The sequence below is a fragment of the Dipodomys merriami genome, unplaced genomic scaffold (genome assembly GCF_024711535.1).
Source record: "Dipodomys merriami isolate MVZ:Mamm:240054 unplaced genomic scaffold, mDipMer1.0.p SCAF_16, whole genome shotgun sequence".
NCBI classification, from domain to species: Eukaryota; Metazoa; Chordata; class Mammalia; order Rodentia; family Heteromyidae; genus Dipodomys; species Dipodomys merriami.
Genome location: NW_027202937.1, coordinates 28,749,929 through 29,038,286, shown reverse-complemented (window position 1 = coordinate 29,038,286; position 288,358 = coordinate 28,749,929). Strand labels below are relative to the sequence as shown.

At 43.0% G+C, this 288,358-nt stretch overlaps 2 protein-coding genes and 1 non-coding gene across 3 annotated transcripts; 1 reads left to right on the top strand and 2 right to left on the bottom strand.

Annotated features, from left to right (window-relative positions):
* Positions 1–67,702: 67,702 nt before the first annotated feature.
* On the top strand, positions 67,703–244,310 carry Bmp6 (bone morphogenetic protein 6). Its single transcript, XM_070024606.1, has 7 exons — positions 67,703–68,982; positions 208,093–208,285; positions 224,682–224,830; positions 225,558–225,755; positions 241,412–241,488; positions 242,739–242,849; positions 242,940–244,310. Exons 1-7 carry the CDS (start codon positions 68,340–68,342, stop codon positions 243,087–243,089), a joined length of 1,521 nt encoding a protein of 506 aa, XP_069880707.1. The 5' UTR covers positions 67,703–68,339; the 3' UTR covers positions 243,090–244,310.
* Positions 158,855–158,956, bottom strand: LOC138828527 (U6 spliceosomal RNA). The gene has a single exon (XR_011372278.1). It is a non-coding gene; the product is annotated as a U6 spliceosomal RNA (small nuclear RNA).
* Positions 244,114–273,215, bottom strand: Txndc5 (thioredoxin domain containing 5). The gene is made up of 10 exons (XM_070024607.1): positions 272,939–273,215; positions 267,289–267,438; positions 259,729–259,834; positions 254,366–254,462; positions 251,577–251,692; positions 249,289–249,375; positions 248,875–249,018; positions 246,781–246,863; positions 246,572–246,701; positions 244,114–245,458 (listed from the first exon to the last, which is right to left on the bottom strand). The coding sequence occupies exons 1-10, from the start codon at positions 273,190–273,192 to the stop codon at positions 245,336–245,338; spliced, it is 1,290 nt and encodes a 429-aa protein (XP_069880708.1). The 5' UTR covers positions 273,193–273,215; the 3' UTR covers positions 244,114–245,335.
* Positions 273,216–288,358: the final 15,143 nt, after the last annotated feature.

The following is a 288,358-nucleotide window of genomic DNA, read 5'->3' as shown; positions in this document are numbered from 1 at the left end:
CCTCCTGGGTGTATCCAGCATGTCTGAATCATTTCATTGATCTCTTGACCTTCAAAAGGTCAAGCAAAGGGAGAGTTCAAAACCACCATGCATAGCATAATATTTGGGGTCTAAGACATAGACAAGGAACTTCCTGGTCCTATAGGTGACCTCAGGAAGTCCCCCTGGGAGAAGGCTCCTAGAGAGACATCCTGTTTACCGTGAGTCACTTCTGCAAGAGTGTGTCAGCTCATGTCTTTTGGTAACTTGCTAATGAAATGGTCTCTATTAAGTATGTATATAGAAAGGTAAAAATAGGCGTGAGCGATTTCTAAATAACTCTGGCTCAAGGTAAAGTGGTGAGGGAGTTGTGAGTTCTTTTTATGGTAAAATAAAACTATTCTTCATCGTCCCCAATCACCCTTAAACTTCATCCCAGGACAAACAAGACATCTCCCACCTACAGAAAATGAAAACGCTGTTCTTGACAGGACTGCTTCAGAAATATGCTTGGCCTCCTGAGTTCTAACCTTTCTGGGACTCATTCTGACAGAGTCTAACCCTTGTGGTTTTATGGTAGGAGGTAATTTCTGGGCTGGTTATGATTTGAAGGAGCTGGCCCACAGCTCAGCCTTGCTTAAATTGGAACAAGATGTCACCCGTGGTCTTGCTCCCATGGTAGGTACTTGAAAATAGCTTCTTGTCAGATGGATGGGTTTTTTGGCCATTCCAAGGGATTCTTGTTAAGTTTCCATGTCTGGAAATGACACCACCATTCTGTCACTACACTTCAAGTCTCTTGTACCATATAGGGAGTGTGAGTTGTTATGGGTGTTTTTTTTTAAAGTGATGAAGGCAATGGCAAAGAATATTCATAAAAATAAGTGACAAATTTCACTCAAGTTACTGACACATAAAAGGAAAAAATTAGTTTTTGCTTTGAAGCTAACCAGAAACAAATGGGACTGTTTCTCCAAAGGAAAAGTTGGAGTTTAGCTCTGATCCATCTCCTCCCAGAAATCTAGGAAATTATACATACCGTACCCTCTGTTTATAAGAATCTGAATAACATGATTGTGTGCACAGGGTCAATTGCAGGTCAGAGGAGAATTTACTGCCTGGAGCAGCCACTGCTGCTGTTAACCCCTTATTGACACCATCCAAATGCCTTTCTTTTAAGAAAAACTTACCAATGAGAGCTCAGTGAGTTAGCTACTCTTTCTTCAATATCTCATCATCGCAGGGGGCTATATGCTTGGCAAATGATTCAGGATCCAGTGAATGAATGAATTTGTTGAAGCAGAGAAAAAGGTTCCGTGGTTGGTGTGTGTGTGTGTGTGTGTGTGTGTGTGTGTGTGTGTGTGTGTGTGTGTGTGTGTGTGTGTGTGTGTGTGTGTGTGTGTGTGTGCACGCACGCGCGCACATGTGCTTATACTGGGCTTGAACTCATGGCCTGGGTGCTGTCACTTGGCTTTTTCATTCAAGATTAGAACTCTACTACTTGAGCTACTGTCCTACTTTTGGCTTTTAGCTGGTTAACTGAAGGTCAGAGTCCCATGGATTTTCCCCTGGCTCTGAACTGTGATCCTCAGATCTTAGCCTCCAGAACTCAGCCTCAACTGTGATTCTCAGATCTTAGCTGGGATTTCAGGCGTGAGCTGTGGTCAGGTTTGTTTATTAATTGGGAAAAGGAAGTACTTCAGATTGGTTCTAGGGCCTGTTCCATGGAGCACCAGGGGGCCTATCAGCTTGCTCCGATCTGGCCACAGCTCCCATGCTGATAGCCTGGAAATTTTCCATATTTCCATTTCACTTACCCAACCAAGAGGTTGGTGTTTTCTTGCTTTGAGGGATAAAGGAAATGTTACCCAGAGCATTTAGACAGCTTACCCAAGATTACATGAGGATTTACTCAGCCTGAGTCCCAAGACCACCTCACCAAGACACCCTGCTGGTCTCCCCATTCGTGGAGCCAAGCAGTCCCAGGTACTACATCACAATACAAGAGTTGATGAAGGTATCCAGGCCAGGTTGCAGGGCGCCAGGGGGCACCCTGTAAATGGATTCAGTGATCCCTCATTGACTTCTTGGGGCGGGGGGGGGGGGGTGTCTTGTGAAGTGTGATCATCCAGGCAGCCGTAGGTCTGCCCTCATATCAGCATCCACATTAGGAGAGGGGTGAGGAGCTGGGATGGCCAGCCCCAGCCCTGTCCCCAGACAGCACTGCGGGAGGAGGGTGGGGCCCCTGGGGCAGGATTGTGTATAAGCACATCTGGTTTTTAAAAGGGACCATTGGATGGCACCACTTCCTTTGCTTCTAGTAAAAGTCCCCTCTGAGTCACAGGTTCATTGCAGACAGTTGAAGCATGACAGAATAAGTCTAGGGTCTGGAGTCGGGCACCTTGCTTTTGAGCTCTGTGTCTCCTTGGAGGTAACAATGCCCACCTCCCATAATTTTTGTGAGTGTCAGTGTGAGTTCAGGCACATGCAGATTTAGATTTAATACCCTTAAGCTAAAAAAAGTGCTCAACAGTTAATTCTTGTGTACCTGAATTCAGAGAGGACAGTAGGAACTTTCCCTCCATATTTTTACATATATGCCTAAATATGGTAATGGTAAATCTTTTTTTGTTCTCCTTTTCTCCCAGTATGGGATATCAAACCCAGGGCCTTGTGTACACTAGTGAATCACTGAACTATTTGAGCCAGACCACCAGTCCTTTTGGCTTTGTTTTCTGAGATAGTCTTGCCAGCTTTGCCCTGGCTGCCATCAAACTCATGATCCTTCTGCCTCCAATTTCCCAAGTAGCCAAGATTATAGGTTGTAGTAGTCCAGTTTTGAAGGCCTCAATAACCACAGCTCTGCTCCATATTTATTGAAGACTTTTTATGTACCAAACACTATGCTTAGCATTTTTTAATGCAAAAACACAAGCACTGCCCCGAAGGGTCTTACATTCCAGTTGAAGAGACAGACACATAATTAAACAATTTAAAGGTTAAATTTAAATTGGACTTGTTGGCTTAGGAAAGCTTGAACTACATTTCCCAGAATTCTCTCTGCTGTGTGCTTCTAGGTTCAAGTGAACCCTAGAGTATGAGGTATGGAAGGTGGACATTGACAACCATCTAGGAGAACAAATTTATTTTCTCATTAAAGAATTAAAAGATCCAGGTGCCAGTGACTCACACCTGTAATCCTAGCTACCCAGGAGGCTGAGATCTGAGGATTGCAGTTCAAATGCAGCATGGGCAGGAAAGTCCATGAGACTCTTATCTCCAATTAACAATAAAAAGCCAGAAGTGGAGCTGTAATTCAAGTGGTAGAGTGCTGGCCTTGAGCACAAAAACTCAGGGACAGTGGCCAAGCTCAGAGTTCAAGCCCCATGACCAGCACACTAAAAAGGAAGAAAGGAAGAAAGGAAGAAAGAAAGAAAGAAAGAAAGAAAGAAAGAAAGAAAGAAAGAAAGAAAGAAAGAAAGAAAGAAAGAAAGAAAGAAAGAAAGAAGAAAGAAAGAAAGAAGGCAAGAAAGAAAGAAAGAAAGAAAGAAGGCAAGAAAGAAAGAAAGAAGGGAGGAAGGCAAGAAAGAAAGAAAGAAGGGAGGAAGGAAAAAGAAAAGGCAGGAAAGTGATTAAGATAAAGAGTTTGCTTATTTGAAAATGAAAGGAAAGCTGGGAAAGAAAATAGCAGAGCCTTCCATCCAGAGAGGGGCCCCAAAGAAGGGTCCTGTCAGAGGGAGGTTTTCATAGTACAGGTTACATTCATAACTCTTCCCATGAGCTTTGCATTGATTGCTGTGCATGGGTCAACCCAGCCCTTTTTGTTGGTTGAGCAGATACCCAGAGCATTATGAGAAGAAATGTTTGAACAGAAAGAATTATTTGAGAAGATCTCAAGAAGCCATGATGGGATGCATGTCATCAGCCACCTGTTAGATCCTCTACTTTTCATCACTATCTATCTACCTAGAAGTTCCCCTGTCTCTCTTTCAAAGTGAAGCAGGGTTGATGCTCATTGTTGCAATGTAGGGACAGGCATGGTGGTAGATGTTGTAGAGCTGCTACTTCCCTTGCTAGTGTGAGGCAGCAACTCAGCCTGCAGTAGAGTGAGCTCCTTCGGCAGCTGACTGTAGGCCAGGTGGGTGTTTAGCTCAGTGATGGAAGCTATTGGGTTCTCCTGCAGCATTGCTGACCTTACAGACACAAGTGGCCAGCCAGCTTCACATATTCCTTTGGGTCCCAGAGAATCCAGTGAGTTCACCCCAGCTTCATGTCCATCCTTCCCTCCCAGCAGCCCAGCCTGCTGACCAAAGGCTTGTCACAGGGTTCACACCTAAACTGTTTAAACAGTTCTATAAGGGATGAAATCCTGGACTTATTTGATATTGTTCATGTTGAATGGTGCTACTTCTCTGGTTGATTGATAGATGGGTCAGTAAAGATGGCTGGCACAAAAATGGTCCAGTCAGGTAAATAAAGAATGAGCAGGAGTCCAGAGGAGGATGGCAGAAGAGAAACTGGGGCTAAACAAACTCTCACATAGAAACCAGTTTTAGTGTTCAGTGAAAAGTCCAAGGCTAGAGAGTCACACCAAGTGTGCCATCATAGTACAGAGAGTTTGGCATAGTACAGAGGAAAAATTCAGGCAGCTTGGTTAAGAAGACAGATTACAGCACTCACCGGTGTCTACAGCAGCAACTGTGGCAGTGGCAGCAGCTACTACTGCTGCCACCATATCAACAGAGAGAGCCCAGGACAAAGGTGCCAGAGGCTGTGTGTAAGTGGATTCTACTCACCACTAGCAAGACTAACAAGGAGCTGCTGCCTGTAGCCAGTCGCAGACAGTGGATGGTCCAGAAACCCAGGGAAAGGTGTGAGTACCCCACAAGATATCCTCAATCCTTCTTACAGAGCAGTGGTGGGAAGGTAGCCCGTCCCCTACCACCGGAGAACTCCATCTTTGATACTGACAAAGACTGAGCCAGATCACCTAGCACTTAACTCAGGCCTTGGAAGAAGACAATAGGAGCCATTCAACAGGTCAAAGGAACCTGACCTGTGGGGCTCAGCTCCACCCCCGAGGAAAGTTGCCCTTCCCAGGCAGAGAAAGCTCTGCCTATGGAGGAGTGACTTTCTTCACTGGGTAAACTGAGCCAGAGGCTGCCCCACTCCACTGCAGCACAGGCAGCAGACCCAGCTGCAGGAGGGGTAAAAGAAAAACAATTGGAAACTCAGTAAACATAAAACTTAGAATGGCTTCAGGCTAGGCTGTGTGAGTGTCTCAGAAGCTATCAGGGGAAAGCTACTGATTGCTGACAGGACTCAACCCTACCCATGACATAGACCCATCACAGGAACTCCAAGCTAAAAGAAACAGCCATCTCCCTCTTTTGTGATACTCAAAGCAGATCACCCTCCCACTGAACCAGCTTTGGAGGAGGGTCATAAAGTCCCTGGTAAGGCAGAGCTTCATTCTCCTTGCTCAAACTGATTTAAGAAACTAGTCAAGCCACAGGAAAACCAAACACCACAAGCAAACCAGAGACTCCACGAAGAGACTGGTTACAGACACGGGGGAGACACAAGATTCTCCCTCTCTAAAAAAAAAGTGAAGAATTATTTCTAGCCAATTAAAAAAATTTTTTTAATTGTTTTCTTTTTTCATCATTTTTATTTTAGGGTTAAAAAATTCTCTTTTTACTCTTTTATCTTTTGGTCCTTTTTAGTTTTTTTTGCTTTACTTAATTGCTGTTCTGTTCATCCCCAGATACATACCCATCTTTGATTATTAGACCTTATCCTTCATTGTGTGCATACTTTATTCAGATAATGATTACTCAATTCACAAACTCTCTGCCTTAACTCCTTTAATTGTAGTATTATTTCTTTATACTTACATAAATTTTTAAGTGTTTCATTTGTAAATTTTTCCTTTTTCTTTATCTCTCTTCTCCTTTCCTTCTATCCTTTTCCTCTCTCTGCATTTAGGTCTTGGTTATATTCCCTTACTCCCTTTCCCTCCCCACATTCCTCTAATCTTATTTTCTCCTCACAGTTTTCCCCAAACCTATTAATTTCTGGTCTGCAGACTCCTTCTTTTATTTTCTTTTTTTGGGGGATCCGGTCGTGGGGCCTGAACTCTGGGCCTGGGCACTGTCCCTCAGCTCTTCAGCTCAAGGCTAGTGCTCTACCACTTGAGCCACAGCACACTTTCGGCTTTTTTCTTTTTGCTTATGTGGTGCTGAGGAATCGAACCCAGGGCCTCAGGAATGCAAGGCAAGCGTTCTACCACTGAGCCACCTTCCCAGCCCATCCTTCTTTGATTTTCTTAGGCCATTGATCCCTAGTTGTTTATTGAACTAGATTGTATATGTTGAACTAGATTGTATCTGTACTCATTTTGAATGCATCAATCTGTGCAACTACAGGGTTCTGGTTGATGCTTGCCTTAAAATAGTGTTCTAGGGTGGAAGTGGTTTTGCTTTCATACAGAAAAAAATGGAGAAACACAAGAAAAAAGGCAAATCCAGGTATCTCAACTCCCACTTATGATAATCAGGCAACAGAGCAGTTAATGAATAATCCAGTGCTCTACAAACTCTATTGGTAAACATGCTGAATGAAAAGATTGAAAGCCTGCAAAGGACTCTGTGTGAGTGTGATAGGGAAATGCATGAGCATGATGAGGCTAACCAAAGATTAATACAGGAATTTCATGAGCGTGAGGAGTCTAATCAAAGATTAATAGAGGCATTCATGGAATCCACAAACAGAAAGCTAGAGGAACCCATGAAGGCCACAAAGGGAATGCTGAATGAAGCCCAACAGAAGGAAAGGGAGTCCAATGAAACTATAACCAATCAACTAAGGGATTTGAGAATGAACACTAAAAAACAAATTAAGAAGGTAAAGAGGTCCATACAAGATCTTAAAAAAAGCTCCAATAAAGAGTTTGAAGCCATCAAATCTGACCAATAATAAATAAATAAAAAACAAAATAGAAAGTCTTGACAGTAGGTTAGACCACGTGGAAGATCGAATCTCTGGGACTGAAGACAGCTTAGACATTATAGAGAAAGAACAGACAACTATTCAAGACAAATTCAAGAAATATGATAGATCTATTTAACATTTAGAAGACACCATTAGAAGGCCTAATTTAAGGCTAATGGGTGTAGATGAGGGCCTAGAGACAGAAGTTAAATGTCTAGGAAATTTATTTAACAGGATCCTAGCAGAGAACTTCCCAAACATTAAGTGAAGTAAGCCAGGCCCAAAGAAACATAGGTCCCATGGTTTCCCTTATTTGCAATATCTAGTATAGGTATGAGTCAAGCGGAAAAGGTCAGATAATGTGATGTTAGGAAAATGAACCCTTAAATATGTATTTTAATGTTTTCGTTTCTTTCATGCATGTGTTTCTAACGCATTTATAAGATTATTTCTTTGTTGCTTTGTATGTCCCTCCCCCACAGTGTAACCCCTGCTTTCACTATATTTGATGTCAGTATAACATGTGGAGGAGATGGGGACAAACAAGTCGTTTAAGGATTCAGGTGGACCTGTTGCAACAATGAGAACTACAAAATGTCATGTCAAAACCAGCTTTACAATGTCGGTGTGGGGGGGGGGAGGGGGATATGATTGGGTGGGGGGTAGGAGGGAAGCTGGGAAGGGAGGTGAAGGGTAAACAAAGGAGGAGGCTGCAATGCTTGGTAAGAAATGTATGCATTATCCTGCCCATGTAATTGTAACCCCTCTGTACAGTATGTTCTCAAATAAAATAAAATATAAAAGAAAAAAAGAAAAAAAAGATAGGCTCATTCGGATAAAAGAAGCCATTAAAAACCCAAATAGACCAGACCACCGTCACATTGTAATCTGCACAGGATTAGTTAAGACCAAGGAAAGGATCCTTAAAGCTGTCTTAGAGAAAAGATCAATCACCTATAAAGGGAAAACAATCAGAATAACTTCAGATTTCTCATCAGAGATAATAAAAGCAAGAATTGCCTGGAAGGAAGTGGTGCTGTGGCTCAAGTGATAGAGTACTTGCCTTGAGCTGAAGAGCTGATGGACCATGCCTAGGCCCAGAGTTCAAGCCCCAGGACAGACAAAAAAGAAAAGAAAAAGAGAGGAAAAAAAAAAGAAAAAGAAAAACAAAGAAGAGCCTGGAAGGATAAATGCCACTCCCTAAAGACAAACAACTATCAACCAAGAATATATACCCAGCTAAACTCTCCTTCATAACAGAAGGACAAATAAAAAACTTCCACAGCAAAGAAAAATTGAAACAGGAAGTGGTGTTGTGGCTCAAGTGGTAGAGCACAAGCCTTGAGCTGAAGAGCTGAGGGACAGTGCCCAAGCCCAGAGTTCAAACCCCACAACTTACAAATAAGAAAGAAAGAAAAAAATAAAAAGAAACAATATATCTCCACCAAACCAGCCCTACAAAAGATACTTAAAGAAGTCCTACACATAGAAAAGCAACAAGAGCACAATAAAGACCAAGAAACAGCCCCTAAACAGAGAATCAGTGAATCATAGGAAGAACCCAGTTAGCACAGCCCCCAAGAAGGTAGATAACATGGCAGGAATTACCAAATACCTCTCAGTCCTAACTCAATATTAATGGACTTAACTCTCCAGTTAAGTGACATAGACTGTCTAGTTGGATCAAAAGGCAAGATCCTTCTATATGCTGCCTTAAAGAGACATACACCCAATGAAAGTGAAAGGCTGGAAGAAAACCTACCAAGCAAATGGCCCCCATAAACAGGAGTTGCAGTCCTAATATCGGTTAAAATAGACTCAAATTAAAATTAGCAAGAAGAAATAAAGTTTATTACATATTAATTAAAAGATCTCTCCTTCAGGAAGATACTGCAAATCTAAATATCTATTATCCAAGAAACACTACTTTCCCTCAAATCTCACATAGATCCGAAGACATTAATTGTTGGGGACATTAACACCACTATCCCTGCTGGATAGATCAACCTGGCAAAAACTCAACAGAGAAACCTCAGTTCTAAACAACTGCATAGATCAATGAGACTTAACAGACAGCTACCAAATATTTCACCCAGCAGCATCAGAATACACATTCTTCTCATCAGCACATGGAACATTCTCCAAAATACACCACATTTTAGGTCACAAAGCAAATTTTTCCAAATTCAGAAACATTGAAGTTATGCCCTGCATTCTCTCAGACTATAAGGCAATAAAATTAGATTTCAACACCAAAAGCCACCAAAGAAAATCCTGTAACACATGGAGGCTGAACAACACACTGTTGAACCACCAGTGGGTCACGGAAAAGATTAGAAAGGAAATTCAAGTGTTCATGATATATACAAAAATGAACAAACAAATTACGAGCTCTTCTGGGACATAGCAAAGGCAGTACTCAGAGGCAAGTTTATAGCTGAGTTCCTACATCAACAAATTGCAGAAATCTGAAACCAACAATTTAACGAGGTACCTGAAGCTCCTTGAAAAGGAGCAACAAGCAAAAATCCAATCCAGTAGATGGAAACAAATAATTAAAATGAAATCAGAATTAAATGAATTAGAGTCCAAAAAAAAATAAATAGAATCAACAAAACAAAGAGAACACACCCAAATAAACAAACTCAAAGATGAGAATGGAAACATCACCACGGGGGGTGGGGGTGAGGAACAAGATTCAGAACATAATAAGGGAATACTTCTCAAACCTTTATGCTAATAAGTTTGAGAATCTGGAAGAAATGGATGAATTTTAGCAAATATTGACATGCCCAAATTAAACCAAAATGATTTAAACCAACTTAACAGATCCATAGCAAGCATTGAAATAGAAACAGCAATAAGAGCCCTCCCACCCAAGAAAAGCCCAGGACTGGATTTACAGCTGAATTCTACAAGGCCTTCAAAGCAGAATTCACACCAATACTCCTCCAACTCTTCAATGAAATTGAAAGTGCAAGTTCACTACCAAACTCCTTCTATGAAGCCATCATAACCCTCATCCCAAAACCAGGCAGGGATTCATCAAAGAAAGAGAACTATAGACCTGCTTCTTTGATGAACATTGATGCAAAACTTCTCAACAAAATTTTGGCCAATCGACTTCAACAATTCATCCAAAAAAATCATACACTACGATCAAACAGGATTCATTTCAGGGATGCAAAGCTGGTTCAATACACACAAATCAATTAACGTAATTCACCACATCCACAAGAGCAAGGATATGAGCCACATGATTATCTCAGTAGATGCAGAAAAATCATTTGACAAGATCCAACACCCCTTTATGATGAAGGCTCTGGAAAAACTGGGAATCCATGGAACATTCCTCAATATAATAAAGGCTGTGTATAACAAACCTACAGCCAGCATTATACTTAATGGCAAAAAGCTAAAGCCATTTCCTCTAAACTTAGGAATGAGACAAGGATGTCCACTCTCTCCACTTCTCTTCAATTTAATATTAGAATGCCTAGCTACAGCGATAAAACAAGATGCAAACATAAAGGGGATCCAAATAGGGAAAGATGAAGTAAAACTCTCCTTCTTTGCAGATGACATGATCCTGTATTTAAAGAACTCCATGGACTCCACTCCCAAGTTACTCAAGCTGATCTGAAATTTTGGCAAAGTAGCAGGGTATAAAATTAAACCTCAAAAATCAATGGCTTTTCTGTATGCCAATAACGAGAAGAATGTGGCTGAAATCAGGAGAGCAACTCCTTCTGTAATAGCCCCACAAAACATTAAATACCTACGAGTTAACTACAGAAGTGGAGGACCTTTATGAGGAAAACATTAAAAACCTGAAAAAGGAAATTAAAGCAGAACTTAGGAAGTGGAAAAACCTCCCATGCTCCTGGTTTGGGAGGATCAACATCATGAAAATGGCAAAACTGCCAAAGGCTATCTACAAGTTCAATGTGATACCTACCAATATCCCAGCCTCATTCTTCAATGAAACAATATTCTTCATATGGAACAATAAAAGACCCCGAATAGCAAAAATAATCCTTAGCAGAAAGAACAATGCTGGGGGAATATCAATACCAAATTTCAAACTCTACTACAAAGCCACAATAATCAAAACAGCTTGGCACTGACACAAGAACAGACCTGAGGATCAATGGAATAGAACTGAAGACCCAGAAATTAACACACAGATCTATAGCCATTTAATCTTTGATAAGGGAGCTAAAAAAATAGAATGGAAGAAAGAGAGCCTTTTCAGTAAATGGTGCTGGCAAAATTGGTTAATCACCTGTAGAAAACTAAAGCTAGATCCTTATATATTACCCTGCAGCAGAATCAACTCCAAATGGATCAAAGACCTTGAAGTCACAGCAGACACCCTGAAAACATTACAGGAAAGAATAGGAGAAACTCTAGGGCTCCTTTGCACAGGCCGAAATTTTCTTAATAGAGACCCAGAAACACAACAAATCAAAGAAAGTTTGGACAAATGGGATTGCATGAAAGGGCAGAGCTTCTGCATGGCAAAGGACATAGCTAGCAAGATCAATAGAAAGCACACGGATTGGGAGAAGATCTTCACTAGCCATACAACAGGTAAGGGTTTCATATCTAAAATATATTTAGAACTCAAAAACTTAAATTCCCCAACAACAAATCCACAAAGAAACAACCACCCAATTAATAAGGGGGCTACAGACTTAAAGGGAGACTTCTCTGAAGAGGAAATAAGAATGACCAAATAGACACATGAAGAAATGCTCGGGCTGGGAAGGTGGCTCAGTGGTAGAGCGCTTGCCTTGCATGCCTGAGGCCCTGGGTTCGATTCCTCAGCACCACATAAGCAAAAAGAAAAAAGCCAGAAGTGGCCCTGTGGCTCAAGTGGTAGAGCGCTAGCCTTGAGCTGAAGAGCTGAGGGACAGCACCCAGGCCCAGAGTTCAGGCCCCATGACTGGACCAAAAAAAAAAAAAAAAGAAATGCTCAACCTCTCTAGCCATAAAAGAAATGCAAATCAAAACAGCATTGAGATTCCTTCCACCTCACCCCAGTTAGAATGGCTATAATCAAGAAATGTATTGCCATTTTCACGATGTTGATCTTTCCAATCTAGGAGCACGGGAGTTTTTGTTTTTTTTGGGTGGGGGGGTCTGGTCGTGGGACCTGAACTCTGGGCCTGGGCACTGTCCCTCAGCTCTTCAGCTCAAGGCTAGCGCTCTACCTCTTGAGCCACAGCACCACTTCTGGCTTTTTTTTCTTTTTGCTTATGTGGTGCTGAGGAATCAAACCCAGGGCCTCAGGCATGCAAGGCAAGCGCTCTACCACTGAGCCACCTTTCCAGCCCCAGCACGGGAGTTTTTGCCACTTTCTAAATTCTGTTTTGATTTCCTTTTTCAGGTTTTTAAAGTTTTCATCATGGAGGTCCTTCACTTCTTTGGTTAAGTTAATTCCAGGTATTTTATTTTTTGTGGGGCTATTAGGAATGGAGTTGCTTTCCTAATCTCAGCCACACTTTTCTCATTGTTGGCATAAAGAGAAAAGCCCATTGATTTTTGAGGGTTAATTTTGTACCCTGCTACTTTGCCAAAGTTTTGAATCAGCTTAAGTAATTTGGGAGTGGAGTCTATGGGATTCTTTAAATACAGGTGGACCCATTGCAACAATGAGATGTACAAGTCGTTATGTCGAAAAACAAACTTTACAACTCTGGGGTGGGGGAGGATCAGGTTGGGGTGGTAATGGGAAGAGATGGGAAGGGGAAACAAAGGAGGAGGCAACAATGCTTGATAAGAAATGTACTCATTATCTTGCCCATATAATTGTAACCCCTCTATACGGCATTTTCACAATAAAAAAAAAAGAAAGAAAGAAATGTACTCATTACCTTGCTCATGTAACTGTAACCCCTCTGTACAGTATTTTTACAATAAAAAATGTACAAAAAAAGAAATGTAATAACAACAGATTCTGGAGGGGATGTGACCAAAAGGGAACCCTACTGCATTGTGGTGGGAGTGTATACTAGTTCAACCACTTTGGAAAGCAGTATGGAGGTTCCTCAAAAGACTCCACATAGAGCTCCCCTATGACCCAGCAATCCCACTTTTGGGCATTTACCCAAATGATCACAAACAAGGTCATACTAAAGCTACCAGCACAACTGTTTATTGCTGAATTATTCACCATAGCTAAGAAGCTAAGATATGGAACCAACCCAGATGCCCCTCAGTAGATGAATGGCTCAAGAAAATATGGTATAGATAGATAGATAGATAGATAGATAGATAGATAGATAGATAGATAGATAGATAGATAGATAGATAGGAATCCTATACCTCCATCAGAAAGAATGACACCATCCCATTTGTTAGGAAATGGAAAGACTTGGAAAAATTATATTAAGTAAGCCAGGCCCAAAGAAACAAAGGTCTCATGGTTTCCTTTATCTGCAATAACTAGTGTATGTCTAGGACAAGCAGAAAAGATCAAAAGCTATGTACATATGACCATATAAGATGATGCTAAGCGAAATGAACCCCAAGATAGGGACACAAGAGGTTTTATCTTTCTTGCTGTTCTTTTTAGTGTATTTATAATGTACAATGTGATTTTTTTTGTTTCTTTTGTATGTTCTTCCCTCACCGTATATCCCGTTTTCACTGTATTTGATGTCGGTGCCCCGCATCTTATATATACATCTTTCTAATTTGGGGATTGGAAGGGAAATCACAAAATGCTGAAATAAGGATACAGGTTGACCCATTGTAACAATGAGATGTACCAGACACTATGTTGAAATGAACTTTACAACTTGCGGGGGTGGGGAGGAGATAGGGAGGTGAGGCGGGAAGGGATGGTAGGGGAAAAACAAAGGAGGTAACAATGCTCCATAGGAAATGTACTCATTACCTTACTCAGGTAACTGTAAAGCCTCTGTACAGTATCTTTACAATAAAATATATATATTTATTTTAAAAAAAAGAATGAGTAAATCATGAAATGGTGGGAACACACAGGGAGCCAGTAACAGCCTGGTATTCCTAGAAATAAAGTGAAAATCAGGGAGAAGATGAGGAGAGAGAAGTAGGAAATGGTCAGGCCATCAACGGGAATTGAAGGAAAGTGTAAATAGAAGAAACAGCTGAATAAAGGAAGAAAGCTCTTCCAGGTGTGCAAGCTGCAGAGAACAGTATATAGACTCCATTGTGCTTTGCCGGACACACTAACTGTACAAGTGAGGGTTTTTATCATGACATTTCCATATTTATATGAATGTACTTTGCAATATTCACTCACCATTACCCTTTCTTATCTTCTTTCTCTAATCCCTCCCTTTTAAACTTAAAAATTGTTTATATGGGCTTCACTTCATGTGTGCATACAATGCTTGTCTGTCATATTTTTGCTCTTATTTCTCTCGGCCTCCCCCAACCCCTGCTGTCACTGGTCCTGGGGCCTAAATTCTGTCCCTGAGCTTCTTTTCTCTCAAGGCTAGCATTCTACCACTTGAGCCACAGCTCCACTTCCAGCTTTTTCTGAGTAGTTTATTGGCAATAAGTGTGTCATGGGCAGGAGAGTCTGTAAGACTCTTATCTCCAATAAACCACCAGAAAACTGCAAGTGTCACTGTGATTCAAGTGATAGAGCACTAGCCTTGAGATGAAGAGCTGAGGGACAGCGCCCAGGCCCAGAATTCAAGCCCTATGACCACCACCACCAACAACAAAAAAAGAATACATTCTAACATAATGATAAAAGTGGCACAGTCATCATTATTCTATACTGTACATCACTGTTCATGCTGTTCTTTTATATACCTGGTAACAGCAGATGTAGTCACACCAGCAGCACCACGGACGCATCATGAGTGTGTTGTATATATGACAACAACTATGGTAACAGTTTCGTTGTAATCATGTAGGACTACCACCTAACACATAGCTCATTGTTGACCAAAATGTTATTATGGGCACGGAGCTATTCAGTTAGGACAGGATAAATACGTTGTGTAATAAAGAAACCACAGATTTCTGTGGCTCATGCCACAGAAATTTTTCTTGTTCTTATCATCTAGATCAGATGATTATCTTTGGAGACTCTTCATTCTCCATTGTCTATCTAATGACATGAGGCTTTCCATGTGTGGTCTAAAAGATTGCCAAGAAAAAGAGATAATACTGTGGATGATCATGCTAGTCAGAGTTGAGTGGTTGTTGGTCAAGCCTGCAAGTGACTAGCCTCCCATAACTCCCCATGCTTATAATCCTAGGTACTCAGGTGTGAAGATCTAGAGGATCATGTTTAGAGATCAGCTCAGGCAGGAAAGTTCTCTAGACTCCATCTCCCAGATAACCTGCAAAATCCAGGCTAGAGGGGCTGGGAAGGTAGCTCAGTGGTAGAGTGCTTGCTTTGCATGCATGAGGCCATGGGTTCAATTCCTCAGCACCACATAAGCAGAAAAAGCCGGAAGTGGCGCTGTCGCTCAGAGTGTAGAATGCTAGCCTTGAGCTGAATAGCTGAGGGACAGTGCTCACGCATAGAGTTCAGGTCCCACAACCGATTAAAAAAAACCAGGCTGGAGTCATGGCTCAAATATTAGAGCACCAGCTGAGCACGTGTGAGGCCCTGAGGTTCAAATCCCAATACTGCCAAAAAAAAAAAAAAGTGAGAATTCAGCCAAGTGCTGGTGGCTTACACCTATAATCCTAGTTACTCAGAAGGCTGAGAGCTGAGGTTGGCAGTTCAAAGCCAGCCTGAGCAAGAAGTCCATGACTCTTATCTCCAATTAAATACCAAAAAAGCCAGAAGTGGAGCAGTGGCTCAGATGGTAGATTGGCAGCCTTGAGCACAAAAGCTCAAGAACTATAAGCTAAAGCAACAGGACTAGCACTGAAAGAAAAAAAAAAAGTAAGAATTCTAGCAACCTCAATGTGTTTTTTTTGTTTTGGTTTTTTGGGTTTTTTTTGGGGGGGGGGTCATGGGGCCTGAACTCTGGGCCTGGGCACTGTCCCTCAGCTCTTCAGCCCAAGGCTCGGGCTCTACCACTTGAGCCACAGCGCCACTTCCGGCTTTTTTTCTTTTTGCTTATGGGGTGCGGAGGAATCGAACCCAGAGCCTCATACATGCAAGGCAAGCACTCTACCACTGAGCCACCGTCCTAGCCCCTTCAATGTGTTAAACATGCATTTCCCAATCATTTATCATTTCTGCACGGTAAAAACATTTAATATCCTTTCTTCTAGCTTTTTAAAGTTATCATACATTCACCATGCACCAGTGGCTCATGCCTGTAATCCTCAGAAGGCTGAGATCTAAGGATCTCAGGATCCTCAGGATCCTGCCAGCCCAGGCAGGAAAGTCTGTGGGACTCATTTCCAATTAAGCACTGAAAAAAGCTATAAGTGGAGCTGTGACTCAAGTGGTAGAGCAGTAGCCTTGAGCAAGAAAGCCTGGGGACAGCACCCAGACCCTGAGTTCAAGCCCCAGGACTGGCGCGCACATGCACACACACATATACATTAATTATACAAGGGAGTGTTGTTATTACCATTGATTAACTTTTCTAAACCTACTGCCCATCCCACACCAGCTATTTCTACTTATGGCTTAGAATGTATATGTTCATAAATATGGTGTTACAAACAATGATGAGGTGGACCCCGGTGTTAACATTTACTGGCATATGATGGATTAAGTGGGTGAAATTATCCATTTATTACATCAGCTGTTGTAACTGTATTACAAAATCATGACCAAGGACTTAAAACTTTGAAAAGGGGCCCCTTTTATTCAATGTCAAAGAGGTTGCAATCATAACTTTTCACATTGTAATGTCTTAAGGGTCAAAACAATGCTTTACAACTATAATGTATCACACAGAAGAGAATAATATTTTCATTATCTTAGTAGAGAACCTCATCTTGAGCATTTGTCATGGTGGCTAGGCCATGATGCCCAGAGTTTTGATCAAATACCAGTTTAGATGTTGCTGTGATGGTACTTTCATAATAAGAATTTAAATCAGTAGACTTTGAAGCCAGGCACTGTGGCTCATGCCTGTAATCCTAGCTACTCAGAAGGCTGAGATCTGAGGATCATGGTTTGTAGTTAGTCTAGGCAGGAAAGTCCTTGAGACTCTTATCTCCCATAAACAACTCAGAAAAGCTGAAAGTAGAGATGTGGCTCAAGTGGTAGAGTGATAGCTTTGAGCAGAAGAAGCTCAAGGACGGCACCCAGGCCCTGAGTTCAAGCCCTAGCCTAAGACTGTCCCCTCAAACTCCCCCCCAAAAACTCAGTAGATAAATAAAGTAGATATCCTGCCATAATGTAGTTAAACCTCAAAAATGAGTTGAAGCTTTAAGAATAAAGACAGCCTTATGCTGGTGGCTCCTGCTTGTAACTGCAGTACTCAGGAGGCTGATGACTGAGGGTGTAGGTCAAAGCCAGATGGAACATAAAAGTTCATGAGACTCTTATCTTCAATTAACCACCAAGAAGCCAGAAGTGGAGCTATGGCTCAGTTAATAGAACACCAACTTCAAGTGAAAAAGCTAAGGGACAATGCCCATACTCTGACTTCAAGCCCAAATACTGGCACAAAAAGAAAGCAAAAAGAATTAAATTCATATTAGGTACACGGTAGACACATTCTCAGAAACAAAGACAAAGTTGGCACTATCCAGTACTATAGAGCATTCAGAGACAAGCCAAGGGACGATATGAAAATATGAAATATGATTGGGACTTTGTCTACACTACCTCTCTCCACCCGGGCTTGGCTGGAGTTCAAAGCTCCATGTAATCTTCCATGCTTTGTAGTCTTGTGGTTATCTGGAAAAGCTGGGTTGAGCAAAGAATAAAATGTTGGCTTTATGGAAGTGATTTGTATAGTGTGAGAACGGCCTCCTCTATAATGCACACAAATAAATGATGTCCTGTGAAGGGCTAACACTCTGTGTGTAGCAGAACTTGTGGCAATCAGAAGGCTCTCATGGCTGTTGAAGAAGCTAAAATGAAAGAAAAGCAAGAAATAGTGAAAATTTATATATAGTAGACATTGGCTAATAATGATGAACTCAGAGTACATTTTAGAGGCATCTTGTTCTTTTCCTTATTATGTTAGAAGACAGGTGGAAAAGATTAAAAAGGAAGGTTGGGTTGGGGGAGAAAAGACCAGATTAGGAGTTAAAATCATTCTTGTTCATTCCTTTTTTCTCTCCCTTTGGAACCTGGGATGCTAGTGTTATCTTCTAGATTTAAGTGCACCGTTATAAACCTCGTAAAGCCATCAGATCGAGTCCTATTTATCATCCACATTAAAGGCAAACACTGAACTGCATGCAGCTACCACTGGAGCCAGTGTTGGAAAAGTCACAAGTAAACAGCACAAGATAGATGTTGATTTAAAGTTAAGACTTCTCTTTCAGAAGATACAGAAAAGAATAACTGGGAGAATAGAAAAGAAATTTGCATGTACAAGAGGGGGAAAAAGGTAAGTTAAAAACATACGTGGCTGAGGGTGTGGATCAAGTGGTAAAGCACCTGCCTATCAACTGTGAGGCAATGAATGCAAATGTTAGTACTGCCACAAACAAAAACAAACTATGTCACTTAGAGGAAAATGGATGGAATTAGGGAATACGATTTTGGGTAAGATAAGCCAAGTTCAAAAGTCCAAATATCATATATTTTATTCATATATGGAAGCTAGACCTGAAAGATATTCAGAGACATATACATACATATATCTGACTATATACACAAATATATTTGAGTACATATATCATGCATACATACCATGTACACGTACAGGCACTCAGAGCATGTTGTTGACTAAGAGATTCATTGGGAGGATGAGGGGAGGGGAAAAGGAAAAAAGAAAGATGGAGGGTGAATAATTTTGTAACACACAAAGGAAGCATAAAGAATCCCAGTGACAGCTGTTGATCAATAAGGGGTTGAAAGTACAAGGAGAGAGAAACAGGCTCTATTAGGTGGTAGGTTCCAGCAGGAGGGGTAGGGCGAAGAATGAGAGTAAATATGGTTGAAGTTTGTTTGTGTGCATGTGTATGTGTGTGTGTGTGTGTGTGTGTGTGTGTGTGTGTGTGTATGTACGCACACACACATATACTTTTTTTGTTGGCTATGAGGCTTGAACTCAGGGCCTGGGGTGCTGTCCCTGAGCAATTTTGTTCAAGGTTAGTAGTGCTCTACCACTTGAGCCACGGCATCACTTATGGGGGTTAATTGGACATAAGAGTATAGTGGACTTTTCTGCCCTGACTGGCTTTGAACCACGATCCTTAGATCTCAACCTCCTGGGTCTCTAGTCATGAGCCACTGGTGCCTGGCTGCTGACTAAGTTTTTGGTTGGTTGTGGATGCCAGTCCTGGGGCTTGAACTTAAGAGTCTGGGCACTGTCCTTGAGCTTTTGTGCTCAAACCTAGTGCTCTACCACTTTGAGCCACTTTGAGATAAAAGTCTCATAGACTTTCCTGCCTAGGCTGGCTTTGAACCATGATCTAAGAAAAATCCATGATCCTTAGAGCTCAGCCTCCTGAGTAGCTAGGATTACGGACATGAGCCACTGGGGCCAGGCTATACATATACATATACACATATTCACACATACATATATGTATACACACACACACACACATATAAGTTATTGCACTAGGCAATAACTTACTTACTCTCTTCTTAAAGAAGTGGCCGGGCACCAGTGGTTTACACACACTAAGGTTCTTTTTGCTTTCTTTGTGGATTGCAAAATTATTCACCCTCCCTCTTTCTTTTTTTCCTTTTCCCCTCCCCTCATCCTCCCAATCAATCTCTTAGTCAACAACATGATCTGTGGGCCTATAAGTGTACATGGTATGTATGCATGATATATGTACTCAAATATATTTGTGAATTATAGTCAAATATATGTATATATATATATGTCTCTGAATATGTATGGCTTTCAGGTATAGCTTTCACATATAAGCGAAAATATATGATATTTGAACTTGGCTTATCTTACCCAAAATTGTATTCCCTAATTCCATCCATTTTCCTCTAAGTGACATGGTTTGTTTTTGTTTGTGGCAGTACTAACATTTGCTTCATTGCCTCATAGTTGATAGGCAGATGCTTTACCACTTGAGCCACACCCCCAGCCACATATGTTTTTAACTTACCTTTTTTCCTCTTGTACATGCAAAGTTCTTTTCTTTTTCTTTTTTTTTTTTGGTCCGGTTGTGGGGCTTGAACTCTGGGCCTGGGCACTGTCCCTCAGCTCTTCACCTTAAGGCTAGCGCTCTACCACTTGAGCCACAGCACCACTTCTGGCTTTTTTTTTCTGCTTATGTGGTGCTGAGGAATCAAGCCCAGGGCCTCATGCATGCAAGGCAAGCACTCTACCATGAGCCACCTTATTAGGCCGCAAATTTCTTTTCTGTTCTCCCAGTTATTCTTCTCTGTAACTTCTGGAAGAGAAGTCTCAGCTTTAAATCAGTACCTATCTTGGAAAGTTAGGCAGAAAAGTTTGTGAGACTCTTAGCTCCAAATAACTACCAAAATATCAAAAGTAGCACTATGGTTCAAAGTGGCAGAGCATTAGACTTGAGCAAAAAAGCTCGAGGCAGTGCCCAGGCTCTGAGTTCAAGTCCCATGATTGACAAAAAAGAAAAAAAAATGAAGCAAAGTCATTGAGCAACAGCAAATTAGGGAATGAAGGCCTCTCTGGTTCCTGGAAGCCTTGCTGTGTGAGATCTCTGTGGAATATGTTCTGCTTCTCTAAAGACAATGATAACTTCTAATTTACATATTGTAAGGCAGGGGACATAGAGGGGCTTCTTGGGGCCTGGTAGACTCTCTGCATATTGCTGAGAAATCTGACAATTTCTCTGTAGATAGTCTAATCATCATATCAATATTATGTCTTAATACACAATAAGATCATCAGAAGCAAGTCCTACGGAACTTGTTCTCAGTCTTTGATGTTCATTTCTGATTGTGCATCCTTGAGCAAGTGAATCAGCTGCTCAGACTCAGTTTCCTCATCTGCGTAATGAGGAGTCAAAGAGCTGGATTTTATACTGTCTGGCATTAGCAATGATTATTATCTAGCATTATTCAATGGTTCTGGTCAATTAGCTTCAGAGGACCCAGAGCTGGAAGCATAGAAATTGTACTATTCTATTCAATCCAGCTCAACCATAAATGCTCAGACAAGTATTTATTAAGTACTGAGGATCCGTAAGACCTCACTTAGCTGCCTGAGGTATGTAGGTATGAAAGTTGGTACCTGATCTTCAAGGAGTTCACCCTCTGGAAGAATGAAAATAGGAAATAAAGTAAGTATGCAAGGTGTCTGAACTCCTCCAGGAAATGCTGTGCTCTTCCATTGAGATGATTGCATTCTTAAGCCTGAAGTAGGGGCTTGCATATAGGCTGAAGATGGAAAGTAAAATCGGTCCAGGTAACATCAGAGCTGGGAGATGGAAATTCAGAGTGTTTTGGGGACTGTAGTATTCTTTTGAGAGAAGTGTTCCTGTTTTGATTCAGATAGAGATGGTAAACATACTTTGCTGCCCAAAGGTTCAAGTGCTGGGAGAAGATGCAACCCCTAAGAAGCAGAGCCTAGTGAGGGGGAAGTAGAATGGACTAAGGCCCATCCCTTGGGGATAGATTAGGTTGTGAGGGACTGAATTGATCTCTGTAAAAGCAGATTGTAATCATGCATGCCTGGTACCTCTCCTCAGTCTTGGAATGCCATCATCATGTAATAACACAAGACCCTCACTTTGTAGTCACCTGATTTTAGCTCAATAACCATGAGCCACTTTTCTGCATAAATTATCCAACCTTAAGTATTTCATCATAGCAATGCAGAATGGACTAAGACAACTAGAGCTGCAGGGTATGCACGGCACAAGAGGGAAGGTAAGAAGATCTGGTAAGCACAGGCAGTTTGCAGAGGGTCTTGGATGCTGAACCCAGGGACTATAAAACATTTCTGTGGAAGGGACTAAGAGATTATCACATAATAGATTGGTTGGAAAACAGACACACAGAGAGGTTAAGGGACACGCCAACTGAGAAAGAAGACCTTGGGGCCAGCTGGGGATATGGGACAGCTTCCTACCTAGTGACAGTTCAGCCACAGAATCGTGCTGTAAAAATGGCATGTGGTAAGTGAATATGATGGAGGTAAACCATCAATGCGGAGACTACGTGCCTCAGAAGGTGTGACTGCTTGTTTTGCTGTGTCCTGTCCTGGAAATAGTCCTGTTTTCCAAGCCTGTCATGATGCAGCCCCTGTGGGAAATTTAGCTTCCTCCTGGCCCATCTCCCATTGCTGTCTAGTAGCAGTGTGAGCATGTCTGGGTACAATGGCTCTGAAAGGAGTGGCTGCTGAGGATCCCTTCTATTTCCTTTTCATCAGGATATACTACATCATAAGGCAGGGCTGGAAACGAGAAAGCCAGATCCCTTCTGGCTTTAATTGTTGATTTAATTGCTTCTGAACAATGTTTTGGCTAGCCTTGGGGGGTGAGGCAAATGCGATTGCAATATCCATTCTTGCAATTGATCTAAATGATCCTTGCTGTTCGACCAGGAAGATGAGCAGCAGAGATTTCTAACTCTTGTTTTCTTGAATTCTTTTTAATAGACGTATTTGTGTGTGTGTATGTGTGTGTGAGTGTGAGTGTGAGTGTGTGTGTGATGCATGCATGTGCGTACTGGTAACTGGAGCTTAAACTCAGGGCTTTGCACTCTTGCTTACCTTTTTTCACTCAAGCTGGCACCCTATCATTTGAGCTGCAACTTCACTTTTAACTTCTTTGCTGGTTATTTAGAGATAAACATCTCAGGAATTTGTTTGCTTGTGGTGACTAGGATTCTGAGCTCAGCTTCTGGAGTAGTTTACAAGCATGAGCCTGTACACTATGTTCTATGCTTGCTTTTTAAGCCACCCTTCCGGCATTTTGTACACCTTTTTGACATGGCAATCCCAGAAAGTTTGTCCAGCAAGGACCTAAAACAACAATCCCATATAGAGGGGCTTGGGCCTTGCAGAACATCACATTAGGTATGTCAGGGAGGGCTTCTGGTAGGGAGATTGTTCTAGAAGGTTAAAATCTTGTTTACTCTTAAGTGCTGGGCATTGTGCCAGCTACATCTGCTTCATGGATCCCTCTTCCTTTCTATTATTGTTTTAAGGCAACTCAACCACAAAATGTCTTTTTTTTTTTTCCATTTGCTGCATACAAACTTGAGTTTTTATCAGAACCTTTCTTTTGCCTTTTTCCCCATACAGTATTTTCATTTGTGTGGGTGTGCCCTTTTGTAGATTAAACAATAGCTCTTTCATATGTCAGTTTTAAGATGTTTGGCTATCTCGACACACATGTAAGAACAGATGTTTTCATGCAAGTATGACTGTCAAAGCTAATCCGGCTTCATTGGCAACTGCTATTTTAATGACATTCCACTTTTGTTTTGCGTCTTTGAATTTCTGACTTGGGGCATTTCCCTTCTTTGGAAAGACAATATTGACCACGCAGCGAGCGCTATGCTTTCTCCCTTGTGGCTGCTCTGCCTCTGAAGCCCACTTTCTGTTCTGGATGCTTCCGCAGTGGGTATCCAGCTTAGTTTATGATGTTAATGTTCTTCTAAACAGTTCAAGAGATGGCAGGAAGGCCTTACTTGCATGGGAAACACACACACACACACACACACACACACACACACACACACACACACACACACAAATTTGAACATAAAGCTCCTCAAAGTAGGGTATTTTTTCAAAAGTGCCAAACTACACATTTGTGTGTCCACACGTACTGGTACTAGGGGTTGAACTCAGGGCCTGGGTGCTGTCTCTGAGTGGTAGAGCTAGTGCTCTACCACTTGAACCACAGTTCTACTTCTGGAATTTTGGTGGTTAATAAGAGTAAGAATCTCAGGAGCCTCCTGGTTTATAACTATGTATTTAAAGATTCTTACATATCTTATGCATTTGTCTCTCTCTAAATATATATATTTATATATATATTATATATATATATACTAAAATATAAAATGGAAGGTAATTTCTTTCCATTTTAGAGCATGATGTGATGAAACTAAATGTGTTTCCTTCACAGACTGATTAAGGAAAGATCATGAGACTGTAGAATAAACCTAAGAAAAATAAGAGCTTATTATATTTAAAAGGTGGCATTTCAAGTTCAGTGTGAGTAGGGAAATGAGTCACCTAATGACTGGTGTAGAAATACACTTTTCTATTTAGGACAAGATCAAGCATTTGAATTTATATTTACTGATCAAACTATTACCATTTAAATTTATGTTTTCCTCGGTGGAGTTTTTAAATAAAATAATTTAGTGTTGGGATACACTTTAGCAATTTAAATTCCAACTACAACATTGAAATTTATATTTATAGCCTAAATATAGAAATTGAGAAAAAGTACTGATGTTAGATTTTATTCTTACGTCTCAGTTTTAAATAAAGCTGAAAAAAGTTGAAAGTCTAAAAAGATAGGCAGGCATTGGTGGTTCACATCTATAATCTGTCTATTCAGGAGGCTGAGATCTGAATATTGAAGTTCAAAGGCAGCCCTGATAGAAAAGTCCATCAGACTCTTATACCCAGTACTAGGACATGTGTGCGTACACACACACACACACACACACACACACACACACACACACACACACACACACACACACACCTCAAAAGGTTATTGACATCAAATAAAAATGCTTTAACTGGGCTGGGAAGGTGGCTCAGTGGTAGAGCGCTTGCCTTGCATGCCGGAGACCCTGGGTTTGATTCCTCAGCACCACATAAGCAAAAAGAAAAAAGCCAGAAGTGGTGCTGTGGCTCAAGTGGTAGAGCGCTAGCCTTGAGCTGAAGAGCTGAGGGACAGCACCCAGGCCCAGAGTTCAGGCCCCATGACCCGACCCAAAAAAACAAAAAAAAATGCTTTAACTGAAAAAACCCTAAATTTAAAATATCACTTTTAGAAAAATAATGTAAACATTAAGGACTTTTTCAGCTTTGATCTGCAAAATTTGTTTTCCTACTTTTAACTTGTTAGTTGAGTTGAGATCCTTATTTTAATTAGTCCCCACATTAATTCTACATAAAACAGTGTTTACAAAGGAAGAAAATAATAATAGGACATATTGGTGCCAACTTTTTAAAATCTTTTCATTGTGAAAGATTTCCCGATCGTAACACTAAACTCAAGACCCAAAAAGAAAAATAATTATGCAGTTTACTATAAACTTAAGAAAATGTGTTTAACAATGAGATGTACAAGACACTATGTTGAAAAACAAACTTTACAATTTAGGCAGGGGGTGGTGGGAGTGTAGTTGTGGAGGTGGGAGGGAAGGGATGGTAGGAAAAAACAAAGGAGGAGGCAACAGTGCTTGATAAGAAATGTACTCATTACCTTGCTCATGTAACTGTAACCCCTTTGTACAGTATTTTCACAAAAAAAAACTTATAAAAAAAGAAAACGTTTTTATAGAAGAAGACGTCATAAAATAAAAATATATAGCAAGTTTACTTAGAACATAGTGACAAGCCAGGCAAGGTGATACACAACTACATAATTCCAGCACTGGGAAGGATTGGAGGCCAACCTGAACTACATAGCAATCCTCCATCTCAAAACAAACAAACGCCACAAAACCACCACCATCAATACCATAAAAACCTAGGAACAAAAAACAAAAACAACAAAAAAACAAACCCCCAAACAAAAATACCCAAAACTCCCAATCCAGGTAAGGTGATTTATGACTATAATCCTAATTATTTGGAAGGCTGTGACAGAAAAGTATTGTTGTTGGTTTCAGGCCTGCTCAGGCAAAAAGTCTATGAGACCCCCCTCATTGCAAACAATAAAAAGCTGGGCATTGTAGTATATACTTGTTATTCCAGCTATATAGGAAGCATGAATAGGAGGATCGAGGTTCAGACTGGTCTGGGTGCAAAGGGAGACCCTATTTGAAAAATAATGAAAGCCAAAAGGATTGAAAGTGTGGTACAAGTGGTAGAGAGTCTGCCTTGCAAGCTCAAGACTGTGAGTTGAAACCCAAATACTACAGATATGTATGTGTGTGTGTGTGTGTGTGTGTATATATATATATATATATATACACACATATGTATGTATGTATACAGATTGTATACAGATATATATGTATGTATATATGTTTATATATACATACATATATGGACAAACAAATATAAACCCTCAAACACAAAAACAATGAACAGTCAGATTTCTACAGTGTATGCAAAGAACTCTGTAAAAAAAAAAATTTGTGCCCGTGTGTGGACTCAAACTCAGGGCCTAGGTGCCGTCCCTGAGCCTTTGTGCTCAAGGCTAGAGCGCTATGACTTGAACCATAGCTCCATATCTGGTTTTATGCTGGTTAACTGGAGATTAGAGTCTTTCCTGCCTAGGCTGGCTTCAAACAACAATTCTCAGATCTCAACCTCCGGATTATAGGCATGAGCCACTGGTTCCTGGCTGTAAATTAGTTTTAAAAATTCTAACAGAAGCAAGGTGTTGGTGGCTCATGCCTGTAATCCTAGCTATTCAGGAAGCTGAGATCTGAGGACCATGGCTTGAAACCTGCCCAGGAAGAAAAGCCCCTGTAAAACTCTTGCATCCAATTAACCATTCAAAAATTGGAAGTGGCACTGTGGCTCAAGTGATAGAGTGCTAGCCTTGAGCACATAGAGGCTTAGGAACAGTGCCCAGGCCCTGAGTTCAAGCCCACACTAATAACAACAACAACAAAATCCAACAGATATTGAGCAAAGATATTGAGCAAAGTATTTTAAATAGGTAATTTCCATTAAGAGAAATATCAGTGCACAATGAATGTAAGATACAAAACATTGATTACTAAAGAATTCAAATTAGGTCTGGGAGGGTGGCTCAGTGGTAGAGTGCTTGCCTTGCACGCATGAGGCCGTGGGGTCGATTCCTCAGCACCACATAAGCAGAAAAAAAAAAAAAAAAAAGCTGGAAGTGGCTCTGTGGCTGAAGTGGTAGAGCGCTAGCCTTGAGCTGAAGAGCTGAGGGACAGCGCCCAGGCCCAGAGTTCAGGCCCCACAACCTAGCAAGAAAAAAAATAAAGAATTCAAATTAAATCTTCACTTTTGAGAAGAGAGCTCATTATTTTTAAGGGAGTTTAATACCTTCAATTGTCTTCCAGAGCTATTGTAGGACATATCATCTCTGCCTCTATTTTATTTTCATTTTTGTGACTGTACCAGAACTTAAACTCAGGGTCTCACACTTATGCTCAACTTTTTGCTCACAACTAATACTCTACTACTAGAGCCACACTTCTAGCCTAATGTTCTGCTGATTAATCAGAGACAGTCTTGCAGACATTTCTGCAATGTCGGTCTCTTGAGTAGCTAGATCTATAGGCATGAATAACGATCACCTGACCTCTTCCTTAATTTGAAACTTACCACATGCAGTAATGTCTTTACCAAATAGCTGAAGAGAGCTAGTGTATTAGGACACAGCCCAGTTGAATTCTCATTTGTGCTGCTAGGAAGTCAAATGCTATATCCATTTTAGAAAGCACTTTGATAGTTAAAGTTAAATATTTATTTACCATTAAGTCCAGCAATGCCATTCTTAGATTTCCCCCTTAAACACCAGGAAAGTTACAGTCACCTAAAAATCCTGCAGGAAAGTTTTCTAGAACATTTATTCACAACTACTCCAAATTGGAAACAACTTAAATGTCCTTTCACTGATGAATGCATAAACCGACTATGGCACATCCACATAACAATGGAATCCATTTGGGAATAAAAGGGAACACATGGCTGATTCATGTAAGAACATGGATGAATTTCAAATGTATCATGCTAAATGAAAGAGGCCAAACTCCAAAGACCAAGGTCATACAGTGCCATTTACATGACGTTCGAGGAGGCACAAAATTATCGAAACAAATTATTGATTTCCTAGGGTGGATTGTGGGAAAACTTTACTGCAATGAAAGTCCTGAGGAAAACTTTGGGTTAATCTTTAAAAACTGTTTTTACTTTTCATTTTTCTTTTAGTGTTTGGAGATAAGGTCTTACTAGGCAGCCCAGGCTGCCCTTGAACTTTTGATTTTCCTGCTTTTACCACCTGAATGCTGGGGTTACAGATGTATATCACCACACCCAACAGGTGGTCTGAATCACAGAAGGCTTACACCAAAAACATCAGTTTTACTGTGCATAAGTTTAAAAAGATGAATAAAAAGCTAATCTCTTTGCCAACTAAATATTGGAATAAAAACCACAAGACATCTTATTTTCCTCATTTTTTAAACTTAGAATGGTCTGTGCTCTAATTTCTTCATATAAATCCCTTACACATTAATGGATAACTTACATTCAAAAGTACAGAGACCATAAATGTAGAGCTGGAGGAAGTGTCATAACCTTTGTGCTGAACTGTCCCCATGGCAGATTGGGAGACTGCACATTGCCAGAAATCCTTCTCCAACCGCTTTTTCTTTCAGATCCAAGATTGTCCTTCTGTCTATTCTTGAGCTTTATATAAATAAAAGCACTCAGTATTGAATAGTACTATACTCTTAGTTTTCCACATACAACTGAGAATTAGATATATAAACTAACAGTGAGGATCCTAGATTGGAGAATCACTGATTTCCTTCCCCTTTCCTCCCTTTCCTTTCCCTTCTCTGTGCCAGTACTGGGGCCTGATCTCAGAGCCTTGTGCTCTTGCTTGCTTTGTCACTCAAGGTGGTTGTTCCATTACTCGAGCTATACCTCCTCTTCTTGCTTTTTGCTGGTAAATTGGAGATAAGAGTCTCCAACTGTCTGCTCAGGCTGGCTTTGAGCCACAAATCCTCTTGAATAGTTATGATGACAGACATAAGCCACAGGTGCCTGGCTGCTAACTAGGTTTTCAATTGGAATGTGAAAGTTGAAAGAATTAAGGCATAGTTTTTACTCAATGTATTTTTTGGCTTACCAAATTACCAATCTTTTTTTTTTAAGCCAATCTAGAAGTATTTGGGAAATGCACACCATACGGTTTCTTTACGACCAATATTTTTCCCCAACATTATTTTCTCTGACATGGGCAGACAGCATCTTTCTACTTGGCCTGAGCTACTGATCCGGACACATGATACTGGTACTCCACCAAATGATGATCTATGAACTTTACCTGCTTTGTTCTTTTGAGATCATACTTGACTTCAGTGATGTTTAAAGCATCAGAAGAGACTGCTTCAAAAGTATGGTCCTGAAGCTCGAAGTGAATATTTAGAAATCTTGAATATTTGGAAATCTTCAGTAAAAGTAAATCCATATGGCAGGTCTGGTCCCTGCTTGATTCCTGTGTGATTGGGGCCAAGATCCCTTGTGAATTACTGTGAGCACGTGTGCACACACAGTTGTGTATGTGCTCTTTGTGGCGGAAGCCAACTATGCCGGTTTTGGTTTTTGTTATTCTTTCCATCCAGAGAACCTGCAGTGTCAGTTTTGAGTTTCAGGGCTGGGACAGGTTTTATTTTCTTAGCAGTAACCTGGCCACAAAGGTGAAAAAACAAAACAATTCCTGACAATTAAAAATTGCCTTGAAAAGTAATATCAATAGCAAATAAGTACTTTGAAGAGATTATTGTTTTCAAGTTTAGAGCCCAAAAATGCTATACCCTTAGATATCTTCACGTAATCTGAGAGTCTAGTTGTGTATTCCACAAACACATCTCCAGTGAAGAATGTCCCCCAGATAGATGTGGTTTGAAGGGTGTGGCCCTAGGACCACCAAAGAACCAACCCTGGCGTAAAACCTCTGTTCTTTTAGCCAGAAGATCCCTCCAGAATATTCTCTCACTTCCTCTCTCTACCTCTCATTGTTAGAATTTCAACTGTTTCTTGCCACCTGGTAAGAATTCTAAGTGTTTCCCCCCCCCCCCCCTACTCTAGATATCATTGGTTTCTAAATTGAAAACATAGTATACTTCAGATATATAATATAAACTACTCTCATGGGACTTGAGGAAAGTTGGCACTCAGGGTCTACCAATAAAATCATAGAATGTTAGTGTTGGAAGTCAAAACTTTTCATTCTTCCAATGAATAAATGAGCTTGATGAAGGCATGTGATTTGCCCAAGGTTCTGAAATGAGTGACAGAAAAATAACATCTTGGAAGTCTCCACTTTTCCAACCAATCACTCAACCTTAGTATGTACTTTTCGTCATCACGATATATACCAGGGTCGGGTAGGTTTTGTTGCTATTGGAAGCAGGGACCTTGGAGTAAAGTCCTAGATATTTTAGTTAAGGTCTTTGGCTAGAGGTATTTATAGGACAGTCTGAGGGAGGGTAAACTTTAGGAATGGTTTGACTTAGCAATTCAATGGTATCATCCAAGACCAGGCTTCTTTACCAGATTTCCATTGATTGATTGATTGATTGATTGTCTGGTACTGGGGCTTAAACTCAGGGCCTGGGTTCTGTCCCTTAAGTTTTTTGCTCAAGGATGGTGCTCTCCTACTTATTCCATTTATGTCTTATTTTTGGTGGCTCAGTTGGAGAGAGTTCCATGGACTCTCCTGTTCTGGCTAGCTTAGAACCTCAATCCTCAGAGCTCAGCCTCATCAGTAGCTAGGATTATTGTGTGAGCTGGCAGTGCCAGCTCCAGATTTCCATTTAGTTTGGCATGGTGTCACCTCTTTGTGATTATAGCACAGCATACTTTTTCACTAGGAAGTCAGAAGTGAGTAAAGGGTCATTCTGGAAGCTTTCTGGAGATTTCTTCAAACCTCTCCACACATCTCATTAGCTGATGTGTCTATCTTGAAACTTCAGCTGTGGTCCAGGGATTAGTTATACTGATTAACTTTAGTCTGAGTCACTCTATTCAGAAGTCCCATTTCCCAAAGAGGAAGTGTGGTTAGCAGAATGAAAATCCAGGTAATTGCCAAGAAAGGGGAAGTACATATAAGGGAGTGACTCAATGTCTGCTGTAGTTGAGATATCAGAAATCAACCAGAACTAGCTTAAACAAAGGATGAGAATTCAGTCACAGATACTGGTTGGTCTCACTAGGACATGGAGCTGCAGAACATAGGAAAAGACAAGAATTAGAGTCATCAAGAGCAAACATCTTTAGCTCTCTCTCCTGAACTTTTCTCTCTCTCCCCTTCCATCCCCCCTCCTTCTCTATCCTCTCCACCTTCTTTTCCCTCTGCTCTCTCTGTGTTCATCTCCCCTCACCTCTTCCTCCAGCTCTTTTCATTCCCCTCTTCCCTTCTCATCTTCCTTCTCTTTTCTCCACTGAGGAGTCTCTGATTTTGAATTTCTCTTTCTCAGTGGAATCAGGTCATCTTGGGCCTGGTGTCTACTCTGAGATGAATCCTAATAGAGATAAAGCTGTTAGAGCATGTATGTGCCAGACATGGGGTAAGGTGGTAACCTCACAGCTTACAGTTCTTACAGAAATGAGACTAGGAAGTGCCCCCCCCCAAAAAAAATAGGAGGAAAGATCTTGAGCCTCCTCCACTGAGATGTTATCTGGAACTGGGGTGCACAGATGACCTTGGAGGGAGCTATCTTGTATCCATTTATCTACTGTACCCCTGCCTATTTAGCAGGTCTGCCACATGGAGAAGATGTTTGGAAGGGAGAAAGTAGATGTCATGGGTTAGAAGTCTTGCTTCCAAATGTTTGCTCCAGTGGAAATTTGAGGAAATCCGCAGCCATAAAACCAAAAAGAGATTATTTGCTGAACCACAGGGCGGCTATTTGCATAGTGTCTGCCAGTAAAACTTAACTAGAGGTGCTTTCAATGATCTCTTTCAAGCCCAAATCTCCCTACTGATAACCTTAGTGAGAGCCAGAACCCTCCTCCCCAAGACAGCACTTTCTCAAGGTTGTCCTACTCAGGTGCCCACTGTCTGTTTACTTTCCCCAGCTCCACCCTTCCTCTGGGAGGGTGAGTCACTGCTTTGGGGTGGCAGTGTCTGAAGTCTGAGAGCAAAGTCAGAGATGACTCTTGGGGGCTGAAACTGTCTACTGCAGCAAGGGGAAGGTGGTGTCAGCCGGACCTTTGAGGATGAATCTATCAGAGCCTTGCTCCACGTTTGCACAGTAAACCCTGGAAGAGTGACTTTATACAGAGGGAAGACCTCTCTGAGCCTGTTCTGCAGAAAATGGGAGGAAACAGAGTGATGGTGCCTTTTAGATAATATAATGCAGATAGTGCTGGTGAATTTCAGAGATGGTGGTTTCAAGCTCCACATTTCAAACTTCCCACAGAAGCAAGCTCATTTTGAGACACCTCAAGCTAAGGAAAGTTATATAGGCTTAAAGCTAGCAAGAGGGAAAAGGATTCAAGTCAGCCAAAGTTGAAGGAATGAAGAACATGAATAAACTCCATAGTAGATCTCACTAAAGAGATCTCATTAAAGAGGTGAAGAGCCGGATGCCAGTGGTTTGTACCTATAATCCTAGTGACACAGGAGGCTGAGACTTGAGGATTGTGGTTCAAAGCCAGCCAGAGCTGGAAAGTCCATGGGACTCTTATCTCCAGTTAATCACAAGAACCAAGAAGTGAAGCTGTGGCTCAAGTGGTAGAGTGCTGTCTTTGAACAAAAGATGCTCAGGGACAGTACCTAGGCTCTGAGTTCAAGCCCCAGGATCAGCACAAAAAACGATTACCAACAAAAGCAGGAGGTGAAAGAAGATGAATAAACCCATAGTAGATCTCATTAAAGCAACTTTGCTAAAACCAAAGTATCTTTAGGGGAACAGAGGGAAAAGTGGAAGACTTAAAGAATTCAGAGGAAAGAAGATGGGACCAAAGGTTGACATCATTAAGCCTAACTTATTCAACAATATTGGTTTTGGTGCTTGGTAATAGTAGTAGCATCAGTGTAGTCACATTTTCTTACAGTACTTTGAGCTCTACAAAGCTCTGTGCTCACATTCATTATGTCGCTTCATCCCAATGCCACAATCTGAGGTAGCCATCATCTGCATTTTATGGATAAAACAAGGATCAGTAAGGTAACTAGTTCATTTCAAGCCTCCTGCTGTGTTAGTCAGCTTTCCATTACTATGACAAAATACTTGAAACATGCAACTTTAAGGAGAAAGGTCTCATTTTGGCTCCTAGTTTAGAGGCTTCAGTCAATTGTTGCTTGGCCCTGTTGCTTTGGGCCTGCGGTGAGGCAGAACACCATGGTGAGAATGCATGAAAAAGGAGGCCTGTTCACCTTATGGTAGCCACAAAACAAACAGAGAAAGGGTAGGAGGAATACCAAGGAGGAGGTAACAATGCTCAACAAGAAATGTACTCATTACCTTACTCATGGACCTGTAACCCCTCTGTACAGCATCTTTACAATAAAATAAATTTTTTTCTTAAAAAAATTGTCACAAAGAGGGGGTAACAATGTTCAAGAGGAAGTGTACTCATTACCCCACTCATGTAACTGTAACCCTCTGTATAGAATCTTTACAATAAAAAAATTAAAAAAAAAAGAAAAAAAGAAAAAAAAATTGTCACAAAGAAAAAAAGAGAAAAAGGGAGGCCCTGGGCTGGGATCCTTCAGGCTTCTATAAGAACACCCCCAATGGGCCGGGCGCTGGTGGCTCACGCCTGTAATCCTAGCTACTCAGGAGGCTGAGATCTGAGAATCGCGGTTCAAAGCCAGCCCGGGCAGGAGAGACTGTGAGACTCCTATCTCCAATAAACCACCAGAAAACCAGAAGTGGCACTGTAGCTCAAGTGGTAGAGCGCTCGCCTTGAGCTGAAGAGCTGAGGGACAGCGCCCAGTCCCAGAGTTCAAGCCCCACGACCGACAAAAAAAAAAAAAAAAAACACCCCCAATGACCTAACTTTCTCCCACTAGGCTCCACCTCTTAAAGGTCACTACCATCTCCCTATTGTGCTATCATAGGAATCAAGCCTGTAACAAAAGGGTCATTTGGGGACACTTAACCAAACCATAGTACTTTAGGGAGTTTTGGGGCTAGGGGATGCAGTATTATACTACCTCAACATTCTCACTGCATCATAAGAAATCATGTCAGCCTTTATCAGCTCACTCTGTTTTCATAATGACAGGATAACAAAGATCCATTTCTGTTTATGCAAATGAAGAGAATCAAGCTAACTGAAAATAATTCTTAACATGTACTGATTCCACATGTGTGTCATTATGTGTATTATCTTCTTTCGTTTTTACCATAGTCCACAATGACACATTTTATAAGTTGGGAAATTGAGGCTTGGAGTGGGCAGGAAAGTTTTGTAAAGCTGTACAACTAGGAAGTGTCACAGCCTGAGTTCTCACACAGCCAGTCTAACTCCACCCTGCTCTTCATCTGTCTTTCCAGTTCCATCCATGTAGGATGATTCCAAGCTTCAACTCCAGCCAGGGGTTCATCGGTAAGTGTACCTGCATCTTAGCAAAGCCCCGTGTACAGCCCATTCAGTATTGTCATTTACCAGCTTTTATTGAGTTCTTATAAAGGGCAGGAACTTTGCTAAAGGATGTCTCAATGAAGACGTGTGCTTGTTATTCACATCAAGTGCCATGGCAAAGGTTTGTGCGGAGGCCTGAGTACAAGCAGCATCATCAGGTGCTTGTTTCTGGAGACAAAGACATTGCAGCCACAGGGCAGCATGAATGGGAGCAGCACACAGAGCCTTCACCCTTATAGGGGTCCTTGGAGATGTTTTTATCTCTTAAAATCTGAAGAAAAATATAAACTTTTAGGTTAAATAATTTATCTTAGTGTATAACATTACCATTTTGTCTTTGCACCTATGTAACTATAGAATATAATTTACATATATGTTATATGGACATATATATACATACATATCTATACATATAGATATATACACACACATATATACATATACATATACGTAGATATACACACACACATATACAAAGTAAGCCCCTTACTTCAGCAGGTTCTTCATAATAAATTTATTCACCAACAGATTGAGGCTAGGTGACTCATGCCTGTAATCCTAGATACTCATGAGACTGAGACCTGAGGATTACAGTTGGAAGCCTGCCCCCAGACAAATTAGTTTTGTGAGACTTTCATCTCAAACAACAAAATGCAAGAAGTGGAGTTGTGGTTCAAGTGTTAGAGGGCCAGCCTTGAAGAAAAAGGTGAAGTGAGTGGGCTAGGCCCTCATACACACAATAAAAACGCACATGGGAAAGTGTTTGAACTATCTTGACCATATATAGGCTATTTTTTTCTTGTTACTCCCTTGAAAATACAGAATACTAGCTACTTATATGCATTTACACTGTAGTAGGTATTATAAGCAATCTAGGAATTAAAAGCACATGGGAGGGTGTGTGTAGGTAGAATACAATACAAATAATTCACAACATTCTATTAGGGATTTTAGCATCCACTGTGGATAGCTAGGGCGTACTCTGTGTGTATGTGTGTGTGTGTGTGTGCGCGCACACGTGTCAGGAAAGGAACAATGCCTAGATCCCATGAGAGTCCTAATGTTTAGCAGATTGTGGTGATCAATTGAAAGGCAAAATGTGGGACAGGATTCCCTTGTGGGCCACGTGACATGACACAGACAGTCGGAGCTTTACCTGTAGGCAGCTGAAAGGCAGCACATAAAAAGTTATTTTCAAGCCAGGCGCCGTGGCTCATGCCTGTAATCCTAGAGACTCAGGAGGCTGAGATCTGAGGATCTCGATTCAAAGCCAGCCTGGGTTGGAAAGGCCGCAAGACTCTTATTTCCAATTAACCACCAGAAAGCCAGAAGTGGCGCTGTAGATCAAGTGGTAAAGCACTAGCCTTGGGTTGAAGAGCTGAGGGACAGTCCCCAGGCCCAGAGTTCAAGCCCCACGACCGACAAAAATAAAGTTTGTAATCTTAGCTACTCAGGAGACTGAGATCTGAGGATCAAAACTCCAAGGCAGTCTGAATAGGTAAATCCAATTAACCACCAAAAAGCCAGAAGTAGAGGTGTGGCTCATGTGGTAGAGAAATAGCCAAGGGACAGAGCCCTGGCATTAAGACCAAACCCCAGTATTCACTCAAAAAAAAAAAAAAGTTATTTTCAGTAGCAACAGTTTTTTTTGTTGTTGTTGGTTTTTTGTCAGTCATGGGGCCTGAACTCTGAGCCTGTGCACTGTCCCTCAGCTCTTCAGCTCAAGGCTAGCACTCTACCACTTGAGCCTCAGCCCCACTTCCAGCTTTTTCTGCTTATGTAGTGCTGAGGAATCAGCAGGCTTCATGCATGCAAGGCAAGCACTCTACCACTGAGCCACCTTCCCAGCCCCAGTAGCAACAGTTATAACAATGACCACGGCAAGCACTAGACACACTGCTAAGATGTCCTGTTTGTGATCTGGGTTTTCTTATGCCTGGGGGTTCTTCTACAGGGACCTTAGTGCGAAGAGCTTGGAAAGGAGGGCATTGTCTACAGGTTTTCCTTTTCATTCTGGAAACTGTTTTAAAATATTTTAAAAACTTTTTTTTAAAGTTTTCCTTTCTGGTAAGAACTTTAGGTGCAATTCTTTTTCTCTCTTGACGGCAGGATGTCCTTCTGGGAAGGACAGAACCCCAAGGCCTGCCATAGCTCAGCTGCCCTCTAAGTTTGAAGGGTTTCTTACATCCTGGATAAAACCAAATACAGACATGTGGGGTCAAAGGGTTGTTCCAGCTTGTGCCCCTGCATTGTGCACACTTGGGACTGTCTTCTGACCTTTGCATTTTCCTATAGAGGTTCCATACAAAAGATATTTGGGAGGCCAATGCGACTAGGGCTGATTATTTTTTGGAGCTGGGGATCGAACCCGGGTCATTGCATTGCGAGGCAAGCACTTTGCCACTGAGCTGAACTTTACAACTTTGGCGGGGGGATGGGAAGGCATGGTAAGGGGAAACAAAGGAGGAGGCAACAATGCTTGATAAGAAATGTACTCATTTCCTTGCTCATGTAATTGTAACCCCTCTGTACAGTATTTTTACAATTAAAATAAAGCTATTTGGGTTCCTTGGCTCACTGAGGGCTTTGGACTAGCTGTCAGGGTGACTTCCCAGTACTTTAAAAACAGGTGAGTTGGCGTGGACACCGACATGACCCATGGCAAAGGTCACAGGACTTTGGAGCAATGTTCTATGACATGAAAGAAAGATTCAGTGTCTATCCTTACTAGGAAACTGGAGTAGGTCCAGTGTATTCTTAATATGTTATTAGATATACTCATGCCATAACTGATGACTTAGGCAAGAATTCATTTTGGAGTACCCTGGGATATATAGATATTGATTTATTTTATGTATTTAGAACAACCATTAGTTTTCTTTCTTGATACTGGAGTTGTACTTGCTAGGCAAGCATTTTTCCAAGGAGCTACATCCCTGCCCTGGTTTTTCTTTCTTTTTGTTTTTTGATCTTAGACTGGGACTCAAACTTGTCAACTGTCCCTTTCATTCCTTGGCTAGCACTCTACTAACTGAGCCACACTGCCAACTCCTCAACCTTTACTTTTTATGACAAATATAAAACTGAAGCCCTATCGCTACCCACTATTGCGAACAGGTTCCATGGCTCCTGGATGTCCTTAGTGAAAGTCCATGCTGGTCAGGGACTGCTGTGAATGCTTTGGTGGTGGTCCCTGTCCTTTCTACTTCTCCAGCCCCATCCCCAGCAGCCTCAGCCCCACCTTGTTCTCTAGCGTCTGGTCTTCTAATGCACTGGGTCTTGGCCTCAGATCGACAGTTCCTCCTTTCTCCCAGCTCACACTGCCTTTCCCTTAGATCTCAGTGCAGATGCTGCTTACTTAGAGATAGATGTCTTTGTTAACTCAGGTCCACCCCTCTAGATATTATACTGTAGAAAGCATGACACTTCCCTTTGCTACCCTTATCACTGTTACACTATCAAAAAATCCTAAAAAATATATAATTTTATGAGGTACTATATAATAGTTTGATATGTTTATATAATGTATAATGATCAAATCACCACCTTAGAGTTTTTGTTTTAATTTTTTGTTGTTATTATAAAGGTGATATAAAGAGAGGTTACAGATACTTAAGTCAGGTAATGTGTACATTTCATTTTTTGGACAATGTCACTTCTTCCCTCGCTTTTTCCCAGTTGTCCCCCTCTCTCACCCCCCACACACACAACTTGTAGCTCATTTTCAACATAGTGTCTAGCGAGTCCCACTGTAGAGTTTCTTTATAATAATCAAGATATTGGATTAGTCCAGTTTCCATCCACAGATGGAGGCTAAAAACAAGTGTGCATAACAGGTAGGCACCAGTGGCTCACAGCTGTAATCCTAGCTACTGGGGAGGTTGAGATTTGGAAGATCGAGATTCAAACGTCTGTGATAGTCTATCTCCAACTAACTAGCAAAATGCCAGTCTAGAGGCATGACTCAAATGGTAGAGCACTAGCCATGAGGAAAAGCCACGATTTCAAGCCCTTGTAATGGGACCAAAAATAAAATGTGCAAACATGCATAGTAGACTATTATTTATCTATTAGTAGAGTGAAATCCTGTCCTTTGTGGCAATGTGCGTGAAAAGGGAGGACACTGAGTTAAGTGGAATAAGGCACAGGAAGACAGATGAACTCACTGAATTTTCTGCCCTGAGGGCAGGGCAGGGACAATGTTGGATGTCACTCACTGAAGTCTCTCAAGTGCCTGTAGGGTGGTGGGAAGTTCATCAATATTTATGGAATAAATGCAAAAAGAAGAATGAATGGGGGGAAGATCAAAGTGAAACGAACCCCTGGGAGTGAGTACAAAGTCGAATGTTATTTGGAAGTCAAGTTATTTCTTTAGAGTAACATAGACATCACTGTGATATCTAAATGACTCAAATAGCACACAGGAGTTTTTGTTCTCTGGGCTGGATGGGGGGCGGGGAGGGGGGCATGGAATCTCATCACTAAAGGAGCCTCACATTCAAAATGATAGATGTCTATTATGTACTTTTTCCTTCTCTGTATTTTTCTTAATGGAAGCAAATGGAACTTTCCAAATATTGCTGTATGATTGGAAAAAGTGAAGCACTCTGTAGCTCCGTGTGGGGGAGGGAGGAGAAGGAGAAGGGGGAAACGTTCTGTAAAGAGTTTGTTTTCTAATGGGAGTCAGATGTGATATTCGTGTTATATTACTGTAAAATCATACTTCATGTCTATTACTGCCCCCAACCCCTTAGGATGCTCAGAAATCCCCGGGAGATAAGCAGTGTTCTTTGCTTTTGGTGTCTCTTCTCCCTTAGCATCTACCCCTCCAGCTTTGAGCAGAGCCCTAATGACAAGCCTAAGACAACTTTGAATAAGAACCTGCTTGAGAAAATTTCCCTTGCAAGCCAAATGTTACATTTCCACTCTACAGAAAGGTGCTGCTGTGTGGCTGCAAAAGCCAGCCCCAACCCTGTAACCTTTTGCAGTTGAGTTGTGTTATTTTTGGTTCAAGTCAGCAAGGATCACTGCTGTGACTCAACAGAGCCACTGAAGCAAGAATTCAGAGTTGAAAGAACGGCAAAGTCAGAAAGGCCCCTTTCCCTTGTGGGCCATTACACAATGCGCCTTGTCCCTTACCTTTCAGACCCAGCCCTGCGCACGAGAGTGGTTGTTGTTTGGCACACAGAGCCTGTGATTTCGTCAGCATCCTTCCTAAATCCCACTGCAGGTCCAGGGCAAGGGGGGAGCTTTCCTTTGGGGGAGTTTGTTTTACGTAAGTAGTGACTTACTTTTCAGAGGTTAAAAAAAAAACACACTAAGATTCTGTGTTGCTCTATTTCTCCCTCAAATAAACCCAAAATAGAATGAAGAGTTGATTTAATCGCTCACAGTTCCCCCTGTGATGCTCACAGTGAGCTGGCGTTACTCGATTGTGGCTCTGTTTTTGCCTTTCTGCCTCTGTTTGTTTTTGTATTTCTGCCTCTGTTAATAAAACAAAGGCGTTAGACCTGATCAAATGGAAATCAAGCGTGGATGTCAGTAATTTGTTAGCATGTTTATCAACATCCTTTAGACTTGTGCCTACCCATTATTTTACATACTTGCTATTGAAGGGCTAAGAATAGAGCCCAGGACCTGGCACCTGCTAGATAAGCATTCTACCAAAAACCCACACCCCACTTGAAGTGTTCTTCACCTGCTACTTGCTAAGTAGGATCTCTACCACATGAACCATGTCCCTAGTCTGTTTTGCTTTACTTATATTACCGACATGGTTTCAGACCAGTTTGAACTGTAATCCTCTACCCTCATCTATGTATGTAGAACCAAAGGTTTGTTTGGCTTATTGAGTTAGGTGGGTCCTAAATAACATTTTGCCCAGGCTAACCTCAAACCATGATCATCCTGATACCCAACTGGGAAGTAGCTTGGATTATAGGCATGAGTCGTTGCACCCACAGTCATAATAATGACAGTGGGCTGGTATTATTCTTGATTGTGACTCTGTTTTTGCCTTTCTGTCTCTGTTAATAAAGCAAAGGTGTGTGTTTAGACTTGACCAAATGGAAATCAAGCATGGATGTCAGTGATTTGTTAAGTACTACTTGAGAAGATTCTTGGTAAACTCAAGAATTCTAAAGCTTGGCACCAACAGTTCATATCTGTCATCCTAGCTGCATGAGAGGCTCAGATTGGAAGGATAACAGTTCTTGGCCACCTCAGGCAGAAAAGTCACTAGATTCCCATCTTTTGGTACAAGTTGAATGAGGTGGTATATCACCTTTCATTCCATCTACAGGAAGCCTAAAAAAGGTGGATTGTGATCCAGGTGCAGGCCCAGGCAGGAAATGAGACCCTATGTCAAAAATAATCAGCACAAAAGAGGGTTGTAGTTGTAGAATGCTTGTATAGCAGGCATCACACCTTAAATTCAGTCTCAGTAGCTTCCACACACAACATGTGCATGCACGCGTGCATGCTTGCGTGCGCACGCGCGCGCGCGCACACACACACACACACACACAAAGACTTAAAGTTAATTTTTGTTCTTTGCTCCACTTTATGCCTTAGAATTTGGCAATTCATTCCATCAGTGCAATTCATCCCATTAGTTTCTCCCTGGGAAAATAGAAACAGGTTCTATGTCTGATCATTAGATTCCTTGCTCAGGCTTTTTCCTTGGAAGGTGATATCTGTAGAAGACACCAGACTCAACTCTGAGGACTTATGGATAGGTTCAGATGTAGAAATACTGTTTTGGAGATTTCCTTGCACTCTAGTTTAGGTCTGGAATGTTCTCCCAGGACCTGTGTATGAAAAGCTTGGTTCTAGGATGGTATTATTGGAAGAGGGTAGAACCTTTAAGAAGTGGAGCTTAATGAGAGAAAGTCAGGTCATTCCTGGTTAAGACCTTAAAGGAGACATTGGGACTCCAGTCTCTTCCTCTTCTTCTCTTTTTTGCTTGTTGGCATCTATGAGTGAGTAGTATCCTCTACCATGTACTCCTATGGTGTACTGGAAGGCTACCACAGGACCAAGCAACAAGTGACGGTGAACTAAACCCATGAAATTATGAACTTTTCCTCATTGTAAATTTGTTACCATAGGTATTTTTCACAGTGATAGAAAGCTGACTAGCACCAAGTACAAAGGTATTGGCCTTAGAGAAACTGTTTCTATGCTACCCTTTGGATGGATATAGGCATATAAAACCTTCAAGGGCTGGTTTCCTCCCTTCCTTCCTTCCTTCATTCCCTCCCTTCCTCCCTCCCTCCCTCCCTCCCTTCACTCACTCCTTTGTTTGCTTATTTCCTTCCTTCCTTCCTTCCTTCCTTCCTTCTTCTTTCTTTCTTTCTTTCTTTCTTCCTTTCTCTCTCTCTCCCTCCCTCCCTTCCTTCCTTCCTTTCTTCCTTCCTTCCTTCCTTTCTTCCTTCCTTCCTTCCTTCCTTTCTTCCTTCCTTTCTTTCTTTCTTCCTTTCTTTCTTTCTTTCTTTCTTTCTTTCTTTCTTTCTTTCTTTCTTTCTTTCTTTCTTTCTTTCTTTCTTTCTTTCTTTCTCTCTTTCTCTCTCCCTTCCTTCCTCCCTTCCTTCCTCCCTCCCTTCCTTCCTCCCTCCCTTCCTTCCTCCCTTCCTTCCTCCCTCCCTTCCTCCCTCCCTTCCTTCCTCCCTCCCCCTCCCTCCCCCTCCCTCCCCCTCCCTCCCCCTCCCTCCCCCTCCCTCCCCCTCCCTCCCCCTCTCTCTCTTTCTTTCTTTCTTTCTTTCTTTCTTTCTTTCTTTCTTTCTTTCTTTCTTTCTTTCTTTCTTTCTTTCTTTCTTTCTTTCTTTCTTTCTTTCTTTCTTTCTTTCTTTCTTTCTTCTTCTTTCTTTCCCAGGGCTTAAAATCAAGGCTTGGTTACTACTTCTGAACTTTTTTGCTCAAGTCTGGCACTCAACCACTTGAACCAAACTCCTCTTCCAGCTTTTTAGTCATTACTTAGAAATAGGAGTCTCATAGATTTTCCTGCCTGGGCTGGCTTCAAACCACAATACTAAGATCTCAGCCTCCAGAGTAGCTAGGTTACAGGTATGAGCCACTGGCACCCAGCTGGCTCTCTCCTTCTTACCAAGTTTTTACTTGAAAAAAAAAATGTTTAACTAGAATTATTGAGAGACTGCACAAACCATGTGAGGTTTTTTGTTTGTTTTTGTTTTAGTGTTGGTACTGGGCTTTAACTCAGGTCATTGCTTGGCTTTTTTGGTTAAGGCTGGTGTTATACCACTTGAGCCACGCCTCACTTCCTGCTTTTTGCCGTTTAGTTGGCAATAGGTGTCTCATGGGACTCTTCTGCTCAGGTCAGCTTTGAGCTGTAATCCTCAGATCTTAGTCCCTCTGAGGAGCTACGTGAGCCACCAGCATCCTGCCAAAAACCATGTTGGTTTATCATCTTATTCATAGATGCAGAAGTAAAAGAGAAAGGTTAAAGAACTTGCCTATAGATATGCAGCTAATTTTGCAGAAAAACTGGGATTCATATCTGGGTTTAGCATGTCCTTTGAAACAAAGAACTGACTGCTCCAAAGAATTCCAGTTCACAAATCCTAAAACAAATTATTTAGATCAGAAAGTGACTTAAGGGAAATCAATGAGCAAACACTGAGAATATTAATGTAAAATGAATTTTGCCCTTTTAAAGATATATGAAATGTTGCTTTTATCCTTATTCATGAAAAATTTTTAGAGGTTTTTACATTGCTGAAGTTCGATTTTTGCAAAGCAATTAACTTGGAAAGACATATTAGTAAACTAAAGTTTCACTTGTTTTCTATAAACAAATGGTCACTGAATTGTGACCTATAAAAATAATTGATTTGTTCCTGGCACACATTGGAAGCTTAATAATAATTTTTTGTTGGATGATTAAATAAAAATTACAAGCTGAGCACCAGTGGTTTGTGCCTGTAATCCTAGCTACTCAGGAGGCTCAGATCCAGAAGATCTTGGTTCAAGGCTAGCCTGGCAGAAATTTCCTTGAGACTCTCTCTAAAAGTAAGACTGGAGGCATGGCTCAAGCAGTACCAGCCAACTGAGCATGAGGCTCTGAGGTCAAACCCTAATACTGCCAAAAAGAAAAATTTACAGTCCCACAGGAGTTAGCATTTAACCTTAGACATTTAATAACTATATAAAACATTTTTGTTGGGAAAAATAGCCAGGTACACATCAGCATAATGATAATTCTGTTATACAAATCGAGAAAAGAACAAAATTAACACAGTAAACAAGAGAATGGTCATTGATAGGATAGGTGGCTGGAAATTGCTGGAAGTTACTGGAACTAGATCTGAGGGATATGTTTTTCATGATTGGAGTGCTGGTTATTTATGAATGTTCAGTTTATGAAAATTCATTGAATTGCAAATGTATATTATGCTTCAATAAAAAGTTAACCATATATACCATTTCATCATAGGCACAGAACAAACTAATAAGAATGTAGCTTTTAGAAGAAATTTCTACAGTGTAAATTAAAAGGAGGACTTGAGGTGGAGCTTTTCCTGTCCGTATTGCTGTAAGTTTGCAACCTTCGCACTGTCACGGAATAAATAGAACTCTTCTATTTCACAGTTTTACAGCTGCCTGCATAGACTTTTGACAGTTTTATCACACTTTTGACAGTGGCAGAGCGTGTGTTGATGAGCGTGTGTGGGGATAAGACGTGGAGAGGTTGGAGGGCTTCAGCACACATGTTCTTCCAAGTTGAACATTTTTCAGCAAAAACAAAAAATAAACGATGATGCTGGTCAACTGAATTACATCACTGTTTTAGGAGAGCACTTTTAGTATGATTCCCTAAATATACAGTGTTGAAGCACTGCCTCTCTAAATTAGCAAGTTAGTTTTGGAAAATCCTATCTAAATAAGGACACTTTTAGAAGGAGTATGTTAGGTATGTTGACATTTCGAAGATCGTTTCTGAATAGCTGATACCTTTTAAAGTTTACGTAAGGTTAAAAATCAAGGTCTGATTGTCAAGCGCCCTCTTGTTGGGTTGAAGGATGGCAAAGAGGCCTTTGGGGGAAGGGGATGGGGGTGGAAGGTATGCTTGCTTTCCTCAAGTGAAACTTGCTTGGATTCTCAAGAGGCTTAGCTAAAAAGTTCACTTGTGGAAAGTTTTATCAGTTTCCTACCAGTATTTATGCAGCTATCTCTGGAGACTTCAGAAGCATACAATTTCAAAAGACTCCCGCAAGGAAACAGGCCCTATCTCTTTTCTCAAGTAGCTGCCCTTTGAGTTAGATTAGCTTTGGAGTAGTCCCATCACAAAGGAATCCTTTTGTTCAAGAGCTTTGTTTATTTAACCTTTGATGGGTGAATTTCTTGCCTTTATTAACTCAAGTTAAAGTGTGGGTTGAATTTACCTGATGGTGTCAAGAAATGAGTGCAAGTTTTGCATCAAAAGTGCTTCTGAAAATAGACTTCCAGAACAACTTATCCTCACTGGGAATATTCAGTGTGTATTGCCAAGCGGGTTGAAAAAAAAAATAGGTGTAACTTGGACCCAGGCAGCCACCATAGATTTTTTTTGTCCTGCTTAATCAACTGATCAATTGTCTCATTTTTTTTCTTTTTTCTTTCTTTCTTTTTTTTCTACCAGTACTGTGACTTAAACTCAAAGCCTGGACTGTCCCTTTGTATTTTTGATCTAGGTTACCACTCTTACTACTTGAGCCACAGCTCAGCTTGCAGCCTTTTGCTTATTTGTTGGAGATAAGAGTCTCAAGAACTTTTCTGCCTAGACTGGCTTTGAATTGTGATCCTTAGATCTCAGCCTTCTGAGGAGCGAGGATTACAGGGGTGAGTCATCAGGTCCCAGTTTAAATTATCTTTAAGTCGTTGTACAAAGCAGTTTCACATCAACAATGCATCAATGTAGTGTCACCCCTTTCATGTTATACTGTATTGTGTAGGGAGTAGTAGCAGGAAAAAGATCTCGATAGTGGAACACACACAGACAAGAGGGCATAAGGATAAGTCATCTGTCATTGAGGGAGAGATGGAAGGTGATAGTGGTGATATATTCCAAAGGGGTTTTTCAGTGATGGCCAACTGAGGGTGAACCACAAAGCCACCTGCACTATATACGTAGAAGCCACCATGCCATGGAGAGTACCAGCACCCAATCAGACCAGAATGGAGCAAAGGGGGTCAGCATCACCACCACCAAGACATCAGTGCTCACCATGACCTCAGCTTTCCTTGCTTTTCCACCATTGCTTGTTCCTAAGAAAGGTAGATCCAAGGAGAGAGGGGGGAGGAGGGGCTCTGGAGAAGATCACACTCTTGTGTCCAACTCCAGGTGCCGGTGATCAAGGCTGGTAGGCAGAAGAGTTTTAAGTTCATACACACACCCAGGCAAAGCCCAACTCACAGTTATGTGCACAAACACATGCATATGAAGACATGCTTGCAGCTAGGTGCCAGTGGCTCACACATGTAATTATAGCTATGCAGGAGGTTGAAATCTGAGGATCCCATTTCAAAGCCAACCCAGGCAGGAAAGTCCATGAGATTATTCTTATCTCCAGTTTACTACCAAAAAAAAGAAGAAGAAAAGCCAGAAATGGTGCTGTGGCTCAAGTAGAGCACAAGCCTTGAATAAAACAAGCTCAGGGACAGCACCCAGCACTGGCACACACACACACACACACACACACACACACACACACACAAAATCCCCTTATAATTATTCACCTGCTCACACACAACACAAACATACCCAAACATATGCACCTATATATACATATGAACACATACTTATAAAATACACACATAGTTACATGCATATATTCATACCCAACAAAACTACATATACAAATGCATGTAAACACATGCATGCACCAGACACTCAGGCACAAGCAAAACATATGAACATATCCAATACACACGGAGTTTTAGTAGTCAAGACAATATATTTAGGGAAAAAAATTCCAGTGCAGGAGAGTTACAATAGGTGAGCCTATCTTGGGCTTTTCTTTTTCTTTCATTTGAGACTGGGACAAGCCTCAAGCTCATGATGCTTTTTCCTCACACTCCCAAGTGCTGGGATTATAGGCATGTACTTCCCATACCTGGCCCCAGTCTTTCTTTCTTTCTTTCTTTCTTTTTTTTTGGTCGGTCATAGGGCTTGAACTCTGGGCTTGGGCGCTATCTCTGCGCTCTTCAACTCAAGGCAAGTGCTCTACCGCTTGAGCTACTGCACCACTTCTGGTTTCTGGTGGTTAATTGGAGATAAGAGTCTCACAGACTTTTCTTCCTGGGCTGGCTTTGAACCGTGATCCTCAGATCTCAGCCTCCTCAGTAGCTACGATTACAGGCGTGAGCCACCGGCACCCAGGTCCCAGTCTTTCTTGAATGTTGAATTCACTTAAATTACACATTAGACACAAAACTTGGGGGGGATACAAAATCTTTTCTGAACTTGGACTGAGGTAGTGAAATATTGTTTCAGTGATGAATTAACTCTTTGAGGAAATAATTCCAAATGTACTCATAGTAAACATTAGGAATATATAGAGAAAAAAATCAAAGTATCCAAAAGTGAGCTTCAAAGAAAGATACAAAACACAAATCAGTGATCATCAAGCCAAGACATACTCCAAGGCAACAATGAATTTTGCACGTTTGTATATACTAGCAAACAGATTGAATACCATGAATTCATGCAGGAGGCTGCAATAGTCACAAATCCCAGCATCTTTGTCTGTATTGGGGTTTGGACTCAAGGCCTTGGGTTTGCTCAGTTAGCTCTTGCTTGCTCAGGGCTGGTGCTCATCTATTTGAGCCATACCTCCAGTCTGGCATATTTCTGGTTCATTGGGAATGAAGTCTTGCTTTGAAACACAATCCTGCAGGTCTCAACCTCTTGGGTAACTAGGATTTCAGGTGTGAACCACCTGTCATCTGTGGGTAAGAAGCACCCAGCTCCAGCATTTTGTTTGGAGGGCAGCAGCTTACCATTCCATTTTAAAGGCCAATTACTTAAGAAGACACACACAACTTTATCATGGCAGTGAATGTTTCTCTTGTAGTTATACTTTATATTTGTCTAATCAAAATGAAAAGAGCATCTACTTTTTGTTTAGCTTTGGCAGAATTTAGAAGAACTCAGTAAGAAACATTAATATTCTATGGGAAACCCTTTGTGAAACATTCTTATAAGATTTAAACCACTTTTCATTCAAGCTATGGACCAAACGTTAGGTCTGGGGTGTCCTTCACAATATGTCAGGCATTTAATGAATTCATTGGAGTGTTGAAGTATATAGGCTCTTAAACTGCAGGTGAGAGGCAAATTAATGTTCAACTATCTCCATCTGTTTGGGGGTGAGAAATAGAGGTGCTCAAGAACACACCACTGAATGCAAAGATTGGTAGGGGGGCAGTACAATGTTTTACATTGTACATTGACCTCACTGACTTGTGATATCTTAATAACCAGAGTTTTTTTTTTTTTACTTCTATTTATCAATCCTAACCATTGTTGGTGTAATTAACTTAATTTGTTGGTTTCAAGATATCTGTTCCTTACTTCCTCTTCTGTGTTAATTTTCTATTATCCCTGAAATTGAGCAGCTTAAGACAATACACAGCCAGGCAGGAAAAAGTCTGTGGGACTCTTATGTCCAATTAGTCACCAGAAAACTGGAAGTGGCACTGTGGCTCAAAGTAGTTGAGTATACACCTTGAGCTGAAGAACTCAGGGTCAGTGCACAGCAGCACCCAGGCTCAGGGTTCAAGTCCTACAACCAACACATTGTTTTGGTTAGGAACTGGGAGTCGCTTAGGTGGGAGTCACAGTCTCTAGGTCGCTCATCAGTTTGCAGTCAACTGCAGCCTCATTTGATGATGCAGATGAAGCAGGATCTCTCCCAAGATCACATATGGTGCTTGGCAGGTCCCCGTTCCTCATGGGCTGTGGAGCTGAGGCCTCCCTCTATTCTTTGGCAGTGGACTTCTCCACCTGGACTCCTATTCCTTATGAAAGCAATGTTTTCTTTTTGTCTTCTGGCAGCTGAATCCCACACCTCTCTGCCGCCATTTACCCTTCTTTCTTTCCTCTTCTCACTGACAAGTTGCTCTTCATCCTGCCCAACCCTGTCACACATAAAAATGTTCCTAGTCCTTGTCCTCTTCAGGCCACAATCTCATTACTCTGCTCCCCTTTACAGAAAATGTTAGCCTTTAGCATCCTTTCCTTTCCCAAGTCCTTCATCATGCTATGCCCTCTTTACTGCATGACAATGGTTCTTGTCAAGGTCATCATTCGTTTCCCTGTTGCTACATCCAAAGACCATTTCTCTGTCCTTGTCTAGATTGGATAGGGTTGGCCATTCTCGTCTTTTCTCTTGGTTTCCATTACACTATGCTTTCAGGTTTGATTTGTAATTATTCTGGTCATGGTCATTCCCTTCTAGTCTCTTTTGTTGACTTCTTTTCTTCTCCAGGCCCTAAGTGTTGGTGTTTCCCAGGCCTGGGGTGGTATCTTCCTTTCCTCTCTCTTTCCATAATTGACTTTATCCATTCTTAGGGTTATAAAGTCAGTTGTCCCCTATCACCAACAGGATTACATTTCAAGACTCTTAGTAGATGACAGACTCTAGATATACTGTTTTCCTTATAGACACACACAGAGACATATTTCAGGCTTGTATTTTTGTTTTGTTTTGTTGTGATAAAACTCTTTCTAGGGGGCTGGGAAGGTGGCTCAGTGGTAGAGCGCTTGCGTTGCATGCATGAGGCCCTGGGTTCGAGTTCTCAGCATCACATAAGCAGAAAAAGCTGGAAGTGATGCTGTGGCTCAAGTGGTAGAGCAATATCTTTGAGCTGAAGAGCTGAGGGACAGTGCCCAGAGTTCAGGCCCCACAACCGGACCCTCCCCCCCAAAAAACAAACCTCTCTCTAGGTAACCCACACTTCCAGTCTTCCTGCCTCAGTTTCCTAAATGCCTGTATCACAGATGTGTATCACCATTCCCAGCAAACTTTTTCATACCGTTTGTTGAGATACAACAGTACCACTAGCATGACTTTTATTTTTCCTTCAAAAATATGAGAGTCATTCTTGTCTGGGCAGTGGTGACTCATGTCTATAATCATAGCTACTCAATAGGCTGGGATCTGAGGATTGCAACTCATAGCCAGCTCTAGCAGCAAAATCCCCCAGACTCTTATCACCAGTTAACTAAGAAAAAGCTAGAAGTGGAGGTATTGGTCTATTGTAGAGTGCCAGTTTTGAGCAAAAAAGCTAAGCAAGAATGGAAAGCCAGGCTGGACCTGCAATCCTAGCTACTCAGGAAGCCAAGATCTGAGGATTGTGGTTCAAAGCCAGACCAAGCAGGAAAGTCTATAAGACTCTATCCCCAATTAACTACTGGTAGAGTTGTTGTTCAAGTAGCAGTATTCCAGCCTTTAGCAAGAAAAGGACTGCTCTTAGGCCCTGAGTTCAAGCTCCAGCACCAACACACACATAAACACATATACACATATACATGCACCCACACATACACAGTCACTCATAACATGTTGTAGCAACCATAGCATATGATTTTTTTCTTTCCTTACTGAGTCAATCACTCTCACCTCTTCATTTAAAGGAAATACTTTGTGATTTTTCTTTCGCATATTCAAATTCCCAACATCACTACTCTGCATTTGAGAGCTATTAGTAAGTAAAGTAAAGGCTGCTTGTACACAATCACTGTATGTAATAGTGACTAATGGGTGGGTAGCCTATACAGCATGGATACACTGGAGAAAGCAATGGTCCTTGTCTTAGGCATGATGAAACAAGATGGCACAAGAATTCATCACTACTGAGAAGGGTGCACGGTTTAAAATTAAGAATGATTTATTTCTGGAATGTTCAATGTAATATTTTTACACTGTGGTTGACCACAGGTAACTGAAATGGAAAACTGCAAATAAAAGGGGACTACTGTACCACTTATATATAGATGAACCTGAGACTAGCTTCTTCTTTTTTTTTTTTTTGAGACAATCTCACTAAGTAACCCAGGTTGACCTTGACCTTGATCTTTTTCCTTCAGCCTCCCAACGGCTGGATTTTGGCCTGCATGACCATGAAACTATAGCCTGATTCCATTACTTGTTGATTCTGCTTGGATACCTCAGAGGAAACTCAGACTAAATGCCCGTAGTAGAACTTGTGTTTACCAGCCTCCTTCTATAACCCTAGAATTCCCCACTTTAGTAAGTGAACCCAATTGTAAGTCCTATGTCTTCTACGCCTTCAGTCCCCTATTCCAATCTATCATCAAGTACTCTCTATAGTACTTAATATATGTCAGCCATAATAGTTTTCAGCATTTGCCAGGTGCCGAAGGCAAGTCTCCCTGGGCCTTTGCAGATGCTGTTCCTTCAGCTTGAAATTCCTGTGTCCTCCCCACCATGGCTAGTTCATAGTACGATTCAGTAACTATAGGTTTAGTCACGTAGCTACCTGCCTCATTAGACTATCAACTCCATGAGGACAGAGGCTTCCGGTCCTGTTCTCAGCACCAAGCACTAAGCAAGGACTCAGGTTTGAGTAAGCAGTCTCACAGTCATGCTCCAAATCTCAATGCAGGTCTCTTCCCTAATCCTCCCTACCCATGGAACCTTCCCAGAATCCTTCAGGCCCACCTAAAGATTCCTTCTCCTCTTGACGACCGGTAGATGGCACACACCACTGTCGCAGACGCCATTATGTGCCACAGTGGCCCACATACCCATGGAGGCCAAGGGCTTTGTCTATTTTTATTTTGTTCCTTTCTCTCCTTTTTCTTTCCCTCCTTCCTTTTTATTTCCTTTCCTTCCTCTTCCTCCTTATTACCCCCCCACACACACACACCACCACTCTTTCCTTTGACAGTCTCACTGGTCTTGAACTCAAGATCCTCCTGTCTTTAGCTCCTAAGAGCTGGGCAGTCAGCCAGTGCTGCCATGCCTGTCTTGCAGCATTGTCTTTTCAAACTAAAGTCACAAGCCTGCTGTGTGACACCAGTCTGGTGTCTGCAGGAACTGCTTGGCACGTATTTGTCTAATGATATGCTGAGGGTGCTGGTCACAGTCCTCCCCTGGCCCTGGGGTGGGAAGAAGGAAATTCTTTTCCTGGCTCAGGCACAAAACCCAGTCCCCTCATTGCTCTGCAGCTGTCTCCCTGCTGGAACCTGCGGCAACTTGAAGCCAAGTGGGAGCCTCTGTGGAAAAGGCCCCTTTGAGGCCCTGGCATTTTGCCGAGGGAAATATACTTCTGGGTGGAAAGAACACAGTAATCTTGTAAAGAATGTAGCTTGAGTTCCTCTGCTAGAAGATAAGAGAAAAATGACACAGGGCCAAGGTGAAATGTGGTGAAATGCCTCGCGGAGAGCGAGCACTACCCAAACATAAATGATGCCATCATTTTGTTCATTGAACATAAGCGGCTTCTTCTCCCCCTCCACTTCCCATCTCATGACATGGACAGGTTGCATTCTTTCCTTGGCAAAGTGGGCCTGGTGACAGCAGCTCCGCCCTGCTTGGAAAACCTTCTTTTGGCTGATGGTGGGGAGGTTGGATGGCAGACAGGTGTAGATGCACATGGAAGGGATTCCAGAAGATTCAGTTTGGCTGAGGGGCATGAAGGGAAGTTACAAGAACAAGTATCCTATTCAGGTTCTAGGAAAATAAATGTTTTACCAATCCTTAAATAACATTTTACTCTGAGGTGTATTGGCAAATTTTAGTTTTATTTCTGTATGAAAGTCTCATTTTTAGAAGTGTGATTTACACACATTTAGCTAGTGGAAGTCAGTCTTTTAAAAAAAAATGGTTTCTGTCCTCTCCTGCTAATATCTCCATAGGAAGAGAATAAGAAGTCCTTGCATTTTTGGTCAGCATATTGGATAAGTTATTATCATTGGAGAGGGTTTTTCTTTAACTCTTAGAAGTGCATACGTGTTTCTATGTTTTAGTGTTGTCTTCTCAGAGTAGAGAAAGTATATGATTAAGAAGGCATTCTATATATTCCCTCCCCCACCTAACGCCTCACCCAAGAGATTCCATCATTAAACAAATATTTGTCTAGCACCTTACTGCCAGGCACTGTGCTAAGTGCTGGGGTACAACAGAGCCTACAGTCTGGATTTTGGTGAGATGGAAGTGTGGGGTGTGGTGATTCTCACCTGTACAAGTCCAACTGGCTATCTGGGAATAACTTAAATGTTGATTGCTCATTACATATTCTGCCCACTGTTTCGGATCACTTGTTGATGGAGTAAATTTTACTAGCTTGCATTAAAAAAAAAATTGGGGAAAATAATGCCACATAAAAGTCCAGCAGTGGTTTCTGTTCTGGCCTAGTTAATATATTTATTCAGGTAAAGGGAAAATTTGCATTACTCATCAGTGGGCCACATTCACTATGTGGTCATCAGAAAAAATGGTCTGGGGCAAAAGTTTTCTGTAGACAGCCAGCAATCTGCCTGTGTGGATGCGGACTGCAAAGAAGCCTCTGGATCCCCAAGACCTGACTCCACTCCAGCTCATTTCTGTTTTAGTTCCCTTTACTCTCCCACTTCTTTTTCTTTTTTTTCTTTTCTTTTCTTTTCTTTTCTTGTCTCTTCTTTTCGTCAGTGATATGGCTTGAACTCTGGTCTTGGGTGCTGTCCCTGAGCTCTTCAGCTCAAGGCTAGCGCTCTACTGCTTGAACCACAGCAGCACTTCCAGTTTTCTATTGGTTTATTGCAGATGAATCTCACAGACTTTCCTGCCTTGGCTGGCTTTGAACCATGATCCTCAGATCTCAGCCTCCTGAGTAGCTATGATTAGAGGCGTGAGCCACAGGTGCCCAGACTCTTTTTACTTTTTTTTTTTTTTTTTTTTTTGCTAGTCCTAGGGCTTGACCTCTGGCACTGGGTACTGTCCCTAAGCTTCTTTTACTCTAGGTGAGCATTCTACCACTTGAACCACAGCATCACTTCCAGGTTTTTTTGAGTAGTTTATTGGAGATAAGCGTGTCACAGAATTTTCTGCTTAGGCTGGCTTCGAACCACAATCTCAGATCTCAGCCTCCTGAGTAGCTAGGACTACATGCATAAGCCACCAGCACCTGACCTCTCCCACTTCTTTTAAGTTTCATTACCAATAGTCTTCTAGAAGTGATGTTATAATTTTTGTTGCCACCATCAAATAAGATTTTTGAACCATATGAGGCAAAGGATTATCTCTGGTATGAGCCAGAGATTTGCTTCTTTTTTCTCTTCTTCCAGAACTCTTTTTTTAAATTTCATTTTCTTTTTGAAAAACTTCTTTCAGCCAGTTATTAAAGATAAGTCTACTAACAACCAATTTTTTTAAATTTCTTTTATCTGAAAATGACATATTCAAAGGAGTTGAAAACTTTCATTCTCATAAAAGAAATCTGTATCCAGATGTTTGTAGCAGGTCTGTTCATAATTGCCAAAAACTTAAACAATCAAGATGTTCTTTAGGAAGGGAATGGATAAACAATGTGGTATATCCAAATAATGAAATATTTTTCAGTGCTAAAAAGAACTGAGCTATCAAGCCATGAAAAGACATGGAACCCTCTTACTGCATGTTACTAAATAAAAGAAGCCAGTTTGAAAAATCTATATAGCTTATTAATCTATTTTCCATTCTGGAAAAGATAAAACTATGGAGACAGTAAAAAAGATAAGAAGTTCCTAGAGGGGGCGAGATATATGCTAACACATCTTAATTAAAAGCAAAATGTTTTCAGTGATTGAAAAAGATGAGTAAAGAGAGCACAGGTGATTTTCAGGGCAGTGAGATCACTCTGTGTGAGACAGTAATGATGAATATGTTTCAATATGTGTCTTTCTAAACTCTTAGAATGTCCAACACCAAGAATAAACTCAAATGTAAACCATGAACCATGTGCTGATGTAGATTTCTCAACTGTAACAAATAGCTATTGTTGTGAGGGGGATGGTGATGATAGAGACATTTATTTGGGAAGTTGTAGTGAAAGACATAAGGGAAATTTCTGTATCATATTTTTAAATTTTGCGGCAAATTTACAATTGCTCTATGTAAGATCCGCTGCTTCTGGATGGCTAGCAGACTCCACCCTCCTCGCAGCAAAGTCTCCACCCAGTACCTGCGTTACCTAGGCAACTGGGACACCTGGAAGAGGTCACATATGCATCCGCTGAGGTCACATCTGAATTTGATGTGGCCACACCTTTCTCCGTCCATACCCTAGATAAGGCCTAGCCCAGGCCCAGACGCCCTCTCTCTGCTCTTTTCTAACTCTTTTTCCGCTCTTTCCTTCTCTTCTCTTTCCCAGCTCCCTTCTCTTTTCTAGCTCTCTCTTTCCCAGATGCTCTCTTTTCTAGCTCTTTTCTCTCTCTTTCCCAGCTCTCCCAGCTCTCTTTCCCAGGCCTTTCCCCACCACGTGGAGGACCAAGATGGCCTGTTGCCAGCCTGAATGATGAATAAACCTACCCCTTACCTGAATACCACATGCGTGATGCTGTTCTTACACTCTAAAATAAAGAGTATTTTTTAAAGACAATGATTTGACAGCAGCACAGAAATCAAGCAGATGTCCAGATTATCTAAGCATCAAGGGCTTTAGAGAAAGTATCACAAAAACACACCTATTGTCAATTACAAATTACCCTAACTCTGTGGCTGGGCACCTGTGGCTCACCCCTGTAATCCTAGCTGCTCAGGAGGCTGGGATCTGAAATCACAGTTCACTGTCCCAGCCCTGGCAGGAAAGTCCGTGAGACACTTCTCTCCAGTAAGCCACTAGAAAACTGGAAGTGGTGCTGTAGCTCAAGTGGTAGAGTGCTAGCCCTGAGCTGAAGAGCTGAGGGACAGTGCCCAGGTCTAGAGTTCAAGCCCCATGATTGACAAAAACAAATTTTTACTCTAACTCAGATGAAAATGAAGAAAGTCTTGACAAACAGAAGTTATAAAAAACTAAATTCCAAAAATAGGAGAGTCATGCTTGGCTGGGTTCTGGTGGCTCACACCTATAATCCTAGCTACTCAGTAGGCTGAGATCTGAGGGTCACCATTCCCAGCCAGCCCAGGCAGGAAAGCCCCCAAGACGTTCATCTCCAATTAACCCAGAAGACTAGAAGTAGAGCTGCAGTTCAAAGTGGTAGAGCACTAGCCTTGAGCAAGAGCTCAGAGAGAATGCGCAAGCCCTAAGTTCAAGTCCCATGATTGACAATAAGTAAATAAATAAATATTAATTAAATAATCAAAATAAAAAAGAACCAAACAGAAATTAGAAATTACAGGACTGAAAAAAATACTATTATAGAAATAAAAAATCACTATCTAGGTTCAGTAGTAGAGTTGACCGAGGAAAGAACCATTTGAGTTGAGGACATAGCAATTGAATTCATCAACCCTGAAAAGCAAAGAGGAAATCAACGAGGGGATAGAAATTAACAAACTCTCAGTGACCTGTGGAACATTAAGAAAGTGTACATTGTTTTATTATATCCCAGAAAGAGAGGAGCAAGAGAGTCAGACTAAAAGATTTGCATAAATTATGGTGGACAATTCTCCACATGCTTTAAATAACCAGGTTTTCATTTTAGGAATCTGAGCAAATCCCCAGCAACATAAGCCCAAAGAAACCCACTTAATGACTCATCACAATTAAACTTCTGAGAACTGAAGAAAGGAAACATCTTCGTGGCAGGCAGGGAGACATAACACATCACCCACAGAGGGAAAACAGTTTGAATGACAACAGATTCCTGCCAGAACCATGGTGTTCAGTAGAAAGGTGACACATTATACTTCAAGTGCTGAAAGAAAAGAACCGCCTAAGGCAAATTCTACACCTAATGGAACAATCCTATGGGTGTAGAAAAAAACCAGAAAGAGTCAAATCAAAATTGGAAATCACAGAATTGAAAAAAATATTATTATAGCCAGGTAACCAGTGGTTCAAGCCTGTAATCCTGGCTCCTCAGGAGGCTGAGATCTGAGGATCATGGTTCAAAGACAGCCTTGGCAGGAAAGTCTCTGAGACTCTTATCTCCAATAAACTATAAAAAAAAAAAAGCCTGAAGTAGAGCTGTGGTTCAAGTGGTAGAACTTCTTGCCTTGAGCAAAAGAAGCTCAAGGATAGTACCCTGAGTTCAAGCCTCAGGACCAGCACACACACATACACACACACACACACACACACACACACACACACACACACACACACACACACACACACACTCACACACACACTATTATGGAAATTTAAAAAACTAGAAAGGTTTAATAGTAGAGATGACAGAGGAAATAACTATTGAACTTGAGGACATATCAATAGAATTCATCCACCCATCAGTATCCATGGGGGATTATTTGTAGGACCTCCTTAGCTAGCCAAATTCTCAGATGCTCCAGTCTCTTATGTAAAATGGTATAGTATTTTCATAGAACTTGGACATACGCTTTTATATACCTTAAATTATTTCTAGGTGACTTCAGATATCAATTCAAGGTACTACCAGATCATATGTTGATGTAATAATGGCAAGGTAAAGATCTGCATATATTCAGTATGCATGTAAAAATATTTTCAGTTCTCTGTTGAATCTGAGGACATAGAACCTGTATATACAGAAGGCTGATCATAATCCTCTGACAAAGAGAAACTAAGAATTTGTTGCTAGAGACCTTAAAGAATGTTTAAAGAGAAGTTCTTCAAAGAGAAAGGAAATGATAAGAATGAACCCTGGAAGAAAGAAAGGAAAGAAAAGGAAAAGAAATACTAGCATACACCAAAAACCAATCTTTTTCTCATGAGTGTTGGAAACCATACTTGACTATGAACAAAAATTATAACACCATTTATATGCAAGATAACAAAGTAATGGAACTTAAAAGTGGAGTAGAAATGGGGACAAAAGGGAAGCATGATTTTCCTGCTTTACTTGGAGGTAAAAAATATTGATCCTAATAAGTCCTGTATATATATGAAATAAGAGCAGCCACTATGAAAACTTAACAATAAGATACCTCAAAATGTTATTAAGTGATCAAGATAGAAATCATTTTTCTAAAACCTCAGGAGGCTGAGATCTGAGGATATGGTTCAAAGCCAGCTCAAGCAGGAAAAGTCCACGAGACTCTTATCTTTAATTAGCCACCAAAAAGCCACAAGTGGAGCTATGGCTCAAGTAGTGGAGTGCAAAAAACTATCAGGGAGTGTCTAGGCCCCGATTTCATGCCCCAAACAAAAAACAAAAAACCTCTTAGGTGTCCCATAGGAAAGTTGAATGTAAAGTTCATGTATATCTAGCTAAACCAATAATATAAAGTTAAAACTTAGCAGGTGCTGGTGTCTCATGCTTGTAATCCTAGTTATTTAGAAGGCTGAGATCTGAGGATCTAGGTTCAAAGCCAGCCCAGGCAGGAAAGTCCATGAGACTCTTATCTCCAATTAATCACCAGAAAACTGGAAATGGAGCTGTGGTCCAAAGTGGTAGAACACTAGCTTTGGGTGAAAGAGCTCAAGGACAGCATCCAGGCCTGAGTTCAAGCCCCATGACTGAGAAAATAAATAAATAAAATAAAGTTAAAACTTAATCATGTAATAACTGAACAGTGATAGGCTTAAAACAATGTAGAAAGAGAGTAGACTGGGGATCTAAAAGCCTAGCTTTGTTTTAATAAGAAGTAGTATAGCTTAATAAGTGAACTACTCAGTAAAACATAGTGATACAATCTATTCATTATCAATCTAATTGAAATAAAGCAACATTACTTTCTACAACCAAGGATATAGTTGAATTTTGTATAACCTAAGATTAAAGTCAGACTTATTTTATGAAGTTTTAATTTTGACATAATTTTAAGCTTGCAGAGAAAATATAAATATACTACAGGGAATTGCTGTGCATCTCCTGCCTGGTGTTTCCTATCCTTACAATGTATATTCATACATTATTATGGTATATTTCTCATAATCAATGAATCAATAGTAATGCATTGTTATTAACTAAACTTCATACTTTAATTCCATCAGCTTTTCTTTACTATCACTTTTTTTTGTTGCAATGTCTCACCCAATATACCACATCTATTGAAATATTTTTTGTTTTCTCATGTAAACACAGTCTTACTCAATATTCCAACCTCATTCTTCAAGGAAATAGAAGATGCAATCCAAAAATTCATACGGAACAATAAAAGGCCCCAAATAGTAAAAACTATCCTCAACAGAGAGAACAGTGCTGGAGGAATATCAATACCAAATTTCAAACTCTACTACAAAGCCATAGTAATCAAAACAGCTTGGTACTGGCACAAGAACAGACCTCAGGACCAACGGAATAGAATTGAAAACCCAGAAATGAACCTACAGACCTATAGCCATCTAATCTTTGATAAGGGAGCTAAAAAAAATAGAATGGAAGAAAGACAGCTTCTTCAGTAAATGGTGCTGGCAAAATTGGTTAACTACTTGTAGAAAACTAAAGCTAGATCCTTATATATCACCCGGCACCAGAATCAACTCCAAATGGATCAAAGACCTTGGAGTCAAAGCAGGCACTCTGAAAACATCCCAGGATGGAATAGGAGAAACCCTAGGTCTCCTTGGGACAGGCCGAAATTTTCTTAATAGAGACCCAGAAACACAACAAATCAAAGAAAGATTGGACAAATGGGACTGCATGAAATTGCAGAGCTTCTTCATGGCCAAGGATCAATAGAAAGCCCACAGATTGGGAGAAGATCTTCACTAGCCATTCAACAGACAAGGGTCTCATATCTAAAATATACCTGAAACTCAAAAAATTAAATCCCCCAACAACAAATCTTCAAAGAAACAACTGCCCAATAAACAAGTGGGCTAAAGACTTAAAGAGAAACTTCTCTGAAGAGGAAAGAAGGATGGCCAATAGACACATAAAGACATGCTCAACCTCTCTAGCCATAAAAGAAATGCAAATCAAAACAACATTGAGATACCACCTCACCCCCGTTAGAATGACTATAATCAAGAGCTCTAATAACAACAGATGCTGGAGGGGATGTGGCCAGAAGGGAACCTTACTACATTGTTGGTGAGAATGTAAACTTGTTCAATCACTTTGGAAAGTAGTATGGAGGTTCCTCAAAAGACTCCACATAGAGCTCCCCTATGACCCAGCGATCGCACTTTTGGGCATTTACCCAAATGTTCACAAACAAGATCACACTAAAGCTACCAGCACGATTATGTTTATTGCAGCCTTACTTACTATAGCTCAGATATGGAACCAACCCAGATGCCCCTCAGTAGATGAATGGATCAAGAAAATGTGGTATATATACACAATGGAATTCTATGCCTCCATCAGAAAGAATGACATTGCCCCATTTGTTAGGAAATGGAAAGACTTGGAAAAAATTATATTAAGTGAAGTAAGCTAGGCCCAAAGAAACATAGGTCCCATGGTTTCCCTTATTTGCAATAACTCGTATATGTCTGAGTCAAGCAGAAAAGGTCAGATAAGGTGATGTTAGGGAAATGAACCCTAAGATATGCATTAAAATGTTTTTTTCTTTCATGTGATTGTTTCTAACACATTTATAAGATTATTTCTTTGTTGCTTTATATGTCCCTCCCCCACGGTATAACCCCTGCTTTCACTGTATTTGATGTTGTTATAATTTGTGGAGGGGAATGGAAAAAACAAATCGTTTACATAGGGATACAGGTGGACCCATTGCAACAATGAGACGTACAAGTCATGTTGAAAATGAACTTTACAACTTTGGTGTGTGTGGGGGAAGGATTCGTTGGGGCGGGGGGAGTATGGGAAGAGATGGGAAGGGGAAACAAAGGAGGAGGCTACAATGCTTGATAAGAAATGTACTCATTATCTTGCCCATGTAATTGTAACTCCTCTGTACAGTATTTTCACAACAATAAAAAAAAAAGTTTAAAAAAACCCACAGTCTTACTATATTGCTCAGAACTCAAGTAATCTTGCTTCAGCTTCTCCCATAGCTGAGACTACAGGCATACAACACTATGAGTTCTTAAGATAATAAGTAAACAAGTAAGTAAAGTTAATATTAAATGGTCAAACTTCATATCTTAGAGTTTAAAAAATTATTATTATTATAAAGGTGATGAACAGAGGGGTTACAGTTACATAAAGGAGCTTTTGTTTTTGTTTCCCCTGGTACTAGTGATTGCCCTGTGCTTGGTAGGCAGGAAGTCCACTACTTGGGGCAAACCTCCAGCCAACATTTTCTATTCTGAGATGGAGCTGTGATCTTATATAGCGAGCCTGTGAATGTTCTTTGGAGCAATTTTTATGGAATGGGCTCTGTCTTTGGAACGTATCTAGAATCCGACCACTTTTCATTCCATCTTCTGCTTCCCTTGAAAGGTCCCTATAAGCCATTATCGTCTCCCTCCTGACCGCAAGCTAGATTTTCTAGCTGGTTTTCTTGAGTCCAGCTATATACTGTATATACATGTGCTCTACCACATGAGCCAACCCTGCCCTCAGTCTTCTCTCCAAATAGATCCACTCATCTGATTTCTAGATCTACTTAGTCTGCTTTTGAGTTTTACATACATGAAAATACAGGATAGAGTTTTCATTGTTTATTTTTTTCTTCAATGCTATGTTTGGGAGAGTTCCCCCCCCCCCCATATTGTACCATCTCTTCTATATGTGTGTATATATATATATACACACACACACATACATACACATACACACACATGCACATACACACACATATACACACACACATATGCCAAAGTCTTCACCAGGATGTCTAGGGCCTCTACCACCTTGGCCCTAATTCCCATTCTTTTGGAGGGAATTCCCTGCATTTACTCTTCCTCTTCCGGTCCTGTGTGGTAGCCTCTATAGACGTCCTTGCTCTTTCTTTCTTAACTTTACTAGACATGTCCCCAGCTGTGGGACTCTGTCCTGACCATTTTTTTGGGGGGGGGGTCCGGTCGTGGGTCCTGAATTCTGGGCCTGGGCGCTGTCCCTCAGCTCTTCAGCTCAAGGCTAGTGCTCTACCACTTGAGCCACAGCGCCACTTCCGGCTTTTTTCTTTTTGCTTATGTGGTGCTGAGGAATTGAACCCAGGGCCTCATGCATGCAAGGCAAGCACTCTACCACTGAGCCACCTTCCCAGACCCATGTCCTGACCATTTTTAATACCTAAAAGATCTCTCCCAAGATGCTCTCAGGGCTGGTTCTAATCTTACTCAAATGCTGCTTTTTCTTGAAGCCTTTACTGACAATCTACAAACTTCCTAACCCCTTTCCAAGTTTAAATTTTCTCTATAGCACTTATCATACTAAATATCTATTAGTTTCCTTTCGCTGCTGAAACAAAATACAACATGTTTGTGTCTGATAGGCTTGTTGCCTTTATCTGAAGGTCAAGGAGCTATATGGGTCCCCACAGGCTGGTGAAGGGATCTGTTGCTCTGTGTGAGAATCTGTTTCTGGGCTTATTCAGGTTGATGACAGAATTTGGAGTGAAGACCAGGAGTTCTATTTCCTTGATGCCTGTCAGTTGAGGTTTGTTCTTAGCTAGCAGAGGCCACCTATATTCTTTGGCCAGTGGTCTCCTCATCTTCAAAGCTGGCAAGATAAATGAAGCCAATCTTGGGATGCACATCCCTTCTGCCTTCCTCTTTAAAAAACAAAAAAACAAAAAAACAAAAAAAAATTGTTGGAATTATATGGGCACTCTTGGATGATCCAAGACAACTTTCTTATTTTAAGGTTACCTGCTTAACCAATTTAATTCAATCTTAAAGGCCCCCTTTGCAAGCTGAGGTCACGTTTATGCAGGTGTAACATCTAGAGCACTAACTATGGGTGCTGGCCTCCTGCATAGATAACCACAATGTTTCTCCTTGCCTTACTTACTGTCCTTCTCCCTATCTATAATCCAGGAGGGAATGGGTCTCTTACTGTTTGGTGTCCCAAAACCTAGAGTACTGCCTGCCACATAGCAAGCATTCATATTTTTTTTATCAAATGTGATAAATGCACAAATGAATGCAGGTATGAATGAATGAAGAAAGCTCATGACTTTCCTTCTAACCTGATTTTACTAAATGTGATTTGTACTAGCCAGTCATGCCATGACTATGCCTCTACTACATAGGAAATTGGTTGATAGGACATGCTTTGGTGTAATTTGTCGTGGACACTGAGATTACCTGGGAAATAAGATACAGAGTGGGACATAAAATGGAGTGACACCCAGAGGCCAATACAGACTAGGAAACTTCATGTTATACCCAGCCCAGATGAGAGTCCAGCGCTTTCTTAGAAGAAAACTCCTTACAGATAGTACAACCAGCCCTGGAAATGTGATAAGTAATATCTTGCTTATTAAAGAAAAAAAAGACAACAGTCTGTGAATATTAATGATCAATTGAAAAATTAAAAACCAATCAAATCAAAAGACACTTCCAAATACTTCATTGCTTAATATTATATAGACAGCCTAAATCCTAGGGCCATGAGCCCCACGTTTATATGCAACGTTTGAAATAGACAAGTAACAGATTTTCTCTTGGGTACCAGTGTGGGGAGAAAAAAAAAATCTCTGGAAATAGATTTATGTATTAGTTTTTCATTCTGCCACCAGATGTCCTTCATGAGTAGGAAAATATGATGGCTTAAACGATATTTTGAAGTGAGTGTGTGATATATCTGAAAACATAGCGAAGGGAGGAAGAATGAGTGTTTGGGGACCACACACTGGTGGATGCAGCGTGTATTTTGGAGCTGAGCACCGGTGGCTTATGCCTGTTATCCTAGCTACTCAGGAGACTTGAGATTTGAGGATCACAGTTCAAAGCTTGAGCAGGAAAGTCCATGAGACAATTATTTCCAGCTAACCATCAAAAAGCTAGAAGTGAAACTGTGGCTTAAATGGTACAGAGTTAGCCATTGGCAAAAAAACGAAACAAAACTCAGGTCAAGTCCCAAGACTGACAAAAACAAAAACAAAAAAACATGTATTAGGAGGCTGCTGTCTAGGTCTCTCTTTCAGAAGTCATATTTAACTCTCAAATTTTCTTTTTTTTCACATCCAGCAAACATTAACCTAACATAGTTTCTTTTTTTGCATAACTCCAAATTTATATTTTTAAACTGTGAGCAAATTATTATGTATTAGAAAGTAGTATTGAAAAGGCTCCAGCTTCTGCTACTTGTAATGATGAAAATTTAGAATTTCCCAAGGATTCTAGAAGGAAAGAACTCAGACTTTTAAACATTGCAGCCACATAGTTTTGGATACTTGGATGATAAATTAATTCTAAAAGCTGTGATATAGAGATTTAAAAAGGCAGCTAAATGGGACTAACATATGATTTCATGTAAAATCAAAGACTATTTGTAGTTTATGACTAATAAGATAATTCACAGCAAAGTTGGGGTGTTGAATATATAACACAGCAAATGAATAAGCAGCATTTTTTGAAATAAAAATTTGTTGGCCAAGTATGTAATAAGTGTATAACCCAAACCTTCATAACATATAAGGAATACAGACAATGACATTATTTTTTGTGCTGGTCCTGGGACTTGAACTCAAGGCCTGGGTGCTGTTCCTTAGCTTTTTAACTCAAGGCTGGCACTCTACCACTTGAGCCATAGCTCTATTCCTGGCTTTTTGGTGGTTAATTGCTTTGGACCATGATCCTCAGGTCTCAACCTCCTGAATAGCTACGATGACTGGCATGAGCTATTGGTATCCTGCAGACAACTACGTTTGAAGGAATTCCCTGTGTGTGTCACACTGTGGCAGTGTTGCAAACATGTGAGTACAGGCTTCCCACCCTGTCCTCAGTGTCAGTAGACCAGGGCCTCATGGTGAGGGTGCCTCATTTCTTCATGAAGTGGGGCAGGGGTGGGACAGGCAACCTAATTCCAGAAACTGAGGCCATCTGCAGGAAACGTCAGCCAAGCAACCAGATGTTTGCTATGGGTTGGCTCCCACATCTGGCTTCTTGAGCAAATTCCTCCCCTGTTCCCCCACCTCCAGATGTTTTAGAGACTCCTACAGAGAATTTAATGAAGCTTCTCCTGGGCTTACAGAGGAAGGGGTGGGAATATCTTGGTGTCCTGCAGGGGGCGAAATTACCTCTGATTTTTCTCAAGGCATTCATACACATTGCAGAGGGATTGCAAAGCCAGCTCTGCTCCTCTCCCTTCAAATCACCTCTACTCCCTTGAATCACATGTGGACTTTATTAGCCCCCTGTTCTGAAATGCTGGGGAAGCAACTGAGGTCAGAGAAATGGGGAGCAGGTGAAGTATTGGTTAAGGGTTCTTTATTCTCTTAGAATTCCAGCTGATGCTGAGAAGCAAGCAGTGAGCCTGATTTTGAGGTTAGTGAAAAGTTAGAACAAGAATTTCTCCAGGCAGGCAAAACAGTCACAAGGGAAGAAGAGTAGACAGTAGATACAGAACAGATCCGCTGGGGGGCTTTGAATGGGAAGGCACTGTCCTTATAATCACTGCCATCCACTTCACATCTTTATTTTCAGGTGTCCACTGGCCCTTGAGGAAAGTCTGTGCTCTGGTGCTCATCATCTGGAGGTACCCTCAGCACCCCTTATTCTCAAACTATTCAACAGTTGCAGAGTCCCCCTTGGTGGGGGTAGATATGTGAGGAGCCGATGACAGACCTGGATCAGGGTTGCTGCTTAAATGTTTCATTGATAATGCTTCACCAAGTGTTATTTTTAGCTCTTGTCACACAGGTCCATGTCTCTCTGAGTATCTAAGTAAAGGGGAGATGAGCCTGTGGCCAGTGGCTCACACCTGTAGTCCTAGCTCCTTTGGAGACTAAAGTTTGAGGATTGTAGTTCAAAGTCAGCCTGGGCAGGAAAGCCTATGAGACTCTAGTCTCCAATTAATCATCCCAAAGAGCCGGAAGTGGAGCTTTAACTCCAAGTGGTAGAATACTACTCTCTACCAGTAGCCTCTAGCTTAAAGACAGAACCAATCCTGAGTTCAAGCCCCAAGACTAGTATAAAATATTTTTAAAAAAGAAAGAGAAAAGAGGAGATAAGCTAGGAGTTGGTGGCTCATATGTATAATCCTAGCTACCCAGGAGACTGAGAACTGAAGATCACAGTTTAAAGTCAGCCCAGATACACATGTTCACACACACACACACACACACACACACACACACACACACACAAACACACACACATTCAGAGAAAAGATAAGCTGACACTAGTGTGTATCTGTACAGGGTTCCCATGACATTTATCCCTATAGAGGTATATACAACACACAAGTCACAACCTGCTTTTGTGTCTTAAATCACATGGTTTTACTAAGTATCCTCACAGTTGTTTAATGGTTTTCCAGTGTTCCCATGGCTTGGAGCTGCTTTTATTCTACAGGCCACTGGAAGTCTCATGAAGAGTGTGAAAAAGAGGCCCTTAGTGGGAAACCTCTATGTATTTGCTTAGACTTAAGATCCCTGAGTGGAATTCATGGCTGCTGTGGACACTGTGGTAATGATTTTATGCTTGTATCATGTCCTAGATTGAAGAAAGAAATGAAGCCACTTCTTGAATTGTAGGAATCTTGGCATCCTAGTACCACCTAGACTAGCCATGTATTCTCCTCTCAGCTGAACTAAACCCCAAAGATGGTTTAAGATTGGCCTTCAGTTTTGCTGAAGTGGTATGGCATGAAATCAGCTACTTTGGGACATTTGTAGAATTAGAGACTCCTAAATGACCACTATGCCTGAGCCATGATAGATCTAGAAAAGGATCCAATAGATGGCTGAAGATAATGGCCTTTACTTACTCAAAACAGGTTCTTTATAATAAGGAAAGAAGGCATAGAAATCCCATGATCTCCTACCTTGGCAAATCTTACAGTTTTTATCTATTTATGTTATTCTCAAATGCCTTAGACCATGTGAACTATGGCTACCGAGTCAGCAAAATGTAGTTTTTATTTTCTAACCCATACCACCTTTCACCAGGTAAAAGAATCCAATGTTTCAAGGTGATATTGCTCCTACGGGCCATTGGTGACAGGGTAGTGTACTGGCAAATGAATTCCTCTATATACTGTCAGATGCTGGTGGTGATTATATTGTCTATGGCTTACAATAGTCTGTGTTTGGGGGTCCTGCCTGTTACCCTCCCACCTCCACCCCATTTAAGATATACATCAAGCTCTCACCCGTAGTATGATTGTCTTTATTTTGCACTATGTAAATTGGACTGTATGTCAGTATGTAAAGTACAATGGTAACTGAGACTATGGAGAACCATTGAAGCAGTAATAACAAGGTAAGGATGGCTTTTCTATCATATTAGCAGATTGTACCCTCCTCCTTTTGGCTGCTAGCTTAAGAAGCCAAATGAAAGCCCCAAAGCAGAGACAAGTCAAAATATTCCACCCGAAATCCTCAGGACTCTGTCTGTCTCTGGCAAGTTTGCTAGGCAGTTTCCTCGGAGGGTGTGTCTCAACTTCTAGCAGCTGTCTTTGAAAGCCACGTGTCCGCAAACGCCTACATTACATCAATAAGAGACGCTAAGGAGGGAAGAAGAAAACTGTCCTTCCCAGCCCCACCCCCTCAATCCATGCGGTATTAACTAAATACGCTTACTTTTATTAACTCAACTTCGGCCTCCGATAATGATAGGACCAGAGAAAGGTTCGGACGGGGGAGATGATCTGAACACTTTTAACTAGCAATGACCTCTCTGCCTTTGCCACCCGCAGCTCCTCCCGCGCCTGCAAAGAATTCCCGGCACTTGAAACCTATGCGCAGCAAGGCTAAGCCTCTCTGGAGGGGAGGGTGGAAGAAGGGGGCGTGTCTATTTAAATAGCCTTCGATACTCGTCTTCCTATTGGCTGTCAGCCTGTCGGTTACCCAGAAGGGCGGGGAGTCCGGAGGCTGGAGTGCTGTACCTGAGCTAGGCGCACGGCAGAAAGCCCACGTTGGCTTGCCTGCTGCCGGGAGCACCGCGCCGGCCGAGCAGCGGGAGACTGTGAAAACCAGGGCGGACGCCGAATCCCGTGATCTGTTCGCTCACAGGTTCCTTTCCTTCTCTCCAGTCTGCCAGCGGGGTTTGCTGGGCAGCCGAGAGATCGCCGAACGGAAAGCGAGCTCTGGGCCGCCTCCGCTTGGGGAGGCGCGCGGGGCGCAGAGACTAGGGGAGGGTGGCGGGGGGGGGGGGGCGACCGTGCCCGGGGGCGGAGGGGAGCGGAGTTTGCGGGCGAGAAGGAAGTTCAGCTCCGTGGAGAAGACTGGCATTTCAGGACGCCCTGAAGCCACCGGCTGGGCCCTCGGGGCGCAGTGAACTTCACCGTAGCCTCGCAAGCCGGGAGGAGGCGTGCGCGTGGACGATGCCGGGCATCGCTCCTGGTTCCTGAAAGTCAGCCCCGCTCCCCGACGCCCCGCTCCTCGGCCAGCTGCTCGGGAGAGCTCGGGGGCAGCGCACGTGTGCGGACGGGGAGTGACCGCGCCGTGACCCGCCCAGGGGCCAGGGCGTCGGCCGCCGCGCGGTCCTGAATCGGACGCACCTGGCTGGGACCGTGCGCTTGTTTCAGAGACTTGCCCGGGAGCGCGGGGCTCTCCCCCCCCCTCCCCCAGCGATCGTCTCTTCGCCTCCCCTCCAGCCTGGGCTACTTTGGGGGCGCCCCCGGACGACCATGAGAGATAAGGACTGAGGGCCAGGAAGGGGAAGAGAGCCCGCTGAGAGGTGGCGGGGGCGGATCACACCCAGGGCCACCGCGGCCTCGCTCCGCAGCGCGACGCCCCGCGGTCCCCGCGGGGGTAGCCCGGCCGGGCTGGGATGCCGGGGCTGGGGCGGAGGGCGCAGTGGCTGTGCTGGTGGTGGGGGCTGCTGTGCAGCTGCTGCGGGCCCCCGCCACTTTGGCCGTCCGTGCCCGCGGCGGCCGCCGCCACCGCCGGGGGACAGCTGCTGGTGGACGGCGGGAGCCCGACCCGCGCCGAGCCGCCGCCGCCGCCGCAGTCCTCGTCCTCGGGCTTCCTGTACCGGCGGCTCAAGACGCACGAGAAGCGGGAGATGCAGAAGGAGATCTTGTCGGTGCTGGGGCTCCCGCACAGGCCCCGGCCCCTGCACGGCCTCCAGCCAGCGCACCCCCCAGCCCTCGCGCAGCGGCTGGCGGAGGAGCCCCCTCCGGGGCGGCTGAAGTCTGCGCCCCTCTTCATGCTGGATCTGTATAACGCCCTGGCCACCGACGACGACGAGGAGGACGGGGCATCGGAGGGGAACGCGCGTCAGCCTGGGTTGCACCGCGGGGCCAGCTCGCCCCAGCTGCGGCCGCCGTCTCCTGGCGCGGGACACCCGTTCCACCGCAAGAGCCTCCTGGCCGCGGGCCCTGGCGGGGGCGACGGCACAACTCCACTGACCAGCGCGCAGGACAGCGCCTTCCTCAACGACGCGGACATGGTCATGAGTTTCGTGAACCTGGGTAAGGTTTTCTGGGCCGGGTTTTTTTTTTGGGGGGCGGGGGGAGGTTGTCGTGTGTGGCGCGCGGGGCCGGCTGGTGCCCGTGGGGATGCGGGGAGCGCTTGCACCTGCGCCGCGCGGGGCGGCCCGGGCGCTCCCCGCGGGATCGGGCGGGCGGACGGGCAGCCGCAGCTAGGAAAGCGCTGCCCCGGACCGCCGTGTTTTGCTGGGCGCCTGGAGCACATACTCTGTGCTCCTTTCGCTCCTGCCCAGCTTGGGGCCAGGTTAACCCGACTAAAGGGGAACACAAAACTCCTCCCCGAGTCTGGGCATCCTGGGAAGAAGGCCATCTTTCTTTCTTTCTTTTTTTTTTTTTTTGTCCCCATAAAGCTAAGCATGTTCGTTTTTCCCACGGATACTTAACAGGGCGCCCCGTAGCAGCTGAAAACTTTTGGAAAGTTGACGTGAGTGTTTTAAGAGGAATCTAAGGTATTGGGGGAAGGAGGTGCTTTGATTCCAGAAGGTCCCACAAGGCCAGTGCAAAGCAGCCCCGGCCAGCAGGGGCTCGCTCCCGTGCCGCACGCCACCCAGGACCAGGCGGGTAATCTATCCAGTGACAAGGCTCACATGCCCGGGGCCATTCCTCCCCCCCCCCCCCCAGTCTAACTTTTCATCAAGGGTGCCGAGCAGGGGCCGGGCTTGGGCTCTGAGCGCCTCTGAACCTGTTGCCAGGCAACAGAATGGAAATTTAAGAGCGGCTAAATCGGGCTTTGCCACAGACGTTCTCTGTGGCAGCTCGGACAGAGTCACATCGTATTGCCTTTTACCCCCCCCCCACCCCCACCCCTTAAGTGTTTTTGTGTGTTTGTTTTTTCTCTTTAAATGGGAAGGATAGCTGGACGCCGGTGACTCACACCTGTATCCTCCTTGGGAGGCTGAGATCTGAGGATCACAGTTCGAAGCCAGCTCCCTCAGGAAATCGGGAGACTCACATCTCATGTTAATCGCTTAAAAAAAAAACAACAAACCGAAGTGGAGCTCTGGCTCAAGTAATTGATCTCTAGCCTTGAACTGAAGAAGCTCAGGGACAGACAGCACTCAGACCCTGAGTTCAAGCCCCGAGACCCGCACAGGGAAAAAAAATGGAGGGGGTAGGCAATGGAGAAGACTGTTCTCCAAGCCAGCGCCTCAGAATCATAAGCTGACTGAGTTCAGCAAAGACAGGGATGGAGTTCTCTGCACCTAGACTTGGGGCTGCACCAGCCACGCCCCAAGGGGAGTCCCATGGCACAGTGGGGTGAGTCTTCAGTCCCTTGTGATAGGTGTTATCTGTCCCCAGGCCCAGGAGTGGGTTAGCAGACACTTGCAGTAGTACCCAGGTCTCCAAGCCTTGCCAGAGCCGCCTGTATTATTAAGAGCATTGCCTGCATGAATGATTCCCGTGTAATGTGTCTAAGTATTTACAATTGTGTTGGTGATCCCCAACTTCCCCGAGCTTTAATGGAGGGAGAGGAGGTGGGCAGGAATCAGTGGGGGTGTGGGTAAAAACCCTGCCTTCAGGCAAGAAGATTGACATCCAAGTGGTGCAGAAATCCTCCTGGGAAATTCATGAAACAGAATCTCACAGGGAGAGCAGGGTCAGGGTTGCCAATCTAGCTACTTGCGCTGCCAGAGGATCTGATTGGAGAATTTTCACAATTTGTGGGAACCAAATCCAAGGTTGAGCTACCTCCAGGAAGCATTCTAAGGAAATTCTCTCTTGTGCCAGTCAATAAAATTTTGTGGTGGTTTAGGGTTAGCAGGGGACCATTGTTATTTCTCATTATAACCTTTCTGCTTCTGATTTAATAAATTCCACCCCATATTCTCTCCCTCAACACCTTCTTCCCCCAAGTTTCCTGACAGCTTTGGGGAAAAGTCTTAACTGCCTCATGAGGGGCTAGACCTGACAGAGATACAGTGGAGGGAGATTGGTATCCTGACTCCCTCATAGTGAATCTTTTTAGTTCCCCAGGAAAACCATCCTGGGTTTGGTCTGTAGTCTTCAGCCTAGCTGATTAACTTCACCTTGAACACTTAAGGGATACTTGGGGCTGCTTTCCATAGGTGTCCAGAGACCTCAGAACCCTTGGGAGTGGGACTTATTTTGTTTTCAGTATGCTGCCATGATCCAGAACCTCAGCTATAAAAAGATTTTGATATCTGGAGAAAACTGGTCTGTCATCCCAGTAAGAGAATAAAGAGCAAGGCTTCCAAGAATAACCCCAGAGCATAAAAACAAAACAAAACAAAAAAACCCAAATGGCCAGGTGGCACTGGATTTCAATTTAATCCAATGTGAGGGAACAGAATCAGGAATCAGATTCCTTAAAAGGCCCCCAGATGATCCGTGGGGCCTGAGGAACCACTGCTTGGAGTGGTATTTGAAATGTCTAGACCTGGCTTAAGGCAAGTTTATAATGATGACATTTGTTCTATTTAGTGACCTCCAAATTCCCCTCGTTCCTTGCTTTTCTGACCTTTTGTGGTCTACTAGTACACACAGCTTCTGAGTCACACTGAAATGGTTTACAACTAATCTTGTTAAAGCAATGGTTTAGGGTGGTATCTTCTTTATTTTTCTCTTCCTTGCTTTAATTTTCTTTATTTAAATCTTTCTTTAAACAGTCTTTTTTTTTTTTTTTTTTTTTTTTTTGAACAGTAGTCCTCTTTCCTGCTTAATAGGCCTATGCAACAACACTCAGCTTAGGATATGGGTTTGTTTTTTGTTTTTTTTTTTGTTTTTTGTTTTTAGTGTCTGATCTGGGGCTTGAACTCAGAGCCTAGGTGCTGTCCCTAGGCTTTATTGCTCAAGGCTAGTGCTCTACTACTTGAGCCACAGCTCTACTTTCCTGCTTTTTGGTGGTTAATTGGAGATAAGTCTCCTGGACTGTCCTGTCTGAGCTGGTTTCAAACTGTGATCCTCAGATCTCAGCCTCCTGATAAGCTAGGATTACAGGGGTGAGCCACCAGCATCTAGCTCCAGTTTAGTTTTTCCATAAAGGATTTTTGTTTTGTTTTAGGTACTAGAGTTGAACTGGGGCTCCTTAGTTTGCTACTCAGGCACTCTACCACTTGAGCCATGCCTCCACCCCTTCATAACAGTCTTAAATGTTCTAATAGAGCAAGAGAACTATAGTTGCATGGGCTAGAAGTTACTTCTGGGGAACACAACTCTTTCCCAAGCTCCTCATGTCTCATTACTGGGCTTTCTGATGTAAGTCATACCTACGGTAAGGCCAGCCTTGTCTGTATAGTTAATTAAAGGAGCAAACCTTTCCTAGGTGAGTAGAATCCAAGCAGCAATCTACACCACTTGCCAATCAAACCGTTCTGTTTAATCTTAATCCATTTAGCAGTAGGCTAGGGAGATTTCACAATGAGAGGCTAACAAGATAAAATCTGATTACTGTGCCTTCCCAGTCTAATAAGGACAGTTTCATTTGAAGAAAGTAATTGCTTAGCAATGTGGATTCTCAAACTAAGGGTGTTGGGAGATTTCCCAATTGGTGTCAATGTCATATTAATGCTTGTGTTGTATGACTCATCTATTAACCTACAGAGGGATGAATGTTACACCACTGTGTTTAAAAGTAGTCTATGCGCTGGGTTAAAAAAGTTACACATTGGAAGGATGAGGGAAAGTGTGACATAGTTGTAAACATGCCTCTTCTCTGGGACTGGAGGAATAATTTACTCATGAAATACATCTGAAACACCCTGAGCTTTGTCAGCCAGCAGGACTATCAGGAAGTATGAATCAACAGGATGAATCTTTCTCTTTAGTCCAATGCTGGTCATTTGACCAGCTCATTGTGTTTATGTAGATGGTTTTCAGCTCTGGGTGAGCTGCCTGGCATGTGCAATGCTTAGCTATCTGCTGTCCCTGCCCCCTGTAGGCTGGTCTACTGAATGCCCTGGTGAGCTCCTGAACTTGCATTAAAAAAGGCAACCGATGCTCTCCCTTTTTTCCCCCTATTTGTTTTCTACTTCTGAAAAAAACCAAAACAAAACAAAACTTGGCAGCCCTAGAAGCAATCCTGCCAAGTTGATGACATTGAAGAAGTACCCTGAAATATCCTTCAGATCTTAGTGGGGAAATGCACCTTCTTAGAGAGACTTTGGTGTTCACTGCGTACCTCCCTGCCATTACCATCACAACACCCTGCTTATTTCCTTCCTCGTGCTAATCACAGGGAGTTTTTTCTTTTCTTTTAAAATTTGCTTACTCATTTGTTTGTGTCCCCTTCAGGATGTCAGTCTTTTGGGCTGATGTCACCAGTCCGCCACTGAAGCCTGCACACCTAACCCCATCTAAGCCTGCTTGGTAGGTGCCCCAAAGAGACTGAATTCATGAACCTGTAAACCACAGCCCACCATTTCCATTCCCATTCCCATTCATGTGGAACACTGGACTCTAGAAATGGTAGACCTGATTTGTTTTGAGTAAAAAGTTTGAAGTGAAGACATTTGGAACATAGAGGTTTATTACAATGCTATTGGTATACCTCTCTGAACATGAGTTCTTCCCATGTACATCAGTTTGTGGTATATATTACACATGAGAGTAGGCATGTCTCTTTATTTTTGCACTTTAGACTTATTTATGTGGAGTTAATGAGGTGTTGATATCTAGATGCTGGGATTAAATTTAAAAAAACCTCAAATCATGCTCAGAAAAAGGAATGAGTATGTGTCAGTATAAGTAACAAGAAACTTATTGTACTAAAAATACTGGCAATCTTCTTAACAAAATACTCTTGGGGAACAGCAATTAGAAGAAAAATGGAATACTCCCTACTTGGCATTTGTAACCAGATATATTGTAGTGTCTTTCCCTCATCAACACAGTATAAGTGGTACTATTTTTCACTGAAGCTGCCTGTCCTTAGGAAGATTTTTGTGTTAGCAGAAAATAAATCCATGCTTGCAAGCTGCTCACAGCGAGAGTAGATGGGGAAATTTGCAAGACTGTGCTTAAAGAACCTGTAGATGTTCTTCTAAAGAGATTCAAATGTGAAATGCTACGGTATTTCAACAAAAAAAAATTGCAAGACTGTGCTCAAAGAAGCTGTAGATGTTCTCATAAAGAAAATTTCAATGTGAAATTCTGTGGTATTTGAACAACAAAAAGAAAAAGGTTGCACAAAGTGTTCTTAAAGTAAGGTCAAAGGGCAAGCAGATATCATTGTTTTGGGCCCCTGTTGGGGTTTCCTTTGGCTGTGCTTCTAAGAATGGGTATAAATCCTTTTTTAAATATGCTGAATCATGGTTAGTTCCTCAGCTTAGCGCTTACCTCAGCTTAACTTGGAATCCAGCTTCCTTCGGGGTACTTTGCCCACCATCCACACATCTCTAGGTCTTTGCAGTCCAGCAGCTTTACTACTTCTTGGATTCCATCTTCCTTGTTGCTGGGGCTTGAACTAGACTTTCAGCACTGGACTATTTTAATTGAAGTGATGGTGTTTCTGATTTAAGTCTTATAAATATCTGGTTAAAAGGAAGAAGGGATATGTAGGAATTTCCTAAGATCTGTATGGCAGTCACTTAACAAAGTCCTTACAAAGTAAATGGCCGTTACCCAGTAACTAACTGTCTTGTTCTGCCCTCCTGAGGCCCTGGACTGCCCCACTATGTGCTGGCAGTGGGTTCCCCTGACCTCAAGCTGTCAACTTGGGCCTGAGGGTGTGGGTGAAAGGGGGTGGCTCCTCTCCTCTCTTCTTTTGTGTTCTTCATTAAAAACCAGCGCATTCTATAGCCCTTATTCCTCTCTCTAATTTTGATAGCAGAATTAATTTTATTCCAACACGTTTTCTTTTTTCATACCCATAACCCCTGTTTAGCACTTATATGTATGTGTTCTGCCACTCGCCAGGAGCCTAATTTCACCTGAAGAATGTGAAATGGGTGGCAATTATATCAAAGAGAAGGGAAACTATCACAACGTTAGTAAAAATTAGAATTCCTAAAGAAGCAGTACCATCAACCTCAAGTTTTTTATTAGTATATCTTAATCGCACAAAAGAATTTTGTTGTGATATATTCCTAATGTATATAATGTAGTTTGAGTTAACTATTTCTCTTTTATGGCCCCTCCCTTTAAAAATAGATCTCATTTTTTCTTCTACCATATAAAGTACTTGGATCACATGCACCCCTCCCCTCCCCCATTGCCCTGCCCTTTTGCTCTTATTCCCTCCTGCTGAACATTTTTGTTTGTGAGTTTTTGAGAGCCAGCAATTCTCTCAACCTGAGTTTCAGCTGCCTATCCACAAGCTTTAGAAATTGTGTGTGTGTGTGTCAGTATGTCAGTATGGGTGGGCATGTGTGCAAGTTCTGGGGCTTGAATGCAGGGCCTAAGCACTGTCCCTTAGCTTTTTACCTAAAGACCTTGATCCACAACTCCACTTTTAGCTTTAAAAACTTTTTTTTTCCCCCCCTGGTTAATTGGAAATAAGAGTCATGGACTTTTCTGCCAGGCTGGTTTTGAACTGCAATTCTCAGCCTCCTGAGTAGTTAAGGTTACAGGCATGAGCTACCAGGGCCCCACTTAACACATTTTTGATACTGAAAACATTGTTCTCTATAGATTTTTTTTTTTGATGTTAAAAAGTTGGATAACAACTCACGATGTGAATTTTCTAGGGAAACATGCCCAACAGCAGATAACTGGTTCTGAGTTTATTCATTCTTAGCAGTATTGATAATTTTATATTTATCTACAGAATTTAGAGGTTGACAAGTTCATGAGCATTGCAGTTGATACTAACACAGAAGAATAGGGTTGCTGGTCAGGTGTGAGTGGAAAATCCAGGAGAATGACAAAAGCTTGCAAGGGTACAATCCTGGATAAGAGGCGAGGGAGGCCCAATTCCTTGGGGATTTTGTGGAACTCTGCTTTTAGAAAAGATAATGCAACATATTTCTATAAATATCCTTTGGTATGCTGGAGGACTGTTGACCCCAAAGAATTGTTTTCTGCCCCGAGACTGAGTTGAAAACAACGTTGCTCAGAACAGCATTGTTCCACCGATATCCACAGGCCTGGATTCCCTTCCTGCCCTTCCCATCTCCATTATTCCAGAGATTGGATCCATAATAGAGATGCTATCTAAATTGTATCAAGTAATTCCTTCATAGCTCCCCATGGTCCCGTTATCTTTAACACAGCCCCAGATGACTGGGTTGAAAAATCTCCTTCAAACATTTTTGCAGAATGAGATTCTGGGTTCTGAGTGGGAGAGCCTTCCTGACTTTCAAGTTAATTGGCATACGCCCTAGTTTAGTGATCTTACTAGATATGTCTTGATTGTCCTGGGCCTGAAGTGTCCTTGCTCCTTAAGGGCCTAGTTTCTGCTCACATTGTTTTCTCATCATTGGAGAGAGATTTGTCTGGGAGGGAGCGTGGAGTGAACTCAAGGCAGGAGGGGTCAGGGAGACTCCTGGGGGAGTGGCACCCCAAGTTGACCTTTAATATCTACCGCCTTATGTATTATCATTCTGGTCACTTACCCTTTCACCTTGTCCAGAATGTGACTTTCAGCCTGAAGCATCTGCATTTGTTGATGTCGATTATTGTTCCTGTGTTTACCATCTTGATTTCCTGTACATGAATATGGGCTAGGAAAAAAAAATTCCCATTTGTGTCTCAGCAGAGGGTGAGATTAGCTGTGTCATTGTCACGTGTCACTGTCTCCTGTGCTGATGAGGCTGAATTTTCCATTATATAAAACATTGACTTTGCTTTTTCTTTGAGACCAGTTATTTTGCCCCCCCCCCCTTCTTGGAAATCTGTGGATTCCATTTAAATTATCCACAAATCATCTACAAAATGCAAGACTGAAAGTCTTTATTTCTTTATTTGTATTTTAGTTAATGACTGAGACGTTGTACAAAGAAAAAAAATGTGCTTTTTCTTTATTCTTAAAAAGCAGTTTAATACAGCACAACTGCGCAGAAGATTTCTCATATTCTTGCCACCTCTCCCTTTGAGCATTTATCTTGTGTAGCCCCAGAGCCATCCACTTGGTAAAGTTGGTGAACAGTTTATTCGGGTTTGCTCCTGGTGGTATTCACTCTTTGGGTTTGGATGTGAGTTATGTACCATGCCATGTGTGACCATCTTTGTGCCATAGTTGTTTTACTGTGCCAAGAATCCTCTGAGGGGAGCTGGCCATTTAATGGGGGGAAAGTAAATCCTTGAAATTCTTTGTGAAAAGAGTACTAAAATAGCTTTGTTGAGTAATATTTTGTTTCTAGGGTTTCACCCAAGTGGTATATAAAGAAGTAATTTTGATCATCTATGACAATGTGGGGTTTTATTTTATAGTTTTGTGGGATGACAACAAATGTTTCAGAAATCTTTCTCTCTCCTTCCCTTTTCCATGGTTTCCCTCTTTTCTTTCTTTTTTTTTCTTCTTTATTTTTTAAAGACTAGGAGCTAAAAATCATTTTTCCTCTGCATACTTTTACTGAAGTGTCTGTCACCATAGTACCTAGACAGTACCACAGGCAGAGATATGAGTGATTAAATTTCTCCCTGGCTGGAGCCCTGTTTGGTCCATGCTCGGCAGGATTTGAGGGAGTAAAACAACGTCTAAAGAATGAACAGGAATTACCAGAATTGTGTGCTTGTTAAATTATTGAAGTTTAGAGGAAGGCGTGTTGGGGGAGGGGTAAACATTTTCCTTTCCTTTCTGAAATGTATATTAAAATTTTATGTGACTATGTGGTTGAGAAACTAACAAAATATTTTATTCCCCCTAGAGATGGGATCCGGGAATCTTCAGATTCCTTCAGGAAAGACTATTTAGATTGAAGTAAAACTAAGTTAATTCAGACTCCACAAATCTGGAGTTCTTTGTAAATAGAATGTAGAATAGGCTTATTTGCCTTGGAACTGTTTTCTATTTAAATGGGATCTATACATAATAAATACAAACAAGAAACGTGGTAACTGGAAAGTTGAACATATACCAGGCCGTTCACCTAAGAGGTATTGGGAGTTTGTGAGCACTATTCCTTTGGGAATCTGTACAGATGATACTTTATGTCTATGTGTGTACTTCTGTGTGCCATTCCTGGGGCTTGAATTTAGGGCCTGGGCACTCTCCCTGAGCTTTTTGCTCAAGGCTAGTACTCTACAACTTGAACCATAGCTCCACTTCTGGCATTTTAGTGGTTAGTTGGAGCTAAGAATCTCAAACGTTTCCTGCCCGTGCTGACTTGGAACTGTGATCCCCAGATCTCAGCCTCCTGAAAAGCTAGGATTACTGTACAGGCATGAGCCACCAGTGCTCAGCTGATGATACTACATTTTATGAATTCTCCCTCTTTGTGGACTTACCCATCCTGGTGGGGAGGTTTTACACTGAAGTGTAACCAAATTACTCTTCATGGCCCACTCCATCTCTACCCACACAGATGAAACCTTAAAAATAAGAGAAGTGCTTGGGGTCAAGACAGTACAATTGGGTTTAAAGAAAGGAAGGAAGGAAAAAAGAAAGAAGGAAGGAAGGAAAAAAGAAGGAATAAAAGAAAAGGAAAGGAAAGAAACCTCTAAGATAAGTCTTGGGGATTCTCACAAATCTAGTTACCTCATCTGCTTCATTGAAGTTATTTGCTTACATTCATATCTGAGCACATGTGTGTCATGACTGTGTGATATGGAATCCAGCAAGATATGAGGGATGTAGGGCCTGGGGGTTCCACAAAGGCTGCTAGAGTCCCCATCCTCTTCTTGCTTTCCATGCCTCTTTCTCTTATTTTCCTCCCATTAATAAATTTAGTGACTTCATCTCATTGAATTCCTCTTTTATGTATGTTCTTTTCCCATCATCTTGGTGCCTTTCTCACTGAGCCAGATTGCATACTATTTTGTAGCGCTTTCAGCCACAGAAATAAGTCATGGCTCACTATTATGGTTAAGTAGTAGGTTTCTTGATGGTAGTCAAGATGGTACCTTGTAAGTACAGAAGAAAGAGCACTTGATTAACATTCAGGAGCCTGGAACTCAGTCCCTAGTCTTACTAGTGTCCTTTTAAAAATAATATATTGTTCAGGACACTTAGCCAAGTTTCTAGGTTTCTTCCCTTGACTGTAAAGGTGAGTATTGAGCTAGACCAGCATTTTCCAGAAAGGGTCTCATGGAATACTACTCTTCCAAAACATTCTGCAAGGGGGCTGGGAAGGTGGCTCAGTGGTAGAGTGCTTGCCTTGCATGCCAGAGGCCCTGGGTTCGATTCCTCAGCACCACATAAGCAAAAAGAAAAAAGCCGGAAGTGGCGCTGTGGCTCAAGTGGTAGAGCGCTAGCCTTGAGCTGAAGAGCTGAGGGACAGTGCCCAGGCCCAGAGTTCAGGCCCCATGACCGGACCAAAAAAAAAAAAACATTCTGCAAGAAAAGATCATGGATGTGCTTCCTCTTTATTCCTGTTTTTGGGATGTTTGCGTCTATCCGACTATTAAAAGCTGCAATGAGGGTAGTAGCAAAGCAATCTGCTATCTTACTGTAATAGTATTCTTTGAATTTACTTTTTGCAGTCTGATCTATTTTTGGAAAAATCCTCTGATGTCAGATCCAGGGCTTTCTGTGTCCATCCTTCCCCCCGCCCCCCCGCCCCCGCCATCCATCCCTTTTCCCATACCTGAACCCCTTCCCTAGTTACTCTCATAGAGTTGGGGCAGGGACCCCCAAGGCTGCCTGTCCATCTGCCATGGCCCTTCTGTGGATCCAGCTCTGTCCAGTGGGTTTCCTTCTTCTGCCTTGCACTGGTGACCCTGGGCTCCCTCCCCTCCTTCCTGAGGGGGAAGTGGCTTCCTGTTCTTGCTAATCCTTGGGATGCTGCTCCATGACCTGCTTGGCTCCTGAGATCCATCTCCTACTTCCCTGCCACCACTTCCCTGCCTTAAATCCTCTCTGTTTAAACACTTTTGTGGGTTTCTCAACCCTGTTTGGATCCTGTGTATTCACCTTTCTGTAGCTGTGGCAATACATTTGAGATAAACAACTTAAAAGGAGAAAAGGTTTGTTTTAACTCACAATTTCAAAGGTTTCAGTCCATGGTCACTTGACTCCTAGTAAATAGAGTCTCAGGGTAAGGATGGTAATGGAGAAAAGTTGCTTACCTTATAATAGCCAGGCAGGAGATAAGGGGCCAGGGACAGAGATATTCTTCAAAGGCTCTCTCTCTCAGTGACCTCTTCCTCCTCCAGGTTCTGCCTACTACAGTTTGCACCACTTCCTAGTCATTCATTCAACTATGAACCCATCAATGAACTAATCCATTGAGAACATCAGAGCTCTTATGAGTGGATGGCTTTCTTTAAACACCACCTGCTGCACAGAGGACCAACTTCTTTTTTTCTTTTTCTTTTTCTTTTTCGCCAGTGTGGGAGCTTGAACTCAGGGTGTGAACACTATCCCTGTGCTTCTTTTTGCTCAAGGCTAGCACCCTGCCACTTGAGCTACAGTGCCACTTCTGGCCTTTTCTATGTATGTGGTGCTGAGGAATGGAACCCAGGGCTTCATGCATGCTAGGCAAGTACTATACCACTAAGCCACATTCCTAGCTCCAGAACCAAGCTTTTAACACAGGAGCCTTTAGGACCTTCCAGATCTCAGCTACAACAGTGCCTATGTTAGTCCACTTTGTTACTCTAACAGGTAATTGAGACAACCAACTTATAAAACCAAAAGTTTCATTTTAGGTGAGCATTTTAGTGGTTCTAATCCATGGTCATTTGGCCCCTATGCTTTGGGCCTGAGTTGAGGCAGCACAACAGAATAGGAGCACATCATAGAGCAAAACCTACACCTCAGGGTCAGAGAAAAGAGAGGAAGAAGAGGAGGCTGGGCCTCACTATCCCCTCCAAAAGCACATTCTCAATATCCTTAATACTTCTCACTAGTAGGCTGCATCTCTTAAAGGTTCCACCACCAAACTGAGAACCATTTCTAGAGTCTGGCAGTTCCAAACTATAGTAGACCCTGGTGGCCATGACCTCTTAATTCCCTGGAACGCAGTTAAGAAATCTCAATTCTAGGGGCATCCCTTTCTGTGTTTCCTTGAGGATTTCCCTCCCCTCCCTTCCCCTCCCTTCACCTTCCCCCCCTTCTCCCCTCCCCTCCTTTCCTCTCCTCTTCCCTTCTCCTGTAAAACAGCTTTATTGTGGTAAAATTGACATACAATTAATAGCCTACAGTTTCATAAACTTTTACATAGGAGACACCAGTGAAACCAACACAGTGATGGTTATCTATTCTAGGGCTTGAAGCAATCAGTCTAAATACACAGGAAGTGCTAAGTCCCATCTTTCATCATTGCTACTGCTCTCTCTCTTTTTATCTTAAGGGCTTTAAAAGTCCTTTTTTGTGTGTGATGGTATGAACTGAAGATGTTTGTGAATGGCTTTCTTGGATCAGAGAAGTATGAGGTCAAGTCTATGGGGTCACCTGCTCTTTGCAATTTTTGTTGGCCTTAATCCTGTATCTCACTTTCCTTATTTAATCATTGAAAGAATCATAGTGAAAAATAGACAGGCTTCTTTTAAAATGCTGAGACCAGACATCCGGGGTACTTTTGGGTTGTTAGTGCCCTGTCAACATCTTATTTCTAAAAAGTCAAGTTTCAAAGCTTGGATCCTGCTGGAGAACAGCACAAGCTGCTTCCACACGTTTCTGTTTTAAATTCAGACAATTTAGGTAGGGCACAGATCCAAGAGCTTTAAGAAAATAGCCTCCAACCTACTCCCAACTTTTCCCTTGTGCTCACTCTCCTCTGAGTGTTCTGTAAGATGAAAGTGATGTCTCTTCTTTCCCCTCAAGACAACCTACACATTGTATTTTTTAAATTACCCTTTTTCCTTAAAGGCTGGTTAATGCCACTTACTCTAATATTACCTCAGCAAAGCAGAAACTTGTAGATCCTACAGCTGTGAGAGAAAAACAGTATTTAAGGTATTGTTAACCGAATGGCCCAAGTAGCACCAAGTGCTGTGATAGCTTTGGAAATTACTCAGTCACTTCCCAGCTGCTAGCCGTGCAGAGGAGATGTTCTTTCTACGTGCCTTGCAGCTGAGAAGTCCCCATGGCTCTGCTGAAAATACTCCATTGGAGGTAACCAATGATTGTCCCCTGTCCTCATTCTCTCTTCTACAAGCTCTCATCCAAGGAACTCCTTTGAGCTTTTCTCCCTCCTGCTCAGCCTGATGTATTTGGGACATTTTCTGAAACACAGCAGAGGACTGAAAAGGACTGTGGCAGGAGACCCATACATAGGCAGGTGACCCCTGGGTGCAGAACTGGAGAGCCATGGCCACTGGGCGTGATGACAGGTGAATAGCAGGGTCGTGGGTGACCCGTGGCCTGGACAAAGAGCAGGCTGCAGTGCTGGGGAGCCAGCAGACCATGTGAAATGTTCAGCAAGCCAGTGTCAGCTGTGGTGAGGTCCCATCCTGGAGCACCATCTCATGCATTTGCTTTCCTTGTCTTTTACCCATCCAACTGTCTTAGTGCAAGAACCATTTTACATTTGTTTAAAAATAAAGTTTTCATTTCTGTGGATCCATACCTTTGCAAATTTATGAAAAATTAATTGCTTAGAAAAGTGATGTTGGAAACCTCAAATACATGCAAAAACCAGGCCTTGGTTTTAAACTATTACAGTCCCATCACATAAAGTTATTGATTAAATTGCCATCCAAGTGTTTAGTAGACAGTCTTCTTAGTTTTTGGTGGAACTGGGATTTGATCTCAGGGCCTAGCGCTTGCTAGGCTACTGCTAAGTCATGCCTCTGCCTGATCCTGTTTCTGTTCATATCTCATTGCTAGCCAGTAACAGAGTTTCTGAACCAGCAAAATGCATTAACAAGTGGCTTCTTGGATCTGCCCTGGCCCTAAGGAGTTGGGCTAGGGGAATCTGCAGTTTAACAACCTTGGTGACCACAGATCAAGGGGAATGGCTAAGGTTTGAGCACACTATTCTACTGGTGGTCCTGCAGGTTGAAGTTTCATCTCTGCCCTCCCACATCCAATCAATGGAAAGACTGACTTTCTGTTTTACAAATCTGTCATTCCCACCTACTCAGCCTTTCTCCATGGCTTCCCAGGTTTCTCAGATGAGGTCTTTATGATCCTTGGCCTTGACTTCTGCTCTGGCCTCTCGGTTGCTAATCCAGCCCAGTATCTCTGCCAGCTCCATTTTTCTGCAGTCCAGATGTGATCAGTTACTGCACCCCCATCCCTAATCACCTTCATTGGATCCTTATGGTCCATCAAAGGAGGCCAGAATGCTCTGACTTCCAGCACTGCTCTCTCAACTCCACCCTTCTCGCAGACAGTCCTGTCCACCTACTCTGCTCTGCCACTTCTCAGTTTACCTTGCAACACTACCCTTTCCTCTCTGTCAATTCTACCTGTTCCTTTAAAGCCTAAGAGCCCAACTTATCCAGGAAGCCTTCCTGAAATTTGTTCATCCATATGCCATGATGAACACTGGTGTCAAGTGAGATTGGGTTTTCCCTAACACAGAAAGTCACAGGTGATGCTCTAATTTAGATGCCTATGTACAGATGAGCTCTGGCAGAGTCTGGAGCTTTTTTTCTTCAGCCATTTGGATATATGGGACAATATTTGAGGGCCATACACAATTGTCAGTACAGACAGCCAGCAGTGGACAGCTGCATACATGTCTATTCCATCCAGTAATCAAATATCCTTTCCCTGAGACTCAAAGGAGCCTTGAGTTCCAGTGTTAGCTCTGGCACCAACCAGCTGTGGGGATTGGGCCAGTTCCTTTAGCGCTAACTTCTTGGTTTCTAGCTTTTCCTTAATAAGTTAATCTGTCAATTCATTAACTGTTTTGGTCCCAGGGGCCAGTCACTAGGCCTTGGCTGTGCTAAACAAGCTCTGAATCACTGAGTGAAATTCTGAGCTTTTTATCCCCCTGTTCTTTTCATCTTTGACAGATCTCCCATCCTCAATTCCCTAGTATGATACCTTAGATGACATAAATACACTCAGTAGACAAGTGTAGGTCCGTTTCTTTAAAATTAACTTGTAGCATGCATATTTTTTCTCCTCCTCCTTCTACCCTTCTCCTGCTCTTCCTCCTCCACCTCCTCCTTTTTCTTTGATGGCACTAGGGGCTTGAATTCAGGGCCTGAGCACTGTTCCTTAGCTCTTTTTGCTCAAACTCGTGCTCTACCACTTGAGCCACAGATTTACTTCTGGCTTTTTGGTGACTAATTGGAGATAAGAGTCTGGCAGACTTTCTACCCTGGGCTATCCTTGAACCTCAAACGTTAGAGCTGAGCCTCCTGAGATGTAATAACATCAAACATTTGACTGAGGAAGTTATCAATTGTGAAGCCCTGAATACAGATAGGGTAAATAAATGCATATTAGATCTCTGAGTAGAAGAGAAGTTGCCTCCTTCTTCAGGGTTTTTGTTCTGGGACTTTCTCCATGGTTGAAAAAAAGAAAAACCTCAGGAAGAAGTATTTCTCTCCTATCTGAGGTCATTACGATTTTAATATGTGCTAAGAGAAGTTGCTGCTGCTGAGTCTAAATTAAGCTTCCTACTAGTGCCAGGCAGAAAGTTTGCATGGGAGCAGGCACAGCTCCTCCTGCAGATGCTGATGCAAAATCCTTATCTTGTCAGCTTCTGCAAGGCTCTGCTTGGCTCACATGGTGAAGGTGTTAGACATTCTGTTTATGTAAGGGCCATGGAGGTGACATAATGTCTATTGAAGCAAAGCCACTTAGTTCCCCACCAGTCAGCAGGGAACATGTAAAAAATGAAATCAGATCAGAGCTGTGGTCAGGGCTGAGATACCCCAACACGGGGGGGGGGGGCTGTTGTTGGGTGCCTAAAGCATGCATTATTGACCCAGTGCCATTTCCAGCCCATTGGTGAAGTGAATCCAGCAGTATAAAACCCCCAAGGAGCCAGTCCAGAGAGTCTACTTAAGTGAATGCAAATGAGTCCAAATAGGTTAGAAAAAAATGTCAAATCAGAGTGAGCACTTACAAGATGACATTTCTCTTTTATAGACTGTTAAAAAAGTTGCTTAAAACCAAACAACTTTTCAGTGCTTAAATTATGTTTAATGGGACAGGTAGATCTTGGGATGAAGAAGTTTTTCTTCTTATCCTATATACACTTTGCTCTGCCTACTAGAGTCTGTAAAGCATAAACACTTTCATTTACAGGATGGAGAAGGGGGAGGCACAAGGGAGGGAGGGAGGGAAGAAGGAAGGGGAGGAAAGAGAAAAAGAGAAGGGAGAGCAGGACACAGGTCACAGAAGTAGCAAATCCAGATGTCTTTGACATTTCATTCGATGGAAATGGAATATGGAAATAAAATGGAAGGGAAATGTGGAAACAATTTCAGAGTCATATTTGTAAGGCCAATTAAGTGGTAATCTTGTCTATTTTATTTTTTGCAGTACCAGGGCTTGAACTTAGGGGCCTCACTGTTGCTTATCTTGCATGCTACTAGCTTTTGTTCTTGAGACACACCTCTGCATGGCTTTTTGATGGTTATTGTTGGAGATGGAGTCTCTTGGACTTTCCTGTCCATGTGGGCTTTACACCATGATCCTCTGGATTGTAGCCTCCTGAGTAGTTAGGATTATAGGGATGGCTATCAGCATCTGGCTATCTTGTCTGTTTTAATGTTTTGTTATTGTTTAGGGGTAGGAACCAAGAGCCTAGCACATGCTACACATGTGTTCTCCCAACTGAGCTACACCTCAGCCTGTATGTGTCCTTTATAGTATATGGACACCTAGAGGAAGAGTTATTGTACAACCTATACTCCTTTGTTTATCTTTTTCCCCCACATAAGTACTTTACTCTTTATTTTGTATTTTTGTCTGTGCTTACCAATAATAATGTATGGTATTATTGTATCATAAATACTGCTCAGCATTTACAAATGTGTCTTGGCTATTGAGATACCTGTGGCTTCTTTCAGTTGGCTTGCTTTGCTAAAACAATTTCTCTCTAATCTCTGGGAGGTAGATATAGCCATGTCACTGTATACTTGGTGATACATTGCATGGGATTCTTTTAGAACAAATGGATTGAGCATTCTTTTTTTTTTCTTTCCCTCCCTCCCTCCGTCCCTCCCTCCGTCCCTCCCTCCTTCCCCCCCTTCCTTCCTTCCTTCCTTCCTTCCTTCCTTCCTTCCTTCCTTCCTTCCTTCCTTCCTTCCTTCCTTCCTTCCTTCCTTCCTTCCTTCCTTCCTTCCTTCCTTCCTGGGCTTGAACTCAGGGCCTGGGCACTGTCCCTGAGCTTCTTTTTTTTGGGGGAGGTGTCTGGTCGTGGGGCCTGAACTCTGGGCCTGGGCGCTGTCCCTTAGCTCTTCAGCTCAAGGCTAACGCTCTACCACTTGAGCCACAGCACCACTTGCAGCTTTTTTCTTTTTGCTTATGTGATGCTGAGGAATCGAACCTAGGGCCTCATGCATGCAAGGCAAGTGCTCTACTACTGAGCCACCTTCCCAGCCTTCTTCTTTTGCTCAAGACCAGCACTTTACCACTTGAGCCACAGCTCCACTTCTGGCTTTTTCTGTGATTAATTGGAGAGTCTTACCAGACTATCCTGTCTGTACTGGCCTGGAATCTCAATCCTCAGATCTCAACTTCCTGAGGAGCTAGGATTTCAGGCCTGAGCCAAGGTCATCCTGCTTATTTTGACTTCTTGTTTATTTAGAAGACCTTTACTTTTCGGCAAGTTCTTTTTTTGCTTTCCTTTTTCTCTTTTGCAGGAGTCATGCTAGAGACTGGCCCCAGGATCTTGAGTATATTTAAGCACACCCTCTACCATTGAGCTACTCCTTAGCCCTTCAGGTCAAGCTCTATTCATCCTTAGGCAGATAAGGGCTCTCTCTTCATGTTCACTTGTTAAGGTCTTTCTGGTACTTAGGGCTTGGCCTATAAGAAGCTGAAGTTAAGTGTCAAAACTTCTCCTGAGATGCCACCTAATATCTATACTAAGCACAGAGACTTCTGGGATATCCCTGATGACACAACAAAAATAAAATTTGTCACCAAAACATTCACGGAGATGAGGAACTTATTTCCATGATTCTCTAAGGTCAGCTCTGGTTCATGCTTTTTTCCTACTGGGAGCAAACATGTTTTACCAAACTCTTACCAAAGTGCTTTTTGTTTACAATTCTACAACCGATTACCTGGCTTTTTCTACATGTTCATTCCTATAAATATTGGGATTTATACTTCTACACTTTGTGTGGGAACGGATTCTAAGTTGTGATGCATCCCTTGACTTTTTTCAACCAATTTATTTGAAAAGGTTTTCTTTTCTTTCTTTTTTTGCCAATCATGGGACCTGAACTCTGGGCCTCTGCGCTGTCCCTCAGCTCTTCAGCTCAAGGCTAGCATTGTACCATTTGAGCCATAGCACCACTTCTGGCTTTTTCTGCTTATGTGGTACTGAGGAATTGAACCCAAGGCCTCATGCGTGCAAGGCAAGCACTCTACCACTGAGCCACCTTCCCAGCCCTTGGGAAAGTTTTCAAGCTTATAGAAAAATCATCATTTGTTAGAACCTAGCACTTAGATTCTGCCATGACAGATCAACACTGTTTATGCTTCATTCAATTCTCAGACCATCTTTTTTTTCTTTAACTGTATTCTGTGTAGACATCAGGACATTGTATATCACTTAGGTTCAATGTGTACTTTTTAAAAAAAAAACTGAAATGTGAAACTGTGTAGTATGGAATATACTTTCCTTGTGTACCATTTGATGAGTTTTGACCAGTGCATACACCTATGTAACCTATATTCCTATCAAGATCTACAATACAGCTTGTGCCCAAAATGCTTCCAAGGCTATTGGTTGTCTGCCCTGGCAATGGGTGGCTCAGGGTCACCCAGGATTTAGAATTTCATCCTAGTGTCTCTCCCTTGTGAGGTCCACTTCCTTGTTGGGATCCATCTGATCTGTGGTTCTTCCAAGCAGGAAGAATGTGAGTGATCAGCAGGGCCAGGCTACCTCTGGACCTCAGCTTTAAGCTTGAAGTCAGAGAACTGAGAAATCCATTCCATGCTTCTTCCTCTCCCAAGTTTAATACCCAGGATATACTTGCTTTTGACCAGTCTCCAGAGCCTTTGGGGTAGCTGCAACTTTTAAATAATTGCTTTTACTAGTTTATAGTTGTAACTGGAGGGTCCAAACAATATGATGGCCACTATGATGGCCATTAGTAGACATACAACCTCATTAATTTTTCTTAACAGTTTATGGAATGCACAAAAGGTCTACACGTGATTTCAGACTTAGGATGCTTTGGCTTCGTGAGTTTTCTAGCAAGAACAATTCATATTAAGTGGAATCTGCACTTGGAATTTTGACTCTGGATTTCCTCTTGGGCTAGTCTTAATTGGAAGTTGGCAATGCTAGAGAGTGACATAGAACCCCCACTCCTAGAAGGCCCTGATCATGAGGAAAACCCCAACACTCCACCAGCAGAGTGAGGGATATGCAGACCACAGGCTGTATAGTGAGGGATATCTAGACCACAGCTGTATAGTGAGGGATGTCCAGGCCACAGCTGTATAGTGAGGGATATCCAGACCACAGGCTGTATAAGGCCCACAAAATCATTTGATGGGATGCCACAAGCTTCTTATATTCATAATTTTGGCCCAAGAATGAGGTTATAAACATTCAAAGTGGTAGATAACAGGGTCTCTACCCGTGTCTGGTAGTGTTCTGGGTTGCCAAGCTGTGATGTTCACAAGCTTAGATTGGGTATCTTTTTTGTTGTTTTGTTGTTGTTGGTAGTGGCGGTCATAGGGCTTGAACTCAAGACCTGAGTGCTATCCTTGAACTTTAAAAAAAATTTTTTTTTGCTCAAGGCTTATGCTCTACCACTTTGAGCCACAGCTCCACTTCTGTTTTTTAGGTGGTTAATGGGAGATAAGAGTCTCATGTACTTTCCTGCCTGAGCTGGCTTTGAATCGTCTTCCTCAGGTCTCTGTCTCCTGAGTAGCTAAGATTACAAGTGTGAGCCACCCAGTGCCTGGCTTATCCAAGGCATTTGCAACCAACTCTGGGTTTATCAGCATGTAACCTCCATGGAAAGTCTAGCAACTCCTGTATTTATAAAAGGATTTGAATTGTAGATGAAAAGAAGAGAATATAGCATAAGTTTGGTGTCTGTCACCAAATGGAATCACAGGTTTTATTAGCATACCTTGAAACTAATGTTCTTTAAGTTCAGAGGATGTCTTTCCTACTGGACATGATGGGTTTAATGTGGTTGTCCAGTGTTTACTGAGCCTTTTCATGGCTGGAGTACAGAGGGAGTAAGGTGAGGATGCACACTGCAGGGAGATGCACCTCCTGACCTGAGAGAGGAAGTGATTGTGTGGGTCCTGCCCTTCCTCCATCCCCAAACACAACATGTGGGGGTCTGCCACAGAGGTAAAGTCAGAATATCCCATGGACACCCTGGAGGATGTGGTCATTTTTTACGGGCATGTGCATTCAGGTGTGTATGGGAAGGTTCCTGCTGGTAGTAGAGGATAGAAAGGGCAAGCCTAGTTGAGACATGGTGTTTTGGGAGCTGCAAGGTGTCTCTGGTGCTTGCTTCCCAGGGTGAGCGTTGCTGCCAGTGGCATGCTGGGACTCAGGTGGAGGTGAGAGTGGAAAGGCAGGCAAGAAAGTGGAAAGACAGGTATGGAAGCAGACCTGTGAAGTCTGGACTTCCCGCTTTCCCCTTCCCATTTCTCTTCCCTCCTCCTCCTTTTCTGCTATGCTTCCTCTTCCTCATCTCCTTTTTCCCCTTTCCTTTTCTTTCTTCCTCTTTCTTTTCCCCCTCCATGTCTCCCTCTTCCTTCTTTGTTCTTTGTCTTCTCCTTCTTCTCTTTCTTTTTTATTAGCATATATTGGTTTACAAGGCAGGGTGACATTTCTGTGTGTGTGTATATATATATATATATATATATATATATATATATATTTGAATTTACATAAATTATGTATTTGAATATATATACACATAATATCATTTCAACCTTACCCCCTCCATCACTGTCTCTTACCCTTTCATCCTACTTTTCTTTTTTTTTTTTGGGGGGGGTCCGGTCATGGGCCTGAACTGTGGGCCTGGGCGCTGTCCCTCAGCTCTTCAGCTCAAGGCTAGCGCTCTACCACTTGAGCCACAGTGCCACAGGCCTTTTTCTTTTTGCTTATGTGGTGCTCAGGAATCGAACCCAGGGCCTCAGGCATGCAAGGCAAGCGCTTTACCACTGAGCCACCTTCCCAGCCCTCATCCTACTTTTCATACATGCACACAAACTATTTGGCCCATATTCATCCTCATTCATCCCCATTCTCATTCATCCCCATTGTTAATAACCCACCCCCTTTCACTCCTATCCATCACCCCAACAGAGCCTGTTTTACTTTCCTGTCATTCATTATCTTTTTAGTGCATATCAATTGCACTAAGGGGTTTCACATGGTATTTCAGACATGCATAAATTATACTTTGCTCAGAATAACCCTCTCTATTGCGTCCTCTTTCTCACTGCCCCCCTCCAGTCCCTATTGATTACTAGCTTTCATTCAGTTACCTGTGCTGTCTTCATACTCTATTTGGTAGGCACTGAGGAGCGATTCATGACTCTTCAGTAAGACTGGAATGGCTGATGTGTGTCTGAGGAAAGTATTTCTGGCAGCAAGAGGGGAAAGACTAGGAATGAAGAGATAAGCGAGGGTGTTTCTTGCAGTTGTCTAAGATGCTCCCCTCCCCCATTAACCTGTATTTGCATCATTTGAGGGTTTTTTAATTTAAGAGCTTTCATTTTTCATTTCCTATAATTTAAATTCAGTATGTTTAATCAAGTAGGGAAAATAGGTGACAGATTATTGAATAACATCTAAGATGTTCTAACTTGTGGAAAAATTACTAGTTTCAATAACTGAAATTTGAAAAGCTCTGATTTAAATAGAGATATTTAAATAGATTGTCTTTCTGGAACTCTTTTTCTCATTTCTCCTTACAATTAAGAATACCCACTGGGGAGCTGGTTGCTTGGAATTAGTATTGTCATCTGTGGTCAAGGTGCAGAGAATTTTCCTGTCTGTGACACTAATTGGCCCACAAGGAAACTTCAGTGATCAGGGCCTTGTTTGCAGGCTGTTCAGCTGACTGAAATGACCAAATTAAAGTTCAGTCTCATTTTCCACCTATTTTTTTCTCTCCTGTGCTGGCCAGCCCACACCTGTCCCAGGTGATAGAGAAGGTTGGTGTCATCTCTGGAGTCTAGAATCGCTTGTGCCAATTAAAACAGACGATGCGTTCTTTTTGTCTCTCAAATTAAGCACAAAGGAAGTTTTATTTAGAGAGTACCATTCATGAAACTCATTACATTGGTACCCCAAAATAAGAGCAACCACCTGTATGTGTTTGGACATTTATTAGACTTTCAGTTGTTGTAATGCACACCTAAGAACATCAACTTAAGGGAGGAAAGATTTAGTTCATACCTAGGAAGTTTTAGTCCATAGTTAGCTGGATCCATTGCTTTGTGACTGAAATATGGTGGTGAGAGCGAATTGCAGAGAGAGGCTTCTCAACCTCATGGCAAGCAGGAAGCAAAAACAGGAAGGGGACAGGGACAGGGCATATTTTTTCCAGAGCACACACCCAGTGACCTACTTCCAATTGAACAGCACCTCATCCTTCCCTCCCCTCCATGCCCAGTAATGCCATCGTATTTTGAATCTGTTGAGGGATTTATCCATGGATGAAGTCAGACCCTTCACGACCCAATCATCACTTTATGACACAATCATGATTCATATCCAGGTCATAACTTTCATAGTTGGTGTTTACTACAGGCAGCGTTTTTGGATTCTTGGGTCTTTCCTCCTGGTGTTACATCAGTGAGTATGTTATCTGGCAAAGGGAATTATGGTTGTTAAGCAGCTGACCTTAAAATAGGGAGATTGTCTAGAATTCTTATTCACACATAGGTCCTTACAAACATAAACTCAGAGATTTGATGGAAGAAGAAGAAAGAATGACCCTATGCATTGATCTATGAAGATGGGGCAGGGGGCTTAGGCCAAGGAACACAGTATTGTCTAGAAGCTGGGAGTTACTTTGATCCAATAGCCAGCAAAGAAAAGGAGGCCCCAGTCCTGCAGCCACAAGTAGCTGAATTCTATCAACAGCCCAAATGAGCAAGGGAAGGAGCCTCTAGAAAGGAATGCAGTCCTGTTGACATCTTGATGTTAGTCCAGTGAGAGATCCTTCTGGGGCTCTGACCTGTAGCACTGTGAGGGAATAAATCTGTGTTAGTTTAAGTTGCTTACATTTGTACTGGCAGTGATAATGATAATAAATAGTGTTATTTGTGTACTGCTTTGTTCTCTGGGGACCCTTTCAGTGAGCAGTCTGAACTGGTGGCATTCTAGAAGGGTTAAACTGCAGGTGCTGGACTTGATATGCCTGGGTCACAGATGGGCCAGGCTCTGCAGACTGCTCTGTCATTCAGAGCTGCCCACAGGTTTGGTCAACCACACTATGTTCTTTGAGCAGTGTTGCTTTGAAGCTGTTTGCAGACAATATTCCAAAGACAGCAGAGATTTGTGCTCGGAGCACTGGAGAGAAAGGTTTTGGTTATAAAGGGTTCCTGCTTTCACACAATGATTCTAGGCAGTTGGTGATATCACCTGCTGTAGCAGCACTGGTTCAAGTCTACCTGTTGGGAGTAATTTGGTGATGAGAACTTCACCCTCTAGGTACCGGCATCTTACTCATAGCAAATGCTGACTTGAACACAAAAGGTTCACAGGCTTTCATCTGTGCTGCCAAGACTGAGTACTTGGTTGGCAAGGATGTAGTTTTTGGGAAGGTGAAGGAATATATGAATATCTTAGAAGTCATAGGCCTGGGAATGGCAAAGGTCAGCAAACCTTGTTTGTGGACAACTAGTATACTTGACTTGTGTTTTATTTGAACTACCAGACCACTCCTTCCATTGTTCAGTAGAGTCTTGAATCATGTCACCCTGTGTGTGTAGGGTGGGAGTTTTTGTGACCATTCTGTGTGTCAAATAATATAGCCCCCAGTGCACAGGTAGACATTGCTTGGTTGATTGATTGACAAGGTATCACTACAAAGGTTGATTAGCTTTAATTGTTTTCCCCTTCCTTTCCAGTTTCCCTCTTCTTCCCCTCTCCCTCTCCTCTTCTCCCCCTTCCCTTTCTCCTTCCCCTTCCCTTTCCCTTCTTTCCTTTCTTCCTCCTTCCTCCCCTTCCTTACTTCTTTCTTTCCTTCCTAATTCCCTCCCCTTTCCCTTCTCTTTCCTCTCTTTCTCTTTCCTTCCTTCCTTCCTTCCTTCCTTCCTTCCTTCCTTCCTTCCTTCCTTCCTTTCTCTTTCTTTCTCTCTCTTTTTCTCTTTCTCTTCTGTCTGTCTGTCTGTCTGTCTGTCTGTCTGACTGTCTCTTCTGTGCTGATCCTGGAGCTTGAAACAGGGACTCAAACCTCTGACTGGGCTCTTTGACAGCTGGAGCTGTATCACTTGAGCCACACTTCCAGTTCTAGACACTAATCATTTTTAAATCTAGTCTTTATATAATGAACATCAGAAACAATTTGAGGAGACTGTTAAAAACTCATCATTCTGGGTTTTGTGCTCAGGGATTTTGGTGTATGTCTGTTACAGGACCAAGCAAGCAACTTGGTGTCTTTCAGAATTCTAGATGCTTTTTAATCAAGTGGTTTATGGAGAAGATTTTGAGAAGTACAGCCTTAAAAGGTAGATAGGATTTCAAGAAGCAGAGGATATATGCCCCATCTAAATCTAGCAGAAACAAAAGGCATAGGTTATGATTGAGGACAATGTGGCTGAGTCAGGAAGTTGTGACATTAATACCATGTATGGGAAGGGAGGCACTTCTACTCACTGTCAATGTTATCTCTATGCATAAATACTCAAACAAAATATTTGATTGTACCAGTGTGTTAGTTTTCCACTGCTGTAACTAAACACCTGCGATACTGAGCTTAAAAAAAGAAGAAAGGGGCTGGGAAGGTGGCTCAGTGGTAGAGCGCTTGCCTTGCATGCATGAGGCCCTGGCTTCTATTCCTCAGCACCAGATAAGCAGAAAAAGCCCTAAGTGGTGCTGTGGCTCAAGTGGTAGCATGATAGCTTTGAGCTGAAGAGCTGAGGGACAGTGCCCAGGCCCAGAGTTCAGGCCCACAACCGGCATAAACACACATACACATACACACACACACACACCAAAAAAAAAAAAAAAAAAAGAGGAGGAGGAAGAGGAGGAAGAAGAGGAGAGAATTATTTTGGCCTACAGTTTCAGAGGCTTCAGCTCCAGTTAGTTGGCTCCATTGCTTTGGGTCTATCGAATATGTGTTGGAGCAATCTGCTCACCACATGGTCTTTAGGATGTGAAATGCAGAAAGGGGCTGGGTCACAATATACCCTTCTAGAAATGTCCTCCTAACTTCTTCCCACCAGGTTTCACCTCTTGAATGTTCCACCGCTAACCAATAACAACACAGACTGAGGATAAAGCCTTTAATGCATATGCCTTTAAGGGACATTCTGGACTCAAATGATAGCAACTAAAACATTTCATATATTTTGTGTCACTTGAACATCTGAGGCTGACTGTATTGGCTACCATGACAGGTGCCCATGATACTAACATTCAGCACATACTGTTGGAGCTATTTGTTTGAAAAGAAGAGGATCCTACATAGATGCTCAGGATGTGTGCAATATAATTAGCATTAGGGTAAAAGTATATTTGGGGGTATATCAGTTAGGGAGTGGTACAGGCAAAAGGAGGAAGCTGACAGGTTTTGAATTGGAAAAATTGACCAAATACATTTTTCTCTTTTGAGTCTCTGAGGTTGTATAGCCCGGTGATTTAACTTGAGATTACCACAGTGACTTGTGCACCAACAATAAATAACCTTTTATTTTTCTAGGAAAGTTTGCTTTCATTTTATCTACCCTCTTTTTTTTTTTAAATTGTTATATGAACTTCATAAATATAGTGACCTTGACTAGGTATATTTTGAGACTTCTTTTCCCAGTTGGTTTTGGAATTTGAATTTTTTTTTTAAAAATCAAAAGCCTCTTTGGACTTTTTATCTGTCCATTCTTTAAAAAACAAAGCGAACATTCTTTATTTGAAAGATTAAAAATGGCAAGATTTATTAAGAACTTGGCTACAATTTCTTTTTAAGTCTGGTTTCCATGGCCATGAAACACTTCAGGGTAAGAGGTCAGGAAACGTCTTTCCTTGATTCTGCTCTGGCCCCCATTCTATGTAGTGTCTAGGCTCTTCAGTCTCTCCCCCTCGTTTCTTTTCCTGAGCTGTCTTAGATGGTGCATGGCTCATCTCAGGATACTGCTTGGGTGCCTCTAATCTAGAGTAAGAGCTAACATTCTCGACCTACTTGTCCTTGGCTGCAACCCAAAGCTGGGAATGTTGTTGGATTACTCTCTTCTCAGCCACATTAAGCTCAGTGCTTTGATGTTGCTGAAAGGCAGAATTCACCAGGGACTATTGCCTCCCGCTGATATTTAGGTAAAAGCCAACACCATAAAAACGAATGTTTTACTCAGCATGCTTAGACTACCTGTAAACCCAGGCAATCACATTGCCAAATTGGTCAAAGAAAGAGTTGACCAGAGAATTGCATAGTGCATTCCGCTGGCCAAGGAATGGAGCTTAGCTTGGTCTCATGGGACTATAACTAAAATATAGTAGACATGTCAGATATTGTAATTGGAAACTTCAAAAAAAAGTACTCAAACTCTTATTATATTAAAAAAGCAATTTGATTCAAACATGAAAAGTGATTGACAATTTAAGCCTTCCTGAAATTTTTATATTAGTCTACCCACCAGGAATTTTAGAAAACAATACTTGTGTTTAGAAAGAGGCTAAGTATCTAGTAGCGATTTCAAACTCTATAACTGGGTTGATGTATGTATTCCCTGTCTGTGCATTCTCTTGTAAGACTGAAAACAGATTTGGCAATCTGGATTATACAGAGACACCAGTAAATCATGTTTACAGATCTCTGTGGGGCAATCACAGCATGTTAAGAGCTATAATGGTCACAGAATTAGACATGGCTTCTGTCCAGCAGAGTCACTTCAGTGGACCAATTACAGATAAACTAACCTCTAGAAGATACCCAGGGTTCTCCTTTTAAAGATGCCTTTTTTAATGGCTTTTTTTCAGCTATAATATAAGTTATTTTTCTTGGTTAGTTAAAGTGAGAGTGTTTTTCAAGAAGTATAATTTGGGGCTCTGAACAGTGGCTAGCATGAAATGTTTGAAGTACATCTTTGGATGGTGTGTATACTCCTTTCACCCCAGTTGCTAAATGACAGTCATCAAAGAGCTACATACATACTTCCAGTTATGGGAGACTTACTACTTCATAAAGACGTATCATAGAATTTTGTACTGTAGTCTTCCATAGTTTCCTGCTCAGTTGAATCATTTTCTACTTAAAAAAACTTAATTGTATTGTATTGTAAAGGTGATGTACAGAGGAGTTCCAGTTACATAAGTAAAGTATTGAGTATATTTCTTGTATTTTCTACTTTCTTAAAACTTCCTGGTCCTTATCATTCATCTAGAGCAGGGGAATGTTTTCCTAAGGAGACAGATAGCAAACACTTTCAACTTTGTTAGCTTAGTCTTTGTCCCAACTACTCATCTTCTCTCTGTGATAGTGCTAGAGCTATTTTTCAACAAATTCTATATTCTAATAATAGAAATTTCAAAACTAGGTAGCCAGCTCATGATCTGTAGATTTCTGGTTCTGTATAATTTGCCCCCAAAGAGATACTGAGCGAACATAATTCTAGGCTGACTTCCCAGCATACACATGAGGCCCTGTAGTGCTGACTACTTGCTTAAGAAAGTGTATCTAATGCTGTTTTACTCTTTTTATGACTTATCCTTTTGTCACTACAACAAAATGTTCTGAAGCTGGGTCCTTTATAAGGAAAAGGAGCTTATTCTGCTCATGATTGTGGTGGGTGCAAGGCAGCATGGCGCTAATGTGTAGTGAGGGACCTTGGCTGTGTCACAGCGTAATGGATAAGCAAGGGTATGGGAAGAATCACAAGTTCCAGAGAGTAGAAATAAAACTGCAGCCAACTTGTAACAGCTGCTTTCTAGATAACTGAGCCTGTCCTTGAGACCTTACCCAAGCTTGAGAAAAACATGGATCCATTCAGACACCTCTCCCATTCCATGATCCCCAAAAGCTTCTTAACAGTCCCTCTGCCATGTCAATATCCACAGCTACTAAGCCTCAGCATGAATCTGGTGGGTCAAACCACACCCAAAATGTGATCCTAGGAGAAATGAATTTGCAAATGGAACTATCAGATGTTCTAAATATCCATGTTATTATAAAAATTCAGTATCTTTTTTCTGTTTTGTTTTTAAAGGGGGTACTTTTTCTTTTTTTCCTTTTTAAAATTTTTGCTGGTTTTGAGATTTTTGAACTTGGCCTTGTGCTTGCTAGGCAGATGTTCTATCACTTGAGCCATGCTTCCAGTCTTGCTTTTTGCCGATTATATTAGAGATGGAGTGTCTAGCACGCTTTTTTCCCAGAGTTGGCTGAGCACTGCAATCCTTCAGTCTCCTGAGTAGCTAGGAGTAGAGATGTGAACTACTAGTACCCAGTTCTGTTCTGGATGGAGCATTTTATGGCAGGAGATGAAGAAGATGTAGGTGAACAGGGGCAAATTGTGGATAGGGGTGTCAGACTATTATCCAGTGGGCATAATAAACACCCCTACCTAGCTCAGGGGACAGAGACACTGGGTCAGGCAGGAGTCAGCATTGTTCAGGTGCTGGTAATAAATAAGCGCAGAACCTGCTCCATTAAAAAAAAAAATCATTAGTGCTCTTACCGTATATAATGTAAAATCTTTTTTTAATGGATTTTACATTATATACGGTAAGAGCACTAATGATTTTTTTTTTTTTTTTTGGTCCGGTCGTGGGGCCTAACTCTGGGCCTGGGCGCTGTCCCTCAGCTCTTCAGCTCAAGGCTAGCACTCTACCTCTTGAGCCACAGCACCACTTCCGGCTTTTTTTTCTTTTTGCTTATGTGGTGCTGAGGAATCAAACCCAGGGCCTCATGCATGCAAGGCAAGCGCTCTACCACTGAGCCACCTTCCCAGCCCTGCACTAATGATTTTAAAAGAAAAGAAATGAAAAGATTACTGGGTTGAGTCCAAAATAATTTTAGAACATTTTTTAAGCAACAGTTATTAAAGCTAGCCCTGACCTCAGTCAAGCACCTGCTTACTCAATTGATTAAATGTCCCTGGTAAGCCCTGTCTGTCTCTGACTACCCACTGGCCCTTTCTCCAGAGAGGAGGGAGAACTTCAGAGGAAATGGAGAGCCAGACTTGCTGGGAGAAGTCATTCATTCCCTTGAAGCTTGTCAAGGGGGGGATCGTGTAAATGTGGCCTGTGGGCCAGCAGCCACTACTCACTAGGGAGCGTGTTAGAAATGCAGCATCTCAGCCCAGCCTCGCACCTCTCCATTTTGAACCTGCATTTTTAGAAGATCTCTAAGTGGTTCATAGGCATTTCAGGTCTAAAGAGTACTGATCTAGTTCACAGCCTTCCATTTGTGCAGAGGTGACAGTGAGGGCTCTCCTGTTTTCAGAAATGCTGCTATTATACAGTTGGAAGTGTTTAGGAGAGAGAAGGGAGAGGAGAGAGAAATCCTCCTTCCAGTGGCATTGAGACTTTGCTCAGAAGTTTTCCTAATGCCAAAATTTTAAGCACTCACATGACTTTTCTCCTTGAGCTTTTCTTCTTTTCTATGGGAGTGCCAAATGCTGCGAATTTTCCTCTAACCACCAATCTTTTTGATATGTTGTGCTTTCTGTTTGCATTTGGTTCAAACTATTTTTGAAATGTCCCATGTGATTTCATATTTATTGATCTGTAGATTATTTAGAAATCTGCTACTTAAATTTGACATGTTTGACATGTTTGACATGTAATTTCACTGTAATTGGAGAATGCCGTGGTATGATTTCAACCATTTTAAGTTTGAGTTTTATTTGGAGGCTATGGTATCATTTGTTTTGGATGTTACCCAGGCACTTAAAAATAATATACAAGTTGTAATAGCATAACTGTAATCCTGGCTACTTGAAAGGTAGAGATTAGGAGAATCTTGATTCCAGAGGATTTCAGTTTTTATTTTATTTTATTTTTTGGTGAGAGGTGGTAGGGAGGGAGGTACTACAGATTTGAACTTAGAGCCTTAGGTCTACTAGGCACTACTTGAGTCAACCCTATCTAGAGGGTTTTGATTTGAGCTCAGCTTGGTTCAAGGTCAGTAAGACCCCCACCCCCTCAACCAATGAACCAGGTGTGGTGGCATGCATCTGTGATCCATAGGTAAAAGGATCATAGTTTGAGGCTCCCTACCTAAAAAAATGAAAGAAAGAAAAGGACTGGGTGGGTGGCTCAAGCAGTAAGGCACCTGCCTGGCAAGCACAAGGCTCCAGTACTGCCCCCAAATGACCCCCACACAAAACTAAAGCAACACATGCACACAACCCCCCCCCCCCAAATATATACTGTTGTCAGTGGTGGAGAATTTAATGAATGACGAGTAGGTCAAGCTAATTGAAGTTTTCATAACCTTGTAGGTTTTCTGGGTCCTTGTTTTCTCACTTGCTTCAAGTCTCCAACTATATAGTTAATGGGTGTGTCTCCTTTTCATTTCAGTTTAATCATTTCTTCTTTCCTTTGTGTGTTTTGAAGCTTTATTAACAAAAAGGCACATTTAGGATAGTTATGTTTCTTGATAAAACTGGACTTAGGAAACATTATGAATTGTCCCTCAATGCTTGCTAACAGCATTTGTTCTGAAGCTGTCTCTACCTGAAATTAGTATTCCATTCCAGTTTTCTTTTTTTTTACTGTATTTTCTTTCGTTCTTTTTTTTGTTTTTCATTTTGATACTGGGGATTGAGACCAGGATGTTGCAGTTGGTGGACAGTGCTTTGCCATTGAGCCCTCCAGCTTTCTTGTGAGCAGTATTTGTATGATCTAGTTTTCTAAACATTTACTTTTAATGTATGTATGTTGTTGGTTTCTTATAGATAGTATATTGTTAACTCTTGCTCGTTCAAGCAATCTGGTAGCATCTGCCTTTTAGTTAGAATGTTTAGAACATTTATATTGAATGTGATTATTGTTGTGGCTGGGTGGAAATAAACCATCGTGTTCTTTGTTTTCTATTTATCCTGTTGGTTCTTTGCTTCTTTTTTCCTGTCTTCTTTTAGATTAATTTTTTTCATTACTTTAACATGTATTCAAAAAAAGGGAAGGAGGGCTTAGATTAATTTTTGTGTTTGTGTGTGTTAGTACTGGGGTTTGAATTCAGGGCCTTGAGCTCACTTGCCTTGCTTGCTCATGGCTTGTGCTCTACTTCTTGAGCCATGCCCCCAGATAGGCATTTAACTGGTTAATTGGAGATAGAATCATGTGGGCTTTTCTGACTGGGCTGGCTTCAAACTTCAGTCTTCCAGGTCTCAACCTTCTGAGTAGCTTGAATTACAGGCATGAGACACCAGTACCCAGCTTATTTTGTATTTTTGACTTTATATATTTCATCTTCACTGATCCATACCTTTGTGTTTTATTTTTCTCAATAGTTTTCAAAGTTTTAGTATCAGTATTTCTATTTACTTAGTGTGCTTATAGGTGTTTTTCTGATTCATATATAATACAGAGACTTCCCAATAGTGTATACTTTGGTGTCCCTGTTGTATATACTATTAGTATTTTATTTTTACATATGTTATTCCTAATATTTATATTTTATTTTATTTCCACATGTATTACATATGGTAGAAGACCCTACTGCCTTGTTATTTTGCTCTTTATGTAGTCAGTTATGTTTTCAAGAAATTTAAAATAAAAGTCTTTTTGTAGGTTTTTTTCCCCCAGATTTGGGACTGGAACTGAGCTGTGTATGTGCTAGAAAAGTGCTTTACCCAAGGATAAGAAAAGGACTTTTGCATTTTGTCTACTTATATCATTCCTCTTGCCATATCTGTTGTGTATTTTTAAAGCTTTTTTTTGAAAATTGTTTTAATAAAGGTGATATACAGAGGGGTTACAAATACATAGACAGGTAAAGAATACATTTCTTTTCGGACAATGTCCCTCCCTCTCTTGCTCGTCCCCAGCTTTCCCTCCCCTCCCCTGGTTTTTTGTTTTTTGTTTTTTGTTTTTTTTTCTGGTCATGGGGCCTGAACTCTGGGCCTGGGTGCTGTCCCTCAGCTCTTCAGCTCAACCCTAGCACTCTACCACTTGAGCCACAGAGCCACTTGCTGGCTTTTTCTGCTTATGTGGTGCTGAGGAGTTGAACCCAGGGCCTCATGCATGCAAAGCAAGCACTCTACCATTGAGCCACCTTCCTTGCCCCCTGTTGTGTATTTTTAAATGTCTTAAGCTTTATCATTTTTCTAGTGATGTAGGGTGGTAGAGCACTTCTACAACAGTTACTTTTTATGAGCTGAGGTAGAAGTTCTATTGCAGAAAATAAAAATGTCAAACAGTATTTGTAGAATGCACAGTATGGATGATTGCACTGGAACATGCCTTTAATCCCAGTACGCAGGAGTCTGTAGCAGGAGGATTATGAGTTTGAAGCCAGGATGAGCTACATAGGGAGACTCTGTCTAAACGTAGCTAGCTAGCTAGAAATAGATAAGTAGAGTGGCATTGTGCAGTGTGTTACTTCCTATGGCTGTCATAATGAAATACTAAGAACTGGGCTTTTGAACACAGCAAAAAATTTAATCTCTTAGTTTTGGTGATCAGAAGTCTGACTCAAGGTGTGGGCAGGCTATGCTGTTTCTGAAGGAAGAATCTCTTAGCTTCTGGTGTTTGGGGCATTCCTTGGCTTGTAGAAGCATTGTTCCAGTCTCTGCCTATGTCCTCTATGATATTCTGTGGTCCTATTTCTGTTACCTCTCCTCTTATGAGTACATTAGTCAGATTGGATAAAAGGTCCATCATACTCCTATATGACTCCATGTTAAAAATTACATCTACAAAAACCTTTTTTCAATATCACCTCACATTCTGAAGATCTGTGGAGCACAGGATTCAACTTAGTTACATAGGGCAACTGTGAGTCCCAATGTATTTTTGATAAGAGATAGTGTGTGTGTGTGTGTGTGTGTGTGTGTGTGTGTGTGTGTGTATGTGTATGTATGTATGTATGTATGTATGTATGTGTGTATGTGTGCACGAGTGCACCAATACTGGAGCTTGAACTCTGGGCCTCACACTCATACTTGGTGTGTTAATTCAAGGCTGGCACTCTACCATTTGGACCATAGCTTCACTTCTGGCTCTTTGTTGGTTAATTGGAGATAAGAATCTTTCCAATTTGTTTGCTTAAGCTGGCTTCAACAAATGATCTTCAGATCTCAGCCTCCTTTTTATTTAAAATAGTTGTGTGCTGGTTCTGAGGCTTGAACTCAGGGCCTGGAGTTCTGTCCCTTAGCTTTTTTTTTTTGCTCAAGGTTGGTGCCCTGCTACTTGGACCACAACTCCACCATTTCTCAGCCTCCCGAGTAGCTATTATTACAAGTATATGCCATCAGTACTTAGTGGTAAGGAGATTCCTTGTGCTGAAACAATACCAGCTTCATTTCCAGCTCTTTCTCTCCACACCCTGCCCAGCAAGTCAGCAGTGTTCTTTTTATAGTTACACAATGACCCCGGCGTCATCTTCCTCCACTAGGAGTGTCTGTTTCTTGTTAGGTCCCTTAGATACCCCTGTGCTTGAGAGGAGGGAGGATATTCCTTCTAACATTCCTCTCCTTCCTCTTCATGACCCTTAGTCATAGCTGCCAGTCTCCACTCCCTAACCCTGCTGCAGTGCACACTCTCTGAAAGCTCACATATTTGAGAATCCTGACTTGAGTTATCTTCACAGGTTTCCTTTGTGATGCCTCCCTAGCAATGACTCCTCTTCTATATCAAAGCTCTGGAGACAAGAAACAGAATGATGACAAATTACTCTTACTGGTGGAGAAGGATGCCATTGTGCAGGGGAGAGTACCAACCAAAAAGATACCATTCTCCCAAGAATTCCATGGCTTTCCTTCCAGTGACGGCTCAGCTTCTTTCTGAAAAGATGATAATCTGTGTGGGTCTTGCGTTTTGGAGAACACCCTGAGAATGTGAATGCAGGTTGAGTACCTGGCACACTGAGTTAACTGACCACCTGGCTCTCAAGTTCTTGCAGGACCTGACTAGATCACTGTTTTGGGAAAGCACCATACTGATAAGTATGCTCTGGAACCCAAACTCCTCTTCTTTACAGCACCATGATGTATTTTGTGACCTCGTTTAGATTGTGTACTGGAACTTGAACTTGGCCCGGGCACTTTTCCTTACTTTTTTTTTTTTTTAAATTTTAATCAAGGCTAGAGCTCTACCCCTCGAACCACACTTTCACTTCTTGCTTTTTGGTGCTTAATTGAAGGAAGAGTCTTACGGACTTTACTGCCTGGGCTGGCTTTGATCCTTGATTCTCAGATCTCAGCCTCCTGAGTACTTAGGGTTGCTTTTGTGTAGTTGTAGTGGTGGCGGCTTTGAGATATCTTAAAAACATCAGTCAATAGGAGGTGTCCTAAGTGTCAGTCCAATCTGACACTTCGGAGAACTGAGGCCCTGTGCCTCACTATATTGCCACCCTAACTTTGCTATGGTCTGGCCACAGACGCCCCTCCTCTTCCCTCTCCCTGCCTTCCACATGCTCAGATGCATGGGGTGGAGCCAGGGTCCCCTTCTCAGGGTGCTCACCTTGTCCACAGACGCATGGGGGATTTGAGAAGAGGCTGCATGGGCAGGAAGGTCAGGGGTGAGATTAAGTTCTTCTGAGCTTCTCAAAGACACAGGGCCCCAAAGGGTGGGAGCTACTTAGTCCCTTCAGTGTTAAGCCCAGTGCCAGGCCCAGGCTAGCCATGGAATTGGCTAAATGGTGCAATGACAAGGGCTGCTATAAAAGATCTTTCTGGCTACTGGTTTGGGGACTTGAAATTCAATGACTCCAGAGGTGTTCTCTGTTCTCCTTTTCCCTTGTACTTAACACTATAGTAATGCCATCACTCTTTTTTTTTTTTTTTTTTGTCAGTTGTGGGCTTGAACTCAGGACATGGATGCTGTCCTTGAGCCTCTTTGTGTTCTTTGAGCCACAGCACTACTTCTGGTTTTGGAGTGGTTAATTGGAGACAAGCATGCCATGGGGACTTTTCTGCCAGGGCTGGCCTTTGAACCCTGATGCTCAGATCTCAGCCTCCTCAGTAGCTAGGATTAAAGGTGTGAGCCACCAGTGTCTGGCTGCCATCATTCTTATCAGTGTCTCTAGCACAAAATAATACCTCTAAGTATGAATTCTACCCCATGATTCCCTGGGTGACTCCACACAGAGGGGACCTGTGAGGGTGTGGGGGTAAAAAATGAAGAAGACGAAGAGGAGGAGGAGGAGGAGCAGGAGGAAGAGGAAGATGAGGAAGAGGAGGAGGAGGAGCAGGAGGAAGAGGAAGAAGAGGAGGATGAGGAAGAGGAGGAGGAGGAGGAGAAGGAGGAGGAGAAGAGGAAGAAGAAGAAGAAGAAGAAGAAGAAGAAGAAGAAGAAGAAGAGGAGGAGGAGGAGGAGGAGGAGGAGGAGGAGGAGGAGGAGGAGGAGGAGGAGGAAGAGGAGGAAGAGGAAGAGGAAGAGGAAGAGGAAGAGGAAGAAGAGGAAGAGGAAGAAGAAGAGGAAGAGCAAATGATAAGGGCTGGAAAGGTGGCTCAGTGGTAGAGTGCTTGCCTTGCATGCATGAGGCCCTGGGTTCTATTCCTCAGCACCACATAAACAAAAAGAAGCCGGAAGTGGCACTGTGGCTCAAGTGATAGAGCACTAGCCTTGAGCTGAAGAGCTGAGGGACAGCACCCAGGCCCAGAGTTCAGGCCCCATGACCGGACCCTCCCCTGCCCCCCCTCCAAAAAAAAAAAGAAAAGAAAAGCAAATGATGCTATGGCCTGTTAGTACTCAAGTAATTTTCCTTGAAAATTCCCAGTCACCTCTAGCATGCCCAGATCCCTCGCACAGTGGGTCTAGTCTTATTTTACCACCTGCTGGAGCCACTAACATTTCTAGATCCCAGTCTCCTCATGGGTAAGTCACATGCTCTTTGAGACCCATCTGTACTAAACTCTTGCCTGGAACTTGCTTTGAGCTTTCAATAATGGAGACTTATGAGACCAAACAAATCACCTTTACCTTATTGTTTGTCGTGTTGGAAGTAGCACCCAGGGCCTCATTTTAGGCAAGTACTACCATTGAGCTATGTCTCCAGCCCAGCAAGTTTCTTTCTTTCTTTCTTTCTTTCTTTCTTTCTTTCTTTCTTTCTTTCTTTCTTTCTTTCTTTCTTTCTTTCTTTCTTTCTTTCTTTCTTTCTTTCTATCTTTCTTTCTTTCTTTCTTTCTTTCTTTCTTTCTTTCTTTCTTTCCTTCTTTCTTTCTTTCTTTCTTCCTATCTTTCTTTCTTTCTTTCTTTCTTTCTTTCTTTCTTTCTTTCTTTCTTTCTATCTTTCTTTCTTTCTTTTTAATTTAATTGTATTGTCAAGATGATGCACAGAGGGGTTATAGTTACAAATGTAAAGTAGTGAGTGCATTTGTTGTTGAACTTGTTACCCCCTCCCTCATTTTTCTCCCACTTTCCCTTCCCCCCAATTCCCCTGCTCCCAAGTTGTACAGTTCATTTCCAACATACTGTCTTGTGAGTATCACTGTTGTATTGGTTCGTTCTTGTTCTTTGTCTCACCAGGGTATAAATGTGTTGCCCAGGTTGGCCCCAGTCTCCCAGGCCCCAGATGGTCCTCCGGCCTCAGTCTCTGGGGGACATGAGGTCACAGGTGAGCACCCACCAGGCCCAGCTCAAATCAGATTTCAAAAGCTAGAGTAAAGTGAAATTTAATTTTTAAAAAAGCAGGAAAATGTAAAAGCCTATTGATTTCTTGATTTTTAGTTTTTTTTTGGCCTTTCCATAGTACTAATGATTGACCAATATCTCTTATACTTGCCAAAAAAGTGCTCTACCACTTGAGCCCCATACAATGCCTATTTGCTTTAGCTCACTTTTGATAGACTCTCACACTTTTGCCCCAGGCCAGCCTTGAACCTGCTCCTTTCTCCACCTCTCAGGTAGCTGGGATTACAGGTATGTGCCACTCTGCCCAGCACCATGATTACACTTGAGAAGCAAGAATTTTTTTGTTTTATTTTTGAGCTGGCATGGTAGATTTGTGAAGTTGAAACAGAAAATGCAGAATTATAGTTTACTTGACATGTGGATGAATGGGTCAGAGTAGAGTGAAGAACACCATTTCCCACCTTAATGTTGCTTTTGGGTAACTGTGGACAAGGCATTGAACTCTCTGGGACCACAGGGACATCACAAGTAAAAGTGGGGGCCTGGCAAACAAAACAGAAGTCAAAATCTTGAGTGCATCAACAAGTTCTCTATGAAAGAAATGTTTCTGTTTTGTAGGATCTCCCAAGTGAATTTTCTTTGCCCAGTCCTGTAATTAATGGGAAGTAAGTCTTCAGTTAGTTTTTTAAAGTATAAGTCTGTACCTATCTTAGTTTTGTTTTTTTTCCATCCTGGATCAACAACTCCGCCAGATCAGAGGAGCAACCCCATTGGGTCCTCCCATTCTATAAAATATTTAAAGTCACAACATGAAACAATACCCATTTTCAAGTTTCCAACTTTCTTCTCTTATTTTGTGCTTTTCTCTGTAACATTTCTCCAAGACTATCTTTGGATTCCTTATACACACAGCTGTTTTATGAGACTATGTTGGAGTTTATGAGTCAGATTGCTGTTACCAAAATGTTTGTGAAATCACTTCTTAAGTCATCTATTTGCATCATGTACAACCAACCTGTTTGACAATCAAAACATTATGCCCTTCAGCACTTGGCCAGCCATGATAGTAAGTTTTCCACTCAACTGTTCCAACATAATATAATTGGGTGGTAGACAGAGAGAGCATAGTATATTATTTTAGCATAGAATTCCAAGGGCATTTCTCTTTTTGTAAGATTAAGAAGGACAAGTGATATTCTGTCACCGACTCAGTGTGATCAATTAGTAGCATAGAAAAAAAAATCCAGCTGTGGTTGTTGTTTGTTTCGTGGCGCCATCAGGGATAGACAGATGGGATGGGTCAGCGAAGAATACAGTGACAAAAACTCTGAAATGGGGAAGCTGAGAGTATTGCATGTCTGTAACCATGTCGTGCTTTCTCAGCCCTGGCTTTAGTATGTTGTCTCTTTGCCACCCTTCAAAACAACCTCAAATGCTAGTTCTGTCATGAAGACTTCTTGATATCTTCATAGTTGGCCCAGGCTTTCTTTCCTGTCTTCTTAGCACCTCATTTATATTCCCTGATCATCCAGTTGTCATTTGTTAACTTGTCACTGCCCCCAGCGAGTAACTACCTTGAGGACAAGGACTGTGACTTGCTCAGCTGGCATTTGTCATAAGGAAGAAGTCTTACCTTGATTATGGTGAGATTGGCCAGCCATGTGTTAAAGTTTCTTTGTCTTTTTTGTGGGTCCCCCCTCCCAAAAAAAGATATTTCCAGGCTCAGTCAATGACTTCCTGGGTAAACCCTTGAACTTTGCATTAAGAATGAATTCTCTCCCACAGTGATGTGGGCACCTGCTACTGGTAAGGCCTTCTGTGTCTATGTCAGCCTTTTCTCTTGGCATTTACGATGTACCTGTGTTGATAAGAAATACATAATAAAAAAAGTCCTATAGAAATGAAACTTACATCTATAATCCTAGCTACTCAGGAGGCTGAGATCTGAAGATTGCAGTTTGAAACCAGCCCAGGTTAGAAACTCCATGAGACTGGTATCTCCATTTAACCACCAGGAAGCTGGAAGTGGTGCTGTGGTTCAAAGTGGTAGAGTGCTAGCTTTGAGCAGAAATGCGCAGGGGCAGTTCTTAGGCCCTGAGTTCAAGCCTTATGACCGACCAAGAAAAGAAAAAAAGAAAGAAAGTAACAAAGAGTTAATCTTATTTCATAGCTTACAAATTTTCTTCTCCAGCTTCAAATATGATTGTGCCTGTTACCATGCTCAGAGTCTGACTTAATCATCTAATTCCATGTGTGGACGCCAGTCTTTCCAGTTATGGTGCAGGTTGAGTATCCCTAATCAGAAGTCTAAACTCTTTCAAAAGTGTTTGAGCATCGACATGGCAACACAAGAAAATTCCTCACCTGGCCTCATGTGACAGAATGCACTGAACATTTTTGTTCAATGTTAACTTCATCTAAATATGTAAGGAGTGCATGACGTGTTAGTGTACTTCATGGTTAGCCCTTCACAGGGTCTCTCGTCTGTGCAAATGTTGTGAAATTGGGAAAAAATCCAAAACTGAACACATTTCTGGTCATTATAGGAGATAGGAGATAGCCAAGCCTATGGAATATAGACACATGGATATTCTCACATTTCTACTTCAGGGAATACAGACGGGGATGATGGCTGGACTTCAATAGCTAGCTTGTGGTGGAGTGCCTGGAGACCCAGATGTGCAGCCAGCTGAAGTCGCTTTCACAATGACGGCACACTGGGAACCCTTTTCTGCCCAGTCAGTATGATAGTGCTGTCCAGCCCACTCTTCTACGGGACTCCTCAACTTATGTACATCCTCCTTCTGTAGACACTCAATGAGGAGTCTGCCAACCTTTTGTGAATAGGTTAGCCTGTAGGAGCCTGTGTTTTGAGGTGCAAAGCCTGCATCCCTTAAATGAGCTTAGAACTAGGGGAAAGCTCTCCAATGTTTTCAGCCTCCATGGCTTGCAGCCAGCCCCCCAGGGGAGGAGTAATATAAAAGAGACTGGACAAAAATGAAAGTATAAGGCAAATGAGAGGATTGTTCATATTTCTATTTTTTTAGAGCCATGCTAAAACCCTGTATTTTAAAAGAGAATAATAATTCTCTTACTATATGTATTTATTTTATGCTGGTACTAGGGCTTGCACTCAGGGCCTGGGTGCTGCCCCTTAACTTTGTCACTCAAGCCTTGTGCTCTATCACTTGAGCCACAGCTTCACTTTTAGCTAAGAGTCTCATGGACTTTTCTGCCTGCACTGGCTTACAACCAAGATCTTTAGATCTCAACCTTCTAAGTAGAATTATAGGTATGAGCCAGTGGTGCCCGGTTTATGATATTTATTTATGTATTTATTTATTTATGTTGTGGGGCCTGAACTCTGGGCCTGGGCACTGTCCTTCAGCTCTTCAGCTCAAGGCTAGTGCTCTACCACTTGAGTCATAGCGCCACTTCTGGCTTTTTCTACTTATGTGGTGCTGAGGAATTGAACCCAGGTCCTCATGCATGCAAGGCAAGCACACTACCACTGAGCCACCTTCTCAGCCCGTTTTTTATTTTTAAGACATTTTAGAGAAGGCAATCTTGTGAACAGAAAATGACACCAAAAACAAAAGTATAAGTATTTTTCTAAAACAGAAACACTCCATTGAAATACCTTCATTTTCTAACCTACCCTAGTCTATTATCCTCTCTGTTTTTTTTGTTTGTTTGTTTTTGTTTTTGTTTTTGTTTTATGTGGTACTAGTGTTGAAGCTAGGGGTCTGGGTGCTGTCCTGTAGCTTTTTTTTTTTTTTTTTTTTCTTAAGGCTGCCATTCTACAATCACTTGACCATAACTCTACTTCCAGCTTTACAGTGGTGAATTGGTTGACTTTGAATCATGGTTCTTACATCTCAGCCTCCTGAGCTGTTACTACTACAGGTATAAGCCACCATACTCTCTTTTTAAACACTACTTTAGAAAAAGGGGAGCTGGTTATTCTCATTCAAAAAGCTAGTTCCAAAAGGAACAATGGACCATTTATAAAAGAGTGGTTTGTGATCATTGACATCCAAGCTTGCCCTGTCATGTCTGGGCAGGACTCTTGATGGCCTGCACAGAGCTATTTACTGGACCATCCCCTTGGGTCTGAGAAGTGGGTACATTGTCTCTCCATTGTAAACAAGTATCAGGTGCAGATGGTGAATGCAGGTGTGGCCCTTGGCCCTACTACAAGGGGAAAAAAAAGTCTGTCTATAGCATTTGGAGTAAACAATACAGGATTTCTGTCCATAGTTATCTTCTGTCTACCACCCTTTTGGCTCCGACCGATGTTTAGTTATAACTGGGCTGCAAGGACTAATATATTGTGTAGTCTGGAGGGGAAATGCCAAAAGAATAACTCTGCTGGATCAAGCGAATGGGCCTTGTATTCATTGTAAACAAACACAGCTGTTGAGTGAAGGACCGGGCTTTAGAAATGGTGAGGAAACAGCACTGCCCTGCCAGCGAGTGCACAGCAGGGGAGAGTCTTTCCAAGGCCTTGAAGGCCCAGGCAAGACCCAGGCTGTGTCCATGTGTCTTCCTTGCTTTGCTGGACAAACCAATGGGATGAGAGCTGGCTCTGTATGTTCAGCTCAGGCAGATAAAGCACTTCGAGTGGAAAAGCTTTGTGTGACAAAGAGTCTGAAATAACACCCATCTTCCATATTTGAGATCATGGCTGTATCTCTCTGGAGGAGACAGAAGTGAACAATGATCTCTTCTATTTATGTATGTATGTATGTATGTATGTATGTATGTATGTATGTATGTATGTATTTAGTTGATCATGGGGCCTGAACTCTGGGCCTGGGCACTGTCCCTCCGCTCTTCAGCTCAAGGCTAGTGCTCTACCACTTGAGCCACAGTGCCACTTCCAGCCTTTTCTGCTTTATGTGGTGCTGAGGAATCGAACCCAGGGCTTCATGGATGTGAGGCAAGCACTCTACCACTGAGCCACCTTCCCAGCCTCTATGAATTATTTTAAAATAATCTGCAACTTCAAGTAAGATGAGAAATCCATAGACCCACCAGGTTAGGTTGAAATCCATCAGTTTCTGCTATGGATGAAGTCCAGGCTAGGTGCCAGTGCCTCATGCCTATAATCCTAGCTACTCAGAAGGCTGAGATCTGAAGATCACAATTAGAAGTCAGACAGGGCAGGAAAGTCCATAAGACTCTGCTTCCCAATTTACCGCCAAACAAAGCCAGAAAGGGAGGTGCAGCTCAAGCAGTAAAATACCAGCCTTGAGACAAAAAAGCTAAGGGACAGTGCCCAGACCCTAAGTCCTGTCACACCACACCACAAACACACAGAGGTGTCTTGAATTTCGGGTCCAATTCTTGTTTCTTTTCCCTTTTTGCTGCTAAAACATAGATTTATGGCATGATGCCGATAATCAGGGGACTGGCCATAATTATTTGATGGGCCATTATTGTACCCAAGTTGGTGATTATTGGGTTTTTCAGGGCCTTGTGCTTGCGAGGCAGGCTCTCTACCACTCCAGTCACACTTCCATCCTTTTTGTGCTCTAGTTATTTTTCAGGTAGGACTCTGTGTTTTTACCTGGAGCCAACCTTTTTACCTCGTGCCACCACATCCAGATTGTTGATTGAGACTAAGCTATCACTAACTTTTCCACTGGGATGGCCTCAAAATTTGATTCTTTTGATCTCTGCCTCTTGAGTAGCTAGAATGACAAGTGTGAGCCATCGAGCCTGCCAGTAATATCATTTTTAGTGAGTTACTTCCCTTGAAGTCTCCAAACATAAATGAAATGATAAGGAGAAAGAAACACCGAAGACCCCTTTTTGGTCATTTGGTCATCATGTATTTATTGAACTCTATCATATCTATGTGGTCCATCCTAGAGGCGTGAAGACTTTGGGTTTCCCACTGATTAGTTTATGCTTCTCCCTATTAACTGGTCAAAACAGTTGTAGGGTTGTTAATGAGCCCAGATTGTTTCTTCTCATGAAGTCCAAATTTCCCAGTGCATTCAACTAAATACAGTACCTGATAGTTCAGATATCTATATATCTATATATCTCTACTTATAATGTGTGTGTATATATATATATATATATATATATAAAATGTGTGTATAAGATATATATGTAGATATTTAAATTTAGTGCTGGGGATAGAACCCAGGATCTCATGTTCGCAAATGCTATACCACTGATCTATATGACTCTAGTTCCCTCCCCTTTTCTTGAGATGGCCTTATTCTGTTACTCTGGCTAGTCTTGAGTTCCCTGTACTCAAGCTATCCTCTTGCTTCAGCATGCACCCTTGGGCCTGGTTTTCCCAGGACTGAAGGAAGGACAATATAATAATGTAATGACTCAACGACGGCACTAACCATCACCATTATAGGTTAAAGAACACCCCTCCCCCCACATACACACCCCCTACCCCACACCAATGGAGAGGGGTAGGGGCCCCTTCTTTGTAGTGGTAAGGTTAAGTTGAACCACACCCACATCTACTGTTCATAGAGATATGTGAGGGTATGGGAAGCATACATTCATTAATCAATGTCTATTTCCTTCAGCTTCATCAGCATCTGTGGAGGGATGGCTGGTTCTACTTCCTTCTTTGGCTCACTAGCCTGGCCACCTTTAAGCACATCGGTGTTTCTGATAGCTGCTGTGAAAAATCACCACCAACCTCACATCTTAAGACAGCCAAGCTTGTTCTCTTACTGAAGTTCTAATGGCTCTCACTGGGTTGAGATCAAGGTGCCAGTGGGGCTGGGTTCCATCCGGAAGCTCTCTGGGGAGAATCCATCTCCATGACCTTTCTAGCTCCTAGATGCCACCTGCAGTCCTTGGCTAGTGGCTCCTTTCTTCACATTCAAATTCCGTAGCACATTGTCTTCAAAATCTCTCTTAGATTCTCACCTCCATTTTGGCTGTCATATTCCTTTTCTCATTCTCCTGGGTCCCCTCCACCCCCATTTCTTTCTTTTTTTAAAAGTACTTTTTTTATTGTAAAAATACTGTACAGAGAAGTTACAGTTTCATGAGCAGCATTTGAGTACATTTCCTACCAAGCATTGTTGCTTCCTCCTTTGTTTTTCCCATACCATCCCTTCCCTTCCACCTCCACAACTACACTTCCCCCTCCTCCCTCTCGCCTAAATTGTAAAGCTTGTTTTTCAACATAGTGTCTTGTACATCTCGTTGTTACAATGGGTCAACCTGTAACAATGGGTCAACCTGTAACCCTATCTAAGCATTTTATTTTTTCCCTTCCCTCCCCAAATTAGAGAAGTGTATATACAAGATGCAGGGCACTGGGATCAAATACAGTGAAAACAGGGGTTATACCTTGGGGGAGGAACATACAAAGAAGCAAAAAAAAATCACATGGTACATTATAAATACATTAGAAACAATAGCAAGAAAGAAAAAACCACTTGTGTCCCTATCTTGGAGTTCATTTCGCTTAACATCATCTTGTCATATGTACATAGCTTTTGACCTTTCTGCTTATCTCAGACATATAAGGGGACCCATGGGACCTTGTTTCTTTGGGCCTGGCTTACTTCACTTAATATAAGTTTTTCCAAGTCTTTCCATTTCCTAGCAAATGGGACGATGTCATTCTTTCTGATGGAGGCATTGTGTGTGTGTGTGTGTACACACATATATATGTATATATGTATATATATGTTTATGTATATATATGTGTGTGTATATATATATATATATATATATATATATATATATATGTCACATTTTCTTGATCCATTCATCTACTGAGGGGCATCTGGGCTGGTTCCATATCTTAGCTATGGTAAATAATGCTGCAATAAACATAGTTGTTAGAATGGCTATAATCAAGAGCTCTAATAACAACAGATGCTGGAGGGGATGTGGACAGAAGGGAACCCTATTGCCTAGTTGGTGGGAGTGTAAACTTATTCAACCACTTTGGAAAGCAGTATGGAGGCTCCTCAAAAGACTCTACATAGAGCTCCCCTATGACTCAGCAATCCTACTTTTGGGCATTTACCCAAATGATCACAAATAAGGCCATACTAAAGCTACCAGCACAACTATGTTTATTGCAGCACCCCCATTTCTTAAAGCATTTGTATTCTGTTGGCTGGGCCCACGGGATAATACAAGATTATCTGCCCATCTCAGCTTAATCGTACTGTATAAAGTTCCTAAGTCACCTGAGGAAACCTAGGCAGAGGTGCCAGGGGTTAAGATGAGGACATCTCTGTGAGGAAAGCGGAAGAGGGTATCTTCATTCTGATTTTCACAATGTCTTTGCAATGGCTCACAATTTTTCAACAGAAGTTCTCTGTATTAGTATTTGCTTTCAGTTGGTATTTATGGTACAGGGAAGGAAGATCCTGTGGAAAAGTTGGAGGATTGTGGCTTCTCTGTAGATTTTCTCTTTTGTTGTTGTTGATTGTGGGGCTTCAACTCAGGCCATGGGAGCCATCCCTGGCTTTTTTGCTCAAGGCTAGTGCTCTACCAGTTTGAGCCACAGCTCTACTTAGTTTTTTGTTGGTTAGTTGGAGATAAGAGTCTCACAGACTTTCCTGCTTGGGCTGGCTTTGAACCAAAATCCTCAGATCTCAACCTCCTGAGTAGCTTATAGGCAAGAGCCACCAACACCTGGCATTTGTCTATTGATTTTCTGAGTGGTGCTGCACTCTACCTCTGATGATGAATTGGATAAAATGGATTATTACATATAAACAATTAGAAGGTATGTAATTGTAGACTTTTTTTTGTTCCTAATGTAGAGTTGATGTTACTAAGAATTACCTACATAATGAAATCAAATAGCAAGTATTTTGAAGGCATATCTTCTGTGATTTCATAGTATACATGAAGATATTATAGATACCATCTCTATCCTGTTGGTAACTTATCACTCTATTTAAAAAGAAAATCTAAGCCAGGTACTGGTGATTCCTGCCTGTAATCCTAACTACTTTGTAGTCTGAGGTCTAAGGATCATGGCTCAATTCAGCCCAGGCAGGAAAAGTCAGTAAGACTCTAGTCTCCAATCCCTTGTGTGTGCTTGGATCGAAGTCTGCCTGTATTATGTTTCCCATCATAGGCAGGATGATTGGCATGGACTATCTTGCCCACTCCTTTGCACTGAGATAAGAGTTTGATATACTTTTTTTTTTCCTCTCCTGCCTCGAACATTGATCCTCCCAATCTTGGCTTCCTGTAGGACTGGATGACAGTTATTGGTTGAGATAGGATCTTGTCTGTATACTATACCTGAGGTGGCCTCAAGTCATGATCTTCCTGTCTTCAGCCTCCTAAGTAGCTAGGATTACAGGCATGGCTCACTGACACCCAGAGATACTTGTATTTTTTTAAGCTTCAGTGATATATAAGCCAATAAGTATTCACTAGCACAGTACTTTGAAGATGTTTGCATGCTTAATGTACTTGTGAAGAATAAATGGAGTCAGACTTTCTCATCATAAATTTCTGAGGCTTTGGTCTTGAACAAGGGAACAAGGACTGGGATTCACAACTGGTTCAGCATATCCATGTACAACTAGGTACGGGTGTGCTACCATAGGTAACTCTGCATGTAACCTGGAGACTAGGTGTGCATATGTGGCCTTACATAGCCATAGTTTTGGTCAAATGCCTTATTGCCCAATGGGGGTATAAAAAGGCTTCCCTGCAGGATGGAGTGTGACAGCCTGGGGATAGAGTATGGAGGTGCTGCTATGGGACAGAATGTGAGCAGATGAAGCTAGTAATGCTGTGCAGTCTGTGAACCTATGCTATGGTAGGCCAGTATGCAGAGCGCTGGGGTTCTGTGGTGCTATGCAGAGGCTATGAACAGGAGACCTTGAGAAGAAAAGCCCAGCACCTCTCCTATGGTGCCTCGAATCTTCCTCTGGCCTGCCCAAATCAGAGAGCCTGAGAAGAACCATCTGCAACACAACTTGTTAGGGAAACAGCAAAAATTTCTAATTAGGTTCTTAGTTCTGTATAAAGAGTTAGGAGCTAGCCAGGTGCTGGTGGGTCACACCTGTGGTCCTAGTTACTCAGGAGGCTGAGATCTGAGGATCATTGTTCAAAACCAGCCCAAGCAGGAAAGCCCATGTGGCTCTTATCTCCAGTTAACCTAGGAAAATGGAAGAGAAGCAGTGGCTGAAAGTGATAGAGTACTGGCTCAGGGACAACCCTCTCCCCCCTAAATAAGAGTTAGAAATTGTGTCTCTGGGGTTTTTATTTTTTGCCTTCTTTAAAAAAGAGCCATTTCCCCCTCAGACTGCTCATTATGAGAGAACCAGTGTTTCACCAAGTCTAGATTTTTTTTTTTTTTTTTGCCATTGGTTTGCCATTGGGTGCTTTTCTGTTCAAGGCTAGAGCTCTACCACTTTGAGCCACAGCTCCACTTCCAGTTTTCTGGTGGTTAATTAGAGATAAGAATCCCACGGACTTTCTAGGGTGGCTTTGAACCTCAATCCTCAGATCTCAGCTTCCTGAGTAGCTAGGAATACAGGTGTGAACCACCAGCACCAGGCCCAGGTCTAGATTTCTAAGCACTCACGCTGAAAATTTTGGCTGGAATATGTGTAGGAGCAGGGTGGGTAAACAGACCAGGAAGCTCACTTCTCGGCTATTTTGATCCTAGACACAAGGCTGTCATTTTTTTCTATGTAGTTATCTTAGGTGAAAACTTAATACTGTTAGGCCATTCAAGCCAGAGACAATTCTTACTCAGGAACCAGCTGGCAAATCTTTTGCACCTGGCGCCAAGTCATAGTTGTAATTTCCTGATTCAATCATTCCAGCATCTTTGCTGTCTCTGAGTCTCTGATGTAGTCATGTAGTACTTTTTGTTTTACAGTATGTCTCATAATTGTTGAAAGCTAGATTTGTGTCCAGCAGCTTCAGTTCCTTGCGCTGGGCTAAAGAAGCTGTGTTATTCAGGTTTTTAGTGATGTGGAAGCTGATATTAGTTCAAGGAGGGCCTTCTAGGTTGAATGATTAAGTTTTAGTCTTTCTTTTATGGGACCGGTGTTTGAGCTCAGGGCTTTGCACTTGCTAGGCAGATGTGCTACCACTTGAGCCATACCTCTAGCCCTTAAAAAAATTGTTATTGTAAAGGTGATGTACAGAGGGGTTACAGTTATGTAAGTTAGGAACTGTGTATGTTTCTTTTTGAACAGTGTCACCTCTTCCCTGGTTTTCTCCCAGTTCTTCTCTCCTGACCCCTCTCCCAAGTTGGGTTGTTCATTCCTAACATAGTGTCTGGTGGATATCACTGCTGCGTTTGTTTTCCTTTTTGTTAGACCCTTCTGTGCCCTCCCCTTATCCTCGCCCAAACAGATAAACTTACACACAACATAAAAGATACAGAAATCAAAAGCAGGGACAAAGAAAAAGCAAAACAAACAAAAAAGCTCTTGTTTCCACTTCTTGAAGTTCATTTTGATAAGCATCATTTTATGTGATCATATGCACATAGCTATTGAGCCTTTTTAATCCTTTCCTAAGAATATCTTCTTTTGGTCTCACTGAGTGAATATCTAGAGACCTGTAGAATTAATCATGTCCCAGTTCTTTTTACTCTGGTTAGTTTTGAGACAGAGCCTCATTTTTTTCCTGGCAGTCCTGAACTGTGACCCTCCTATTTACACTTTCTGCTGTAGGATGACAGGAGCCTACCACCACACTCAGCCTTTTATGTTGACATGGGATCTCTCAAAAGCTTAAAATTTTTTTTCATTTGGTCTGGGCTAGCCTGACACTTCCATCTTCCCCATCTCATCCCTACCTAGCATGGATGACAGATCATACCTAGCTCTTGGGCTGAAAAGGGACTGGTGAACTTTAGCTGACTTCAAACTTCAGTAGCTTGGATCATGTACAGGTGAGAGCCACTGGTGCCTGGTAAGAGTTTCAGTCATCCAGTGAATCTGTGCCCTTGTTCTGTGACCTTCCCAAATATTTTTCATCTTTTTTTTTCCCCTTCTGTTCCTTATGGGTGTAACAGGATGGCTGGATCAAGCTAAAATTGGGTGTTTCTCCTGTTCTGGATGGAATGCTAGAGTTGGCAGGATTTGGGTATTTTCCTTGATTGGGCTCTGATAAAAACCTCTGTGAGTTAGACTTTGGATAAGTAGTTTCTCTTGAGAGAAACCAGACCTTAATAAAAGGTATAGTCCATCCTGCCATTGCCCAGCATTTTCAAAATGCCTTCTGCTGCCTGCAAGTGGGGCTTTTGTCTCTGTTTCTCACTGTGGAGATGGGATGACCTCGTTGCCCCCAGAAATTTCATCGTTCTGCTTGTCTGCACTGAGCCTCCAGCAATTTGCCAACGTCTTTCAGGTTTTGTACTTAGCGCTGGTTCCCAGGGACTTTTCTGCTTGGTAAGTTGGGACCCTCTGATTCCCCTTGTCTCTCTCCCCCTTGTCTGGGCTGGAAGTTGGCCTGTGTCCTCATTCCCTGATGAAACTAAATGTAGTGGTTGATGTGTTTGTTTGTTGAGACAGGTGGCTTACAGGCCATCTTGCAAACCAGAATTGAAGTTACGGTGTCATTTGCCTTTAGTGCCCTCAGGGCTGGGTCTCTGAGGTTCCATTCCTCTGTACACCACCTTCTCAAAGTGATCTGTGAGTTTGTATCACTTGCTTCTCAGCATAGCCTTAGTTCTCTCAGCAAGGGTGCTCACCATTCCTGTTTGTCTTGTTTTGGAGAATTGTAGTTGTTACTCTGAAAATCCCCACCCCAAGCAATCTGACATCACCTAGTGACATCTCAGTCTGTTTAGGCTGGGTCTCCCCTTGTTTATTTTATCAGTTCCTCAAGAGTGGCTCTTTTGTCCTTCTTCAGCATTTGGGTGAAAAAAAACTTCTTATGCTCTATTGTTTGTTATACTCGATCATATGCTATTGTCCTGTTCTTTCCCACCATGATTGTGACCAGAGAGGTATCCTTCCTCACTGCTGTAATACCAGTGCCTTAAAAAAATATATTGCAGTTGATAAGTAGAAGACATTTGTTTGTTTTTGGTACTGGTACTGGGGCTGGAACTTGGGGCCTTGGCCCTTGTCGTTTAGCTTTTTTGCTCAAGGCTAGCATTCTATCACTTGAGTGAGGCACAGCTCACTTCAATATCAGCTGTTTTAATGTATTGACTTTCTAAAACAGTTCCCATCTCCAAACCAGATATAATTGGTAAGTGTGCTATATGCTAGTAATGCAGATATACGAAGCAAAATAAAGCAAAACACTCTCTTCTGAATTAGAAGAGGCAGATTAAAGAAAAAGGGAATGAGCTATTGGGAAGAATCAGGGTAGCTAAGCTGACCAGCTCCTTCTGTCTAGCCTGGCCAAAATGATGAGTCACCTGGCTAAAGTCAGCCAGTGGTAGACTTTGTTTTACATTATAATCACCTGGCCTTTTTTTTTTTTTTTAAATGAAATCCCATCTAGAGTGTGCTATCGTAATTTAATTGTGATGCCTAGGGGTGCAATGTATGGTGGTTACAAGCTGATCATCTGATTCTGTTTCCTGAGTTTCTCTTGTAGCAGCAGTTTGTAAACCACTTGGCTTTGGTCTCCAGTGTTGTGTTGGGGGTCCAGTTCAACACAGGTGTTATCTGAGTTTCCTTAGTAACAAGACCTCTGCCGAAATGTATTTTTTTTTTGGCATTTTCTGAGTCATAAATTTAATACCTGAAAGGTCAAATACAGAAATCAAGCATAGGAAAATACAGTAATTGTCTGGAATTTTTGGAGGGAAAAATATTGTTATAAGTTAAATATTGTTAAAATATTGTTATAAATTGTATGTTAATATGTAGAGTCAGAGTCATTCTTCAAAGTCAAGACAAAAATAGGGCAAAGAGATGAATTTCTCTTGCTTTTTGAAGTCTATCATCCCGTCACCTACAAAAAGGCATTATTTTTCTTGTTTTATTTTATCTTTTTGGTGGTACTGGGGTTTGAACCCAGCGCCTAGTGTTTGCTAGGCTGGAGTCATAATGCTGAGCCACACCCCCAACAAGATGTTAATTTTTTTTTCAATATTTAGAACTGTGTTTTGTCTTTCATTGTCTGGATCTGTGTTAGATACATAATAACAGTGACAGTGGTCATCCTTGAAAGTAGTGCTTTATATAAGCATCTAACCTTGGTTCATTGTTGTATCCTAGCATTGTGTATTGTGTCTTTGGATATAAGCAAAGGAGATTACTTACTTTCCTCCCAGGCTTGCCTAGTTTTGGCATCAGGGTTAGGGAGCTAGAGAATAAATGTAAAGAATGAGCTCTGAAGCTTTCTGCCTTTTTTTTTTTTTTTAATGCCATAGACTAGTTCAGATAATATAGACTAAAACCTATTTAAAATAGGGGAATAAGCCACATCCTGTTTTTAAGTGGTTGAACATACTTTCAAGTAGCTGATACCTAAGTGCTTATTCAGTGATGTGAGTGGAGCTTACATCATTGCTAAATGCTGGGTCCTGGTGGTTTGGTTCAAATAAGGGATTTCTTCCTCCCATCCCTATCCCCACCCCCACCGAGGAAGGATAGAAACCACATGCAACATTTTTTTCTCCTCTCCCTGGGCCTTGTGGCCCACCGAGTAGGAATTGAATTGTCTCAGGATTGGGACTTTTGTTTTTCTTCATGTTTCATCTCACATTAATTCAGGTGGTAGGTTAGGACTAGAATAAAACCCTAATGGAATTGAGTCTAGATTAAATAGTGTAAATAGTAATGGTATAAAGAGTATATACACTTAGTATCATTTTCAAATTCCCTGTTGATTTCCTGCTATCACCCATCCTTTAGGTCTCCATCTCTTGAACCTTCTTGATTATATGCAGCGCTTGAGATACTTGTAAACCTGAAGAGTTTGGGCCTCATTCCAGGTTTACTAACTCAGAAATCTGGGGCTGGGGCTGGGGAATCTGATAGCAATTAGCCCAGGTGATCCATCTCATCAGGGAGCTCAGGAAGCATGACCTTTGTGGAGGTAATTTAAAATTTATTATAGCTGTGGTTCCCAGCCTTGAGTATGGGGGTGGGAGGGGGAGCTTTAAAAATCCTGACGCCCCAAGCCTTTCCACCTACAGACTCTATCTCTTGAATCAGGGGTTTTGAAATGTTCTGCCAGCATTGAGAATCATTGCCTTTCACATTCCTGAGACCTGAGCCATAGTCTTTGAGATAACTGTTGATTCCTTAGCTCCTTAGAAAATCAAGACTGAGTATGTATGAGATCTATGTCCTGCACTAATGTTTGTCTCTCCTGAATTTAATTCTACTTACAATCAGACTGGTCATATTAAAAGTTTTTAAGAGACACAGATGTGTCCCTAACACATAGTAAATGTTCAATAAATGCTTATTACTGATGATAAAAACCAGGTGGCCGCTGGGCTAGTCCAGCACCCTAAGCTTGAGGGTGTTTTTGTTTTTGTTTTGGAATTTGAACTCAGGGCCTGTTCTTAAGCTCTTTTTGCTCAAGGCTAGTACTTTGCCACTATGAGCCACAGTGCCATTCCCAGTTTTCTAGTGGTTTACTGGAGATAAGAGTGTTACAGACTTTTCTGCCTGGGCTGGCTTTGAACTCGGATCTCAGCCTCCTGAGTAGTTAGGCATGAACCACTGGCCCCCCAGCTAAACTTTAGGTTTGATTGTGTTGTGTTTCCTGTCTCAATCCTGGAAACAGCTGCTGAGTTGGTGGATGTGGCACTTCTGTGTCTCCAGGTGTCCTCTGCACTGAATTGTCTCGTGTACAATCAGACTACCTCACATATGACTTTGTAATAATGCCATTGAGGAAACAGGTAGAGAAGTTGCAGGACCTTTTCTGACATCATGGCATCAGTACCTGGTGGAGCAGAATGTTGAGCCTGGTCATCCTGGCCCTGAAGTCTGTCCTGAGGCTTTATTAGTTTTTTTTTTTTTTAATCAGTAGTGAGGCTTGAACTCTAGGCATGGGCTCTGTCCCTCAACTCTTCACCTCAAGGTGAACGCTCTACCACTTGAACCCAGCGCCACTTCCAGTTTTCTGGTGGTTAATTAGAGATAAGAGTCTCACGGGGCTGGGAAGGTGGCTCAGTGGTAGAGCGCTTGCCTTGCATGCATGAGGCCCTGGGTTCTATTCCTCAGCACCACATAAGCAAAAAAAAAAGAAAAAAAAGCCGGAAGTGGCACTGTGGCTCAAGTGGTAGAGCTCTAGCCTTGAGCTGAAGAGCTGAGGGACAGCGCCCAGGCCCAGAGTACAGGCCCCATGACCGGACCCCCCCCCCAAAAAAAAAAAAAAAAGAGTCTCACGGACTTTCCTGCCTGGGCTGTCTTTGAACCTTGATCCTCAGATCTCAGCCTCCTGAGTAACTAGGTTTACAGGCGTGAGCCACCAGTACCAGGCCCCCTGAGGCTTTTTATAATCCAGCCTCCAAGACTCTTCTGCAGTGGATTTTACTAAAGCCTGGCCCAGGCTGGAAGGGATGTCTGCAAGACCGATGGCAGATGGAGCAATGGAAACCTGAAACTGTGCATTAGTCATTTGTTTTCTCATCCCTTTAGCTGTTGTGCCACTTAAGGGCATGTCCCTGGGTCGGCAGCCCTGGAAGTACCAACCTGTCACCACCTCAGATTACCCCTGGGAAAGCCACCTTCTCCTTCCTGTTTTGGTTTGAGACAGTCTTGCTGTGTAGCTCAGGCTGGCAGGAAGTGGCCTCAACTCAGACTAGCCTCAAACTCCTGCCTCCTGAGTGCTGGAGATTACAGGTGTGGCCCACCTGCCTATTCTTTCTCTGTTTCATGTAGAGCACTTCTGTGCACAGCTTACACCACCAAACTCCTCCACCTGCAGAGCCAGCAGGGCCCGTCTCCAGGCAATAATGCAATAGTGGTAGTCTTGTTAGTCAGCGCTGGTGGCAAGGACATGTTCCTGTGAGTGGCTTTTCTCACTTTTGTGGGTAGCATTGCTGGGAACTCTTTTTCTTGTTTTATAGTCTTAAAGACTCAGAGCCCATTCTTTCAGTAATGGGTTTATTGATTTATAGTAGAATTATAATGACCAAAGGGAATCAGATCAGTTATAGATAAACAGTTGGAAACTTCTTTCCTCGTAGATGGGGGCCGAAGAGAGCTGGTTTATTAATTTACAGTGCCCCATGTCCTTTGGCCAGTATGTTCTCTAGCCTGAGGGCTAATGCCACCAGGAGTCAAATTATAACTGGGAGGTAGTTGTCTAAACCAGAATATAAGAATGAACTAGACTTCGAATTTGGTATTTTTGCTTCAAATTCCTGAGACTGTCTACCCTAACTCTGGGCAGAGCTTGGGTGGAACCTTCCTAGGTCTTTTAGTCCAGGGATTATCCAGGTGTCAGGGGCTCACACCTGTAATCCTAGCTACTCAGAAGGCTGAGATCTGAGGATCAAGGTCAAAGCCAGCCTGGGCAGGAAAGTCTGTGAGACTCTTATCTACAATTAACTACCAGAAAAATAGAAGGGGCACTTGTAGCTCAAAGTGGTAGAGTGCTAGCCTTGAGCAAAAGAGCTCATTAACAGTGCCCAGGTCTCCAGTTCAAGCTCCACAATTGACCAAAAAAAAAGAAGAAGGTCCAGGGACTGAGACGTGACAGATCCTACCTATCCCCTGCTGATTAGCACAGTCTTACATTCATTCTTTTTTTTTTGTTGTTTGTCAGTAGTGAGGCTTGAACTCTGGGCCTGGGGACTGTCCCTCAGCTCTTCAGTTCAAGGCTAGTGTTCTACCACTTGAACCACAGTGCCACTTCTGGCTTTTTCTGCTTATGTGTTACTGAGGTATTGAACCCTGGGCCTCATGCATGCAAGGCAAGCACTCTACCACTGAGCCACGTTCCCAGCCCCTTACATTCATTCTTTAAGTACTATATAGTACATTTGATCTGATTACTCTCATGCCTTATAGACCTGGGAACCAATTTATTTCTTTATGGTGGCTTAGCTTAATTGGACTCATTGTGGGGTGATTTAAAAATTTTAATTTTGGAAGACAAATTTTCTTTTATTTTCCATTTTTGTGAGGAAATTTCTCTTTGTATCTCCTATATGTAGCTTCAATTCAGTCAGGAAAATGACAGAAGGTCATGGAAGAATCTAGAGGATTCTCTTTTCATGGGATTTTGCCCAGCTGAAGCTATTTCTGTAGTTACTACATGTGAATGTTTCAAACCCCAGTGGACAACAGCCCCAAGAAAACCAGTTTTACTCCTAAGTTTGGCACGTCAGGAAAAGCCAAAGGAGTTCCCATATTCCAAAGGGAATTAGGAAACAGAAAGGGGAACCTCTGGAATTGATAGTGTTTACTCAGCACAGTGCATTTTCCTAGATATGGTGGTTAGAAAGTTGAGGGGATATAAGAAAGGTGGGGTTCAGGGAGGAGAGCATCCTTTAGATAAAAAACAGAGATAGGACAGGAAAGCCTAACTTTGTTGCATACACAAACATAGTCTTACAATGAATAGGTAAATTATTCAGAATATGTAAATGATCCCAGACAATATACGGTAGAATATTTCATTAACATCTATGTATTTGGAGATTAAAAAAAATGTAACAACAGTTTAAAAAGCAATGGATAAAGAGACCTTTGAACGATGGCTTAAGTATAAGATTTATTTTTTTAAGTTTCTAAAGCAACTCTTAGTGTGAAAGGTCTATATACATGTGACCTTTTCAAAAGCAGCTAAGTAGGCCATCTGAAACATTTATGTTTTTCTTTTCTGCTGCTTAGGCTTCATATTTAGGTGAGAGTGAGACAGAGTTTCCCCATTTCTGTGTCTTCTAGGGAAGATTCTTTTTCCTGAAACTGTTTGGAATTTTGGGGTTATGGCATATCAATCAGTTGCTGACAATTTTGGGGGAATGTGTGAAAGAGCCAGCGGCCCTGAATGACATCACTTCTGTCATGTAGGAGTGTTATGAATGGGTCTTGCAGACTAGAATAAGTTTGTTTGTATTTTTTTTTTGTGGGGGGCCAGGTTCCTTTTTAGGTGCTGGTCCTGGGGCTTGAACTCAGAGCCTGGGTCCCTGAGCTTTTGTGCTTAAGGCTAGCAGTCTATCACTTGAGCCATGATCCACTTCTGGCTTTTTGGTAGTTGGAGATGAGTCTCATGGACTTTCCTGCCTGGTCTGGCTTTGAACCATGATCCTCAGATCTCAGCCTCCTCAATAGCTAGTATTACAGGCTTGAGCCGCTCACCAGTGCCCAGCATAGAATAGGGTTCTTAAAGGCATTGTTTTTTGTTTTTGTTTTTGTTTTTGTTTTTGGTTGGTCGTGGGGCTTGAACTCTGGGCCTGGGCACTGTCCCTCAGCTCTTCAGCTCAAGGCGAGCGCTCTACCACTTGAGCTACAGCGCCACTTCCGGTTTTCTGGTGGTTTACTGGAGATAGGAGTCTCACAGTCTCTCCTGCCCGGGCTGGCTTTGAACCGCGATCCTCAGATCTCAGCCTCCTGAGTAGCTAGGATTACAGGCGTGAGCCACCAGCGCCCGGCCAAAGGCATTGTTTTTTGATGAAGAGTGATCCATTGTACCAATCCACTCCAGGAGATGGGAAGGTAGCTTCTTGAAGGGCTGTGGCAGAGATCTCTCTCAGTTTAATAGTTCTCATTTTAGCTCTTTCTCTTCTACCTAAGAAATCCTATCAAGTAGGGCTGGGCACTGGTGGCTCATACTTGTAATCCTAGCTACTCAGGAGGTTGAGATCTAAGGATCATGGTTTAAAGCCAGTCTAGGAAGTTAGATCTGTGAGATTGTCTTCAATTGACCAGCAAAATGTCCTAAGTAGAGGTATGGCTTGAGTGGTAGGTAGAATGCCAACCTTGAGTGAAAGAGCCAGCCAAGAGCAAAGGCCCTAAGTTCAAGCCCCAATACTAGTGTGCACACACACCTATATATACACAAAAATCCAAGTACATGAGTGAGACTGCTGCTAATATGGGGGGTAAGGGGAGCAGGGATCATCTAAATTACTTGAAAATGTAAAACTTTTGCTAGCAAAACTATTTTATCACATCTGGTTATGATTCCCTGTAGGAATGCCAAGGGCTTTAAAGAGGCATCAGAAGGGGCTGTGGACTGGACCATTCATTGATCAGTTGCAGGCAAACAGAAGTCTAGAGAGGTGGGCAGTTGATGGCAGGTTGGTCACTGATTGTCACCAGGCTGGTGGTGACCAGGAAGGCTGAGAGAAAGCAATAGGTAAGGTTGTGAGCAAGTCCCAGTCAATGCAAGCATAAAGGAATATTGGAATCCTTGCATGGACTAACCTACCTAACACTGAGATTTTTGTTTTAGCCTTTAATACTTCTGCATGATACTGAATCATGCTAGCACAAATTGTAAAACCAAAGCTTAACCTGTTGAGAGATTGCTGTAAGATTCACACAACTGTGGCAAATAGAACAGGATTTAAACCTGTTTCTTTGGCTGAACATTCCCAGGTTCTGTCATCACATTAGAGTTGCTTGTACCCTCTCCTCCTCCTAGTGACAGGAACCCCACCTCTAGTCCACTGCTTCAATGATGACCAGTGGCTCCTAGGAATTCTGGAAAGAGAGAGCAGAGCAAGGTCTGTCTCAAAAGCAGTGTTGGGGAAGGCTTAGTGTGCAGAGGAAGGAGGAATGGGTAGAGTATGGAACTAGGACAAGTGGTAGCCCAGGCTGGGTTCTTGCTGGGCAGAGTAGAGAGTTTGGGGTGTGAGATGATTAGGTATTTCAGCATTTGGTTGCGGCAAGGCAGACTGCTCTATGGAGATTGAGGTAGCTTGAAGAGGTCCTGGGCCTGGCCTGGATTTGCAACTCTCCTATGATGATGATTCAGAGTGAGCTTGGATGTCTAGGTCCCTGCCTCCCAAAGAACTGTCTCACGGGTGGGAGGCCCTTTCTGGGCAGTGGGTGCCTCATGGACAGCAGTCTGGATTCCTCAACTTCGTTCCACCCTCCTGGCATGCCTACCATTGCCCAGGACTGGCGGTAGCCTGTCCTGGATCTTGGTGTGACTCACACTTCCCCCAGTGAGATATGCTTGTGGAAGAACTAAGGTGGAAAGCACCTTAGGGGATAAGAGAATGGCAGGGCTTGGGGTTTCTTTGGGCTGGTCATTGCCAGTTTTGAAGCCTAATGTTTCCCTGGTTGTGTTTAAGGTGCCTTTGTGGTCCTAGAGCTAGTGTCAGGACAGGAGGCCTTTTTTGGAGTGCTATTCTGGACATTCCTGTTAGAAGATGAGCCTTGAGTCTGTGTCTCTGGTCCTTCCTATGATTCAGTACTCACCCCATTGCCAGATCTAAAAGCCTTCTTAGACTAGAATGGGAAGAAGTTGGAACTCTGTCCTCTAAGTTTCTTGGAGGCTTCTGGGTAACTATGGAGAACTAGGAGAGAGACCAGAGAAGAGAGGCTGGGGACCTGGCTGGTTTGGACTTTGCAGTATAAGAACTTGAGATAGGGGAGTTGAAATTTTCTATGCAGTCAACAAACAGTTCATGTGGGCAGGAAACAAAAGTGAGGTTCAATTTGGCTTTAATGTGGTGGTAAACACCTGTAATCCCAGCTACTCAGGAAGAATAGGTAATAGGACGGTGGTTGCAAGCCACCACGAGTGACAGTGCAATACCCTAGCTAAAAGATAACTAAACAAAAAAAGGCTGACATGGCTTAAGTGGTGTAGAGTTCCTCCCTAGCAAGTTCAAGGCCCTGGAGTTCAAATCTTAGTGCCATTATTTTTTAATTGTTTTTACCAGAATGTTATTAGGTATTTGACCAGCAGAGCCCCGCTGTTGCATCCTCTTGGAAATTTTGCATTATGCACAGGCAAGGGTGTGGAATCCCTCAGACTTCCAAAGTATATTACTGTTTTGGAGGTGTGAAGATATGTTTATATTTGTGCCTCATGGAACTCAAGAGTTTTTTTATTTAATGGTGGCAGATATATAAGACAAATATATTAGAACTCGTACCCCAACATTTAAATATATTTACATATATGCATATATATATATATACACACATAATGTATTCAGAGGTATATTTGGAGAGTATATACATGATCCTTTCTCTAAATTGCAAATTTTTTGCTGTGCTGGGATGGGAGGAGGGTAAAATGCAGGGCCCCCAGGCATCAGGTTCTCCACCTGAGAGCCCCAGTCCACGAGATTGGGTCTTCTCTGCCTCTGAACTCTGAACAGATGATTTGAGTATATGTGGCACCCAGACTGGTGCTGGGGTATGCATATGAGCAGAAACTGGTGCGCTCATGGGACTATTTCCATCCTCTCCTCCCCTGCTTTCTTTCTACCTTCTTCCATTACATTTTTAAAAAGTTTATATATATATATATATATATATATATATATGTATATTTTAAATACATTTGACTCTAAAATAAGTTTGGCTTTTATAAAACTGAGTTACATTGTTTGTGTATGCCAGTAGTGGAGCTTGAACTCAGAGCTTTACTGCTCTCACTTAGCTTTTTTGTCTCAAGGCTGGAGCCCTACCACTTGAACCATGTCTCCACTTCAGTCTTCTTGCTGCTTAATTGGAGGTAAGAGTCTTTCAGATTTGTTTATCAAGGCTGACTTTGAACCTTGGTATTCAATCTTAGCCTTCTGAGTAGCTAGGATTACAGATATGAGCCATGGGTGCCCAGCTAAGTTACTTTTTGAAATGGTTTGAACTCCTAGGATGAGAAAAGAAAAAAAAAAAACACATAAAACAAAAACCTGATTATTTTGCAATACCAGAACCTAAAATTTCCATCTTTCTTGCATCTTATCTCCCCTAACAGACACAGACACACAGACACAGACACACAGACACACACACACACACACACACACACACACACACACACACACAGCATTCCTAAACTATTCAGGGGGAAGAAAAAGAACCTCATTTAGTTTATATGTGTGATCTGTCACATACATGGACTTGGAATGGCAAGAGCATGGCTGTGTGTAGTAATGCCCTGCTCCTCTGCCTCCCTGGAGCTCCTTTAGGGAGACACTTCTTACACCACATATTTTTGTAATGATTTTATGTGAAGACAGAGGGAGGAGGTAGATGCTGACCATGTTGTTTAACAGTGGTGGTACTGATGTCCTGATATGGATGAGTAATTGCAACAGAACACACCATATAATCAGTAACTTTATACCTCGTGGGGTGCACAGAACTCTGCGGGATATTCTGACAGCTTGGAAGAATGCGAGCACATGCTTCCAAGAATTTCTTGAAACAGTTTCACAACATTCGTGTGAAAGCTTTAGCGGGAGGTTGAAGAGTTGACTGAGCCCAGAGCCCAAGCACAAGTAGGCCCTTAGGAAACACACTGGACGTGGTCCCTGAAGAGCTCCTGACTGAAGCCTTCACTGAGTTGTTAAACAATTCTTGGCCTTGGTGTTCTCATTTGTGGAAGAGTGGAGCTGAATGGGTCATTTTGGAATCCTCTTAGGGCATTAAATGTTCCAATCTGTGTTTATTGCTGATCCTTGTGCCTATAAATGGCCTAATTTATTGGAGAGACTGTCAAGTTGAGCTATTGCACATAGTAGGTGTGGTGTCTCCTGAATTCAGGTTTTTTGTTTTGTTTTTTTTCTGATGCCACTCTACCTACTCACACTGACAAAGGTGTCCTTGCTGAGCCTGAGTTCAAGCTGTAGCTTAGAAGTGTTTAAGTTGGCCTTCATCTGTGCTGACCCCAGAGTTAATACGCAGGTCATCCCATGTGCATTCATTCTTCTGATCCTAAGAGGATATTTATTCCTTGTTACTGTCATGAACTAAGAGCTTGATCAGTGGAGGGGAACGCCTCTATAATGGACTCTGACCATATTGCTGGAGAGGCTGAGTCAGAATTCACAGAATGGAAAGTTCCAGTGTGGCAAGTGTCGCTTGGGCCTTTTGTTCATCCATTTATTGATTTACTTACAGATTCTCCAGATAACTGATCAGATGTTTCCATGTTCTGGACACTGAGAGGGGATGCTGCAGAGGCAAAGCTCTTGCTCCCTAAGCCAGAGGTTGAGAGAAATAGCAACTGGCATTTCTTAGGCCCACCCTCAATGGTGTGGTCAAGGATAAAGCACTCTGGCTCCTACAGCTGAGGTTTAGCTGAAAACCAAGGGCACTTGGAGGGCATTGAAATAAGGAAGAATAATTTCACCGGTGCTGTTGCCTTGACAACAGACACCAGTTCTTTGGGGTCACCATGAAATGAGATGTCATTTCTTTCTTGTGGTAAGAGCTGAGCCATCTGCTTCCCTCTATGTGGCCACCTGGAAAATCACAGCCTAGGTGCCTGGTGTCTTAGCTTAACTGAGGCGGCAAGGTGGAGAGAAAGATGCCAGGTGTTTAGGACCTGAACTACTGTGAGTCAAGTCGCCATTTTCCAATGTGTTGAAAATTATAGTGGCAGTGTTAAGAGGGATTATGGTTTTCCTTTTTTCAAAAGAGGATTCTAAACAATTGAAATGTTTACTGAATGCAAGGCCTAAGCTCTTTTCACATTGTGTCCTGTGAAATTCTAAGAAATATATGTTGCATTTTTCTTTTTTTAAAATAGTTTTCTCCCTATTCCCTCTTGCCCTCCTAACAATAGCTCTGGGGTTATTTCTGAAAAAAAAAATAGAAGGAAGAATAAATGAGTTCAGTAAGTCATGTCAGTTGCTTTTAGAATTTCAGCAGGGGTGAGGACAGCAAGTAGCAAGTGTGGAATTCTAACTGGAGTGTTTTGAAGGTGGTAAAGATTTAGCACTCATCTAATCTGAAGAGGTAGTGACTTGCATGGGATCTACAGCTAGTCGATGGTAGGAGCCAGAATTGAGCCGAGGTCCTTGGGTACTTCCTACCTGTTTCCACAGAACACATGCTTGGTGTGCGCTGTCCTACTCCATTTTCTATAGTAATAACTGAATATCAAAGGCTCAGTAATTTGTCAAGAATAAGTGCTGACTCCATTCATGATTTTGAAGCTCAGGAAGTTCTAGGCCAGGTAGCCACATCTGGTAAGACCCTTTTGCTGGTAAGAACTCAGGGTCCCAAGAAGGACAGGGCATAACGTGGCCAGATCACTGTCAGCCAGCTCAGGTCTCTCTTCCTCATAAAGTTACTATCCCATTGGAATAGTCACATCTTTATGTTCTATTTGATTTGTGTGTGTGTGTGTGTGTGTGTGCGCACACACGTGTGCGCGTGCGTGCCGGTCTTGGGGTTTGAACTCAGAGACTGGGAATTAATCCTGAGCTTTTGTGCTCAAGGCTAGAACTCTATCACTTGAGCCACAACTCTACTTCTGGCTTTATGCTGGTTAATTGGAGATTAGCGTCTCAATGGATGCTTTTTCTTTCTTGGGCTGGCTTTTTGAACTGCAATTCTCAAATCTCAACCTCCTGAGTAGGTAGGATTACATGTATAAGCCACTGTCATCTGGCTATTTTTAATTTAATTACTGTCCAGAAGGTCCTACTGCTCAAGTACATAGTCAGATTAACTTTCATATTACCCTTTTTATTATGGGGAGTAATTCAACATGAGCTCTGATAGTGACATTTAAGTCATAGCAGCTCCTAAGGCATAAGAGATCAACACAGCACATTGACTGAGGCCCCAAGCTTTCCTCAATGATGAAAACCTTAAGACATTATTTTCTTACTAAAACAAACATATATATATATATGGCATGTTGAAGATCTGAACATTTGTCTGAAATGGACATAAACATTTATATTCATTAATAAAATGAAGTTAAATGAAAACTAAATATGCCATTATGAACCTATATGTCTTAAACAGGTACTTAAGACATGAAAGATCACTGATGTTGTGGACTTTTGGCTAAGCTAGAGATCTTTTTTTTTTTTTAATTTAATTTTATTTTATTTGAGAACATACTGTACAAAGGGGCTACAATTACATGGTCAGGATAATGCATACATTTCTTACCAAGCATTGCAGCCTCCTCCTTTGTTTACCCTTCACCTCCCTTCCCAGTCTCCCCCCTCCCCCCACCCAATTATACCCCCCTCCCCCCCACACCGACATTGTAAAGCTGGTTTTGACATGACATTTTGTACTTCTCATTGTTGCAACAGGTCCACCTGAATCCTTAAACGACTTGTTTGTCCCCATCTCCTCCACATGTTATACTGACATCAAATATAGTGAAAGCGGGGGTTACACTGTGGGGGAGGGACATACAAAGCAACAAAGAAATAATCTTATAAATGCGTTAGAAACACATGCATGAAAGAAACGAAAACATTAAAATATATATTTAAGGGTTCGTTTTCCTAACATCACATTATCTGACCTTTTCTGCTTGACTCATACCTATACTAGATATTGCAAATAAGGGAAACCATGGGACCTATGTTTCTTTGGGCCTGGCTTACTTCACTTAATATAATTATTTCCAAACCTTTCCATTTCCTAACAAATGGGGCAATGTCATTCTTTCTGATGGAGGCATAGAATTCCATTGTGTATATATACCACATTTTCTTGATCCATTCATCTACTGAGGGGCATCTGGGTTGGTTCCATATCTTAGCTATGGTAAATAATGCTGCAATAAACATAGTTGTGCTGGTAGCTTTAGTGTGGTCTTGTTTGTAAACATTTGGTAAATGCCCAAAAGTGGGATTGCTGGATCATAGGGGAGATCTATGTGAAGTCTTTTGAGGAACCTCCATACTGCTTTCCAAAGTGGTTGAACAAGTTTACATTCCCACCAACAATGAAGTAAGGTTCCTTTCTGTCCACATCCCCTCCAGCATCTGTTGTTGTTAGAGTTCTTGATTTTTGCTGTTCTAACTGGAGTGAGGTGGTATCTCAATGTTGTTTTGATTTGCATTTCTTTTATGGCTAGGGATGTTGAACATTTCTTCATGTGTCTATTGGCCATCCTTCTTTCTTCTTCAGAGAAGTTTCTCTTTAAGTCTTTCGCCCACTTATTTATTGGGCAGTTGTTTCTTTGAGGATTTGTTGTTGGGTGGTTTAACTTTCTGAGTTCCAAGTATATTTTAGATATGAGACCCTTGTCCGTTGTATTGCTAGTAAAGATCTTCTCCCAATCGGTGGGCTTTCTATTGATCTTGCTAGCTATGTCATTTGCCCTGCAGAAGCTCTGCAACCTTATGCAATCCCATTTGTCCAACCTTTCTTTGATTTGTTGTGCTTCTGGGTCTCTATTCAGAAAATTTCGGCCTGAGCCAAGGAGACCTAGGGTTTCTCCTATTCCATCCTGTAATGTTTTCAGAGTGTCTGCTTTGAGTTCAAGGTCTTTGATCCATTTGGAGTTGATTCTGGTGCAGGGTGATATATAAGGATCTTAAGCTAGAGATCTTTTAAGTCACTGCATGTCTCCTTTTCTCCAAGGATGACCTTGATAAGGAATTTTGAGGGTCACATTGCTGCTGATGTGGCTGGCCTCTATGATGTGGAGGCTGAACTTGTATTCTTGAGACATCCAGAGTACCCATGACTGCCTCTGGACCCTGATTTTTTATTTATTTGTAGTACTGGAATAGAAACATAGGGCCTTAAGCTTGATATATGTATGAGACACTGTACCACTTGAGCCATGCCTTAGCCTAGGATCCTGGGGTGTTTTTATTTTTTTCTCTTCCAAATCTCATGTACTTTCAGAAAGCATTGTCAGAGTTTGCTTCTGGGCCTAATATATATCCATTTATCTTAATGTAACAATACTGATTTTAGTTATCTTTTTATGATTGAAATGGACTCCCCAGAAGAGTCCAGCAATTCCTCCCATTCCCTACTTTCCTGCTTTGGCCCAAGCTGTTAACCAATTGAGGCTGGACTGAAATGTTGATAAAGGGATTGTACAGAGTTTTTAGTGTACAGGTGAAGCATCTCTAATGTGAAAATCTGAAATCCAAAATCTAAAAAGCTTAATGTGTTGACATGATGCTCAAAACAATTTAGGTTTTGAAATAGTATAAATTTTAACTTTTAGGGGATATACAATCAGTAAAGCCTATGCAATTATTCCAAAATTAAACAAAAAAAAACAAAAACAAAATATATACCTGAAACACTCCTGTTCTCAGCTTTTCAGATCAGGGATATTCAAACAGTATTCAAAGAGGGATAAACAAATGAAGCAACATGAAGCTACCTACCTAGTCTAGTTCACATGTCTCTGGTGTCCCAGGGTAAAGAATGGTACCCAAAGAATGGCTTAGTCAGTCTTCTGGGAAGACCTTCACATTGTCAGTCAACTATGTAGCCACTGGGGCTATTTCCTCAGTTATTTGCTCTCCAAGAAGCCACTATCTTATTCTCATGTCCTATTTCCCAACTTTTCTTTGGGTGGTCTTCAGAACAGCAGTAGCAAGTACAACTTCTTCTATATTAATACTTTATTGACAGAAAAACGGATCAGGCTTATGCCCCATTTTCTTTTTGGTAACATGAACAAAGAAGACATAAAAGAGGCATTGAAAGCTGGCTGCCAGTGGCTCACTCCTGTAGCCCTAGCTACTCAGGAGGCTGAGATCTGACAATCATGGTTTAAAACTAACCCAGGCTAGAAAGTCCATGAGACTCTTTATCTCCAATTAACTCTCCCAAATCTAGAAGTGGAACTATGGCTCAAGTGGTAGAATGCCAGTCTTGCTAAGGGACAACACCCAGGCCTTGAGTTCAAAATCCCCCCAAAAGATACAGGAAATATATGATTTTTGGCTTTACCAAGAGCAGCTCTAGGCACTTTCAAAGCTCCCCCCTGGAGACCACACGTCAGTAGCATCTCCTCTAGTACAGATACTGAAAGATGGACTGTGCAAAGGAAATGAGATTCCCTGAAAGCCAGTTGGTGGAAAGTGGCATGCCTTTTCTTTGAGAGGACTTCTGACATTTGCCACTTGAAGAGAGGTAAGGGGGCAGTAGGAGGGACTTTGCTGACTGTTAAAATAAATGCCCAGCCATAAACCTAATGAAGACCTGGATTTTTCTGAATCACTAGCAAAAGTCAACAGGAGAAAAAGCTGAAAGGGGAGCCTAAAACCCCAGTAAACCCAGAACTACCAAGTTCTCTGGCAGGAACTGGGAGAGTTTTGGGAGTGGCTCCCTGGGCATTGTCACGTGCAGCCAGCCATGACTCTTCTAAACACTGGGGCTCTGCCCGAGTCACTGCTGCATACATTAGTTCCTTTGGGCTTTCTTTAGCTCAAAGAGCATACATAGTGATGGCATTGCCCTTCCCCAAATGAATACCTTTTGTAAACTACCTGTTATGTTTGGTGATACCCTCCTCACAGAGGGGCACCTTCATGGGGAGGACCTGTGTGCCTTTGGGAATTATTTTAAACAACTGCTTGCTGACTGCTGTTAACCATGTGAAAGTGTGTGTGGAGAGGTGTTTGATAGAAGACCCCTTTTGGGGAATGGTATCACAGAGCAGGGGGAAGACTCAAGGTAACGGAATGCTGCAAGTTGAGGATCGTTTATCTTAAATGCTGTGTGTGTGTGGGGTGGGGTGAAGGGGACTGAGGAGCCAGGAGTATTGCAGATCTTGCAGGTTTTCAGATTTTGGAATATTCATATATAGGCTGTAGGGTAAGTCTGTTCAAATAGACTTTACAAGTTGCTCCAAAATTCAAGTGTGTGCATGCGTGCATGTGCACACCTGCACGCATAGACGTTGTGCTAGGGATAACACAGGGTCTTGCGTGTGCTTGGCATATGCTCTACCACGTAATTACATCCCTAGCCTCTCAAACCTTTCTCTTTCTCTTCATGTCCCTCTTTCATCTGAAATCTTTAAAGTATCACATCAGCCTTCAAAAAGGTTTTCATTTTGGAACAGACTTTGGATGCTTATCCAGCATAAAGAAGAAATTTTATATGACCAGCATAGAGAAAAAAATTTATGTAACTTTAAAACTTTATTATTACTTGGCCTACTGGGAGTTGAACTTGGGGCCTTGTGCTTTCTAGGGAGTGCTCTGCCACTTGAACCACTTCAAATCCTTCTGCTGAACCCCCTCTTCCCCCACCCATTCTTGGTAACATTAGATCCTTTTGCATCTCTGAAAGGAACTAATTGGCACCATATTGGTGCCAACCTTGTAGATATCATGTGGGTGCCTGAAAAACCTGATACTTCCTAGAAATGGGGTATAACCAAGTGCCAGATGAGTGACCACCATGCCCTCTGGGAGATGCCCTCATTTCCTCTGCCCCTCACTTGAGTAGATTTAGTTTGTAGTGAAATTTAAATAGCATATTTACTGATAGTATACTGAATAGAGTGGCTTATATCTGTAATCCCAGTTACTTAAGAGGTAGAGATTAGAAGGATCCTAGTTCCAAGCCAGTCTGATGAAGAGTTGGTGAGAACTTCATCTCAACCATTATAGCTGGCATGATGACACACACCTGTCATTCCTAGTGCAGGAAGCCTCAATAGAATCACAGACATAGGAGGCCAGCCTAGGTATAAAAACAAGACCCTGGCTGGGTCCTCGTGGCTCTGGTCTATAATCTAAGGCACTTAGGAGGTTGAGATCTGAGGATCATGGTTCAAAGCCAGCCAGGGCAGAGAAGTCTATGAGACTCATCTCCAATCAACCACCAGAAAACTGGAAGTGACACTGTAGCTCAAAGTGGTAGAGTGCTAGCATTGAGTGAAAGAGTCCAGGGACAGCACAAATGCTGGAGGGGGAGAGGAAGGGAGACCCTACCTATTGAAAAAAATGAAGTAAAATGGAATTAGGGTAGAATTCAAGTGGTAGTGTGTCTGTTTAGCAAGCACAAGGCCCTCAGTTCACATCACAGAACCACCACAAAACCAAAAAGGCTCATCATAGTCCCTTCTGGGCTCTCAAGTGTTCTCAGGTGCACTATTCAGTTCTTCTGCACTTGGCTCTTAGGAGGCCATTATCCTCACTTTAGAGATGAATCTTGATTCTGTGTCTGAGACTTGCTCCAAGTGTGTGCTGAGTCCTTCAAGAACAGATGCCATCTGCTGGACCACTGACATGCCAGTGGGTGTGAATCTTTCATTTTCCTTTGTATAATGTTATAGTGCACACTTAGTTGAGCAAATTGACATTATAGAAAGTGCCTTAGACCCTACAGTACTAAAACCATGTTAAATATATTATTTGCCCCTATAAAAATGTAATGTATTAAGTTTTGACTATGCTTCATAACATGTACTTCTCTAGTCAAGGTATTATTGTAAACATTCAGTGATGACGAATCAGTGTTAATGAAAAATCCTTGTTTCTCTGCAATGTGCTTCAAAACACAAACCTTTTGGGTTAAAAGCTTTAACATCTGTTAGGAAGATTTGTCATGTGGGTTTGGAATCTTAGATTTCCCCTGGATGAATTGTGCGGGCTGTTGACAACCAGACACCTGTCTGCAAAAATCTTTTCTTTGTATTCCCCTATTTCTAGACAATGATTTTTGTAAGACAATAAATTTAGTCATTATTTTTTTTTTTAAAGCAATGTAAGGAAACAGACAGTATTTAAATACCAAAGAGATGCTCAAGATGGGACTGACTAGTATGAGCAGCCTGTTAGTGGTACTTCAGTGGGGCTGGCTGGGTCGTTTCTTTTTATTGTTGTTGCTGTGGGTGATGGTTCTGGGGCTTGAACTTACTGTTGCCTCTAGTAGGACTTGAACTCAAGAGTCTGAGCGCTGTTCCTTAGCGTTTCTCTTAAGGCTTGTACTCTACCACATAAGCCACAGTTTCGCTTATAGTCTTTTGGGTGATTAATTGGATATAAGAGTCTGATGGACTTTGGTGCCTGGATTAGTGTCAACCTGTGATCCTTACTCAGGTTCTGCCTCTCTAGTAGCTAGGAATACAGGCATGAGCCACCAGAGCCTGATTATTTTCCTTGATTCTATGGGCTTGCTTTGTTGGGGTGCTGGAGATTGAACCCAGGGCCTTGCTTATGCTAGGCAAGCACTCTACCATCCCCGTTCCCTTAATTCTTAGAGTAACATGGATTCTTTATGCCCCAAACAACTTCTGACTTAGTAAGGGATCACTGCCTCTTTGTTTACCCTGAGTAAAGCAATCCTATTTTTAACCTGTGCCTCTTGGGAAACTTCTGGTCCCCAAATGGCACATTGCTCTGTGTTGCTATCTTTTCTTTGCCCATTAAAGCCATCACCATGGTGGCATTTAGTCCTCTCCAATCAAAAGCTACACACTCTATTTAATCTCTACCACATATTTTAAAGTACAGATTGAGTATACCTAATCCAAAATGTTCTGAAATAGGAAACTTTGCAAGAACTGACATAGGTTTAGAATTTTCATGCTTCAGAACAGATTTGGGGTGCTCAACCAGTTAAGTCTGTGCAAATATTCCAAAATCTAGGTGAGGGGAAAAAGTGCTTTTAGTCCCAAGCTTTTCAGATATTTAGCCTGCACTCTTGTTACTTTGATTACTACTTTAGGGATGAGGAAACTGAAGCAAAAACAGATTAATATGTTCACATCACCAGTAAATGGCAGAACCTGGTCTCCTTGATAGTTGCCGTGTTGCTTCAAGCCTGCCTGTTGGTGATGTTGGTCCAAGAGGGAGTGAGCTGGTTTCTTTTCTGTGTGTTTTACAGGTTCAGCACTAACACATCCTCTGGCAGCCCTTGGCTGTGGGAGTCAGGGTGTGCAGAGTAAGGGGTGTGGCTCTGAATCACCCACTGACCACCCACTGATCAAGCATGTCTCTCATTCATTCATTCAGCTGTTTACTGAGTACCTATTATGGATCTAATATAAAATATCCCTAAAAACTCAAGTGTTGAATGCATGATCTCTAGCCTCTCATACAGTTGAAAGGGGACCGGGTGGTTGGATTACAAGGGTGTTCATGTCATCAATGGTGAGCTTATAGCTGAATGTGCTATTGGGATGTGGAAGTAGGGCACTGTCTCTGAATGCCAGTACTGAGGTTTGAAATCAGGAACTCCTACTTGCTCAGCCAGTGCTCTACCAATTGAACTACTCTTTCAATACATAATTTTGCTGATTATTTTGGAGATGGAATCTCACTGATTTTTTTTTCCCCATTAGGCTGATCTCTGGATCTTCACCTCCTGAGTAGCTAGAATTCCAGACATGAGCCAATGGTGCCTGGCAGAAGGCTATATGTATCTTGTCCCAGAACCCCTTCTTCCTCTCAGTCTCTTCTCTTTGTCTGCCATAAGATGAGTAGCCTCCTCTACCATGGCTCTTGCCAATCTGTTATCTGCCTCACATCAGGTCCAAAGGGATAGAGCTTGCCAAGGACCTTGTACTGAAATCACTGAAAGGATGAATCAGAAACCCTTTTGTACTTTTTAAGTCAATTGCCTCTTCACAGTATTTCTTCATAGTGATAGAAAGTCAGCTGATATAGCACTGCCAAGAGTCAGAAACTGTGTATGGAGGTGTAATCATATTAATACCCATGGGTACCAACCCATGAGTTCCATTACTGAATCTAAGGACAAGTAAAGTGTTGGACTAGTAGGTAGGCCTGGGAAGGGTTCGGGAGAGTGTCTAGTTGGAAGCATGTGTTAGTGAGGTCTGGAGGACTTTGGAGAAGAGGCAGGAGGTGCAGTAAGTGGAAGGTCTTAATGCTGTCTTCAGGATTTTAGGGTGTAAGTGACAAGTGGGAGAGGTAGGAGGTGACCTGAGCAAACTGCATTTGAGAAAAAGTCACTGTGGTTTGTTGAAGAGGACAAACAAAAGAGAGGGGCTGAGTGGGTAAGCAACTCATTCAAATTAGTAAGCTGAGGGAAGGGATAGGAGAAAAACAAAGGAGGGGGCAACAGTCCTCGACAAGAAATGTACTCATTACCTTCCTCACATGACTGTGACCCCTCTGTAAAGCATTTTTACAATAAAATGAAAATTTAAAAAGACGTAGCTATTACTAGCTGGATAGAGAAGAGCTGGTATTTTGAATGATGGGGGTTGAGGGAAGTGGGTGAATCAGAGAGGTTTAGGAGGGGAACCAGCAAGGCATGGTGGATAAGACACAACAGGGCTGTAAGAAAGAGGCGTAATGAAGGGTGAACAAATGCAGCAGTGACACTCACTAGACACTGTTGAAAATGAACTATACAATTTGCGGGTGAGAATGGGAGGGAAAAAGTGGGAGAGAGCAGAGCTAGAGGTCCCATCGTCCAAAAAGAAATGTACTTTTTACCTGACTTAGGTAATTGCAGCCCCTCTGTACCATTACAATAATAATAATAAATAATAATAATAATAACAATAGAGGAGTCGCTGTATACCAGAGGAGCAGCAAGAGTGTTTGGATTTATTTCAGAGATGGAGAGCATCTCTGGGTGGTGTGGACATGCTAACTGTGATGTGCTCAAGTTGAGTTTGGGGGTATTTTTGAGACAAGGTGGGGGAACTGTGGAAGCGGTATTGGTGCATGGGATTCCAGAGGCCAAAATGGAGAAGGGGTGAAGATGGGGCTTGGTGTGCTCCATGAGTAAGAGAGTAACTGAGGCAGTGTGCAGAGATAAGATGACAGAAAGAGAGGGCTCAGCACCCGGCCTGCAAGAAGCTGGGAAGAGCAGATGGAGCAATAGGAGAAAAGCTAGGAATACTGAGGTGTGTGAAGAAGGAAAGGTACTTCACTGTGCAAATACAACCGAGCTCAGACTGGCTTAGCATCCTTATCTGAAACTCCAGGCACCAGAAGAGCTTTTGATTATTGGATTTTTCCAGGTATGAGGATATTCACATGCACACATACACACACATGTACACATACATATATATGAGAGAGATAGACGACCCAAGCTAGCGCAAAATTAATTGATTTCATACTTACCTTATACACATAGCCAGAAAGTGATTTTAAACAACATTTTAATAATTTGGAGTATGAAACAGTTTGTAGGTGCTGAACATAAAGGAGACTCGGACCCAATCACATGAGATCAGCCATTTTCCATGGTAGGGTTCCTGTTGGTGCTCAGAAATTTGCTGACTTTGGAGCATTTTGCATGTTTGTATGAGAATGTGGAATTGGACAATGAACTTGGCCACATGGAGGTCAGAGATTGCTGGGGTGCCCTGGTAGAGAGATGCGGTGGAATTGGAATGGGTTGGGGGTGAGACTTAAGAGATTAAACTTGTAGGCGGCTTTTATGAATCCTGGCCAGGAAGGGGGACGGAGAGAGCAAGGGGCAAGACTTCAGAGTGAAGGGGAATTTGATTAGTGTTTAAATTGCCCCCGGGAGGGACTCAGGCAAGAGGGAGCAGTTGACTAAGAGAGGCAGAGTAGATTATTGAGATTATAACACGGAAAAACAAGAGAACTATGAAAATGAAATGAGGTAACACAAGAAGTGCCCAGAGCTGTTGGTGACCTCTGTTGCGATGAAGATTTTTACCAGATCCTTTTCCAGGTTCCTATCTCTCTGCTCTGAATTGTTTTGACTATGTGTATTTATTTGATCCTGCTTTGTCTTTACTTCCTTTTAAAAAAGAAAGAAAGAAAAAGATTCCTTCAATTAACATCCTCTCTACTATCTTTTTAAATCCAAGTCAGTCTTCTGCAGTAATCTGTTGACTTCACTTTATTTGACCTATGGGAATGTAAAGTTCCCCTACATCCAGCCTTCTTGATCTGGAATTAATTTGCCTGGAAACCTAAAATGTTCTTCTGTCTTTCCTTGTATCATGGATTACTTTTTTTTTCTGAATTCTATCATTAAATTTATGATTGACTTTCTTAGATTTCTCCTGCTTTTTATCTGTTTAGTTCTGTAATTCTAGACTCTGTTGAATTGGCTGTCTTTAAGTAGAGCTTGTTGGATCTGTGTGTGTGTGTGTGTGTGTGTGTGTGTGTGTGTGTGTGTGTGTGTGTGTGTGTGTGTGTGTGTGTGTGTGTGTGTGTGTGTGTGTGTGTGTGTGTGTGTGTGTGTGTGTGCGTGCGTGTGTGTCTTTGTGTCTGTGTCTGTCCTGTTCATACCATGTGACAATAAAGTGTTTGGTATCACGTTGTTATTAGAAAATGAAGCTTTTGGGGCTGGGAAGGTGGCTCAGTGGTAGAGTGCTTGCCTTGCAATGCATGAAGCCCTGGGTTCGATTCCTCAGCACCACATAAGCAAAAAGAAAAAAGCTGGAAGTGGCGCTGTGGTTCAAGTGGTAGAGCGCTAGCCTTGAGCTGAAGAGCTGAGGGACAGTGCCCAGGCCCAGAATTCAGGCCCCACAGCCGGACCCTCCCTCCCCCCCCCCAAAAAAAAAGAAAATGAAGCTTTTAATTTTGGTGTCAGTTTTCATCCAAGTGCTGGTGCCTCACACCTGTAATCCTACCTACTTGGAGGCTAAGATCTGAGGGTTGTGGTTCAAAGCCAGCCAAGGCAGGAAAGTCTGTGAGACTCTTTTCTCCAATTAACCATCAGAAAACCAGAAGTGGCACTGTGGCTCAGGTGGTAGAGCGCTCGCCTTGAGCTAAAGAGCTCAGGGACAGCGTCCAGGCCCAGAGTTCAAGCACCATGACTGATAGAAAAATAAATAACATGCTGTTGAAATTCACTTTTTGTATGGACTGCAAATGCTAGTGTTTTCTCTGAGCATGGGCGGAGATCCATCACACGAGAGAGAGAGTGTAGTAAGTTGATTTGGGACTATACTTGGAAGTCATCCTCCTTGGCAGCTGGATGTCCAGCCAGAGCTTACAGAACAGCCCTTCGAGGAGAGCAAGGTTCCCCTGGAAGCGCTCTGTCACCCCCCTCACTTGAGATTGCATGGTTCCTTTCTTCTTCCCAAGGATCCAGAGGGGGCTGTAAAAGTGAAAAGCGTTTTGTATTTATTAATTCTGAGGTGCATTATTTTACTCCAAGAACAGGGAAAGCCTCTAGAACCTTTCTTATTTAGCAAGTACAATACAGATGACTATCTTGAATCCAAAATGCTGGTGACCAGATGTATTTCAAAGTTGGGAGTTTTGTTGATTTTGGAATCTTTGGATAGACACAGTAAGATAATCTTGGGGATGGGACCCAAGTGTAAATGTGAAATTTATTTATGTTTCATAAATCTATATATCTAACCTGATAGTGATTTTATGCAGTTTTTTCACATTTTGTACACAAGAAAATTTTATGATATAGAATTTTCCTTTTGTGAAATTGGACGTTTTGGAGCCTTAGATTAGGACTTGCAAATCAAGGGAAAATAGTCGCAGAATTCTGGACCAAATGGATTCTTTATTTTTATTTTTTCTAAACAGCTTATTTTAATTGTGAAAATACTGTACAGAGGGGTTACAATTACATGGGCAAGGTAATGAGTAAATTTCTTATCCAGCATTGTTGCCTCCTCCTTTGTTTCCCCTTCCCATCCCTTCCCATATCTCCCCATCTCCCCCTCCCCGCAACCGTGCCAAAGTTGTAAAGTTTGTTTTTCGGCATAACGTCTTGTACATCTCATTGTTGCAATGGGTCCACCTGTATCCCTATTTAAACAATTTGTTTTTCCCTTCCCCTCCCCAAATTATACCATTAAATAGAGTGAAAACAGGGTATGTTATACCATGGGGGAGGGACATACAAAGCAACAAAGAAATCATCATATAAATATGTTAGAAACAATAGCAAGAAAGAAAAACCATTTGAGTCCTTATCTTGGGGTTCATTTCACCTAACATCAACTTGTCTGACTGTTTCTGCTTGTCTCAGACATATACTAGTTATTGCAAATAAGGGAAACCATGGGACGTATGTTTCTTTGGGCCTGGCTTACGTCATTTAATATAATTTTTTACAGGTCTAATTCTACTTTCAACACCTGTTCTAGGTAGCTGGAACCTTCTGGATTAAACAGTGTGATTGTCACCAGATAGCTAAGCTTTGGGTGGTGACCTTCTTCTAATTCCCAATGTTATTGAAAAATTCAACAGCTACTAAGTTAGTTACTCTTCTATAAAAATAATATTAAAATCATGGAATTATTGTTGAAAAAGTAGATATAGCTGAGAGAGTAAGAGTGGCTTGTTTGGTTCATGACTTCGGATGCTTCTCATTTAGCTCCCTTGGTAAGGTAGAAGAGGTGCTTGGATGTGAAGTTCAGAATTGCCTTATACTTAGTACATATAATCAGCTATGTCTTATCACATGATTTTGCATTGCCAGGATTTGTCCGGGGAAGGCCTCCTTGCCTGATGTTAATGCCTGGGAAAACCAGCCTGCTTTTGTTTGCCACTCAAATTCCTACTTAAGCTACAAAAGGAATAAAGGGAGGCCATCTGACTTGATGATCTTCTTAAAGTCTTACCACGTCTGCTGCTGGCAGGGGCTAGCATTTTGTTGTGTCTTACAAACTTCTTTGGCCTTTAAAATAAATCTGTTTATGGAGGGGGAGAATGTGGCTGGGGGCGGGGGGGAAACTACTTGTACATAAAACAGCTGTTAAGCGAATCTCCACACACTAAGATCAAGAGAACGTGAAGAAATATGTCTCCCAGAGAACCCCTTTGCCAACTTGGAGCCTCCAGCAGAAAATAAATACAGCCACGCTACAAGTTTCTGGTAACTTAGTTACTGAAAAATAAATTGAGCTACTTAGACCCCTGAACCTTGATTTAAAAAAAGAAAAGAAAAAACCCCTCTGAATTCTACGGCAGTGATGAAGATGAGTCAAAGACGCTAGGCAGAATGTTTCTTTGCCCTTTGATTAACTGAGGCACCCCCCAAAGAGTCTTGGAAATGCACTAGATAGCAGTGCAGGCGTCCAGCTGATAGCAAGCAGGACCATGGGTCTCTGGTTCTCTAATCATCTACAATCAGAGAAGATTGTCCCATGGCTGAGCTTCCTCTGGCTTGGTTCACATCTTTGTGGCTTGCATTGGTTAAGGACGCTGGTACTTGGTGGCTCCAGGAAACCAGGGTGTTGCCCCAGGATGGCACTTCTGCCCTCCAGCCAGCTCCTGAACCCTCCTGGACAACACCTGGGAGGATTTATGGCCTGAGTGTCAGAGTGTTGTCTCTGAAAAGTGAATTCCCTGTAAATCTTCATGGTCACACTTAAGAGAATGCTGTTCGTGTGCTACAGATGTTTTACAGTTTACTTCCAAACAGCTGTTTTTCCCCTTCTGTAGTTGTTTTTCTTTTTCTTTCTCACTTTCTCTCTCTCTCTTTCTTTCTTTCTCTTTCTTTCTTTCTTTCTTTCTTTCTTTCTTTCTTTCTTTCTTTCTTTCTTTCTTTCTTTCTTTCTTTCTTTCTTTCCTTTCTTTTTCTTTCTTTCTTTCTTTCTTTCTTTCTTTTTTCTTCCTTCCTTACTCCCTCCCTTCCTTCCTGCCTGCCTGCTTTCTTTTGTTCGTTCCTTCTTTCCCTCTCTCCTCCCTTCCTTCCTTCCCTCCCTCCCTCCTCCCTCTCTTCCTTCCTTCCTTCCTTCCTTCCTTCCTTCCTTCCTTCCTTCCTTCCTTCCTTCCTTCCCTTCCTTCCCTCCCTCCCTCCCTCCCTTCCTTCCTTCCCTCCCTCCCTCCCTTCCTTCCTTCCCTCCCTCCCTCCCTCCCACCCCTTTCCTTCCCTCCTTCCCTCCCTCCCTCCCTCCCTCCCTCCTTTCCTCCCTTCCTTCCTTCCTCCTTCCTTCCTTCCTTCCTTCCTTCCTTCCTTCCTTCCTTCCTTCCTTCCTTCCCTCCCTCCCTCCTTTTCTCCCACCCTCCCTATTCCCTCCCCCTCTCTTCTTCTGTCTCCCCCTCTCCTCTCTCCCCCTCCCTCCCTCCCCCCTCCCTCTCTCTCCTTTCTTCCTTTCCTTCTTTCCTTCTTTCTTTCCTTCCTCCAGAAACCTTTCAACTCACATCCTTGGCACAGCTCCCTAAGTAGGTCTCACATTCCAGTTATGACATGCCCCTGACCAGCACCTGTTCCTACCTACTGCCATGGATGGAACAGGCTGCTGTTTTGAGAGTTACAAGAAGTCGTGTATGTGTGTGTCATGAGACAACACAGAAAGTAGGGAAAACACCAAGAATAGCTCCTTGCAGGTGACTCTTGTAGGGTCAGATGTCAAGTCGGGGTGTGTTTTCATTAAGGTTCAGTGCTTTGGTAGCTTGTGTGCCCTTTACACTTTGCCAGCAGCCTCAGAGCACAAGAGATAGAATGGGGAATAATTAAGATCTGTGGATAATCCTTAATTCTTGTTAATAGTTTTCATATCCTTATGATACTTTGCCCCACAGGGAGCTCTGTGGACTGACTAGTCTTTTGAGTTCAGTCTGTCTTTATCTTCTGATAAGGATATTGGGGAAAGACAAAGTCCAATCAACAAGGGTGGAATCATGGAGGAAAGAGAACAAATGAATTGGAAAATCATTCATTGAATAAATGCTGGACAAGGAACCAGGCTGAGCAAGTACAAGGTCTTGAATACAAATTCAGTACTACCAAATAGCCCTACAAACAAAGTGGTAAAAACAAAAAAAAGTGTAAATCAACTATTAGCAAAAGGAGTATGTGTGTGTGTGTGTGTGTGTGTATTCCAAGTCAGTTGTGCATATGCAAGAACACCATCTGTGCTGAAAACCGTGCATGGATTTCTCTAGAAGCACCGAAGTGAGTCAGTCTCTGGGATGGAGTTACACCTCTAAAACAGCAATCAAGTATTTGGGGATGAGGTGCTCAAAGCCATGAGAGTGAAAACAACCCATAAAAAGGATTTGGCCAGCTCTCAAAAATCTTAGACAGTTGCAACACAGTCTTTGGCTCCAGTGCTGGATTTTTCCCATTCATGTACTTTTTTTTGACAGATGAATTGTTGCAGGCTGTGGAAAAAAAAAACCAACTTCTGGGTGGAATCTGCAAAACTCCTCACTGGAGTGAGATCTGTTGGTGTGCATATTTGCTATTAGCAAACGCAGGTGCTGTGTGACTTGTGTGTGGTACCACGTGGTCCTAACTTGTTCTCTCAGTGCTAGCATGTTTTAGTGTTGAGTTGGAATGAGCTCTCAATTTAGTAAATACTAGACACAGACTGTGTATTTCTTAACTCCTATGGAATGTTTATTACTTTCATTATAGTAATAAGATTCTTAGCCAGAAGCCCACAAAATGACTTGATCTTGACATTTCCTTTCTAAAGCTGTCTTTTTGCTGATAGGCCAGTATGAATTCATGTTTGGCATCACCAATTCCCCTTGCAGACTGCTGACCATGGTAGTATTTTTGCTAGTTTTCATTTTTCAGGCAGGGTCTTATGCTCCCTGCCTGGGCTCAAACTCATGATGCCCCTGCCTCAGCTTTCCGAATGCTAAGATTATAGCTGTGAGCCACTGTTACCTGGTTTTTAGAAATCAAGTTGTTAGCTGGGTGCTGGTGGCTCAGGCCTATAATCCTAGCTACTCAGAAAACTGAGATCTGAGGATCATGGTTCAAAGCCAGCCTGAGCAAGAATGTCAATGAGACTCTTATCTCCAATTAACCACCAAAAACTCAGAAGTGAAGCTGTGGCTCAAATGTTAGAGTGATAATCTTTTTCTTTTTTCTTTTCTTTTCTTTTTTCTTTCTTTTTTTTTTTTTTCCACTTGTAGGGCTTGAACTCTAGGCCTGGGCGCTGTCCCTCAGGTCTTCAGCTCAAAGCAAGTGCTCTAACACTTGAGCCACAGTGGCACTTCCGATTTTCTGGTGGTTAATTGGAGATAAGAGTCTCACAGACTTTCCTGCCTGGGCTGGCTTTGAACTGTTATCCTCAGATCTCAGCCTCCTGAGTAGCTAGGACTACAGGCGTGAGCCACTGACGCCCGGCAGAGTGATAATCTTGAGCAAAAAAAAAAAAAAAAAAGCTCAGGGACAGCATTCAGGCCTTGAGTTGAAGCCCTAGGACCAGCACAAAACAAAACAAAGAAGACAAAATTAAATTGTTTCCATGTATTAGGTACCCTATCCAGACTGATAGTTCTAAATATAAATTCTTCGTTTTTATTTTTGTCAGTCATGGGGCTTGAACTCTGGGCCTGGGCGCTGTCCCTGAGCTCTTCAGCTCAAGACAAGCACTCTACCACTTGAGCCACAGCGCCACTTCCAGTTTTCTGATGGTTAATTGGAGAAAAGAGTTTCATGAACTTTCCTGCCCGGGTTGGCTTTGAACCACAATCCTCAGATCTCAGCCTCCTGAGTAGCTAGGATTACAAGCATGAGCTACTGGCGCCTGGCTTTAAATATAAATTCTTAAAAATATGGCCTATGCGAGATACTATAACATGATCATTAATGTTTACTTATTAGTTGAGACCTCCCCCAGGTACAGAAGGGCTTTGCACAACTTTGGAATTAGATAAGATGGAAACCTTGCAACTATTTCATTGTGTGTTAGCTTTCTCAGCTCTGTCCTGTATATTGTAAGAGCCACTCAACTTCAAAGAAGACACTCAAGGGCATGTGTGCTTTGTATACTGCTACAGAATGAAAAAAATGATGAGTCATAGATTCTAAATCTGTCTTCTGTGCAGATGTTGAATAACGGGATGCCTTCATGTCTCTCTTTCTATTTTTTTTTTGGGGGGGTCCAGTCGTGGGGCCTGAACTCTGGGCCTGGGCGCTGTCCCTCAGCTCTTCCGCTCAAGGCTAGCGCTCTACCACTTGAGCCACGGTGCCACTTCCGGCTTTTTTCTTTTTGCTTATGTGGTACTGAGGAATCGAACCCAGGGCCTCAGGCATGCAAGGCAAGCACTCTACCTCTGAGCCACCTTCCCAGCCCACCTTCATGTCTCTTAAAGGCAAAAACTAAAGATGATATTGTCGAATACTGAGATTCTAGGCTCTGGCCAGAGCCTAGTGCTTCCTAGTGAGCTCTTTACCACTTGAGCCAAATCTCCAGGCTGAGAACTATATTTATTTGTTTCTGGGGCTTGAACTTAGGGCCTTTTACTCTTGCTTGTTTTTGTTTATTTTCCTTCTTTTTTTCTCAAAGCTAATGCTATACCACTTGAACCACACCTCAACTCTTCTGGCTTTTTGCTGTTAAATCAGATGTAAGAGTCTTGAATATTTCTGTCTATGCTGACTTCAAACTGTAATTCTCAGATCTTAGCCTCTTGAGCAGCTAGAATTATAGGCATGTGCTACTGGCATCTGGATTAGACCTAATGATTATAAAAAATAAATTTGGATAGTTGTCAAGGGTAAACCCAACATCCTCCAAATTATAACTGTGTACATACTTTAAATGTCTATTTTATTGAAATGCAGAAATTAGACATTTTTCTCCTTCCTATTTGGGAAACATTCATCAAGAAAATGGTGGCAAAACCAGCCATCAATGACACAAGTGAAGCAAAGCAGAAGTGGTAACATTGGTTAAGAGGTTAGCAAGATCTCATTTCAGCAAACAAGCTGGAGATGTGGTGAGACTACCTGTACATGAAGGTGTAGAGGAGAGAGGCCTGGGCAAAAAGAGTAATAAGAACCTATCTGAAAACAATACACTAAAGGTGTAGTAGAACACCAGCCTAGCAAGTGTTGGGCACACTAATTCAAACCCCAGTATTGCTAAAGCAAGCAAATAAACAAGGGTAGGGGGAGTGTACAACTTGATTTGATACAAGTATACATTGTGAAGTAGTTAATGTAGTTAAAGTAAGCAGTATGTCCCCCGCCTCAGAGCTGCTCTTCCTTGTGTGTGATGGGAAGACTGAAGGTTCAGCCCTTTAGCAAATGTCAAGTGTGCAGTGTGGTCTAATTCATGGTGCTGGACCTCAAGTCTCCCTCCAACCCTTGTTCATCCAGTGAAATGGAGACTTGGCATCCCTGACTCCATCTCTACTTTAATTAAACAAGAAAGGACAACATTGCTGGGTGCTGGTGACTCACATCTGTAGTCCTAGCTACCGTGGAAGCCAAGATCTGAGGATCAAGGATCAAAGCCAGCCTGGGCAAAAGAGTCTGAGACTCTTTTCTTCAATTGACCACCAAAAAGCCAGAAGTAGAGGCATGGCTCAAATGATAAAAATGCCAGCAAAACAGCCCAGCAAAAGCATGAGGCTCCGAGCTCAAACTCCAGTGCTGGTGCATATACCCCCAAAAAGCAAAATTTTTAAAAATCAAATATCTTTAAAAGATATAACAGGCAGTTGGAAATGGGAAGAAAAATGAGTTCATATTTTAGATAACCTCACTCTTTGCCTGGGTTGACGTGGACTATGATCCTCCTATTTATGCTTCTTACTATAACTGGTATAACAAATATGGGATAATCACTATGTCCAGCCGTTTCTGTTGAGCTAGGGCTTTGTGAACAAAGCCCTACAGCTGTGATCCTCCCAATCCGCCTTGCATGTAGATGTGATGACATGTATGTACTACTGTGCTCAGCTATTGATTGAGATAGGGTCCTAGAAACTTCTTGCCAGGCCTGGCCTCTAACTAAAATCCTGCAGATCTCTGCTAAGTAGCTAAGATTACAGCCATGAGACACCAGCTCTTTTGACTGCCTTTTGTGTTTTTTTTTTGCCAGTCCTGGGACTTGACTTCTGGGCTGTGGTGCTGTCCCTAGGCTCTTTTTTCTTTACTTTTTTTTTTTTTTTTTTTTTTTGTTGGTTGTGGATCATGAACTCTGAGTCTGGGTGCTTTCTCTGAGCTCTTCAGCTCAAGGCTAGCACTCTTCCACTTGAGCCACAGCACTATTTACTGTTTTCTGGTAGTTTATTGGAGATAAGAGTCTCAGACTTTCCTGCCTGGACATGGCTTCAAATCATGATCCTCAGATTTCAGCCTCCTGAGTAACAAAGATCACAGGCATGAGCCAGGTGCCACCTGGCTCCTGACTGCCTTTTATAGACAAGTCCTCCTATCTTTTCAAGATGAAAAAGGTTCTTAGGGTCTCATGGTCTTGGTCTACTCACAGGGTACCTTTGGGATCTAGAGGCCAGATGCTTTGCACACTTTCTGCCTGCCCAGAAACTGGGTTGGGGGGCTGGCAAGGTGGCTGGCACAATATGTCTGATCAGGGTCCTGGACACATCTCATATTTCTGTCTCTGTTGCTTAGGTCATTTTTTCCATCATTCTGAGTGACCCCTAGCCCCATGCCTGGTTCTGGTATTACCAGTTGCCATGCGTGATATGTCTCTGTGTGTGTTCACGTGATACTCAAGTGTGTGTTCAAAGATTTTCTTCATAGGCCCTTATTTCCTGCCCCTTCCACTTTGTGAGAGTTGCTCTAACATCTGGCCCCTCCCACTTCTTCCTGCCCTTCGAACGACTCACTGGAGGCCTCTTACATTTCCACATGCACCCTGTGTGCAAGCTTTTCACCATGAGTGTTGGAATAGCTCAAGTCTATTTGTCTTTCATGATGCCCTTGACCCACTTCCCTATCCTTGAAAGCCAACTCCCTGCTTCAGTACTCCCTGTAGGCAAGTTCCTACGGGTCATCATGTTTCTTCCCTCAGCTACCCCATCATGGGGCTTTCCCTTCCTGTCCAGGGGAGGAGCGTAGTGGTGGCTTGCATGGTGGGGGGCAAGGGGAGGAGCCTTCTCTTCTCTTGTGACTTTTTCCTTATCCCAACACGTGTAGAATCACATCTACTTCTAGAGTTCTTCTAACTGCTTTCAGGTACACTTCTTTTTATTAGTTTACATCAGTTATAGAGGGGGAAGGATTTCCTTGTTACATTTCTGCACGTTGACAATACACTCTAATCAGTCTCTCCCCTCAATCACTCTTCCTTTCCCAAAATAATTTTAACAGGTTTCATTGTTCTATTTTCATAGTTGCAACCTGTTTTGACTACCTCCTCCCATCAGCGCCCCCTCCCCAGCAGAGCCTGGTTCTCTTTCCCTGCTGCTATGAAGACACATTTATCCCCTGTCTATCTGTAATCACTCCCCAGCTCTTTGGCACAGCTCAGTGGCATCGTCCTCCCCTCCTCCCCCCAGGTGTCTATGCCACCCAGTCTTGCATTTTCTCAGCTCTTTCTGTCACCTCTTGCAATCACTGCTCTGGACTCTGAGGTATTAACATTCTCTGGCCTCTGCTCTTGATGTGTTCTACCTCATCATCTTCATGGCCATGTCACCTCCTTCCAAGGATTTCAGTAGTCGGGAGCTGATGTCTCTTAACCCAGAATACATTCACTTATTCTCCTCCTACCCAGCTGTGCCCTGAACATCACTACTTGAAAGTCCAGGAATGCCCACGATTCACCAGGCATGAACCCATGACCCACTGACCCCAATTCTGAGACTTGTCCATGTTCTCTGCTCAGAGGTAACACTGGGTACAGCTTCTTATGCCAGCTTAAAGCATCATCTTGGATTCTTCCTCTTGTTTCTCTCCTCCTCATTACAGTGCCCAGAACTTATCAGGCTCTCTCCCTTAGGTGTTTCCCTTCTATGTACCTATTTTGTGTGGTGTGTATGCTGGTACTGGGGCTTGAACTGGTGCTCTACCACCTGAGCCACAGCTCCATTTCTGGCTTTTTGGTTGTTAATTGGGTATAAGAGTCTCATGTGGGCTGGGTGCTGGTGGCTATTCCTGTAATCCTAGCTACTTAGGAGGCTGAGATCTGAGGATCATGGTTCAAAGCCAGCCCAGGCAAGGAAAGTCCATGAGACTCTTAACTCCAATTAACCACCAGAAAATCAGATGTGGCGCTGTGGCTCAAGTGCTAGAGTGCTCATCTTGAGCTAAAATGCTCACGGACAGTGCCCAGGCCCAGAGTTCAAGCCCCACAACTGACAAAAAAAAAATCTCATGGACTTTCCTGCTTAGTCTGGCTTTGAACCGTGAACCTCAGATCTCAAACTCCTAAGTAGCTAAGCTTATAGATGTGAGCTACTGGCACCTGGCCTATCCATATATCAATTAATTTTCATCTAAACCAGCACCCTGCAATGCTTTTTAGACCTTACAGAAACAGATTAGTGTTTTGTATCCTTCAGAAAAACAGAACCAAATGAGAGATATACAATAATTTATTCTAAAGAATTATAATTTTAGGGTGGACTAAGGTAGACCATTCCAAATCTTCAGGGAAGGCTACAAGTGAAGGCAAGAATTAATGCTACATGGTCTTTTTTTTTTTTTTTAACTTAGAAAACTTCTTTAGGTCCTTAACTGATTGGGCAAGCCCCACCCACATTATTAAGGACAATCTTCATCCCTTCAGCTCCACTGAATGTGAGTGTTAATATTATTTACAGAGCTCTTCTCAGTGATACCTATATGTGTTTGATTGCACCATTGGGAACTGTAACTTACCTGGGTTGACAGTTCTCTTGAGCAGATGTTTCTCTAGCACACTTTTCCAGACATGTATTCCTTGATACTGATATGAGCTGTGACATCATGTGTGTAGCCTAGTGGACTGTGTCTTGTTCAGTACCCATATAAATAGAAATACAGGTGACAACCGTGTGTCAATGCATGTTTATCAGTTGCAACAAATGTGGGGCCATTGCTGGTAATTAGAGAAGGGTGTGTGTGTGTGTGTGTGTGTGTGTGTGAGAGAGAGAGAGAGAGAGGGGGGGGGGGCGAATAAGAGAGAGAATTAGAGTGAGCATAGTGGGTTATGGGAAGTCTGCACCTTCTTTTGCTTATACTACTATGAACTTGCAAACAATACTATTAAAATGAAAATCTGGGCACCTGTGGCTCATGCCTGTAATCCTAGCTGTTCAGGAGGCTAAGACCTGAGGATTCCAGTTCAAAGCCAGTCCACACAGGAAAGTCCATGAGACTCTGATCTCTAATTAACCACCAAAAAGCTGGAAGTATAACTGTGCCTCAAGTGGTAAGGCATTAGCCTTAAGCATAAAACGTCAAGGACAGCACCCAGGCCCAGAATTCAAGCCCCAGGACCATCTCATTTGGGAAGTTCACTAGTTTACAAATAATTAGTGAGGATTGGCCTCACCTTTGTTTTTATTTTTCCGGAGGGGTCCATGAGATGTACATTTTCCTAGCTTGTCCTCGGGTACTGTCTATAAATATAATGCAATACCTTATGCTGAATACTATCTAGAGAAAAGTTGGCATGTGTGGTGGTCCACTCCTGTAATCCTAGCATTTGCAAGCTGGTGCAGGAGGAGCACAAGTTTGAGATCAACCTGGACTAAAGTGAAACACTATCAAAAGTTATTTAGTTTAAAGTTTGGGAGAGTAAAAGTCCAAAACCAGTGGCTCCATGGATAAAGCCTTGGGGTAGGAGCCTCTTGGCTGAGTTCCATAATAGTTGAGTCCTCTCATGGCTGGATCCATCATAATGGTGAGAGAACATCAGAGAGTGATCACAAGAAAGATACTAGTCTCACTCTGACAACTTATTTTCTGGAGAATGAACCCAAAAGTCCCATGAGAACTACTTTTATCCCTTTCCTGGACAGTGTATATAAAGACCAATCATTGGGTCCTGCCAATCACCTCTCAGCACTAAAGGCCAAGCTTCCTACCTGTGAACAAATGATATCCAAATCATAGCAGTCCATGTGTCTGTCTTGACCTCTGTCTCTTAATCCAAGCCTGCACCTGCTGCTGTCATCTGGCAAGGCCTTTTCAGAGCACCTGGCTACCTACGTACTAGCACATTTCATTCTTGAGCACGTGGGGAAAATACCAGCCTTGTCTCTAACCCCTGGGGTCTTCATTCGCTCGCACTTTCCCAGTCAGATCTGCTGGGTGGACATGAGGAGAGTGGATGGGATAGAACCTGGAGATGGGAACCATCCAGATTGCCTTTGCAGAGAGACCAGTGAGGGCCTGGGCTAAGAAAGGTGATGCTGTAGATGGAGAACTGGATGCAGTGTAAAAAAGTACCAGAAAGCCCAGCTCCCATGACTTTGTCCTGAGTAGAAAGAGGAACATGCAATAAGAGGTGAAGTGTTGAAGATGAGTCCTAGGCATGTTGTCTTAGAGGACTTGACCGTATATAGATAGAGATCTTGATTGTGTGAGGTGGATGGTGGTGCCTCAAAAATGAGAGCATGATGAGGAACAAGTTAAGGGCAAGGTGACAAGTTGAGTTTCAAGGATGCATGAAAAAGAGGAGGGAATCAGGTGTGACATTTTGCTGGAAAGGTCAAGAATAGCAATACAGATTCTAGAATCTAGAGCCTCCAGTAATAACCAACACCATAGCATGGGCAAGATTGGTCTGAAGAATATATATAGGGTGAAAATGTGATTACTGGTTTAGATCAAGACACCAGTGGTGAAGAGGATCCTGGAAAGGAGGCAAAATGGAATCAGAATGGTGTTCAGTGCCAAGAACTGTGATGAAGAATGTTGCATTGTTGTACAGAGAGGTCTTGAAAGAAAAAGAATGCTGCCTGGATTTCCAGAGGGAGCTTCTTGGTGGCCTGAGGGAGAGAAGTTTTGATAGACTTTGTGAGGACGAGTCAAGATTGCAGCCAGTGGCTGAGAAGGATTAGTTTTGATGTTGTTGGGCAAAAAAAAAAAAGAAAAAAGTTCTCTTTCCCACCCTGCTCCCCACATTGTTGCTTTAAGGCATGCTAAATGATAGTTTCTCCTTCCTTATACATAGCAATATTAGTTCTGGGCTTTGTCTTGGTGCTGGAATATCTGAGCTAATTTTTCCTAAATTCTTACATTCTGTTTAGAGAAAAATCTTCTTTATGGGTTGAACATCTCAACTAAATTCTTTGTGAGGAAGTTTTGCCAGAAAAAGTCACACTTATTTTATGTACTTTTTTTTCCCTTACTGCTTTACTAGCACCTATTCCTACTTAGTATGTAATCAATACATAGTGGGATTTTATTTTATAACAAGATTTACTCTGTAAGCAAACAGACTTTTTGGTAATAAATTACTGGACTCAAAACAATAACATGTTTATATTTGCAAATTATTGGTCTAGCTCAGGAAATGTTCATCTTATTCAGCGTTATCTGAACCTGGATAATTGGTTCTATTTTAGAGGAATAGCATAGCCTTAAGGCTCATAACAATAACTCCCATTGGGGTTTAGAGAGTTTTCTTTTTGTCAAGTGCTTTGGGGTTGTGGTTTTTTTTTTTTGTCAATAGAAATGTAAATTTTCTTTAAAGAATTCTTTTTTTATTTTAATTTTAATTTTTTGTGAACATACTGTATAGAGGGGTCACAATTACATGGGCAAGATAATGAGTACATTTCTTATCAAGCATTGAAGCCTCCTCCTTTGTTTACCCTTCTCATCCCTTCCCAGCCTCCCAAGAATTCTTTATTAAGGTGCATCTCTTCATAATATGTTTCACTGTAGGCCAACCAATGCCATGATGTGAAGTACTTGTTAAAACATCAGAAAATCTTGCTGTGACTATCACAAATACACAGCACCATACTCTTTGTAGAGATGACACACTGGAAATTTCAGGTGGTGCTTATTTTTAAATATATGCTCTATTTAATGTGTCCCTAAGTTCTCGGTCTCCAAATAAATCTAGCACAGACATACAAAACATAGGCTGTTAAAATTCCAAGCAGTCAAATGTATAGACATTTTTGACTTTCTTTTGGCATCTAAAGTAAGGCACTAATATTCTAATATGCGATGTAGCTTAATCTCATTAAGTATCGAAGGATTCGCTGAGTGAAAAGTTAAAGTTGGGAATTGTCCTTGGCAAACAGATGATGCTTATAAATTATATCAATGTGAAATTGGATTTTAGGTGAGAAAAACAAGAGTGGGTGTTGAGAGGGAGTCATAAGCCACCAGACTGCACATGGCAACATTTCACCATACAACTGTACTCAGTGGACGTTATTCACAAGTGTACCTTTGATTTATTTTTCTCCCTGGGTCTGTAAATCTCTTTCTTGGAGTGCAAATTATATGAGTAGTAAGTTCCATGTGCCAGCAGATGGCTTGGTTCATCTCAACTTTATTAAATATAGCAACAACAAACAGTAGGTCTCTGCAAGTCTTAGGGAAGCTCAGCATGAGAATTAAATGTATCTTAGGTTCTACATTTTAACTTGATGTACATTTTTATACTAACTGGTCTTATGATGATTTGCTCAGTCCTGATGCATTGATCAAGAGGCAGAAACTAGAAATTGAAACAATCAGGCAGGTCCTCCTGCTTCTCTTTCTCCTAGGAGGGAATGACTTGTGTGTGTCATTGTATTTTGCATCTTATGTTCTGCTTGCATTCTTTCTTTAATAAGCTTTTGGAATTCTCTAGCAGTCTCATCTGTGTGTGAGTGAAAGTGAGCAAGTGTCCGTGCACTCGCGAATGCGTCAGTACTGGGGCTTGAACTCAGGGCCTCAGACACTCGCTTGGCTTTTTTGCTCAAGGTTGACACTCTACCACGTGAGCAGCACCACCATTTCCAGCTTTACGGTGGCTAATAGGAGATGAGTCTAAGGACTTTTCTGGGTTGGCTTCAAACCAAGATCCTTAGATCTCAGCCTTCTGGGTAGCTAGTATTACAGGTGCAAGCTGGCTTTCTAGCAGTCTGATCTTGAACTGTTAATGAGTTGGCTTGTTTAGTTGGATAAAGTACCAAGGAGACCAAGTATTGGATTCAATAATAACAAAAATTACCCAGATTTTACGTAAGTGCGTATCACTGTGAAGTTCATTAGTTCTTCTACATTTGAAGGCCATATGGGATGGGTATCCCCTTAAGCCAAGTCAGCCAAATCCTTGCTATGAGTCATGGGTTAAAGCCAGACACAGAACCTGATGGTAAGGATTCTGGGCCCTACAGAATCCCCATGGATGAAACTGACCACTTTCTTCATCCTAAAGAGAATAAACTGGGGCCTAAGGAAACCAAGTTCCAGTGTATCCCACAATCTTAGAGTTGGTACTGGATGGGCACCGTTCCAGGCCAGTACTTCCTGCTAACGTAGATGTGGATGCCTCAGCAAACATCCCACATTGTCATAAATGAGCAAAAGCATACCGACTTAGGATTCACATTCCCACGTTCCCTGTGACGTCCCCCAAACCACCACATCCTGTGAGCCCTATTCATCCCAGGTATTCTACACTCCCGCACCAAGCATGACTGCACCACTGTGTTTGGTGCTTAGGACCTGTGATGGAGGATGGGAGGCAGGCACAAACATAGAGCATGCACCTGTTAATGAGAAATATTTAAAATAGTCCTGGGCCTTTGTGCCACATGTAACCTAAGGAAGATGATCTATAAACAAATTCTATTAGGTTCAGACTCTCTAACAAGCTGAGGAATCAGAGAAATCCATGCCAGGGTTAGAGGTGACTTCACAGACTCCATGGCTTCATGCCCAAGCAGCATAGGGGAACTAGAAACGTGGGCCTTCTGGCAGGCTAAGGGAGATTGGATCATCTCATTACATCATTTTTAATTATTACCTCTTGACCTCATTCACTTGCTTTCTCTCACCACATCATGTACTGATTTTAATTGGTCAGTAGCCGAAGAGTAACAAGCTTACTCCAACTTTCCAACATAGAACACTCAAAATTTGGGCTACTGCAGATTCCATGGTTTAGGATGGCAAATTATGCCAAGCAGGCCGAGAGGAGAGGGCAGCTTGTTCAACAGAATAACCTCATTGGAAAGCCTGAGTGCCAAGCTCACTTGTTAAAATTACTACAGGCAGTTCTCAATTATCCATTGCAAGGATTATTTATGTGGTAGATGGTCCGTAGTCACCAAGTCTCAGCCAATCAAAGCAGGGGGCAGAGTCAGATGCTATTTCAGTAATTATGCAGAAAGTTAAAATTTAGGAAGAATTACTTTTAATTTGGATTCATTCAGGGAAGCCTTGTTGAAAAATTTTTTTGGATTTACTATTTTATTTCTAAACATCTTTCATATACAACAGTGTGTGATTCTAGCTGCTTTTAAAGGAGGCGTTTTCATTTCTGTCTAAAGTATGGAATGCTTCACAAATTTGTGTGTCATCCTTGAGCAGGGGTCATGCTAATCCTTGTTTCTTTTTTCAAAATTATCTTTAAGTAGTTGTACAAAGCAGTTTATGCATACAGTGTGCCTTGGCCAATGTCACCCTTTTGAACATTCTCACCCCCAGGTTAATCTTCTGTATCATTCCAAATTTAGTATATGTGCTGCTGAAGTGAGCACAGAAATTTTTTTTAAGAGAGTGAAGTTCTGATTCTTTTTCCCCAAAGAAGAGTTACTTGTTTTTAGCTGATTAGTGTATATCAGAAGGATAAATTGCAATGAAATTTCAGGTCTCTTCCAATGCCAGCATTCCGTCAAGGTAGGACTATGACTTTAAAACAGGAGCAATACCTGGCAATCAGCTAGCCAAATAATCTGCCCAGTTAGTATAGCTTAATAAATAAACAGGCATGATTTGTCATTGACACAAAGAACCAAGCCAGCCCTATTCTGACTAATAGTGCAGTTGCACTGTTATTTTTAAAAGTTTACAGTGCTTTAAAGCATGTAATCTTGGAAACTTTATCATTGAACGAGATTTGAGTTTAGTCTCCATCCTGTCTAGCAGTTGAGCTTGTTCTTTTATATAGTTTGTCATCTCCATTTGCTTAGTGAACTGACCTTGGTAAATGTCAATGCTGAAGGATCTCCTACCACCAAAGAAGAATTGATGAGGTTCCTGGTATTCACATTATTCTCTAATGGCCAGAGTTGGCACTATTGGAGGTTTTGGAATCTTTAGAAGTGGGGCCTAGTGAGCAGCCTTTAGGTCATTGTGGGGGTGGAATGGCCCTTGGAAGATATGTAGTTGTCTCCTTTCCTTTGTCTTTTGTTTCCTGGTTGTGAGGTGAGTAGTTTGCTCCATCACACAAAGCCTGTGAAAGCCAAAGTAACAGATCCACTGGTCTTAGAGCAGAACTTATGAAATGGCAGCCAAAAGAAATCTTTTCTATTTAGTAAGTTCATTGTCAGTGTTTTTCAAAATGATGGTGACAGAAAGCTAACAGTGTAAGATGCTATTTTAGTTTTCCAGTTATTTGTTATCATATGTGTATCAGCATATCTTCTACTCCAGATGAATGTATTATAAGAGAATGATGTATGGGAGGGAGTGTGCATTTATTCTCTAAGAGGCCCCACACTGGCACATGGTCTCCTTCCTCTCCTCACAAACCCACCTCCACACACAGCAGAGTTACTGTCAGCATACAGATCTACTTCTACATTCCTCCTTCATAATAATAAGTAAAGAAAAAAGAGATAACAAATATAATCATTTTTTGAAATCATAAGTGAAATTTTAAAGATGGATCTAAAAAATTGTCTTAGAATCCGATAATTCCAGTGGAAAACTGTACATAATCAACTTCCATAAAAATGTTACATTTGATCTCACACTACCCCACGCTGGCCTCTGTTTCCATAGTCTATACCTCCACAAACTTTCTAACATATCCTGAGCAGGCCCTCCACTGTTCCTACCTTCTCCATACTGCTGGAAAGCTAGGTCTAAACCATACATATGGGTGGCTGCATCTCTTTTAGTCCTTACTATATTTTGGGGGCTCCGTGGGTAGCATTACCCTACTACTTAAGAAGTTTTCTTTTCTCTTGAGTTGGGGTTGTATATTTCCTTTCAGTTATTAAAAGATTCCCTTTTATTTCTGTGTTCAGGAGCAAAGTGATAGCTTGGCTTATACTTATTGGAATAATTTTCTTTTATAAACAAACTGATCAAATTGATCCAATAAAACTTCATTAACGTAGCTGGGTGCTGGTGGCTCACACCTGTAATCATAGCTACTCAGGGGGCTGAGATTTGAGAACTGTGGTTTGAAGCCAGTCTGGGCAGAAAAAGTCTGTGAGACTCTTTATTTCCAATTAACCACTCTAAAACTGGAAGTGATGCTATGGCTCAAAGTGGTATGTATGCTAACCTTGAGCACAGAAGCTCAGGGACAGCATCCAAGCCCTGAGTTCAAACCCCATGACCAGCAGGAAAAAAAAAAAGCATCATTAATCTAAACAAACTATAACTGGTCCACATACATTTTCTAGCATTCCCTTCTGCTGCTCCCCCCTCTGTGCACCCCCCCTCCCCACCCGGTATCTCTGTACTGGGGCTCGAACTCAATGCTTCATGCTTCCTTGGGTTTTTTGCTTAAGCCTGGTATTCTACCATCTGGGCTCTACCTCCACTTCCCAACTTTTTTTTTTAAAAAGCTATTTATTTATGTATTCATTCATTTATTTTAAAATGTTTTTATTGTAAAAAATACTGTACAGAGGGGTTGCAGTTATATGAGCAAGGTAATGAGTACACTTCTTATCAAGCATTGTTACCTCCTCCTTTGTTTTTCCTCTACCCTCCCTTCCCTCCCACCTCTACAACAACTAACTTCCCCCCTGCTCCCACCCTCCATCCCCCATTCCCCCACCTAAATTGTAAAGTTCATTTTTCAACATAGTGTCTTGTACATCTCATTGTTATAATGGGTCAACCTGTATACCTATTTAAGCATTTTGTTTTTTCCCTTCCCCTCCCCAAGCTAGAGAAGTGTATAAATATAAATATAAATATAAATATATATATATATATATATATATATATATATATATATATATATAATGCAGGGCACTGACATCAAACACAGTGAAAACATGGGTTATACCTTAGGAGAGGAACATACAAAGAAACAAACAAAAAAATCACATGGTACATTATAAATATGTTAGGAACAATAGCAAGAAAGAAAAAACCACTTGTGTCCCTATCTTGGGGTTCATTTCGCTTAACATCATCTTATCTGGTCATATGTACATCAAAAGCTAGGTACACTTCCCAACTTTTTGCTGGTTAATCGAGGACAAGAGTCTATAGTTTTTCCTGGCTTTGAAACTCAATCCTCAGATCTCAGCCTCTTTTTTTTGGGGGTGGGGGTCCGGTCATGGGGCCTGAACTCTGGGCCTGGGCGCTGTCCCTCAGCTCTTCAGCTCAAGGCTAGCGCTCTACCACTTGAGCCACAGCGCCACTTCCGGCTTTTTTCTTTTTGCTTATGTGGTGCTGAGGAATTGAACCCAGGGCCTTGAGCATGCAAGGCAAGCGCTCTACCACTGAGCCACCTTTCCAGCCCAGATCTTAGCCTCTTGAGTAGCTAAGATTTCAGACCTGAGCCACCAGCACCCATCTCACACCAATGGTTTAATGGTAATGGTCAGGGTTAGGGATTCTGGCTGGAAAGCCAATCAGAAGTGACTACAAGTCCTTGGCCTGGGCTACAGGGAGTTGCTTTGGTCATTCCTATCTGTACTTATTCCAGTTCCATGACCAAGGGTAAAGACTTGCCTCAGGTTGGAGAGAGCTGTCTCTGTAAGCTTTCCAGAGTGAGACAGTTCTCATCTGGCCACTCAATTTGGAAGAAAAAAAAATGTATCACCATTCTGGAATGTAGTAATCATGGCAAAGATGATGAAGCAAAAATATTTCTCAATTGATGGCCTCTTCTGTGTACATGAATAGCATTCCTTCATTACAGTGGCTTAGCACCAGCTTTTTAATAAGAGCATTTATGAACTCAAACCTGGGCCTCTTAAAAACTGGCTTGCAAAATTTCCTAAGTGTTCTGTTTATTGTTTTCTGGAAGCCCAGTCCTCTTATTTTTGGCATTGCCAGTTACCACTGGACTTCAACCCAAGCTCTTCATGGCTGAGCAGTGACGTACTGAGAAACTCGATAGAGAAGCACCTGCAGGGATGCTTGGGTGGGCTCTGCCAGGCTGGGTTTGATCACTTCTTCTGTGCCAACCCAGGTGAACAGGAAATCATTTCCGTCTGGTCAGCATGAAGTTCTTAAGACGCATCGTGGAGCCCAGGACAGTTGCAAGCATGCTGCCTGGTCATGCTGTGCACAATACCCCTGGCACCTCCCAGAGGCTTCGTGACAGAGCTCAGGACCAGATAACAGAGCAGTGTCAGAGGAACAGTTCCCCTCTGGGTTGGGTGGGGGAAGCTCCAGTAGCTTAGAATGGTGCGTGGAGTCAGATGCCTGCTGCAACTCTGTGAGTTTACAGAGAACTTAAGCCTTGGGAAGTCATGATTTAGACAGAGGTCTGCTGAGCCACTGTAGATAAAACAGCTATTGTTCTTGTTGTTGGAAGCAACAGTCTGCCTGACTGATAACCAAGTGATGTGGGGTGAGATGGTTCTACACAAATATTGATGATGAAGGTCACTTTGATCTTGGTCAGAGAGATCTATGTAGCCTGCTCAAAAATCTGTCACTGAACCCTCTCTGTCCGAAATAGCCAAAGAACACTCTGTCAGCCAGAGATTGAGAGGGTAAATTCAAAATCAGCTTCCTGAACATGGAAGACCTGCCAAAGGCCCATTTAGGAGACGTTTGGTGGGATTCTTGTGTTCTGAGCTGGAATGGAAATCTTCCAAGCACCAAGTTGCCCCCACTAATTCTATTCATCATCTTGTTTTTGCATCAATCATTAAAGAAAAGGCTCTGTTTACTGTATTTTTATTTAAAAGTTATGATCTTATTACTGAGTCTAATAGGAAGCAAAGGTCTGTAAAGTTTTCGTTGGTTGACCCTATCAGCATTGCGTGAGTTCCTTGTGTTCCTAGTGTCTCTGGCACAAGTGAATCAAGCAGGTGCAGCCTTGTATGGAGAACCTTGATCATCATTGTTTTATCTGGATTCTGTTGTGCAGCCTTTGGGATGGCTGCTATTAAGGGGATGTTGATAAAGCAGTCAGAATAATTATTGACTAGTCACCATGGTCGTTGTGACACTGGACCAGTAGCATGGCTGCGTTGGAACAGTCTTCCATCAGTCTCCCTTAGACCCCATCCAGGAGTGGTAAGGGAAGGACAGTCACTTGGCCAGCAAAAGCACACCATCACCACCACCTCATCATCGCTATCTCACCTTACCACCACCCCACTAACACACTAACACTACTGCTCGGGTACCAACACACACATAACCCCTCAAGTACTACCACCATCAGCACCACCATCACCAATACGATCACCACCACCACCACCACCACCACTACCCCCACCCCCTACTCCTGAGCAAGTGACTAAAAGGAGAGGGAGGTGGCCATGTCCTTGGGTGAACTGAGCCTTTGGTTGTCAGCTGATGATGAAGAGTTGTCATACTTCCTTCATCTCAGTCAGCTATCCTTAGGCAATGTCTTTGCTGCAGATGATATGACTGAGTGGGTTGGGGGGCCATCTGGCATCCTGGCTTTAAGTCCATATGCTGTAGGGGAGGATGGGCCTGGCAGTCACTAAATTCTCTTCATGTGCCTGCGTCATGTCAGACGCTGCTAGACACTGGGATAGATTCGAAGGTGGGAGAGATGTGGTTGATGTACTGTTTAACCTTTTGTTCAAAGGAGAGGGAGAGACTTGATGAGTAAACAGGATTAAAATATATCTCTCCAAGCTGTGATGGTGCTAGGGAAGAAGTATATATAAAGCTGAGTAGGAGAAGAACAAAATTTAGGATGGAGTTGGCCAGCAAAGGAAGGGAGGGAAGAAATTGTTATGTGAGTTGCTAAGGAAAAGCAGTGTAGAAGGCAACAGTGTACACAAACACCCAACACAGAGAGACCTTGGCTGGTGGAGGGGAGAGGAGGAATGGGTGGGAGAATGAGGTGGCAGCTACACTATCAATAGCTTTGACGTTCTTGGAAAAGAGAATTTCCATTTGATCCTAGGGTTTGAACACAGTTGTGACATCATCCTAAATGCCAGATTCATGTGGGTTATGATACCACAGGAAAATATTGGGGACTCCCCACTTCCCTCCAACTGGCCTTTCAGCTGGTCTTTCCTTTCTTCCTGCCATGAAAACTAAGCTCCAATCGAATGCCAGCTTCTACTCTTCCATGTTCTGCTTCTCATGCCATTACCTCTGTCTACCGAAGACTCCCCTTTCAAGCTTCAGTTTATATGGCAGTCCCATCACTGTGCCTTTCTTACATAGTTTTCTCTGCCCAGAGGTGATCTCCCTTTTCTTACAAATAGCATTATAGTTAATTAATTTCAAGATGCATGGACTTTTGGAATGTTATCCTTTGCATTAAAGATATAGATATATAGAGGCTAAGTGTATCAGTATGTTCCTGTAATCCCAGCTACTTGGGGAGGAGGATCTTGAGTTTGAAGCCAACCCAAAAAACAAAATATAAAGGACTGGGGGTGTGGCTCAAAGTGATAGAGCACTTGCCAATTGAGTGTGAGGCCTTAAGTTCAATTCCCACAATTGCAATGTGTGTGTGTATATGTGTGTCTGTGTGTATACAATATATACAAGATGATTTACAAGAATCTACAAGGTATACACAAAAGGCAATTCATTGGAGAGGGGATTGGAAGTTGATCTCCATTGGGAAGCCTTTTATTAAATACTCTTTTGAGTATGCAATGTCTAACCACGTATGAGTACTAATTTTTCAAAACAAAAATTAAGTAAATATTCAGGGATGAGCAGACAGTTTCCTCAGTACTGAAGAAGACAAAGTATTGAATTTACTCTGGGCCACAATAGTCTAAGTTATAAAAAGCAGACTGAGGTCCAATGTAATAATGGAGAGGGCCGTAAAGTTAGACCCTCTACTTTATCAGTCAATGTAATTGAATCCTGCACTTTACTAAAGGAAGTCTCAGATTAGATAAAATATGTGATGAACTTCTATCCATATTCTTGGAACCAAGTAACTGCCTTCAAATATAACTGCCTTCATTCTGTCCTAAAGACCTCTGAGTTTGGAGACCACACTCTACCCCTTGTAATGTGAGCTAAACACACTTTTTTTTTTTTGTGCCAATACTGAGGCTTGAACTCAGGGCCTAGGCAATACCTGGCTTTTTTACTCAAGACTGGTACTCTACCATTTGAGTCACAACTCCACTTCTAGTTCTAGTAGTTCTAGTAGTTAATTGGAGGTAAGAGAGAGTCTCATGGGCTTTCCTGCCTGGGGGCTGGCTTTGAACCATGATCTCACATCTCAGTATAGCTAGGATTACAGGCATGAGGCACCAGCATCTGGTCTAAGCAGATTTTCTGACATAATGGATCTAAAGTATAAACAAGAGATTGATGCAGAAAACAATAGAGAATTTGCTGAACTAGAGCATTGTAAGAGATGGAGATGGCTAGAGTGGGTGGCACCCATAGGCCTGGCTGAGGAATCCTGACCCCTTCTCTAGCGTTTTCCTGCACTAGAGGAGGGAATTAAGGTAGATCTTAGCACTTTATTTTCTTAATTTTAATTATTTATTTAGTTACTTTATTTATTTATTTATTTATTGGTCATGGGGCTTGAACTCTGGGCCTGGGCACTGCCCCTGAGCTCTTCAGCTCATAGCTAGTGCTCTACCACTTTGAGCCACAGCACCAATCTCCTCATACCACCAACAAACTTTTCATATAACTACCTTCACTTCTCCATCCTTTGCTTTTTTTTTTTTTTTTTAAAGTATTCACTATAGGTCCTGGTGTTACATACAACTGTCAGATCAGAGCTTTCTGGCAGCTCCATGACTAATGGGACCTGTTCTCAAAATCTTTTATACTTCAACGACACATTACTATTAAGTCTGGACTTTAATGGGAATGAGGTCTTTAAACCCAAAGGTACATGGCTACAATTGAAACCACAGTTCAAAACTAGCTTAGGCAGAAAAGTTTGTCAGAGTTTTTATCTCCCACTGATGAGCAAAAAGCTAGAAGTAGAGGTGTAACTCAAGTAAGTGGTAGAGTTCTAGTCTTGAGTGAAAAATCAGGCGAGAGCCCTAAGTTCATGTCTTAGTAGTAATACAAAAAAAGAAAAAGAAAAAGATTCCCTCTTTCCCCATCAACCTGGTGCTTGTAAACTCACTCAGGTTATGCCAGAATGATACAAAATTTTTCAGGTATAAAGAAAATTATTAAATTTGAAAGATTTGTTCCAAGTTTACCCTATTTATATAACACTGTTGTTGGTCTGAGGTAAATTTTTCCCATTTCAACTTTTAGCCCTATAATTAGATCTAGTAGACCAGCAGCAGCAAGAACAATCATGCGTGCCTGGTGGGGTCTTTCCTTCGTAAAAGAGCTTCGAGAGCCTCTCATCTGATACCCTTTCAGCAGAGCCACAGTTGTCAAGCTCAGAGTGAATGTCTTACACAGTGTGGAGTTCATAAATGCTATCTTTTGGATTACGCAGTTCCAAACTGACATACAGGTATGTTCATTGATTTGTATCTGTCTACCATGTGCACACATGCGTGCACACACACACACATCTTCTCTCACTATTGTGATCTTGGGTACACTCATTTTTGAAAATTGAACGAAGCTAGTCTCTTTTTGAGACACTAAGAGAGTACTGTTCTTGTGGTTTTCTGTTGGGTTTATTTAAAGAACCAAGTCTGTCCTGATGTCTTTTTGTAATGGTTCAGGACCATGGAATGTTAATTACATAGCTGCATCGAATACTCAGGAAGAAAATCAGAGCTAGCCCCATTAGAGTTTTGTGGTGGTCTCAAATAACAAGTGAACAGGAATCAGTGAGTACATATGCCTTGAGAATGGGGGAAAACAAATTGTCAGTATTCATTCCAAGAGCTTTGCCCTTTTTTTGTAGAGCCCTTGTTTGGACCATGGAAGGGAAAATAACACCCCACAGAGCTTGCTGAGGGACAGGTGAGGCCAAAAGTCCATTCAAATCCTATGTATGTCATGGTGTGTAAAGATCCTAGATCCTAGGAGGCTGAGATCTGGTTCAAAGCTAAGGCAGGAAAGTGAGCATCTTATGTCCAATTAACCACCATACACCAAAAGCATAAGGAAAGCTGTTTGTCAAGAAGTAGAGTGCTATCGTTGAGTGGACAAGCTCGGGACAATGCCCAAGTCCTGAGTTAAAGCCCCTGGAGTCCCCTCCTGCCCCCCAAAAAAGGCAAGGCATTTCAGTGAGCATTCACACTTGAAACGTGGTCAGCATAGAAGGTGTATTTGAATCTGTTTTGGGTCAGTCTGTCATGTGACTCCTGTCTCATTCAGTCTTGTCACCGCTCAAGTGTAGAAGGTCTGCTAGGAAAGATCTGGCACTTTGCCCACTGAGCACTGTTGCACGCTGAGATGCGGGGACAGCAGTGTGGTTGGATGCATCAGGAGATCAGCATGGAACATGTTTCCACAAACCCCACTCAACACATTGAGTTCACCATGGTACCAGACTCCCAAGGACACAGCAGGTGTTATTCTCAGGATTGTGGAGGGCTTTCCCTGACCTTCATACACTCAGGGAAAAAAAGTCCTTAAATAAAAGTGACACCTATATTGTGATCCAGCTCATCCACGTGACATTAATTGTGAGTGCTCACTTTTCTGCATGAACAACCTGTAAGCGAAATTCCTCTCCTGCCATTTATAGGGCTGCTAACCTACTGATTACTCAATGCATCTTTTAAACCCTGTGTATCTTCAGTGTGAACATTATCTTCTCACGTGTGACCTGTCACTTCTTCCCTTCCCATACAGGAATTTTTGACATGCAGATCTATGGTGTGTGTGCTTATAAGATTACATTCTCTCAGCCCCTGATAGTTTCTCTGATCCTAAGAAACACATGGGTTGATGTTCCAAAAAAGTAGAAAACAGTAGGATTTAAACAAATCAAGCATATCAATGTAGTCTATGTGGAATTTTATGGATGTGGATTTTTGCTTAAATATCTCTTTTTTTTCTGTCAGTCATGGGGCTTGAACTCTGGGCCTGAACACTGTCTTTGAGCCCTTCAGCTCAACGCAAGTGCTCTGCGACTTGAGCCACAGCGCCACTTCCTTAGATATCTTTTTTTTTGCTGGGGGGGTGGGGAGGCTTGGGTTGGTAACAATATTTTGCATCCTAATGAAATGCATATTTTCCACTTAAATTTTGAGTAGTTCATCTTCTGAAGCTGTGATTGACTTGCTAAATAATTGTTAAAATATTTAGGATTAAAGCTCCATGCTCGATTAAGAGGTGAATTAATAAAATAATTGGCAAGTAGTCTAATTGAAGTCACACTGATTCTAGAGTCATTTAGTTCAGACCCAATGGTTCAGTCTACTGCCTTTCTGTCATCCTACTTCAATGCTTAACAACTCTCTCTATATCTAACCTAAACATGTATTGATTGCTTCATGTTTCAAGAACAAATTTTGGTAGTTTTAGGGATCAAAATTCAGGGCTTTCAGCTTGATAGGCAAATTCTCTGTCCCTTCAGTCAAACGTCTAATCCTTTTGCTTTTAGTGTTTCAGTTAGGGAGGTTCTTGAGCTTGTGCTTGAGCCAGTCTTAGGCAACGATCCTCCTAACTTTGCCTCCTAAGTATTTGAGATTTCAGGCGTATGACACCATACCCACCTTGGTTTTGTGATGGGGTCTAGCTAACTTTTTGTCCAGGCTGACCTCATACCACAATCCTCCCATCTCTGCCTTCTCAGTAGCTGGGACCACAAATACAGGCCACCATACCCAGTTCTTCCTTTAACTCTTAGAAATAGAAAGCAGTGGGCAATTGTCCTACATAGTACTTTTCCTGGGCTGTAATTGGTGGAGAGAGTGGCACCTCACAGGATTTTGAACCCATTTTGATGCCATCTCCACCCTTTCCCCACATGGAGGGCAATGGTTCTCATAGTGTGGTCTGTAAACTTCCTGGGAACTTGTTACACAATGTGAACTTGGAAGCCCTGGCCCAGATCTCCTAAACCAGAAGCTCTGGGGATGGAACTCGACCCAGTAATTTGTATCTTGTTTTTACTAGCCCCTCACTACAGTAACTTCTGCTTGTTTGCTGATTATGAAAACCTTTACTATTTTGGAAGTTGGAGGAAAGTCAGCCACAAAGTAGGGCAGCTTAACCCCCCCTGGGAAGAGTAGACAACTTGGGCTCCATCCATTTGAAGTTTATCTTCCAGATCCCTGTGGATTCAGCCATATCACATATGCTGCCACTGGTCCTAGTTCCATCTGTGGTAGGAGAAGGTGTGTGTGTGTGTGTGTGTGTGTGTGTGTGTGTGTGTGTGTGTGTGTGTGTGTGTGTGTGTGTGTGTGTGTGTGTGTGTGTGTGTGTGTGTGTGTGTGTGTGTGTGTGTGTGTGTGTGTGTGTGTGTGTGTGTGTATTCAGCCATATCACATATGCTGCCACTGGTCCTAGTTCCATCTGTGGTAGGAGAAGGTGTGTGTGTGTGTGTGTGTGTGTGTGTGTGTGTGTGTGTGTGTGTGTGTGTGTGTGTGTGTGTGTGTGTGGATTCAGCCATATCACATATGCTGCCACTGGTCCTAGTTCCATCTGTGGTAGGAGAAGGTGTGTGTGTGTGTGTGTGTGTGTGTGTGTGTGTGTGTGTGTGTGTGTGTGTGTGTGTACATATACATACATATATACATATGATGGTCCTCAGGCTTGAACTCAGGGCCTGGACACTGTCTTTGAGCTTTTGTGCTCAAGGCTAGTGCTCTACCACTTGACCCATAGCTCCACTTTGAGTTTTTTGGTGGTTAATTGGAGATGAGTCTCATGAATTTTACTGCACAGGCTGGCTTCTAACTACACTCCTCAGATCTCAGCCTCCTGAGTAGCTAGGATTACAGGTGTGACCCATCAGCACCTGACTACTAAAAGTCTTTAAATGTTAAATCAGTAGAAAATAAATGTGCACATAAAGAGAGGGTGTTTAAGATTAAAGTCAGTTCAAAGCCAGCTCTAGCAGAAAGTCAGTGAGACTCTTTTTTTTTTTTTTTTTTTGGGGTCCGGTCGTGGGGCCTGAACTCTGGGCCTGGGCGCTGTCCCTCAGCTCTTCAGCTCAAGGCTAGCGCTCTACCACTTGAGCCACAGTGCCACTTCCAGCTTTTTTCATTTTGCTTATGTGGTGCTGAGGAATCGAACCCAGGGCCTCGAGCATGCAAGGCAAGCGCTCTACCACTGAGCCACCTTCCCAGCCCCATCAGTGAGACTCTTTATCTTCAGTTAACTGAAGTGAAGGTTTGGCTCAAGTGCTAGAGCACCAACCTTGAGAGAAAAAGCTAAGAGACAAGGCCCAAACCCTGAGTCCAAGCACCAGGACTGGCATACAACCTCAAAACCAAATCAATTACAAAACAGCTCCAGTTGCCTGGAATTTCTGTGCTGCAGTCAACTTCCCAAGACTGCAACTTCTGAACTGTCAGTCTTAAAATTTGAATTTATTCTTAAAACTCGGGAGGTGCGAAAGAGATTTGAGTACTCTCTGAAGTCCCTTCCCCTCCCTTTTCAACAGACACCAAACTTGTCAGGTTTTATTTCTGGAGAGAGAAAGGTAGGGTGCCGGGGCGGGGGGGCGTGTAGGGGGAAGGGGGGAGAACACGAGCCAGGCACATGTTTGACCAAATGAGACATTCACTTCACTGCCCATTGGTGCTTTTATGATTTGACGGTGTTTTTTTTAATGGTACTACAATTTGAACTCAGGGCCTTTAAGCAATTGTTCTACCTCTTGACCCATGCTTCCTTCAGCTCTTTTTGCTTTTAGTTATTTTTCAGATACAGTTCAGCCTGGGACTGAAATCCTCCTACCTATGTCTTTGATAACTGAAATGACAGATATTGTGCCCCTCACTCAGCCATTTAGTAAGATGGGGTTTCATGAACTTTCATGATCTTGAACCTTGACACCCTGATCTTTTCCTCCTAAGGATGATAAGCATTAGCCTCTGTGCCTGGCTCTGCTCTGAGAATTTGTAACTATAAGGAAAAAATCAGGGCTACTTTTTAAAATATAGGGCTTTGGGCAAGGGACCCATTTCTTCCAATGGTTTAAGGCACAAAAAAATATCCCTTTTTAATGTCTATGTTGATAAAAAAAATTTTAAGGTGATGGCTTAAACATTCATCCTTTAAAAACATTTGGGTTAAGTTTATTTAAATGGAACTTTCTGGTAGCTTTCTGCAACCTGTAATAAACTCATTGGAACACATAAGAAATAGATAGCATATGTTTCTCAAGCCTTCCTTGGGGTTTGGGACCAGGAAAAAGCTATTGTTTAAGGAAAGGTTAATATAGCCCAAAGTGTATTTATGTCTGTGTGGTTAGAGTTGTGCAGAGTGTGCTTGCTGCACTGATGCAGGTTTGTGGAAGATTTGCTGTTCTAAACAGAAAGGAACAGGCAACCCAGAAAGAATTGGAACAAGAATGCGTAGCATGAGCAACAGGACATTTTTTTTTCAGCCTGTGTGTGGCTATGCAGAGACGGAAAAGGATGAGATGCGGTTTAAAAATTAAATGCAGACTAACTGCTTTCCTCCGGAATGCAGAAAACATTGCACTCCGGGGATGCTCCTGACCGTGGACCTAACTCCACCCACTACAATTCAGCAAAAATCTCCAGACTCTGTAAAACCCATTGACGTGCTTATTACTACAAATGCTATTTTACAGGGGATTTTTTTTGTTTTTGTTTTTTTTCGGGCTGACAGTCCAATGGGTGAAAAGTGTGGGACTGTGTTTGAATTCATACTCTGTTCAACTTTATAAAGACAGAATGATGAAAGGAGACTGGATTAGATCACTTAAATATATTGTATTGTCTCCTCTTATCTCTTGTACTGACACCTCTTATTTATGTATTTTGTTCATGGAGCTTGTGTGCTGTTAGAGATTACTAACTCAAAGTTTTGAAAATATTTCTTTAAAATCCCTAAAGTTGGGTCCTTTTTCTTTTTCATTTTTTTTTTGGCAGTGCTGGAACTTGAACTCAGTGTCTCACCCTTGATAGACAGGCGCTCCGCCATTTAAGCCACATCTCCAGCTCATTTTTTGCTTTGACTTTTAGGGCATCATATATTATCCCTCTGTGGCTATCCTCAGACTGATCCACCTGCTATGCCTTTCTACAGCTGAGAATCCACAGACCTTGGCTCTTTCTTGGTTAATATATTGGCAGGTGGAAATATTTATTTACTTTTTCTTTATTTGTGCCAATACTGGACTTGAACTCAGGGCCTCTCTCTCAAGACTGGCACCTTGCCATGTGCGCCACATCTTTACTTCCAGCTTCTTGGTGGCTAATTCAAAGCTGGATTTAAACCAAGATCCTCAAATCTTAGCTTCCACAGTAGTTAGGATTACAGGTTTGAGCCACCACCTCACAGCTGATGGGTATTCTTAAATGTCATAATATTCATATATGTTTATTTGGTTCATTGAAAATTAACTGAGCATTTTCTCCAGGCCTGGTTGTTCAAGTTATCTACATATATGTACATATATCTACATATAACACAAGGGTGGCGCTCAAGTTGTGTGAGCTCCAAGGTAGAGAAGGCAGTCCAGAATTCATGGTGTATACCACAATATTAAGAAAAATATGGGAAGGGATGGGTTGAAGTGGGGTGAAGATGTTGAAGTCGTGACACAGATGGAGACACATTGTATACATAAACTCTTTTGTTAGTGAAATTTTCAATATATATCAAAATTAAGAAAAGTGGTGGAAGATGTGAGTTGGGAGGGGTGGTTGAGAATGTTCAAAGGGCTGACATAGATCAAGGTGGACTATATTCATAAGCTGCTTTGTTGAATGGCAACTCCTTTTTACAGCTACTTACGATCATATACACAATTGGATGTGGGGCTTGAAATCAGTATCTGGGTGTTGTCCCCGAGTTCCTGAGCTCTTTTGCTCAAGGCTAGTGCTCTACCACTTTGAACCACAGGTCCACTTCTGGTTTTTGAGTGGTTCATTGGAGATAGTCTCATAGGAACTTTTCTACCCAGGCTGGCTTTGAATTGCAGTCCTTCTATCTCAGCCTTCTGAGTAGCTAGGATTACAGGCACGAGTCACAGCTTCCAGCAATAAAAACATTTTTTTAAAATCACACAGAATCACATTTTTAAGGCTCCAAGGAGGTATGAGAGAATGCACTAAAACCCAGGAAGCTGAGACCAAATGACCTTCCCAAGTGTAGCTACATTACGAGGTTGGGCTTTTCTTGTCCTTGTACCCTCTGGGCAGACATTCTTAGTCTCATGCATGAAATTCTTAGTGAAGTTCACCTGGACTCAACATACTGGATTCAAGGATTAAAACAATAGACAAAAAAAAAATTACAATTCTGTGTCCTTGGGTGACTTGCTGCATTTCTATGTCTTCCTTCCTATCCTGTTGTAGGCTGGACACTTATGAAATATGAAAACTAGCCAAGGGATCTGTTAGAACCCTTTGGATGTTTTCTGAGAAGTTTATTACAATAATTGCTTGTATGATACCTTACACAGCATTAACGTACACTTATTCTTGAGAGGAAGTAAATGTCAAAGTTTGTGAGAGATGGAGCTCTTTGGCTTTACTTCTCTGCTGTGAAGGAAAACAACTATCTGTTGGATGAAACACCCTTAAACTTGGTATTTCCATTGGGAGGGAGTCATTGCGCTTCACCCATACTTGGAACCCAGGCTGTGAAACTCCCCTGGAGCTATAGCTTTTGAGCCTCATGTTGGAAAATGCCACCTGAAGTCCTCATCATGGATGCAGTTGACTTGGGACAGCTCACACTTTGGACCTGCACAGTTTTGTAAGGAAATGGCGAGGCCCATACTGGATAGTTTCAAAGATCAGTGACTGGATGTGACTGTGATGTGTGATGATGGCATCAGTGACACCTGAGGTAAAAGAAACACCCTCTGTGCCCCCTTTCTTCTGGCACCAGAAATTGAGGATACCACACTTAGGTACAGGGCATCTTCGGCGATTTTCAGGACATGAAGTTAGTCCCAAGGGTGGGTCCTGTAGTAAAAGACAGATGAGTTCTCAGCCTCACCAGGGCTGAGATTCAAAGCATCAGTGTGTGAAACAGGACATGTTTGCCTGGGTGATAACATGATGGGAAGAAGTCAGCGGTGGAAGTGGAAATAGCGAATAGTACTTCGGAGGAAAGTCTGACTTGGAGGGATGTCCTGTTGGCATGGTAACTAAGTTGCTATGGAATCCAGCCCTTCTCCCCTTAGGACAAATAGATATTCCCCTAGAGAAACTTTTGCAGTTGGCAGTTTCTGACCCACCCTCTAGCTGCGTTGACTTGATTGAGCAGATTCTGTTTATGAAGCACTCTGCGTTCTAAATGGGGTCTAAGTTCAGGGTTGTATTCTCTGCTGTTTCCTTTGCCTGTAACAGGAGGAGTTTAACACATGTAACACAGAGTATAATTTGACCTAATTGATTCCAGGCTCTCATCATTGTCTCTCAAACATCCCCCCCCACCCTTTATTAAATTCACATGTCTTCTCCTTTCTCTCAGTTAAACTTTTCCAGTTGAACTCGTGCAGAGGTGAGAACTCTGTCTATAGATAAGTTGGAAACACTTAATTTTTTCTCTGGACACTGTACAGCCATAGTGATGAATGTCTATCTGTCTGTGTGTCTAGAACTGGATCCTTAACCACATGGAAAATATCTACATGGAAATGACCGCTTAATAGAATAGGGCAGAGCCTCTTACCACAGGCAGGTGTTGAAATACAGATAATTGGGTGGCAGGGACAAACCCACTATTTACTTTTCAAATTCAATACTGATGGAGTTGTTTTGGGTAAGGATTGAGTTAGATCAAGGCTTTTACATTATATATACTTTGATAGAGTTGTGTTATAATTGGATTAAGAAAATGGAAAGACTTTGGAGAGAGGCAGTAGTAAGTGAATCCATCTGTTGGTTCTCAGACTGATAGTCAATGCATCTCACATCATGATTATCTTAGACTTGCAATGTTAGAAACAGTTCCTTAGGTTTACATAGAGAACACTCCCCCATTGTGGTTTTTATAAATGTTGGCCTGAATCTCGGATGCATTTTGAAATTTAATAGTCTCTAGGAAACAGAAATTTGCAAAATTATAAACTGCTAACAAACAGTGAGAAAATGAAGGTGATTATGTAGCTGATCTCTTCATGGACACACACATTCTAGCTATAAAACAATGAACATCTATAATGCAGGCTAAGGAAATGAAGAAAATTAAAATTTACTTTCGTCAAAAGCTGTGTGTAGTTTAATGTGAGAATGCTTGGCATACTCTGGGTTTGATCACTGGCCCTCTTTAGATGATCAGTAGGTAGGAAAAACAAATGCGTGGGTGACATTTATCCTTTGCTCAATATGATAGACATTTATCCTTTGCAAATATGATAGACAATAAATATGGCAAGTCTACGATTTGCTTTTGCTGTGCTGAGGATTAAATTCAGAGCCTCTCAAATGCTATAGCAGTAGGTCACACCTCTATCCCCCGATTTTTTCAGTACTGAGGATTGGGCTCTGGATCTTGTATTTGCTAAGTAGGTACTCTGCCACTTGATCAACATCCCTAGTTCCCCAAAGTAATTTTGTGTGGAGTGTCCATATAGATCAAGAAGAAAAATACTAAAATTGAATTAAAACATGTAAAATACATGAAAAACAATTGAGAAAGAAATATGTGTCTATGCTGGTTGGGCACTGGTATCGCTCACACCTGCAATCCTAGATATTCAGGAGACTGATCTCAGAGATTTGTGATTCAAAAATCACCCCAGGCAGGAAAATCCCGAGTCTTTAACTAATCAGCAAAAATCCAGAAGTAGAGGTATGGCTCAAGTGGTGAGTAAAAAAAACAATTGAAATCTCAAGGCCCTGAGTACAAGCCCCAGTACTAGCTTGTGTATGTGTGTGTGCACATGTGCACACACATGCACACATTCTGTCTATACTGTGTATTTCAATGACTGTGAACTTTTCCATTGGGTAGAATACTTCATTACCTGGTGTCTTCTGTTTGTCAGGACTCTGACTAGGGCTTTCCTGAGCAACTCCTTCCTGTGAACGATAGGACTGGCTTTGGCTCACCATCCTCATGAGTTAATGATTTTAATAACACATAGTTTGTATGTCACTGGTTTCATTTTCTTCTTTCCTCACTTTTTGTTTGTATTAACTGTTATTATGTACTGGTTCTGAGGCTTGAACTCAGGGCCTGGGCTCTGTTTCCAAACTTTTTTGCTTAAGGCTTGTGCTAGTCTACCACTTGAAACACAGTTCAAATGACTGCTTTTTGGTGTTTAATTGGACTTTAAAGGCCAATTTAAATTTGGTGTTTAATGGGACTTGAAAGTCCTTCCTTTCTGGCCTGACTTTGAACCACAATCCTCAGATCTCAGCCTCCTGAGTAGCTAATATTACAAACATAAGCCACTGGCTCCTGACCCTCATTAATGTTTATCATGCTGTGATTTCATATTAAAAATTTTAGTATGCTTTAAGACTTTTTGTTAGTATACATGAATTATACAAAATAATGGGTTTCATTGTGACATTTCATGCCTACTTATAGTATACTTTGATGATATTCACCCCTAATTATACTCTCTTATCTTTTCCTAAGTAGTCCCCTGTTTACCTTCATGTTGTTTTTTTTAAAAAAGGAATCCAGATTCAAGAGGAAAAGCATGCACTATTTGTCTTTCAGAGTCTGTTATTTTCACATGATGACTTCCAGTTCCATTCATTTTCTTGCACGTGATATGATTTTGCTCTCCTTTATGGCTGAATAGCAACTCATGAGTATATATAGATAAATATAGATAGATACATACACACATTTTCTGTTCATCTATTAATTGTCTCTAGGCCAATTCCACAGCTTGTTTATTGTGAATAGTGCTTTGATAATCCTGGTTGTGCAGGTATCTCTATTGTAAAGCTGACTTCTATTTCTGGTTTATACCAAAGAATGTTAGCGCCTGATCATATGGTGGTTCTGTTTGTACATTTTGAGCTCTCCATACTGATTTCCACAGTGGCTACATTAGTTGATGTTGTCATGAGCAGCAAGAAGGGTTCCTTGACCCTTGCTTGTAAAGGGTAAAACATCTTCAATACTTTCTGGAATAGCATGTGTTTTAAGTAAACCACTCTATAAAATATACAGATGTTCCTTGATTGTACAACTGGGTTTATGTCCCAGTAAACCCAGGGTAAATTGAAAAATCTGGCACTGGCCGAGTGCCTATGGAGCATCCCAGCTCAGCAATGCAGATGACTCACTTCAGAGCACTGGCCGCTTCCCTGGTGGTGGGCGTGGCTGACAGGGATCTGCTCTTACTGTCTGTACTCAGCATTGCCAGAAAACACAGTAGGGGATATCACTGGCTAAAGGAAGATCTAAGGGTGGCGTCTACTGAAAATGTCTCACTTTTGAACCATCACAATGTAAAAGAACAGAAGTCATAAAGTTGAATGTGTTTTGAAACTTCCCTAAATTGGAATAACCTTCAATTTGTTCTGGGAGTCATCTTAATTCCAAACACTTGCATGGGAAATAGTTCCAGCCAACTGGAAGACCCTGTTGTTCTTGAATGGTGCCTCCCCTGGTGGTCACTTTGGGGACTGCATCCATGGGTTGGAATAATTTGTTGTGGTTATAACCACTGTGATTGTAGGTTGCTGGTTGCCAACCAGGGCTGTTTTTCCACCAGGGCTGTTTTTCCACTTGTGTTGAGGTGTGGTGGCACCATTCCACCAGGTGCTGTGCTGATGGACTTGTAAATATGTTTGAGTGTGTGACAGTTACATTCATGCAGAATAACAGGGTGGTTACGAGCATGGACTTTGTAATAAAAAAAAATTGTGGGTTCAAATCCTGGCTGTGGTTCTAATAAATTTGAGGCACTAGGGCAAGTTTTTCTTAAATAAGAACAACAGCGGGAGTTGTGGGAAGGCAATTGCAGTTTGTGAGAGTTTGTCACTGTGCTGGGGGCATGGTAATTAATAGACTCCATCATACTTCGAGCACAGTCTTAGTCTTGGTTGAAGTTGTTTTATGGTAGAAACATTGTGATAGGTAAAATGAGCATAGGAGGATCACAGAGTTAAATTATAGATGTGTGTGTGTGTGTGTGTGTGTGTGTGTGTATGTGTGTGTGTGAGTGTGTATGTGTTGCTATGAATCAAATGCAAACCTCATACATGCTAGGCAATAACTGGGCATAAGCTATAATTCCAGTCCTAAAGAGAATTTGTGTGTGTGTGTGTGTGTGTGTGTGTGTGTGTGTGTGTGTGTGTGTGTGTGTTGCTGAGGATTAAACCCAATGCCTTACCATGATAGGCAAGTGCTTTACCACCAGTTGAATATCCCAAGCTCCCTAGACTTTTAAAAATAGAGAACACACATTGTAAGACTTCAAAGAATGACTTTATTTCTGCTATAACTGACAGTGAATAGCAAAGATATGTTTAGTGTTGACATTTTCCTTTGTATTCAGTTGCCGATCACTTTTTTTTTTTTTTTTTTTTTTTTTTTTGGTCAGTCAGTCTGGGAACTTCAACTCAGGGCCTGGGCACTGTCTGAGCTCTTTTGCTCAAGGCTAGTGTTCTTACCACTTTGAGCCACAGCTCCACTTCTAGTTTTCTGTTGGTTAATTGGAGAGGAGAGTCTCACAGACTTTCTTACCTGGGCTGGCCTTAAAGTGGGATCTTTAGATCTCAGCCTCCTGCGTAGCTAGGATTATAGGTGTAAGTCACCAACACCCAGCTAGTTGCTAGACTTCTTAATACAATTCATTTATCAAAAAATATAACAAGAGGAAATGCAACACAGTTAGAACTGTAGAAGTAATACCTCTTTTCCAGAAACCAAATGTGGACTGGACAGGGGACATTGCTAATCACTTGAACATTAATATGGATGAAGTTGGGTTTACTGGCAAAATTATTAGGATCCGTCTTCATGGGGCTTCAGGAGAGACGTCCTCTGTGTTAGAATACTTTCTGCAGTCAAGGTCCTGAGGAAGTCCTCCATCTAGGTGGTCAAACCATCCATTAGTAGGTTTGAAAATCACTAGAGAAACTTGTATGTACCTTTCCACCATCATTCTACATTAAACTGTTGGTTCTAATAAATGTGTAAAAAGAGAGGAGGAAGGGGCTGGGAAGGTGGCTCAGTGGTAGAGCGCTTGCCTTGCATGCCTGAGGCCCTGGGTTCGATTCCTCAGCACCACATAAGCAAAAAGAAAAAAGCCGGAAGTGGCGCTGCGGCTCAAGTGGTAGAGTGCTAGCCTTGAGCTGTAGAGCTGAGGGACAGCACCCAGGCCCAGAGTTCAGGCCCCATGACCGGATCTCCCCCCCCCCCCCCCAAAAAAAAAAAGAGGAGGAAGAAGGCACCAGTGACTGATTTACTCTCCTCAATAATCTAGAACAGGTATTCTCCCAATTTTAAAAATAAGCAAGCAGTTTAGATGTCAGAGGTTATAGTAATTGATGAGTGGAAAGGCTAGAATCTATTCAGGTCTGTATAATGATAGCACTCAAGCATTTTCCAACTTAAAGTCAGATTATGACTAGGGGAGTGCTGGGACATTGGCCAGGGAATCTGGTGGGGAAGACAAGGTTAAAGCAAACCTGAGAGGATACTGCTTAGTAGAATGTGCCTCATTAAACACCTACCCATAACTGTTTCCTGTCTATGATGACCTTAAAAAAAAAAACTAATGCTTTGTCGGTTGATTAAACTATGGGAACTAGTTCAACTCAAAATGCATTTCAGGAGTGGTGGCTTAAGCCTGTAATCCTAGCTATTTGAAAGGTTGAAACCAGGTGACCTGTGGTTCAAGACTAGCCCAAGCATAAAAGTTTGTAAGAGTCCATCTCAACAGCTGAGTGTAGCAGTATGTACCTGTCATCTCCAGCAACAAAGCAATGCACAAACAAAAGGATCACAGCCCAGGCTGGCCTAGGGATAAAGAGAGACCTCATTTCAAAAATAACTAAGGCCAAAAGGGGCTCTAGGTGTGGCTCAAGTAGGACAAAACCCCTGGCTAGCAAGTATAAGGCCCTGAGTTAAACCCTCAGAACCAGACAAAAGAAGAAGAAAAAGAATATAGATTATGCTATAGTATGTATCATGAAGGTATCCTAAAGGTCTTTGTCTACACGGTATTTTTGAGGATGTGGAAACTTTTAAGAGGTGGGGTCTAATTGGAAGTCTGTGGATGTGCCTATTGTGACAGAGTGGGACCTCAGCTCCTTCCTCTACTTCTACCATCCCAACTGGGAAGTGAGCATCTCTTCCACCACATGTTCCCTCCCTGATGTGCTACCTTGCCACAAGCCCAAAGGCAACAAGACTAAGCCATCAGGGATTAGCCCTCCAGAACTGGGAGCCAAAGCAAACCTTTTCTCACAACAAGTTGCTTATCTCTGGTATTTTGTGATAGTAATGGAGAGTTGACCCAGGTTTAAACACACACACACACACACACACACACACACACACACACACACACACTGACACAAGGGGGATATATACTATAGAATGCTATATGAGCAGAGATTGTTATTCATGTGAAAATAAGCAGAAATTGGTATTCATGTATTAATCAGGATTATCTGTGATTCCAAACTACTTTGAGAAGAGGATAAACTCAGAGGCAGAAGTACAGACTCTATCACCATTTATAAGCTGGAGACACCAACTTTTAGTTACATCTTTGGCCAGTGCCTTGCCTTTGAACTCTGCAGTTTGCGAAGTGTTCTTACCTGTCAATGATCTCATTTGTTCTTACATCGTTTTTATGGGGAAGACTGTCATTCCCAGATCTCCTGATGTTCAACAGCCGTGGCTTCTGAACTCTTTTTGCAGTGGATGCCAACACTTACGTGGCACGCTAGAGAATAATATGATTAGTTGGGCACTAGGGGCTCCTGCTCGTAATCCCAGCTACTCAGGAGGCTGAGATCTGAGGAGCCCAGTTCCAAGCCAGACCAAGCAGCCCAGAGACTAACTAGCAAAAAGCTAGAAGTAGAGCTGGGACTGAAATAGTAGAGTGCCAACTTTGAGCAAAACAGCTAAAGGAGAGCACTTAGACCCTGAGTTCAATCTCTAAGACTGACATACCACCCCAACATCAGGAAAGATGTGATTTTATATCCATTAAGGAAAAAACTGCCTTGTAGTTTACAACTGAAGTAAAAAATACTGCATTCCTATATGTGTGTTTTCATTTAACCTTCAGCAAAAAAAGATTATTAGATTAGCCAAAACACCCCTTGTAATTACAGAAAGCAGTGTTGGAATGGGCTTTGGGAATCATCTTGTATAACCACAAGCAAAGCAAAGACACAGATTTCTGGAGGTGAATGGTGAGCTGTGTGCCCAGTGTTACTCCACCAGCCAGGCCCCTTGTTTCTAGGCAGTTGGGTGTGGGTCAAGCAGGTGAATAATTTGAGATGGCTCCATGCCCACACATTGCTGCTGCTGCTGTTTTTAAAGCACAGTTATAATTGGACTGCTTCCTTGAAAAAATTTAAAAAGCATAAAATAGACCAAATCCATGGCTTAGGTTGTTTTCTGCTGGGTTTAATCAAAATTTAAAAATACAAAGAAAGAACTGCAGTTTTTTTAAAGGTGGGGGGTGTGCAAATATGTACAAATTAGAACCAGAGAGGCTTTCCCAGTTCCTTAATCTCACTGCATTACAAGTACAAAAGATCATCCTAAACTTTTCCTTTTTTTAATGTAAGAAAAGAATGGCCACAGAGTGCTTGCTTTATACTCGTGGCACAGATTAGTTCTCATCTGTTGAAGTACACTAGGGGAAGAAATAGATTTTAGAATCCTTAACACTCTGTAGCATCCTGTGCTTTAACTCACTACCACAACTTGTAAAGGATTTCAGCACTTCTAATTCTGATTCTGACCCCTCTCCACACCAAGCTAGCAGGCCTAGACAGTGACTGCCATCTTCACCAAGTCTCATGTGTCTCACTTACTCTACTAGAGCAAGTCCTTTATTGTGGGCTGATGCTTGTAGAGGTTTCTTTTCTAGGAGACAATGTTTCATCACAAACCAGCCGGGGACGTGCTTCTTTCTAGCTGTCATGGTTACAGCTGAAAGAGACTGAGCAGAGACTCCAACCAAGGGACCTCATACAAGATTTGGAATTCAGTTCCCTAGCCCTTTTTTGCAAAGCAAAAGGAGGATGAAGCTGCTTATGATCATCAGGACCGCATCCATACAACTGTCAGAGGTTCATTTTTAGACACATTGACATCTCATCTGTACTAGTCAGCTTTCCCTTACTGTGATGAAAAGCCTGAGACAATTAACATAGAGGAAAGGTTGCCAGTTATCCTATGGTCCCAGCTACTTGGGAGTCTGAAGCTACAGGATCTTGTGTTCAATGCTCTCCTGTCCTTTAAAAAGAGTGGGGGTGAGGAAGATTCATGCTATAGCTCAGTGATTGTCTAGTATGCATGAAGCCTTGAGTCCAATACCCAGTAGTACAAGGGGAAGGAGGAGGTGAGAGAGAGGGTAAGTTTATTTTGGCCCACCATCTCAGAGAGTGCTATTCATGGTCCTTGGTCCAGTTGCTTTGGGCCTGAGGTGGAAATTTTGGTGAGAACATAGGTAGATGATACCTATTTACCTCCTGGAAGTGGGGAAGCTGAGAGAGACAAGAAAGTTCTCCATTTCCCTTTTAAGAACACAACCCAATGACCTAACTTCCTCCCATTTGGCTCCATCTCTTAAAGATTCTACCATGTCCCTGTAGCTTCATTAACTGAGGACCAAGCCTTTAACACATGGACCCTTGGGAAAACATATATCCAAACCATAGCAATATCCAAATGAGAAGGTCATCAGAACCTGGGGAAGAGAAAAGACTTTTTCATGAGCTGATGATTATACTTCTTTAACTTATGAAATTGGCAAGATGATCTTTCCAGATGTCAGAGAGAGAGATTCCAGGTCCAGCCAGGGCAAAGCACCAGAGCATGAGTGATTTGACAGAGCAAGATCATTCAAAATGACAAGGTAGACTGTAAGACTTAGCTTGTGGGGGGAAAAAATGAGGGGGGAAAGACCAGCTGTGATATAAACTTGTGGGAGTCAGTGGCTGTTATATGCACATGTGTGACTCTAATCTGGATGTCTTCTAGAGTCTCTGGCTTTATTAGTTTGAGCATTTTAGGGGAGTAGGAAACCAACACATAAGCTAAATTGCCAGGATCCATCCTGGTTTTTAACAATGAAAGCCTGTATTTTTCAGTCCTATGCAAAGCCAAAATGACTGACCATCCGGTATCTTTTTCAGTCATCTTAAGATCGTCTTGAGAGAAAGATCCAGATGAAATTCAAAGCGGAGTATACAGGGTTTGGTTGCATATGTATGTCATTGTCTCATTACCCATAGTTAGCTGCCTGGAGTTCATCCAGGTCAATTTATGTGCTAATGTTTTGGGGATTGATTGCATGCCTGGCAACAGTACTCCTATCAGATCCAGAAAACAGTTGTTTAAGTTTGAATTTGGCAAGCAGAAATAAACAAATAGATAGGAAAGGGTGGGAGGGAAGGAAAGATGGAGAGATGGAGGGAGGGAGGAAGGGAAGGAAAGAGACAGAACGAAAGTGAGTGAGCAGGAAAAGAGAGAGCTATCGGCCCTGTCAGGAAGATCCTAGCAAAGGTCTAGATGAGCATGAGCCCAGCCATGGGGACCAAGAATCTGTTCTGGAAATCTTCTTTTCATTTGATTTAATTGTCTTTTTCCCCAATTACATTATTCTTCCATAACTCAGCATGTAAATAAAAATGGGCTTGCAATCTCAAATGTTTTCCATCTTCCAGCTGGGAGTCGAGGTAAGTAACACAGTGTTTTGTTTTGTTTTCTTTTTCAACCTGAAACAGAAGCCCTGGGTTTTGTTTGGTGGTGGCAGTTACCATAAATTGGAGTACAGTTAGTAATCTTTTAATCAGATGGAAAGAGGCATTCCAAGTATGTTCCCAGTCATCTGAGAGTACTCAGCAACTTCTCTGAGAAAGAAAAGACTGGATGGACTTGGAGAAATCATCACCTCCCAACTGCGATGTACTTACAATTTAAATGTTTTGTTTAAAATCATGTAGATATGCGTTTATGACAGTGTATTTATTGTGAGTTGTTTATAAAATAGCCAAAAAAATAAGACCATAGAAATTACCCATGTGATCAGTCATCCTCGTGTATATCCAGTCAGGTTTTATTGTATGTCTTTTTCAGGTTTTTAGATAGTGTACTGTGTACATCCTAATGTATGTGTACATACAAATAGTGTTACCCCCAAACATACTTTTGTAAATAGAGCCGCTTTCATCTCAGTGGGTTTAGTGCCTGAGTAATTCAGGCGACTTTGGATAGAAAAAATACTGGAAACAAAACCAGGAGCTGCACTGACTTTGTGAAGCCTTGCTTGTTATATCTTTAACAAAACACAGTAAAACAACTAATTCACATAGGGTTGCCTTATGTTAGGTGGTCTGAGTCATCTCGAGATAATTTTAAATACACAGGAGAATGTGTGTAGATCGAATACCAACATGGTGCCATTGTTCCCAAAGGACTTGACCATATGCATTTTTGTGTCTGGGGTTCTAGATTCAACCCCCATAAATACAAGGGATAGGGTGTGTGTGTGTGTGTGTGTGTGTGCGTGCGTGCGTGTGTGTGTGTGTGTGTGTGCGTGTGTGTGCATGTGTGTGCATGTGTGTGCCAATACTAGGACTTGAACTCGGGGCCTTCTGCTCTTACTTTACCACCTGAGTCATGCCTTGAATTCTGTTTTTCTTTTGACAATTAATTGGAGATAAGAGTCTTAACAGACTTTCCTGCCTGGGCTGCTTTGAACTGCAATCTTAAGATCTCAGTCTCTTAGTGGCTAGGGTTATAAGCATGAATCACCAGTGCCAGGCTGTAGGCACTTTTTAGAGGCTTGTTTTATCCCGTTGCTTCACATGGTTTCAGACTCCATGCTGCAAACAAAAAAGCTCACACCTGGTCATGAGAGATGCTGTCCTAAGGAGGTAGCTAGGAGGTTGGAGTACCATATGGTATGATGTGACCAAAATCTCCAAGTGATTTCCTGCATCCTGGGACTTGCTAATAACCATACAACAGCTCTTCTTCCTTCCTCAGCCCTCTTCCCCTTTCTTAACAAACAGGGCTCTCACTCTGAGCTTTTGCTGTTCATGTACCTGTGTCTCTCATTGGACATTGTCTCAGGCTGTCTCTGGAGCAGTTCCTTTCTTTTTTTGGGGGGGGGGGGTCCGGTCGTGGGGCCTGGACTCTGGGCCTGGGCGCTGTCCCTCAGCTCTTCAGCTCAAGGCTAGCCACTTCCGGCTTTTTTCTTTTTGCTAAGTAATTGCCCAAAGAGGTTTCCGTTCCACAGGTATACAATGCATCTTGATCAATGTCATCCCTTCCTCATTTGACCCCATTTCCCCCCTTCCAAACTTAGTCTCAAGTTACATAGTTAATCTTTACATAATGTACATTGGCTATAATGACTGACTTTGCTCACCCATTTTCTCTCTGTGTGTCCCCCTTCCTACCACCTCCTACATGTTTCTGCTTTCTGGTATTCATTTCATTAAATGGTTCATTTGTTGTTCAGAGGATTCCTCCCCTAAGTATATCAACTTCTCCCCTAAGTATATTTTTTTTTAGTCAGTTAGTTTGTATGTGCATTCATAAAACCCTATATATGTTATGTCTGTTTATATTTTAGACCTAACTTTCATGGATAAGAGAAAACATGCACTATTTGTCTTTCAGTGCTTGACTTAACATAATTTTTTCTAGGTTCAGCCATTCTCTGCAAGTGGCATAATATTCTTTGTAATGCATGGGCAAAATTCCATTGTATATATGTACCATATTTTCTTGGTCCATTCACTCATCGATTGTAGGGCTTTGGGGTCATTTCCATAACTTTGCAATTGTGAATTTTGCAGCAATGAACATGGATGTGCAAGTGTCTTCTCCGTAGCCTGACTTGTATTGCTCTGGGTAGGTGCCTAGGAGTGGTATCACTGAGTCATAGGGTAATTCTGTGTTTAGTTTTTGGGGGAATCTCCAAACTGCCTTCCAGAGTGGTGGCATTAGTTTACATTCCCACCAACAGTGTAATTTGGTTCCTTTTCCTTTGTATCCCCACCAGAATTTGTTATTGTTCATATTCTTAATGCTGGCAAGATGGAACTTTAATGTTGTTTTGATTTGCATTCCTTTATAACCAAAGACACTGAGCATTTCTGCATGTACTTATTGTCCATTTTGACTACTTCTGGAAGTCTCTATTTAGCTCCTTTGACCACTTGTTAATACAGTTATTGATATTTGGGGGAGTTTAGTTTCTTGAGCTCCTTGTGTATATGAGGCTCTTGTCTGATGTATAGCTGGTAAATATCTTCTCCTAATCTGTAGTAATTGTGTCAGTAATTATATTATTTTCTGTGCCAAAATATTTTTAGTTTGATACAGTCCTATTTGTAGAGTCTCTCCAATTTGCTGAGCCCCTGGGAGTCTTCTCAGAAAGTTCCTGTGTATGCCAATAAGTTCTATTGCCTCTCCTTCCTATAGTACTTTTAAGGTTTCCAGTCTGACATTGAGGCTTTTGGTCCATCTTGAGTTGATACTAGTGCAAAGTGACAGACAGGGATCTAATTTCTGTCTTGTACATATGCATGTCCAGTTTTCCCAACACCATTTGTTGAAGAGGCTATCTTTTTCCAACATGTATTTTTGGCTTCCTTGTCAAACATATGTTTTTGGCTCCCTTATCAGATGACTAAGTCTGTGGGTTTATTTTTGTCTTCCAATGTATTCCATTGGTTTGCAAGCTTATTTTTATGCGACTATCAAGCTGTTTTTTGTTATTATAGCTTTATAGTGAAGTTTGAGGTCTGTAATTGTGATACCTCCAGCATTACATGTGTGTGTGTGTGTGTGTGTGTGTGTGTGTGTGTACATGTATGGCCGTGCATGCATGTATATGTGTGTATGCATATGCATGAGTGCATGCTGGTCCTGGGTTTGAACTCTGTGCGTGAGTACTGTCCTTGAGCTTTTTATTTGCTCAGGGCTGGCACTCTATCACAGCTCTACTTCCCACTTTTTTGCTGGTTAATTGGAGATAAGAGTCTCACAGACTTTCCTCTCTAGGCTGGCTTTGAACTGTGATGATCAGATCTCAGTCTCCTGAGTAGCTAGGATTATAGGTGTTAGCCACCAGTAGCCAGCTTCTAGGAGATTCTTAACTTCATCCAATTACAAAGCTCAAAGTGGAGGTGTGGCTCAAGTGGTAGAGAGATAGTTGTGAGTAAAAAAGCTAAGGGGTAGCACCTAGGTCCTGAGTTCAAGCCCTAACACTCATACACACATAAAATACACATATACTCTCACACACGAAAGACCCTGCCATTTCTGGAGTCCATTTCTTCATGGGTTTGGGAGTTGGGATCCAAGTCTGCCCTCTTCAGTCACATGGCTTTCCACAGCTACTTTCCTATTTGAGTTTTTCCAATTGTGCATTGGGTACCTAAGTGACTACCATGTGCAGAGTGTGCAAATAAGTGAGCCCATACATATAAACTACTTAGCAAATCCCCTGCTAGACCAGCTGTGTCCAGTATAACCAGTTTTTTTCTTCTTTTTGAGATAGGGTCTCCATTATGTAGTTTAGGCTGGCCTTGTAACTCTTCCTGCCTTAGCTTACTGAGTGCTAGCATTACAGGTGTGTGCTATCATGCCTTGATCATATTACATATGTATGTATATATATATATATACATGTATTTATTTATTGGTGCCAGTCCTGGGGCTTGAACTCAGGGCTCAGGTGCTGTTCCTGAGTTTTTGTGCTCAAGGCTAGTATTCTAACATTTGAGCCATAACTCTACTTGCAGCCTTTTGCTGGTTTATTGGAGATTAAGTCTCACAAATTTTTCCTGCCTGCATTGGCTTTGAACTATGGTCCTCTAATTTTAGCCTCCTGAGTAGCTAGTATTACAGGCTTGAGCCAGTGGCACTCCATGGCCTATTCCTTTTTGAAGCAAGGCATTCTTTCCTCTCCAAGAATATCTGGCACTGGGCATATTAGTAAGGTATGGGTAAAGGCCTTGGGCTGTTTAGAGTTGGAGGAGCAAAGCTGCTGGGAGTGAGATTTAACTTAAATTCAGCTAAAACTCCATCCACTCTGTGACATGAAGGTTGAGGTGCATAATGGCCCCACTGGGGACATAGGTGGCATTTTCTTTCTTTGCTAACTTTGTACAATTCACTTCGTGCACACCGGGTCAGGTCCTTGGTGCTTTCCTCCTCATCTTCCTCATCCTCCTCATCCTTTCTATCCTCTCCTCCATCCTCTCTCTTCCTTGTGGCTGAAGTATACTTCCTGCTACCAGATCCCAGCCTGCTGTGCTGTTTTGCTGATCTCTTTCTGTGGATCCACACTCTCCATAAGCCCAGTGGGTCCACAAAACATCTCACAGATCATCCAACCCCCTTCACCCTCTTTTTCCCACCATCTTTGAGACTGGGAACCATCTTTGGTTCCCAGTCCACTGTGAACAGCAGTACAAAGTAAAGCAAAATGAGACAAATTACGCAGAGCCCAGAGTTTCAGAAATCATGGTGCCAGCCTTCAGAGCATTGTTGATTTGATGGTATCTTAAGCCACGGTAACAGGTCCCTCCAGGTCATTTCCTTCTGCAAAACCACAGGGGCACCTCAGCCTTGCTTGGGTCAGTGACTCTAACGCAGTGACTCTGCCTCCGTGTGTGTGTGTGTGTGTGTGTGTGTGTGTGTGTGATCTGTCAAAATTTGTCAATCTAGAATTACATATTGCAGCAGGCATGCTCTGTGTTATCTGTAGTATTCTGAACTTAGTGTTCTCCCAGATCTCAGATTTTCTGTCTCCCATGAAACACATTCTAAGTTGTGGGACCACCGGTATCACCATGCTGGGTCTCAAGTCACATATTCCTGCCTCTCTGTGCAGCACACCTGGAGCAGGTGATGCTGATTGGATTGTTGACATTGTTGCTGTGTTCCAAGATAGTTGGGGAAAAGATGCACCCAACCTTTCGTGCACAGAGTATATAGTATTGCCGCGTATACTTTGCAAAATGTTTTCCCCTGCTCGATCTCATTAAAACACCAGTCACTCAGAGAGGCTAGTGAGTTCTGACCTCCCAAGTTTAGACACTGGGGAAAAAAAGGAAAAGCAAACTGAGGTAGTTTCTCAGTTATTCAAACACATTGTTACCCACTTACCATGTCCCATATACTGTTGAAGGCACATGAGATATATAAAATGCAAATGGCTGATGCTCATAAAGCATGCATTCCTGGGGAGACAGACAGATATCAATAAGTTCAACATGATGCCAAGAATTGGCAAATGATGTGAAGGTCATAAAGAGCAGGCATGGAAAGGGCTGTGGCTTTGACCATAAGTGCTCTGTCCAGTGGTTGGGAAGGTAACATTTCATCAGAGAGCTGTGGCCAGTGCTACCTGCATTAGGAACATCTCATGGAAGAAAATACCACGCAGAGGTCCTGTGGCAGGAGGCTGCATGGAACTTTTTACAGAATTGATCTGAACAGCTGCTTCAGGTGTAGAGAATGATGTTAGAGCACAAGCTAAGGCCTAAGACCGACTGGATTTTGTGCACTACCATAAGGAATTTGAATTACATATTACTCAGAGAAGAGGGCATTGGAGGGTTGCATGCATCTCAATTATTTGTCAAAGGAGTCATGCTGGCTGGTATGCCTGGAATAGGCTGTGGGGCAGAACAGAGTCAGACAAGTTAGGCAAGGTTACATGAGTCAGTGGTGGTTTAGTAGCCAGTGATAGTGAGGATGTGGGCAGAATGGCTTCTGTGCAGAATCATCAGTGGCCTAGCACTGTGAGGGGAAGAAGAGTTGAGAACTCTGTGTTCAGAATTCAAGCTGAGGTAGAATAATGATATTCTGATGGTCGGCTAGAATAGATCTGGCTTTGATTATTCCAGGTATCCGAGTGATCTTTCTAGGACCCTTTGTGCTGGGGTTCAGTTGCAGGGTCTCGATCTGGTTTGAGTCTCCTATGCACAGTTTTCCTTTCTCCCTGCAGGAACCCATTCAGCCTCTGTTGAATCTTTTTTTTTTTTTGCCTGTCCTGGGATTTGAACTTTGGGCCTGGGTGCTGTCCCTGAGCTTTTGTACTCAAGACTACCACTCTATCACTGGAGCCACAGCTCCACTTCCAGCTTTTAGTGATTAGTTGGAGGTAAGAGTCTCACAGACTCTTCTGCCCAGGCTGGCTTTGAATCAAGATCCTCAGATCTCAGCCTCCAGAAAGCTAGGCTTGCCATCGTTAGCCACCTATGCCCAGCTCTCTCTTACATTTTTAAATGCTCATTGATGCCCTTTAAAATGATTTTGTTGCACACGTGAACTCTAGGGAGGGTGATCTGCGAATCCTGAGAGCTCAGATGTTCAGTGAATATTTGTTGGGTTTGGTGAATTTTCGTTGTTCAATATTGGCATTTCGTGGGATGTGTGTGTATTTTCATTCAATGTTGATGGTAGGACTCGTCTCACTGGCAGGCAACATTAAGTGTGTGTCAGTATTTATAGCATTTTCCTAACAAGGAAACTGAGATGGGAAAGGGGGAAACGGAAGATGCTTAACTAAGACAGTGCCAGTGATTCACCCTTGATAGAGTTGGGCACACACTAGAGGATCTTCTGCCTGCTGCACCATTCACAGTGTGCAAAGCATCTCTCATTTGTCTGCCTGGGCTGCCCACCTTTGAACTGTGCTCTTCAGATCACGTGTGAGCCGCCAGTACCTGGCTCTTGTAGGATTTTTTTTTGGGGGGGGGGGTTGGGGGGGGTCTGGCCTCTCATGGAGACCAACATTGCTGTGACAAGATAAAAACCAGCCATTTTCAGCAACTTATAAAACCTTACTAGTTTTAAGAGACAAAATATTTTTTCAAGTTGTCATTTGAAGGACATACTGTTTTCTTCCAGCCACCTCGATCAGAGGCTGTACCACGATCAAATTAGCTTCTCTTCCTATCAGCTTGTTGCTTGAGGCAAGCACACACACAAACACACACATGCATATCCACACAGTTATTCTAGACTCAACTTCTCCATTGTACAACTGTGGTCCATAGCAGACTTTGGCCCCTCCTCTGCTCATGAGATCTCCAGCAGGATCAGGGACAAAGTGGACTCCATATATCCTGGGTGCTTGAGACCATGTTCCTCCTGATGTACACATTCGTGTCTGGGCTTGCTGGGGCACAGATTGTGTTGCTCTCTCTTGTGCAAGCTTGGTAAGTAGATGTGCTCCTCCTGGGTTCAAAGGGGCTCTCAAAAACCCAGAGGGGGGGGCTGGGAAGGTAGCTCAGCGGTAGAGTGCATGCCTTGCAAGCAAGAGGCCCTGGGTTCGATTCCTCAGCACCACATAAACAGAAAAAGCCGGAAGTGGCGCTGTGGCTCCAGTGGTAGAGCACTAGCCTTGAGCTGAAGAGCTGAGGGACAGCGCCCAGACCCAGAGTTTAGGCCCCATGACCGGCAAAAAAAAAAAAACCCAGAGGGAAAATGCAGTCATAGAATTCAATGTATATATGTGAAAACAGATCTGGGAAAATTGGGGGCACGGATGGGGTTGGGAGGGAAGTGGGGAGAATGACATCCCTCATGTACTCACTGACATGAGGGATTGAAACAACGTTGTACAACTACTTAAAGATAATTTTTTTTTTGAAGTATGAGTTCCCCTTTTTCTTACCTTCTTTTACTCCAGTGGGTCAAATGTAGCCAAGGCAGATGCTTTCTGTTGCAGATGTTTCTGCCGCTTTTCTGGTTCTCACTACCTTGGATGGCATCAGCCTTCGATGTGACTCTGGGTGGCTGCTTCTGCAGCTGCAGCCAGGCAGATGGTCACTTGCTTTTTGTCAGCCTAGGTTTGAATGATCAGGGAAGGTCATCTGTGCTTTATTTCGAGGTCGGCTTCACCTTGCCACTTGTTGGGCATTTGAAGGCTATGAAAAGAAGTAGAATCAGGACCATTGTCGCACTGGTTATGACTGGCCTTGGTGGAAAGACTTGTGAGAAAGAGATGAAGAGTCAAAAGGAATTGGAATAATTGCTTATGACTTCTCATTCCTACTTTCCTAATACCACTCTGGCAATATCAAACAGGAAGAGATAGGCAAGGCATGGATGGGGCACGTGATTGGGCCAAGGGTCAATCACTGTCACCTGTGCTGAGCATCAAGGCAATTGCCTATAAGTGGCGACTGGGCTCCAATCTAGGTGCCCAGTGTAGCCATAGCTACACGGTCAGTGGCTGATGCTGTGGCTGTTTGTCCCTTTCCATTCATCTCCTCTCACACCTTTTCTTTTTTGCCCCGTGAGCTGTGACTTGAGACTGTTGGTCCCAATGAATCCTCCCAAGCCAAAGCCAAGGACAGAATTCCTTGATACCCCTCTCCTCATCTTTTATCAGTGGCTTCCCTTCTTCCCCAAACCTGCAGAAAATGCCTGTTTGCTGATCTCATTCATCTGTGATTTGAGATCTTGTGACTTGGCAGGGGGAAGGCAGGGAACCACCCACCATGTCCCCCACACCCCCAGCAACCACCATGTGGACCTGCTGTGCTGCAGAAAAACAGAATGTGAAGTGAGCAGTTTAGCTTGGCATCTAGACACAAATCACTCACTTCACACAGAGATCCTCTCTTCCGTTGTGTTCCCAAGAAAGCTCAGTGAATCACCAGAGCAAAGAATGTGCTATCTGGTGCTGCACCCATAATGAAGTATAATGTTTTGAATTAGAGGAGGGAGGGAGGAAGGAAGGGAGGGAAGGAGGAACTGAGAAAACTTTGGCTGGACAATGCTGTTCTCTTCCCTCCCCTCAGATATATGCTTGGATAGGAATTTTCTCCTCCAGCCTGGTTTTTCCTAAACTCAGTCTTGCAGTGACAAGACCATGTTAGACATGGAAATTATTACAGAGCAGCAAATCCAAGACTTATTTCACCGACTGCTCAGGGAAGGGGAGACGAGGCTCAACCCAAATATGTTTGCTTTGCCCCACTTGTTAATTAGCAAATCAAAACCAAATGAGAAATATAAATAAGTACATACCACAAATCTGTCACACTTAAAAGTTTCCCAGCTCTGTTTCTTCTGTCTTTCTGGCTTTAAGTTTTCCCTTGTCATATATGAATAAAGGCACCCAAACATGTCTTGAGAGATTGGAGATGTCACACAGGTAAGGATTGTTAGCTCAGAAGTGCTTTATTTTGTGTCTGTGTTGGTACTGGGAATTGAACTTAGGGCCTAGGGGCTGTCTCTTAGCTTTTATATTCAAGACCGCCAAATCTACTACTTGAGCTATGCTTCTACTTTTAGCTTTTTGCTGGTTAACTGCAGATAGAAGAATCTCACTGACTTTCCTGCCCAGGCTATCTTAGAACTGGTGATCCTCAGCCTCCTGAGTAGCTTGGATTACAGGTGCAAGCTACAGCACCTGACAACATGATTTATTTTAAAGACTGGGAAGACAGAAGTGTTAAAACATGACTTTGCACTCATTCTTTTTAAGCCTCCTGTAGGTGTTTTCTGTTTTCAATCACCTATTCAAACACTCAGCCCCCTTGAGTTGGTTTGTCTGATTTCTGTGATGTGAGCACTATTGCCTAGTCTATATACTTGGAGGAGGCTAGGGGTAAACCCATAGGACAGCTGCTGCTCACAAGGAACCAGAGGCCTTTCTTGCCCCCAGGAAGGACCAGGCACTCTCCCAGAACCGTCCTGGGACAAGCATTTTGTTGTGTTTTTGTAAGGCTTTGGGTTTCCAAGTCTTGTCTATTAAAGGAAAAGAATGGCTCGTGGTGTTTGTGTGTTCAGATCACAGGGCTGGTGTTTTTCCATTCTTGTGTTTACAACCCCCCCCATCAATACACCACCCCCACCCACCCCCCACCAGCACAGTCCCCAGTGTCTGGAATTACATCTTGGTTTAGAAACCTGGCCCTTAGTTTGACCAGGAAAGGTTCCAGTGTCTCTCTTGCTGCGATCAGGCCATGTAATACTTAGGAAGTACTGCTCCTAGGGACTGTCTCTTCATTCAGCAAGTGTTGCTTGCTACATGTTAGGTATTAATGGGGGACATTTCCCAGCTCCTTTGGGCAACTCATGGGAGGGTACTTCTAGCCCTCAGCCAGAGCATGCTTGTGTGTTACAGGGATGTGTGTGAGAGCCATGTGCAGTTGAGGGGCTTAGCCCCTCAGGGATGTACATTGCCCCCACTTCCTCAGGCGACCCTGGGCCAATCACACACGCAGAGCTTGGAAGGGATCATGAGAAAGAGCTCTCCCCATATCCTCATATTTGGCACATGTTTGTTGCACGGTGAATAATAATAGGTCATCAGTGTAATTTGATAAAAAATAAAAACGAACCTCATAACCCTGGGAATCTAAGTAAGGAACTGGACTGTCAGTGACTTTTTTTTTTGTACTTTCCAAACTTGAACATTTCATTAAACCAAATAGCTCCATTGTCATGGTCAAAAGTCCACTGTGGAGAAAGGCAGGATTTAGTGTTTGTTTAAGCTGCCACCCAATGAGAAAGGCTGTTGTCCAACAGAGTCCGGCTCTCATGCTTCAAGAGGTGCATTTCCATCCTGGGGGGGGGGAGGGACAGATTCTGCTTACCCCAGAAGTTTTCCTGAAAGCAGTGAACTATTCCTGCTGGGTAAGAGGGTAAACTTACCTGAAAAAAATATCCTGATGATATAGTACTTGATACGTAGGACTCCTAAGAAAAGGAATGCATGTACTCATAAATTGATACATTGAAATGAAATCCCTTTGTAGGACAACTTAAAGATACATTTTTATCTCTATTACATATTTCCAGAACTTTCTGCAGCCTCTCATTGTTTTCCACTACTTGCAGATAGATGATATCTCTGCACAAATGGTGGTCCCAGAAATCAACACAGGCAATTCCGGGATCAGTGCGCTCTTGATACTATATTCCAATACTTGATAAGATAATATAGATCAGTGTGTCTCCATGTCCAAAGTCCATGTGTTTCAGAGGAGTAGAGAGAGAGAGAGGAGATGGTTTGGTCATGACACAGGTAGGAAGAGACAGTGCTGCCTCTGGCTGGCACATTTAGGCTGCTGTCCCCTGCCTGTCTTTCCCACATGCTGAACTCCTCACTTCCAAGAAAGGAGACAATAGCCGTTTGATTAGGTCTCTTGCTTTTCAACGTTGCCAGAATTTCTTCTGGCAAGAAACATCCTTTCTCATGTGTGCTGGAGATTTGGCCTCCCTGGCCCTTCCCACGATGTTGATCTGTGGGTATCCTTTTCTTCTTTAGACTACCAGCCTGCAGCATCTGTCTATGTCACCTTTTCTTCATCTCTTCCGAGACCCCTGGATGAACCTCATTTCTAATAGACTCCACAAATGCTCCTTGTGAGCCTATGCTGTGTCAGGTATTGAGATAGTACATGTGGATTCTCTAGCTCTTTCTGCTCAGGTGTGCGATGCAGTGAGCCTGAGGAAATGGTATTGAACTCATCACCTTTATGCTGGAGCAGGCTGTGAATAAACACCAGTGGACAGCCATGGACCCCTCCAATGTTTCCTCTGGGGACTCAATGGCTGAGTAGGAGAGACAAAGAGGAAGAGCAAATGAATTGAAAACAGCCGGGTACTGGTGACTCAGGCCTGTGATCCTAGCTACTGAGGAAGCTGAGATCTGAGGATTGTGGTTTAAAGCCAGCCTGAGCAGGAAAGTCTTGAGACTCTCATCTCCAATCAATATCTAGAAAATCAGAAGTGGTGCTATGGCTCAAGTGGTAGAGCCTTGAGCACAAAGAAGCTCAAGGACAGTTCCCAGGCCCTGAGTTCAAGCCCCACAACTAACAAAAAAATAAACAGAATTGAAAACACAGACTTTAATACAACTACATGCATATTCAGAACAGTGTGAGCCACAAGAGAGAAGAGAGAAAAGAGCCCAAGAGTACCTCAGCAACTGAGAGGATCAAAAAGTGGGAGTTCTACATACGATGGAATATTCTTCAGTCACAGAAGAATGAATCACTAAACATACAATGTGGATAAGTGGTAAAAACACAGCACTAACTAGGGAAACCAGGTCCCAGAGACCATTCCTATGGAACAAAGATCACCTGCCATACTGCAAGCCACCCTTGGAGGCTGGCTCCATGTTCCTAGTGGTAGACTTCAGGTCTGGAGCTGATGGATGTGAATAGTGAATGAATGTCAGGACTTGGTACTGTTTCTGGGCCTTACAGCATCCTCCAGAACTAGAATAGAATTCAGTCCTGTGACTCTAGCCCCAGTGATCTTTCCCCAAGACCAGGGACAGTTCTACAGAACAAAAACAGCTGGGCTTTGGGACATCTGTCCAGCTTGTCTTTTTTAAGCAGCAGCTCTATTGGCCCAAGTAAGCAATTCACATACTGCTCTGCTTGTTACTTCAGCATGCTAAATTTTAAAAAGCAGAGAAAGGAAATCAATCTAATTAGATTACTCAAGCATTATGCACCATGCATAAGAAAGGCAGAATCAATTTCTAAATCACATCCTCAATTGAGAAGAAAACACTTCTGATACATTCCTTACTGCTCTTCCATTCCTCTTTCAAATTGCAGTGATTTTCAAGTGAACAACTGGGTGGATTTTTATACATTTCACACTCCACATTTCTATCACCCCCCCAAAAAAAAAATCCATTAAGCAATAGCTTCCATTTCCTCTACTCCAAGGTTCACCCACTATCGGCCTGTTGTGTCTCGTTGTGTTACTCCATTCTAGATACTCAGCAATACCCATTGTGTGACCCTCAAGTTTGGAACAGCAAAACCATGGGGGAGGGGAAGAAATGTGGGTGGGTGAAGGAAGGTCAGGTCAGAAAGGTACATCAGTCAACTTCCCAGCTCTCTCACAAGTGCCTGAGATAATAAATATCTAGAGAGGAAGGGTTTATGTTGGATTACAGCTTTAGAGGTTCCAGTCCATGATCCATAAGGCTGTGCTGCTTTTAGGCTCACAGTGAGGTGGTGTCTTGTGATTGGAGCACATAGCAGAGCGCAGCTGTTTACTTCATGGGAATAAAGCCAAAGGGAGAAGTGGAAGAGGACGGGGTCTTATTAGTCTCTTGAGGCGAGCATCTGGGGACGTGCGAGCTCTCGGCAAGGGTTCCACCAAGAGTGTCCTGCTCAGGACCAAGGACATCCTCTCCCTTGTCCCCGCCCCCCCAAAATATTAGTAATTTTGGAGGAATATCGATGTGCTGATCTTTGTTTTATGGCTTTAATGAATTACTTTTATTTGGAAAGACACCTAAAGCATTATCAAATGTGGGCCCTGTAATGGGTCTTAGTCTAGAAGGTGAGAGAGGGAAAGGCTGGGGCCCTGAATTCCATCTGTCCCCAGCATCACACACACTTAGAAGTTAAGGAGATTATTCAAGAATGGGAAAGGAATGGGTTCTGGGAAGTGTGGCTAAAAGAAAACTACTAAAGTGTCTTCCAAGAACAGAGTTTAAGGCAAGGGAAGATGGGCAGCAGAGCTAGAGGTAGCCAGAGGTATGGCCTGAACTGCCATGGCTGTGTCAGATTTGTAAGAGAGGTGCTGGCTACCGTACAGAGTACGGGTGGACCAGGGTTCTGCCCAAGGACTGTGGTCATAGACAGCAGGATAGGTTTTGCCAGATACTTCTAGAACATTGTAGAACTTTCTGCAGTGGTGAAATGTTTGATGATGTGCTTTCTAGTAGAGTAGCTACTCTCCCTGTAGGGCTACTGAGCGTTAGCCTGTAGCATACTGTAAGGGTACATGGTGGTCATGCATGGAGATCTAAACCCCTGGATGCGCCCCAAGTGTGAATGCGGATGTAAACATGGATGTTACATTCTAATACTGTGTCAATATGGGCTCAGTACTTTCAGCATGTACTGTACAATGTAGAACTTCAGAAAGACAGGAAACTGGAAAGGAAGACAGGAAAAATACAGGGACTCTATGCTTTCTCTCCCCAAACTACTCAAAAAAAAAAAAAAACCCCACAAAATTAAGTACTAAGGAGGGAATATAATTGTATAACAAAACACTTTTTACCTTCAGGTATCATAATTATAGTACTATTCCATTTATTTCTGTATTTTGAATTTCTGAAAAAAAATGTATATTTTTGGTTGGACATGGGGCTTGAACTCAGGGCCTGGGTCCTATCCTGAGCTCATCTGCTCAAGGCTAGCTCTCTATTGCTTTGAGCCACAATGCCACCCACAGTTTTAGTGTCTCATGGACTCTCCTACCTGGACTGGCTTTGAGCTGTGATCTCAGCATCTTGAGTAGCTAGGATTATAGGCATGAGCCACCAGCACCTGGCTAAAATAAAAATGTTTTGTTGTAGCCATTGGGACAAAGTACATTTCTAACTTTTTAGTCAGTTTGAATTTAAACAGCTACTATGTGGGGTTCCAGTGGCTTATTTTTATAATCCTATCTACTCAGAAACCTGGAGGATTGAGGTTCCAAAGGCAGTCTGGGCAGGAACATCCAAGAGCATCCCATTTCTAATTAATCAGGAAAATGCCAGACTGGAGTTGTGGCTCAGGTGGTAGAGTACCAGCAGTGAGCAAAAGAATATGAAACCCTGAGTTCAAGCTCCAGAAATGGTGTGTGTGTGGGGGGGGGGGGAGATAAAAAAATAAACCAGCTACCATTGACTGTGGCTATTATATTGGACAGTACAGTTCTAGAAGGTAAAATGAACAGGAATGGTGATCAATTGGACAATTTGAAGTGACCAGAGATAGACTAACCAGAGCAGGTTAACAGGAAGATAGCCAGTTTCATCTTATACATGCTGAGATGGGAAACCGACAGGGATCCGCACAGAGAGAAGCTAAAGACATGAGGCGGGATATCAGAGGAGAGCACCCCATTGCCCTGGGCCTCAGGTTCCTCTTGATTCGATGGAACTCAGAGTACTTGCTTTGCTTTTCTTCTGGGACTCTAGTCTCACAAAACCGATGGGATAAGAATGTATGTGAATCTGTTTTGTAAACGCCTCAGACATTAGGCTTGTGTTAGGCCTTGAGAGGAATGTGTCCCAAATGTTGTTTTCCAAACATGAAGACATAAAATAAAGATGTGGGGTTCTGGAAGTATTGCAGAGTGGATAATCTGTGGGGCCTCCTGCTAACTTACAGCGAGATCCAGGATAAACACAAACAAGCCAAAGGCACAGGGGCCAGGGTGAGGGGTAGGGGCCAAGATGGGGCACCTGCTCTGAGGTTCTAAGTAAGCTGGGGGGCCCAAAGGGAGGCAGAGGTTCCAGTTAGTGGTTGTTTCTTACAAAAGCAGTGGTATATGTGCGTGTTTGTTTGTACAGGCGGCATTACTTACGCATTCAGTGTGAACTTCAAACAGGAATTTTTAAAAATCTGCAAATGCACCAGGAAATAAGCCACCAAAACAAGCACCATGTGAGAACTCAGAGAACAGCACAAATTAAGTAATACCCTCCCACCCCCTCACCCCACCCAAGGGTTTCATGTTTTGGAGAACAGACTCCAAGTTAGATAGAAGATATAACTAAAGCAGGTACCAGTGACTCACATCTGTAATCCTGGCTACTCGGGAGTCTGAGATATAAGGATTGAGGTTCAAAGCCAAGAAGGCAGAAAAGTGCATGAGACTCTTTCTGTCTTCAATTAACTGCCAAAAAGCTGGAAATAGTGCTGTGGCTCAAGTGGTAAAACACCATCCTTGAGTGAAAAAGCTAAGGGTGAATGACCTGGCCCTGAAATCAAGCCCAGTGCCAGCACACAAAAAGAAAAAAAAACAGAAAATATAAAATATAAAGAACCTGTAGGCCCATAACATCTGCAGTCAGTCCCATGCTTCCACGGAGACTACCACCCCACGCACATTCAACCTACATGGAGCTCGGCCCTGTGCGGCCAACACATTTTTCCCATAATACCACCCAGCTTCTGCTAAAGACAGCTTCTGCTCAACAGATCTCCAAGTGTCACTTTATCACTTCAGTTAAGCACATTAACTCTTTACCATAAGCACATGCTATTATACCCACCTCATTTATCCCTACCTCTTATTTGTATTTTTTGATAGAGCACAGGCTGGAATCAAAATCCTCCTGTCTCAGCTTGAGATGACAAGCATGCATTATTTTGCCTGGATTGATGTTTTACCTTATCTGTGTTTGGTTAGGGATGCTAACTATATTTCTAACCCTGCCCTCCTTCTTTTTTTTTTTTTTTTTTTTTTGTAGTTGTCGGTCATTAGGCTTGAACTCAGGGCCTGGGCGCTCTCCCTGAGTTCTTTTGCTCAAGGCTAATGCTCTACCACTTTGAACCACAATGCCATTTCTGGTTTTCTGATGGTTAATCATGGCCTTTCCTGCCTGGGTTGGCTTATGAATTCTGATCCTCAGATCTCAGCCTCCTGAGTAGCTAGTATTACAGGCATGATGTACCAGCACTCGGCTTATTTTTCAATTATGAAAACTTGTATATTGAGAGAGAGAGAGAGAGAGAGAGAGAGAGAGAGAGAGAGAGAGTGTGCGTGCGTGTGTATGTGTGTATGTGTGTACTGGGTTTTGAACTTAAGGCTAGTATTCTACCACTTGAGCCACAACTCTGTGTCTGGCTTTTTGATGGTTAATTGGAAATAGTCTCATGGATTTTTCTGCCTAGGTTGGCTTTGAACCATGAGTTTCAGATCTCACCTCCTGAGTAGCTAGGATTACAGATATTAGCCTACTAGCACCTGGCTATATTGACTATATATGTGATACAATTTCTTCTTCTTCCCTGCTCTTCTACTTGCTTGCTTTCCTCCTCCTCCTCCTCCTCCTCCTCCTCCTCCTCCTCCTCCTCCTCCTCCTCCTCCTCCTCCTCCTCTTCCTCCTCCTCCTCCTCTTCCTCACCCTCTCTCCTCACCCTCTTTCCTCCTCCTCCTCCTCCTCTTCCTCACCCTCTCTCCTCAACCTCTTTCCTCCTCCTCCTCCTCCTCCTCCTCCTCCTCTTCCTCACCCTCTTTCCTCCTCCTCCTTCTCCTCTTCCTCCTCTCCCTCCTCCTCTTCCTCCCCCTCTCTCCTCCCCCTCTTTCCTCCTCCTCTTTCTCTTCCTCTTTCTCTTCCTTCTCCTCTTTCTTCTTTCTTCTTTCTGCTTTGTGATGTTACTGGGGATTAAGCTTGTCAGGCAGGTACTGTACTGCTGAGCTATGCACCAGCCCTACTTTTTACCCTGGTTTTTTTTTTTTTTTTTGGTCGGTCATGGGGCTTGAACTCTGGGCCTGGGCGCTGTCCTCACACTCCAGCTCAAGGCGAGCGCTCTGCCACTTGAGCCACAGCGCCACTTCCAGTTTTCTTGTGGTTTATTGGAGATAAGAGTCTCATGGGCTTTCCTGCCTGGGCTGGCTTTGAACCTCGATCCTCAGATCTCAGCCTCCTGAGTAGCTAGGATTACAGGCGTGAGCTACCGGTGCCTGGCTACCATGGTTATTTTTAAGATGGGGTTTTACTTCCTGTCCAGGTGAATACCTGAACCATGATATGGTCCTATTCTTAGCTTCCCAAGTAGCTAGGATGTCAAGTGAGAGCCATCAGCACCTGGCCCTGGTGGTTCTTTATTGAGATCCTTATAATACTGGGAAAATAGTGTTTGGAATTGATGGCTCAGTATCCATGTTATAAATACTAAATTTTTCTTCTTGAAAAATGCTGATTAAGTGCTTAGCATGTTCCCTGCTGGCAGCTGAGATTGACTTTCTCTCCTTGGTAAGATGTGTGCAGTTATAGCTTCCAAGCATCCTTCCAGCCTACAGCAACATGAATGCCTATATATTGGGCATAAAAATTGTTCTGAAATGGATTTAAAAAATAATAAATGACCTGGTTTTACCCTTACCACTAATGATGATATATGGATGCTTAATCATGTATGCACTGTATATGGTCATAAATATTCATGGAAACATTCATGTGCAGCCTGAAGGATTTATTTCCTCTGTGGGGTCAGAAGAACTGTTGATCGGTAGTTCAGAATCGGTGGTTATCAGAATCTGTGTGTAGCCAGGCACTGGTGGCTCATGCCTGGATTCCTAGCTACTCAGGAGACTGAGATCTAAGGATCATGATTTGAAGCCAGCCCGGGCAGGAAAGTCCATGAGACTCTTATATCCAGTAGAACTGTGGCTCAAGTGGTAGAGCACTAGCCTTGAGCAAAAAAGCTCGGAGATAGCTACCAAGTCCTGAGTTCAAGCTCCAGAACTGCCACCCATTCCCCTTCCAAAAAAAAAAAAAGCTGCATTAGTAAATGGAGTGGATGGGGTTTGTTTGTTTGTTTTTTGTTTTTTTTTTTTTGTTTTTTTATAATTTCAAGTTTGGCATTTAACTGAGTAGAAACATGAAGCATTTGGGAAATGTAAAATTTACTGGGAATTGCTGGAATTGCCTTAACTAATCTAGAATGAATGACTCAGGAAGTAAGCAAATCATGTGTGTGATTACTCAGAAAAATGTTTAAAGCACATTTTTCGGTTCTTTTTCTCCATTTTCATCTTCTCTTTTGTATATTTACAACTGAGAAAAGGTGGTGGCTTTATTTTTCTCTAGAGAATTTTAATTGACATAATTCAGACAGAATGCTTTTCAGAAAATACCTATATTAAAATATCTCTGTTACATTCAAATTAAGCAGTAGTGTGTGTGTGGGGGGGGGGGGAATGACCTCCAAACAAGAAAAAGATGGTCCAATTTAAGTACTGAATTTAAAATCCAGCATCATCTTCCCCTCTCCTTTATTAAACTGTCTCACATTTTAGGCATCCAGAATCACACAGTTTGAATGGATAAGTTCAAACCTTACCTGTAATGCACATGGAAATGACACAGTTGTCTTATTTCATGTGTCTCCATGCTAACTTTTCCTGCATTAGCAAATACAATGTATACATTTAACTGTAGGCAAAAGAGGAGGAAAGGAAGAATGAGTTCCAAGCAAACTTCAGAGATGAGGGCTTAAGTATCCTGGGGAAAGTAAGGATGTCATTCTTTGGAGTAAAGTGCTAAATGTGTCACAGTGTGGAGCTAAGTGACGTAAGATTATTAAGAGACAGGACAAAGGATGGAGGAAGCAGAGACTTGTAGGGTGATAGAGACCAGGGGCCTCCCCTAAAATGGAAGAACAGAAAGAATGTCCAGTGTGATTTCTAACGACTTCGAATTCACACAGTAAGAAAACGAATGCTTAGGACAATGCTCTTATTTTTTTTCCCCCAGAATTTTTGTTTTGTTTAGCTTTGAGATAGGGTCTCAGCATGCTACCCAAGCTATCTTTGAACTTGTGATCCTCTTGCTTCTTAATCCTAAGTGCTAGGATTACAGATGTGTGTCCCCTCATTTGACTGGATTCTTTCTTCCTTGTGCAATTATGTATTTCCTCCCAGTGTCGGACAATCCTTACCATTAAGAATGATATGAAATCTCTCTCTTCCTAGCACAGATTTCCCCTCCTCTTCTTCCCTTTCCTTCTCTCTTCTTTCAATCTGAGTTGTTTCATCCTCTCTTCTTTTGGTTACCTATTACTACAAAACTAACTCTCCCAAACAGAGGGCTTTCATCTGTCCTTCCTGTGAAATGACCGATTTCCTTCAGCAAGGTGGTTCTTGCCCAAGGTCTTCCATAGAGTTGCTTCTATGATTGATACTGACTGGAGTCACCCAAAACACCAATGGACTAGATGTCCAAGTTGGCTGGACATCCAGCATCTGACTGGATGAACCATTCTTTCTCTCCCTTCCTTCTCTCTCCTCTATATACTTCTCCAATTTGGGCTTTCTCCTAGCATAGAGGTTTCTGGGTAGTCAGAAACCTCTGACATGGCCGCTCAAGGTAACATGGAAGAAAGCTCAAAGCTTACGGCCTAGCTTATGGCCCTCACTGTGGATCAATTCTGTTGGTCAGAGCAGGTTACTTAGCCAGCCTTGAGAGTGTGGTTTATCGGCAGTAACACTCTTAAAGACTACCTACCTCATTTCTCATCTTTCAAATTTTTTGTCCTTTTCTCTTTTCCCTATGATTGAAATGTCTTAGTGTCTGCCTCATCTAACACTTCATGTCTGTACTTTTCTGTCAGTCATAGTATGACCCATTGAAAGATAATTTTGAGGAATTCTTACCCATGCTCTCTTACTGAATCCTGAAGTTGTATTTTCATTTAGCTACATTGGAATGAAGCACTCTAAAGTCCCCATAGAAAAGCTGTGTGACTATATTTTAGAAAGTCTCTTTGGGAAATCAGATTTGATTCATTTTTAACCAACGGTGATAACGTATCAAACGTAGAAGGCAGATCAATTTTAGGGAAAAGTGATATGCTGTCCCTGTGGCCGTCCTGGAGTGAACTCTTCAACAATATTGCTTTTCATGCTTAGCCAGTAATTAATGAGCCTGCTGTCTACTTGGGGCTGAGCTGTGATTTATTTTTCTGTTGGACCTCTTTTTCTCACATTTAAGCTCTTACAAAGCTAAAGCTTTTTTCTTTCACAATCTCTCAAGTCTGAAAAGGAGGGAAAAATAACTCAAATCTGAAGGATTTGTTGAATAATTACATGGTGTTTGGGAAATTCTTTCCTGAAAACCCTTTATGAGTAGATGGCTTAACTTTTCCCTAGTACTGTGAATGCCATCAAAGACTTTGTTTTTTCTAGAGTTATGAAGTCTTTTGTTTTCTTAAAGGTGCTAAATCTCTAAAGATTTTCTCTGGCAATTACAGAAAACAAAACGCGTTAAGAGGAAATGGAAAGTTAGAAATGACAAGTAATTTGATTTTTTTTCTACTCACATGCCCTAGGGAAAGTCTACCATAAAAGATTAATTTGCTCACAAGGTTTCTTTGCCATTAAAAGAAACAGGAACAGCATGGCAGAAGCATTTCCTTACTCCAGGGAAAAGAGTAGTAGAAGCACAGCCCTCCTCCTTTTATACTGTTAGAGCCATCGTGAGTGAAACTTCTAGGGCTAACTCAATATTATTTTTCTCAATTTGTTAGAGTCAGAAAACTCACTCTAAAAAGTGGTCAGTAATTACAATTTTCTGTACATTGTCTTCAGGAAAAAATAGATTTTATAATTTTTATTTTTTGTTATTATTTTAAAGGTAATATACAGAAGGATTATGGTTACATATGTCAGATAAAGAGTACATTTCTTTTCAGAAAATGTCACCCCTTCCCTTGCTCTCTCCCAGCTTTTCCCTCCAGTCCCCACCCACCAGTTATGTAGCTCATTTTCAACATAGTGTTTAGTGAGTAGCACTGCTGCATTTGTTTACCCTTTGTCCCTCCATATCTGTGGCCTGCCTTACTCTACCCAAAGAGCAATCAATGAACAAACAAGATAAAAAGAAAACACAAACAACAACAAAGATAAAAACCTTGATTCTATGTCCTAGAATTCATTTGGATAAATATGATTTTATATGATCAGAGGCACCTAGGCGTTGTGCCTTTGTGTTACTTTCCTAAGAGTATCCTTGGGTCTCATTGTGTGTGAATGCCTAGAGCCCTAGAATTTATCATGCCCCAGTGTACTTTAGTTTTGAGGTAAAATTAACAAATAAGAGCCATACCTATTGGAAGAGAATACAGTGCTTCAATGCAGATATCCATTCTGAACCCACTAGCAGTTAGCTTCGTAGCAAATGTATTTAACCAAACTTTTTTATTGTTTTGTGAACACTTTTCACATCGATAGTCCCAAATTTTAAGCATATGCTATTATTAATTAGTTATGATCTGTGCATTAGATGCAAAATAGAACCTTTGTACACATTCACTTCCGTTGCCCCAATCCCCTCCTCCTGTCCCGTCCCCCTCATCCCCCCGCATTCCCCAACCCCAGACAACCACCATTATACTCTCTGCGTAGAAGAATTGGACTTTCCTGAATTCCCTCTGTGAGCGAGAGCATGGGACATTTGTATGGCTCTGCCTGTTTTGTGTCATTTAGCAACACATTCTCCAGTTTCATCTACATTGTCACGGCAAGGTTTCCCTATTTTTTAAGACTCTTATTCCATTGTGAATATATCTATATTTCCTTCACTCATCCATGAATGGAAAGCTAGGCCCATGTCATACTTTTTTGACTACATTGTTTTCCAGTTTTTTTTTTTTCAATGTGAGAAAATAGCCAGTGACCCCATGGGGTCTTGCCCCTATAAGCTCTCCTTTACCACCTGGGTCTCACGGCAGATAAAATGGGCCTCCATCACTTTGGGGAGCAGATGGTGGCTCCTCTCAGTCATCTATCCCTCAGCTGCCACCAGCAGGAGGAGGGTAGGCACCATTTTCTAGGAAGCTTTAACCTCAACTCCACAGCAACCCTATCCTTAGAATAGCCAGCAAAATCCACAGACCCCTGGAACTCCAGAATCCCTCCCTGTCCTCTCTCTTTCCCCACCCCGTGTCACCCAGCTGAGGTTGACTCAGGGCCCGCCTTGGTCCTGTTGGCTACAAATGGTGACACGATTTCCAGATTAAGGATGGGGGAAGAGGGTAAGGGAAGAGCAGGGTGGTCATGAGGCCAGGATGGACACAGGTTCCTGCACCTGGCTTTATTTGTTCTCATACCTTTCCCCATAGTCATATCTTGCCATTAAAAAAAACAATAAACTTTTAATTAGATATACAAGAGGGTTTCAATTCAGCATATGAGTTTAAGAGTACAATGTCACCCCTTCCATCTTTCTCCCCCATCTCTACCAACCCCATTCAACTTAGCTGGTTCCAATCTCTCATATGTACACTGAATATCAGGACTGTATTTGCACACCCCTCCTCTTCTCCATTTGTCCATCCCTGACTCCTGACCTCCCCCCCACTTCCCAACAACACATTTCAGCTTTCTGGTCATCTTCCTTTTTGCTGATGAGGAAACATGAAGCCTAACCATTAGGCCATGAACTAAAATGACTTGTGAAAATTAATTCCAAAGTATCCAAACTACAGCGCTTAAGGTAAATTTGGCCAAAGAATGTGGTGGTCTCCTCGGGTAAGGTGAGGGACTTCCATCTTGGCTGTCTGACAGTTTAGCCAAGGTTCTTCGCTACCCACCCTGGTTGCTGTAATTTGCCATTGGTAATCCATTTGTGGAGAAAAGCGGGGGAAAGTGCGTGAGGTGAGCCTGTGGCACTTAGTCAAGTAACAATAGCTGTCACTCTCTCTTGTTTAACCCTATAGTGGAGTACGACAAGGAGTTCTCCCCTCGCCAGCGACACCACAAAGAGTTCAAGTTCAACTTATCCCAGATTCCTGAGGGTGAGGCGGTGACGGCTGCAGAATTCCGCATCTACAAGGACTGTGTTGTGGGCAGTTTTAAAAACCAAACTTTTCTTATCAGCATTTATCAAGTCTTACAGGAGCATCAGCACAGGTATGAAGGCTCAAGGAAGCCCCTCCAAACGTGGGGCTGGCCCCCATTTCTCACTCCTGTCATCACGTGACCCCCAAGTATGTCTGTGGCAGGTACACTGGAGCTCAGGGGCAGGCATGAACACAAAGGCGGGGGAGTTGTGAAGGGCAGCCTTTACACAGAAACTCGTTCCACTGTGAAGTCCATTTCCTGTGGTTAGCTTTTTGTCAGCAAGCCTGTGATTGGTATCTACTCAGCATCCTTTGGGATCAGACAACAGTGACACGTTTGGGGGGTAAAATGTCACTCATTACTGCTTGGTCCCCACTTTGAGTGGTGGGTGAGGGTGACTAATGCCTCTATCAAAATTCTATAGTGATACAAGAAAGGCTGATTCAGGTGTCTTAGCCAGATATTTTTGCATCTAATATACACACACTTATATTTGCATAAGAGTGTATGCTGTATTTTTTACCACTGGATCCCAAGGATAGATAGATTTCCTTTTCCTCCCATATATCTCTTATTCTTATTCCTTCCCTTCCTCTTCCTTTCTCCTTCTTTCCTTCCTCCTTTCCTCCCTCCCTCCCTTTCTATCCTTCTGTTTTGTGGTACTGGGGTTTGAACTCAGGGTCTTGCTAGGCAGACTCTCTACCACTTGAGCCACACCCCCATTAATGCTCGTATTTTCTAAAGTAAATCCAGTAAAGGATACTCATGGTGCTTCCTAACAGCAAAGAAAATTTCTGGGGAACAGTTGTTGGAAGAGGATGGGAAGAAGATGATGAAGTGTGGCAATGGTTAGTTCAAACCTGAAAGACACTAAAAAGAAACAAAGTTCTTTGAATGGGGCTCAGTACTTAGATGCCCATTTATTAGGTCCAAGAGAAGAGAGCAGGATGTATAGAGTAGTAACATTGTTCTCATTGTGTAGAAATCAACCCATTGCTGTGACAGTCTGGTTAAATTATATTATAGACACAAAGGTAACAAGGAAGGAAGAGAAGAGATAGGGCAGGAAAGACCATGCTTCCAGACTCCTAAGGAATTTTTAACTTTCATTTAAGTTCAGATTCTTGCATTGAGTCTTGGAAGTATACTAACTTCACAAGACTATTGAGATGTCAAGGAATAACTTTGGTTTCTTCTGAACTTGGTGATCTATCACAAATATGCTGCCTGCAATCACAAGGAATAGCAATTCTCCCTATGAATGGTCTGTTTCTTCATTGCAAGCACCACCAGTCTTTCTCTCACCTTGTGTTTCTTCATCTCTGAGCGGGGAAACTACAAGGAGAGGTGGAAACCTCGTGTTAGGGATCCATCATGGCGTCAAATTTCATAGTATTGAACATACAACAATGGCCTTATTCAATAACAAGCAAGACATGGCCATTGTGGCATCATTATAAAGGATCCAAATTTCTGAAAGAGGGGGATATGTTCAGATGTCTGATTTTTACCCCTCAATTGAAAGTCGATTCAATAGCTTTCCAATTGACAAAGCAGAGGGCCGTTTTGGGGCTGCGAGTCATTCATCTTTGATTATTTGGAAAGAATTAGTATTCAGAGATTCTTGGGCACAATTTTAGCCTTGGACTTTTCTATCTGCCTAATCATTTATTCTATTCTATTTCTCTGTTGGGAATAGCTTACTGGTACCTTTGTGGCTGTGAAGTTTTTTTGGGATGCATGGTTTTCCCTGTTCTGTGGGGAAAGTATCATAGTAAAAAAAATAAATAAAACAAAAAAGAAAAAAAACCTGTAGGCTGTAAATTTATGGCTTAGGCTCTCTTTGTTATTATTATTATTATTAAGAGAGTTGACAGACCTTTTGTGAGGTTTATCCTGAATTCCAGCCAAAAAAGAACAGCTGCTTTGTGCTCAGGATGGTGGAGACAGACTTCCTTGAGGCCTACAGTGAGTTTGGAAAATGAAATCTTGAAGAATCCCAACTTCGGATGGCTCTCTCCCAAAGCAGAGAGCCGTCGTCCTTTGCTTCCTAGGATGGGACGCTTGGCAATGGGATGAGGTTTCATTTTTGTGCATAGGAGAGGGAACATATTGGGAGGACTGGGAGAAGGTTATGTTTTTAAAGGGTTGTAGGCTGGCCATGGGAAGGTTTTCTTATCTGCAGGCCAGAAGCCCAGCCCTCCTGCGGCTTCTTCCAGTGGCCTCCAGAGGCTGCAAGGCTTCTTGGTTGGTTGGTGGGGGGTGAGTAATAGACATATAGATCTCCCCATCTGTGCCTCTTGGGGTATCTTGGCTAAATACACTTTTTCAAGCTTGTAAAGTAATGTATTTGTCTAATCTGTGTTTAAGTGAAATTTGTAGCACTTGATGGATTCACTTCATTTAGCAAATGTTTGTGTTGCAAAAGAGTTGGCCGCCTTGAATAAAGGGGTGAGGGCAAGTCAGAGTTTTATACTTTACCTTTTCTGTTTCTCCATTAGAGCCTTGGTTTCTTTCTTATATTCTGCAATAGTGGGCTTGAACCTAGGACCTCAGGCATGCTAGGCAAATGCTCTATAAATGCTCTAGGCAAATGGTGTATTGGCTCAGAGAAGGACAGGAAGGATTCGTGTTTGGTATGAATTATCGGGTAAGTTTTTAAAAAACAAAAAATCTTGGGGCTGGCAGCTCAATCCTGTAATCTTAGCTACTCAGGAGGCTCAGATCTGGAGGATCACAGTTGGAAGCCAATCTTGTCCCCCCCCCCAAAAAAAAAAAAAGTTTGTGAAAATACCTAGCAATACCCAGAATACCTAGAATACCTAGCAAAGACCATCTCTGGAGGTGTGGTACAAGTAGTGTCCTGCCAGCCCTAGCAAGTATGAGGCCTAGAATTCAAATCTGAGCCCCACTCCCCTCCCCACCAAAAAAAAAAATGGCTACTTGAACAGATGATGCTTTGAGTAATATCAAGGAAACATTTAGTACTTTACTCAAAGCTTGAGACTAAGTCCTCCACCAGGGCCAGATCATGGAGAGATATGCAGCAGGTCATAGACTGAAATGAAATCCACTCAGCCTTCTACACTAGTGTCCAAACCACCCAGGATGTTCTTGGCATTTTCTCTCTTTAAAAAAACACAACACTCCATGCTGAGCACCTGTGCCTCACACCTGTAATCCTAGCTATTCAGAAGACTGAGATCTGAAGGGACAATCAAAGCCAGCCCAGGAAGGAAAGCCCATGAGACTCTTTATCTGCAATTAACTACCCCTACCCTTCATTCTCCCCCCTCCCCCAAAAGCCAGAAGTGGATCTTTGGCTCAAGTAGTAGAACACTAACCGTGAGGAAAAAGAAAGAAAGAAAAAAAAAAACTAGGCCTTGAGTTCAAGTCCCAGGATTGGCACAAATACAAAACAAAATACACACACAAAACAACAACAAACCACTCCATAGTTGTGTGTGTATATACCTTATTTTAGTAGTGGGGTTTGAACTCACGTCCTTGACTTTGCTAGGCGGGCACTTTACCATTTGAGCCACACCCTATCTGCTTTGGCTATTTTTAAGAGAGGCTTTCACTTTCTCCATATGCAGCTTACATTATGATCTTATTTATGCTTCCTATCATCGCTAGGATGATAGGCACACACCACTACTCTATATTTCCCTGTTGAGGCAGAATCTTTTTTTTTTTTTTTTTGCTTGAGCTGGCCTCAATCTCAACCTCCAGAATAGCAAAGGTTACAGATATGGATCTTCATATCTGGCTGTGATGGCTAGCATGTATGAGGCCATGTATGAAGTGCCATAGCACTTCAAAAAATGTAGAACTGTCAACAGTTTGGAAAAAGCAATATTCTCTCAATAGGAGTCTGCCATGCCCCATCAGATACACAAGGCAGGAATGTCACCTTTGAGAGAACGAAGCAGGGCACATAAGAACTTTGCCAAGACCAAATAATGCCTGAACTCTTGTCTTCATGCCTCCTACCAGTCACCTAGTAACATAGGGTCAGTACCAAGATAAAGGTGGGGTATCAGGAGGTGAAGAGCAATCTCGTCTGACATGTCTCTATGCCTCCATTTTTTTTGAGCTTTGGTGTGAACTTCCCAAGAGGGCCTCCTTCTAACCAATTGTTAGTATAAGAAGAACATGCTGGCAGAATTCAGCCCTGATACTAGGAAAATCAGTATGCAATTTCCTCAAAAAAATTAAAAATAGCTGGATGCCAGTGGCTCATGTTTGCAACTCTAGCTACTCAGGAGACGGAGATATGAGGATTGTGATTTGAAGCCAACCAAGGCAGGAAAGTCTGTGAGAGTATTATCTCCAATTAACTACCAAAAGCCAAAAGTGGAGCTGCAGCTCAAATGATAAAGTATTAGCCTTAAGCAAAAGAAGTTCAGGCACAGTGCCTGGGCCCTGAGTTCAAGCCCCAGGACCAGCATGTGTGCACATGTATACACACACACACACACACACACACACACACACACATACACACATACACAATAATACTACCGTATGATCCAGCTATATTCTTTTCTACGTATGTAAAGAATCAAAGTTCAGTGGGATAGAGATGCATGCACATCCTTGCTATAACACCACAGTTAAGTCATAGAATCATCCTGGGTGCCCAGGAATGGATAAATGAATAAAGAAAATGCTGTCATATACATACAATTTGAGAATCCATAATCAAGAAGGAAGAGGCCAGGTGCAGTGGTTCACACCTATAATCCTAGCTACTTTGGGAGATTGGGAAGATCATTATTCAAGGCTAGCTCAAGGCTAGCACTCTACCACTTGAGCCACAGTGCCACTTCCGGCTTTTTCTGTTTATGCAGTACTGAGGAATCAAACCCAGGGCTTCATGCATGCTAGGCAAGCACTATTACTAAGCCACATTCCCAGCCCAAACCAGCCTTTTTTGAGTAGTTGGCTAAAATGTCTCATGGACTTACCTGCCCCGGCTGACTTTGAACCACAGTCTTCAGATCTCAGCCTCCTGAGCAGCTAGGATTATAGACGTGAGCCATTGGCACCTGGCTAAACATACTTTTTCCTGTTTTAAACAGAATTTAGATGGTATGTCTAGAAGTCAAAGAGAATCTCTTGAAAGCCAGTGGGAAATTTTTAAGAGACATGTGGAGTAATGAGTCATGGTCCTGTTTGGCACATGAATTGGCCACATAGCCTCAGATAGCTTTGATATTCCATTCTACACAGTATGTTTTGGCAGCTGCTTTTGTTTGTTTTGTTTGTTTTTTTTAGTAATGGTCTATCTTCTCTATGTGATAACTTTTCTTTTCCATGTTCTGTCATGCTATAGTCTTTTAGATGACATTGGAAGTGATAACTTAAAATACATCCTCCTGGAAAAGGCAACATTAAAATATACTACTCTATTTGGAAAGAGGCAATGGTGTGTGTGTGTGTGTGTGTGTGTGTGTGTGTGTGTGTGTGTGTGTGTGTGTGTGTGTGTGTGTGTGTGTGTGTGTGTGTGTGTGTGTGTGTGTGTGTGTGTGTGTGTGTGTGCGTGCTTAAAGATTGTGTCATATCTTTCTTGCTAATGTCTGAATCTGTAGGATGTGTATAATGGCATAACCAAGGAAACAAGGCACAACTGTTTTCTAGTTTTCAAAATTTTGAGAAAGATTTTATTAGGTCAACTCACAATTTAGGTTCCTGAAATCCCCAGGATCAATTCCAGATTGAATTATCACCTTAAATTTTGACTAAATTCTCAAATTTGGACATATTTTACAGGTAGAATGTAAGTTTTTCCAGAGGAAAGAAAAAATGCTAACTGGAAAACCCACAGAATTTTTCAGAAGTTTTAGTTAAATACTTAGAAACAAAGAGTACAAAAGTAAGTTAGAAGAACAGAGGTGATGTTGGCTTGGACGCTGAGTTACAGTAGTGATCCCAAAAGGCAGAGAGGCATAGAAACCATGTACTCAGCAGAGTAAGCTATACTCATGTGGACTTCGAGAGCATAAATGGTCCCCTACAGTAGGTGAGATAGCCCAGCCATATATCAGAATAAACAAACCTAATTAGCCTACTACCATTGATTGAAAATACTGTTCTTTTTCCAGGAACTTCAGTGGCACCATTATCATACATAAGGTACTTGTGTATGTGTGGATCTGCTTCCTGGATCTTGATTTTGTTCCATTGGTTAATTTTCTTTTCTTGCTCAAGCATTGCATTGTCTTGATTCTTTTCATTTGGTATGATTACTAATGCCCGGTGTGTACATTTCTCAAATTTGTTTTTGAGATATATATGTCTAGGGGGTGACTACTAGTGACTTTTTTTTGTGTTCCCATGTAAACATTACTGTCTACAAACACAAACTTCCTGAGCTTCTGACTGGAGCTACATTAAACACAGAGATTAATTTAGGAAGACTTTACAATATTTAGCGTTATTGAGTATACATTCAGGAGTATGGTGTCAAATCTTGGTTTAATAAATCTCAATACTACGTGGTTTTGCATTATTTTTATTCAGTTAACTTTAGGTATTAATTTTTTGATGCTATTATGAAGGTGTTAAGGAACTTTCAGAGTTTATTTTGGCTCACATATAGAAAAACAGGTGACTTTTGTGAGGGTATTTTTGTTTTGACTTTTTTAGTGAGACTTCATGCTTCCACTTGGCTTTTTTTGTTCACTTTCGGCTTTGTGCTGGATAATTGAAGATAAGAATCTCAAGATTTGTTGACTTTGGCTGGCTTTGAACCTTGATCCTCAGGTCTCAGCTTCCTGAGTAGGTAGCATTATAAGCATAAGCCATGAGCGCCCACTTTCAGGTGATTTTTGGGTAGTGATAGTATATTCAGCAGCCATTGATAATGTAGGCTAATTCGAATAATTTTTCTATAGTGGTCTTTTTGGAATTTCTATAATCATACCATCTATAAGTTCTATTTCTTCCTCCCCAATTCCTCTATTTTTTTCTCTTTTTATTTCTGTCAGACTTACAATCTCAGAAATCCTCGTAAAATTTTTAATCTGGGTATTGGAAGGAAGATTTATTATTTCACTATTAATAGTGATTGGTGGAAATACTCTGTTGATACTCTTGAGTAAGGAAGGTGTCCCTTATTCTTAGTTTTCTAAATTTTATTCTTAATTGGTAATTGGTTTAATTTTGATCTAGTTTTTCTAGAATTTAGGATGATCACCTGATTTTTCTCTCATATTTTTAAATGATTTTCAAATGTTATGCCAGTTCCACAACCTTGGAACAAATTTAACTTATGGTTTATTTCCCTTCTTATATAAGGCTAACTTTGAGGACCCTATCTGATAGCTGGTATCTAGATGACTTGTGGGTCTATTTCCATTATGTTTTCATTCCCTTGACTTTTTGCCCCCTCCATGTGACATTATTTCCTGGCATGTCTGACCACTTTTTATGTACAAGTTTGGGATATTATTTTCATAGAAGAATTGCAGATTATCACTGCCCCCTTCCAAGCTGGGTTTAATATTCATCTGAAAGTCAGATAAAATGCAGATAGTTTTTTCCCCCAGGTGAGACTTTTGGGTTTCAGGGTTTAAGTCTCCCTGAGGGGTTTCAGCTCAAAGTCTAGGATCCTTACCAGGGGCCTTCTTCCTTGGTGGGCTCTGAACCCTAACTTTTGACCCCCAGCATTGTGAGGCTGCCAAAAAGCTCTGCTCTTAAGCCTCTCATCAGTTTCTTTCTGCTTGTTTTCTCAGCTTCTCAATCCATGTATGCACGGCTTAGTGTCTGGCAAAGATCTCAAACGAAAACATTGATCAAGGCAGCCAGAAAACTCAAACTTCTGTGACATCGCATTTATTCGTTCATTGCTATGTAGCTTCTTGCCTCTGGGACCCTTGCCCTTATGACCTAGTTCTCTTGACTTTGGTTGTTGTTTTTTGTGCTTATTATTATTGTTGTTGTTGTTATTGTTTGAAATCTAATTTAGTCAGTGATACTGCTCTAAACGTGTTCCAAGCTTTTTAGTCTGACTTCTGTTTAGTCTATGCCTCACATTAGGAAACTTCAAATGTTCTGATATAAGGTGAGTGCAAACTCAAGTCTCACCTATGTCTGGCTAAGTTACTTGGAGATGACTTTGAACAGGTGTGTGTGTGCGTGCACATGTGTGCACACAAACACGCACATGGGGCATATTAAGCCATTATTTTTAGTTATTCTTGAGTTTATTTGATGCACAATATAAACCTATAAGGCTATTTATTATTTTTATTACCCTCATTTGGAAGTCTTTTTCATGAATCCCCACAGAAGTTAATGTCTGTATCATGGACCCAATATTGTAGTTGTATCACCAAGATCTGTACCAGTAGCTGACCCAATTCCAGCACCTGTGAGTCATTTCTTTAGAAAAGCATTCCTTATGAACGGTGGCTCTGTAAACTCTGTTGAGTTTTCAGTAATACCTGTTGGAGTGAAGATAAAAATTCAACCTTTAAGATACAAGATAGTTTCTTTTCTCCTTCTTCTTCTTTTTTTTTTTTTTTTTTTTTTTTTTGGATGAGAAGGACAAATTTGAGAAAGCTCAGCTAGAAAGACACTATTCAGTTCAGGAGATGAAAGACAAAGCCTTTTCTCACCGTGACCAGCCACACCTGCTTCTCTTTCTGTCTGGCTTCACACGTAGGTTCCTTGGGGATTCCTGAAATCTTGATCATCTTTGGCTCTCTCGGTGTGGGCCTCAGGCAAGCAATGAACTGTTCAGTATTTGTTCCTTTGCTCTTGAAAAGGGGATAATACAACTGACCTACAACGCAGGTTATGTAACTAATTAGTTTCATCTTCCATATCCCTTCGACCTACAACCATCTGCTGCAAAAAAAAGTAAAGATGCTACCAAACCTTGTTCTCCATCTTATTTATAGTGTGTGTATGTAGTGTGTGTGTATGTGGCACCAGTATAGGATTAAACATCATTGAGAATTACGTAGACTCAAAAGAAGTGAAGGTTTTAATACGGTGGAGGGTGTAGTGATGCCATTCTTGGTGAAACTGCTTATCCACTTGGTAAGCTTTAAAGAAAAACTGTTTTTATTTTTGGAATCTGCTTGGCGTATCATTCTTTGCTAGAAACAGCTTGCTTTGGTTGTGTGCATCTCCATACAAGGCTGTATAACTATGGGAAGCAAGCCATCATAGTACCTAGGGTTATTTTACAAAATATTTCCTTTTAGAACTATTTTATTTCTCCACATTGAACAAGAATGTGGAAGTGTAGGATTAGAGAATTTAAATGTATAGGATTTGGACATGTTTAAAAGTAGCAGGAATCAGCCTGGTGCCAGTGGCTCACGCCTATAATCCTGGCTACTCAGGAGGCTGAGATCTGAGGATCACCGTTCAAAGCCAGCTGGGGCAGGAAAGTCCGTGAGACTCTTATCTCCAATAAACCACTCAGAAAACCGGGAGTGGTGCAGTGGTTCAAGTGGTAGACATTAGCCTTGAGCTGAAGAGCTGAGGAGGTCCAGAGTTCAAGCCTCATGACCGACCCCCCCCCCCAAAAAAAAGTAGGAATCCCTCATTCAACTTGAGTGATTCCCAGTGTAGGCTGACATAGACTCCAATATGGGGAACGTTGTTTATGTGACCAAATAGGAAGCTTACTTGGGTACTTATGAACTTAGTGTGTAAAGGATCTGCCTTCTGCTCCTTTCTCCATCTAGGGTACATAGAAGCAAATGTTCTCAAACACTGCCTATTTGGACTTGATCTTAAAACTTCTGAGGGTTAGGTCAGTGCATAAGGAAACAAAACATACACTTGTGGGCCAGCCTTCATCTGATCTACACTGTTTAGGAAGACAAGCAAGGCATCCTGAGAGGAAGTGCCTTCTGCCTTCCACAAAGCAGACTCCCATATTTAATAAATAAAGTTGGGCCATACTCTTATTTATTTAATCAATATGGGTTGCCCTACGATATTGCATAAAGAAGTGTGGTTTAGACCCCTGGATCCCAGAGAGTGGCAGTGCCAGCATCACTCTAGCAGTAGAAGCTGCTAGAGATGCAGATTTTCAGGCTCCACCGTAGACTTGCTGAGCCAGAGCTGGCTGAGGGGCAGCAGGGGATATAACAAGCCTCCTTAGGGAGTCTCCTGCAAGCTTTGCTGCAGGACTACAGGCATGATGATTAAATGCTTGTGCAACCTTTGGGCAAAATGACTTGTGTTCAACTCCCAGCTCTGCAGGTTCCAACCATGTTACTATGATGGCTAAGCTACTTAACCCTATGATAACTCAGTTTCCCCCTCCATACCTGTGTTGGCATGAATGGTCTGTATGTCCTGTGGGTCAATGAGGAGCTGCCATATGCCAGAGCACAGAGTAAATACTGTTCATGTTTATTATGTTAATATTTTATGTTTGTGTGCCAGTACTAGGGCTTGAACTCGGGGCCCTGAGATCTCCCTTTTTTTACTCAAGGCTTGTTGCTCTACCACTTGAGCCCAAACCTTCACTTCCAAATTTTTTTCTTATTAATGGAAATAGAGTTTTATGGACTTTTTTTTTTTTTTTTTTTTGGTCCAGGCCGCCTTTGAACCACATCTTTGGATCGTAGGCTTCTGAGGAGCTAGGATTATACGTATCAGCCATCAGCACCTGGCTTTGTTAGTATTCTTTGAGCCAAGTGGTTTATATTGATCTGTTAAAGATGAAGTAGCACTTACAGCATCCAGGTATCTTTGACATTTAAAGCATCTCTATTAGCTAGACACTGGTGGATCATACCTGAAATCCTAGCTACTCAGGAGACTGAGATCTAAGGATCACGGTTCGAAGCCATCCCAAGCAGGAAAGTCTTTGATACTCTTATCTCCAATAAACTACTTAGAAAAAGCTGGAAGTAGCACTATGGCTCAAGTGGCAGATAACTAGCTTTGAACAAATGAAACTTAGAAACAGCACCCAGACCCCCAGACCAGATTTCAAGCCCCAGGATTGGCACAAGAAAAAAACAAAACAAAACAAAAAACTCTTTATGTTATGGCAACCATTGAAGTGAAAATCATTTGGCATAAAAGCAGTTAGAACTTAGCCAATATTATAATATTTACTTGCCTTCCATACTCAAATTTGTGTTTGTGTCTGTGTCCGTGTGTCTGTGTCTGTGTCCGTGTGTGTGTGTGTGTGTGTGTGTGTGTGTGTGTGTATGGGGGGGGGGATTTACCATGGTTTGTCATACATACTCTGCTTTGAAATTTCCTGTTTTACTATCTTCCTACTGGCAACATTTGAAACATCGTCTGTACAGTATACCTCCTATATGAAAGAGTACACAACAATATCGCATGATGGAAGGTGGAAAAGCAAGAGAGCACACCAAAGAAGGGTACGAGGAAGGCGTGAACTCCTTCTATCAGGATCCCACTGCTAGTGACGATGGCAAATCCATTCACAAAGACTCTGACCGCTTACAGACCCTACCTGGAAACACTGTTTGATTGGAGAATAAGTTCCCAACACGGGAATGTTGGGGGTCACAGGCAAACCTTAGCAAGTGTTAGTGATGTCCTCACATTGAACACTGACTTTGTGTTTGGGAGGAGGAGGTCATGATGGGGAGTGTGCCTGGGATTCCACTACAGTTTGACTATCTGTATGGCCAGGATCAGGCATATTTTGCCTTTCCTGCATGCACCTCTCACCCCAACCCTGACCCAAATGTCTGAGGCCTGCTCATGCTCTCTGTGTTCCTGCCTTGGGTACTTCATTATATTTTTGTGTTTGTAAACTTTAGTGTTTATAAGTAGTATATTTTGTCCCTTACCTTATTCTGAACCTTCCTCAGTATATCCAGTCTGTGTTCTGTACATTTTTTGACTTTCCTTTTCATGGCTGTGATAGCAAAATACCTGGGCTCCGATTCAATTTTGAGTGTCTCAATGCCTATGAAAGCTGTCAGTGTCAAAATGGAATCACTTATGTCAAACCTAAACCATGGATCCAGTGGGACCACAAAGGAGTTGTTTTCTGCATATGCCAAGAAATAGTAAAGAATTCCTCCAAAGTATTGTATTCCACACACTTCTCTTGCACTAGGACACTTGCTTGGGCAATAGTTCTCTCAAGCGATCACAGCAAACGGTCTTTGTTTCAAAGCATCCTACCTGAATATTGTTTTTATTATAAACTATGACTTGACAACTTCTGATATGCCTATAATCCATTACAACATAGAATATATGTCCCGGATTGCAATCCTTTGCTATTCTCAAACCTTTTGGTTAGGGAGTTGGTCCTTATCTCTCATTTCAAGCTGACATATCTGTATGACCTTGAGACCCTCTCTAGGGCTCCACCATTCCCTCAGCTGTTGAAGGACATAGTAGTACAATCTTACTCTTTGGTGGTCTTGGGGAGTACAGCATGACAGCACAGTGCCCATCCTCCTCTGTCCCAGTTGGTCTAATTAAGTCGGTGCATTACTTCCCTGTTCATTCTTCCTGTCCAAAGAACTTGATAATCTTCCATCTAAATTCCATCTGAATGCAAGACCTCTTCACTGACATGGATTGCTGAGTTTTAATCTGTCAAGGCTCAGCTATTAGACCTGGCAGGGTCCTCATTGTACACTCAGAAAAGTATGTCACTGCTGGGTGCTGGTGTTTCACACCTGTAATCTAACAATTCAGGTGGCTGACATCTGAGGATCACATTTCAAAGCCAGCTCAGGCAGGAAAGTCTATGAGAGTCTTAGCTCCAATTAACCAGCAAAAAGCCAGAAGCGGAGCTTGAAGTACTTCAAGTATTAGAATGCCAGCCTTATGCCAAAAAAAAAAAAAAAAGGACAGCACCTAGGCCCTGAGTTCAAGCCCCAGTATTGGCACAAAGAAAGAGAGAAAAGTATGTCATGGAAATAACCATGCATTGGGGGTAACTGTAGTAGAGTTCATCCTCCATGTTGGTTGGCTGATGATAGTGATGAAGCCATTCATTCTCCTGTCCTTTCTTTTTCTGTTTTCCTCCTTTATTTCTTTCAGATGGTATTTTTCTGTCTCATCACCAGCTTTGTCCTGCAATAGGCTCAACTTCCTTTATCATAAAATCCATTCTTTTGGTGGTGGTGGTAATGGTTGGTTGTGGGGCTTGAACTCAGTGCCTGGGTACTGTCCCTAAGCCCTTCTGCTCAAGGCTAGTGCTCTGTCACTTGAGCCACAGCTCCAGTTCAGGGTTTTTCTGAGTAGTTTATTGGAGATAAAGAGTCTCATGGATTTCGATGCCTGGATTGGCTTTGACCCACAATCCTCAGATCTCAGTCTCCTGAGTGGCTAGGATTATAAGCATGAGTGCCCATTAGTGCCCAGCATAAACCCTAGTCTTTTTTTCTTTCTTTTCTTTTTCTTTTTCTTTTCTTTTTTCTTTTTCTTTTTTTTTTTTTGCTGGTCTTGAGGCTTGAACTCTGGGCCTGGATACTATCCCTGGGCTTCTTTTTCATTCAAGGCTAGTGCTCTACCACTTGAGCCACAGCAAATGGTCTTCATCTCAAAGCATCCTCCCTGAATATTGTCTTTCCTTATAAGCACTTTCTGGATTTTTCTGAGTAGTTTGTTGGAGATAAGAGTCTCCTGGACTTTTCTGCCCAGACTGGCTACATACTGTGATCCTCAGATCTTAGCCTCCAGAGTAGCTAGGATTATAAGTGTGAGCCACCAGTGCCCGGCATAAACCCTAGTCTTTAAAAGCGTATTCCAACTGTTGCACAGCCATGCCTCCACTTGCACTTTGGGCAGGCTTTCTGTATACCCCTTGAATGTTAGGTTTCTGTTGTACCATCGATACTTGGTAACTCTTAACCAGTCCTCAGCTGTGGTTCAGCATGCATCCCTTCATCTCCGGAGCTTCCTTCCTCCCACTCATTGTAGAGAAGGCAGGCTAAATTCTGCCCTTGCAACATGACTGTGTCCTGAGCTTCCTTTAGACCAAGGGCTCCCTTCCCACAGTGTTCTTCATATGGCCTATGTTGTTTCTGGAGAAGGGTTTTCTATGACCTTCCAGAATGGAATTTATGTTTCTCTCCATCTGAACTTCAAAGCTTTGGACTCAAGCTCCCCTCTTGCTGTTTTCCATGAACACCCTTGTCTGCCTGTCACAGTGGTTGTCCCAATCACAGGGGGTGATTTGTCCACAGCGGGTGAGACACATCCATGTCTGGGAGCACTTTAAAGAGCGCACAACTGAGCTCAGCCACCACAGACTCTGCTAAGCAGCTGAGTAAACTCTCGTAGCTGTAGCTACCCTCCATACTTGGGAAGATGACAACAGATTCTCTCCTCCCTCTGAACAGCCATACAGGCAAGGAAAATGGTTGGTTTCTTCTTGTCCAAGACATAAAAAATTCTTAAACTGGGTGCTGGTGGCTCACACCTGTAATCCTAGCGACTCAGGAGGCTGAAATCTGAGGATTGTGGTTCAAAGCCAGCCCAGGCAGGAATTCTGTGAGACTTTTAATCTCCAATTCACCACCACCGGAAGTAGAGCTATTGAATAACTGCAAATGTTCAGGCCCTGAGTTCAAGCCCCATGACTGACAAAAGAAAAAAAAAGAAACCTAAAATTCTTAAGATATTTCTTGACCTCACAAAAATATTAAATAAGACAGGTGCATTTCATTCACCTGTCTCAGGATGTCTCAAAAGATAATCAGCCAAAAGGAAATTCCCTTTCCTTGTTCTTATCACCAAGTTCTCCCACTTGCTGGCTTGTGATCTTGGCTGTGTGATTGTGCATTATCTAGGCCTCAGTTTCCCCAGCTGCAAAGTAGAGATAGCAACACTGTAGCATTTAGGATGATTGCAAAGACCAAATAAAGCAAAGGAGATAAAAGAACTTTGTAACTTACTTAAAATTACAGTTAGTATTGTGATGCTCAGTACAGGTTGAGTAACCCTTATCTAAAATGCTTAGGACCAGAAGTGTTTTGGATTAGGAAAGGGAAGTCTTTTGAGTGTGTATGCATGTGTGTATATTTATATGTAATATATACATTATATATATTTATATGTATGTATACACACATATAAATATATATGTATATAAACATGTACTCATGTATACATACAGAGAGAACGGGAGGGCTGTCTTGGGACATATTTCTAAGTTTAAACACAAAGTTCACTTTTGTTTCATACGTACCTCATGCACATAGCCTGAAGGTATTTATAGAACTTTGATTATGTGGCAGGCACACAACTTTTAAATAATAACTTTAGCAGGCCTGACTTTGATTGAACCTCATTATATTTAAGTCAGGTGTGGAATTTTGCTAACTCTGGTGTCATGTTGGAAGTTTTCAAACATTTGGATTGAACATTTTGGATTTAAGATCTTTCAGAGTCAGGATGCTCAGTCAGCCTACACGTAATTCTAGCAAAGTTTCTATCCCTGTAAGGTATGGCAACAAATTCTCCAATCCCCAGAGTATTTGAATCCTTCATGGCTATCATCTACCTCTCCCTGTGGTAAGGGGATTCCAGGCCACTCCAAATTCTAGAGGCCCTGAGATGTGAACTCAGATTCAGATGGTCCCAGACATTCTTACAAAACAGCCAGCCACTATATCTGACCTGTTAAAGGCACATGGCAGGGGTCTGGGGAGAACAAAACCCTCACACCATGTTCCCTCACCTCTGAATCCATGCCTGTTGAAAACCAAAAATATTTATGACCTGACACACATGTATGGTTCCTGCTACTTGGAAGGTAAGGTTGGCAGGAGTTTCATGTTGACCTCAAGGACAAAAACCAATCAGGAGAACCCAGCTGTGCTGGGATGAGCTTTCAAATCACAGTCCACCTGAAGGGAGCCAGCCTTCATCCTGGAGTATTTAGAGACTTAGTTACAGAGGAATGGACGGCGACTCAGAAATGAGACATGACTTCTTAGTTCTTTCATGGTCTACTGATGTGATGATCTTTGGGTCCTTGTTTTTTTTTAGAAGTATAAGCTAATCACAGCATTGTCAGTGCTAACTTGGGTCCTGATTTTGAGTTTGTCTTCAACCTGTTCCTCGCTTTCTCTTTGCAAATTTCATTAGCCATCAAGTAAGCTATTAACCAATAGCATCATAAAATATATAAATAACAGTGCAGTAACATATGAAAACAAATGCGCTATGTTTAACTACACTTTAATTCCAAGAATGTCTTTGGTGTGAGGAACAACAGTCTTAGGGGGAGGGGAGGCACCTTCTGTGTACAGGTGACAGCGACATCCCTGAAAAATATTGTCATATGACATGGTCGTGTGCCATGCCCATGTCCCACAGTGTGTCACGCCAAGCAGAACCATGCTGGTCATACAGATGGGCACAGTCTGACCTTGACATTTTTTATTCTGACAAGTAGACATGACACAGTGAGACCTAGGAACAGCGTTGTTCACCCTGCTCTGTTTTTTCTTTCTCTTTTCTTTTTTTTCAGAGACTCGGACCTATTTTTGTTGGACACTCGAGTTGTGTGGGCCTCGGAAGAAGGCTGGCTGGAATTTGACATCACAGCCACTAGCAACCTGTGGGTGGTGACCCCGCAGCACAACATGGGGCTCCAGCTGAGTGTGGTGACACGGGATGGTAAGCAGAGGGCTGCCCATGGCCAAGACTGGGCCTGTAGATGTTCCCGTTCATTTTCTCGGGAGCAGTTGTCCTACGATCATGCTTTAGAGTCCAGTCCTGGCTCCAGCATGATCTCGCTTGCTGTTCCCTCGTGTATATACTCAAAACCAAACCTTCCCCTTGATGACTCTTTGCAAGGGCTCAGGGACAGGCTGGCACCAGGTTACCTCCCACAATCCAAGAGCAATGATGGAAAGACAGGAGGATGGGGAGAAAAAGGCAGGCAGCCTAGGAAGTAGCTCGGGGGCACAGCCCTGGGCTTTCATCTTAGAAGACAGGAACTGCCCTGGAACTCTGACTGCCCAGCAGGTTAGCCAAGGAGATCCTTGTGAAGCCCTCTTCTCCCAAAGCAGGAAAGTTCAGTTCCCTGCTGTGACTAGTCCTGACTCCCCAGTGGTTTCACTGACTGGGGAGAAATAAGATCAGAAAGAACGTGAACATGGCTGAATGAGTAGCAGTAGCAGAGCCTGAGAGCTCCTTGGTGTGAAGCAGGTACACATGGCAGAGAGCGTTGATTCTGCCCATCCACACGGAGCTGGGCGAGGTGGAGAGTGCATAAAACTTCTTCCTCACACTCATTCTTTGGTACCAGCAGTCAGGGTGCTAGGATGAGTTAGCTTGAGGTGTAGCTCCAAGGCTCAAGTGCCACTGAATAAAGAGGGGCATGCTTTGCTTTGTTTTCAAGGACTCCACATCAACCCCCGTGTGGCAGGCCTGGTGGGCAGAGATGGCCCTTATGACAAGCAGCCCTTCATGGTGGCCTTCTTCAAAGTGAGTGAGGTCCACGTGCGTACCACCAGATCCGCCTCCAGTCGGCGCCGACAACAGAGTCGCAATCGCTCCACTCACGCTCAAGACGTGTCCCGGGTCTCCAGCGCTTCAGGTAGGTGCAGATGCAACCTCTTCTGCTTGAACAGGTTCTGCATGACAAATGCAGTGACCTGTGGGTGACAATAAGTTTTCACAGTTACTTGTCCTCTGGAGAGACTCCTAGGAGGCCCATGGAGTGGACTACTTGTTGCTCAAAAGACTCAGGCTGAAGATATCCTGGCTGCCTCTTTCCACACAAGCGTCTTTCTGTTCTGTTAGATTTCTCCAATTCTTTTTTTCATATCGAAACCATGGAAATACCTTAATTTCTATTTGTTGTAGTATGCCTTCCTTATTTCAAAACTCATGAGGACCGAGGTCAGAGGAACATCAGATATGAAAATATTTGCGTATTCATAATAGCTTGTCTTGAGGAACAAGACTTGAGTTTATGGAAATATTTATGCAACTTGTGTACTTAGACTGAAGGTAAGTTTATGCAGTATTTGCGAGGCAGGGAGCTTGCTGGTCCTGGGTCTTGAACTTAGGGCCTAAGTGCTTTTGTGCTCAAGGTTAGTGCTCTACCACTTTGAGCCACATCTGGTTTTATTGGTGGTTAATTGGAGGTAAGATTTTCATGGAATTTTCTGCATCCTCAGATCTCAGCCTTCTGAGTAGTTAGGATTAAAGAATATTTTTAACAAATTATCTTTAATTGTACTAACGGGCTTCAAATTCAACGTCAGGTTATGAGGACTGTGCATCTTGGTCAATGTCACCCTTCCCATCATTTTTTCACATTACGATGTTCAGTCTGTTTCAAACTATGTGTTTGTGTATTTATCAGTGTTCTTAGCTGGAAATGATGACAAGTAAACTTTCAAACAGTCTCTAAAATGGATTTCGTTGGTCACTTAACTGGGAGGTTCAGAGGTTTTGCATTAAACATTTCCCTCTTCTCCTCAAATATTTCCCTAATGGGTGGAATTTTCAGAAAGACGATCTCTGAATAGTCACCCTACAGTTCTGGGATTTCATCAGCCTTGGAAACCATAACCCTGATAGAGAACCCCTGTTCTGTAGTAGTTTCATTAGAAAGCCAGGCTATAATGCTCTTTCATGCTTCTGTCATGTCCTCTAGGCTGAGAAGCTGGGAAGTTGCTATGATTAGCCAGGCCTGCTCTGTATGTTCACCCGTGGAGTTAGAGCTGAGTCAGCCCCGTTTCACCAAAAGAGGCAAATCCAAGGGCAAGAGATAGGAAATGGCCCTCAGAAGCCTGAGTGTCATGGTCTTTCCAATGCTGTGGCTTTGGGGGAGGTGGAAATGGAGAAGGGTAGGGGAATCAAGACATTCCCTACACAGCTGACCATATAGCTAAGTGCTTTTGAGTACAAATCCAGACATTTCCTACACTACACCTAGTGTTGCAAGTTCTGGGCTGCCTTTGACTGTTTGCATAGCACAGGAGTCAAGTATGATGTTGAAGTCTTGCAATCAGGAACATGTTCACAGGATTGCTGCCTTGTGATTTTGGACAAAGCCAACCTGTTTGAACCTCAGTGTTCTTCTCTCAAAAGTGGGGGTGGTGTACACCTTGCATACTAGTTGGGGTTATATGAAAATACGTTTAATCTGGTTTATAATAGCCATCAAGATGAATCACACCCCAGGAGGAAGGAAGTGCTAAGGGTGTATGTTAGAAGTATCATCCTCAAGAACATGTATTTATTTTTCCAAGCAGCTGTTTATACATCTCATGTTCAGTACCTAGAGTTAACTTTCCTAAGTACTCACCCTTTCTCTGGGGAGAAGGGTCTCGTAAATTTTAGGTTGTGACTTAGCCATCTCTTTAACCAATAACTGGGATGTAGAACTCGAGAATCTACTACCCAGTGTGCTGTGACGTTTTGTTTCTTATGGTCCTGGTGTTTTTTGTGAGACACTCACCACATGGATGTTCTTGTGAACAATCATGACTGGAACTTTGAAAAAGAAAGGCATGCTTTCCTCTTCCTTTCAGAGACAGCCGCCTGAATAGAGCTAATGACCTGGGCACTTTGGTGAGGTTTGCCAATGGCAGGATTCAATCCATTCATGAACTGTGGTCTGTTTCATACATGGAACTCAGACCAAAAAGCATCTTTGAATTGCTCATTGCTTTTTCAAATTAAAATTTCACTTGATTCAATTGCTACCTATAGCAATTTCTTTTAATTGAGAAAACATGTTGTCCAGTTTGAGTTTTAACAATGTCACCCAATGATTATATTCCAAGTTCCTTTCACCATTTTTTTTTTGATGAGTTAAAATGAGGTATGGATATTGATGTTGATCTGGGTTGTAATGAGATGCAAAATGCCCCAAATTTTCCTTGGTCTCTCCACCCCTCCTTTACTCTTAACTCAACTTTTCTTTCCCAAATTTGTTTTGTTCCCTTCTATGATCCAGGACTAAAGAGTTTTTTACCAAATCCCTCTGGCTTAATGGGTGTGTGTGTGTTTGTGTGTGTGTGTGTGTGTGTATGTGTGTGTGTGTGTACATGGATGCTTGTGCGTATGTCTAGGCTCAGTGCTTGAACTCAGAGCCTGAGTACTGTTCCTTAGCTTTTTTTCTCAAGACTAGTACTCTACCACTTGAACCATACATCTGCTGCCAGCTTTTTATTGGTTAATTAGAGATAAGAGTCTCATGGACATTTCCACATGGTCTGACTTGCAATCTCAATCTTTAGATCTTAGCCTACTGAGTTACAAAATTACAAGCATGAGCCACTGGAGCCTGGTTTGCTTGGCCTTAAAAGCCCTCAGAAAGAGTTAATACAAAGGATTCCCCTTCTTCCCACTCTCTTCGAAGACCCTGTCTCGTGATCTAGAAAACTGCTTGTATTTGGCCTATGGAAGAATGCTTTATATACTCTCTTTTCTTTATTCTTCTGTTAAGAGGGGGAGAGGTTCCCCCTCAAGAAGGAATTTCCAGAAATATGGTGTGGAGGAGTACACATCTGTCTCCTGTACTCCCCTCCCTGCCTTCCCCCTCCCCCCCAGGCCTGTGGAGGGGCTGCAGGACTTGGGAGCTGGGTACTGAGTCAGAATAGTTGCTGTGTCTGGTGTGACTCCAGCAGATTTTCTCCTTGTAAATCCTTCACAAGGTTGAAGGCAGAGATTGCTTGGCCTCTGCTGCCCCCCATCTTCCACCATGCACTCCCAGGGAATTGATTCTTCCCTGAAGTAACCACGTGCAGAAGCAGCCCACTGGGGATTGGCCTGCATCTGGGTCAAGCAGTGAGCATCATTCATCAGATTGCCTGTCATCGAGGTGAAGAGCATCAGGGAAATAGGAGAATATGTTAGGAACTAAGCTGAGGCTGCCGGAGAGAGCAAGCGAAGGAGCATCCATCTGCCTCCTCCCCGCTTCCCACCAAAAAAAAGGTACTCTCGCACAAGTACTTGCCTTTCAAGCTGGCCTCTCCAAACACGTGCGCTAGACTGTGGGTGGTTTGCGGAAGTCTCCCAGGAGGCTTTTCATGTGGCCTTGCTTACTCGGCAGCTGTCAGCTCCTCAGGAATGATGGATGTTAGATGAGTTGCACTTTGCCAGCCAGCGTGGAGAGTCACTTGTATGGCTTTTGCACATTTGATTGGTCTTACGGACCAGGATGCCCTGCGCAGCCCATCGATCATTCTCATGGATCTGGCAGTTAACTTTTTTGGTCTCTAGTTCTTGAAAACTTGCTGTGCTCTCTCGCTCTCCTCTGGAATGTCTCTTATATTCATTATTTTGTGTCTTGGAGGACTGTGACACCCCTTGGCGACTACTGTGAGGTCTATGAGCAAAGGCCTTGAACAGTGATTCCTTAGGCACTTATATCTAAGGTCTACCTAGCTAAGTTTCTAGGATCATCACAAGACATAAGGAGAATGAGGTACCTATAACCAAGTCAGCTAGTGAGTCTGAGGTTTCTGCCATGTTAACCAACTGGCTGCTGGTGCTCATGGCTCAGCACTGACCTACATGTTGTCAGATGACAGGTGGAAGCATTAGCTGTCACTGAATAGTTCCTATAAAGGTGGAGTTGTCTCTCTCATTCCTGATGTTTATATATGTGCTGTCAACACCCAGCTCTACCATCTCTCTATACCACACTCTCAGGACCCTGCATTTCCTGGGGCATGATTTGTCATCGTCCCCAATGCTACCAGTGAGCATTTCTTAGAGCAAATTCTCCTTCTAGCTCTTTCCCACTCACACAAACATGTACCTTTAAGGGCCCTGGGGAAAATATAACTATGCACTTATTTTGTTTAGTGGCATTGGAGATTGAACTTGGGACCTTAGACTTGGTAGACAAGTGATCTACCATTTAAGCTACACTCTTTTTGCATGACTTTTTAGATAAGGTCTCATGCTTTTGCCTGAGCTGGCCATGGACTGTGATCTTTCTAGCTATACCTCTCATGTAGATGAGATCATAGGCCTGAGCCACCACATCTGGCTTGTTTTTGAGATCAGGTCTCATTCACTTTTTCCAGGTGAGGCTGAAACCACAATCCTCCTGTCTCTGCCTCCTGAGCAGCTCAGATTATAAGCATATGCCACCAGTGACCATGTGACTTTTTTGCTCTTGATTTTACTTTGTTCCACAGACTGTAATCTCATTCTTACAGTGTTTCTAGTAATTCAACATCGGCTCCTATGAGTTGAGATGCCAAAATTGAGTGAGTTCACCATGAACAATCTCAGGCTTGGAAGGAATTGACATGGCCTAAGTGAGGCAAATTATATCATTATTCCTTCAAAAAAGTTGGGAATTTAATTGTCATTTTGAGCTTAAAGCTTAATTGTCTCTAGGCACTAGTGGTTCACACAGTTACCCTAACTACTCAGAAGGCTGAGATCTCACTGTTCAAAGCCAGCCTGGGCAGGAAAGTCCTTGAAACTCTTATCACCAATTAATCACCAGTAAACTGGAAACTGCACTGTGGCTCAAAGTGGTACAATGCTAGCCTTGAGTAAAAAAGCTCAGGGACAGCGTCTAGGCCCTGAGTTCAAGCCCATGACCAAAAACAACAACAACAAAAAACCCTTAATTGTCATTTTGATCTTTTAGGACCTCTAGCTTAGCTTTCAGATGTCTTTGTTAAGCAATAAAGGCTTGCCAGGCGCTGGCATGCCTGTAATCCTAGCTACTCAGGTGGTTGAGATCTGAGGATCACGGTTCAAAGCCAGCCCGGGCAGGAAAGTTTGTGAGACTCTTATTTCCAATAAACCACTTGAAAACTGGAGGTGGCGCTGTGGCTCAAGCGGTAGAGCATGCCCTTGAGCTGAAGAGCACAGGGACAGCGCCCAAGCCCAGAGTTCAAGCCCCGTGACCGACCACAAAAAAAAAGAAAAAGAAAGGCTTGTTCAGACCATCCTTAATGAGTTGCAGTCTTCATTTTCCACAGAGATAGAGAGCCGTGTAGGTTTAGTGAATCAGAAGTTAAGGTCATTTCAAATGCCATGTTTATTATTCTCCACTCTATTTCACCATTAAATCATTTTAAGACAATGGTTGTCAAGATATGAAACACTAGAACGTTTCTTTCTACCTTCTCTCTGGGTAACAAACCCTTGGGAATGTGCAAATAACCTATAATTTGCAAAGGCAGTACAGAAATTGAATACAATCAAAATCCGAAATTTGAAATGTTCCAAAAATCCCAAACTTTCTGAGCACTCATAAAGTTCCAGATTTTGGATTTTCTAGTTCGAGATATTCCACTTGATAAAGTCTATGCAGATATCCCCAAACTTTAAAAAACAAAAACAAACTTTAGGTATGTATTTCAGATGAAGGCCAAACAACCTATAACAAAGAGGCATAAACAGATGCTGCAAGATGCTTGAATAATTCACTATTTATTACCAAGCTCTGGGAGGGCACAGGAGACTTCTCAGTCTAGGAAGTGAAAGAGTGAATGCCAGATGGTTGGAGCATGGGGAGGCTTTGAATTCCATCTTTAAGGGGGAGCCCTGTCTATTTGCATTTGTTACTTTTGTGTCACCGTGGCCAAAATAACCTGAGAACAACTTAAAGGAGGAAAAGATTCTTTTGACTTATGGTTTCAAAGATTTAGTACATGGTTACAAGGCCACAAGGCATTTGGACAGAGTATCATGATGGCAGAAACATGTAGTGGAAGAGCTTCTTCACTTCATAACAGACAGGGAGCAGAGGACGGGGAAGGTGTAACCTTCTGAGGTATTCCCTCAGTGACCCCCGTACTCCATCTAGACACCACTTCCTAAAGTCTCCAACCTCCCCAAATAGCACCACCAGCTGTGGAGCAAGTATTCAACACATTTGCTGTAGGATTCCACTCCTAGCCTCCAAAGATTCAAGGCCATCTTACAATGTAAAAATGTGTTTGGTCCCTCTCCAAAGCTCCCCAAAGTCTCTACAGTTCCAACATTATTCCAATTCCATTCTGGGACTCAAGGCAAATTCTTAGCTGTGAGCCTTTGTACAAAATAAATTTTAAAAAAATAAAGTCTCATACTTCCAGCATACAAAGATAAAGGATAAATATTGTTGTTCTGAAAGGGAGGAATAGGGGCATAAATAGGAGGTATGGGACTACAGTGCAATAAGGGAAACAAATTCTGTAGTTTCTCTAGCCCATGTTTCCAAATGTTCCCAAATTCCTCCACAAACCAGTTCCAAAGGCCTCAGAGCTGCATGGTCACAACTCACATTTAGCCACAGAAACAACCCCCTTATCTGTTATCAATTGTCTGTATTTATTTTTGTGTCAACTGACCAACTACCCAAGAGAACAACTTAGAGGAAGGATTTATGTTGGCTCACGGTTTGAAAGAGCTCAGTCCACAGTTGGTTGGGCAGAATATCGTGATGGGCAGAAATATGTGGCAGAGGTATCTCTTCACCCCCAGATGAGCAAAGAGCAAGGAACAGCCTGTGGACCAGGTATAAACTTCAAAGGTCCAACATCAGTAACCTTCTACCTCCAGATGGCTCTTCTGAAAATTTCTACCACTTTCCCAATATCATCACCAGCTGGGGACTAAGCATTCAACTTGAGCCTGTTGGAGGAGATTTGATATTAAAGCCATGCTGCTGTTTGGGGTGTTTTTTTTGGGGGGGGGGTTGGTTTTTGGGTTTTTTTTTTTAAAGACAATCAGGTCCTTATTATTTTATAATCAAGACAGGAGTTGAGACTCTATCATAGTCTGATTAAATGGAGCTCCGTGAGATCTTGGAAAGCTTAGAATAAAACAGAAGAGGATCTCATTGTTAGCCCTGAGGGCTAACCTTCCAGGTCGTAAACAAAATCAAGTGCGATGAGACTGACACCAGAAATCAGAATCCCCATGTGGACCCCTGCCCTCCCCTAGTGTCAGTGACACAAGGAGCGGGCATCTCTTGTGTCCTTCAATGGCTGTATTGATTCTGTGGGGTGAGTGGGAGCCAGAGACTTATTTTGGATAAGACAGGGCTGATAAGGCCAGAGATATGGAAAGAGCAGCCAGGTCAGTGAAGAAAGAGGTGCCATTTTCACAGCCACTGTTTTGTCTATGTCATCCTAGGAGCAAAGGGAAACAAAAGTAGTCAATTCAGGAGTGGGGAAGAAGGGGGGCGGGGGAACGTCCTTTGAGGCAAGTTTGTAGCTCAAGTTCAGTAAAGCTGGGAGAGGCACCATGGAGCCCCAAGCCTACCCTTCCCCCCCCCCCCACGCACACTCATACTGGTGGTTTTCCTTGTCTGAGACAACCTCAAGTAGCTCTCTGCTTGGAAAAGACAACAGGGGGGCTGCTGAGCCCCTGGGGTCTGGACTAGGATTCAGTTGCCGGTACCACCCTGGAGTTTCGGCTTCCCGTGATTGTGTGCACCTGTTCCTCATGCCTGTGCCTGGCAGCCCAGCCTCCCTGAGGGCCTGAGGGTCAGTCCAGCTGTGTACCTTGCCTGCTCATGTGAGGCTTGGCCCTACTAGGTGACCTTCCTTCCACAGCCCTGTGTGATGGGCTCAGAGAGGAACTTGGTGTCCAAACTGTGCTGTTAACATGGCTCCTTTGCCCTGCATTGTATGTGTCTGGCTGTTCAGGAAAACCAGACACAGAAAAGGCTGAGTGAATTCACCTAGACATCTTCCCTGAGGCTGTTGGAGGGCCATTCCCATGACATCCACACACAGCCCCATGTTCCAGGTATGGCAGTGGGACATCGTGTGGCTGCTGCTGGAGATAGGGGTTCCAGGAGTTGGTGCTGGCCCAGCTAGCTGCTCCCTGCAAAGGCTGGACATTCTGTCCTTTCCACACAGAAGAGAGGGCTCTCCCCTACGGTCTTTATCTTTGGCACATCCCTCACTGTGACTGGGCCCAGTCAAGCACCCATTTGTTTCTGCCTCTGTATTGCACTGTACATAATCATAAACTAATGACTTCCATGGTTTGGGTACAGGCTACCCACTAGTCAAATGCTGAAGGTGGCCCACAGGGCTGTCCTCATCAGGCTTAGGCTGTCGTGGCTTGGGGCTTCCTTTTTTTCAGCTAGCTTTCTCTTCTTGCCTTGCCCTTGACTGGTGTACCCACTTGGACAAAAGATGCCATCATCCTTTCTCTCCCCAAGTAGATATGTGTGCTCACTTTCAGCCTTCTTCTGACCTTCATCTAGACAAACATCAAAGATGGTAAGGGTGAGGGGAAGGTGTGTCCAGCAGCTATCCATTAGAAAAACAAAAATCAAAATAGATCCACATAATTTGTTGTAGAACCCAGGACACCGGCCCGTGAGCCACAGAAACAAGTGTTCTGAGAAGCAGCACCTTCACAAACATTTGTACATCCTTCGCCAGCACTTACCCCAGAATTACAAGGAAACTCTAGTGTGGCCTGAGAGTATCTGTGAGAAGACAAACAAGAGGGCTGAATTCCTGCCTTTTCTCTCTCTGGCCCAAACCTTAGTTAATAACAAAAATGCTACTGTGTAGCTCTAAAAGAAATAGCTGTTCTTCCCCCCAGAAAGTTCTCTTTGTTGGGCACAAAGCAAGTCAAAGCAACAGCAGGTTCCCAGAGAAAACCGTGGAGCAAAGTCCTTTGTGTCATCTTGGTTCCAACCAGCAAAGAGAGAAACTAGAAATCCAGATGTGAAGAGGTTTTTCTTGTTCTGACAACACAATTCAATTCTGACAAAAGCCACATGGAGTCAGTGCAGACAGAACATGTTCCAGCAGGGAGGTGCCCAGCCAGGGGGGGCGAATCGGTGCCAGCCAAAGCAAGTCCTCAAGTCACCCGTGCTTCTGACTTGCCTACAAATTTGGATGTCCCAATGAACACTCATGTTCGATAGTTTGCTAGAATAGCTTGCAGAACTCAAGAATGCTCTATGCTTAATGGTTATCATGGTATTATAAAAGGAGACAACTCAGCAAGAAAGAGCCAAATGCAGAGGTCTGTAGAACAGAGTGTCTGGGGGAGGGGAGGACTTGGGGCTCCCACATCCTCCTTGGGTGCACCATGCCCTCAGAACATCCAAGTGTTCACCACACGGGAAGCACCACTGAGCCTCCATAGCCAGAGTTCTACTATGGAGTCTTTGTTTTGTGTTGTTGTAACAAGATACATGGGACCTAGTACTTGATAAGAAAAAGAGGTTTATTGTAAGCTCATGGTTCTGGAAAGTTCAAGTTCAGCTAGCTACATCTGATAAAGGCCTCTGGCTCTGCCAGATGGATTTGAGTGGCAAGAGCACATCAGAAATTGGCAAATTGTGTGTGTGTGTGGGGGGGGAAACAGACATGTGAGGTGGGCTCCCTTTATTACAACCCACTCCCAAGGTAACTAATCTAGTCCCATCTCATTCCCACAGTGTGCTATTAATTCCTTCTGAGGGTGGAGCTTCCATGACTAATTATCTCCTACTAGCCCTACCTCTATGGGAGGAGCCCTACCCAAACCCTGGCATGTAGGAGTTTCATTGCCAGGCAATGGATTGAATCATTGGCCACATGATTGAATTCAGTCTTCATTCTTATACCCTTTCCCCAGAGATAAGGCTAGCCCCAAATTCTAACCCTGTAATCTTGTCCTTGGCCCACATCTTAACTAAGGACCCATCTGGAGCCACAGATCCTGGGGACCTCATTAGCATCACACAGAAACTCCTATCTCAGGAAATTCCAAGGGCCTTCAAAGCTCTGCCAAGAACTGGCAACAAAGACCAGATATATTCTTTATTATTTCATATTGCCCATGCCTTCCTGACCGCAGAGGAAAGTCTTGTAGACATCTCTTGCTTTTTATGTGGCCAAGATTGACTTTGTGAAGATTTTTGGTCCTTGCACAGAGGGCACTTTAGTAAAAGCTAAACAAACATAACAGGCCTCTCGGTTGCATGTAGTAGCAATGGACTCTAAATTAAAGAGAAAAGTCAGTTACTTTAAGGATATCAAGGAACTGACCTAAACAACAACAGAAAGACTGGAGAGGCAAGCTCAGAAGAGCACAGGTGAGCCTTCACCCAAGGCTCAATACTATTTGTAAGCATTATGCCCACCTTTGGTCCTCAGCTCCACCTAGATCTGACCCCTCCCTGCCGTGGAGTTCCCGCCATACAGCTGGCCCCTCCCTCTTTCTGCCCAGACCCACCTGAACTCCCATCTACCTCACTTCCTAACCCCCAGACCCTGCTGCTACCTAAATTAGAGGCTGCCCTGAGCTCTCTCTCCGGGGCAAATGTGGCTCCTCTAATAAACCTTATAATAATCTTTCTCCTGTGCCTCCCTGCCTCTGTGTGGTCCCCTGGGATGGATGTGACAGATCCTTTCACCATTCACTCTACTGCTCAGGAAGCCAAGATCTGAGAATTACCATTCTAGGCCAGCCTAGACAGGAAAGTCTGTGAGACTCTTATCTCCAATTAAGTACAAAAAGCCAGAAGTAGAGCTGTGGTTTATGTGGTAGAATGCCAGCCTTGAATGAAAAAGCTAAGGGACAGCACCACCCAGGCTGTGAATTCAAGCCCCAATCCTGGCACCAAAACTTTTTTAAAAAATAGAGTCACAGATAGGTGCTTTGGACCCTACCCCTGGGGCTGATGGGAATCTGTTCTCATATCTCAACGCTGCTCCCACAGCATGGCCCACTGACCATCCCCACCTGCCCAAAATTCTTCAGCCTGGAATCTTTTGTTGTTGTTGTTGTTGTTTGTGGGGCTTGAACTCTGGGCCTGGCGCTGTCCCTCAGCTGTTCAGCTCAAGGCTAGAGCTCTACCACTTGAGCTACCACTTCTGGTTTTCTGAGTGGCTTATTGGAGATAAGTCTCATGGACTTAACTGCCCTGGCTGGCTTTGAACCACGATCCTCAAGATCTCAGCCTCCTGAGTAGTTAGGATTACAGGCGTGAGCCACTGGCGCTGGGCTTCAGCAGAGAATCTTAATCTAAACATGTGAAAGCCCACCCATGAGTTCCCCCTTGCAAGTCCTACCTGGCAGAGCCATTAACCGTAGATCGCTGGAACCAGGCCCATTCAGGCAATTACTATGAACTCAAAGCACCTCAGGAAACTCCCTGCAACTCTCCACGCATCTAAGACCCTACTTTATTCCCTCCTGCCCCTGCTACGATCTATCATGACCATCCTAGGAGACCACAAGGAGCAGGCAGGCAGAGGAGAAAGATTATTATAAGGTTTATTAGAGGGGCCACATCTCCCCTGGGACAGGGAGCATTATGGTATCTGCCCCTGTCCAGCTGGGTAGCTCTGGGACCAGTCTCTAGTGCAAAGTAGGTCTGGGTGGAAGAGAGGGAGTGGCCAGCTCCATGGGGGTGGCTCTAGGGCAGAGGAAAGCTCAGGTCTGGGTGGAGCTGAGGACCTGAGGTGAGGATAATGCTAACAGCCCCTAGGGCACCACCTTGTGTAGCTAGCTCCTCATTCTTCTCTGGTGTTCACGATGTTCCTCTTCAACTTTCCATTAAAGTGGATCTTGTCTGTTTGTTTTCTGCTCTTCTAATATCCTCATGACTGTTTCCTAACTGGAACCACCCCCCACTGGCTGCCACCTTTGTGGATTTTCTCTCAGCCCATTTGATTGGCTCCGATGCAGTCATGAACTTGAACTGCGGAGCAGCAAGGTAGGGAGGTGTCTGCCATGGGAAATGGGACCCTAATTCTCACTGCAGGAAGTCCCCTCCACCTCCAAAGAGATGGGTTCCAAAAAGCTGTGTAACCAAAACCACACACAAGCCACTCTCCACCCTCAGGTGGGTATGAGATTGTAATCAACAACATCATTTTTATATTTAATTTTTAAATATGTTTTATTAGGCATAGCTTTGTCAGTAGTAATTTTCTTCTAACCTTTGGGTAACTGTGACTTTCTGTTCAATATGCTACAGTTTCACCATATTTGGGTGTTCCTGTGTTCTGCTTAGGACTCATTGAACTTGGGGCTGGGAAGGTGGCTTAGTGGTAGAGTGCTTGCCTTGCATGCATGAGGCCCTGGGTTCGATTCCTCAGCACCACATAAGAAAAAAGAAAAAAGCCGGAAGTGGCGCTGTGGCTCAAGTGGTAGAGCGCTAGCCTTGAGCTGAAGAGCTGAGGGACAGCGCCTAGGCCCAGGCCCCACGACCGGACCCCCCCCCCCAAAAAAAAAGAAAGTGTCAGGACTCATTGAACTTATTTATGTCTAATTCTTCACTAATTATTTCACTTCAGTTATGTCTAGTCTGATATTTAACTCATCCTTTTTATTTCTTTAAGTTCTTTCTCAGATAGGGTTTTATGCTTTTGTCCAGGGCTGGCCTTGGATGCCATCCCAAATAACTTGGGGTTAGGATTACAGATGTGTACTACTAGGCCCTACTCACTGTTAGGAAAATGGAGGAGAACAAAAAAAGGAATAGACCAGTCTTGGTCTTCAACAGGGTAGGAGTATTGATTGCCAGCAAGGGCACAGACCTTCCTACAGGTGTAGAGGTTGTAGGGACTGGATCCAGGTTTATGTAGTCTTCACAAGGAAGCAGAAAATTAAAAAAAAAAAATGGGCTGTGGTCTTTTGGGGGCAAGGGCAGTGCCAGGCCCAGAGTAGAATGCTCTGCCTGGGGTGAGCTAAGCCAAGGTTAGAGTGACCTGCCTGTGTACATGCATGTGAGCAGATACCTGGTGCTTTGCTTGACATGAGGGAATAAATTGGGAGTCAATCCTCATTTCACATCTATTTTTTAAAATCTTTGTTCTTTACCATGATATTTTTGTTTTATGGTTTCTAGTTTTTTATTTTTTTAAAATTTTCTAGTACTAGGTCTTGATCTCAGGATCCCCTCCTACTCTCTTAGCTTTTCTTATACAGGAATGATCAGCAAGATACAGAGAAGCCACATTTTGAGAGGTGGAATAGAGTCTTTATTAGAAAGCCTGGGACTGCAAGGGAACTTGCTTCCCCAAAACTTAAAGCCCAGTGTAACTAGCACAAAGCTTATAAAGGCAAAAACCACAAGATCGGTGTGAGGAAGGAGACCTAACCTTTGCTTTGTGTTATACATAAGCAAAGCAAGTTATGTAGTGTGAACAATGAGGGCAATCAAAAGCCGTATTCTCTGGAGCTAAACTACACGACACATCTGCAAATCCAAGAATGACCTATTTCACCTCTAGAGTTTTCAGAAGTCTCCATGATGACAACGAGGAGAAGATGGTATTACTTACTCAGTATCCATATTTCACTTTTTTACTCTACCTCTTGGGCCATACCTCCCCTTCCACCTTTTTGCTGACTTATTTGCAGGTAAGAGCTGGCTTTGAATATGAATCTGCAGATCTCAGCCTCCTGAGTAACTAGGATTACAGGCATGAACCTGTAACCACCCAGGTTAGCCCTTGTTTTATCTCTGCCATTATTTTAGGTACTCTTCCTTTGTAGCCTCATCCAGAGATGACTCAACCTGGAGTCCTCTCCAACTCCCCTCTTGACAGGGTTTGTTTCTCTGTGGAGGATGGTTCATGTTGGTTGAGGCGTTATTTTTAGCAGGCGGTTTTTGCCTTGCCACGCAATGGTGGTTTATACTGAGAGTTCTTGGCTCTCTGAAAACTTGCCTCCAGTGTGGTTTTTCATTTGTTCCTCCTGAGTATTTGAAGCTATAGCTTGAGTGGTTGGGGGAGGTGAAGTAAGGTGGGCAGGTGGGCAGAATGAGTAACTTTAAAATGAACACACCCTCACAAAGTTGGCCTGAATCTTTCTTTCTAGTATAGGTCACTGGCCTGGTTCTTCTGTTTGTCTCTTTTCCTTCCAAACATCATGACTCAGGGCCAGGGAGTCCAGAAATGCAAATATGAAAGTCCAGGTCAAGTGGGCATTGACGGGGCAAGGCTCAGTATTCACTGATGTCTATTTAGAAGAAAACCTTTTCTCCAAAGCCTTCACCTTCCCATCTTCACCCCTTCCTCCACATCTCTCTGGTCTCTCTAGAACTCTCGGATACCATTAACAGATGGATGAATCCTTTAGAATCAAGACTCTATCACTCTAGGTCAGAAACTTTCAAACGCTCACTGTGCCTCCAGTAGAAAGTCTACACCACTGTGGATGGCATTCTGGGTCATCCATTTTGTGACTTTCTCCCATCTCTTCATTCCAACAGAGCTCCTCTCTCCCTCTCCTGGCACCCTGTCGCTTCTCTAACTCCAGTGGTACCTATCGGTCCCCTGACATTCATATTCTGAATTGCATTTGAGCTACTTGTGTCCACTTCTCACACCACTCAGTGGATGTTTTTGGAGGATAGAATGGAATCTCTTTGTATTCATTTCGTTATCTTCCATGGGACCTGGCAAAAGGCATGTCAAGGAAGAGCTATTCTGACCCTTAAGGTTTTCCCAGGCCTCTTGATGTGGATTAGGTTAGGCCAGGTTGGTGACTTATGACTTACACAGGGCAGGTACCTGAGCTTTGAGCAGATTCTGCCTAGCTTCAGAGTCATTGCTTTAGTGCAAGCAAAAGAGCTCAACAATAGCAGGAGTACAAAGCTAGTAAGCAGGCCCCCACATTGTGTCTCCCTCCACCCCATTCCTGAGCCCCTTGGTAGGGCTCTGCTTTGTAGCACTTTATTCTCCTGGCCTACCACCTATCTTTAAAAGCCCATGCAGTTCCTGGGTGGGTCCATGTTTGAAACTGAATCCTGCCTGGCACAGTCAATTGTAAAAGGCAATACCATCTGGTAGGCATCTTGTCAGTGCATAACACTTATCTGTATGACTTGGAGTCTGTTCATGTCAACAGGGAATCAGGAGTGACCCCCAGAATGGGCAGAGGAGAGTGCAGGAAACACTCTTGGAAACTTTATTGAGAGACCACTGGTAGTGGAATTGTGGGTAACTATGTGTGTGTCACAGCTGTCCCTTGTAACGTGGCTGGTCTGGGACAAACTCTTGTAGGTAGTTTTTATTGTGTGTGCATGTGTGTGTGTGTGCGCACACGTGTGCGCGTGCTTGCGTACATGCATAAGAGCCTGAGTGCTGTCCCTGAACTTTTGGCCAAGGCTAGCACCCTATTACTTCCAGCTTGTTGATAGTTAATCGAAGTCAAGAGTCTTGTGGACTTTCTTGCCTGGGCTGGCTTTGAACCATGATCCTCAAATCTCAGCCTCCTGAGTAGCTGCCAGGATTGCAGATGTGAATCACCAGCACCCAGTTTGTGAGTTTTTAAATCAAGGGACCTCTCAATCTTCTCCAACAGATTACAACAGCAGTGAACTGAAAACGGCCTGCAGGAAGCATGAGCTTTATGTGAGTTTCCAAGACCTAGGATGGCAGGTGAGTTCTTGGCCATGAGGGCAAAGGTTCTGAGTAGTTCGTTCTCACCGGATAGCTGCTGTTAGCAAGGACCTGGAGCTTCAGGGCTAAGATGGCTCCCTCCAGGGAAGCCCTCAGCACCCACAAATGCTCAGACTGCTGGGGCGTCAGAGAAAGCCTCACCTGCTAGTGTAACAAGCGCTTTTCTTGGCTTCCCAGGCTCTGAGACTCTCATGGTCAGTGCTCATATCCTCCAACACTCTTACCTCATTCTTTCAAAGCTACAGGGCATGTAAGATGGGTATATATTACAATTTCTGCAGTTGTATCATCTGCAACTATACAGATTTATTTGGACACTAAACCAACTTTGTTTCAACATTTTGAAAAAAACACCAATTTCTCCAGTGGCTAAAAATTAGCTCAACCTATACGGAACACAAATGTTTTGCTTCCTATCTGACAGGTACCACTAGTTTGTATGAAGCAAATTCAACTAAGGATGATAAATGATGGAATTCTTTCCTTTTTCCTTACCCTTTTTTTCTTCATCTTTTTTTTCCTTTCTTCTTCCTTCTCTTGCCTCCTTTTCTCCCCTCTGCCTTTTTTTTTTTCTTCTTTTGCAATACTGAGGATAGAACCCAGGTCCTTTACACATGCCAGGCAAGTACTCTACCATTGAACTACATTCCTATCCCAGAAGATCATTTCTATATGCAAGTGAGTTGACAAGAACACCATAAGCTCCTACAGAGATCTTTAGGCCCAAATACATAGTCCCTAACTTACAATGGGTTGACTTAGGATTTTTTTTTCCACCTTTATGATGGAACCAAAGCAATATACATTCAATGGAAAAAATATTCCTTTCAATCTCGAACTTGCCTTGAACTAGTGATACACAGATCCTCTCCAGAGATGGCGGTAAGTGCAGCTCCCACTCACTGCACTGCTGAGTTTGGGTGTTTGAGAAGCAAGATGTGTTGGAAAGTTTTCACGCCATGTGGCATTAGGCTATAACCCTAAGTTAATCATAAAGCTAGCCACTTGCAGTCCCAGGCAGCTAAGGCCACATGGATCTGCAGGGACAAGGAATCAGACCCGAACTTCACACCCCAGCTTTGCCAGTCTCTTGTAAACTTGGACAAATGCCTGTCTTTTTGCACCTGTCTGGCCACCTGTCCACGATGCTCCCTCCTCACGGGGTTCCTGGGAAAAGAGGCTGTAGGAGTGTGCTGACCTTTTGCTGCTTCCTGTGCTTTCATGTCAAGGACTGGATCATTGCACCGAAGGGCTACGCTGCCAACTACTGTGACGGGGAGTGCTCCTTCCCGCTCAACGCCCACATGAATGCCACCAACCACGCCATCGTGCAGACCCTGGTGAGCTCTGAGGTGCAGTTCTAAGTGGGAATCCAGCCCCAGCCACGCATCATTAATAATGCTTCCCTTTCCCCTTCTGTTCTGGACCAGGTTCACCTTATGAATCCTGAGTATGTCCCCAAACCGTGCTGCGCACCAACCAAACTGAACGCCATCTCAGTTCTTTACTTTGATGACAACTCCAATGTCATCCTGAAAAAATACAGGAATATGGTCGTAAGAGCTTGTGGATGCCATTAAGTAGAAGCCAGTCACTGGGGACACCTGTTCCACTCGGATTCCTCTACTCACCTGCCTTACCAGCCATACAAGCACAGTGGAAATGGGACAGAGGCCAAAGCCACCTCCTGCCGGTGCCTTATTGCCCAATGAAGATTTTAGATCTCATTAATGAGATCCTTTTCACTAGGTAAAAAACTGCGATTGAGTAGTTACGGGTCTGTAAGACACTGAGTTTGGACATTTGCAGTATGAGGTCTCAGTAATGCAGAAATAGTGAATGCCACCACCACTCCCAAATTAGTTTTAGCTTTAATTTAGATCAAGCTATTCATAGTATTAATGATCTTGAAGAGTGGACTTGTCACAGAGAAGGGGGTGGTGTTCCTGTTCATAGATCTCATTCCAGGAAGGATAGTTTCACACAGCCTGGACTGGAAGCAGGCTCTAGAAGTGCCTTTTTGTCTATTTGTGGCTACATTTGTGCTGGCATTGTATTAGTATAAAATAGCATAAAACTATTCAGTCCAAACGACCCATGTCCACACCTCCCCCTTCCCACAGTTGTATTGTTAGGACCCAAAGTGGCACAGTTGCTGGGGAAGGCGATGGGGGAAGGCAGTGGCCTTCAGTTGTTACCAGGTAGTGTGAAAAGCAGTGCTACACCTCTTCATGGGACTGGCTCTGAGAAGCACCCAGTCTAGTTCACTCACACAGCCTTCTGCCTCTTAGTGTACAGTAGCTACCCATGCTGCAGGGATACCAGTGGGGGGAAAGGCACCCTGCCTCCAAGAAAGGGCTAAAGCCACCCGTGTGCTGTTTATGAACCAGAATCACAATGTCTCCTGTAGAAAGCAAGGCTCAGATGAAATCTTTAGAATATTTTTTAAAAGTCTTTCTCACAATCATGTACTGGGAAACCAATTTCATACTAAACTGATTAAATACATTTATAATCTATTTGCACTTACAGCTTTTTTTTTGTAAATAGAAGCTATAATTTATTATTTATTTTATACTCATCTGTAACATTTAAAGACCAGACTTTTTTCTTTAAAAAAAGTTTATTTAGAAAGTATAGTGTAAACAAAATTGTACCACTTTGATTTTCTTTCAATACAAGATTCCTGATGCAAAGCTGACGCCATTCACAATGGTGGGCTCCTCTGACAGAACACTGCTTTTCTTTTTAAAAGGACATCTGTGAACCAGGGATAATAAAGGTTTGTTGAGGGTGGAGAAGTGTGAACTGCTGTTACCTTCTGCCTCAGACAGTAGACTGGTCTGGTTTCTGAGTCCTTCCGCAGCCTGTGCATGTGGGGTGTGAAGGGCGCTGGACAGAGCGGCCATGATGAACAGCGATTCCCTGGGGTCCACAGCTTAACCTTAGTCCAACAGATGCAACACTCAAGGATGGCATGAATTAGGACAGAAGCATCAGCCCATCACTGCAGAATTCAGTCTTTGGTCTTGAGGTCAAATGAATCCTATTCACAGAATACAAGTGAGCTTTCTAGAAGGACGGACTTGGGAACAAATCAGAAATGATTTCTATCAGGTTCCCAGAGAGATGTGTGGTATCTCTGGTATACAGGCCTGGAAAAACCATCCGGCACTGCACTCATGGCAAATTCAGGCAGAATCTTTTGCCGAGTTTATATATAATAGAGGACCTGCCTCGTGGGACTCTCATAGACCCACTTTCTACAGACAAGGTAATCATGTTCACAATGAGCAGATCAATCTCTCACTGCACGTGAAGCCACAAAGGATCGTGACAGCGTCTGATGTGATCACACAGTATCTTCTATAAGCTGTGGCTTTGTTTTGAAATCTCCAAACTCTAGCCCAAGCATATGATTAGGTCGGTGTGGCCTTCAGATCACAGAAACATCAATAGTGCCTCGAGGGCAGCTTTCCAGAACTCATGAGTGCAGAATACTGCTCTTTAAACGCTGCTTTTGCCAAAAATAGTTCCGCATTTGACTTGACTCCTTTTGGCTCAAAGGAAACTACTTAATTTGTCAAGAGAAGATTGAAAGGGATGGGTCTCCCCAACAAATACTTAGTTTGCACAGTGAACCTAGAGTTATGAGAGAAACTTAGGAATCTTAAGTGTGTTGTCCTAAACACACAGGTAGAAGATACTATGAATTTAGTACATTTAGCTTTCTGGAAAACCATCTGAAACGCAGACATCTGTATGTGGGAGTCCACACCCTGGGTCCCAGAGACCAGGCAGGACAGGTAACATCCAGCAGGCTGGTCTATAGTTCATCCTTCGCCTGACGCAGAACGAAGCGGTGCAGGGAGTCCAGGTCTCTGCCCCCACTGTGCTCACCGACCTTCTCACCCCCGCGGAAAAGCAGCAATGTGGGATACCCCCGCACCTTCAAGAGAAAGAAAAGCACATGCAGACCATTCCTTGAAAACAACCTCCTGTAGCTGAGGCTGGAAAATTTGCAGCTGACTTCTGAAGATGTTTAGACAACATAAAATTAATGCACTGAAGCTTCGGCTAGTCACCATGACTCTTTCTACCTCTAATAGGCTTACCTACACAGGGAATAGGCTGAATATGCACATCTGCAATACCTTACACTTCTAATTCCAAATATTCGAGGACTGGAGATTGCTAGCAGTCTCCATCTTAACGAACAAGCTGGGCATGATGACTGTAATACCAGCTATGTGGAAGGTAAGGTATAAGGATCAACATCTACAGCTTGCCCCATGCAAAACTAAAAGACTTAACAAAAGCAACTGAGCACCAGTGGCTCACACCTGTAATTCTAGCTCCTCTAGAGGCTGAGGATTGTGGTTGAAGCAAGCCTGGGCAGAAAAGTCAGTAAGACTCTTAACTCTAAGCACTACAAAAGCTGGAAGTGGAGCTGTGGCTCAAGTGGTAGAACACTTAGTCTTAAGCAAAAAAAAAGAAAGAAAAAACTCAGGGACAATGCCCTGCTGAGTTCAAGCCCTGAGCTGGCAAAATAAAGCAGGAAAGGGGATCAGGATGTGAATCAAGTGGTAGACTTCAACTGCCAGACACAAATGCAGACTGTGAGCAAGGGCAGCGACCAGCTCTGTGCATGGTGGGCAGGTCCTCAATGGATTTTCACAAATGACAACTACAGGCCACCTGTGTGTGTGAACAGCACCAGGGAGAACGCATAGTTGAAGGAATTTGGCCCAACCACTGGCACTCTGGCAAGGTCAGGCTCACCGGTGCCTTTGCTTAGGGTGCTGGCTCTTGTGAACCCTCCTGCACCCCTCGGGGATCTATGGCCCAGTTCTGGGGCAGTGACAGCAGCTCGGCCTAGCTCAGCCCACAGTCTGCATGGAAACATCTGGTGAGTACTTAGAATGCTACCTCGCAGAGTCTCTTCTGCTTCTGAAAACCACACAGCTCAAAGCTTTGTTGGAAGATGAGAAGTGGCAACCTCGGTCTTACAGTCCCGGCTGTCCCGGGCACAGTCCTGCCCCGCCCCTGCCCAGGTACCCACCGAGTACTTGCTGCAGACATTCCGCTCAGCTGTACAGTCCACTTCCGCGATCTTGACCTCTGCCAATCCAGGGAAGTCCTTCCTGGAGAGCTCCTCCCAGGTAGGTGCCAGGTTCTTACAGTGGCCACACCTGGGAACAGACAGTGACCGTGCTGTGAAGCATGGGAAACATGCTGTGATGGGGGCACTCGGACAAAACCGCCACTCACCATGGTGCGTAGAACTTGATGAAAGTTATTCCTTCTGCAATGGTGGCATCAAAGTTCTTTTCAGTGAGGGCCAGCACTGCACCCTTCAGGGAGGAAGGAGAAGGCCAGGTTCAAATACATCACTTGAGGCACAAGAAATACCATGTTCCAGGAACCACATACAATGCCTATCTTGCTCCAAAATCACTTGCATTGCACAAGCCACGCACGAGGCAGGCTGCAGCCCCTGGAGCTGCTGCGATGGGGGTACAGGACACTCACTGTCCAACTGTGCCTTTCTCGTGGGACACTGCAGCATGGGGACAGTGGGTGTTTTACATAACACAGGCTGCTTCCCATTCCTACATCCAAAGTAAGAAAAATGTTCTTCCAAGCTCCAGATGGAGAATCTCTGCACAGGATCCAAAGCAATTTGCTTTAAACCAAGTTTCTCTCACAGGATTGTGTCTGTGGGTTCCTACACAGCTGGGTCTGCGATCCTCTCTGAGATGATGGACACCTTGTCTCGTGATGCCTTGTCACATGTTACTCACAGGGCTTCTCAGGCCAGGTGGGGCCCCTGTAAAACAGTACTGCCCTTCTTTACATCCAGAAATATGCCACCACACTCACTGAGGCCACTTCATGGTGGAAAGCCTCATTATAAATAGAAAGGGTTGTGTGATGAAAACATCTAACATGTAATTGCCTGCAGTTTGGGCTGACCTTCAATAACCACCACACAGAGCTGCGGGATCGTCTGTTGAAAGCAAATGAGCTGTCAACACCCAGGCTGTCCCCACTGTACGAAGGTGCAACGAGGAACGGGCTGTGGGGACAAGGGGGCTCCCTGCTGGATTTTCCACTTCCAAACCAGAACTCCAGTGAGTGGTGAGCAAGCAGCGCTGAGGGCTAGTAGCTGGGAAACGAGCCTCTGATGTCCTCGGGGAGACATGCCAACGTCCCTTGACTAATGTCACCTGCAGCACAAAGCTACCCATCTATGCGGACCTCCTGTAATGCTCCACATGGCGACACACTCTCCCCTAAGCACCCTCATCTTGAAACCAAACTACACCTTCTTCCTTCTTGAGTCCTTACCTGTAGAACCACCTCTTTTCCTGCCCTCCCCTGCCCGACATGCTCAGAAGAGCTGCACTCTGATGCCCTCTTCCATCTCCTTTCTCACCCTTCCTTCAGGTTCTGTCTTCCTTCAGGTTCTGTCTTCCAGGGCCCAAGACAACAGTGGATCAGACACAGCTGAAGGTCGCATCTCCAAACCTCCCAGGGGCTCCCCAGCCATCAGGACCAAGTTCTTGGCCCCTGGCTTCTTCCCTGCAGCTCCGCCTGTCCTGTCCCCATCTTTGCATCTCACCCTGCGCTCCTTGGCCTGCTACCATCCCGCTACCTCCAGCATAGCTGCTGACAGCTCCCGGGCCTCCTCTGGGCCCAAACTGCTGCATCTCCCCACTTAATGTGACTTCTGTGCACACATGCTGTCACACCTTCCCCTATACACTTGTACCTGGCACAGGCACGAAATGTGTTAAGTGTTTAGTCTTGTTTCCTGGTAGCACAGGCCAGTGGGTGAAATAAAATAAGGGCTTGGTTAAAACATGAAGCTACCTGAGTGAATGCAGACAGCAGGTTGGCACATCAGAAGCTCCCCTAGCGGATGAAATATATACACACATGTGCACAACATCCCCCAAATCAATCCTGTGACCACACCCCATACTGTGCTAAGGTGAAGTAACCCTGGGCACTTGTGGTATAGGTGGAATGGGGCTGGGCAGCAGCCAGAACTTCACAGCAAACTCCCTCACATTTATCACCCAGAGCAACTAGGTCCAAAAGGAAGGCTTCATGAGATTAGGAATAGGTTTTCTGTGTGCCTCGGGGTTTGAGAAGGGAAATTCGTATTTACCAAGGCCTTTCAGCATGTAAAATTAGATGAAGAACATGTTTTGGGTTGAGAAGGTAACTGAAGGCAACCATTCGAGTTTAACGGCCCCTCTGTGTACAGGTGAGGTTGAGGACAATGTCCTCTCTCTGCAGGTGGGTGGGCAGTCTGGGCCACCCCTGTCATTCTCACCAAGGGCAGCAGGCACGTACCTTGTCACCTGTGGGCTCAGCAGCCAGCACTGGGGCCTCTGAGGGCTGGATGGTCTCTGGGGCTCCCACCTCTGGCCCCTGCAGCTGTGACTCGATGTAGTCTCTCAGCGACTCCAAGTCTCGCTTCCCCTTGTACTGATCCACCTGTGGGGGACATGGGCCATGTGAAGATGCTGCCCCCCTCACCTGCCGCCTCAACCCCATCACCATTTGGGGATGGGGCAGCACTCTGCTGCCCAAGGAGTTCTGAGAAGCTGGGCCAGGTACGGAAGGAGGGAAGAGGCAATGTGCTTAACTACAAGAACCTCTCAAGTGAAAGATGCTTGCTCCAGCGGTGGATGTGGCCTTCTGCCACCAAGTCAGCGGCCTCCAGCTGGGGATGGGCCATCGCCCAGGAACCAGATGCCGACCTACCTTCTTACCATCTCGGAACCAAAGCAGAGTGGGATAGCCTCGGACCTGGTTTTCTGAGCAGAGTCCATAGTGCTGCGTACAGTCAACCTGAAAACAGAGTTGCTGATCAGCTTAATCAAGAAGGCCTTCTTGATTAAAGGGACATGCTCAGAAGAGCTGCATTCTGATGCCCTCTTCCATCTCCTTTCTCACCCTCCCTTCAGGTTCTGTCTTCCAGGGCCTTCTTGATTAAACGAACTTTGTATTTTAGAAAACATTAAAAAAAAAAAGATGCAGCTTTTAGAGAGACTTCTCCTAAAAGCCAAAATACACTCAGTTTATGGAGTGCAATGATGAGATTTGAACTCACATGAAAATGGCAATATTTGGGCAGCAATTATTTTAGCCTGAGCAGGTCAGCAGCTAGAGTTACAGAGACTGACCTAACATCTGGGTACAGGGTTGGGCAGGATGCTTACATGGGCAACTCCCAGCGCCAAATGGCACAAGGAACTCTCACGTTCACACCGAGGCAGTTTCAAATCAAGGAGAGCAGGGCTGGGCTGTGGCTCAGTGATAGTGCAAGTGCCTGGCACACACAAGCCCGGGTTGGAGTCTCACACTCCACATGTGCAAGCAGTCAATTTTGTGGCAGGTGTACTTGGCATACAGTAAAGGTGAGGCTGTGAAGATGTCCAATTTAGATCATGCATCCTTTAAATCTGTAAGCTTTATTTGTCAACAATTGTAGCTCAAGCTTTTTATTCCATTTAAATCTTTTATAAAGATTCTGCTTGCCTAACATTTTCCTAGAACAATTTATTATGCCCTTTTCTTTTACTAGTGGCATTAAATTGGGCTTATCAGGACTAAGGTGTTTTACACCACGCCAACAGATTAGGGTATGACTGTTTTACACCTTTAGACTTCAGTGAGGGCCAAGAAGAAAGCCTCAAGTAGAGTACAGGGAGGGCATGAGCAGATCTGGGGCCCTGTAACCCAACCAAGCTGCCCAGAGAAGAGCCCCCCACCCCCAACCTGGGGGCTGAGTCTTCTCATGCCTGCTTCTGCTGGGACCTTGACTGAGATAAACTGATTATAAACCTCTCAAGAAAGCTCAGGAAGCCATTGAAAGGAAGCATACAGTTAGGAGATAAAGGGATTATTTTACAATTATCTCCATAAAATGTTCAATATAATCATAACATATAATTAGAACACATAAAAAATATTTAACAAATGTGAAGGAACCATTTATCTACTAACAATAATAAATGATCACAGTTTATTCCATAGGCTCATATGAAAGCAGTGCGTTTTTACCTCCCAACTACATATCCAAGTTTGCCTCCAGTTGCAAAGGGGCAGACTGAGGCATGAGCATTCTAAGGCTAGCCAGTCAGGTCTATCCAGTCCCTAAGTGGTGCTTTTGTCTACCTTGTTGTAGTAGGTAGACTGACACAGCTACTTCCATATACAAACCAACCTGTGGCAAAGTAGAAAATTGGGATTTTCTTTTCATGAAAAGGAAACTCTGGGGCTGGGAAGGTGGCTCAGTGGTTAGAGCACTTGCCTTGCATGCCTGAGGCCCTGGGTTCGATTCCTCAGCACCACATAAGCAAAAAGAAAAAACCCGGAAGTGGCTCAAGTGGTAGAGTGCTAGCCTTGAGCTGAAGAGCTGAGGGACAGCACCCAGGCCCAGAGTTCAGGCCCCACAACCGGACCCAAAAAAAAAAGAAAGAAAAGGAAACCCTTCTGGTGATATCTGGTGGATGCCAGCAGACAAGTGAAGTTCAAACGGCCCAGGAGTTGCTCTTGATAGTTCCAGAAAGTCTGGTTACACGGAAACTGTTAGACAGCGCTTCTGGCTTTTGGTAAGTGGAGACAGGTGGAAAAAAATCCCTGGCTAACAGCAAGGAAAGGTATGCAGTGAGCCTATGCAAACCCACAGCCCAGGGCCCTTCAAGAGAGAATGCCTGAGTGAGTTCCACGGTGTGCTGTGGATGTTCTACAACGGACTACCCTGTGTCTCTGCAGAAAGGCTTCAGGGCTGCCAGTTCAGAATTGGCACTCTCTTCAAAATAAACAACACAGCCAATGCCCTAATTTTATCTCTAGGCTGTGGAAAAGCTAGCAAACTCTAAAGCAGGCTGCCACTGGTGGAGGTAAAATGAGTTGTCAAGTGGCACACTAGATGGAACTAATAAATCAAGTCTGCAACTTTGCACACAGAATAAATAATGGGCTACTCCATTCATTAATCCAGCCCCACACAGCCAATTTCCAGTTTAATAAGGGCTTTCACCTACCTTGCCCATCTTGACAGCTTCAGAATGTTCGAGGCTCAGAGCCAGCTGCTCCCAGGTTGGAGCCAGAGCTTTGCAGTGACCACACCATGGAGCGAAGAACTTGATAAAGTGGTTGCCTTTAGTAGAGGGCCAAGAGAGAAGGGGTGGGGGAGAGGATCTGTGATTTACATCATGCTGTATGGTAAGTTGACTTGAAGAATCAGATCTTTGTTCACCTGCTTAGCAAACCTCAGTTCACTTGAACCTTTTAAGTGGTAAGGAATGACCTGCAGTCCTATGTTTATAATGAGTTCATAATGATACTCAAAACGAAACCTTTCAAGAATAGGAAACCAATTCACAATTAGAAAACTGGCAGTAAACAGCAAGAATCAGGCAGTTAGCCTGTATTGTTTATGAACCATAACCATAACCAAGAAGCAATAAATGAGGATAAGTTTTTCTCCTGCTTAAAAAAATGAAAGGAAGCCAGATACGGGTGGCTTATCCCTATAACCCTAGCTACTCAGAAGACTGAGATCTGAAGATCATGGTTCAAAGACAGCCTGGGCAGAAAAAGCCATGAGACTCATTTCCAGTTAATTACCAAAAAGTCTCAAAGTGGAGCTGTGGATCAAGTGCTAGAGTGCTAGACTTGACACAAAAAGCTTAGGGACAGCATCTGGGCCCTGAGTTCAAGCCCCAGGACCAGCGCACACGCACACGCACACACACACAACTGAAAGGATGTGAGGTGAGCCCCTGCACTGCTCATGAGTGCATGCAGATTGTTAGGGCTGCTCCCACGGTAGACACAACCAGACACACAGCAGGCTGAGATGACACTGTTCCTAGATGTGACTAGTAATTTACAAGAATTCTGGGAAAGGAGTGTATAAACCACCATGGGGATTCAATCAGCAAAGTCCAAAACATTCTGCAGGCTCACAAACCAAGTGCAGAAGGAAGAGATGCTAACAGAAATGTGTAAGAACACACCTACGAGGTGAGGGAAGGGGTGATGTTGTCCAAAAGGAAATGTACCCTTTACCTGATTTATGTAACTGGAACCTCTCCATACATGAACATTTTTTTTAAAGGACATACACACAGAAATCTACACAGACGTTCCTCAACTCACAACGGGGTTAAGTCCTGATAAGCCCCCATTGTGTATCAATGAGCGTTTACTGTACCTATAGACCCAATGTAAACAGTCAGGAGCCATCAGTATATAAAAACAACCAAATCACAGTGCACAGAACAGACACATGAATGATTTTAAAACAGGCAGTATAGAAAGACTGCCACCAGCGCCTGGCTTCCCTTTTTTTAGTTTTGTCTATCATGGGCCTTGAATTCTGGGCCTGGGCGCTGTCCCTAAGCTTTTTTGCTCAAGGCTAGCACTTTACCACGGTGAGCCACAGCGCCACTTCTGGTTTTCTGGTGGTTAATTGGTCTGGCTTTGAACCTTGATCCTCAGATCTCAGCCTCCTGAGAAGCTAGGATTACAGGCAGGAGCCACTACACCTGGTTTATTGGAGTGGTTTCTACAGAAGCTAGCAAAGTGCTGGGAGGGAGGGAGGGAGGGCTGTGAGATGGATGGGACCCCAGAGGCGGCAGTTTGATGTCTTGGTCTGGAAAGTGTTTGCAGTGTTGCAATTCACTAGTGTTTGATCTCTCTGTTGTTATGCCATAAAATAGAAGGTTTAAAAAAATAGTTATTACTCTCCTGCGTGGGGGTGGGAGGAAAAATTAAATTCTCAAGTACCATTATCTGGACATTGAAGATTTTTGTCTGTGCTGCTCCACCTGTGGCCAGACAGAATGAGCCAATGGATGCTGATGGTGGCCTGGCTTAGACTCCACCACACCAATGCTAGTGGCTGCAGCCCCATCACCATGGCAATAAGGCACTGGGGAAATTGTGAAGCACTTATTTGGAACCCATGCTAGGCTAAAAGCATATGCAGACAGGTAGACAATCTGCCCCATGCTACAGGTGGAGAAATTTCCAGGAACCCACTCAGTACTGACAGAGAGCAGGCTGGCAGGAAGCCAGGCTTCGCTAGGAGGAAAGAGCCTCCTGGGGCAGCAGGCAAGGGTGTACTGAATGCTGCTTACAGCAGGGCTTGCTCTCAGAGTGAGCTGGCATGGACTTACAGGGGCCATCACTAAGAAGATATAATAGTCAGTTTGAACCCATTAAGCTCCCTAGGGGACCCAGGTGGAGGTCCCAGGGTTGGAACACGGGTGCAGATTAACTTCTAATAGAAAGAGGGAAATGCTAAAGACATGGCCAGGAGTTACTTTAATAATAAGCTAGAGGAGAACTCGGGCTCCCAGCATGCAGAAGCTACAAGGTCAGGTACAATCCTAAGCTTTTCCTCACAGCTTGGTACTTGCTCACATTAGAGATTGTTCAGTACTTAGGAGCCCTTCACAAAAACGTGAGCTCTAGTACAGAAAGCTATTACTTTATGTAAGAAGAATATTAAACGGACTCATAAGTAGCAGCAATCCCTATACACTGCTTCAGGACAGTAAATACATGATTAGCGTTAATATAAACACTTTCTTATCCAAGGGTAGGAGGTAGCTTGTATGCACATTAAGTGTGTTTATTTGTTATCTGTGAGGCCTTCACTTAACATCAGGCCTGCCTATTTGCAAAGACAGAAACAAAAGGAGGAACAATGTCTAAGAGCAGGTGGGCCGAGATCCTCATCGGGGGACAGGAACAGTGCTGTCTCCATCCTGGCCTTGTCTATAGTGTCAGGAAGCAACACCCACCCTTCTTACCATCTTACCTTGTGCAACATGCATCTCAAAGTTGCTGGCTGAGAGTTCATACAATCCCTGCTTGAGCTCGGGGGCTCTGGGTGGTTCTGCTTCCGGCTCTGGTGTCTACAGGGAGAAACAAAGCTACAGTCACTGAAGACACAGTGAAGCCACTGAGGTGACTGGCCTCTGATGACCACTCGCACCCAGCACCTCTGTGCAGTGCTGCCGGGTTAAACGAGGTCAGGGGGTCTGGGTGCTTTAGCAGCACACCCCTTACCAGGCTCACCCTGCAGGACTGAGGCTCCAGGGCAGCCAGCTCTACCCCACAGCTAAACCACAGGAAGAGGAGAGGAGCAAGGAAAGTCCAGCCCAAACCTTGTCTTCTTAGAAATGTAATCTGAGACTTCACATAGAATACAAAATAGCCTTCCCAACAGGCTCAACAGCAGGACAATGGGGAAAAAAAAACTAATAAGAAACCACTGGGGAACAACGGGGCCTGGTTACCCTTAATTCATACAGCGGCAGGACCTGTAGAGCAGAGTAAAACTGCAAAAACTGATAGAAAAGTGGCTAATAGGAAGGATGTCTACCAAATGTAAAGAACATAACCGACATCACTAAGTTTGGGATGGAACCAGAGAGAACACTCCGTAGAAGATGCTTCTGCTCTGCAAGTACAGTGGTTCCCCCATCATCGTCAGTGGACACTTTCCAAGACCTCCAAGGGATGACTGCAATCCCAGACGGAGCCCAACCCTACAGCCAGTGGCTTTTCCTATGCCATACAAGTGCCTAAGGATTATATTTATGATCTGAGTACAGTCGGGGACTAAAAATAATCACAATCCACTGAAAAAAAGTTATTTAACACTTGTAAGCACCCACATGAAAGGATGGCTGAGAAGTAGGTGAAGTGAACAGAGCGACACGAAGAGACTTTTAACACCAAATAGTCACTTGTGGCACTCATAAGGCACACACTTTTGGGTCCTCAGCCACTGCTCAAGTGACCCCCCCGCCGAATCCTGGGGACTCCACAGTGTCATAGAAACCAAACCAATCACTGCTGAGAGTAGAAAATGAAGACGCTGACATGACTTCTGCATGTATTTGTGCCTTTCCTGGAGCCTGAACTGGGCGCTGACTTGAACTTCTTTTTGCTCAATGCTAGTGCTCGACCCCCTGAGCCACAGGTCCACTTCTAGCTTTTTCAGTAGTCTCACAGACTTTATTGCCTGGGCTAGCTTCAAACTGCAATCCTCAGGGCTCAGCCTCCTGAATACTTATTATAACAATTGTGAAGGCAAGGCACTGGTGGCTCATGCCTATAATCCTAACTACTCAGGAGGCTGAAATGTGAGGTTCCTGGTTCAAAGGCAGCCCTAGCAGGAAAGTCTGTGAGACTCATCTCCAATAAACCACTCAGAAAACCAGAAGTGGCACTGTGGCTCAAATGGTAGAGCACTAACCTTGAGCTGAAGCTGAGGGACAGTGCCCAGGCCCGAGTTCAAGCCCCACGACTGACCAAAAAAAAAAAAGTGACGGCTAGGAAGGTGGCTTAGTGGTAGAGCACTTGCCTTGCATGCTTGAGGCCCTGGATTCGATTCCTCAGCACCACATAAGCAGAAAAAAAAAAGCTGAAGTGGCTCATGGCTCAAATGGTAGAATGCTAGCCTTGAGCTGAAGAGCTGAGGGACAGTACCTAGGCCTAGAGTTCAGGCCCACGACCAGACCCCCCCCCCCCCCAAAAAAAAGTGAGCAACCAATGCCTGGCCTGACACGACTCCTAGAACACTTTTTTGGCTTTGTAACTTTTTGTCAGGGATGTATTCTACAAAAGTCACTCTGAGCCTGGCACTGGTGGCTCACACCTGTCATCCTAGCTACTCAGGAGGCTGAGATCTGAAGATTGTAGTTCAAAGCCAGCCCAGGCAGAAAAGTCTGTGAGACTCTTATCTCCAATTAATCACCAAAAACCAGAAGTGGCACTGTGACTGAAGGTGCAAAAAGAGCTCAGGCACCATGCCCAGGCCCAGATTTCAAGCCCTAGGACTTGAAAGAAAAAAAAAAAGTCACTTTGAAGGACAAAAATATTCTTTACAAAGATAAGCAGCAATGCTGACAATCAAAAAATTAGAACCTCAATATCCACTGAGAGTCAAGTTACAATAATTCCACAATCCAATCATAAAATATCATCAACAGAGCAACATACAACATAACATCATGAATGACATACTTATGATTCCAGCTATTTATGAACAAAGCAGAAAAGCAAATATGGAAATAAAAATGGAGGAAAAATTAAATGGCAGATTGACTTTTTTTATATTGCTATTAACACTAAAGAGAAAATTCAGATTTATTCTTCATATAAAATGTATTTAGGTATAAATACAAATAAACTTTTTCAAATTTTCACTTAAAAAAAATCTAAGTTCTGACAGGATTCAGGTAGCCCATGCGTGGGAATTACAGCACTCAGGAAGCAGAGATCTGAAGATCATAGTTCAAAGCCAGTCCATGAGGCTCTCATGTTCCAATTAATCACTAAAAATCTAGAAGTGACACTGACTCAAGTGGTAGAACACTAGCTTTGAGCAAAAAAGCTCAGGGACAGTGCCCAATCCCTGAGTTCAAGCCCCATGACAAGCACAAAAAAAGAGAAAAAAGTGCCAGTGTGAGGGCCTGGGGTTCAAACCCAAGGACTGACACACGTGCACACACAAAATCCAAAGTTCCACTTCATCATACCCAAGTGCCTCTGGCACTTCTACAACCCCCTTCCTTTCTCCTCTCTCCGGTGGCTCACACCTGTCTATAATCCTAGCTACTCAGAAGGTTGAGATCTGAGGATTGCGGTTCAAAGCCAGCCCAGGCAGAAAGTCCACGGGACTCTTATCTCCAATAAACCACTGAGAAAACCGTAAGTGGCACTGTGGCTCAAGTGGTAGAGCACTGGCCTTGAGCTGAAGAGCTGGGGGGCAATGCCAGGCCCAGAGCTCAAGCCCCATGACAAAAAAAAAAAGAGTGCTGGAAATGCAGCACGTCATCTGACCTTTTGAAGTGGGTTTCACTTCCTCCACTGCTTCCTGATGATCCACTGATACTGATGTGTGTCCTTTACACTGCCAAGGAATAGTCCGCAATATCGAGACACCAGTGTGCTTAAGATTTACCACTTTAAACCCAATGCTTCCAAATTCCAGCTAACACAAATACAACTGCTATGCAATAAGTAGATAGATAGCTGTGCTGCTCAGGCCTGTAACCCCAGCTGCATAGGAGGCAGGGATGGGGAGGATCACAAAAGCCAATCCAGACCCACAAAGAAGGAGACCTTACTTGAACCAACCAGCTAGGCTGGTGATCCATACCTGTCATCCTAGGCTAGAGCAAGTGGCCCAAGGCTGGCCCTTGGCAAAAACAAAGTGGAGAAGGAGGGGGAAGGGATCAAGTAGCAGAGAGACTCCTTAACAACTGAAAGAACTTGAGCTCAAACCCCAAAAAAGGGAGAGAAGGAGAAAAGAGAGGGGAAAAAAGGGGAAGAAAGGAAGGAAAGGAAAAGAAAGGGCAAGCTTTAAAGTACTCCATAGTTTCAAAAGCTAAACAGAGCAGCATGTAAGAGACTTGGGTTTGACCCCAGCACTACATTCAAACGCAATGGATTTCAGAGTAAGCACTCATCACTCTGAAACTTTCTAGGCAGCTTCATGGTAACACGAAGGGACCTAATACTATAAATATTGTACAAAGATTGGATTTGGGTGTGTGTGCATGTGTGTGTGCGTTTGTGTGTATTATCCCTAACAAAAATAGAAAGCATCAATGAGTTTCATGTTTAGCCTTGGGCCCCATCTCAAGATATCTCATTATGTATATGCAAACATTCCAAAATCCAAAACACTCAACACGCTGCGAGTGGTTTTGGGTAAGGTAAGGGATACTCAGCTCATATTCAAACTTGTCCACAGCAAGAACACTGTCACTGTGACAAGAGATCTGAGGACCAATAGGGAGCTCAGATCCCTGTTACTCGGAGAACCTAAATCATGGCGCCTGGATTCTATAGTTCTAGACTGGATTCCATACAGCATTCCCTCTACATGCAGACAGCAAATGACCTGTGGACTTCCATGCTGGGCCCAAAATTGCCTGTCCTCCTCTGCATGCACTTGAGGCTGTTACTTACTTCCCTTATGGAGTTTTTCCTGAGACAATCTTACCAACCTGACTTAGGCTGCTGAATAAAGCCCTCATAGAAAATGGGCTTCAGAGGGGGGAAGGGGGTGCAACATTTAAAAATTTTCTGAGGCTATTAACACCTCTTTAAAGTTCTCCTCATATCCTAAACTGTCCCCTGTCCAAGAAAGGAGGACATCTTCCCAGAAAAATGTGAAGCTGAAATCTGTATCCACACAGATTTAATCTGTATAGAAGTTATATCTGTATGGCAATTACTCATCCAGCCTTCTTGCCCCTAAAATGAAAGGGATTTTCCCCACTAATAAAAGGAGGTTGTTAACTCTGCTGAACCCTATTTGATGCCATGAACCAATACTCTTCTCCATGCAGTTATGGAGCTTTTAAGCATGTACTATCATAGCACTAAAGCAGCAACTGAGTTTCTGAGTAGCTGTGATATCCAGAGAGAGTACAGGACAGTGGAGGAGTCATGCACACCTGCTGGAAAGTGACACTAGTGAGCTGCAGAGCTCCAGAGGTGTGGGGGAGGCCCCAGGGGCATGGCACATCTGCAGGTAGCCACAGGCCACCTCCACACCAGCACACGCTGCCCTGACCCAAGCAGTCGTACTTAAGTGCTGACACTGAAGCCACAGACCTCAGATGCTCTTGCTATTAACTCGTCATAGGCTTTCAACAGGGGATGCTCACCATTCCCTAATCCTAAGAACACACAGCTACACTGTCCAAGCACACACCACCCCATCTCTGTGTGCCCAGGCCCTCACCTTTTATCAGGAAGCACCAGACACAGGGAGGTACTTAAGGAATACTTTATGACTGCAGTAAGTTACAATAAAATGAAAACTTTTAACATAGGTAGGCAGCAGAGGAAGGGACATTTTTCTTAGTTAAGCAACATTCTCACAGTGTCCTCGCAGTACCCCCGCCACACATGAGATGAAGAGTAAAAGCACTTGCTAAGGGTGGTAGATTGCATGATCAGCGAAGCCATCTAGGGCCTTGGGAGACAGAGAAAAGGAAAGAGCCACACTCTGCCACAGCTGGTGGGATTAAAGCTACACACCAAGGGGCTGTTTGAGAGGTGAAGGGCAAAGGTCCTGGTAGAGAATTGGAGGGCCCAGAGGCTAAGCTGCCCCCAAATGGAGGAAGGAACAGAGAGAGAGGGGTGGTCACTCACAGCTGGCTCCTCACTCAGTGTCTGCAGCATCCAATTCTCCAGGGCCTGGAAGTCCCGGGGACCCTGGTACTTCACTGCTTCTTGGCCAGGCTTAAAAAACTTGAGGCTGCAATAACAACAACAGTTAGGCAGAGCAGGAATCTAAGAGACTTCAAAGTTAGAGGAATTATCAAAAATCACTGAGAGCCAGACAGAAGTGAGCAGGCCAGGGCAGTTGGCCAGGCACCTGACCCCCTGATAAAAACTTCAAAGAGAAACATTAAAATTATGCTCCAGGACATAAATATATTCATGTAACCCCCAATTGACAGAAGTTTCTGATGTTATTCAAGGCGTTATGAAGACCAAGGTGAAAACTTGCTGGAATTAAAACCCAGTGCTTACTGCTCTGTGCTTGGTGCATGAGTTCTGAAGCTGCATCTCCCCGTTACGTGTGCCCTATCCTTCCTGGCAAGGTACCCATCCATCATCTTTTGCTGCTGCTGCTGTTGAAAGTGTGGAGGATGAGACAAAGCATGATGTCACTGTATTATACTACACTGACAGATATCAGACTGTCCTGCAAAGTTATCGGAACTCAAGTTTCCAACTGTAAGTGCATCCTGGACATTCACTTGCTTCCTCCTGGAGCAGGATCTCTTCTTTCCCTATACACACTGGTGTCTGAAGGAATCTGCAGAGAGGGTATGGGAATAGTCTTTCAGTGGTGAATAACAGACCTAACCTGAAGATGGAATTGGCCTTTCCTGGCACAGGGCCACTCCATTGGTCATGGGAAAATATGCTTGATGTGAAACTTCACACATGTCAAAGATGACTGGACAAAAATGTGGCTTCTGTCAGAAAAAATAGGAAAGAAATACAGAGTAGGGTTTGAGGGCAGGCCCATTTATCTTAAGAAACCCCTATACCTCCATAGCACAAATGCGGGGGGTTGTGAGTCAGTGCACCATGTCCAGAATCAGCTTTATAAATCAGTGTGTTCAGAAACAAGATCTACAGGCTTACAGAGTGCCACAGGCAGTTCAGGCTGTTATACCAGAACACTACAGACTGTGATGTTTGCAAACAGCAGAGATGGATTTCTCACAGTTCTGGAGACTAGAAGTCCAAGATACGGCGTGGTGCATTCTGCACCTCTGAGGGCTTTCAGTTCTCCAAGGCACCTTCTCCCTCAGTCCTCACACCCCAGAAGCAAAACAGTTCTCTGGAGTCTCTTCAGCAAGGGCATGAACCCATTCACAAAGGCTCTTCCCCAATGACCTGGACCTCTCCCAAATGCTACCAATACCATCACTTGGGGTTAGGAGTTCAATATAAATATCTTAGAGGAGGCAAACCATGCTAACTCTACTTAGCATGATGATTCACAGCTAAGCAAGAAAAGCAGCACGAAAGTGAAAAGGGAATCCTGGCGTTACTGAGAACCTACAATTATGTTAAGGGCACAGGTGAGGTCCCTAGGGCTCAGGTGGTCTATGAGGTACCTCTGATGATGCACAAGCCCCTGTTCCCACTTTCTCCATTGCTTATACAGAACGGCCGCACTTTCAACAGGGTTCTGTCAGAGTTGAAAACAAGGTTGAGTTGAAAATGCATTCAATAACCAACTACCAAATACCAGAGCTTAGTCCAGCCTGCCTTAAACATGCTCAGACCCTCCCATTGCCTACAGCTGACAGAATCATCTAATGCAACCTTATTTTATAATAGAGGGCTCGTTATCGCATGTTCTGAATGTCTCAGGTCATCTGGGTGACCCCACTCCCCAAGAAAATCCCAGATCAAACCATCAGCAAGTTGGGACTATCTGCAATTAAAATATATAACGGGCTGGCACCTGTGGCTCACGCCTGTAATCCTAGCTACTCAGGAGGCTGAGATCTGAGGATGATGGTTCAAAGCCAGCCGGGCCAGGAAAGTCCGTGAGACTCTTATCTCCAATAAACCACCAGAAAACCAGAAGTGGCACTGTGACTCAAGTGGTAGAGCGCTAACCTTGAGCTGAGGGACAGCGCCCAGGCCCAGAGTTTAAGCCCTATGACAAAAAAAAAAATAAAGAAAAGAAGAAAAAAAATATATAAGGTAAATATCTAATTTGTAAGTTTAAACAAAATTCTAACCGGAATTAGCCAGTATATTGTGCCTCCAATGAAGATCATACAAAAGCCAACACTATAAGCAACTCCAAGTATGCTATCACCACTAAGAGCACCCTCACCAGCCAACGGGCCTCCTATAGCTGGAGCAAAGTGAGATGGAGTCAGAGACATGGCAGTTGCTCGCTGGCCTTCACCTTTCCCCCCACCTCTGTGGAAACACAGGGTCCTCACATCACAAAGAAATGGGTTATCAAACTCATTTATTTCTCTGCTAGTGTTCAAACACAGACTTAACCTGTGACTTTTTTTTTTCACAATTTGGTCCACATTGAACAAAATCAAAAATTAAAATTAAAAACGTTAACACTTGTTAGACTGAAAGATCTTTGTGACCTGACCCAGTTTGAGATTCCGCCTTAGGATGTTCAGAGAGTGCCGGGCAGGGGGAGAGCTTAGGCTTCCAGTGCAGGCCTTCAATTTGGTCTGAGGTGCACGAATTCAATTCTCACTGCTACTAGAGGCGAAGGCGGTGATAGAGACCAGGCTCAGGATACAAGCCCATGATTCTGCTGCTACTACTAACCTCCTGCACAGGCATTTGTGTCTCTTTCAAGGAGGCTGTAGAGGAGAAAATCTCCACTTAGGTGTCACTCTGGAAAAACTGTAGAAAATTCCTACTGCTGGAATGGTAATGGGGGTTAAATTGAGACCCCCTAAAACGGAGCTGTTGAAATTCTAATACCTAACTCAGAAGTGATCTCATTTAGAAACCTGATATTCACAGAGGTGATCAGTTATGATGAGTTCACTACAGTAGTCCCTAATTCACTATGACTGATCTCCTTAAAACAAAGGGAAATTTGGAGAGAGACATGCATACAGAGAGAAGGCCATGTGAAAACAGGGCTCAAGTAATACAACACAAGCCAGGGGATGCAAGGGCTGCCAGGTGCTAGTCTGCACCTGGAATGTCTTTCAAGAGTGTGCTAATGGAGATGAGGCAAAGGATTCTCCTACAAGACAGAGGGAGCAGAATCCTGCTGATTGCTTAATTTTGGTATTCTAGCCTTCTGGATGCTGAGACCATATATTTCTAATGCTTTTAGCCGTCCAAGTCTAATATCAACTAATACAGATACTTCCCTTCAGTCCAGCCACTGCTAAGGCTTTCTCAGATGATTCTTTTTTGACTCAATGAGAATCATTTCCCTTAAAACATTTTTCTCAATAGCCATCTCTATGAAATTCTCACTCCAACTCAGTGTATCAAGGGAGAATGACATAAAATCACCTAATTCAGGTGCTGCCACAATTCTATGAGATAGGTACTATTTTAAAGGAAGCAAAAACTCACACAGAATATAAATGCACTAATGCCTTTATGTAACTATATGTGTACACAACACTTCCTCTTGTACTCTGCTAAAAACAAACAGACAAAAACAAAACTATTCTTGGGCCAGTCACTGGGGTCTCACACTTTTTTTTTTTTTTTGGTCGGTCATGGGACTTGAACTCTGGGCTTGGGTGCTGTCCATGTGCTCTTGAAGCTCAAGGTGAGTGCTCTACCACTTGAGCCACAGCACCACTTCTGGTTTTCTAGTGATTTATTGAAGAATCTCACGGACCTTCCTGCCTGTGGTGGCTTTGAACCGTGATCCTCAGATCTCAGCCTCCTGAGTAGCTAGGATTGCAGGCGTGAGCCACCAGCACCCAGCGGGTCTCACACATTTAATCCGAGTTATTCAGAAGACTGAGATCTGACAATTGTGGTTTGAAGCCGCCCAGGCAACAAAGTCCATGAGACTCTCATCTCCAGTTAACTATCTACCTACCTAAATAAATAAATAAATAAATAATAAATGCCCGAAGTGGAATTGTGGCTCAAGTAGAGAGCAGTAGCCTGAAAAAAGTACAGGGACAGTGCCCAGGCCCTGAGTTCAAACCACAGGATACACGTATGTGTACACACACACACACACACCACAGGATACACGTATGTGTACACACACACACACACACACCACAGGATACACGTATGTGTACACACACACACACACACACACACACACACACACACACACGAAAAGAATGCAGTGATGGGAAGGGCTGGGAAGGGGAAACAAAGGAGGAGGTAACAATGCTTGATAAGAAATGTACTCATTACCTTGCCCATATAATTGTAACCCCTCTGTGCAGTATTTTCACAATTAAAAAAAAAAAGAATGCAGTAAAGCCCTGAGTTCAAGACTCAGTACTGGCACAAAACTAAAGCAATTATTCTTGGACATTTCTGCAGGCCTGTGGTCATAGGGAACCTCTCACCCATTGTTGTAGTGTGAGATCTTTTTCATCTTTTTAATACCTAAACACCAGTGCCTGTTTTACTTGGGATATAACTATCTTCTGAATAAGCCAGGACACAGGATCCAGCATAGGTTTATACAAGAGAGAGACAGCATCTGGAGTGGTACTGCGGTGCCTTTAACCACGTCCTGCACACCCTGAAGCTTTCCCACCTCAGAGCAGCTTCAGTTTCAGCCTTCCTGTGACATGTTTTGTATAGTTAGCAGTACAGGAGTGCACACAGGCTGGGTTACATCCAACCTACCTCTGTCACTCTTGCCTCCAAGGCTACAAAGCACACAGCAGTGAGCACTAAGTACTAAGTATGCTAAGTACACACAGTAGCACAGTTTCTATTGATCTGATATATAGGCTGGTATTGTGGCACTTCGATTAGCAAACCTTAACTGAAGACCAACAGTTCTAGAGTCCTTTATGGAAAGACCAAATTTCCAAGTGTAGGAGAAAATCCAATATTGACTAGTGTGCTTGGATGACTGTTAGAGGTGGGGTGAGGGTGTCATTGTCACCCGACTGCATAATGGGGGACTAGAATTCCACTATGACCCCCCCTCTTAGGATGGAAGAGTTCTTACTTTATAAACACAGGCTTGCATACTACTCAGGTAATGAATTCTTTCCTTGATTATAACTAGTAGCTGGGGAGCTGCAGTGGCCAACCTGCCCCCTCTGGTGGAAACAGCATCTTCATCTTTGGTCTACTACTTTTCCCTCCCAATCTTGCCACATGATCTGAATGGGGATGCCGCCTTCTAGAAGAGTCTTCCACTCTTATCATAAATGACTACTCTCAGAAGAAACATTCCACCAAGCAGTGCCTACCAGTCCTGAGCTCAAGTTCTTCCATAAGAATGGATACCTCAGCTGGAAAGTGGAACCACCTCAAAGCAGCTCCCAAGTCCCTCAGGCTGAGTCCCAAAAACCCTCCCATAGTCTGTTTTTGTGCCAGCACTGGGGCTAGAACTCAGATCCTTGCGTTTTACTCATGGATGGTGTTCTACCATTTGAGTTATGCCTCCAGTTTCAACTTCTTGATGATTAACTGGAGATAAAGAGTCTTGAGGATTTGTCTGTGCAGACTGGCTTTAAACCTCAATCCTCAGATCTCAGTCTCCTGAGTAGCTAGGATTAACAGGTGTGAGCCACAAGTATGTACCATCCCACCACACACTCCCTGCCTGTTTTTTTTTTTTTTGGGGGGGGGGTTCTGGACTCAAATTCAGTATCTGCCACTTTTGCTCATTAGCTAGCACTCTACCAACTGAGCCACGCCTCCAGTGCCCTGCCCTAGTTTTATACTTCATCTTCTGCTATTATGTGTATGGTCCCACATCCAAACTCGTGTTGAAATTTCATCCCCATTGTGAAGTGTTGGTTTGTTATGGTGGTTTTATTTTTTGTTTTGTTGGTGCTGGAGATTGAAGTCAGGGCCACTCATTTGAAGGCAAACATTCTACCACTTCAGTCACAAACCCAGGCCTACAGCATGAGGCAAGAGGTGAGGAGAGAGAATCAGGATTAAATAAAGTCATGATGGTATGGCCTCCATTGGTAATTTTATAAGAGGAAGAGAGATGCAAATAAGGAAGTGCACTGTTCCACCACGTGATGCCCAATGCTACCTCAAGACTCTGAAGAGTCGTCACCAGCAACAATGCCCTTACTACATACAGCGGTCAACTTTGGCCTTCCAGAATTGTAGGGTGAATAATCTTCATCCTCTGAGTAAATAATCATCCAGTCTTTGTTCAGTTACAACAACATAGAAAGGACTAAAATGTCCCTTTTGTTAAGTGCTTGTCATCTTTCTGTTACTGTAACAAATACCTGCCATAATCCTTTTATAAAGGGAGGAAGTTTACTTTAGCTCACAGTATCCCAATATCTACTTTAAAGACAGCCCCAATGGCTAAGCTTTCTTTCCTTAGGTCTCATCTCCTAAAGGTTCTGTCACCTACCAATAGTACCAGGGTAGGGACTGGGGGCTAAGACTTTAACACAGGGCCTTCAGGAAAAGTTGTTCACACCCTAGCAGATATAATTTGTCTCAAACTCCAAACACTCCTACTGTCCGGGGAGCATGGAGTATCACCTATTAGAGCTGCTGGCATTTGGTCTGCTACTCTTCACCACCCCAGTGCTAGTCACATGAAATATAATCTAGGAATAGTAGTTGGGAATCACTAAAAATCCTAATCAAAGATGGATGAGGGGCTGGGAAAGTGGCTCAGTGGTAGAGTGCTTGCCTTGCATGCATGAGGCCCTGGGTTCGATTCCTCAGCACCACATAAGCAGAAAAAGCCAGAAGTGGTGCTGTGGCTCAAGTGGTAGAGCGCTAGCCTTGAGCTGAAGAGCTGAAGGACAGCACCCAAGTGAGAGTTCAGGCCCACGACAAAACAAAAAAAAAAAAAAATGGATGAGAAGCTGTGTGCTGGTGGCTTACTCTGTAATCCTAGCTTCTTAAGAGGATCAAGGTTCTAAGCTAGTCCAGGCAGGTAAGTCTGTGAGATTCATCTCTGACTAACCAGCAAAAAACCAGAAGTGAAGGTATAGAGTGCTAGTGGTAGAGTGCTAGCCTTGAGAAAAGAAAAAAGAAAAAAGCCAAGCAAGACCAACCCTGTAGTTCAAGTCCCAGTACCAACACACACACACAAAAAGTGGGTAACACAGTCTGTGGGAAATGTATCAGTGACATCACATAGGGCAGGATCCCAGGAAGACCCCACTATTGTCCCACAAACACATTCCCTCATGAGCACATTGCTTATACCAGAGAAGTGTCACTGTGGCTTTCCCACACAGTAAACAATGTATCCTCATCAGTATCTCTCTCCCCTATCACATTGTCTCATAGAGGAAAACCTAACACTGATTCATTAAAGGTCTCTTTTGATAAAAATGAACAAAGCAATCTATAAGAAGTACAGCATTAAGTGCCATCTTTCCTAAAATCTGAGTGCCTGCTCTCACCTCACAGTCTCCTCACTCCAGATGTACAAAGACTCGCCAAGGCACCCCTGCAGATAGTGGCCACACAGATGGGGAAGCCACAGCCCCGTGTGACACACGCCTACCCGTCCCTCCCACTCACGTGGGGTATCCCCGCACGCCCTGGGCAGAACACACGTCCGAGTCAGTCGTGCAGTCTACTTTTGCCACGTAGACCTTGGCATCCTCCATGCTGTTGTACTTGTCTCCCAGCTCATTCCATATTGGCTGCAGCCGCTGGCAATGTCCGCACCTGTAACAAAGAGAGGGAAGCAAACAGCCTGAGTGCCAGGTCCTGGGTGCCTGGCCCACCTGATCCACCAGGCAACAGGCTCTAGCCTTTCTTCTCTCAGCAGCACAATGGTCTCAGTCCTGCTCCTGTCTCCACCCCTCCAGAGTGGCCACTTCAGCATCAAATCAGAACTTAGCAAGGCATTATTTTAGCTCTTCCTTTTTGACCTCCATGTCAAAACCCGTCTTCTCTTTCCTTTTACCTGGGCCTTTGTGGTGTTGGTGTTTTCTAAAAAGGATAAATTGCCGGTGCTGGTGACTCATGCCTGTAATATTAATATTACTTACTCAAAAACCTGAGGTCTGAAGATGGTGGTTTGAAGCCAGCCTGAGCAGGAAAGTTAATGAGACTCTTATCTCCAATTAATTACCAAAATGAGTGGAAGTGGAGTTGTGGCTCAAGTGGTAGAGCATGAGCAAAAAAGCTCAGGGACAGTGCCCAGGCCCTGAGTTCAAGCCCCAGAACCAACACACACACACACACACACACACACACACACACACACACACACACACACACACACACACACACACACACACACACACACACACACACACACACACACACACACACACACACACACACACGAAAGTTTTGACTCTAGAGCCTGGTACACTCTCTCCTCTTGATGCTTTCTCCCTAAACCTCTCCAAGCTAATTTCTGTTTGCTCTTCAGGTTGAGTTTGGCGCGCACACACACACACACACACACACACACGAAAGTTTTGACTCTAGAGCCTGGTACACTCTCTCCTCTTGATAGTTTGGCACACACACACACACACACACACACACACATACACACACACACACACACACACACACACACACACACACACACACACACACACACACGAAAGTTTTGACTCTAGAGCCTGGTACACTCTCTCCTCTTGATGCTTTCTCCCTAAACCTCTCCAAGCTAATTTCTGTTTGCCCTTCAGGTTGAGTTTGGCTGTCCCTTATTCCAAGTCTGTCTTACTTTCCAGGCTGTTTGGTATCCATTCTCTTTCATCTTCTCCTGAGAATATCACCTGCTCTCCCTCTACAGCAGTAGCTTAGCACTTCTTATTGCAACTGTTCCTCTGGCTAATAAAGAGTAGTTCAAAAAAAAAAAAAAAAAGGTGCTGGTGGCTCATGCCTGTAATCCTAGCTACTCAGGAGGCTGCGATCTGAGGTTCAAAGCCAGCCTGGGCAAGAAAGTCTGTGAGACTCTTATCTCCAGTTAACGACCAGAAAACCAGAAGTGGTGCCCGTAGCTCAAGTGGTAGACCGCCAGCTTTGAGCTAAAGAGCTCAGGGACAGCGCCCAGGCCCAGAGTTCAAGCCCCACAACTGATTAAAAAAAAAAAAAAGACTGTAGCCACTCAAGCTTCTAGGGTTGATATAATCAAATATCTATTTGTAATATTCACTGAGTGGATTTACACATCTTAAAAGTCACTGATCACTTAAAAGTACTGATGGCTGGGCTATGTCCTGGCCCCACTCTTCACGTTCCAGGCCAGCATCACCTCTCTCTCATCAACTGCACAGACCTCTGTAGTGTCATACTTCAGATCTGAATGAATGAGACAACACTGGAAACTTTATCCCACACTTCAAGTACAAACACATAGCATTATGGAACATGGGCATCTTGATTTCTCTAGTAAGTTGTTCATGCCTACAAAGTACTACTTGGTGTGTGCTGCTTTTTAAAGTGATTTCTGACAGATGACCTCCAAGATAGGCATCTAAAGAACACTAAGAAAAGTCTCCTTTAGCGTTTTTCTGAGCAGCACTTTTGTCATTAGCTAGGACAATTCCTGCTTTAAAAGGGCCTCAAAGAAATGGAGTGTAGCAGCTCACTCCCACGGTCCTGGCTACTCAGGAGGTGAAGATAAGAGGACCACATTCAGAGGCCAGCCAAGGGAAAAAGTTAGTGAGATGCGATCTCAATCAATAAGCTAAGTTTGGCGATGCACAATCTTCCCAGCTGTGAGCCAGGTATAGGGAGGAAAATCACAGTCTGGAGCCAGCCTAGGCAGTAACACAAGACTCTATTTGGAAAATAAAGCAAAAACGGTGGAAGGAACGGCTCACATGGTGGAGTACCTGCCTAGCAAATGTGAGGCCCTAAATTCAAACTGCTGTAGCACCAAGGAAAAATCAATTCCTCAAAAATTCTCTTTTCCAGAAAATGATTGGGAGAGACAACTCAGTGCTATTTCTTATTAGCTGAGAAGGTAAACATAGACTCTAGCATGAATTTAAAAATGAATTAAAAAACAACAACAACCACCACACCAAAAAAACGAATGCATTGATGAACTCAACAAAGTTTTTTAAACAGGAAGAAAGAAAACTTTCAAAAGCCAAGTCCACAGAACCCTGAATCCCGCATGCAATAAGGCAGCCTGAAATTTGTTCCTCAGTTGGCCTGGGTTCTGGCATGCTCCCCACCGCTCCAGCTCCTTACCACACAAGTATGACACTGCTGTGTAAAGAGTCAGATCTGTTATCTAGTCTACTCAAAGCTGGAGGAACACCTGGCGGTGAAGACATCCTGAGAGAGGCGGAACAGCCACTGACAGAGCAGTAGCCTGCGGGATTTGCAAGTGCAGGTCTGCTGGTAGAGGAATTTGGTCAGGTAAGCTCATTTTAGAGCTTTTCAACTGTGCATCCTTGTCTAGTCCTTTCCACGAGATTCGGTTAGCTGTAATCCTACCAACTGTGGAAGCTGACAAGAGGTTTACGGTTCAAAGACAAGCCGGATGAGAAATTTCATGGGACTCGTATCTCCAATAACTACCAAAAAAAGCTGGAAGTAGAGCTGTGGGTCAAATGGTAGAGCACTAGCCTTGAGCACAAAAGCTCAGGGATAGTGTCCAAATCCTGAGTTCAAGCCCCAGGACACACGCACGCACGCACGCACGCACGCACGCACGCACGCACGCACGCACGCACGCACGCACGCACGCTGGGGGTGGCTCAAACTTGAAGTTTTAACTTAGGAGGCTGAGATCTAAGGATCACCAATTGAAGCCAGCTGGGGTAGAAGTGTGGATCAAGTAGTAGACTACCACCCATGAATGAAAATAACCTGAAAAAGCCAAGGCAGAGCTCAAGACCCCAAGTTCAAACTCCAGTACGAAAAGAAAAGAAAAGGAAAGAAGGGAAGAGAGAGAGAGAGGGGAGAGGGGGAAGGGGGAAAGGGAAAAGGGAAGGGAGGAGGGGGAGGGAAGGAAGAATGAGAGAGGAAGGAAGGAAGGAAGGAAGGAAGGAAGGAAGGAAGGAAGGAAGGAAGGAAGGAAGGAAAAGAATAAGTTCACTATGAGCCTACTATATTCCCAACTACTCAGGAGGCTGAAAAATCTGAGGATTACAGTTTAAAGCCAAACTGGGCAAGACAAATCTGTGAGACCCTGATCTCCAAATAATCAGCAAAATGCTGGTCTGAAGGTATGGCTCAGGTGGTGGACTGCCAATCATACATGAAAAAAAGCTGAAAAGGCCAAGGCCCTGAGTTCCAGCCCTGGTGCTGGCATATACACAAAAAGAACAAGTTCACTGAACATTCAATGAAAACTGACCATCCTGGGCATCAGCAAGCAGGAGAGTCATTCCCACTCCCAGTGGCAGTGCTGGACCACAAGTGCCACCCACTAGTTGGTCTGGCAGGCAGACAGCTGCAGTCAGAAGGTGGCCTGGGGCCAAGTGACAAAGCGACCTGGGCAGGAAAGTGCATGAGACGATTATCTTCAACTAACCACCAAAAAGCCAGAACTTGAGCTGTGACTCAAAAGTGCCAAAAGCTCAGAGACAGCACCCAGGGCCTGAGTTCAAACTCCAGTACCTGCACCAAAACAACAATAACAACAACAACCCCTAAGTCAGTACAACATAACACTTACTAACTACATTACTATCTACATGTTAATGTTTCTTTAACAAAAAAGAAAGAAACAAACAAAGAAGGAAAGAAAGAAAGAAAAAAAGAGGAATGAGGGCTGGAAGTAGAAGAAGCTAGCCCAGGCAAAACCTTGAGGCCCATTCTGAAAAACACTAAAAGCACTAAAAGGGGACTGAGGGCAAGGCTCCAGTGGTAAAGCACCTGCCTAATAAGCCTCATAACTGTAAAGAAAGAAGTTGGGGGGTGGTTACTGTGTTGAACTCAGGGCCTTGTGCTTGTTAATTGTTAAGCAAGAGTTCTACTTGAGCCAGGCCTCAAGCTAAAAGTAATAGATCCAATGGGATTGTTACTCTCAGAGTAACTATTACCATTGAATGATTGGATTACGTGCCAAAATTATTTTATGCACCACAAGAACTTTAAAGAATTCAAGTCAGCTAGTCTTGGGAACTTGAAACAATGCATTCCATACATATATTTTTAGTTAATACATAATAGTTCTGAGCTAGACTTGCCCCCAACGTTTATTACTCCTCCCTCCCCCCCCAAAAAATGAGCTGATAATACTGTAAACAGACTGACTATGGGATTGAGAGAAAAAAACTTTCTCCCACTTCAAAAGTTACAATTTCTGAATAAGCCATTTTCTTAGGTAACAATTCCCACATCTTTCCCTAATAAACCTCTCCTCATTGAACAATGCCAGACAATCTCCCACAAAGTGCTTATGCCCTACCCTTAGGGCTTTCTCCTCTGGTTCCTGAGAACCTGGCATCCTCTGGGCACCTAGGCCCCAAGCAAGGTGTGCTGTGTGTCACAGGTAATTCCTAGGGTCAAGCTGCCTTGGACTCATCTCCAAGCCCCAACCAGAGAACCTCAGAGTGTGAACCGTGCCTTCGCACCAGGCCCTTTGCAGATGCTCATCTGGCGGGCTGACAGCCTTTACTTGTGGGCTCTGAAGGCACAACTCCTCTCTCTCCACACCAAGCTGTAGGGGCCCCCAGAATCCGTCCCATTTCCAGCTTCTAAGGAACCCCGGTGTGAACGACCCCCTATCCCCCACGGGGCGCGCAGCAAGTGGGAAATTCGGCCTCGGCGAGTTCAGTCACGCTTCCATTCTGCCCAAAGTGATTCTCCGGGCTTGGGGTCGGGCTCGTGGCCAGCAGGAAGGGCCCCCCGGGGCCCGCTGCGCCCGGCCTGCCCGGCTCAGGAAGTTTGGGGCGCAGGGCAGCAGACCATCAGGCCTTCCAAGAGAGCACCCCACTTCGCCCTCCGGTGAGTGCGGGCGGGGGAGGGGCAGCTCGGGGGCGGGGCGGCCGGTCTCCGGCCGGGCCCCGCGGGGAACGCGCCTCCGCCTCCCGCACCGCCCCGGCGCGGCCGAGCGCCACGTCAGCCCCGAGCGCCCGACTCGGGGAGCCCACGCCCCCTGCCCCGCGCCCGCGGCGCTCCCGCCACCCGGCGGGCCCCCAGCCCGGAACTGCGATCCTAGGGATCCCAGGCCCCCGCCGGAACCCGCGCGGGGCCCGCGATGGCCGCCTCCGACCCGCGCCCGCGGAGCCCGAGTTACCAGGGCGCGAAGAACATGATGAAGTGCGCGGCGCTCTGGATCCCGTGCGCGAACATGTCGGCCGTGTACAGGTGCTTGGCGTGCGGGTCCTGCGCGTCCCCGCCGCCGGCCGCGGGGCCACCGTCCCCCGCCGGCTCCTGGGCCTGCGCGCCATAGCGCCCGCCGCCGCCGCCATGGCCCAGCAGCAGCAGCAGCGCCGCCAGGGCCGGCAGCCGAGCCAGCAGCGGGAGGAGGCGTCCGGGGAGCGGGGGCATCGCGGCGGGGCTGGGCGCGCTCTCGCCGCGGACGCCGGTCCTTTCACAGGCGCCGCCTCCGGCCGCTCGCCCCGCCCCTCCCGTAGAGGCCACGCCCCCGTGTGGCCACGCCCCGTGCGCGCGCCCAATCCTGGCCGGGGGGCGGAGTCTGCGCGCTCCGGGAGCTTCTAGCAGGGCGGGTGGGAAAGGAGCCTCGGGGCCCGGCCCGGAGGGCGGCCCACCTTCCAGGACGCCGGCTCTCCTGCTGCCTTCTCCCCCTCCACCCTCCGACACACACACACACACACACACACACACACACACCCATGCGCCCGGACGCAGGTGAAGGGACGTGGAGGCCCGCCCGGGAAGCCACAACCCCTGTTCATCTGGGTCCCACCAAGGCCGCTGGGTTTCCGGCCAAAGGCAGAAAAGCGCTGATGTCAGCAGAAGGTGGGAAGGTTCACACCTTGGGGTGAGTCAGACTCTTGGCCAGGTCTGCAGTACTTGGGGGGCCTAGGCCCAGAGGTGTCATCACACTGCGTCCCGAGCTGACCTAGTTAACTGACAGCGAAAGGGCTTCAAGGAAGGCAAAGAGACCCTGTCCAGACGGGGAGCCCTCTTCTTGTGACTGGTGTCCCCATGGTGACCAGTGTGCCCAACTCAAGCTAGGTACGAAAATGAAGGCCAGCCCGCGCTGGTGCCCTCACCTATAAACCTAGCTCCTCAGGAGGAGATCCGTAGGCCCAGTCTGAGGTCGGCGAGGGCAGACATATCCTAGAAAACCCTTATCTCCACTCAACCAGCAAAAAGCCATTAGAGGAGGCATGGCTTAAGCGATCGAGAACTAGCCACTGCAACAGCCCTCCTCCGAACTGGCCTTCTGGAACACTGAGAGGAATCTTCTAGATTGGGATGCCTTGTGTCTCACTCCTGAATCCCCTAGCCTGGAGGACTTTACAAGTTACACCAGCAACCACACCTCTATGGTTCATACCTTTACACACATTTTTTATAGCAAATAGCAGTGGAAGGTTCTAGCCCTTCCTGAGTCACTGCAGCTAAATAAGAATCACGTCTATTATTCTTTAACCTCAGCTTCATCAACTTTTAACCTTGATTTGCCCAGCACTAAACCCATCCATTATTTCCTGCGGTACCTATTCTTAAATGTTTTAAACTTGAAATATGAGAGGCATCTCCTTCCTTATATTGAGGCAAAATCCACAGATGAAGAGACAGGGAAATATTTTTTAACAAATAGCAAAATGGCCAGACTTACAAACAGGAAGTAAACTAAAAGCAGATATGCTCCACTGCCACCATATCTCCTAGACCCTTTTCAAGTCTTCTTTGAAATGGAAAAAAAACAACCAAACCTATGAACTCTTCATGTGGGTAGAGACCGAAAGAATGAAAAGACAAATCTAGCTAAAAGAAAGCCCTAAAGGTTACCAGTGTCTCAGGAGGGCCTCATCCATCTTACCCACACAGAATTATCACCTGAGGATTAGCAGTTGCTATGATTTGACCACGTGTTTTCTCTCATCTCAGAAAGTATAAAAACCATGGTTAGAACCATGGTTAGGGAACCACGGTTTTGGGTCCTTAACTCTCATTTCTGGCATGCCGAGCAGGAAAAATTCTCTCTCATCTCAGTTTCTCCTTACTCTTACCCTATTTTACAAAAATAATCCTTGCTATAAAACTTTAGCCTTATGAAAATCTCCTTTTGGTGAGACACCCTGAAATGGTTTTCATGAGGGGATCTCAAGGGCCTGTGGTTTTTGCATGGAAATTGGGAAGCTGGTGGGCAGGGATGGAGGGGAGGACCTCTCATTCTTTCTCCTGTGGCCATATCTCTTTGTGTCTCTAAATTCAAGGCAAGCACATTTTTGGCATCTATCATTTCTTTTCACCATTCTCAGACCCTTAGCTGGCCCTATCGGCAGTGGCTGTGAGTCTCTGTTCACATGGCTCAGAAACTAAATTTCCTAAAGAAAGCCTGTCTATGTCAACTATGACAGTTGACTGGTCCAACCTGGACCAATACATAACCACTGTCGTGAAAGTCCTGGCCTATGGGGTTAAAATGCCAATTCCTTCATCTACCATTCCAGGCCTGCCATGATGTGCAAGTGTCCCTGTGAAATTGACTGATGGCTAGAACTCCAGGGCTTCTCTCCTTCTAATGTCTCCTGGAGCTTTCTACTGTGCTACCCAATCCAACAAAGGATCTCTTCTTACACATCTGACTAGAAGATAGCTCTACGATGCTCAAGTATTGCCTACTTGTTTTCAAAGTCAGGGAGAAAGGGAAGAGCCTTGTTTCCCATTGCGTCTTCCAAATCATTTCTTCTGACTTAAAAACCCTCAGCTCCCATTAAATTGATGGTATTGAGTATGGCACTGTCTGCCCTTCTAGATTTTGTCATTTCTTCCAGGCCACCCCCCTTCTTCCCTACAGTCTAGTTCCTGGCTTAAAGAATTCCTGGCCACACTTTATTCCTGGGTGCCTTCAGACAGTCTGTTTGGAGCTCCCTCCTAAAAGGAAACATTTGTCATCATCAGAATTTCCAAAATCTGTCAAGCCTAGCATTTGTCCTTGTAACCATTTGCAATGTCTGAAGAAAATAAAAAAGGTGTTGTGGTTTAGACCTTGAATGTCAGTCCCCAAGGGCATATGTGTTTGAAGTCTAGCCCTGGGTGATACTATCACAGATATTTACAAGCTGCTGAAAAGAACTGACTCCTTTTCTTGGGTCCACAGATTAACTAAAAGCATCTCCATTTCTATTTTGCTTCTGAGTTCTTTACTCTGAGATTTCTCTCTCCTGCAGATACTTTGCCATCTTGGAATCCAGAAAAAAACAGACACACCTGCCTGGTATAAATGACTTATTTACCCCACAATTGATAAAGCAATAACAGAATCACTCCCCATATAAAGTCTGAGATAATGACTCGGAACACACCTGTGATTGTTTGACTATGAATATCTCTTCCCTTGTTCCCAATTCCTTCTGTTATTTAAAGCTATAGCAAATATCTTGTTCTGGGAAGAAGTTGAAAGATGGGTTGAAAGAGCAGGAAATAGCTGTACAGTATAATAAGCTTTCTCTGCCCTTCATTTTGTCCTAATATTTTCACTCAGCTTTTTTCTTCTCAGCTGGTGCTCTACCCTTTGAGCCACCAGTTTGAACTTCAGTTCTGGCTTTTTGCTGCTTAACTGAAGACAAAAGTCTCTTTGAAAGAGGACCATAGCGGAAATTCAGAAACCAAATGCTACCGTTTAAACAGGTGTATCCTGAGTTATTATGGGGCTAAAAATGCTACTTTTAGGCCAGGACTGAAAGTGGAACATTCTGTTCTAAACTTTGTCAGAACATTCTAGAAGTTACCTCTAAAAAAGAAAAACTATTCTTTTTGCTTGTGTAATTGCTAAGGTGAATTGCTGTCTTCAGAAAAAAAAATCTAAACACAAAAGGAGAACCTGGGAGAAAACAAGGCAAGGAGTGACAATGTCCAAAAGAGAAATGTACACATTACCTGTGAAATGCTAGCCCCTCTGTACAACACCTTAACAATAAAATCATATTTTAAAAATATTCCTAAAAAGACCAAAGCAGTTTCCCAGCCCAGGGTCACCCACGGAAGTAGTCAATTTTCAGTGTTTAACAAAAAAGGTAGGAAGCAAAGGAATGGGTGACATTGTCCCAGAAACATTATAACCCTTTTGATACAGAACTGTAACCCCTTTGTACAACTCAATTTTTTAAAAACAGTGATGGAAAATTTTATACTACTACTTAAGCTGTTGGACAACTTAGCCTACTAAATAATGAATAAGCACACAAAACACTACAACCTAATAGATTCAGGTAGTTGAAAGATAAAAGGTTTAAAAATCTATGTGGGATCTGTGTAGGGAAGGAGATGGGAGGAGAGAATGGATTGTGACAGTAGGCCGGAAGATCTTTTTCTCCAAGTCCACAGAAATCTGGCCCCAGCTCTCTGCATAGCTCTAAGTCCATGCACATGCTGACAGTTCCCTTCCCATCCTCCCAGCTCTTGGCATGTAAATCTTCAATCATCTCACAGAGCTCGTGGGCACAGAGCCAACACCTGAGGCAGAAGCTCACCCACCAGCTCCTGGGTTGAAGCCTGCTCACTAAGCATTTCCACTCATTTCTTGGCTGTGTTAGCCAGCATTGATGGCCTTCGCCATAGAGCTGCAGCTTTCCCTCTAAACATGGGACACATTTCTTTCCTGGTACTTAGGAGCCAGCTTCTAATGGCTACCCGAATCCCAGAACACTATTCCAAATACATAGTCCAGGAAAATGGTTTCACGGACCCAGCATTTCTCAATTCTGGCTGCCTGCTGGAATCACTTGACTTGATTTCAAAAACAATACAGATGGCCTGGCCCAACTCTCAGGGCTGAGAAATGCAAGGATTCGCTGATGCCCAGTGAGAATCTTTGACTGTGGTGCTCCTGGAGAAGAGGCAGCCCATTGAAGCTCTTTACAAATTAAGAGGCATTTTCCCAAGAAAAGGGTTTTGATTCCAATATGTCTTGTGAACACCAGGTGTACAAGAGATGCAACAGCCATCAATCTCCAGATTGCACCACCATAACTCTTCTTATCAAGTCACCAGTGCCACAACTTTGGGCAGCAGTCAGATAACATGCCCAGATGGAGATTTTAAAAAGAGGGAAGAAGAGGGAATCGCACACATGAATATTTAGAGGAAGAGCTCTCTAGTCCAGGAAATGGCAATAAGAGAGGAAGGAATGAAATGGGATGGAGAAGAACATCAGCACAGAATGAGGTTATCTGGCTTTGGTGCCTGAGAATGGTTGTCATTGGAGGACTGTCAGTTGAAACATGACCCGATGTGACTTCCATGTCAACAGCTTCACTGAGAGCTGCAGTGACAGCAGGTGTCAGGCAACTAGTGAAGAACCTGTCAGTCACACAGCCAGAGATGCCGGTGACTCACACCAGGACTGAGGCAGTAGGATGATGAGAAGCTACTAGATTCTACACCTGTTCATGTGAATCGCAACAGGACTTGCTGACTGAACACACGTGGAGATGTGGGCTGAGGATTAGGAGACTCAGGGATAAGGATGATTTGGAGAGTGTGGACTGAGTCGCTATTAAAGGCAATTGACTATTCCCAGCCCCGCCCTCGACTTCTCATTTGGTATTAATCATAGTAAACTTGAGATGTCTGCAGGTACCTGCAGTAGGCACTTAGGTGTTTAATTTGAGAACCATTAGCTTGTGGGTGGTATTTAAAGCCCTCAGACAAGGTGAGATCACTGTAGGACCGTAGAAGTTCAAGGTATAGGCCCTGGAGAATTTCACTATGTTGAAGCTCAGCAAAAAAAGGAACAGAGAGGAAAACCTTTTCAAAGAGGAAGAGATAGCAGTTTCACACCTGCTGATCTTGCTTTTCCTTGGGTAATTTTCATTCACACTGACTTGGTTCAGTCAGATGAACTTCACAGGCCGTTGTTTGGATGGCCTCCTGTACAAAGACCACAGAACCAAACCAACCTAGGCTGGCTCTCCAAGGCCCTGGAGCCCAATTATGGAAGCTATCACCCACTGACTAAATGGCTCTATGGCTGTGTCTAGTTAAGTTCTCTGCCTCACTTCTTTTTTCCCGTAAATGTCAGTTCACATTGATTGTCTGGAGTTCAGAATCTGCTCTGGTTCTTAGAGTTGCCTGATAGGTGAATCATGTTTGGTTTTGAGTTGCTCAAATTCTACTAGGCTTATTTGCTCTAATAAAGATTCCCTTTAGGTCAGTTAGAACTCATGCACTCTCAGACATATCCCAGATTAGGCAAGCATCAATGAGCAAGCCTACTGCTCTGTGAGAGACGACCAGCATTGAACACTTAGCTCTCATCAGATGTATAGAGGCCACTGACCTTGATACTAGTAGTTACAGTAGGTAGGTGACAGCAACATCTTCTGACTTTAGAAGCAGAAAGAGGAGTTGGAAATGAGTATACCTTATACTTTCATGAACTTGTGTACAACAAAGGAAAGGAACACAGTGGTAATGAGAGGGGGAAGAGGCACCAAAAGGTTTTGCTTTGTCAACCTGAAAGAAGAGTCAGTGTATTTGATTTTTGGATCATGAGGATGATCTAGAAAAGAAAGGAAAAGCAGATGCTAAAGCGGATAGAGGGAGACTTTCTGGAACTGCGTCCCTGAGTGTGCCAGGGATATCTCCAGGTGAGGAGATGAGGTTTGCTTTGCAGGGAGCACCGACAGTTGTCTGACAGAAACAGGCACAGTGGGTTCGGGGCACAGATGCAGAGAAGGTGGGCAGGGGTGGGGGTGGGCACATGCTCTGGTCCTCTTCTGAGTTTCCATTTCTCAATCATGGGAAGCAGTGTTAGAAGCTGAAACAGAAGATGGGGGAGGGCCAAGAAATCCTGATACTAGAGATGTAGAAAAGAAAGGGAATGTGAGCAATGCCAGCAATACTGCCTGGTGGCCTTGAGAGTCCATGTGAAGTCAGTGGGGGCATCCCTGGGCTTTGTTCTGGGACATTCTTCCTGTGTGGTTCAGCCACAGAGGAAGCAGAAAGGTGAGTTCAACAAGGTCTGTGACTTACCTGAGTGAGTAACAGAGGTAACACAGTGATAGATACAGGGGAGAAATGATGATTTCATTGTGGAATTTAAGTTACATAAATGAAGAGAACAATTATCTTAAAACATTGTCATTCTCAGCCATGTATGTGATGTTTACAATTCATTACCACTGTAATCTTAATAATTTTTCAATGGATTATCTGTCAATGGTTTAAAACTTGTATTCCATGCGCATTAGGTTTTCTATTACTATAAACACCACTTTGAAGATTCAATCATGTTGTTTGGTTCCTTTGCTTTGAACCAAATCAGTGTGATGGGCTGCAGCCTGGGTTAAGTGGTAGAGAGCCTACCTAGCAAGTGAAAGATCCTGAGTTCAAAACTCCGGTACCACACAAAAACAAAACCTTTTTTAAAAGCTGGTGCTTTATCATCTTAGCTGTTCAGGAGGCTGAGATTTGAGGATTGCATTGGAAGGCAGCCCAAACAGACAAATTAGGAGACTCATAACTAATTAAACAGCAAAAATTACAAGTAGAGATGTGGCTCAAGTAGTAGAGTAACAGCCATGAGCAAAAATCAAGCAAGAGCTTGAGATCCTGAATTCAGGCCACAGTACTAGCACAAAAAATAAAAATAAGACACCAAAGTGAGAGCACACCATTCCAAATAAAAATAAGACCCCAAAATAAAAATAAGACACCAAAGTGAGATCTTTCATTCCAATAATGTATAACCATCCCAATAATGTATAGTCATCTTGTTGGGATCATCTTGAGACAATCTTATCATGCCACTTCTCTGTCCTCAAATTCTCTATTTCTATCACAAATCCCCTGTCTAGATTTCATACCCCCCTCAACTTTTGCAAATGTTATCTTTTATGCTGCGTGACTGGCTCCACACGTTTTCCTTATTACCCCTGACAGATATACAAATCTTCACTTCTACCTGTGCTGATGCTATGCTATCTATGTGAAATGCACACCTCTCTGACCTTCCAATTTTACCCATTATGCCTACAAAATGGCAATTGTTTCTAGTACAAACAGAGAAGATTGAACCAAAGGCAAAGACATGCAAAAACATCTACACACACAACATTTGGAATAAGCATGTCTTCATACCATTTTGTAATTGAAAAAAGTTTACATTTCAAAACAGTCCATAGTTCTTCAGAATAGTTATTTTAGGTTGAAATAAGTATACAATTTAAGAGGAGCCTGGAAATTTAATTGCAGCATTGTTTATAATAGCAAACCATTGGGTGTTTATAATAGCAAAGTAATTGGAAGCAAAGTAATGCCCCTTGGGTAAGGAATGAGCAAATAACTGTCTTATTGGCATATATTAGTGGTTCAAGGAGTAACTTTTGCCATCAGACTACGTAGGCTTGAATTTGCTCTGTATCTAATTGTGTCTATTTGGCTTTGGGGTACCAAATTTTCTGTGTTAGTTACTTTTGTCACTATGACAAAATACCAGACACAAACCACTTCCAAGGAGGGAGAATTTGTTTTCACTCATGATTTTCAGAGGGTTCAATCTAGAGTTAGTTGGCTCCATTTTCTGCGGCAGAAAAATTGGGGTAGCAAGGAGGTTTTTCACCTCATGCTGAATATATTTCTCTGAATCTTACCTTGGATTTTGTGGCAGAGAATATCTTCATAGAAATCATATTAATTTGCATTTTTTATTTTGCTTATTGATGGTTTCTAACCTAGTGATTGCATCTGAGGTTAGCCAAGAACATTTCTGCCATGAACTATGCTTACTAGGCAGCTTTGTCCTGGTATGGTTTCCCCTCTGTCTGCAGTGAAATCATGTTCTCTGACACCAGGCTTGTGTGGCCCAAGTTTTCTTCATAGCTGTGTCAACAAAGATGGCCTCCTCATTACTCCATATCCAAGGATGCTGCATCTGCCACTGCTAGCAGCTTCTTTTGAGGGTGGGAAACACTCAACCACAGCCCCCCGCCCAAATTCATCAGCCTTTCCATTGCCACAATTATGATCACTTTCACATTTTGGTGTACTCATGCTTGCCTGGACCTCTGCACACTGCACGGACTCCATACGCAGGATCCTAGACGTCCACACATCTAGATAGAATGCACACAGCACTTCCCAGGTGTTAGTCTAGTCCAAAATATAACAAGGCTAAGAAATCCAAGACTAAGATGCCAGTAGATTGTGTGTGAGGAGCTACTTCCTGGTTCATTGATGATGCTGGTGGAAGAGGGAGGTCAGCTCCTTAGGATTCTTTTTATAAGGATGCTAATCATATTCATAAAGGGTTCAACCCAATGACCTAACACCTCCCAAAGTCATCACCTCCTAATACCAGCCCATTGGAAGTTAGGTTTCAACACATGCATTTTGTGGAGATACAAACACTCTGTCCCACCAAGTTCTCTCCTCTACATTTTCCTTCAGAACTCAGATTCCATGTCCATACTCCATATGGCCAGAGCCTTACACATTTCCTTCCCAGGAGGCCCATCATGGCTCTGGGAAAGGTTTCCCACTGCCTTAGCTTTCTGTATAACTAGATGCCTCCCCTACCTTTGTATTTCCTAGATTACTTATTTTGCTTTGGAGAATGAATGTTTTTGTTTTTGTTTTTTGTCGGTCATGGGGCCTGAACTCTGGGCCTGGGGACTGTCCCTCAACTTATCTGTTCAATGCTAGAGCTCTACCACTTGAGCTACCGTACCACTTCCTGCTTTTCTGCTTATGTGGTGCTGAGGAACCGAACCCAGGGCCTCAGGCATGCTAGGCAAGCGCTCTACCACTGAGACACCTTCCCAGCCTGAGAATGAGTATTTTGACATAAATTATGTTTCAAAACTTCTTTCTTGCTGGGCTCATGCCTGTAATCCTAGCTACTCAGGAGACGGAGATGTAAGGATCACAGTTCAAAGCCAGCCAGGGCAGGAAAGTCCATGAGACTCTTACCACCAATAAACTACTCAGAAAAAGAAGTGGCGCTGTGGCTCAAGTTGTACAATGTTAGCCTTCAGCACAAAGAGGCTCAGAGACAGTAATCAAGCTCTGAGTTCAAGCCCCAGGACTGGCCAAAAAAAAAAAAAAACTTTCCCACATGAAAGCATAATCATCTCTGGTGTAGTGATTGTAGCAAGGTCCTCATCTATTTTTTTTGTTTTTAAATAGTATGGTCCTTCCAACCAGCACTTTCTGAACTTGAAAAACTAGGATTTCCATTAATTTTTCCTACCTGGAACATAGATGTCAATAAAAATGAAAAGGAATTTGTGGCTTTGTTAGCTTTATAATTAGTAAGTTCAAGCAAATGCAACACCCTTACAACCAGATGAAACATTATTCTCACCCACTCTCCAGTATCTTAATTTTTAGACAGCTGACTTATCCACATTATATCATTTCTACCAATTAAAGAAAATTATTATCCATCTCTTAAAAATGACTTCTCGGTGCTATACATACAAATGTCTAAGAAAGCATTAGTTTATCCCTCTTAAGCTTTCATAGAATAATTCACTTCATATCTACTTCATTGAATAAATATATTCAACCTTTGCTCAACAGTTTTTGTACCTAAGGCAAGAAGATTAGTTTTAAAGATTTTTTTTTTTTTATCACAAAGGTCCATATGGACATGAGTGCCAGTGGCTCATGCTTACAATCCTAGCTACTCAGGAGACTGAAATCTGAAGATCAAGGTTCAAAGCCAGCCCAGGCAGGAAAGCCCATGAGACTCTAATCCCCAATTTAGCACAATAAAATTAAAAAGGCTAGACATAGAGTTGTACATCGAGTGGTTAGGGCTCTTGTCTTAAGCAAAAAATCTCAGACATCATCCATCCTGAGTAGAAGCCCCAGGACTGTCACACACATGCAAAAGTCCATTATGAAAAACACTTGGAGAAATATTAAATAGACAAAAACACAAGTACATTTTCTCTTCAGATTTTTAGTACAATTACATTGCCATTGAAGTAAAAAAAATCTCTAAAGAATTTAAATTCATACTTAATCTCCTCTCCTCTGTATATGTCATTATCTTCTTGACCCTCTCTCTCTCTCTCTCTCTCTCTCTCTCTCTCTCTCTCTCTCTCTCTCTCTCTCTCTCTCTCTCTCTCTCTCTCTCTCTCTCTCTCTCTCTCTTCTGGCTGGTCATGGGGCTTGAACTCTGGGTTTGGGCGCTGTCCCTGAGCTCTTCAGCTCAAGGTGAGTGCTCCACCATTTGAGCCACAGCACCACTTCTGGTTTTCTGGTGGTTACTTGGAGATAAAAGTCTCAAAGCCTTTCCTGCCAAGCTGGCTTTGAACTGTGATCCTCAGATCTCAGCCTCCTGAGTAACTAGGATTATAGGCATGAGCTACCGGCACCCAGCAGACCTTCTCTTTTAGTAGATGTAAAAACCAAAGCTAAAGACACTGTTAGAACTGGTTATATGAGTTAATTAAATCAATTGAAGGTATTTAGGTCTCAAAACTTACGCATAAAAAGACCTGTGAAGCTGTGTACTTTTTCCATGTTAGGGTTTGAATTCAAGGCTTCAAGCTTGAGCAACTTGTGTTAGCTCTGTTGTTGCTCTACCATTTGAGCCATATCTCTAACCCTGGCCTTTTGCTAGTTAAAGAAGATGGCATTTCAGAGACTTTTCTACCTGAACTAGCTTTAAATTATGATTCTTCAGATCTCCGCCTCCTGAGTAGCTACGATTACAGGTATGAACCACTGAGACCTGACTACAATTTATTTTGTCGTGCTGAGGTTTGATCCTAGAGCTTCACATATCCAAACCAAGCCCTCTTCCACTGTGCTGGGTTGCTAGGGGTTTGAACTCCTAGGCACTCTGACATTGAGCCACACTTCTAGGCCAACATTTTGGCTAACAGTCTAGGTCTTGAATGTCCACTATTAGTCAGTTGTGCCTGCTTGCTCACCGTTTAACCAAACATGGAAGACTCTACAACCTCACACATGTCAGACATAAAATCTACCAAATGCATTTAATGGTGGACAAACCTCAGTGATGTCACTCAAACTTTTCTGCTCCATTGGAAAGCCATGTTTTTCATACACTCTGTGGTATGATTGCTATTGGTCCAGTCAAAACTGGACACCCACTGTGGCATTCTCCCCTTCATGGCAACATCCTGTGGTATGCTTGGTTGCTAGGGGCAACCAGGAGACTGCTGTGGACCCTACCAGGGAGCTGAGCAGCTACAGCACTGCCTCTCACATCTGTGTTGCCGAGGATTCAGGAGTCTGGAATTTCTGAGTTACAGGGCTGTGTTTGCCAAAAACTTGCTGGCAAAGGGTTTTGTCTGCAAAGCAGACACAATAATGAGGACTTCATATGGATTTTTAGAAATGCCCTACACCCTGGAAACTTCTGTTGGATGAAATCAAGAAAGAAATTCAGTCTTCTAGGTAAAAATCTTTTCTAGGCCAGTTTAAAACTTTGTCCTTTGTATAAGATAGTAAGAACTGGATTGTGTCTACATGTGAAGATGGCTACCGATGGACTTTTATAATAAAGCTTGAACCCAAACTGATACAGAACTGTCCACAAGGTTTTTTATTTTAGGTTTTGGGGGGTGAACTCAGGGCCTTGCACTTGCTAAACAAGTATTCTACCTCTTACATGTCCCAGTCTTCTGCTTCATGGTTTTCTTTTTCAATAATTAAGGTACAGAGGGGCTACCATTTCATAAATCAGGTATAAGTACATTTGTATGTTTTTTTTTTTACTTTCCTCCAGTTTTTCCCTCCCATCCCTGACCACAAGTTAAATAGGTCATTTGCCACATAGTATGTACTGAATAGAATGATTGTATTTGTTCACCCTTAGGTTTTTTTTTTTCTAGACAGTCTCTCTTGCTTTATCTGGGGCTAATCTTGGGCCATGATCTTTCTACTACCTCTGGAGTAGTTGGGATTAGATACTTGTGCCTGAGATACTTGAATGGTCCTTCCTAATTACACCTGTTACTCTGCCCAGTCTGACAGACCTGGGTTCTCAAGGGTGCTATCTGTTACAGACCTGATTACACACCCTACCTAAATACATGGGCTAGAGTCCTCAGAATACGACTATGTTTGAAGATAGAGCTTTTAAGGAGGTATTTAAGTTAAAGTAGGTCATTAGGATGAGCCCTAATCTCATCTGACTAGTGTCCTTATGAGAGGAGGACATTAGTTCTCAGATACACCCAGAGAAACCATGTGAACACACAGACAATGAGAGCTATATCTTCCAACCAAAGATAAAGGCACCAGGAGGACCCACGCCTGGTTAGGCCTCAGTCTCCACACTGAGAGAACAGTAAAGTTCTGGTAGTTTGCTGGAGACTTGGCAAAAATGAAACACAATGCAAGTTCTTCCCTCTCGTGATGGTGCTAAGACTCAGAATATCCTTCTGGCTTGAAAGAAGACCTGCATGTCCATGAGTGAGGACAGCGGCTTCTGCTCACCAATACATGTTCTTTGTCTTCCCCTTCACTCCCCCAGGTTATGGAGCTTGAACTCAGGGCCTGGGCACTGCCCCCGTATTCTTTTGCTCAAGGCTGGCACTCTACCACTTTGAGTCACAGCCCCACTTCTAGTTTTTATGTGGTTAATTGGAAATAAGTCTCACAGGGACTTTGCTCCCTGGGCTGGCTTTGAACCAGGAGATCCTCAGATCTCAGCCTGCCAAGTAGCTAGGATTATAGGTGTGAGCTATAAGAGCTCAGCACATTGTCTTTTGTCTATGATCAGAACTTCCTTCTTTCTTCTTTCTCTGTGCTATTTATTTATTCATTTACTCTGTCTTGGGGCTTGAACTTATGGCCTAGGCACTGTCCTTCAGCTTTCTTGCTGAAGGCTAGTACCTACCAACTTGAACTACATCTGTTTTTGTTTGCAAGTGTAGGGGGGGGGCAGGGGAAGGGTAGAGGGGAGGGTAGTTAATTGAGAAATAAGAGTCTTATGGACTTTTCATGCCCAAGTTGCCTTTAAGTAGTGATCTTCAGTTCTTAGCTTCCTGAGTAGATTATAGGCATGAGCCACCAGAACCTGGCTCTATGTACTTTTTTTTTTTTAACATAACAAATGACAGTAAGGGCTGGGATATGGCCCAATGCTAGCACATGAGACAAAGGATGAAGAAAGGAAGCAAAATTGCCAAGAGAGCTACAGCTTCTGCTGTGACTGTAAGAAGAAGGTACCCTGAAGTCCCTATCTTCACAGCATTCTGCCCATGACTTTTTTTTTGGCCAATCCTGGGGCTTGAATCAGGGCCTGGGCACAGTCTATGAGCCTCTCTGTGCTCAAGCTTAGCACTCTACCACTTGAGCCACAATGCCACTTCTGTTTTTTTCTGTTTACATGGTACTGAGGAATCAAATCCAGGGCTTCATGCATGCTAGGCAAGCACTCTACCACTGAGCCACATTCCCAGCCCCTGGCTGTGACTCTTGAGAGGAGTGTTCCAGAGTTCCCACAAGACATACAAGACAGACACATTAGGGGTGAACTCATTTCTGGTAGCCGGGTAGGCATTTTTGGTTAGAGTAAGCGTCCTTTGGTTTACATTTCTATTCACATCTGTCATTCTAATTCTTTACTATCAGTGATAGCATGCCCTCTCAGCTGAAACTTACTGCCAACAAAAGGAGCCCTTTCTTATTTGGACCCTGATACCAGCTAGTGGGTAATGTCTGGTCTTTTGGTGCATTTATTTGTTGAGAATCTTTCCTAGATTTTGGAATCACTGGTCAACCTTTCAGATCTTGGCAGAACTTCTGGTGACTATTATCTGCAGACTATGAAATGAGCACTGATAAATAAACCTCTTGCCCATTGCCCCAAGCTGGTCTTGAGGACTTAAGAGTGTGTTGATATGGTGGAAGGGTAGTTCCCCCCTGGCCTGGCCACAAGGATTTCTATTTGCACAAGCATAGGACTCTGAGAGGAGCCCATCCTCATCTCACATTACCCTTACAAAAAGAAAAAAAAAGGCAAAGCAATTAGTACACGCCTTGAAGATATTCCAAGCGCACAGGAAAATATGCTTTGTTTTCACAGCTGTGCTCACACGCCTCATGATGCCACTGCAAGGGAGATAGCATGATGTAATGTTGATGACAGCACAATTGTCTTCCTGCTCAAGAGAGGAGTATTGCGATCTCAATGGAAAAGCGAAGCGAGACTTTTCATCTGTAAGCTTACATCCACTTACCGCCATCATCTCGAGCTCTGAGAAGGGCTGGGAGTGGAAATTACTACTCAGCTGCGGAGCACCAATGACATCATCTCACCACCCACAAATGTTATTTGTTTGACAGCCCAGAAGATGGCTGGAACCATCTAGAAGGAACACAGCTCCAACTAAGTTGACAAGTTTGGCTGTTTCAAAGGAAATACTTTCATAAAAAGTTATATTCTCCATTTTTCCCTTTTGGTTTGGGAATCACCACTACAATAAAATTATGACCATAATAATAAGACATGAACTTCCTGAACAGCCTGACCACCAGCTCCTTCTGTGTGGAATTGTGTGTGTTTTAGGGCCCTTTGCTATTAGAT

Coding starts and splice junctions, on each gene's coding strand:
- Bmp6 (XM_070024606.1), top strand. CDS start 68,340: ATGCCGGGGCTGGGGCGGAGGGCGCAGTGGCTGTGCTGGTGGTGGGGG. Junction 224,831..225,557: donor GAGTGTGGTGACACGGGATG/GTAAGCAGAGGG, acceptor TTTGTTTTCAAG/GACTCCACATCAACCCCCGT. Junction 242,850..242,939: donor ACGCCATCGTGCAGACCCTG/GTGAGCTCTGAG, acceptor GTTCTGGACCAG/GTTCACCTTATGAATCCTGA.
- Txndc5 (XM_070024607.1), bottom strand. CDS start 273,192: ATGCCCCCGCTCCCCGGACGCCTCCTCCCGCTGCTGGCTCGGCTGCCG. Junction 267,439..272,938: donor ATCATGTTCTTCGCGCCCTG/GTAACTCGGGCT, acceptor TCTTTGTTACAG/GTGCGGACATTGCCAGCGGC. Junction 249,376..251,576: donor AAGCTGTCAAGATGGGCAAG/GTAGGTGAAAGC, acceptor CTCTGTTTTCAG/GTTGACTGTACGCAGCACTA.